Raw genomic sequence first — 288,358 nt, 5'->3', positions numbered from 1 at the left:
CATTCATACACCATTGCACTCTGATTATGATGAGATGCTTAAGTTTCAGGCTACCTGGGCCTCATCCTGGGAAGCAATGGCAGCTGAACTTTGGCAGGAAGGGTGTGTAAACCCAGGTGAGGTCGTTCTGAGTTTTTGACCAATTTGGTAGATGCAGAAGCTCTGGAAAGATCTGGTGAAATTTTTATCCACCACTCGTGTGCTACAGCAAACATGGAGTCAGCTTCCAAAGCTCCTGAGTTTGTCCTTCACTACTTCTTATGGATCATTTCACAAAAGCTTGAGAGATAATTAATTTTGTAATATCAACTTGGACCAAAGTGGCATTAATATCACACTTCAACAGCTTACATTGGTCATTTCACATTTCCCTTTAATAATATTTTTTGTAATTTCAGATTACAAGTTGGTAACCAAAAATAGATTGCTCTCAGACAAGCTAATCTATTTGCAACATGTATTGCAATCAATCTACCAGAGAAAGACAAGATGAATTGTAGCAGATGGCTTTGAGTGTGGTCCTCATTTCACCCTGTTTCTGGCTCAGTGCGATTGTGAAACAAGGTTGTGTAACTGCTTCAAGGTCACCAAATGAGTTATTCATAAAAGGTAATGAAGGATTTGCTCCCTCCATCCTACAACATTTATTTACAGAAACTGATGCTGAACCAGTCCTCAGTGATTTGAGGTTGGAGGGGGAAGCATAGGGGGATTTAAGCTTCAGGAAGGCAAACGTCCAGAGGGATTATTCCTTCATAACCATCATTTCTGTTATCCCTAATCTCTCAGGGCAAGGCCTACTGCAGATCTTTGGGGATTTAAGGTAATGCACTGGCTTGTCCTTTTTCCAAAGACCTTGACATCTTCAGTTTCTGCTCTTGGGGCTAATGGGACTTCTGAGAGAAAGTGTTTACTGGCTCACTTTGAAAATACACAGGGGCAAAACTGCTACATAGCTATAGTTGTATCAGACATGTAGTGGAAGAAGGACTCAACTGGGAAAAAGAACAGTTATTTTACTTAAATTTGGAGCAGAAGTAGCCTGACTGATTTCCATCTTACTGGGGGAAGAAAGAATAGCCACACAATTCTTTTTAAATAGATGTCAATGTTCTACCTTGAAATATGCCGATTTTGGTTGAAAACAAGAACTACTCTCTTCCTATTCCAGTTATTCCCAATTTTGTGAACTCTGAGATATCCATTCTTAATTTCATAAAAATACAATAAACCACAATACAGTTATGTTTTCATTCACAGTGTCTTGTTTCTGACCTTTTCAGGTGCCAATACACCTTTTACAGGAGTGTCTTGACCACAGCACAGTCCTTCAATATATTAAATCTTTGCAATAGACAGGTATTATCTTTAGCTTGCAGATAGGCATCTGTATTTTCATGGACCTAAGAGATAAACTTTAAAAATAGTCATACATAGCCATACTGCTAAAGATCTGTCAAATTGAAGTTTCAAAGGAGCTTAGGTGCATAACACCTGTCTAAAGTGCTGTTATAGCATGTTTATTTGCATATGTGGTTGCCTGTGGATCTTTAAGTATTTAGGTTTTATTACCAAATAAAAGCACTGGTGCTAAAGTGAGTTAATTAGGGAGCTGCTTTTGAAAGTAACGTTCTGCATTTTTAGTGCCACGATATCTTGGGAGATTAGGCCCTAGATGATTTCTTGCTTTGAATAAAGGTGACAGAATTAAACTTGTTGTAGTACGTGGAAGAAATTTGACTTCAGCTTACATATGCATCAGAATACTTGATGTGCTTTATGTTAAAATTACAATTCAGATTTTTTTATTCCAGAGTTCTAAATGGTTTCAGATTAAAAGAATAGCTATGCTGAATGGTAAATGGAAAGGTGTATTACTGTGAAAAGATTAAGGGGTTATTTATTGTTTATCTCGTACAAACATGATTGCTTTAGAAGCACATTCATTGATAAAACACATTCCAAAGATATTTTCTTAAATTCCAGTTAAATTCATAGTTGTTAAATTTTATGCTTCTGCAAAAAAATACTTTCCATTATTTCTCATAAGATTTACCATTGATTTCATGAAAAAAAAAAACAAAAACAAACAGCTCAAAACCCCAAACACAAACTATCTTCTGCTCTTAATAAGCTCCAATACATTCTTTGAAATGATATCAAGATGAAATGTACTTAATTTCTTCAAAGTGAATTATAATTCTTTCCATAAGGAATTATAAATCCTTCAAGCATATTACTGATTTCCAGAACAGCTGTATTGAGTCCAAGACAACATGTTAAATCTTTAATCACTGTTTTATATTACTAATAGCTACCTCATTTTATTGCGACTGCTTTGTGAGACTGTTGTTTTGAAGTGTCATAATGTGCTTCATCCTTATCTTGCTTAATAAATTCTGGGAGTTCCGTTCTACATAGATATTTATTACAATGCAACCTGAACTGAGACTCAGAACAGCACCAAACTTTAGCTTATTTCTCTTTGAAGCACATGCACAAGCTTTATTATCATAATATTATTTCTGAAGTAAAAGGCACGCATCTTATGCGTAACTTACAAGTTTTTAGCCAATGTTAAACTGAGTGGCCTGAACAGTAGGAACCGATATCTTGTTTGTTGATGCTTTTTGACGAAGATAAACTTAGCTGTAAATGTGTCTTTATTTTTATACATCACGATGGAAATGGAGATGGGCCATAACGCTGTGCCCCAGGCTTTCCTAACAAAGATTGCCTGTAGCTTCTACCATCTGTTTGGGTTGCTTCCCCTGCCTATTTGATGAATGTTACCCTTTCCACTGCGGTTTGCTATAGGAGTGTAAGTTAGTGGGTCCTGTGTGACAGGGAGCAGCTGGGACTAGGCAGGCAGTGCTGGGCACTGAGTGGGGTGAATTGTTCCTGCCTTTGCATGTCTTGGAATTCTCTGCTCAGGTGCATGAAGTGCATGCTTTTGTTGTAGTGTTGGTGAGATGGATGTAGATAAAGCATTTGTTGGTCCTAGGGTATCATTTTGAGGACAGAGACTTAAGGGTAATGGTTGTATGATCAGAAATGGAAACTATATTTGGCCTTACAAATTCAATTAAAGACTGAGGGGGAAGCTTGTGGACGATTTGTACGTATGTTTGAGTAGCCAGATAAAACCTGTAATCATTTCAAAGGGTGTTTTCACTTGCAAAAGTAAAAGCTGTAAATGTAGCGTGTGACAAGAATTGTGATTTGTCTGCTAAAGTCACAATGATATTTTGCTTGTGTGCTGAGATGGACTTACTTCATTAACCTCCCATAATCCCTTTGTGTCATTAACCATATTGTCCATCATTTTGTCAGGCACCAGATTTTTCCAAGGAGATAACTGTCCATCATCTTCATGATCTATCAGACAGCTTACTCTTTTGAATGACAAAAATTGCTTTACACCTGTTTTTTTTCTGTTTTTATAAAACTCCAATTCCATAAAGAGACTTGAGGCAAAATCCATGCCCAGTCTAGACCTCAGATCAACTCTTTCATATTTTGCCATCTCTCAATTGCCTCCTGGTGCTGATATAAAAGTATGTTCTTACTATGTCCTTCCTACACACCATGCCTAGGGCTAGGAAGGATATACAGCTCATCGTAGCAGCCATCAATGCAGTGATCTACCCCTTCAGCTACCCCTTGGCCCAGTTGCAACATCACTGGCTGCACTCATGCACCTTGTTTGCTGGTAGAGAGGGCTCTTACTGGAAAGAATCAGTACAAAAGCAAATGCATTGTTATAAATATGCATGGACAGCAACAAGGAGTTTGGTGTTGCTCTCCAGTGTAGACCAATCGGCCAAAGCTCCAGGTAGCAAAAATTAATACAGTTCTGCTTGCAAAATCAGAGCTATTCCAGTTTATGCAAGCTGAGGATGTGGCACATAAAGAATGAAAATTGGTGGATTAAAGTAAATTCTAAAATATCTTTCCACCTTCAATCCTCCAAGAAAAAGTCCTCTGGAAAATTACATGAAAATGCACTAGGCCATTATGTGTTAAAGATTCCCCACCTTCATTTGGAAGGCCTGCAACATTTATATGTAAAACCTGTAATAGCCACTATATTCCCAGTTAATTTATAAAGAACTGCAAGACTGAACACACCTTCTAACATATAAGCCATTTATTTTATTTTATTTTTTTTTTATGAATTAGGCCGTTGATCTAAAAACCAAACCCTGTTGAAACCACATTTTATGTGACTGAAACAAAGAATAGTCATCGCTGTTTGCAACATGTAAATAAAGAACAGAATTGATGACAATGCCTCATGTTGCTGTGGTAGTAAGCAGCAAAAATACATACAGTTTTATTACCAATCAGTTGGGTAAATAAAGGCATGAATTCTTCTGACATTTTGCTTTTTAATGTGCATTCAGTTAGGCAGAAAGCAACATGTAAACCCACAGTTAAACATGAAAGGTGGTAAGTTATCTTTCCATTTCTACTCTGTCATGTACCTGCAGAATGTGTAAGAGTTCGGGATCTTGCCTTGATAACTGTAATCAGAAGCAGATCTGAGGGGAGCTTTAGTAAACAAGTTTTTTTTTCTTTCTTCTGTAGATATTAATTCCTAAGAAGCCATGACTTTCTGCACTTGTTTGTTCCAGGTTTACCCAAATCATTCTGAAAGTCATTGTAATGTTGAAGCAATGCATAGCTGCTGAAAGTCCATTTTCTCTGAATTAATAAAATTGATAGCAAATGCCATCAGGGCATGCAGGGTACCCATCCATATTCAGTTGCTGTATGTGGGCCCTCTTTGTACCCAGGGACACCCCCACCTCCCCATTCGGAATGCTGAAACCAGACAAAATCAGCTGCACTTGGAAGGGAGCAACTGAAGGCAATAGCAAAAAGTACATGGCAGATCAGTTGTGTCATCCCAACAGCAGCTGCTTGTTGTCATCTTTGCTGCAAGACTTCAGTATGATACATCCTTGGAAATAGCTTCTACTATCCTCTCTGATATGCAGGAGTAGTTACCAGGTCATGGGTCTCATTCCGACTCAAAGAAGGATTTAGTCCGATTTTCTCCCTGATTAGACCCATCTTCTAAATATAGAAATCAGTACTTTAAATTTGGTGGAAACCTTATCTCTTACCCCAACATTTCAACCAAAACAGCTTAGCAAATGGCATAGCAGCAACATGAATTTACCTTTTTCACCACAGTTTTTATATCTGACTTCTAAAGCCCACAGAATCACAGGGATTCATGGCAGAGTTCCTAGCCAATTGTTACTTCCATTTATTTATTCACCAAAACTCAAACCCCACACTTTTGGTTTTTTTTCCTAGCTAAGCCAGAAGGAGTTTAACAAGTAAAATTAAAACTCATGTGTGGCTTGAGTATAGGTAGCTGAATCTCTCCTTGCTGAACAGAACTAATTTAATTTATCTTTTATGTGGTTAAAAAAGTACTCTAGTTCTTTAGGCTGAAATACTTCTTTAGGAAGTGAGTCCCTTTCTACGAACACAAGGATAACAGATCAGTAATCTGCAAAATGCGTATGCTGTGGTTCTTATCTCTGCTGTGGGGAATTGGCCAAATAATCACGTGGAAAAAATAATTTCCTCAAATATATCTGGGGAAGTGGGAGCAGCTCTCTCTGAGTATCCATAAAGAAAGGAGACAAGCATTGCTCCTGGAGTGGGTCCAAAGTTCTTCAATTGTTTTATTTAAACCCGATATTAAGGTACTTTCCAGTGAAGAGCTCTCAGCTCCACTGAAAACTCTCTAATTAATTGCATGCACCTTAGCATGTGAGTGTGAAGTTGAGGCACTGGCAAGAAAAGACATTTAGTGGTGTCCTGATTTTGTGGAAAAGGCATATTTCTCAAACAGGCTGCTGCGAACTCCATGTGTTCCTATTTGTGGGACAGAGGGTAGTCAAAGACTCGGATTATCCACTTATCAAATGACAGGACATAACAGCACATGACTGAACTGGAAGCTCCTTCTGTTAAGGCAGCTAAACTCCCTGTCCAGTGAAACTTCCCAAATTTCAAAACACCCTGGTTTCAGGCTTTTATTCTGTTACAACACGTTATTAAATATTATGTTTTTCTCTCCATATTATTATAGCTCTGGAAATTTTATCTCAATATAATAGATCTAAATATACTCTGCATTTCATAAGCCTCATATTTAAATGCACTTAAACATCTGTGGGATTTGTCTTTGTCCCCACTGCTAAACAGTCAAAAAGTTAAGTAACAGACAATGTGTTTACTGGAACAGGAGCTCAAACTGAGATTCTAGTAGGAGATGTAGGTACGTAAGAACCTGTCTGTGATGGCAGGGGAGGGTTCTGTAAAGACACTGAGTTGTTTCAGGCAGAGGTTGCTTGGCCACCAAAATGAGCACAGTGTACACAGTTCTCTGTCCACTCTTTTCTGCTGGGGAATTGTAATCCAATATTAAATATTAATAACAACAATATTTCTGACATGGAACTCAAGCATTCACACAAAAGCATAATTCTGTGCTACATCCACTCCATTTAACGAAGTTACTCAATGTGTGTGTTAGGAGCTTTATACTCCCTGAGAACTTGGAAAAGGAGTCTCCCGAGACAGTGATGCTGGTGTTCTTTGGGTGGCGGTGACCCACACAGTTGCATCCCTGTGAACTGTGGCAGCTGTTTGTGACTTTCTTGATTTCCATTTACTCTGCTGGTAAGCTGGAAATCTGTGGTATGTTCCTCATTGGCTGTGAGTCACCACATATCCAGTATGGCAGTAGGTCCCATTGGGAAGTCTCTGTATTTAGATATTCATGGTGTCTTGTCAGTGAAAAAAAAACAAACAAAGAAGCTGAGTAAGGTTAACCCTGATCTTTCTTTTGGGCCTAGGCCACAATAACTAGTAGTTGCTATGTTAAAATAATGCTTTCGGGCTCAGAAATATAGTTTGTAAAACCTTTTGTGAAGCTTACAAACTGCTGTATGGTAACTACATGATCAGCATTGTATAAGTGTTAGTCATTAAGAAAAATAATCATGTTTGTCAGTATAACAACAATTAGCCTGTTTTCTGGCTTTCTGAATACTATGCTACCTACAGACAACTCATCTTCAGTAAGCTAGAGATGGTACAATGACTGAAGCTTTGTATAAGCACAGAACTGATCGATAATGTGAGCAGAAGCAGTCACTTTCATTGACTTGAGCAGGTAATTTGTGTTCATCTTGCAGTGCAGCTGCATATGAACATGGCAAGCACTGAGCAGATAAAAGTGGCAGCGCATCAATTGTTGATGGTGTTTGGGGGCAATTACGGGAATTAAAATAACCTTTCTCAGACTGCAGCAAGATAAGCTGTTGACCCTGTTGGCTTAGTACAGTTACTATTACACTTAATATCATCAGTCCCTTTTCATACCTTCACTGGTTATTCCCTGTAATTGAAGACACACACTCTTGTGCATACTTTTTCTGCTGCAGCCAGATTCTGTGGATATGAATTATGCCAAGAGCTTTCTGTTAACAGAGATGGAGGATGCTGGTGCACAAAGCAAAGGGGATTCAGCTCAAGATTTAAAGGATAAGGGAGGAAGGCCCCCATAAGACCACACTCATTGGATAGCTACAGTGAATCTAGGAAGTATAAAAACTTGAATAATCTATCATATGAGTCCTGATGCATCTCTCTTATTGTATATTATTTTTCTCTGCTAGATATACTTTTTTTTCTCATAGAACCAGTCATTCCATGTTCCATCTGAAGATTCTGTAAGGGGAAAATTGATGCTAATAAGATCACTCTACGACTTCCTGGGGAAGCAGGGTTTCGTTAGCCTGTGTTCAGAATTCTGCTTTGCACCTATTAACTTAAACTGATGTTCTAGAATGAATTAAGCCTCCTAATGACGCCTATATGTTGGAAGTTTTTCCTATATTATCCATTCATTGTTATTCTTAATTTGCAGGAATCTATATATAGTCTAATTGTAGGAAGTATATAGGGCATAGAGTATATATGACTGTATACACAGGGCATATATAACTAATATAGGGCATAGGGTACTATGACCCTGGCATAGGGTCATGGTATGATTGTCATCAGAGTCACAGGCATAGCCAGAACAATGCTAATCCTTACAAATATCTGAATTGCCATAGTTGACTGACTCAGTGTTATGTTAGTCCATCCTCAATGAAACTGTATGACAATCTCAAATGCCTTTACGTGGAAAACGCATATGTATTTTTATGCCTGACCAGAAAAACTTTATAGTTGAACTAGAGGTGACTAACTTTCCAAATCAGATTTCTGTAACTATTACACAGGAATTATAGGACTATTTGCCTTGTAGATCTTGTTGCATGGAAACTGGGTTAATCCCAAGAGACTGCACTTTAAAGAGTAAAGAGCAGATGTGACCGCTATGAGCATTCTGAAATCCTCTGTGCGCCTTTCTTCACTGAAGTGCAGGTTGCCTTATTTAAATGGCTTTGCATAGTCTGTAACTAGAAGGCAATTTTCAGGCCTCAGGTAGATTTCATAATAATTTATTCTCCTCTGTACAAAGATGTGGGTAAAAAGCCCCATGGAGCAAACAAGATCAAAGGGGTGCTCAGCTTTTCTAGCAATATTTTTCATAAGTTCATCTCACAACATTTCAGAAAGGAGGTTTTGCTTTTATATAGGTGGAAGATACCAACTGGCTCTATAAATATGTCTTTCCTTAAAAGAAGCTATCTGATATACAAGGCATTGAAATTATTGTTGGGGGGGACACAGTCATAGTTAGACCAAACATCATCTGGATGATCAGTTTCCCCTCAAGAGGGAATGATGCCAAATGGGAGTAGAGCATATGTAGTGGAAATAAGAAACCATGAGCCATGCCTTTGCAGTGACTGTGAAATGACCCACCACTGGGAAATCTGTGACAAGCACCAAATATGCTGGGAGCATGAGCGGGGGCTGAAAACACTTCCCCAAAGGGAGATCCTGTTGAAACAGCATGACATAATATTGCAAGGGGAATGAATTCACTATGCAAACCACCCAGCTTTAGGGAACAACCAGCTACTGTGTCATTAGGTTTGAATGAAATGTCTGGCTTGCTCTTGGGGAATTGGAAGTGGAATGTCACTGACAGGAAATATGAAACGTGGTATTTTTTTTCCCTGCAAGAATACATTTCAGCAAAGAGATATTTTCACAGCAGGAGTGTAAAAGCCTTTTAGGAAAAAAACCAACATTGTTGCAATCGATAACTATTGTTTTTTTTCTAACCTGCATAGAACTCTCACTGTTTCCTACCTGTTTAAAAAAAATAGTATCTAGTTGAAAATGGAAGTTGTAATTACTTTTAACACAGAGTTGCCATTGTAATCTTTGCAAGAGGGTCATGCACTTGTGAAAATTTATCCTAGAGTATTATTTCATTAGTTGATTTCTCTGAGAAGAAGAAATTGAGCTGTTGGGGCTATATTAATGTATATCCACTCTCTGAGTCAGGGGCTGCCATTGCGGACCAAGATGTTATGCTATTGTGGACTGTTTGACAGAACAGTTATGAAGGAAAATAAAGAAGATGGACTATTCAGACCAAGTAGATGAGATTAAGAATACAAGGTCAAATTTAATGAAATAAGTCGGGCATAATAAAAATAAAAGGGAAGACACAGAGCATAAAATGATTTGAAGGGGCAGGATGTTTGAGAGGACTGGATGTGTTCTAAGCAGAAGCCAAATAAACCCAATTACTCTGGTTATTGCTTCCTTCCCTACCGCTACAAAGGTAGTTCAGTTATTCATTAGTCATTCCTTGTGGAATTATAATCTATCATAGCCTCATTTTCTCCTTACTCCCTTGGGAATATAGAAAGGAAAACAAATCTATAAGCTATCCCCTCCCCATGTCCCCCACAGACCATTAGAAAAGCATCTTCATCCTTCAGAAGAACAATCAATATTAAACATCTTTTACTTTGCCAGTGATTGATTCTTCTTCATTTCTCATTACTCATAGAAAAAAAAAAGGGGACTTTTGGGCTTGATGATTTTTTTTATTTTTTATTTTTTATTTGTAAAAGCTGATGGAGGTATGGCTACCTGAAAAATTTATGAAAATGTCGCAGTTGTTCTTTATACAGCTTTGACAGTAACCTTGAGGAACAGGAATGAAAGCTTTTCTTTTAGCTCATCCTCTAAAGGCATGAACACCCAGTGGTAGATAAAGATGTCAGGACCTTAAACCTTTTGAGTAAATGCTTCATTTCTCATATATTGCATAATTTTGAGGTTATTTTACTTGTAGAATTTGGAAATTGGAATCTTAGTTTTAAAGCTCTTGGTAAAAAAAAAAAAAAACCAAACCTTTCACTTAAAAATGATTAAAGAAACTGGTCTTTTTAATCAGAACTTTTTTTAACTCATACTGAAGTATCACTTGATGTAGATTTAAACTGGCAGTCTGGCTGCTGAAATTAGTGGGATTTTCAGATGTTTATGTTGTGAATACCAGTTGCACAAACATACACAATAAGTCCCTCAATTTTGTTAATCTGCTTTTGAAATTCCTATCTACAGGATGGGAGAGGAACATAGACCTGAAAAGACCACCTGTGTTACTGAATGCAGCGCCTGTGTAATTTTAGGAGTTTTGCAACAGCTGTTTATTTCTGAATAAATTCAGAGTCAGCAGAAGACTCCTCAACATTATAGAGCCATTTCAAAACCTTTAGTAAATGCTAAAAAATGCAACCTTAATGTGTCACAGGAAGGGATGATCACTGTAATATCAAAATTTCCTGTACTGGCAAGAGTACAAGTCCTATGGAATTCTGAGAAGCAAACTATACCTTGCTGTTTAAAGGAAAACAAAGATTTTTGAAATAAAATCCACTTTTCTGTGGAAATTCTCTTTCCAGTTTAGAATAACAATGCTAAAGGCAATGAAATAGGATAAGCAGTCTTAGCAACACATTTTCTTCTATACTGTTATTTTTTTCTGACTAAAATAAAGTTAAATCACAAAGCCTAGAGTATTGTGCTAAGGATGTTCAATTAGTTCCACACAGAGTCCATGTGGGTTAATACAATTTAAGGAAAGCAGTACTTGAGTGCTCGTGTAAGATTTGTGTTCAGTTTTGTTAATTCAGATAGATCCTAGCAGATGTCTGATAAGTCTGATTTAAAATGAAATGACAAGGAAAAAAGTTTGCATTCATTAAAAATGATTGAAGGAAAAATGAAAACTCCGTATCTCTTTGTTTGCTCAGTGTAAAATGTTTCTGTAATAGCCTAGCTTGGCTTCCATGTGTCCCCTCTTCTTGATTCACAATAAAATGTGCAGACACCAAGAAGTACATTGCCATTGCAAAGACTGCTTTTAAATAAGCAACCATTCAAAGTTAAACAAACATTTGGTGAGCACTGTGCTATTAAATAACCAGAGGAACTGGAAATAAGAAGTCAAAAGTTATTGTGCTTGTTCTCTACAGGCTTGAATTTTAGCTGCCATCCTGGGCTCTGGTTATTCAGCAAAATCAGAAATCCTAGTCCAAAATTCCTTTCGTGTGCATTGAAGGAAATAAAGAACGGTGTTTCCTGTGCTGGATCAAATGATTCTTTCATCTAATTATTTTCTGGAAGACACTTTTATGAATGTGGATTGTTTGTGTGTTATCTGCAGTTTGATTCAGCTGTAGTGTTGATCAAGCGTGGGTTTACACAAGTTACAGAGGGTATCAAAGTGGGATGTGAAATATGCTTTGGGTGCATCTTCCTGGATTTGCCTGCTTAAACAAGAGAGAAAAGCATAGACAGTAATATTCAAATCAGGGTAGAAATTCTATGTAATTTAAAAAATAACCGAGAGTCAGGGCTTTTTGTTGTTGTTTTAATAGGAATTCACATCAGAAGAAAAATGGTAGGATCCATTTGGTATTTGCAAAAGTTCCTAAGCAATTTATAAAATTAATTGTCTAATTAAGTGCTAATTTCAGAAAACTGGGTTGTCGGAGGCTAAGTATCACAGAAAGTCAAATATTCCTGGTACTGGCTAATGTGGTGAGATTGGAAAGGTAAAGTCATTTGTGGCAAGGTGTGGATCACTCGTGTGGTACTTCAGCAGCAATTGGCATGAGAAACATTTGGGCTGGAGAAATGTCACCAACCTCCCTACGTGCAGAAATCCTGTGTGTGTGTTAGTGGGAGGGTGAAGTGGTTTAGGTCTCCTAACAGTGTTCTGGACCGTTCACCTTTAGCATTTCAACTTTCTGACCTGTTTTGTCTCCTGTGAGCAGTATTAGGTGGTGTACAAAGGTGACCACCTGCTTGAGTGAGACCTCAGCCTACTGGCCTTAAAAAAGGCATTTACAAAGGAGTCCCAAGAGCACTGCAGTCCCCAAATTAGAACTCAGAAACATGCCATGATTTCTGAATCATGGGAAAGATAATTCTGTCTTTACACAGCCCCTTAGACACTAGTGAATGTAGGTATCTTGAACCTGTTTAACTTTGGGTACTTTGTAGAATGGCAGGCACCAAGGAAACAAAGGGGAATTATTACACCCCCCCCTCCCCCCTTCCCCCACCAGATTTCCAATTTTTCTGAGAAGGGACTGGAAATCTGTGGAAATTCCTAGCCTGTGCTAGGACCCTTTTGACTTTGCAGATCCTCTTAACTTTGGCTGCTTAACATACCAAAGGGCAGAGGTTCTCTACAGCTGCAACTCATACTACAGACCTCCTCCACCATATGAGGTAAAGGGGAGGTGCTGCCTCATTTAAATGTTTAGGTCCATTGTATATTTTACACCTTTCAAGGAAAATATCTGATATTGTTCTAAACACCCATATTGCAGCTTGGAAGGACTTCTATTTTTAATGTGGTATTTGACTGTCAAGTTTGGACTCAATAAAGCATTAATGACAGCCCATATGTTTTCAGTGTACTACAACTAAAACTTTGAAAGTTCCCTGTAAATGGGCCCAAATCCATTACTGTTAGAGGAAAGGTTGTGAGGGTTTTGCATAACCTGAATTGTGCTTTGTTAAAATAGCGTGTGTACATCTTTCACTCAACAGTCAAAACTTCTGAACTTTCTACATTTCTTTCTCATAGTTATCTCTGGAACATTCTTTGAGCAGAAGTAAATGATTGCACCATGATCTCAATATATTGCAGGAAATATTAAAGGACTACCTGCAATACCTAAGGCTACAACCATAATGTATGCAATTAAACCTTAGATGATAAGTTTTTAAACTTGCCTTTAATATCAGATGAGTTTAAAATTAAAATGACATTTTATCCAATACAGCGTCATTTAATATATAAAAAAAGTTCTGCATTATTTCTTTACTGTAACAGATGCACATCTCTGCTCTTATTCTATACCAAATGTGCCAGCATGCAATTCTGTGAGAAAGTGGGGAAAAAGTAGGAAAAGTAGACATTTTCTGTGGTTGCTTCCTGCGATGCTGAAGGGATTAGGGATGAACCAGACTCAGTTTGCCATGTTAGTGGCTTCCTGTGCTCCTGTGGAGAAGGGATAATCACATGAAGTGCTGACTCCTTTGAAATGTTATTTGCATTGTCTCTGGTTTGCTACTTGTCTTATCCAGAAAAGGGGAAATAACTGATTACAGTGTCCTAATTCTCCAGCTGTGAAGCTCTGATGGTGACCAGGGTCATTCTTCACAAAGGATCTGAAGAAAATTACCAATGCTGTAGGAAGCACAAATCAATACGGAAGTTGTACTATTCGATATCCATGGCTACCTCTAAGTCTTAAGAGAAATGAAGCTCTATTTGCAAATAACTTCCAAAGGATGTGAAAGGTCAGAATTTGTATTTTAAATAAGTTTGTTTCCTTTTGGTTAATTCTGAGCCATGATTCTTCGGGCTGGCCTTGGTAACCTGATTCAGCATGTAAAAGCAAGCTCCCCGTTTCCCATTGTGCAGTCAACAGTGCAGCTCTAATGCCATGGGTTTAATAGGGCGAGCATACTTTCTGTAAAATAGAATAATGGAACACTTTAAATCTACTAATACATTTGTTACATTATCAAGCAGAGCATATCATCCTCTGTATGTGGCAACCCATTAGCCTTGGTTAATTTTAGCATGTAATACAGATGGCATTTTCTTGGAAAGATAGAGTTTGCGTATCAACTCTGCAAACTTCTCACGTTGTCCATCAGGTTTATGGAGCCTGGAGGAAAGGAGCTCATGGACAAGGAACAGCTGGCACAGGCTGAATTCAGGAATGATAAACAGAATGTCGTTCAGAAAGGCAAAGTATTTTAAATAATCAGGCAAAACACTAGTGCCCAATCTCTATTCCTCAAGGGCTGTGGAGGCTTCTGATTGCATCAGGTTAGCTAAATGCACTTCTCATCTGCTGCTCTGGGATGAGCTTTACCTCTTCTTTCAGGTGGGGTCTTTTCCACAACAATCCACATATTTGTCATGTTCAGCCTGCATCATTGGCACTTGTGGATTACCAATTTTAATTGTTCTTGTTTTACTGCAGTACCTGACTCTGTACACAGGGCACAGGCACATGTCTGAGGAGAAATTTAGCTATTCAATCAGCCTTTTCATAATGCTTTGAAGTAATTCTGTATCGCTAGTGTTGAGGGATGTAACACTGATTGGAAATCCCTCCTTGAGCACGTTGTATGTGAAACAGAATAATAAAACTGATAGGGGAACATAAACAGTGAAATACAGTTGGTTGCATGGTGTTTTAGAAGGAAACAAGAACACTGCTATGCTCAGTCCTGGGAGACTCTGCAGCTACCTGGTTTAGGGCTCCATGAGCAGACTCCTGCAAGGCCAGCAGTAGGATTTTAAGCTTGAATAGCTAAATGGAAATAGGGGGTAAATATTTCTCTATCCTGCTTTCCCCCTTCTCCCTTCTCTGAAGCAATAAGACATAGAAGCTGAAATGATCCCTCAGATCCCCAGTAGATATCAGTTGTTAAGCTGTAGGACAAGTCATGCCTATAGAATATAGATATATGACAGCAATAGTAATTATTTTAATTTGAATTTCCGTACTCAAGTTATTACATATATAAAACTTCAATTAAAATTTAAAAAAGCTATTTGGATGTGTTCCTGTGTGCATTGTGAGAGATGAAATATCCATTGCCCAAAACCTGTTACTGGTGCGGAGTGGCTGGTTCTTGCAGCACTGTTTTCTCTCAAGAACGGGCCGTTGACAGGTTTTGGCAACATTAATATTGTGGTGTCAGCTGTTGGTATCATGTATGTTTACAGAAGAATGAAATGTCACTACCAAAAGGAGGAGGAGGAGGAAGAGATTTCTCTGAAGCAGAGTGTTTACTAGCAAGTTCAGTGTAGGAGATGAATTTGTGATGTGGCTTCAGGAGTGATAAAGTAGTTTCTCTTTTATTTATTCACCAATGTCAATTGTAACCATGTGGACTATTTTTGATATTATAAATACCTTTATCTACTCTTTACCTTAGCTGGGATTGGATTGTAATTTGAGATAAGTGGATAACAGTAAGACCGTCTTAAGGCTTAGTGAATCTATACGCAGGTATCACAGCTTTCCAGCACATCCTCCAATATATCTGATGGATATTTGCCAAGACAGGCAGAAAGAAATAGGGTGCATGGAGGTAAGAATGTGTTCCAGTGATTGTTGTGGCATTAAAGACTGATATTCAATAAAATAATGGGGTTTGTAATTGAAATGTGTCTGTTACAGGGGGTAATGTCATAAAATCGGAAAACAGTTAGGGTTGGAAAGGACCTTAAGATCATCCAGTTCCAACCCCCCCTGCCATGGGCAGGGACACCTCACACTAAACCGTGTCACCCAAGGCTCTGTCCAACCTGGCCTTGAACACTGCCAGGGATGAGGAATTCAGCTTCCTTGGGCAACCCATTCCAGTGCCTCACCACCCTTACAGGAAAGAATTTCCTCCTTATATCCAATCTAAACTTCCCCTGCTGAAGTTTTAACCCATTACCCCTTGTCCTATCACTACAGTCCCTAATGAAGAGTCCTTCTCCAGCATCCTTGTAGGCCCCCTTCAGATACCGGAAGGCTGCTATGAGGTCTCCATGCAGCCTTCTCTTCTCCAGGCTGAACAGCCCCAACTTTCTCAGCCTGTCTTCCTACAGGAGGTGCTCCAGTCCCCTGATTCATCCTTGTGGCCTCCTCTGGACTTGTCAGAAGGTTTATATCTGTTTATACCCTAAAATCTGAAACAGTTTTTTTTTTTTGTTCTTGTTCTGTATATTCTGCAGTACCTCAGTATACGTAGTGCCATGTGTCATTGATTTCATAAAATTCATGCGGCAGTTTAATCAAAAGAAAACTACCTTGTGAGTGTTTTGATGTTGGTGCAAACTCAACCCAGAATAAGTATCTCATGGAATAAACATTAGGTAATTTAATACAATTAAGATTTTATTAATCATAATTACGATTTTTTTCATGAGATTTTTTTTGTGTAAAGCAAGAATTGAGCTTGATGTTAAAGAAGGTCAAGATATTTCAGATGAGATTGTGAGGAAAAATAACTGAATTTGTAACATTTTGCCTTAAACCAAAGACTGGGGAAAAGCCATGAGCAATAGACTGCCAATTTTTCACCTCCAGCATAAAGATGTACAAATCTTGTGCATGAAGTATCAAAAGGAGGAGATGGAAAATAGACTGTCAAAACTGTTGTTCTGTTTTGATTTTAATAAGGTGCATAGAAATTGTTGTAGACAAAGGGCATAATATACTGGAATCTGCACTGTCGTATGCTCAGTGAACCCAGTTCTCCACATTACCAGTTTGGTGGCCTTCTATGATGGGGCTACAGAACTGATGGACAGGGGTAGAGCAGTTGATGTCATCTACCTGAGCTTGTGTAAAGCGTTCGACACTGTCCCACACAACATCCTTGTCTCTAAATTGGAGTGACATCAATTTGATGGATGGACCACTCGGTGGATAAAGAACTGGCTGGATGGCCGCACACAAAGAGTTGTGGTCAGTGGCTCAATGTCCGGCTGGAGACCAGTAACGAGTGGTGTCCCTCAGGGATCGGTGTTGGGACCGGTCTTGTTTAACATCTTTGTCGCTGACATGGACAGTGGGATTGAGTGCACCCTCAGCAAGTTTGCCGATGACACCAAGCTGTGTGGTTCGGTTGATACCCTGGAGGGAAGGAATGCCATCCAGAGGGACCTTGACACGCTTGTGAGGTGGGCTGATGCCAACCTCATGATGTTTAACCATGCCAAGTGCAAGGTCCTACACCTGGGTTGGAGCAATCCCAGGCACAGCTACAGGTTGGGCAGAGAAGAGATTCAGAGCAGCCCTGAGGAGAAGGACTTGGGGGTGTTGGTTGATGAGAAAATGAACATGAGCCGGCTTCAGTGTGAACTTGATGATCTTAAGGTCCTTTCCAACCGTAACTCTTCTATGATTCTGTGATTCTATTAGCAATACAAGAGCACAATTTTGTCCTTTAAAGCCATCACTGCATCAGGATCAGTGTCTCTCATCTCTGACTCCAGCCTGACTACATTGCTGTGGGAGAATGGAGTTCAGCTCACTGACTGCGGTGCAAGCCTGTTCATACTGTCAGTCTTTCAGTAGTTTTTTGCAAAGGAAAACTCCAATGATATCATTCTTTAATAATTTCTTTGTTGTCTTGAAGCACACATTCCTTTCACTTGCCTCCCATCTCTGCTTTGCAATTAGCATCTTTGCAGGGGAAATGCTGCTAGCAGGTATATGTTCACCTTCCATCTCTGACAGCTTTTGCCATAGCATCCTTTTGGCCACAGAAGCTCCTCAGAGGACTGCGTCTCCCTTCCCGCCTTAATTCTGATGATTTTGGAGCTTCAAGAGCTGTTTCAGCTCTTCAGAAGCATGAAGGGAAGAAACAAAATGTGTTTCTGTAACCTTCCCCACACTTGGTTTCCATTCCAGTAACTTGCAGTCTGGGTAGAAACAGAAAATCTAGTTTGTGTAGATTTTTCTTTGGTCTTGTGCTATATGGCATGGAATATCCAACTGCTTTTCATAATATGTAATAACATTTCTGAATTAGTTTTATATGAAATAGAACTGAAGAACTGTCAAACTACCAAAGCTTAAAAAAAGAAACATAAAATTTAAGAATATTGAAAAGAAGAAATATCGAAATGCATTTTTATCTTTGTGTTTAATTACAGTGAAGTTGCAAAAAGATTATACCTCTGGCATGAAACTCATTTTGTTAGTTGACCATTAGAAGTTCCTTTAGTTGTTTAGGTCCTTATCATCACTGAACTATGGCTGTTCATAACTTAAGCCAGGATTATTATGATTTTTGAGCTGGCCAAGTGATAATGTTCATCTGCAAAAACACAAGCTAACTTAACCAGACACGCAATTGCAAGTTTTCCATTTAAAAGCATAAATCCCTATTAGTACTAGCAGTGCAAGTTTTTAAATGAGTACCCACCTTGTAGGTTCAGTTTCTAGGCACAAACATTGCTCAGTGTTCAAATAGTACAGGTTTAGGAGATTCTCTTAGCATACATGATGCCTTCTGAGGATATGACTTGCCCTCCACTGACAGTGGAAATGTAAATTAGCTTATCTTTTTGTTGAAAGTAATTATTGGCAGAATTATGAGATAATTATGCTCTATGCAGGTCGTATTGTGCTGTTTGCACTACAAAGCTGGGTGAAGATGGGATCAGTAAGGATAAGCTTAAACTACTGTGTATCTGTCAATGAGATGACCAGCTAACTATTCCAGAGTTTTCCATTTCATAAGTGGAAGCAAAAGAGAGCATATTTCTTAAAGATTTTTTTCAGTTTTATACTAAGCTAGTTCTTGGAGAAGTATATTAATTTAAAATCACTATGAAGACAGGGATAGGCTGAAAAATAAAAGTGCTTTATACCAGTGAGATACATAGTAGCTATTCTTATAATGTTATTTTATGAAATTACTTTCTGTTTAATAATGGCATTTCCCTATCAGAAAATGTTTGTATACTTGGAAGTCTGTGACACATAAGTCTGTGACATAATGAAAACTAACTTGTCTGTGTGTACAAATTTAGGCTTTCTCAGGCATCTGTAAACAATCCCCATATGCCTGGATGGATGTAAACTGTAAATGTGAACAGAACTGCTTAAACCTTTAGCACCCAAATCACAAGCTTGAAAACTGCTTTTTAGTATTTATTGGAATTGTAGCAGATGGAAAACTTTTTCTGGTTGTACTGTTCAAGACATCCCTCTGAAATGTACTTGTTCTTCTGTATCGTGGTGTTTTTTTCCCTACAAATAAACAGCAAAATTGGCTTCTGAGAAACCCAAATCACCAACAGTTTTGTTTATAAATATAAAAGCAAGCCTTAGAGTGAACACAATCAGGGCTTTCACAGATGTTTTTTCCTGAAGGGCAATAATAATAGTAGACTTTGAGCAACTTTCATATCTGAGAGCTTAAAATATCCTTGCAGAAAATCTCAGCTGTGCCACGTATTCTGTAGCACCTCTGCCTAAAGATAAGCATAAAAAGAAAAGATATGAGCACAAAGAAGAAAGAGTCTTTCTCAATGCATGGTGAAATGCGGAATAATATTCCATGTTCTTTCAGGGCCAGATTCAATCCTTGCAGTTTATTCCATCCACCACCAAACTGCTGTGTGGGCTGCACTGATGCAAAGCACAGGGATGGATCCCCTGTTGTACCTTTTCCACAAAATCTTCTTCTCCAGTACTCTAAAAGTTATCCAGATCACCCCCCTCTGCTTAGTTTAATTAAAACCAGTTGAGATTTTTTTAAGGCAAGTGAGATAAGAAGGACTTATTTTATATCTCCTCTGCAGACTTTCTCTCTAAAGGATGCTCCTTCTTCAAATGACCGCAAGGAAAAATAAATGACATAGAGTGCTTTGAATATGCAAGTTAGGGCTGATGCATTTGGCATGTATAATAATCACCTCCTTTCCATTTGCTATAAAAGAGCAAGCCAATAATATCCAGGTTTTTTTCTGGGGGGTAGATTATCCACTGTTGTAGTAATTTCAGAGGCAATCCAATTACTTATAAATATCCCCAACACAAAGCATAGCAATTTTGTGCTGGAGTGACTGCTCTCACCTACCCCCAGGCTGAGCCATGGTGCTCTTCGCTCTTCCAAAAGTCAGGTCACTGGCAAGAAAGTTGTTTTTGCTGGAATTAGACAAATGCAGGTGCTAATGGGAGTTAATTATATAGCAGTGTGAATTCTAGATATCCTGAAGGATGTCAAGCATTTTCCACTGATCCTAATCTGTTTGGGAGCAAGTAACACCTCTGAAGAAATATTTCACATGAAAATGGAAGTTTGGAGGAGCTCAGCACATGGTCTCCTCCCAGGATTCCTTTTATGCTGAGTTCGAGCATAAAACGGGGGAGATAACAGCTGGACAAGGACTACAAAAAATGATACTATAGAGAAAAACAAGCCTATATGTCTGCAGGAAAATAATCTAAAGCCCATGAGATCTTGCTTATGGAGAAGACTGCTGTAAATTTCTGCCCATAGGTGAATCTTGCTGTAAAGGGAAACTAAACCCTCCCTGTATGCATGAGGTCCCACTGGAACCATGCGTGCAGTTCTGGGCACTGTATGGTCATATTGGGGAAGTGATCACACCCTAATAATAAAAGCCACTGGGGGATTAATGACTTCTAGTCATCATTAAAATTGAAATAATTCAATAAAATTTAATTAATTAAACTGGAGGATTTCCCTCATCACCCCCTTTCCCCCTCCCTGTTTGTATTCATCTTCTGCCTTTTGTTTTCTGCTTAGCTTTCTGTGTTTCTTGTAGCTGGTAAGGTGTAAACCCTGAACACTATCAGTGCTCCAAGGTAAGGATGTACTTGTAAATGTGTAACTTTGGTAGGCAAGAGCTAAGGTGAACAGAAACCAGGAGTTGGTTTTGGTGCAGATGACTGAAGAGTGTGTGTACCTCTGAAAAATGGAAAGCACTCTGAAGTTTCTAACACTTTGTTAGGAAAATAAAATATTTTCCCAGTCTTGACTATAAAATCCTGTGGTGCTCCTTCCTAAAAGTCAAGTTTACAGTTCTCACCTTTGGCATTCACCTCCTCTGTTTTCTGTTGCACAGCACCTAGTGTTTTATGTTTACCAGGTCTGCCTTGGAAATGACTGTATTTTAAGTATATATAGTGTTCTGGAAAGTCTATTTATTTTAGCAACTGAATCTGCTTGGGTGTCAGCAGGACCCTTTGTAGGCTTGGGTAACACTGGCTGGAGATAGTAGCTGAATCAACCTCCATGTCAACAGCTTTGGGACATTTTGTTTCAGTCCTAGTTCTTCCATCTGCTTACAGGTTTCAAAACTTGCTGCTTATGACAAAAATGCTTGGAGCTCAGTGAGAATTTAAAAATCAAGTGAAAGGAATGCAGTGGGATGCTGGATGCTCGGTTAATGCGTAGGACAGAAAGAGCCCGTAGTTTATTGGCTGTAGTGAACGCTGAGTACAGTTGGTAGCTCGTTTCTGTCACCTGGCAACGTAAGGCTGCCTTGTTTCGTGGGGAGGGTTCTGATGTATCTTTCACCAGATAATTGGCTGGTGTCTGCCCTGCCAATACTTAATAATGAGGGAAAAGTTAAATTTGGTTGTTTTTTTTTTTTTTCTCCATGTAAAGTATTGCTTTAATTTCATCGGTCTGCAAGCAAGCAGTCAGGCATATAAATTAGCTTTTGATTTTAAGAAAAGCAACATTGTGAGGTGCAGACATGAAAATTCACGAGACCTTTTTAACCCTTTTATTATAGAAATGTGGTTTTTATTTTAATGCACCATTATGCTTAATGACAGTGCAATTAGAGGCTGAAATAATAGCACTGACATCTGGTTTATGGTTCGCATAGTCACAAACAGTAAGATCGGTACTATTATAACAACTACTGCCCTAAGCTTTGCTATGCCAACAGCACAATAGTTTATACCTGTTGGTTAAATTGGGATTCATCCTATCATTTAAATTTCAAAGGGTGGGTGCTAATACAACCAAAAGATGAAAGTCAGTGTCATGCAAGAGATCTGAGAAAGGTGGTCATCTTTTCCTGGTTTAGAGCTCATGATTTTGGAAGATGCCCAAGTTCAGGGGGCTGTTCAGAGGGTGCCTCCATGCCGGCACTAGGCCAGTACAGAGCAGTTCTTCAGGTGAATTCAAGGGCTAAACGGCATAAATCTTCACCCTGCAGTGAGTAAAGTGCGCATGTGTCAGTGAAAGTGTAGTATATGTTTCTGCCCAGTGTCAGAAGGAATTAGGAGGTGAAGGTGCTTTATAGTACTGGCTGTCACCTAGAATCTTATTGTAATTGTCAGTGCATTTTGTTTAGTTTTATAAATAGGAAGGCATGCAAAGAGGCTATTGAACCACAAACCAAAGTGGTTATTGAACCACAGGTCTTTGCTAGAGACACAGTCAAGCTTGGGGGTGACTGCTTTTTAAAACATATCCTCGTATTAGCACCTGTTTCTCATGCTGGAAGGAAGATGGGTTACCACCTGAAGGGGAATGAGAAGGTATTTGAGACAATTCTGTCTCCTGTTGGAGACAGATCCTGCTGGATCTGAAGTGTTCAGTGCACAAAAGCTCCCATTGTTTTCTAAAACATTCTTTTGAATAGCTGTTGAAATCAACTGCTTTTTTTCCTTTTGACATGCTTGGGGTTTGTGTCATCCATCCAGGAGATGGAGCAGGTCCTTAATGCTGTTAAGTTTATTACCATAACTCTGACTGCATTAGAGATTCAGAGCACACAGTAACTCCAGCATGACTACTGCCAGCAAATTAGCTTTTACCTCTTCTACAGTGTCATTTTTTTTTTGAAGGGTAGGAAGTAAGGAAAGAGGTGACTGGCACTTAAAAATCACTACCTATTATCAGTCTTATCATACAGGTACATTGCACTGTATTAAGTTACGTTAATGTGAAATGACTCATATATGTATGTGTGTATTTATACAGATACACACAGCAGACTGAACTCATTAAGCCAGGACAAGTAAAACATTCATGAAGAATACAGGACATCACCACCTACTCAAATCACTCAGCATGCAGAAGAGCCACAGAAAATGTCAGTACTTATCAAGAATGAGCACATTTACATTTTCCTGAAAAGTAGAGTTTACTTTTTTATCACAATATGAAATTTGCTTTCTCCTGGAAGCTACTGGAATACTCTTCGTAGCCTGATTAATGCAGTCCCCTGGGAAGCAAACCACTGTGCAGCTTGTTGCAGAGCTCATTTCAGCATGACTCTGGCCTTGCAGGATCATGGCATTTCTCCCAAGTTGATAAGACTTCCATTTCCACCATCAAAGAAATTCCCTAAACTGGTTTTCCCAAAGCTGTTTTATTATATTACAATGAGGAAAGCTTAATTATGTGCTGGTGCTTCTAAAAGCCTGAGACTGGGAAACATCCGAATGTATGAATTTAAAATTAGTTTTGCTTCCTAGGGTAAAATAAGTATTGCTCCCCCACTATTTGGGGGTGGTACATTCTGACCCTAAAAGATCACAGATCAAGAAGCGGGGGGATACCCTCCTTATATCTGCACAGCTGAATGGAGTAATAAATATTAAATGATGTTTTTAGCTAGAAGATGATCTGTATTCCACAACTGTATTTCATGTGTTAAAGAAAGAGAAGTGAATTAGCATCCCATGGAGATGTTTTATTTATGCTTTTTTGTTTCCAAACTTGAAAAACACAGAAATAAAACTCAGACAGCAAGAAGTCCTCTTAGTTAATACAGCTTTTTAATCTAATTTTGCTAGAATTTAATAATTTAAAATGAAAATAGAAAAAAAAAAACCCTCTCCTTGAAATTATCATAATTTGGGGCTGAAAATATATTTGGGTTGGTTTTCTCTTTTTTTTTTAGCATCCACTAAATACCAGAAAAAAAAACACGCCAGTAGAATTTTTAAAATTTCATATTGTAGAGAAATAAAGAAAACCTCCATTAGATGTGTATCTTCTCATGTACCTTGGTTTCACTGCAGCCCATCTAATGACCTCAGTGGGCTCAACCCTGCTTTACAGTGTTGCAACTGAGAACAAAATAAAACCCTTTGTGTGTTGTACAGTTGCATATATGAAGATAACTGGTTTTAGCATTCATTGCTGTATATGGTCATATTTTAAAGGACACCTGTGTACATTATGTTCACATGGATATTACAGTATACCTCCCTAGATTTCAGGGAAATCCTGGGGAATGTTGTTCACAATACAGCTGAATCGCAACATCTGGCCTGATCTTCATAGTGATTCGGTGCTTGTGTTCCTGCAAGTAGTTTTAGAATTTTGCTCACCTCTGTGTTGTGGGAGGTGATTTTAGTTTGCTTGTTAGTGATTTGTGAGATGTGGGTGTTGAAGACATCTGTGAGCAAAGGACCACAACAGGACAGAGCTATCACTGGCAGTGGCCGCAGTTTAACCTATTCCACTAATTCTGTACATTGAGAGATATGAGGAGCACGTAAGGGATTTTTTTTGCTGTCACTGAAAACTATTCCTTATGTCTAGGAGTGGATTATATCACATGGAAGTTGCTGGAAGAAGGACTAGGAACCCATGAGAGGAATGTTAACATGCGCTGGAGCAGGAAAGGATGGAAAAATAAAACCCTTGAATGGCAGCAGGTACGAGGAAAGGAGTTTCCTGGAGGAATGAAAAGAGCTTTATGCTTTAACATCTTTTCCTCACCAGTTGTGTGCAGATGCTTTTCCTACTTCTTAGGATGCCTGATTCAGAGGTCTGGTACCATCACCTGCAGGGAATTCACAGAACTGTGCAATTCTCTTGCAGCAGCAGATGCCCTCTGCACCTTTATGTTGCATGGGGTAGTTTGGAGGATTTCTTTGGCTTCAGAGCAAAGTCCTGCCTGTAGCTCAGCTGGCCTCTTAGTATTTGCAGGTTTTCCAGTATATCATATGAATTGGAGACTACACACATCTGCCTGCCTTTTCAGGATAGTGATGTCCTTTAGATTTGTAGCCCAAGGTGAGGATGTGTGCAAGTTGCTGGGAGACCGGCCCAGGACTGATGGCATTGAATTGAGAGTACTTGGAAAATGCTGAACCACTCATCATCTGGAATCCATTTCATTCCTGCCAAGGAAAGGCAGAACAGAGTGCTCCAATTAGCTTGTTCTTGTTTTCAACCATGTCAGTTAATTAGCTGAAGATGGGGAAGGATTTATGACACTTCTTCAGAGGTCCAGGCACTGCGTGTTGCCCAGTTTCAGGCGCTTGGTAATAGGAATTTTTTCCCCCCTTTTTTCAGGACACTGATTAAAGGGGAGGAAGGTGGACCCCCAGTTCTTTGTTCCTTTTTGAGAAGGGTTAGGTGCTTATTAGGCTTCAGTTTGCAGCATGTTGGTTGTAACCCCAGTGACTTTGTCTCCTAAGGCTGTCTCTCATAAAAGATCCAGCTATGCTTTGTATCATAAAGTATGTGAACTAGGAATGAATTCAGTCCTTCAGGTATCAAGGCATATTTGCTAGAGAATTTGTCTTCCAGGCAGGCATCTGCCCACTACCTTCTAGATCTCAGAGCCAGAAGGGTAGAAGACGGGACCCAACCCCTGACTTGCTGGCTTGCAACCACGAACAGCAGGGCACTGGCGACTGATATGTGTATTGCAGATTGAGACTTGGGTAAGGAGCTGGAATTCTAAGTCTCACATTTCCTATTCTAACACAGTTCCAACCATCTTGGGGAAGAAGTTATCTTGGATTGTGGATACACACAGGTGAGTTCATGTCCTGGACAATGCGTTCATCTCTAGAGCCCCCACCATAAGAAGGACATGACTATTGGAGCAAGTCCAGAGGAGGCCATGAAGATGCTCAGAGGGCTGCCGAGTAGAGAGGTCAGCTATGGAGACAGGCTGAGAGAGCTGGGGTTGGTCAGCCTGGAGAAGAAAAGGCTCCACGGAGACCTTGGAGCAGCTTTCAGTGACTAAAGGGGGCAACAAGAAAGCTGAAGGGAGGTGTTTTAGGCATGCAGGTATAAGACAAGGGGGAATGGCTTTAGGCGGAAAGAGGGGAGATTTAGATTAGGAAAAAAATCCTCACTATGAGGGTGCTGCGGTGCTGGCGCAGCTTGCCCAGAGAAGCTGTGGCTGCCCCATCCCTGGCAGTGTTCAAGGCCAGGTTGGATGGAGCTTGGAGCAACCTCGCCTAGTGGAAGCTGTCCCTGCCCATGGCAGGGGATTGGAACTGGATAGTCTTTAAGGTCCCTTCCAGCCCAAACCATTTTATGGTCTTGCCTTCTCTCCATAGCAGAGAAACTCATCTGCACATTCTTTCTGCCACCTTTTAAGTTTTTAGCGATCTCTATTTGCTATAAACGGAACTTCTGCCCTGCTTCCCAGATGCTTGTCTTTGCATCCCTTAGCTCAGGCAGTTCCACAGATGCTCACTTCCTTTGACATTTCTCTTATTGCTCTCTTGTGCACTAGCTCATCCTAACACATGTTAGAACAGCGATGTCTTTTTGTAGCACTAGTTTTAATTAGTCTTCGCCTTCCCCTGGGATGGCTGTTTGCTCTAAAGCTTTCTGCAGGTACATATTTTGCACTCTGTAACTCATCGCACTACCTGTACGGTAACGCAATTGTCTTTCTTGCCAGGAGCTTGTGGTGGTTGTTTGTTGTTTAGGTGACTGACTGTGTTTCCTCCCCAGTGTGCAGAATTCTCTGATCTTGGCTGATGAAAATTACTGGTGGTGTGGAAAGAATATTTTTAATGACAGGAGAAGGGAAAGATGAAGGCGGACACTTTCAAAGCTACTTCTGTTATTTTGCTATTCAGAGCCCACTTTTTTGAAGGGAAATCAGCATCTGATTGCTGATGGCTTTCAAGAAGTCTTTCAAAATGTGTTAAGAGCAGAAATGAAGAATGTAGTTTATAAGACAAATAAGCAAGAAAGTTATTTTATCCATGTTTTCGTGTATTTACAATCACAAGGCTAACTAGCAATGAGGTTACATTAGTTGTGCTGTGAAGGCCTGCGGATCTGCTCTCTGAATCTGCCATATTATTATAGTCCTGTGCAGTGTCTTTGATAATTTCACAGTTCCCTGTGTTTAGCTGGTAGGCTCCATAAACCTTGACTAATTATTTTTATATTCTACATCTTCTCATTACAGCATGTTTGCTTGAGCCTCTGTGCCATGCTGTTCACAGCAAGTTTTGTGAAACATATCAGATCATCAGCAGTTTTGCTTCTTGAAGCTGAGGAAAATATAAACCCTGGCAATTCTTTCTTAGTTTGCTTTCTAACACCTGGGATCTTGACTTTACTTATGTGAGCTGCATCTTGGCCCATTTAATTAGTCTTCTGTCTGTATGCTGTATCTGACGAATTAGCTGTAATCAAAATGTTTATTATAACTGGCCATTTGCGTTAGTTGTGCATGTGCCCTGCCACAGGGTTTCTGTGTACACAGAAGCTCCCAGTAACCCCTGATTAATGAAGCAGGTTTTGTTCCAGTGGGGAAAAAAAAACCAACAAGGCAGTTTTTCAGAGAGACTTCTGCCTGGAACAGAGAGAAAGAAGACACCATCGTTTTTCCTGGTCTTGACAAATCCCATCATGTTCCACACTAATACATACTGAATATTTCAGTAATTAATATTTGGTTCTCTCATCTAAGTACTTCATCCCCATTAGCTCCTCTTTGTGTTGGAGCAAACAGAAGCTCCTTGTTCTCATTTTCATGACCTCTTCTTACCCAGATATCTCCCTTTCATTACTAGGATGTTGGCTTCATGACTCAGTACCACCAATAGGCATTGCTTATTTCTGAGGCTTCTAGTAAAGCTGCTGGGTGCAGGATTCAGCCCTCACCTCCACTGTGGGAAAAGCTCCCCTCTCTGTGCAGCCCTTCATTGCTCCCCTTCAAACACAAGCTTTTCCTCTGCCTGGCAGTGGGTGAGCAGCATGGACTCCTCTGCTCACCTGGGTATTAGTCTCACTGTCCTTCATCTGAATTAAGGCATAAAGCATCAGCTCTATGAAGACCTAATGCCTGAAAGGGTGAGACACATACAGTGCTGGGGACAAGTACTGGAAAAAAAATATCTGTTCTTCTGTTCATGTACATGTCTTATATACCACATGCAAAAAAAAAGCCTCAGTTTTGACCTCCCATTGTCTGGGCTTTGGCTGTCCCCTTATACTGTCAGGGAAATCCCTACCTCTGCTGCACAGGTCTTTCTTTACTAACTGCCTTCTGTCACATGTGGCTTGATTACTTTTATTCTTTCATTTGCTAACTCAACGAGCTGGGAAATCGTTCCTGTGCTCTTCATGCAACTCGATAAGAAACTGATTCTTTTGTAATCAGTTAATGCATCTATTCATGTGTTAACATGTTACCGTTAATCAATTATCACTGTAGGTATATATTGATATAGTTTAAATTGCTGTTTCTTTCCACTCGGCCATTTATTGTCATGTTAGTCTGACATGATATACCATGATGATTATGATGTGATAAATTGCAATACTTTCTTATGCCAAATTCACATTATTTCTGCAGGAAATTAGGTGAGGCTATAACTTCTGTTTAAGAATGTCAGCACTGGACCAGTGGGCCGGTAAGTATATGGGGAGATTATAGCTTGAATTGTTCCTAACTGAGCTTGAGTTGTTCCTAAAAAAGAGCAACAATGGGCAATATTGTATGCTCCACTGAATTATTTTCTTCATGAAGATCAATAGTGGTTTAAGGATCTAGGCAATAGTGCAGTTTTGGTTTATTTTAGTTTTAACCCATATTTTACTATTCTATTCTTTCCTAGTGGTGTTGAACATTCTGCTCTGTTCTCTTGTTATTTCCATGAAGAGCAGATGTGAAACCAAAAACCTGAGATTGTAATTTGACAGTCGTCACTGCTATTTCTCTCAGCATTATTCATCACTTATTTTCCTTTCAAGAATGAAGCCTGAAAAGGCACAGCAGCAGTGGTAACAACAGCCAAAAGGCAAAAACACTTGCCTCTAATGCCGGGCAAGGAACGGTGTACAAGATCCTCCCTGCAGGAGGAGAAAACTCAACCACTCACCCAAATGCACAATAAACATATGATGGTCCCACATGGAGCAAACCAGAAAAGCGCTTTGGTTTTGCATGCCTTCTTATTTCCTTAGTATTTGTTCTCCTGCATTGCTGTTTATGCCATACATGACCTGTGAACGTGGCTTGAGCTGCTGCCTATGCAAGAGCTGCTTTTCTCTGAGAGACTCAGAGTCAGGAAAATCTGTGCACATACACTTGCTTTTTAAGACACTGTGATTCTTGAACTTCTATTTTTCTGTCAGATTAATAGCTTTGAATATATTAATTACCTTTTCAACTATTGATAAGTTATCAGAAGAAAGAAAATTATTTGAGCTATATTGGGGTCCAGGGACGTCATAAAATCTGCTATAAAATGAAAGATACAATTTTTACATCCTAATGTCTGAAACTACATTATGCCAGAAATCCTCTCACTGACTTCAGTGGTTGACTTGCCTGGCTTGCATGAGGGTGGCTTTATTTTAAGCTGCATTGTTTGTGCATTTCAGAAGAGTTTAAAAGAGAAAAGTCTTAGAGAAGACAGACTTAAATGGTTCTGTCATTAAGCCTTCAGCATTTGCAAGTAGGGTTTTGGCACAGCTTGACTTCTCAGTGGTAAGTACGTTGTTTGGTTTTGGTCATTTAGTTGCTTATTAAACCTCTCATAAATCTTTTTCAATATTCTTCCTTTTGTTAACTGCTGTCACAGAAACTGTATTTAATGTTTTCTTTCTTTTCCCATACTACAGCCCTGCAACATTCAAATTAAGTAAGTGAAAATTGCAGTGATTTAATTACGAATACAGAAAAAAAGTTTGCAGAACTACCTAACATGCACACAGTAATTTTCATGGTGCAAGATGAGCATGTACTGAATCTGCCATTATATTTAGAGGTAACTGAATCTTTTTGTCTTGGGGAACCTTTTCAGTTTAGATCTACAGCCATTTTCTTTAGAGATACTCTATCATTTGAAAACCTTACAAGTGGAAATTAGTACACAATAACCCGCCCACAGTCCAAAACAGCTCTGTGGCTTTTTTAAATATACCGAAGAGGCTCCTGTGTGGAAATAAGCAGGGGTTTTAACTGTTTCTGTGATGAGAATTGATGGGATTATCTTTGTTACAGTGTCCACCCACCTTTCTTTTCATTCAAACAATTAAATACCAATTTGCTGGCAAAAAAAGTGTAGCTAAAAGAATTAGCTTATTCTTCACTTTTTCTTCATTAATAAATGCAGCCCAAATTGGTCTGCAACAAGACCTGACAGGCACTTCATATAGCAGTAACTATTGCTTTTGCCTTTCCAAGTTAGTTTGAACCGTCATAGGGGGTCTCCAGTTGATGGTGTAACTCTTAGAGTGAGATTTCCAACAAAAAAGCATTTCTACATCAGCTTTGCTGTACTGAAGGCCTACAGGTAAGGCAAGATGATCCAGTGGCCATGTTGTGCCACTGGACTTGTGTCCAGCTGGTGTGTTCCTGCTCAGGACTTGGTACTGCACTCAGTCCAGCAGCTTTTGCCTGGCCTGTGGCCCACAGGAGCAGACACGTGTGGGCCATCCATGCCGCAGGCTCAAGCCTTAACACGATGGACTTCACTGGACTCTTGGGTAGGTTTCCCAGACAGTCTCTCCAGGGACATGGGCATGGGGAGGTCATAAGGTGCAGCCATATAGTGAAGTCAGGTACACAGAGCAAAACAAGTTGGCACGTTTTTGTCATTGCTGTACTTTGGCCCTCCTTCACAGCAGGCAATCTGCTTTGAAGCATCCAGTGCTAATGTTGTACCCCTTATGCATTGCTTCCAGGTACCCTCATTCACACACTGCACAGTAAATCAGCTGCAGCAGAGCTTTCAGAACGGTATCAGCTGATGCCCATTAGAAGCCAGCCAGCCACTCAGGTACCATAATGCCCCAGCAGGAGCTACAGGAGCATTATCTCTGGATGTACAACTGACATGATAGCTGCTTTGAAAAAGTCATGACCTAACTGTCTGTGTTAGATCTGAAAGTAATAAGCCCAAAAAATGCTATTGCCTGGTGTTTCTTTTCATAAATGAGATGTGCCTCTAACACGGTCATTAAATCAGCTGTGTGTGAGACAAGCTAATTTTATTTAGGGATGACATATAATTTTATAGTGAGTTTTACTTTGCTGTGTTGCTGCAGCCTATGTCTGTGTTACCTACTTCCAGAGAAGGGATCATGCCCATCAGCAGTGGTACCTTCTGAAGCTCACAGCAGCTGAGCTGATGAACTTCCCTTCCTACAGGAGAGGCAAGGTAATAGCTTTGGAGCATAAGGGAACTAGCTAGTTTAACAAAGACATTTTACAGTTTTTATTCTATGATCTGCAGCAAATAGAAAAAACCCATGCACCTAATAAGTATAGAAATATTATATACTAGCTATTTTAATTAAAAGTTTTATTTATGATATTTTAGTCCATTTGAAATGTTGAGAATAGCTCCAGGTTTAATGCAAGAAGGATTTTTTTTATCTACATATTAAAAGGAAAAGGAATATGGCTGTTTTAACATTTTAACTGCCTTTATGTCAAGTATAAACTGGAATCCTAGTTTTACTTTTTAATGAAACTTAATTCAACCTAGTTAGGAAACCAATAACCATATTTCATAATTCAGTTTATTAAAGTAATAAACACAGCTATTCCAGGAAATGAAAACATTTCTGGATATGAAATACACAGTTCTCTGAAGAAGATACTCAAGTATGGGTACCTGACGTTTAGCAAGTAAGCCTGTATATTTTTGTATACATCAGGGTTCTTTATTTCTAAAGATGCTCAGTATCATCTGGTTTCCTGATGTCTGTGAACATTGCAGATTCTTAGCAACATTCTTCTGGATTTTTTGTTATGTTTAAGGGATATTTAGATGCCTAATTTTAAGCAATGAGATATTTGAGTGGTTGTCTTAGGACCCGATTTTCAAATATGAAGAGAGCATTACCAACTGCATTAAGCCTGAAATGGCAGAACTGGAACTGATGCTTCATAATGCACTAAACTCTTCAGAGGCTACAGTGCCCGAATACTGTAGTACAACATGGTTATTAAGAACAGTCATTAGTCAATGCAGCAGAGTGTTTGTTATTCATTATGATCACTGAATTCCTAGAGTTTTAAAAATGAATGAATTAGAAAATACAAAAATTGGTCTACTGCCATCAAACTGGAGTGGGAATGTTCTTTCTTGGCAGGTGAGGGCTCATGCAGTTTGTGTTGAAGGTTTTGCTTCTTTTTTCTCTTGAGTGACAATCATGTTTTACCCATGCTGGGATTCTGGGACTTCAAAGGAAAGGGTTAAGAAGTCTGGGGCTGGGCCAGGGGAGCTTTGCAGTCCCAGTTGCTGCAGGCTTGCGGAAAAACCTGAAGAAAGTGACCTTTCCCAAATCTCAGGAGTGGTGTCTGAAGGGAGATTCACCTTGTATTGGTTTCTGAAACAGATTCACTCTACAATTCTTTTGTTAAACTAAATAGTATTTAAAGAGGATGTTTGGCTGGAGGTTATCCCAGAGGAAAGAGAAGTACAGCCCTAGACTGTTGGCTTCAGGTAGCACAGCAGGGACTAAAAGGAAGGATGGTCTCAGAGTCACTGCAGACACCTTGCACTAAGTAAGCACTCGAGACCTGAGCCCAGGAGACAGATATGCTCCCTGACACAAATTGAAATTCTCCGTTTTCTCTAAAAACTTAGATCCTTAAATTGTAAGAGGGAAGGTTATAACCTTCAACCAGCAAGGTGTTTTCCAGCTATCAAAATGTTTGTTTAGAAACATAAGTAGCTTTAACAACCTTTCTTATAAATCAACACACTGATAACAGAGATACGTCATACAGCTATAGAGATACAAAGACAGCATTTATGGGTAAGTATAGATTTTTGAGCATTGATCCCAAATTAGGCAATTCTTGATATCTCCACCTTTCTTTAGCCTTTCTGTCTTTCCAGTAATTCAGTCATCCTAGCCAATGAAGTTGCTCTTTCTTCTCTTCATATTGTTTTAAAAACGTTAAATTGCAATTAGAAGTGAGCTATATAGAAGTGGATTCCTTCGTTACTGAAAAAGTTTGCATAAGTCTGGGCATTCAGCGGGGGTCACTTTCATTTACTATTTAATATTTTGAGAGAATTACAAATGAGAGAGACATGGCTTTTGCGGGAAACTTCACATCTGCTGCTCTGGAGCCTTCCCTGGTGGATCCGTTCCAGGCCGCTGATCTTTCACTTCTTGTCTCAAGAGCTGGACTGGACTTGACAACCTCCCATTCCCCAGGACCGGAGGAGCTGCAGCTAATTAATCTTTTCTTTTTTTCCAAGGTAATTCCTCTGATTTGCAATTAAGGGGTTTTCAATTTATATTTTTTCCAAAAAGGGGACATTTCACCCCATGGCTGTGTCACCCATGATTTCACACTAGTGCTTGGCAGAGTCCTGGAGTGTTCACTCACCTCTTGTGATGGAGGTCAGAACTCCCAGGTCCTGGGCATCCTCAGGGCCCATCACACCCTTCAGTTACTAAGGAAGTTCTGAGCTCCCTGTTTCTTGTCTCAGATAGTCCTATCGCTTTCTCTTATGACTAAGAACATTGGTTGGTTTCCCTTAAAAAAGAGAAGAGGAAAAGGGAGTGAACAGCTCTTGGCAGCCAAATGCGCTCTGCCACTCTGGGTAGCATAAGAAGCCTTTTCCATTTGCACCGAGTAAAAGGTATTCAGCAAAGCTATGGAGAATATGATAAAAGGAGACTATCAGTTACTTCCAGAGTCCTGTTACAAACCAGTATGTCTTCAGTGGCAGTATTTAGAAAATCAGCAACTTTGTCGCCCTCCAGGCAGAGCAGATCAGTTGAGCGTGCTTCAGAGGAGCACTCAGAGTGGAATGAGAGCAGAGGCGCTCACTAGAACCAGGCTCTCGGAGAAATGCTTCTGAGATAGCGCCTGTGAAAAATTATCACTGATCAGCAGCTGCTGAATGGCACAGCGCTGTTGCCAAAGCACCAGCCTGCAGCACCTGCTCTCTGCATATTGCTTTTTTTGGCAGTGGGTTGGGAAGCATTGCACCAGTCCCTGCAGCTCCTCAAAGCAGCGACTCCCTGTATGGAGTCCTTGACACAGGGCAGGGATACGCTGCTCACAGGAGCGGCGTTTTCTCTTTGATTGCATTAGCCACAGAATATCACCTGGATCCATTTTTACGTTGTGTGTGCCAAACTTTGGCTTTTAACCCAGAAACTTTTCAAAACCATGCAGTAAGGTCACCTGTTGTTTGTATTCCAGCACAGTGCTTACTGCAGTTTATGTTCTAAGAAGCGGCATTAACATGCTGTAATACATTTGAATAAAAGTGTTTTATTTCCTGCTGGAATCTCATGCTGTTTGTGAATTTATGAATTGGATTTCTAAGGAGTAGTACTAAGCTCAAAGCAATTTTCAAAGGGGCAGGCAGAAAGTCATTAGCAACACTTTGAAAATAAATTCTTCCTGTTCTGCGTCAGTGAGATTTGTGATCCCCTTTACATATATTTTATTATGGTCATTCATTGGTTATCTTTTTGGCACTATTAAAGTAATCTGGAAAAATATATTGCATATTATAAGAACCACTTTGATTATACCAGCCTCCTAAGTAGGAACACAGGAACACTGAAAGAGAAATAGAAGTGGGAAAAGATCTCCTGGGTTGGCATATCCTGTATCCCACTGGCACATCACATCATATAATTCCTTTCATAACTATAACTAATATAAAACTCTATGTTCTCTTGAATTTGAAAGGAAAATATCATTCTTGTGTGTCTAATGATGATTAAAATAAGCCAATAATAAATGTAATTACTTTGAATTGGTACCAATGAAGATTTTTATCCCTAGAGTTGCCTTATTTTGAGATTTTAGGAAGAAGAGTTGGTTTTGTACTCTGTAGCTAACATTTGTTTCTCTGAGTAGGTGTTGTTGAAGAAACTGAAATGACTTGGATGTTTTTCTCTTCCACAGCCTTACACAAAAGCAAGGCTGTAACAACAGGGTGTTGGGTGTCATGCATATACGGAGGAGCAGTTAGATGCTCAAATGCTACTGTAAGTCATCCGATGTTATTCTGCACCTCTTAATCAGAACGAGTGCATCTGCACTTGAGGTTTCGTTCAGCACAAGCAGGAGTGTGCTTGTAAAGCACACTTTCTGGGGTTGCCCCCCCCCCCCCGCACTTTGGTTGCCATCTCAGAGTACCTGCAATGGGTCAATTCTGGAAGATGTGCTTCAGGACAAGCCTATATGGTCCAGCAGTAGGGTTGAAGCATTCAGTGCATGGCCATGGAACGTGTCTACTGTGATCAGCAGGGACAGGACCAGTTTTCCCTGACATTCCCTCTTCCTTAGCATGCTTGCCAGCACAGACACCAGTGTGTCAGACAGTAAGAAGTCACCCTTGCTCCAGTAACATCATCTTCAGTTCACAACTTGCCTTACAAATGGAATCCCATTTTCTCATGGTGCTTGAGAAATAGACTTCTTGCTACTGCACAGAGTAAATGCGATTTACTGTTATGTATCTCAAGTATGAGGTATTTTTTAGGCTACAACAAGGATTTAATCTAAAAATATTTTCCAGAAAGGAGAGAGGTGCAGCTGAAAAAAACCCCAAGTTAATTCCTCAATGCCTCGCCTGCAGCGCTCTCTTTCTTCCAGCAGAACCCAGTGGAATTTAACAGCACAGTGGCTGAAGAGCTCTTTCACATTATGGAGAGAGCAAAATAGCTCCTGTAGTGTTTTTCCTAGCTTGTTTTAGCTGTTTCTCTCTTTCCAGTTGAAACTGCCTGAAGTGAGACTAATCAGCTATTCCTCCAGAGGAGAAAAATAGGCAACAGGAAATAAGAATAATAAATCATGGTATTTTACTATACAGAAACAATATACATCAAAGGAGTGACTTTTACAACCTTATATTGCTATCTTTAGCAATTGCAAGCTAATAGAATAGGCTAATTTGAGTAGGTTGTTTCTAGCAAATTATCACACAAATACTGCATGTCTACATACACATTATGTACTTCAAATTGAAGTTAGAAGTTAGGTTTTGAGCAATGAGCTTTATCTTTACTATTTCTTTCCCATTTTCTGAGCCTTCCTGAAATGGGGTTATTTTTCTTATTCAGAAGCACACTACAAGCGATGCAATTTATTAACAAATGGTCTTTTTTTGCTATTGCACTTTAAAGATAGTGATTACATTAACTGCAATTTTATTTTGGTGTATACCAAAACCTAGCTTTCTTTCAAGGACATAATTTTCTTTCCTCTCTAAACACAACTCAAGTGATATGATACACAGTTCTTGGAATAATTTTCCTTTTTGTTCAGCTACACATGATTTAACTAAGTGGTTTTCATATGATTTACTCCCATGACCTGAATGAGAAGGCCACTGTCTCAAACACCCTTGTTTTTCTGGTCACTTGTCTGGAGGTCCTCTCATTTCTTACATGTTCATGGATTTTTGTATCACAGGATGTCATACTGATGTCTAAGAGCAACACGGAGCTAACTAAAGGTTTGAGAAATTTGCAGTGCAAAACAGTGATGTTTGGTACAGAGCACCCACTCATAAAACTGAAAGACTGCTGTGGTGCACAAGTCTGAAAGGCAACAGGAAGGCTAAATTCATTGTATCATCATGCAATGTACAACACTATCTTTTAGCTTTTCACAAAGCAGAGAAGTCCTTCACAAACTGTTCTGAAATAGAAACAGCAATTGAATTCAGTGAAGTTTGAATGTCAGCAAGATTTCTTGAATGAATTTCAACATGTTTCTCCTCCAGGAAAATGTTTCTGTAGAAAATGTTTCTACAGCAAATTTTAACTTTCTGCTGCCTATTAAAAATAACTTGCAAACATACATATATATTTATTTACATACAGGTGTAGAAGAATCAATGGGATTTTGTCACATTTTCCCAGAAGAGCTTGCACTTAGAGAAGCCATGTCTGGATGATTCAGATCCAACTGCAGAAATTCAGAAGGTTAAGAGTTACTGAAAATGTGAGTTAGATTAAATTTTTTGGTATATCATTAACTCCAGCTGTTGCTTACCTTTTTTAAAATAGGTTTCTAAACAGGAAAATGCTCAAACATATATAGAAATACATGAATAATAAATCTGTTTCAATAAGGAAACTAATGAATCCAGAATTCAACAAAATGAAACAGTAATGATCATTACTGAATCACCTGAGTGAGTTATGAGTATCTGACCAGCCACCCTCCACAAAACATGGAGAGAGACAGGTGTCTTGCCAGGTGGAGATTAGCCCAAAATGAGAGATCCTTTCCTAGACTGCCTCCAGAAACAAGATTTGGTAAGTCATAGTTCTTAGGTGCACTTGAGGCCATGAGTGCCTGAAAAAAACAAACCCAAAGCCTGAAGTTGCAGCTCTGCAGAAGTCAATGGGAAGTCAAATTTCTCTCTTCTCACTTTCCCATGATGTTGGGGTACTCCATCCTGGCACATGAAACAGCCCCCCGCACAGAGGATTTCATGGTGGCTCCAATGCAGGAGTTAACATTGCCTCAAAGCAGTCCTTCACAAGGGTTATTCTGCTAGCACTCTTCCTGCATGCTGGCAAGCTTGTAAGTAAAAAATTAATCCTGTGTACTGTATGATTTGTTCAGAGACTTTGTACTACCTGGCTTCAGAATTTGTCAGCACAAAAGCAGCTGTTAATCTTGCAGTGCAAATGCATCATTGTTCTTGATTGGGCATTTCTGCTGTTAGAAGCACATTCAGACTCCTAATCTAAAGAAACTCAGGTAAATCAAAGTGGTGGAAGATTGTTAATATATTTAAATAAAATGCAAGATAAATCTCCTTGCTGGAAAAAAAAGAATCAAAAACCTGCCTTTTGATAGCAGTATGAACAATATTTTTCGTTCATTTTCCAGTAGCTACCTTTTAATTGAACACAATTCAACAGGTTTTACACATCAAAACCCTCCTAGAATCTTTGTATGAGATTCTTGAATCGCATACAGTGAGTAAGTGTTGCATTTTTTAATGCTGCAGTTCTAACTTTAACTGTTTTAATCATTTGATTAATAACCTTAACATGAAAAGTGACAGAGGCCTTGAATGGTTTAATAACTCAGAGATGTCCTGGCTTTTGAATGAAGTTCATAAATGTGGCTTAGAATTGATGTATGTTATCTTCAGGTGAATATGTGCCATATCCTTGAAGGATAAGTAAAAGCAGCTTAAACAGAAAGATTCCCTGCAGAAGTAAGATTTTTCTTAGGATTGTTTATGTTATCATATCCCCAGATGTGTTGCTTATTCCAGTGTGATACTGATTTATTTTGGCATTCCACACTATCAGAGGACACAGGACAAACTTCTGCCATTAGAAAAAAAAATGCTTATATTTATGTGTGTGCCTGTGTGTGCACTCAAAACTAAGTAAGGATGAAAGGGCATTTTTCTGTGTATGCATTTATACGGAGCTAAATTATGCAGATTCTGTATTTCTTTGTTGAGGATGTTACTACAGTTGTTCCGATGGTGCAGGGAGCATGTTCATCATAGAGTCACTTCATTTTATGTGTCTCTCCCTGCTTTTATGGCACAACTGATTTTGTGCTGCTAACCAAATGCACATACTCTATGCATCTTCTTCTCTTTGTTGTTTTCTCAGTACAATGCTGCTGTTGCATGCCTTTCATTCCAGCTGGTGCCTACACTAAAGTCATGACATTTAGCCCAGTTTGTTTCTTCTCTATAGACCACATAAGTTTTTCAGGGTATAGCTTTATGGGTTGTGTTGTACTGCCATTACACTGATCACATTGTTCTCTCCAGCCTTGTGTTTAAGTTCTTTTTATATCCCATCTTTCAAGGCTCCTGGTGTTAAGCCAGTTGACAGTTGCAGTGTTTGAATAATAAATGGAATTTGTCAGTTCAAATAAAAACCTCCATCTCTATTTTTTCACATTACTGTTCCTTTTCTTGTAAATCTTGACCACTTACTCGGTCTAATGATCTTGATCTCTATAACTTTGTCAACAAATGGAATGGTCAAACAGCCTCTCACCGTGCTGCATTTCTGCTCTGAAGAGAGCTGTGCTTTGTGCATATTTGCTTCCCCTTGGTTCAATTTGCTGCAGTGCACTCTGTCTTTTAGAGTTTCAGTGTGATCTCCAGCACCACAAGAAGTTGTCCTGCTTCCTTCCCTCTTTTTTAACACATGATGTATCAGAAAACAAATGGTAATGTACATACTGATGTTTCATTTGCTTTTTAACATACTAGAAGGGACCTATTTGTTTTTTCACTCACAACCTAATGTCTTTATCCTTCATTTGCTAAAAGCTTCTGTTCCTTTTTAAAATGTACTGTGTTTGATTCAATCATATTTTCAGTCTTAACCTGTATATATATATATATACACACACACACACTTACATATACATGTGTTCATATATAAATATATGTTTATGCACAGGGAATTTCACAGCATTATGTTGGTGAGGTCGAAGAACAGAGCAGCAAAGCTGAATAAGGTCAAAGAAGCGAATCCTTCAAGCTGACTCTGCAAAGATACAGATGAAATTGGACCAATGGACAAAGGAGTTGGTTTGCAGGCTGTCTTTTCAGAAGACCCAGGAAGAGGTAAGCTGCTGCAGTGCTGACTAGCTGGGGCTCACTCTCTGACTTCATGGCTTCCTCTCCTGACTTGAAACTTAGTTCCTCCCCAGATCCCAAACTGTTCTGTTTTCAGCTCTGTGTCTTATACATATCCTCTCTTGCATTGTACACATTTTACACATCCTATTCCTTAGGGGGTTTACTGCCGTAGTCAGCATCAGCAGTCCACACACAATTTTCCGTCCCTTCAGGCAGGACCGTGCAAGGCTTTGCGGCCTGACATGTACACAGACTGGGACACCATAATGTCTCACCTCATGATTGGCTATGTTGCTTTGTTTATATATTTGCATCAGGTTAGTAAAAAAGAATAAGTTGGTAGTTAAATTATTCTGTTTTGCTGTCATTTCACTCTGTTTTATCCCAGCTAAGGGAGCAAAATTGTTATCTCTGATGCTGCTTAATAGAGTGTCGACAGAAAAAGCTGAGGTAGCCAATAGGGGTTTTAGAAAAATGGGAACCTGAGGACAGTAGTGTTTAGTTTCCAGCCCTAAGAAAAGACAAATATATTAATGTATGGGTTGTAAAGGTTGATTAATGCTGGTACTTCACTTTTCCTCTCTGAAGCGTGCAGAAAAAGAGCCTGTGGAAGTCAATGGATGTTTTGCCACTGCCTTCCATGATTGGGCTCTAGATAAAAGGTGATTCATGGAACTACTTACATGGTAAATGTGAAAAACGAAAATGACCTATCCATTAACTTAATCATCATTCCATCCCTTCTCTAAGGCAAATAAAGTGCTAGATGGAGGCAGATGTTGTTGTAATTGAGGTCTTTTTTATTATTTGAAGGGACCAGTTTCTAAAGGTCATTGATGGAACTTGATGGAAATAAGCCTTTAAAAGTGTGAATATTGATGGCTGAGTAAAATGAGTCTTCAGAAGGAAAACTGTGCAAAAAACCACAGCTATTTAAAAAAAAAATATGGGTCAAATTCTTCTCTCACTCAGGGCACTATAAATCTGAAGTCATATGAAGAAATCATTGACTTCAGTGTAAATGAGGGCACAGCCTTCCCTCAACTGGAGCGAGCTTAAGTATTTTATCCTCCTAGAGGAGAACAGAACAAATGAAAATTTACTGTGATTTTTGCCTCAGCCCTGATAGAAGCAGGCATCATAACTGTCAGACATCCATAGGAAAGTTCCCTTATTTTCTCCTCTTGGGACCTGCCTTGCTCTCACAACACACCTGTGCTGTACCAGGCAAGATCTTGCTCCCCAGTGTGCCAGCATGGCAGAGCCACCCCTGACTCCTAGCAATTCGCCCTGTGCTCAGGTAAACAGAGGCTGCTGTCCTGCAGTGCCTCCTATAAACAGCCTTACTACATGGAGAGAAAAGGGAGCTCTACAACTCTTCATTCCATTGTATATTAGAAATACCCATACGTAGCCCTTATACTCCTAGAAAATAAGGTAAACAAAGGTGCGAAGCCTTTCTATTCTCACAAATGTACTGACTGGAAGGGAGAAACAGGATCTATCACTTTGTTTCAATCACTTTCTAATTCCTGTATCATTCTCTGACTGGGTTTGCTTTAATTCTTCTATTCTCAATCTTATGATATGGTATCAGCAATCTTGCATTTGTTTTCAGGAATGCCTGTAGAGGCGTTCTCTGTGCTTAGTACTTCCTAGAAAGTAGGTAGTGCTGTATGGATTGTTTTAAGGTGTTTTAGAAGTTCAGAAACATACACAGACACAATGCAGAGGTGAGGTTTTGTTTAGTTTTGAGGATCAATTATATCTACATGTCATTTTTATGCTTTATTAAAAAATGTATGTCCCAAAATAGGCACGCTGTTTGTTATTCAAATAATGTTTTTATATTAGAGTAATCCCCCCATCAAAATAGTAGTAATCTGTAGTTTTAGACATACTGATGATGTGCTTCTATTCTTTCTATTGGGCAGTTAGAATACATCAATGTATTTTCTTTGCACATTATTCATAATTATTTGTATAAATCACATCTACATTTGTAAACTTAAAAAGAATATCCTTAGCAAGAAACTACACAGATTTTTAGAGCAAATGTGTGTGGCTACTAGAAACTTTTGAAGGATGTCCTTTGTACTACTTGTCTGACACAACCTTAGCTGTCATAGCACAAACAGCTCTACTAAAATTCATCTCTCCTTTGGACAGCTGTTAGGGTGTGATACATAGCAGATAAAATAAATCATGGACAAGAACCAGGATAGCCTAGAATACAGGAGTAAGATAAAAAAAAACATCACAAGTAACAGTCTCTCTCTTAGCCAATAAAAAAAAGAAAGAAAAAAGAGGAGGTCAAATAAGTTCATCCTCCTGAGAATAACATAGAGCTCAAATACGCAGCTCCTCTCCAAGCAGAAGGAAGATAAATTTACCAACATCCTAAGAAAAAGTATGGATCAATGATGAGAATTATGCTGCCTTATAACAAAGTGCAGAATCATCAGAGTAGAGAGAAGAGCCATAGAGCTGTTTTGAGTAGGAAAATCAAGGAGAGGCTGGCGGGAGAAGGGATTGTCACCCTAACAACACGTAGTCACCGTAGTGACAGCTGGGAGGATGCTAGCTGCTGTTTGGCATGCCTGAGAAATGCAGAAACAAAATTAACTAGGCAGGGTGACATATTTAAAAGAACAACATTGCTGAGGAAAAGAAGTTTCACAGGGATTGAAGAGATTATCCAGCAGGCAAGATAAATGCAGATGAAATTAAAAATAGGTAAAAACTAAAAGGTACCTCTACCCCACAGACTGATGGCTCCGCAGATCAGAACTGGAATAGCTCCTGCGGCTTTGTAAGGCAGAAAAGCTAGAATTAGCTTTAGCCAGTTTATGGGGAACTCCTCAAAGACAAGCATAGGTAGTTGCTGTTTTCAGTAATATTTACTACAGGACTCTGGTTTGTTTCTTGGAGAAACTGCATTCTGCTAGCTTTTAAAACAGTTGTTATAAACAATTCCAAGCCTTTATATAATGCAGCAGTAGCTAGTAAAGATGAGTTTTTATTAGCATTCCACTGTTCCCCCCACCACCATAGCATCTACACTACCCACAGCTACTAATTCTATTTATATTTCTATTACACAAGAAGCTGCTCAATGCAAAATTATTAATACATAATTGGGGTTTTTTGCAAGGCAAAATTTGCAAAGTAAACTTTAGTAAACCTAGGAGAAGGTTCCCATGTAACAACTGCTTTGCAGAAATTCACTTTTCATAAACATAAATGCCATTTTGATGTAAATAGCCTTGTGTTGTAATAGGAAAGAGTAAATATTGATTATATAGTTTGCAAAACTAAGTTGTTTTGTGAGACTTTTACATCTTTGTATGTACCTGCAGAAGGGTGGTGGCATTTTAGCGGTCTGTACTGAATAGACTTTTATCTTTTTCCTCTCAGCCCTGGAAAAGAAAGATTTTGAAAAAACATGTAGTGCCTTGCAGTAGGTTTAATCACTTCTGAATACTTGGCCATCAGTAAATATCAAGGCACATCAACACAATCTGCTAGGCTGAATTGCCATGCTGATTATTTTCAATTCAGGTGAGGTGGGCAGTGCACAGCTTCCACAGGGATTTGAGATCTCTATCTTGCATTTACTTTTTTCTCTGGAGTAATCCCTGAAATCTTTCCCCATAGCTTTGAAAAATCTGTTCAGTCAAGTTTTCCCAAAGCTACATAAGGATCATTCTGTGATGCCCATAAGTTTATATTTTCTCAGTTGGACACTAACCATTTCTATAAAATGGGGACGTTTATTTAGCTATGTCTAAGGTTTTCTTGGTTTCAGTTACCATTTTCAGAATGAATACCTGCTGACAAAACTAACTGGCTTCTGCAAAAAGGTTCATAAAAATCTCCTTTTACTACACTGATCAAATTTTCACACAGAATCTGATCAAAGAGCACTCTTAAAATCCCTGCACTTTCCCAGATTTTAGGAAATTTTTGATTGCTAAAAGAGTGGTTTTTTTGCCCATTTGTGTGCAGAAATTATTCTATTTTGTAGTTGGTGATGTGTTTATCAAGCTTATATGGCAAATGAGAGAGTCAAAACGTAACAGAAAATTAGACTCACAGATAGATTTAGTGGCATCATAATTTTAATCTGGTCATTAAGACTTGCCATTGCTTAGGGGGAGGCAAAAAAAGTAATATTTGAAATACTCTCCCAAATGAGACTCTTTCTTTGGTCATGAATTTGGTATAAAATCACCTAAATTTGTACTGAGTTCACTTAGCATACTGCTAACTCAACAACAAGGAGCAACAGCTGGTAAACACTAGTTCATTTAGTACATTACTAAAACTATTTTCCAGGCACCTGCAAATATTTGCAATATGGTTTTGCTACATTTCTGAATATTTCTGTTTAAATTAAGACAACTCATCCCACACACATGGCTTGGGATAAAAGCGCCTGTGCTCCCACTCAAGTGATATCTGCAGTTTGAACAGACTTTTTATCCCTGAAGCCTGTGTAACATGACTTGTCTTGATTGTTATTATCAAGCTTTATTGCCGGACATTTTCCACTGACACATTTATATAAATGCAAATAGAAAAATGCAAAATGTTTAACCTTCTATTCAAGCCTCGTGGTACAACACTTGGTGTGTGCAAAAATCCAGAGAGCTGTCCATTACATCCTCAACTCTTCCAAATTTCCCTGCCTGTCCTTCACACCTAAACCATCTGTTTGTCATTTCTTGGCACTCCCCATACCTCTTTCACAAACGAACCATCTGCTCAGAGCCTTTAAACTTCTATTTACAATACATACTCTTTTATCTATTTTACAACTCTTTCCATATGTCAAAATTTTAATTACATAGTCACATATTAGGATGTCATCAGCTCAGGGGGCTTTTTCTAACAGTGTCTGCGATGGGCTAGAAGGCTTTTAAAATGTGTTTTATGGCTTGGTGATATATGGTATTTATGAAGAGCGCAACAAATTTTGCAGGGAAGAAGCAGATGATGCATGAAGTCAATAATTGTTCCAAGGCACCTCCAAGTAATTGATGTCTACATAATTCCATAAATGCTACTGCTTTATTAAATATTTATTGAAATACAATAACAATATTAATTTATATGAAAATTCACTTTGGCTAACAGATACTGCATTTAAATGTCATATATTCTAATGCAGTCTTATCTCCTGTTAGGCTGGGGGGGGGGGGGGGAAGGTTTCTTTCCAGAAATTTACTAGATACCTCAGATCTCATAAAATATAAGAAGGTATGAATGATTTTGTAGATGCTATAAACATGATTAAGATATCCACCTCGCAAAGAAGGAGGGCAAAACTGAACTTGCTAAACAAAACACAGCTAAGACAATGAAAAAGTATCAGTTATATTACAAGTACTGTACTGCACTGCATGTATAATGCACACATATAAACCAAGCATTTCTTCACTCCCTTCAGAGGGAGTTTCATCCACACAGGTGAGACACTTTTCATACAAATTGCGAACAAATGTTCTCTGTTCTTTCAGGATGTGTTTGCTTAGTTGATACTATTTTAGTACACCACCTATTTTGCATGGTAGTCAAGAGTGGAGGGGAGTTTTAATAAGACAAAGTGTTAAAGAAGGAAGAAATAGCAGGGCTTTCACCACACAGCTCACTGAGCACTAGCACAGTGAGATTTCCTTTTGCTGGAGTTCATGGGCTTTGCCTGAATCTTTCAGCTGTGAGAGTTGTTCATCTTGTCTGTTAAAGGGAGAATATACCAGCAATGAAATCTCACACTATATAGAAAGCACATCAGAAGGGAAGTGTTTGTATCTTTAGCTCTGAGAAAAAAAAAACCACAACGGTCTTGAGAAAGATGCAAACAAGTTCAGTGCTATCAGAGGGAGGACTCCCACTGAAGCACAGAGGAAATGAGTTTGGTTACATCAGAGCTGATCCTGAACTGAAGACATGACTTGAAAATCACCCTGACTCGGATGCCCTGCCTGCAGTTAGCTTTCTACTGAAGTAGGACATGTTATATAGAAACCTCTGCTTCCCATCTGCTTACAGGGAGGACTAAGTGCTACACAGAAGTCCTATAGAGTAGATCCCAATCAAAACAACATTAAATACAGAAACACTTGCCAGTGTTTAAATGAGAAACCTTTGAAATGGCTTAATTTACTGTAAGTAGAATTCTAGGAAACAATCACTGAAATTCAGCTGCTTAAGGCAACTCCGTCTCAAACTGAGCATAGCATGACTCCAAACCACTTGACAGTAAATTCATCTGTGAATGTATTGCAGGTGGCTGCTCCATGGAAGACATACAGACAGTAATGTCTGAAGACCAACAGAAGACCAGCTGGTGGGAGGCAGGATTGGAAAAATTATTTTTCCACAGATTCCACAGCCACAATGCCAGAAGTAAGCCATTTCCCAAATAAAACCTGATTCAGAGCTTGAATAACCCCATCCCTAGGACTCCATGGCTGATGGCTAGACTGGCACGTATAGCTGAAGTGTAGCACCATAGACCGTTTTGTATGTTATTTGCTTCAGGACTGCTAGGAGATGGGGTCCTGGAGAGGGTCAACAGCGCAATTAAATCCCATCAGGGACAGTGCATTTCTTCTCTTTCATTTCCATTTTTTCCCTTGGCACTTTGTTATACTCAAAGACTTTTCATGGTACCATACACTCCAGTATTTCTGAGAGCAGGGGTAGCATTGCTGCAAGGGAGTGAGATAAACCAAGCATTTTGGTACTTCTTCATCTAGTTCTGCTCACAGAGTGATGTGTGTTTTGTGAAATTTTGTTAGCCTGACTAGAGTGAGCAGCTGTCCTAAATGTAAAATTACACAGAGTGTTGGAGCAATTACAAAAGAGTTATTGTAGGCATGAAAATGGATGCGATGATCCCACCTTTTTTTGTAAGTGATTAAGGTAAATAGCTAAAGTCTAGAACAACTTGAAAGGAGCTTCTTCCCTTTTAATTGCACCTCTTTTATTAATAATGTAGCTTTTGAAATCGCTGTTAAAACACTGATGGAAATTTTAATATCAATCAATTTTAATATCAGCTATTGTGTAGATACCTGCAATGACAGCTTCTTTACTGAAATTAAGGAATCCAAGTTCCTCATAATAGTTAAAAGATTGACTAGCATGATCCCTCAGTTTACCAACTGATCTTGTTACCTAACTAGGGCTGCACAAATTAATAACAGATTTTAAGTAATCTCCAGGCATTGTGATTTCCTCTTCTCCACCTGTTCAAACGGGGGATTATACTCATAATGCAGATCAATACTAGCTGATTTAATACCTTATTGTCAGTCACTTTCGAATCCTCAGATTTAATCATGCAGCCTGTATGAGCAGCTACATTGTTATGCTAAAGATTAATTTTTGTAAAAAGGCATACATTTTGGAAACGGGTTTAAGAAACAAGGCATCACATTCTTTACATAAAAGCTCTTGTGAATTTTCAGCTGAAATGCTTTAATGTCTCTATAGTTTAAATGATTGACTTGGAACACCTTTTCTGTTCTTCATAAGTTAATAAAGAATAGTACACAGCAGAATGAATTTCTTTCAATATGGAATTGTGCAAGATACAGATCCAAAGAGAGGAAAGTCATTAGACGATAACTCTTCCTGTGGTGTCAGCATCACTTACCTCAGTGCTTTTTGTACTGTTTCTGTACTGGCAAAACAATAGTTTAGAATCGATTGATCTATATTTTCTCACCAAAGATGACACAAAAATATGATCTTCTGTGATATATCTGTTCTTTTTTTACTGTGTATATACAATGAATTCATACATATTTTATGAAAACCTTTCACCAAAAGCTCTTGCAATCCTATAAAAACACCTGCTTGTTGTGTTTTTTGAGACACAGGAAGATTGATATTTGGAAGAATGATGGACTTCAAAAATTACTTTGGATTCTCTGGACTGCTTCACTAATGCATGCTGCTTTAAAATCAGAGTGGATGGAAAGTGCAATTCACAGAGGACAGAACTTGGGGGCATATCCTGAAGCTTCATTGCACTGATCATGACCTCATAGCCAGACACTCCTGTTGCTAGAGCTGTCTCCTCCTCTACGAACCTGCTAAGCCTGGTAAGGGAATTTATTAGCCCTGTCTGCCTAAGAACAAAGAATAACTCTGTACTTTAAAAGCGTCTGTCTCTTGCTTTCTGACTATTTCTATCATAATTTAATCATTTTCCCACTTTCCAGCACTCTGTAATCAGAGGGAGGCATTTGCACCTTTTGTTATTAATGTTCTTTCTATCCATGCTGGTTGCCACAATAACTTCATCATCAACAGGCTTGAAGTATGAACAATTAGATCATGATTTTCTTTAAACATGTACCAGACATCACAAAAATCCAGCTGTGTGAACAAAGTAGAATCATCTTTGAGAGCAAATGCTGTTTGCAATCTTACAATTTGCAGACTAAAAATTAAATGACTATTTTTATCCTCCCTTTTCTGCCAGACACTAACTGAATTTGTCAAAGTAAGCATGCTTAGGATTAAAGTTTTATTGATTTGTTTTTTTTTAAGGCAAACTTAAAATATGGCACTAGAATGCAGAAGACTTTCTGGCCCAGATTCCAACTCCTGCCACCTCCAGTTTGCCTGCTAAGAGCTCCTGAAGCCAGTCACAGTGACAATACTCACTCTATTGTGGCTACCTGGCTCACAGCTTGGTCATGGCAACCAAACATAGGTGCAGAGGTGTTCTTAAGGAAAGGAAAAGTGCACTAGATGGAACCTAACAGAAACATCTGTGGGAAAGAATACCACCCAGTAATGGGCATCACCTACAGGTTAATAGGAATCACCGTCAGCGCAGGAGGTCGCAGTCATGAATGAAAGTTGGTTTATTCAGTGTTCACTGTAAGAGGCTTCTGTTGATTCATTCTCTGCTGCAGTATCGTTTGTATACCAGGTTTGAGAGGCAACTGAAGGCCTTTTTCAGTCTTGAATTTCCATTAGCTTTGTCTTTCATTTCCGTAAGCTGTCTTCCCACCCCTTCTCTAGCTTTTACCACGTGCAAATCCACGGTTTTGAGATGAGAGGAAAAGCAGAAATAGAATCATAGAATATTTTGTTAATATTTTAGGAACTGTTGGTTTCAGTATTTCCCTTGACAAGCTGCTTTCCAAGGTCATTATCCCCCAGCTTTCCATGACCTTCTAATCCCCTTCTCTTGAATTCAGTAGAGTCCCATGGTCTTCAATTAACTAAACTGAATCTGGCACAAATTTTTATCTGTTTTTTCAAATAGCTCATTGGTGTTCACTACCTGAAATATTTGTTGAGTTACCAGTAGAGACTAAGATACGTAGGTTTTTAGTGTAAAATTCAAATTTAATGTAAAATTCAATATTGCTTTGTAATATTTTCATTTGCTTATATTTACATAGTGAAGGAATAGAATATAAATGGGAACTTTTTACTTGTGTTGCAGGAGAGGTCCTGGAGTCTTGTATTACGTACTTCATTGAGCACAGCTAAGTTCTTGAAAACTTCTCTAAGGTCAGTGAAACTAATTGTGTGAGATCTGTGGCCATAACTGCTGAGAGGTCCAAGAGCAGTTACAGTGAAGGGAAAAATAATCAGTTTATGATGTTATTTGATAAAGGCAATTTATTTGATTTTAATGCAATCCTGAGAAATTCACCAATTTGCAACGTCTGCTGAGACATCAGCTCCACCTACAGAAAAGGCTGTTGTATAGCTCCTACGTAAGCATATTGAGCAGACATCCAAAACATCAGCACTTGCAGTAGTTGCTCTAGTTCAGAAAGATTACATACCTATAAAGAGGTACAAACAAGCAGATTAAAGAGGACTGGAGGGGATTACTGAGTCCTAGACAACTTCCTGTGGATGGATTTTTGACAACAGGAGAAAATAACTACTAGAAGTTACATTATTATGTAAAGTATAATTTACATAAAACAGAATTTACATGTCTTTTTCCTGAAGCAATCAGGATTTTTCATATTTCCATTGCTAATTGAAAACAGGATAAAACAATACGCATAGCCTGCCCAGCAACATTTCAAGCCTCAAGTAACTTAGTCTCACAAGTGCTGAGTATAATCTGTGGTGCTAGCTGTTCTGGGCAGGGTAAGGGGTTTCCCATAAAACGATCCCATATCTCAATTAAAAATTCAGCATTTACCCCTTAGTTTATCTAAAACGGAAGAAGGCTGCTCTCTCTTGCAGTCAAAACATGTCATATGCATATTCTCACACAGATAGCAGTAGAGGTTCTATAGCCTATCTGAGAGGGTGTTTGATTTCCTGGCTGCCCTATTTGTTTACAACAATGCTCTTAAAATTGTCTCTACCATCTGTGTGGTTTCAAGTTGTTTGAATGAGAATGAGATATTAAAATGCCATCCAGATGTCTAGATGCATATCAGCATTAACATATTATGCAAATTGTCACAAGGATAGGGGTTTTTTCTTCTTAAACAAAACAATATTTTTAAATGGAATGGAAAGAAGTAAATTTGTGGCGATGACAAGCAAAAAGAAATGCTCTGAGCATATTCAGCTGAACTTTTCAATCACTTTTTATGACAGGGTTAGGTACAAAGTGTCCTTAGTTGTTTTTACTGTAAATCTATAGAAGGACAATTGGATGAAAACATAATCTTAAAACAAAAATATCCACAAAAAGTAACAAAGCACCACTAAGCCTGGAGATCTCCTAAAAGGAATTCAGCAAAGTGAAATATAAAAGTTGTCTCTGTGTATCTATCTCATGAGAACAGGACTTCATGGACAATAATAACAAATATCTACTGGCTACTGAGCATCTAATTTAAAGAAACTTTTGGCTCTGACTCTATAGATGTTTATACTTGAAGATAAGTATACTTGGAATCAACAATGTAAGGTCATACTTGAGCCTTCCTTGCTCTCAAAAAAATATGAACTGAGATCAGAAAATTAAGATAAATGTTTTTAACTGAGGTTGATTTTTTTTCTGGGACCTTGATTCTTACAAATATAAACAAACATGGTGTCTCTTGAACATCTCCCTAGTTTGGTGTATTTAAAAAAATCATTAATAATGGAACATTGCACCAAAACCTCTGAAAATTATTTCTGCATCACTTGGTATCAAGAACTAAGGGTAGAAGATAGCCCCAGCTGGTAGGTTCCGCAGGGAAGCTGGGCAGCAATGAAGGGAATGAGCTACAAATTAGAAGAGATTCCTATTCCCTCTCTGATGTCAAGGAGTGCACTTTACAGCCTTCCTCCCACAAAGGACAGAACTAGAGCTTATGCCATGTAGGTTAGAACCACATTTCACTTATGTGAAGGCATTTCACCTCCCGTACCACCTTTCTCCAGACTACCCAATATCATTTATGTCAGGCTTTTCTCATGCTTCATGTTTTCTATAGTTCTATTTGGCATGCTCTCCTCAGAATTTCCTTTAGTTAATCCATATCTTTTCAGAAATATTGGGACCAAGACAGGTCAGAGTACTCCAGTTGTAGTCTTACTGATGAGTAGCCTTGAATAAGTACTTCACATTTAAAACAAGCTATTCCTGTTCATTTATCCTTATTTGCTGTCTGTTTTTCTTTATTAATGACACTCCTAATGTTTCCCGCCACCACAGCTCCTCTCCTGCAGACATCTTTTCTATCCTTCCCTGTCGACCTTATCACCAAAAGGCATTAGGTTGGCTTGATATGATTTTTTCTCAAAACATCAGTGTTGGCTGTTTTCTTGCCATCTTTTATCTTCTGAGTGCTTAAATAGATTGCCCGAGTATTTGGTATCTTTCTGGGCACAGAACAGAATGATTGGTCTGTAATTCTTCAGCATTTTTAACTGTATTACCTTATTATTGTTCTTTTTTTCTGCCTGACACCAGTGGCATATAGTCTTCACAAAGAGAGTGTTTATTATGTGTATGCCAAGGGCTTAATCCACAGAAAAACGCGGAAGAAAGGGTTGTATTTCAGCTGCTACTGCAGCTACTGCTGAGTGAGGATGACAGTTCCAGTGTTCTGTGGATCAATGAAATCACAAAAATTGATCTGTAATAAATAGGTGGAGAGTTTGAGTAACCTTTAGGAGACATTAAAAGCATATGCACTATGTTATATACATTATAGCAGAATATATGCAAAATCCCATCCTGAGGAGAGGCGAATATATATTTCATAGCTTTCAGTTGGTTGCATTTTCTGTTTTTCTGCTGTAAAAACACCAGACACTTCTAATGATAATTCTCAATGACAGTCTAGTCACAAGAGAGAAAGAAGAAGGAAATCTAATTCTATAATTTAGTTCCTTCAGTCATTAAAATGGGAAATTCTAGTCTGGTTGAAAAAAATTTTGCTGTTTTGAGGTTTGCTAACTATTAGAGGATAAATCTGTTTGTGGATTATTAATTGCAAAGTAAAAGTTTATTTGCAATGAATGAGCAATAGCTGCGTTTTGTATTGATGCATTTAGAGTGTTCTGCAGCCAGAGATGTAAACATTTGTAAACAGACCACCCATAGGGCTTCATTTAGAGTTCTTGAGAGTTATAAACTTAACACCAAGAAGATAATAAATGGACTTGACAAAGTTTTTTTAGATCTGATTTTTGCTTGGCATGAGGGAAGTTTTATTAACACTTCTTAAAGCAACAGGGTTTTGTTTTCAGGTCATTAACTACAAAATTGAGAATTCCTATTGGTGAGACCCTCCAGATGCTAAAAGCAGAACCTCATTTACAATGTACAGATGCAGGGGTCCAGACTTGCTATGTCCCAGACTTCTGCACCCCAAAGAATTCAGAAGAAAAAGCTCTTGTGTTGTTGGTTTAGAAAGGAAACCATAGCAAAAACGTGTTTGGCTTGAACTCTTACAGACTGTGCAATCCTCCTTGGTGGCAGCTAATATTTACAGTGCAATTTTAGCCATTTTTACAGTGAAATATTATCCTAAAACAAAAAATTAAAAGTAAGATAGTTCAGGTTCTGTTGCTCAGATGCTATAGAGGATTAATGTGCATTTCGTATGCATGGTTAGAAGCAGAACGAATCTCTCCTGCTGCTGCTCACCCTGAAAAACATTCGTGATCCCAAAGGCCTGACCAACTGGTTTTCAATCGTTTGCAAGAATGTTTTAGTTTATGCTCTCACAAGTCTAAAGCATGAATAACTGATAGAATATATTATAGATTTTAGTTGTTGTCATTCTTCTGGCTTTTATACTTGCTCTCACACGTGGTGGTCAGCCTGGATTTCATGTGAGTGTAAGCAGTGGCTGTATTCTTACAAGTTTTCACAAGAGTGTTTTACTGTGAACTATTTTGACATATTACAGGAATGGCTAATTATGCACATTCAAAAGTCTCTTTCAAGGCCTTATCCAAAACATATTGATCCTCCATTGACTCTCGTTGCCTTTAATAGACTGGTGGGCAGTCAGGCTTGCTCTGACTTATGTGATCTCTGCTACTTACCAGAAAAGCAATTTCTTTTCCAGCAGAGATCTGGACACACTTTTCATTTTGTATCTTCCTGCATTACCTCAGTACGTGTTTTTCCTGCTGTTTAAACCTTCTGCACAGAGACCTTCAAAAGAAATAACAGAATAGCATCAAGGGAAATAAAAGATTTGATGTAATCCTGAGACATATTTTAGTTAAACATAGGCAATTTATCTTAGAGCAGTTCAATATCTGGATATAAGTATATGGCCTTTATGTACCTGAGATGATATTGTCGATCCCAGAAAGCTATGACTCTGTTAATTTAAACAGATCAGATGATAGCAAACATTTTACTGGCATATTAAGAAATAATTATTTCTTATTTGAGACTGAGTCCTTCACAATGTCTTTTGTCAAGCACTTGATCAGTGATCTTCAGCTGCACAAAGCATTTCTAACACATTAATTCTAGCTATAAATATTTTCTTTGAAGTTATTCCTTAAATGCTTCTCAAACAGTATATGGAGAGGCAATATTAGACTTTCTCAATTTACAGTATTACCCGTTTGTATGTAACTGTCATGTGCAGAGAATATATCTGGTAATTTCCTTTCAAGCACCAATACTTTTTCAGGAGATATACTTCTAAACCTACTCAGGAACATTTCACAGAGTAAAAGTGATGAAATTAGGTTAATACATTATTTATGATGAGTGATTTGCTCAGTCCCATGCAAAACAGAGGAAGATTTTTAACCAGTTAAATCAAAGCTCTGTGAAAAGAGGTGAAAGCATATTATGTTCCTCATTTTTCTCAGTTTTGTGGCAGACTGCCTTAATTACTTATTAGGCCTTAGCTTTGCAAATTGTCATGTGGCAGCTGACAGTTAGGAGCTGTGCCTGAAAATATGAGAAACATCTGGGCAGGACAACTGGGAATAGTGGTAGTGCTGTCTGATGATCTTGACTCCTTTTTTAGCCATAAAGTCTGTGTCCTTCGCTTGAGGTTTTATACAGAAATGTCTTCTTCCTCCTTTAGTTCCATTTATACATAGTTCTAACAAAGATATTGCAACTAGAGAAGCAATAGAGTGCAGAATGCAAAATGAATTCATATTAATCATGCATGTACACCTCACTGGAAAGTTAACAGCACACTTCCCTGCTTGCATGTAGGACTTCAGAACTGATTAAGTGGCAGCTTTCACTGCTGTCCCACCATGTAAGAAAGGATGGCAATAAAAGAGGATTCATCTTCACAGCATCATGTAAGCTTAAATTTCATTGATAGTAACAATGTGAACAAGAAAATGTTCATGTTGGGGAAAATATCTCAAGGAAAAAAAGGATAAGAAAGCAATTCTTCAAACATAAAAATAAAAAAAGGAGAGGAAAAGTGTACCAACAAATGTAACAAATTTCTAAACCTAGGTTGCACTTCAGTCCCACAAGAAGCAATTAGAAGATCCTGTGGAAGTAGTGCATGAAAAGGATGAGTCTCCAAAGGAATGAACTGCTTTTTCCTCATATCTTTTTTTTATTATTGTTCACATGGAATTCATCTAACTGCATATTCTCTCCACAGTGTTTGAATGTTGCCTTTCCCTTTCAGACTGATTATCTGTCCTCTATTGTAAGGAGGTATGAATAAGCAGAAGCTTTCAAGGCTGCTGCAGAGGATGAAGTACTTTTTTATTTCTCTTTGTAGAACAGAAAGCCTGTAGGAGGGAAATTGCAAAATATTGTTCTTCCCTAACATGCATTAGAGAAGTACTTGTTTTATTTACTCATATCCCACCTGAAACAGCCCACAGATTCATTTAAATAAATAAGCTTGCACTACATGGTAGGTTTTTATGTGTGGAGTGGGAGGTAAGGCAAAGAGAGTAAGGGAAATTCTCTCTTGTGTGGAGTGGATTAGTCCATGCTTAGGTTTTTGATTTTTGTTTTTTTTTCTTTTAAGTTTCACTGCTTCCTTTTTAAAGAAGTTTGAGCTGAATTTGGGAATCTCATACTCTAGGGCACTTATTTGTTAGCTTTAGGCATTAATCACTTTCTAGATCAGCTCACATGTGGTTTAAAATAAATCTTTCATTGTAATTCTTCAGTCACAGGCACCTGGAATCTGAAAAGACTTTTATACCACTGAATATGTTACCCGACACTGTGCCCATAGTGATTCCTGCTCTTCCTTGGAGGTAACTAGATACCTATTAGAGATCTAAGTTAATAGGTTTTATGATCAAGTAACTCAAAGGCACATACCTGTCCTATTAATAATGCAAATGTGATAGGATTATTGAGTTATGAGTAGCTTGTTGTCGTGGTTTAAACCCAGTCAGGTAACTCGTTCACTCACTCCTCCCCACTTCTTTCTCCCCCCCTACTCCCGGAGGGAGGAAGAGGAGAATCAAAAAAATGCAACTCCCCCGGGTTGAGATAAGAACAGTTTAGTAACTCAGGTATAACACAAATCACTGCTGCTACCACCAATGATAATAATGATAAAGGAAATAACAAGGGAAGAGAATACAACATTTCACCACCAGCAAACTGATAACTCGCCCCCCCCTCAGCCCGGCCAAGCACTGACCCATACCTCCTCCAACCCCGCAGTCTCCCAGCCCTCCCAGTTACATCCTGGGCATGCCATGCTGTGGTATGGAATACCACTTTGGCTAGTTTGGGTCAGGTGTCCTGTCTCTGCTTCCTCCCAGCTTCCCCTCCTCCCTAGCAGAGCATGAGGCTCACAAAGTCCTTGGCCAAACCAAAACATCCTTGTTATCAGCTCTGTTCCCAAGCTGAAAGTCAAAACATTGCACTGCACCAGCTACCAAGGGGAAAAATGACTGCTACTGCTGAACCCAGGACACTTATACACAAATATTAACTACTAATACATTCATTGAAGCTGAGTAAAGTATTAATTAGCTTTGATCCTGCTGGATTGCAGAGTAACAGTTAGTTTTACCAAGGCCTGCTCGAATTGATTAGTATGATCCCATGCTGTGCACTGTTTCCACAACAGAATTGATCTTTTTCCTAGATGGAGACATTCTAATCCACATTTGGAGATGTTTCTAACTAAGCTCTGTTAGGTAAGTAATAGAAATATCCTGTTGGAAGTTTTATCCTATATGGGATCTTATTCTGAAAGTAACCACTTTAAATTGGGTGTGACTATTTTTGGATCCAAAAGCAAAGTAGAGTAAAAGATTCTCCACTTCCGTTGTGCACTATAAGGCTATAGGCAGTCTATAGTGGGATTTTTCTCCAGTATTCCTGAAATGCTAATGTGATAATCCTGTTCTGTCAATCTCATTTATCAAGAAACTGTCAGGTTTGACTTTCCTGAACTACAGGTAAAAAAAAAAAAAGTAACATAATAATATCTACATAGGCAAATACCTGTAGCTCATGCTTATTACTGAGCTTTAAAAATGCGGCCCTCAGCCTCTATCATCATCCAACTTAACACTGGCAAAAAATGCTTCTCCATAATCAGAAGAAAGACCCAAAGTGCTGAACAGTGCAGTTTGAACACAAATTAAATATAAGTAAATTCAGAAAGCAAAAAGATCACAGCTGGCATGCATATTAGTCAGGCAACCATGCGCTCCTCAAATATGCTCGGATATGAATCATGTATTTTAAAGCCAGTTAAATTAATGTTGCTGAAATAAGGTCATAAAATATTACTGCCAATCACTTGAAAGAGATAGATGTTCATTAATTATGCAACAATTGAAAAATTTTTTTATTACATTGACTTTTTTTGCTCATTTCATCTTGGTGGAACAAAGGCAACAATCATCCATGGAAAATCATTGTTAGACACTGGATTTCTGTGCTGGTGAAAGTAAAAATTAACTGGCCTTCTCAGCATGCTGACCACAACATCAATGAAGACACTCATTAATGAGGGTGTAAATATTTCTACTTTAATATTACACAGATATAATAACAGAGCCTTTTTTTTATGTATCTTTTAAAGAGTCTGAGACAAGCCTATGGAAGACCATGAGATGACTTCTAACAATATCATTGTCCTAAATTGACATGGGGTCATTCCACTGCATTTACTGAGGGACTGAAAATTTCTTCAAGGTTTGATCTGAGTGAGCCTTGCACAGTGAAGACTGTTCTAAAGGTTTTGAAAGGGTCTTTCTCAAGAAAAAATTCAGTTTCTTCCCAGTTTTTTCCCTAACTCTAGATGGCTCATTGTCCCTTTAATATTATCTCATTTCTCTGACTTCTGAAAGTGCCTTTTCATTTGTAGCACTTCACTGACAGTGAGTGGCAGTTGTTCATTAGGCATTATCTCTTCTGATTTTCTGTGAACTAATTGTAAGAAGCATAAGAAAAGCTGTTAGAATAGTAGAGCACTGAGGGGTAAGAGGAAAAAAAAAGAGCAGGTCAAGATTACATTGGGTCATCACAATTTACAACAATATTTCTTTCAAGAAATGTGGAGGTCTAAAAGCCAATTGTTAAAAAGAAGGCAGAAACAGGCCCGCTAATATAAATTCAAAAATCAATAGAAATGTCCAGTTCGATATGAATTTCTACAGCAATTTCTAGGGAAAATACTTACCTTATGACATGACAATCATCTTTATTGCATACGTTAAATGAGCCAGCAAAAGGAAAAATATTGGAACATAATAATGGAACTGAAGAACAGACATAGCCTGGGAAAAAGCTAAGAGACCCAAGAACAAAAACAAGCACCATAAAAACCCCTTACTTGAGCTGCTGCTTACAGTCCAATGCTGATATTTGATGAAGGTAACATGCTCACTAATCAAAAGGCGTTGTTTATCTGGCTAATGTTTCCAAGAATTTTGAAAGATATAGAAATATCAATATTAAAACTATTGCAAGTTATAAGTAAGGTAAATTTGCTCATGTCCGCATTACCTTGACTAACCAGAGCAAGCAATTTCTTATAACTTTAGCTGATTAAGTATACAAATCATCAAGTTTGTATACCTATCACTCATGGTTAAAATTCATTTTTGATAGCAGCAAGTGAAGGCAATGAAAAATTGTAAATTAAAACATATACTTGAACAATGTCCTGTTGTGTCAATGTGATTTCAATAACTCACAGTAAAAAGGTAGAAAAATGTGAATGACAGTTGTGGGAATAAGATTTTTCATATTTTCCTGTCTTTCAGACTAATAGGTGGCTGTAGCATGAAAAGACAAACAATGATGGAAAAAATAGCTACATTGGTCACATATAACAATCAAGTAAGATATAGGCATCTTTATAAATCAAATCTACAGCTAGAGCACAGACTGGTGAAACAACAGATGACATATACAACACTGATGGTGAAGAAATATGGCCAGGTTGAATAGTTTGGACAAGATTTAATTCAACACAGCACACTTTTGAAAATTGATGGCTTTTAAAATAACTTAGGAGGGTTTTTGCCCTGCTCACAATGCCTGCTGGCCCCTGGGACTAGGAACTAATCCAGCACCATTGTGACGATAGCAAACAGTAATGCTAAGCAGTTGCTGCTGATCACTTGCACCAATTGGAAATGATTCTTGTGACCAATTACTCAGACTGTGGCTGGCGCCATTTAGAGTTGTTTTCACGACACCATGCAGTATTTCCACAGCTCTTGGTACACCATCAAACCAGATCCGAAAATGCTGGACTAACGTAAGACAAAGGATTCATTGTCCCCCTGTACCTGGGTGGGGACAGGAAGGGTATTTTATGAATTCCTTATGGATAAGGCCAAAAATAAATGTTAGCCTTGGAGCAGATTAAAGACAAGTAAACAGAGCAGCAGATACATCAATCATAATAACGAAGGTGGAAGTAGATGGCTTTTCCAGATTGGTAACCTTCATCAAACAAATGCAGAATGAGATCATCTGAACACAGACTGGAAGAGTTATGGAATGAAAAGTAAGTTGAGTAAATCAACAATCATGTCAGGTGATACTCTGCAGCAAAGATGGATGTCTCTTTTCTAATTTACTGAAGGAGCACATTCTGTTTGGTCGTACTGGAAGATCTTAAAGGTCTTTTCTAACCTAAACAATCCTATGATTCTGTGATTCTCACAGGGATGAAGCTATAAGGACTCATTGCCAAGAAATGCTACTGGATACACACCTCCACCCTCTCAACCAGAAGACTGTTGCTGTGTTTGCAGGACCAAGATTTCTGAAACAAATTCCTGTGCAAGATACGCAGTGTATGTGTATGTGCACAGTTCAATTACGGGCATAAAAAAGGTACCTTATAAGCAGCATCGATAAAATCAGAAATGCAAGCAATGGAGTAAATGAGACCGAGTGTTCAATCTGTATCCTTTTTATCTTTTAGCTGGTCAGAGTTTTCCTCTGCAACTTTCTTTAGGAAGCTGCTTGCCTGCTCTCTAGGCTGTTAAAAGGAAGGATTGATTCTAGGCTTTAACATGTGCGGTTTCAGCTGGGACATTCTCGCCAGGCAGGCAGTACATGAATGTTTTTTGAAGATAATAATATTCCATCACTGACAATACCAAGTAATAGTAAGAAAAAGAAAGGTTGTGAATTATATCATATGATGATACCATTGGAAAAGGGGGACATCCAATCAAGCTTTTTCATGTTTCTCCTGGGAACAACACTGTGTTCCACTCACCTCAAGATTGTGCCCCAAGGTATATTTTGACCAAGAGAAAATAAAACAGTCATGCAGACAGGTGGGTACCTATAATCCTAGTAATGACAGTAGCATGGGCATGCCAGACATGCTTTCAGTCTTTCTAGACTTGTGTATCTATATCTATCTGTCTACCTCACATGCCCCAATTTTGCACCTTGGGCAAGTTTTGGAGCCCATTCTGACTTCCACGCAATTTAAATATTCTATTTAGATATTACTAATGTATTTAAAATTATTGTTTACCTGCTGCCTAAACTCTTAGAGATCTCAGTAAGTCTTCCAAAATACATGTATTGTCTGTCACAATGTAAGAATTCTCATTCTAGTTATCACCCATAAAGGGATGGAGTCACTCACTTGATACGAAATTTGTGCATAACACCAGTCACTTTTTCACCCAGGATACCACTGAATTTGCCACTGGGGAATGTTGTATAACTAGTGAGTTAAAGGCTGGGTTATACACATAGAGGGCTAAGAAGGGTATAATGGAATCATGTGGCTAGTTTGAAAGGGTGGGTATGAATGAGCTTATGTGAGATAGAGCAAGTATGGGCTTTTAATTGCTGATGGTAAAATGAGGTTGTTTTGGAGCAGAGTGTGGCCATGAGGGAGATGAACATTTATTCCAAAGGATGGATTATACTAAAACTAGATTTACTTGGTCTTTCCTTTTGTGCATAAGCTGAGGCACAAAGCAAGATTTAGTGCTCTGTGGTGAGTGTCCCCCTGGTGCCTGTTTTGAGGACATTCATTTAAATGTTTGCATCAAAAAATCACAGTTACAGAGATTGAAATACCCTATTGGGTCTAGCCCATGGCATTTCAATAATGTAAAAAGTTACCTTTTTGGTGATGCAAGTAATATATGATAAGAAACAATCCAACAGAAAACGCTGGTAGGGAAATCTGGATAGGTTAATACAGTTATTATCTAAGTCATGCCGCAAGCTATAAACAAATATTTTCCACAATCCATTCATTGTTAATGAACATCCAAGCTAACAAATTAAAATAAACCCATTTTATCACTCAGAATTAATGATTTCCTGCTGGGCCTTTTTAATGTTCAGAATTTGCCTTTGAAATACTTAGCTCCTCAGAAAATTTGCTGTCAGTCTTTCATTTCTTCCTCACTGAAGGTTATTCTGAAATCTTCATCTTTTCCTTTCAGATCTTTATATTTAAAGAAAGAAAGATGACCACTGCTAGCATGAACAACTTCTACCTCCCCTTGAGCTTGGAGTTCATAATGCTGTTTGAATAGGGTAAACCCTTAAGTATTGAAACAAGGTGAACATTCAGCTCAACTAATTTCAAATCCAGGTGATGTGAACTCGCTGATTAACTGAATGAAATGGGTATTTTAGTAGAGTGCTAGGATGACAGCAAATGTAAATCTGTCCTAAAATATAGTAAAACCTCAGGAAATACAAGATACCTGCTGACAAACCAGCTTTCTTTTTAGCAATAATGTTTAATCTTTTTGACTCTTGCCTAGTTCTTCTGGGTAGAGGGAACACGGGTACAGATTTCACAGTGCTGTCATCACTGTGCTCATATTAATCTAGATTTGCATGGTATGTGACTGTTGGCAGTAAGGACAGTTAACATTCCAATATCACTTTCCCTTCAAGGATAGTGAAGAGCATTGGAAACATTAAGGTTTGAAGTTGGTAATTTACTAATGAGAAAACTGACTCAAAAAGAAATTAGGACGTTAATCTCTCATCCATTGAAGCCAACAGAAATAATTTTGTGGTTTCCTTGGGCAGACTGCACATGGCTTGTAAAAGGTCGCACGAGAAATCACAGCAAAATTAGACCTGAAGTCCAGTAACTTTTTGCTTGTTCAGTACAAGAATAACTGTCCCTTATTCTATGCCTGAATCCTCTGCATCTGAATCCCTTTTCCTTAATCACTGAATAAGTTAGTTAATCTTAGAATCAATCATAGAATAGTTTGGGTTGGAAAGGACCTTAAGATCATCTAGTTCCAACCCCCCTGCCATGGGCAGGGACACCTCACACTAAACCATGTCACCCAAAGCTCTGTCCAACCTGGCCTTGAACAATGAATGAAATTTAGACATATTCCAGTAAATTTATATTCGCTAGGATTACATTTTCTTATCACAGCTTTGTGCTGCAGCAGAGGAGACTTGTAACAACTAATGGCTTTGAAGCATTACTATTTTTTTTATTCAGGCCCAACATCACGGGAGTCCTATGTGGAACCTGAGGTGGAGCCTTTGCTGGCAGTGGAAGCTGAAGCTCCAAGGAGATTCTGGAAGCAAAGTTCTCTTGGGTGAGTTTCCCTCAGAAGAAACAAAAGCCAGTCCCCATGAGCTAAGAACTAAAGCCTTTGTATCCTATTTGCATGCTCAAAATTGTTTTAAGCCCTATAATACGACTGAAAGCCATACCTTATGTTATAGAAATGAAATTTTCGAATTCTCTGAAGTGGCTAAATTTTAACAAAAAGCTGCTCTGTGTTGCTGAAACTTTTCATTGAACTAAAGCATCCAGTTTTCAGAGTGACGTGATGACACTGAAGAAATCACAATTAAATTCTTCAAACTTGTTATTTTAGAGGTGTTATTCTCCAAGGACCTGATCCAAACCACTCTGTACTCAGAAGGAACCTTTCCACCTCGGGGCTCCCTTTATGTTTTACAAGATCCTCTATCTCTGCTAATATTTCAAGTAGTTTATTACAAAATTCCGTAATGTAGTATGCATTGCTTGTGTGGCTAGGAACCTTTATATCAACAGTCTAGATAAATGCTGGTGCTGCTATCATAATACACTTCAACAGAGGCAAGAAATATAGTGCTGTATTTACAAATTTGATCCATTCAGGGCCTAGGGCTGTAGTAACTTAGATATAGGAGTGTTTACGTACAAAATCACTGGAGCATACATGCAGTTATTTATCAAGATGGTCTGTGTATAGTGTTTGTATTATGCATTAGCACCTACTTGATATAACAGGAATAAACATTTCATGAAAGAACATGAAGGACACTGGAAAAGTATATTATAAGCACAGTATTATAACGAACCCATGGAATATTTATGTCGTACATTCCACATAACATATGTGAGAGCTGGCCAAGTAAAGCCCTCCCAAAACTAGGTGAGCAGGACACTTTTATAACAGTGGTATAACCGAAAGAGCATTCCTAGACTTCAATGAACCTTATGTGTCACTTAAAAGTCATTCCACAGTACAACTGGCTGAATAGATGTATTTTCACAATATACAGAACAGACAAGTTTTTGCATTAGTCTCGTCTTAGTAAAGCCTAGTGTGCAGTGAGTAGGCAAATGTATTATTCTACTGTGTCATATAAAGGATTATTTCAGATGGTTGAAATAATGCATATAGTTAAAGGTTATGGTAGAATAATGTTAAAGAAATTCATTGTTTCTGGGCCTGATGGTAATATGAATGATAAAAAGGTGATGACGATTATAGCCTTGAAGCATTACAGTCATTTTGCTATGATAATAGTCCTCAGATTTGGTATAGCCTTAATATGTTACGTGAAAGTTAAAATCAGATTCTCAGAGCTGTTGGCACATAATGATTACTTTTTTGTGTAGAATGTAAATTCTTAAAGAAAATGAGAGTTAATAGGAGAAATCCTGGTTTCTGTTATCTTTTCCTTCTTTTTTCGCAAAAAAAAAAAAGAAAAAGAAAGCTAAATGTGGAGTTTGTATTTCAAAGAGGGAATCAATTTAGAATCATCATTATTAGCTTAAAGTACACAAAGATAAATATTTGTCCTGCTCTATGCTTTCATCACTCTTTGTACCAAACTATTATGAACCATAGGTGGACAATGTTTCTGGTGTTAGAAACAATATACCGAAGCTGTCAAGTGACTGAGAGCTTCAAATCGGACTGAACAGATTGCTGTGGTTTTACTTTTGAGGCACTTTAAACAGGCACATGCAAAGGAACAGTTTGCAGAAAGCTGTCCTGGCTGTTGGGCTTGGCTGGGAGTTACAGAATCTGAAGGACACAAGCTCCAAGATGACTTTTATCAAACCGAGTCCCAGCCTTCCCCACAGATGTATATGGCAAGAGAAAGGAGTCAGGTCATGGCTTTTACTTCTTCCCCAGTGCTCCAGGCAGTCATGGCAGCTCTGTTACAAACGGTGCCTGTTATCATCATATTAGCTCTTCACAATCCGTGATGCTTGTTTAATCCATCATCTTTAGGACTCTCAAATGAAGGACTCACTGTCCATGATCACTGCCATTCCAAAGTGTAAGATTGTAATCTTAGCTATAACAAGGTCACATAGTAAAGCGCATATCAGAAGAAAGATTAATAACAATTTTCATTGTTTAATAAATATATAATAAAGTTTAGTAGTAGACATTAGAAGAGTTGTGAAAGTCAAAACATTTCTATTTCTCATTCTTCCTATGCATAGAAACAGACACACAAAGACAAGGAAGATGATGGAAAAGGAAGAGAATAATATTCCAGCTAAAGCTGAACTGGTTCCAGACAAGCTGAAAAAGAAATGAAATGGTGTCACAGTTATGACAACACAGAACAGAAATTCAATATTTGTTCTGTAGTTTGTGCTCCATTTTACTTTAGAAAACTAAGAAATGCTTGATTAAAAAGGCTGCATTTTTCATTCTTCATTCCAGATTTCATTTCTGTTACTTAGGTTAGTCACATATATTTCTTACTCAAGAAGCTGTCTGATGTCTCTGTATTGCTGGAGCTTCACACAGGTGACTGGAAATCAAACATTCAGGGGAGATACTGCAGTTAAGTATTAAACCTGTCTGCTTTTATACATCTAGTACAATAATTGATTTAATGTTACGGTAACCTTCTCTGCAGGTTAAAGCAGCAAGGATAGTTCCATTTCATAAAGTAGTCACCAGATTATTATTTTTAAGGTTTTAAAAGCATTGAGGCAATTTGCGTTTCTGTTTTTCCCTTTTAAACATACATATAGATGAAGAAGACAGCGAACACTTGCACAGGCAAGAGGACAACTTCAACCCTGACATTTCGTCCAAGAAAAAGAAAAAAAACACAAGTAAGATAAAAAGTAAAAAGAAGTTAAATTCTTGAAGGGAGTAGTTTTATGTTTATTTTCTTTCTCTTTGTTCTTGTACATTTTATTACCTGTTTGTGGCTTCTTTGTTGGAGTAGAGAGCTGGGGAGTGCTCAATAGTGGCAACAGTCTGAGCAGTTTTTGGCATTTCAGAGTTCAAAGGCAAACGAGCTAACACTCTTTTAAACAATATGGTGCCAAAAGTACATTGCCATAATGTCTCTGGTGACAAATTCTGGATTCACCAGAAACCTCTCTCTTGATGAGAGGTTTCTCTCTTGATGAGAGAGGTTTCAGAGGAGAACCGTTACTTCTCCAGTGTCCTTGGTAGAAGAGGTTTTTCCTAGGTAATCCTGACTGGAGTAAACAACTTGCTATAATGATCCAAAATGCAAACTAATCCGTTTTCCAAAACACTGCTCTTTTTTTAAGCACATAAGGAGATAAAGGGGGAATTCACAGATTATTGGTGGACATAGGGAAAGTTGCCCAACTTTCCCTTCCAGGTTACATAGCTCTTGCCCTCTGCTTCAGTTTCATCTCAACAAGTCAACTAAGCAATTTAAATGTGAGTTCCTTACTTTGCAGGAAACTCCCTAAACTGAAAATAAGGTGGTCTGTGTTGAACTGCATGCAATCTTCCCAGATATTACTGTTTTGTTTAAATACCTATTACACCTGGAAAAAGGGTGCTGCTTCTGAGGGCAGCTGCTCCAGGCACTTGGTTCACATCCCAATCTCACTCAACAGTCATCTATGTTATGCCAAGTGGCAAACCACTAACTTTAGGATTAATTCACAAGATGATAATGTCTTTTTACCTACTGCTACAAGAAATTGCCGTGACCCAGTGTCTGTGGAAGTAACAGAATTTCTGCTGTGGTAAGGACCAAATCAAGCTGTATATAGTCAGAGACCAGCTCTTCTTCCAAGTAGCTTTCACTGTGTATTTATGGTGAGAAATGAATGTTGCTTTCTCTTTGCACATTAGGACTGCTGAGCTGAAGAAAATGGGTATAACTTTTCTTTTAATTCTATAATCTTATTATCCTAGCTCCAGTAAAAACTGATAATGAAATCTGAGGATATTGAGAAGTTGGATTTTTTCCATTAAGTTTAACTTGATATTTTTTTCAAGCAGTGTGGTACTTACTATAGTCCAACTCTTTTTAAGACTACCCAGGGAAACATAAACCCTTGCAGCGAGCCATTTTCTGTCAAAATTACATCTGACCTGCATATTTTTGCAATTCTCCAATGCATTATACAGTCAGATCAGGTTGTTCCTTGACCAGTTGCTCACCCCCATCAATTGCATTAGCATTTAACCTGTCAGTTTAAATTACAAAGGTAACAAAGGTTTAGGAAGGTTACAATAGATCCAATCTCACATAGAAGTGTGGAAGAATAATCTTAAATCATCCTTCAATATGAGTGTTATTTTTTCTCCTGACATACATATACTCACTTCTAGAAGCATCACAGTTACTGTGGGAGAACTTTTATGGTGAAGACAACATGAGATCAGCAAAGCATGTGACATGAGAGAAGTACTAGCACTAAGATAAGCATGTATATTTTATTTGAACTTGGATTGCATCTCCTGTATTTTCATTTTCTCTTCTATTCTCTATCTGTTTTCAGGTCTAAATTTCTTCTTTTTCTTTCTCTAGAGATTCAATTCTTCACTATGTCTGAATCATAAATTAGGCCCCATTCTATAGTCATATTAGCACATCGTCGGGGTTGAAGTTGTTTAAATCTTCAATCCTTCAGACTGAAAGATACTGTGTCTGCAAGATGGGCAGCTCAGCTTCTCCTCAAACCATCCGTCATCCTGTGCTGTACACTTACAACCGTACTACAACATGTTTGGGGTTTTGGGTGATATATGGATAAAATACTAACCTATGATACCAGCATGCTAACAGAAAAATCTATTCCCTTTTAAACAAATGCATATGCTGGGAAAAATCTAGAAATCCAGTGCATCAGGAAAGCACCCAGGAAACCACATTTCAGCTGATGTGTCATGATGGTTTCATCATGGTGTGTCTCTGAACAATCTTAGAATCATAGAATGGTTTGGGTCTGAAGGAACCTTAAAGACTGAGTACCACCCCCCTTGCCATAAGCAGGGACACCTTTCACTAGATCATGTTGCTCCATTCAGCCTGGCCTTGGACACTGCCAGGGATGGGGCACCTTCTTTGGGCAACCTGTTCCAATGTCTCACCACCACTATAGTAAAGAGTTTCTTCCTTATGTCTAATCAAAATCTGCCCCCTTTCAGTTTAAAGCCATTTTCTCCCTTGTCCTTTCACTACATGCCCTTGTAAAAAGCCCCTCTCCAGATTTCCTGTCAGCCCCTTTAGGGACTAAGCTGCTCTAAGTTGTCCCTGGAGCCTTTTCCAGGCTGAACAACCCCAGCTCTCTCAGCCTGTCTTCATAGGAGAGATGAATAATGGTGAGAGAACATACAAGAGATTGAACAATGCCAGAATTCCAGCTACTCACACCAACCTCTCTGTGCCCCACCCACCACCGGCACAGGCTGCTGAGTAACATGAAAATGCTCCATAGCTTTTTGCCAAGCTAAATCAGCACATGAGGAGCCAAAATTGCCACTGACCAAATGATCAGGAAGAAAAAGGTAATTAAACAAAAACACACACAAAAACAAAACCCTGATTCTATTAACCTGTAAATCCCAATGTATTTCCTATATATTTTCCTCCCTTTCTACTGAAGGCTAAACAAAGGGCTTCTGCCAATAATATTTATAGGCACAAAGCTCACATCAAGATTTGCCTGCATGGAAACTGCATCATTAAGAGAGTAAAGAAGTAATATTAAAGGTAAAGCCAGATTGTGGCTCTGAGTTCAGGAAGCACAGTTGCATATGTCTTTTAATATATGTAGATATATTTTAAATAGTGTTTTCAATGTGTCCAGAATGCATGTTAAAAAGGCTCTAAAAATAACAATGCCTGCTTGTATATTAAGTTTGAGCAATGGATAAATGCTAAAAATAATAATATTGGAAAAATAGTTTAGGCATATATCTTTGCATGCTTACACAAATGCCAACTTTACCACATGCAGCTGTGCCACATTAACTGTGCTGTGATGAATGTTGTTTAATAAGCAGAAGAGTGGAGGCTGGCCTACATTTGGCTCAAGCACTTGCGCTGCTGAAATTAGGATGTGCTGGATTCATCTCCCCAGATGTGGAGCAGCTGCTCCACCCTTATGCAGAAGAGGGCTGCGACAGGGTTTGCTTCCTAGAGTCTGGGCAGGACACTTGATTGCTATAATTATCTAGATACGTGGAGATATTTAAATGCACAACCAATAGAAGATTGTCATGAGAATCTATTATCCAAATAGGAAATATAAGTCCATACAAATAAGTCAATATGAATTTCCAATGAGTCTTTGGCGCCATACAGATGTCAAAAAAAGAGTCTTTACAGTGACAAGACTAAGTCAGACCTTATTGATGTAACCTACAATGTTACTGCTCTTGAGCAAAGACAGGTAGATTACTACAGTTGCATGCCAGGTTTTATTAAAGAGTGCATTGGGAATTGTCAAACTTGTGAGACTGCTATACCAGCTGTACACTCAGAAGGCTCTTATGGCCTTTCCCCAGCAACCCATCTTCTGTTTTCAGTACATATAGAATAATGTTAAGGAAAGAAACAAAAGGTGAAGTAATTTTCAGCTTCACTGCAGCATTCAGTATTCTACTCCACCGCTGTGGATTTTGTTATTCTGTACACAGAGACAGAGCTTGGATTCAGATTTTTGGCCCAGTTTGTAATAAGACCTATCATAAACCTATCATCGTAACTGCCCAGCTGAAGCTATTTCTCCAGAAGAGATTCCTCCACCAGACTTACCTGTCACTGATGGGGCAGGGGAGGGAAGTCCTACAGCTGAGGTGGAACAAGGTGATAGAACTGGTGAGCTGGTTCCCTCAAGGAGCATGGGGCTATTGGGACAGATTTTCCAGTGAAAAATGCTCCAAGAAAAAAGCAGGTTTCGTTTGAGGATTCTGCTTTATGATTCTACCTCCCTTGCAATGATACTGCGGATATATCCACAGTTCAGTGGATACATTTGAGAAGTATCCTAAGTTTTATGGCTCTCTTTTTTTTAACTGAAGAGTAAAACATTAAAACCATATGAAGTAAACTGGCTGCAGACTTATTTAACTTTAGTCCTAAACTTTATATTCCAGAAAAAAAAAACAAACAAACAAATAAATAACTGGTGAAAAAACAAATACAAAAGTATTTCAAAGCTGTATAATCGTATTTTGACTGTGCAGATATTACTTCTTTGAACCAACAGGACCTGCTGTCCTCTGATCAGGGAACTCTTAAAGGACAAAGTACTTCTCTTATCTCAGATAATATCCTGGGTTATTCCAAAGGAAAATAAGCATTTAAATATAGCATAGGTCCTAAAAAAGCATCCCATCAAAACCTGCTTAGTGATGCTACTGGTGCACTGTAATATACTTCAGAACTCCTTGAGTGAGCCAAGCACTAGTGAACAGCAGTCCCTTTCCAGCCTCTGTAAATATCTCCAGCACACACATGTAGAAACACTGTCATAGCTACATTTGTAACTCCAATTTAAACTTCTGTTTGTAATATTATATCTTCTTAAATAAAATCCTAAGTTGTTTAGTTTCTTGTGGCATACACCCAAATGCAGCCCCCAGTCCTACAAAAAAATAAACCTAAACACCATTTGGTATGTTTTTCCCAATGAATATTTATAGCAGTGCAGATGTCAGAGACACTTTTCAGTGAAAAAAAACCTTATTCAGGTTTTGTTGATGTAACTCATGATATTACTGCTCTTGTACAATATAAGGTCATGCCAAAGTTATATGTCAGGCTTCATTAAAGTGTGTGTTGAGAATCATCAACTCGTGATGCTTGCTGACCTGAGCACCTTGCGGTTCTTGAACAATAGCAAGGCATTCCCATGCCACACATTTGCAATATGTTTGCACAGTCAGCTAATCAATATTGGTAAGAATCTGAAATTTGAAAACAGATCTTTCTTGACTTATCCAGGAAAATAATCCCATTTGGAGGATGCTAACTGTTAAGCAGAAACCATCCTGGATCAGAGAGCTGGTCTTTAAAACTTCCAGCAAAACTGAGAAATTTCACAGAAAGTTTCTCTTTCAACTCTATCCCCTCCCTTCCATAGAAAGCTTCAGAAAGAAACAAAAGAAAAAAACAGAAAGAAATGCTCAGTTTCCTCTATTTCCTGTTCTAGAACAATTCTCGATATAAGTGAAATTAGGTCTGTATTCAATATGGCACACATTCGCTATTTTTGGCCCGTAATCAAACTGCAACCTGTGAAGTTCAGTACCACTGTTTATCGTGAAGTCAAACTCTGAGGCTAAATAACTTAATATCCTTAAATTTTGTATCCACCATACATTCATGCTTTGGAGAGCTGAAGGCTCCAGTGTAATTTCTTTGGAGTGCTGACCTTCCTTTGAAGTAGTACTAGTATTTGTCACTGTTATAGTCATGATAGTAGATGAGATTTACCAGTCCTTGTTGCCTGCGTTATCAAATTGGTTAAGTTAAATGTTTAAATGGAAAATGGCTTTTGCATTTTACTGACATACAGAATAATTCAGAGACAGGGACTTTGCAGTACAACAGAGGGAAATACTTATGAAGCTGATGACTCACCGAGATCTCTTGTACAGTCTTGGTGTGTTAGTGTACACCAGGAGAATTGAACCCAGATAGGTACTGCACTGAATCTCTGATTAACAACAAGGAGAGAAGGAGATCATTTTCACTTGCCACCTGCAGAGCTATAGGGTTGAGGAGCTCCACAGGCCCAAAAGTCCATCTTGCTTTTCTCTATGTATTTCACATCACATTTTGTTACACACAGGGCATTAACATTTTGCTGTTGTGTTCGATTTGCCTTTTTTTTTCCTGAGGTGTACATTCTGCCAGAACTGTAAAGATAAGGAATATAATGAAAATTACATTTAATCACAGTAAGTCTATCAGAAACCAGTAAATAAATGTCCCCCATACTTGCTGCTTAATCCTAAAATTAATGTAATCTGACAATTTTCCTAGTACTACTGGAAATCTGACGTTCCTGTAGTCTTTCGAAAGCCTCCTCACTCTGAAGTCCAGTGGGAGCTAGTAAGCTGATTTCTGTAGATGCCTCTGAAAAGTCCAACTATAAATTAGACAAAAAATATTAGATATTTTAAAAGTGATTTGGGATGTCTCCTTTGACAGGTCACCCAAAAGCTGTTCTTCCCCCCAAAACCTGTGTGCAAAGATTTTGTGTAAAAACGTGGACACAATCAAATGTGCTCACTATTAAAAAAATAATCATGTTTCACAGCATTCAGAAAACCACAATTCACATAAGAGATACATTGCTTGTGTATACATAACGATTTTCAAACTGACATACATTTGTATAGCATTAACTAAGTAGGTGAATTTTATACTTATTAAATTAACCAATAAAAAACACCCTTTAATTCAATTCCAAACTGTTTTTATTTGCTATGGGAAATGTACAAGTGGAAACTCAATCAAATAAAAAGTACCCCTGCTACTCCAATATATGTCTCCAGCTGATAGCTTTTTACAAACATAAGTAATTGGGGAGGAGGATTCAAATAAATAAAACAAAGGCACTGTCTTTTATATTAACATCTGCCAGAGAAATAAGTATAACACTGGGGACAGAGATCTGATCAATATCCCCCTCAAAGTAAACTAGTTACATACACTAATTAAACTTAGAAGTCTGAAGAACAGAGTCTCAATAGTAAAGCAGATGATTGGTACTCACCAGCCTGCTAAGGTGGGATATTTCCATGCACTCTACTGGGCCTCCATTACAGACTGAAATCTTGAGGTCATGACCAGCACAAATTAGAGGGCTCATCAACTTATCTGTCCAGGTATTTGCAAAGCACGAAATTCAGGTTCAAGCATCCTTTCCCTTCACCCTCAGGAGCTGTAGCTACAATTGACAGCCTCTGGCATGTGTTCCTAATGGTCAAGGACAGGGTAATCCTTATTTCAGTAATGATCGTGCAGTCCTGAAGATCTGCTCTGCTTTGTGTTAAATATAAGGAAGATATAAGCAGCGATCACAGAAATTTATGTGTGTGTGTGCAAGTTTCTGCTTTCCCTCCTTGTTTATCGTTCAGCAGATTCCTATTCATTGCAAGCAATTGCCTGAAGTAACAACAGCTGCATTCATGTTTATTAGAGGTAACCACAACACTGGCTTGTCACATTCGGTCAACTATTTCTTTTCTCATGTCAAGTTCTGTTTGTGTATTGCCAGTCGAAGAACTGCTCCAGAAATATGGAGACTGGCCTTTGCAGAAACCTCCCTCCAAGAATGGCATTTGGATGAGGGTGCAAGATGTGCTTGGCATGAAGCCTGCTAGCTGGATTTTGGAAACGAATGAGGCAGCTAAGCAGCTACCACACTGAATTCAACTAAATACCAGGCAGCACAGCTTCCAGGTATGAGGCAGGGTTTTAAAATGGGCTGTGGCCACAACACAGAGAATCTCTGTGGGCTGCAGAAGCATGGACATCCCAGAAAGCATCGTGTGTCCAGTCCCAGAAAGCCAAGAGGACATGATGCTGAATAAGACCTGGTGAGTCCCAAAAGCCTGCTGACAGTATATTTTCTTTTTCAGAAAATGTATTTACAATTATTTAAGCATCAGAAATACCATGCCTCATGATCTGCACTAAAAATACCCCTGTTATTTGCATCAGAAGAAAGATGCTTACATTACCAACGACAAAGGTTACAGGAAACCCTTGGATTTCTTGTCAGTGTACAAAGCTTAGAAATACTATTTTGCTGAGCTAAATGTCTTTTATATTTGCTTTTTAAAATAGTAGCTATTTTTTATCTTAACTATGACCTTTCCATCTGTTGGGTCAAGGGTATTGGCTGACCATGGAGTTCAAAGTAAAATAATTCCAAACAGATCCTGCATCTTATTTTTTCTAAAAGACAGCTTTATCTTTTTGCTCCTAGTCAATATTTTGAAGAATTATTATGTTTTATTTTTTGCTAAAGAAAAATTAATAATCATATCTTTTCCCTAAACTGTAAGTCTCTATCCATCCCTTTCTTACAGCAAATACTCAGTCTCACTTATACAAGTGTTCCACACAGTCTAACCTAAATGCAATCACTGTGTTAACACACTTTAGAATAATTATAGTCACAAAGTCTTAAGATGACTTTCCTGTGGAGTATAACACTAATGTAAAAGGGAAACACAGTACCTTAGATTACTCAGTCTGTTATTAACACTACTGAGAAATTTAATAGCACTATCAAAATGAGATGCTGATATTTATGTCACAATAATACTGTCATACCTAATGCATGTACCAAATGCAGCTTCTGGAAATGTTTGAGTTAACCTCTACCCCACGAAGTGAGAAAAATCCTGTTGCAACAACTTCAGTGTTTCCTAAATTTTGATGTGCATCTCATTTGTCAGACAGAGCAGACATGATAACAGGTGTCAAGTACTTGGACACTGAGAATTAGGCAACAAAAACTGCCAGGGCAGTTTAAGCTATCCTAACTACAAGGCCTGTTTAGACCATGGCATCTTCACTATCATCACTGGCATTACACGAAAGGTGGACAAAAAGCCATCAAAAACGTTCCAGGGCTGATCCTACCCTGGGGCAGAGCACAGCTGAGGTGTCTGAAGTTTCTAGGAACAGCTAGAAAAATGTCTTACACTTCTGAACCACATTTTTGTCCCCAGGTGCATCTGTCCAACAGCCCCTGGCAGACAAGTGAGAGCGAGTATGGCCAGGACCTGGTGTCAACCCCAGCTCAACCGTGCAGAAGCAGAGGAGGATACAGAATCCCTGGGTCAAAACCCTCTATGACAAGACCTATTCATGTCATTTACCAATAAGCATATGCAGACTTTTAAAAGGTGTTTGAAGACCTCTAGGCTCTATATGGGTTTTAGAAGTACATGAACACCCGATTGCGTTTACAGAATATTACCCTTAAAACTATTCCCCTTAGTCTGGCAGATTTATGGTTCTTCAGTACTTTATGTTTTGTATAACCTTGAGTGCAGATGCTTTGCTCTCTTCCGAAAGATAATACAAAGAAATTAAGGAAACAATAGGTAAGCTTGTGAGAAGAGGCATAGAAGGTATGGCAGTAACTTCTGTGAAGGCAAAACTGTTCTGCTGAATATAGTTCTCTCAGGCAGAACTGAAACAGATGAAATGCATGTTTGCATCTTGATGCTTAGTTTTTCTTTTCTCCCCTTTTCTTTATCACAAAATGAAGTATTTCCTCTCCCATCTTCAATCTATGCACCAGACCACAGATCAGTAAAGCTGTGTCAAAAAAAGAATAATGTTTCCGAAGCAACAGAAATTCTTGAAGTATCTATGTTAGGTTGATAAATTCTTTCTTCATTTCTATATTCATACAAAGCACATGTATTTTCATGCACCATTGAACAGAGAGATACTCTGCATTTCCATAGAAAGCTGCTATTAGGTTATTTTTCTTTTACTGAAAAAGTTATTTGCTATGGCTTTTCAAACCATAGTATAAAGCCTTGCTACTTTTCTTGCACCCTATTGAGTGTAAGTGCAAATTAATTTTTTTAAAATGTTATTAATGGAAGATAGTTTCAGATTCTACTTAATATTCATTTTCTCCAAACCAGACTCTTTTCAAACTAACTTGACAGGATCCCGATGTTACAATAATGCATATCTTGAGCAAAATCATTACTGAATATGGATCAGTATCAGTTTATCACAAAAATGTGAGGTTCAGTAGGATTGAGCTAAAAAGGAGATGCTCAGGAAGACCCCAGCAAAGCTAAGCAGAACCAGGGATAGGCTGGCACATGCTAAGGAGGAGCTGAAAGACAATCAGGACTCCGAGCTTGACTCTGGCACAGGGTGATGGATGGAAACCAGCTGCTCTCAAGACAGCAGAAGGCACAAAGCAGAAGACACCTAGAAGGAAGAAAACAGACTGTTTATGCTTCAGTCACCAGCATGCTGATTTTTCAATCCCATTTTCCCAAGTTTCCTGTAAGTAGGGTTTAGAGGGTATCAGCACTGCAGCAGCATGGCAAGGAAGTTCCCTCCGAGTGTGGATTGTTTCATTGTCCCACAAGTGTTCAACAGTTTGCAGAGAAATTGTGTATGAGACGGGGTGTAAATCTGTGATCTCACATTTCCACACACCAACACCTCCCCTTCTTTTTTTGTCAGGTCAATCAAATTAATTGGTTTCAACTTTTTTAAAGTAGAAGTTCATTAAAATTTTGAAGAATTGCCATCACGAGAAAAAGCACAATCTTCTGTTAACAGTGTCAACCCGCTACTGCACTGGCTTCTTTTTCTTCTTAATTGGGTATGTCGAATCAAATTCTGCTTAGCAAACAGTTTTGATTTTGGTAAATCAGCATTTTTTCCAGTGGGAAAAAAATTGTTAAGGAATTCCCAACCATCTCAAGTAATTTCTCAAATGTGGTGGGAGTTTAATAAAGTCGTTGCCTACTTAAAACTGCATTCTTGAATCTTTTAGGTCTTCCTGAAGTATCAAGGGACAATCAGTCACCAGTTGTATTCAATAAACTAGGAGATGATACTACAGGAATTGATGCAGCTCTGCAGAGGTTTGAAAGATGTGCATATATTGGAGAAAGCAGTAAATAAAAATAAAGTCTCACTGGAATTTAGATATCCAATGGGTGAGTTTATACTTGTGTGTGTCTATAAATAACTCAGCCAAAGGGAAGAGAAAATTGTAAACTTAGCAAGTATTGACTAATATACAAAAATAAGGCCAATGTCATCAAGTTAGACTCTTCTATTTTAATTCTGCATTAATTTACCTAAAGGTCCTTGCTTATTGATGCAGATAATTTCTGATTCTTCAGTCCATGAAGAAAAATCAATTTGGTGATATTATAGACTAAACCAATGTTTTCCCACTATATTAACAGTATTTGTTGCACCTGGCTGCTGCCATTGCTCAAAGAGGTGATTTTGCATTTCCAAAGGTAACAGGAACTGGCAGTATGAAGCTGCAGAAAGCATAAGGAATAATACTGTCACAATTTTGAGTTAATGCTGTTAATGGTAACAACTTTAAAGACTTCTTGGACAACTCACAAGACAATTTAGTCTTCTTGAACAATCAAGCATTCTGAAAATAAACAAGATTATTGTTTTAGCAGCAATAAAGTCAAAGGAATTGCTGGATACAGCAAGATTATTCCACATATAGTTAACACCATGGCTGTTTATTCAGTAAAGCTCTCATTTAACTACAGGAACTATTACACTAAGTGATGTGTTAAGTGTGATTTGTGTATCAGCTGTAAATATTCAGAAAGAGGCCTCCATAGTGAAAGCAGGTCTCCTCCAGTCCCCACCGCAGGTCCCTTCAGTATGCCAGTACAAGAGGAGGGCACATTGACAGGACACACAACATTCAGACAGACTGAGTGTGCCTGATGAGTTATAGGCAGAAAAGAAGGTGGCATAAGCATTGTGGTCTGACACAGCTCAGCACCTGCCCTGAGTAGCCCCAGGGCTCACAAGTGGGAGCAGTATTTCATATCAGCACCTTACAAGCCAGCAGTTGTCACTGAAGAGACACTCAGTGTTACCTATCAATCAGAAGGATGACTGATGTACAAACTGGAACACAAGAGGTTCCACTTAAACTTGAGAAGAAACTTCTTCTCAGTGAGGGTGACGGAACACTGGAACAGGCTGCCCAGGGAGGTTGTGGAGTCTCCTTCCCTGGAGACATTCAAAACCCGCCTGGACACATTCCTGTGTAACATTATCTAGGTGTTCCTGCTCCGGCAGGGGGATTGGACTAGATGATCTTTCGAGGTCCCTTCCAATCTCTAGCATACTGTGATACTGTGATACTGTGATGCTTCCATGCTCTTCAGGAGCGTGGCCCTCAGCCACTGGTTGCAGACACAAGCCAAGTGTGTGCCGTGACATGACCTAGGTTAAGTCATCTCACCAAAAAACACTGAGAAATTTGAAATGGTAGAAATCTGTCAGTAAGCCAGCCCTCTTTCTGCATCCAGCAAGACCGCATCCTAAATGATTAATTATGAATCTGTACTGATTTGCACAAGGTTAGGAAAATAAAGATTCCCCCCCCAGTCTGAAAAAAAAATAAATACTCCTCAGACTTGCAAATAAGTTGTTTTTTACTGGCACAATATTATACACTTGCACATGCAGTGTGTCACAGATGCCTGCCTGAACTCATTGCACTTGGTCCTCCTCCCTTGGGTTGTCCAAAGGCTGATGGAGACTCCGCACCCCAGAGCTTTTAAAGGGAGAAATATTTAGAGCTGTAATAAGTCATTGCCTCTGTATGAACTGTACCTGTGCTGCTTTAATACCAAAAGAATAGAAAATCACTCTGATTACTTAAATCTTTTCCTCCACGGATCTCAGAGCTTTCAGAAAAAACAGCAGAATGAAGCAGTTTATATTTGAACATCACATATTTTTCAACATCCATTTCTCAGAAAATACTTTATCACAAATTTAAAAAACAACAAAAACCTCAAACACAGTCAAATGCAAACGTGTCAAGCCTGACAGCAGTTGATGACACTCATAAAAGGCACAGCTTTCTAAAGAGACATCTTTCTTGTGGAACGCGTTAGCCAATTGATAGTACAGGTGATATTCAGCACTCTACATCTAGGCTGAGATATAAAACTGCTGTCAAAGCCGCTGTCTTTATTGACATCACCATGAATACTTTGCTCCTGAGGTAAAGACATTATTGTCAGAAGTAGCTGAAAACATTATAGAAGATATTTCTCAGTTTAACTAGGTAAAAGTCTGTTGTTAGAAACATTTCCAGATTCCTTAACATCAGAAAAAGACTGAAAGAACACCATTCACACTATCACTTCTCACTTAAAGTCTTCAAAGGGCATTTTAACTGGAAAAAAACACTGGTTTGGTGTGGGTGGTCAGTCCAACCATGGGCAAGCCAGCTATGACGGCCCACATCCTGGCACAGAGGTAAGCATGTCCCTGGCATAAGGACATAGAGCCTTGGAGAAATCCAACTGATAAGGAAGCTGCTCAGCAACTGATGTTTGAAAGGCTGAAATAAGAAAGAATTCAGCTACATACGGTCCCTTGCAAAGCTCTAGTTGCAGCACACCCAGTTTCTGTGACAATGCTAAGGAGAGACAGACATCCATGAAGGAACAAAGCATAAATCCCACCATGCCCATTGATGCATTCTTCACCACACACTGAAAATAGTATTGTAAATAAAGGAATAAACCATTGCCTCCCTCAGTGCTGGCCTTATTTAAACTTGCTATAATTTGTCAGACAAAACAAGTCACTGAAGACCAAATCTGCAAAAAGATTTCAACAATTTGCTACATGCTGGAATTAAAACCCAGAGACACTTGCTCATGGGCAAGCTCATGCCTTGGTCCTGCTGCAGTCTCAGCCCTTACTAACAACCTCCCTGCCCTATTCAGAGAATCAGAGGTGAGCACATGCCTGCACCGTTTCACCCCATTGCCATCTCCGTGACATTTTATCCCACTCAGCTCTTGCCTCTAATCTAATTTGACTGAGATGGAGAAACCTTGCACTCTCCAGAGATCGATTCCCCTCAAGTGCAGCACATAAATGAATATTTTACTAGTCGTATAAATGCAGCCCTTTCCATTTTTCTTTCCCAGTTCTGCTGTACGAAGGCAGGCACTGGTACCAATTTACAGCATTAAACTCACATCTCAGGAGCGGGCAGAGATTCCTGGCCTTCCATCCAAGCCCCTCACCAGCCTCCTCCTTTGGAGGGCTCCAGATATAACACAGCTTTTTAGCATGTAACTTTAACACTCTTAACTCCTGCTCGGTTGTAACAATTGATAATTAAAATGTGTGATTGCTCATTTGTGTGAAACCTTCAATAAGAAAACCCGTTCTGCAGAGGGTTACATGCTTCAGCACCTAACAGTCAACAGCTAATGTACCTTGAACGTGGCTATAGGGCATTAACACTTGACATTTTAGGGTCCCACTGGAATAGCCTTATGCTTTGGATTTAAAAGGCAGCAAAAGTGTAATGTTGAGATCAAAGACTTACAGCACAATTACAGTTTCTGAAGTTTTCAAGCCATAGAAATTGGAGGCATTTTAGTTCATTTGCTTTTGTACTTTTATGAACTCCTTAATACTTTGAGTCACTCTTCAGACTTTGGATGCAAACTAGTGTTTTGATGCACAAGGATCTGAAGGTGCAAGGGAATTCCAGATTAATCCATGCTGACAGCAAGGGCTTTCTTTAGCTTTCCATTGATTGTGCATCCAGCACAATCAACAATCAGCAAATTTGGGGTTTTATTTTTGGTTTGGGGTTTTTTGTTTTTGTTTTTGTTTTTTTTTTAAAGAGAAGCTCTGCTACATGGTGCAGACACTGTCTTTTCAAATACGTATATGCAGCAGTCCCTATTTTTTGGATGAGGCATTAAGCATGTAGAAATTTGTTTCTACATTTCACTGCCAGCAGAATACTTTACCTTTTCCTGCTCCTTCCTTCTACACCCTCCAACAGACCAATTAAAATTCTGGGCTCTTTGCACACTGCTGCTCTCATATTTAAGGTCTCTTTTCTTGCACTTTCATTGTGTAACTGAGTTATGATTGTATGTAACCATCCCCTTTATTGCTGTCATTGGCTGAGCAACACCTTTCGTTCCACAGTTGCACAGGATACAGGCATAGGTCTAATCTCACTCTTAAAATATTAACCACTGAATACTTCCAGTCCAACTTTCTTTTATAATCAATAGCACAGACACAAAACACTAAGTCAGACACTCGGAAACAATTTCCTCATGCACTGTGACAGATGTACAGTTGCCCATTTCCTGGTATGTACATTTCTTAAACTTCCTTGTCCTTTTCTATATTTAAACAATCTTTCCTTCTTGCTCATCTGTTTCCTTTTATCAATATGGGTTATCTTGCTTCCTCTCATGAAAGTTATCCAGATTGCTACCTAACAGATTATTTCACGCAGACAAATTGTGCTTATGAAATTCAGTATTTTTGTGGAAAAGTATTTTTAACTTCTTGCTGGACAGTCATTCGTAACCAAAGTCTCCAAAGCACAATGAATGCTCTTTCACTTTCCCCAGTTCTTGAATAGAACAACAGACTGCTTTAAAGCTTACAAGCACAGGCTAGATTTTACGTCCAATATTTGCATGATTACCATGACAACATATCTGTGCTTAATATTCCAAACTAACTATAAAACTTCAGTACTAAACATTTTAATCAGGCCTTGCAATCCACACTATTCAGTGACCCAAAGTCACATCTGACAGTGCTTTGAGTAAAACTTGGCGAAGTCAAATTGCACTTGAAAAGCAAAACATGGGCAACCGCCACAGGTAGCCAGAGAGCCAGCCCCTCAGAGCCAGTGCACAGGGTAGAGACTCAGTTGGTTTGGAGTTTCTGGAGACTGTGAAACGGAGAAACTGTCAGCGTTCTTTGTGCATGGGTATTCCCAAAAGTTGCATTGCATTACATGCTTAAGCGTTCAGCTTGGAAGCTAAATTGTTTATCCTTTATGAGAGATAATCTTTGAATGCAGCAGTGCACTGTGTTAACCCCATTTATCCACAATACTGTCCTGGGCAGGTAAAGTGATTATAAATCTTGGCAATACTCCATACCTGGGGGGCTAAAGTAGTATCCTTTTTCTGCACTACAGAGTCCTTGTAAAACAGACTATATACAGCAATAAATCTGTTTATTTTTGTTATATGGTTCTTCCGTCACTCTCTGACTGCTTCTGTTTTCTCTTTGAAAGCACTTGATTGTGCCATTCTCTTGTCTGTTTTCAGCATCGTAAAATGAAATTCACTTCATTGATCAGAAGATGACCTCTATCCAGTGCCTCTTAGATTAGAGATAACAGCAGGCTGCTGTCTCAGTGAGAAACAATTTCTTAAGCTGCTTCAGCTCCCTCTTTATTATGATTGCTTCCTAACGTATCGCTTAAAATCTGGAGCAGAAAACAAATGAGAATATCTTATCCCAGTGTTTGTATTTTGACTTACCAACAGGCGAGAGCACATACACACACTCTGCAGCACTCATTGCTTTAGAATAAATCATTTTTCTGTGAAAGAAGAAGAAAATATTTAGCTGTAGATAGATGAGCTGAAGAAAGGGGTAAAAATGGATTGACATAAAGCCTACATTTTGCCTAAAAGACTATACACTTTCAAACAAGAGAAATGGTAGATGTACATTCATATGAAATTTAGACGGTGCATATTCAGAAATGGGTTTTTAAATATCAGCATTAAAGATCACATTAGAATATATTATCACATTCTACACTGTAGCATGTGTTACATATTTATAACAAGGAAAGCATGAAAGACTAATCACATACTATGAATAATGCCATGTTTTTACAGTGAGGGTTGCAAAACGTTATCCCAGACATTCACTTCTATTGGGGGCAGCAGGAGGCAGTCTTCACCACTTACTACTCAGCTTCTCAGCATCTGCTGCAGAAAGTTCCCACTTCAAAGGTATATGCACAAAGTAGCATTTGTCTGAAAATAAACATAAATACATGTATTATATCAGATATTTCAGGCTTGATTGATTTTGCACATATAATCCTTTAGACATAAACTGTTGACCCAGTCTGGAATGAAGTCTGGATCCAGCCACACCTATCTCCCCTCTGAGAAGGGGGAATGATCTGCAAGAGGATCATTTCTGAGCTTCATGATTCAATGGGAGAATCTCCCTGACAGCTATGTCTAACCCTGTCATCTATGCAATAAATAATCAAGTGCACCTAGTAATTGAATCTTGTTAAACAACTGTCACATTTACTATAAAACTTTGTTAAATCATTATTTTATATCAATAAACATTCTATTACTTCTCTCTTTATGAATGAAGTGCATCGCTTCATCCACGACAGACTGTATTTTGTTCCCAGGGCCCTGGGTCCTACCACCTTTGGCTAAGCAATGGAGGGCTTGTCAGCCCCTATAAAGCCTCTCAGCTTCAGTCTTATCATCCTTCACTATATTGAAGAATGCACTCTTTAGGAATAAAATGAACTTTCCCCAAACAAAACTTTGAGTGCCTCAGATTGGGGTTTTGACAGCTGACCTTCTATTACCAAGTCATATCTCATCAAAGCAACACAAATCCGATAGTGTATTATACTAGTAAAGATGAAATACTGCAGGGATATGTCATCCAATTAATGCCAGGTTTATGATCTGTTTGCAACACATTGCAGTGCAGAGCCCGCCACTGTTTCAGACAATTCTGTCTTTCCCATGATTTTCAAATCTACTGAAAGCACACAGATAGGTTGACAGATACATTCATATGTAATATTGGCTCTGCAATGCTAATATTGGCTGTTGCCTGACATTTCATATAACAGCATTTATATGGTCAAATTTTACGAAATTTCTAAGTTACCTGGTGCACCACAAAATTCAAACCCAGCAATTCCATTTTCTTATCAATTTAAAGCTCATGATGAATCAAGTAATATCAGAGAAGATAAATTATGTCACTGTTTATTTACAGTTTACATCCCTGCAGTCGATGTACTTCATGTGGGAATTGACCTGTGGAAGAACTATAGCAGCACATTATTCTTGCAGCAGTAAAATTGATGGAAATTGATGGTGCCTGAAAAACACACAATTACAGTGTCTTGATTAAAAATGGAGCACATTTCAATGAACTTTTTCCCTTCTTCGCATGATTATGATACACAAGTACTAACATTAATGGTATTTTTTTATATAATGAACCATAAAATTACAGTTGGCAGTCAAGAGCACTCTAGCAGATAAGTAAGGCAATTTTCCTCATCATTTTTCCCTTTGTTGTCAATCTTGTTGCATAGCCCATTGCCTTTTCAATGAGCTGTAATGTGAATATTCAAGGTCTTGCTTTTCCCTGGTGTATATATTCCAGTTGAAATAATTCAGTTTCACACCACCCATTTTAATAAGTTTTATTTATTAAAAAAAACCTTAATATTTTTAGGTTTTTCACTAGTACTAGAATTTGCCTGCACATTGACAAAAATAATAATGACATTTAAATTGCACAAGTTTCATGCAGATCAGGAAAAGTGCTTATTGAGTTTGCTGTGCAAACATGCTTGAAAGTTTGGTTTTGATTTTGCTCTAATACTGTCTTTCTCTGTACAGGAGGTTTTATGAAGTTTAGACATGTTTGAATACTTACCCGTGTAAGTATGACAATCCAATTAACTATCAGTTTAGACTGAACTGAGTTACAAGGAACACACTAGAGCTATTAGCTCTCCTATTAAAGTATTTTAGGAAGAATTTACTTTGTGCTATTTCTAATTGTCTGGTAATTTACAACTCCTGATGTTAATTACAGTTACTGTAGTATGAGAGATAAGTAAAATGTCACATGGCTTCATCTGTATCTTACATGGAATACAACTGCAATAAGTATTAAAACATTATGCGGTTTGGAGTTTGAAAAAAAGATGTGAAATGCTCTTGAGGGGAATTATCATTCTCACTTCCCACTACATGTAAACAAACGTCTATCAAATAATCACAGCTTTCTCCTGCTCTAGCAGTAGGGTGAGGTCTGGGCTGCACTGAAGACAAAAAGCTGGTGAGTGTGACTTCCTCCATGACTTGCCCTGTTGGGTGAGAAGGATTCTTCTCAAGTTTGAAAACACTACTTTTCTGTCCCCTTAGCTGTGGGATTTGTTCAGAGAGCATAGCAGTCAGGGAAGGAGATTATGGAGATAGCTCAGACTTGCTAAAGATCAACACTTTATCATTACTGTAAGCGCAGAGGCATGAGAAACTCCTCTTCTGGACATGCCCAAACCTCATGCTACCTGAAAGTCAGTCTGATTTTATACTGTTGTAAACTGCCAATTATTTCCCGATTCTCACTTAAATCTCATTTATCATCTTATCTTCTTGTATTATTTGAGATTTGCCAAGGACAGATGTTCTTTCTTCTTTATTTGAACAAGATGTCAAGAAGTTGGTGAGTTTCTACATAGCATCTAGCAGTCCCTGAGAATAGCAACAGCACAGAAAAAAGCATGTTAACTGTCTTCATAAATAAGAACCACAATTACAAAAGGCTACTCTAAAAGTAGCAAGCAGCAACTCCTTTTGTTACAGTTCATTGCTCAACCCCTCTGACAAGCACAAAATTCTGGCTGTGAAAGCTATTCCGGGCTTCAAAATTGTTCACACTAATCCCAACAAAATTTTATGATCTTATAATTTTACTTTTTTTCCCCACAGACTATGAAGAAATAATACTAGTCACTGCCACTCAAGAAAAGCAAAATCAGCGACTGTAACTTGGGTATTGGGTAATGCTACTGAAATCCCCACATTTGTGGAGTAGTTGTAGCTCGTTTCATGGCATTTGCTTGCAGAAACCTAGGAATTTGCAAGACTTTGCAGGCAGGAGTGTTGTTAAAAGAATTAAATTGATTTCAAGTGTTTCATCAAAGGCAGCTTGGTTTATTTTTGTAACTTTTAATCAGCAAAAATAATCATTTAAGTCTTGCTACATTTTGTCAGATCAGCATACGCTAAGAGATGAACTCGAAATAATTTACGAAACAGTAATGCAAGTTAAAGGAGGTGACCCTTGTTTTCATTTTGGATGTCTGCCACGGTATGAAACACAATGCTTACTCCAGGTGAGGGAAAGGCCTCCTACGTGGCTGATTTAAATTTCTCGCAATACTCGATTTTAGGGCTGCATTCTGTGGGTATTTAAACGTATTAAATTCTCATTGACTTCAATGGGATTATTATTCTGTTAAAGACTGCATTACTTCAAATACTGTATTGATCTTTACTTAAACAACCATGCATAAGCCCACTAGGTCACAAAGATCTCTACAAACAAAGGACAAAAATAAAGCAAGCACTAACTAAGCCAAAAAATTCTATAGAACTGAAAAATAATCTGTAAACTGAAAAATAATCTGTAAACTGAAAATGAGACATCAGGATTTAACAGCATAGATTTATGTCTTATGTACTATGTTTTCAGTGGCACAGCTGTGATTTACCCATTAAAACTAGAGCACCTGGCAGCTGAGCAGCTGCATGTGGGTTCAGTGAAAGTAAAGGGTGACAGAACTCCCTTTCCTCCAAGAGCTCCTCTTCATCCAGGAGCTGAGCCGACAGCACTAACAAACCTCCCTGATGGGATGAGGTTTGCCTCATTTCTCCCACCACTTACAATCAGCACTTTTGTTTTCATGTTCCCTCGTCATCTGATTCCCAAATGCTTTGGGTTTGCATAATCTACCCTCAAAACTCTTTCAAGCAGTAGCATTTTTAAATATTTGTTTCTGCAATAATGCTTTTTTCCCCATGGGCTTCCCACCCGTAATGAAACTGAAAAGGCAACTTTCAGTGGGTCACTCCTTTAAAAGGGACAAGTGCTGTGAGAATTTCCCAGTGGTATTAATTCCCATTAGGGCCAAAGATGAGGCCCAAGAATTGAATGTGCTAAATTTGTTAGAAATTGCTATGAAGAACCAAGGCCAGCTTCCTGGTGACAAGAAGCTGATGAGACCATGCTGGCTACCTCCCTAGGTGGCTTTGAAACAGTGGTTAGTTTTATCCAATTTAAAGTGAACATGGGATCAACTTCCAGCACTCATGGAAGTACTTATACACTTGTATTAGCTGTAAACTTGTAAGACTGGCTCCTCAGATTTCAGCTCCAACAACTACAATTCTTTCCTAAAATGAAGCTTAAATACAGAGTTGACAAAAGCCAGTTTTTAGAAGAAACCACCAGTATACCCAGCACAGACTATTTCTGATCACTAAAGAAGAACTCACTGCTAATTTCAATGGCCTATATTTTAAGCATAGGCCTGTCTGTTGTGTAAAAGCTGCTACTAAGACAGACCAAGTCTATAAAATAAGAGTTAAGATGAATAACAAATTTTGTCATGAGCTGTGAATGATGAGATGTGTGTTTCTGATATGGAATACAAGTTGGTGAATAGGGATCCAATGTGAAAAAAAAATTCGCTCTATGATGGCTTTTGATACACATCTATGTAGCTTTCACATAAACAGTGGTAGCTAATCTTAGCTCAGAGGGCTCAGAAAAAAATCTATGGCTGAGAAATGAAGAATGTCAGGTTTGCAATGAGCTAATGTGGCAGAAGGTCAAGGTTGACAAATCAGTGCCAGCCTAATGTCTTGGATATGTCCACTGCAGCCTTAGTCTACAAAAGATAAATGAAGAAACTGTCAGCCAGATCTAAACAATGGAACAATTTAAAGTGGAGGGACTCATAATCTGAAGCAATTTGTCTAAGACTGTGCAATCATGATAAGGAAAATCTCAATTTCTCTCTATCAAATTGGGGTGTAAATAGAAGTTTCAACCAAAACTCTTTTCATCAGAATAAAAGTCACATTTCAAGGCATCCTTAAGGATAAGAGCCAAGTTTTAACCTCAATGGTACAGCACATAGATAAGTAAAAACAATTTTGGCTTGGTTGCGTAGCAGTAAATAAAATGCTGCCAGTTGTGCTGTCCATTTGGATGTAGACAAAAACAGATAGTTGAAATATGCATTTGTGAGACATGCTTAGCAGCAAGTCAGAAAAGCATTCTGAAAAACAAACTAATGTGTATCTCCTGACAAGGTAAAGTGCATTTGTAATTTATTTCTAGAAGGATGAGATGGCCATTTAATTCATAAGGGATTTCTCCAAAGCAGAGTACTCTTCTCATTTGCCCTCCAAGTAACATATCAAAAGGAGTACATAAGAACTACTATTTCTCAAAGATTTACCAATGTTGGATCTTCTATCAAAGACATCATAGGGGTATTCGTCGTGAGTTATGCTAATAGGATGGCAGAGGGAAGATCATGCAAAAAGAAACCTGAATAAATAGGTTGTAATGTGTATGTTCACTACATAAAAATGGTGAACAGTATGTGATAAACCCACAAAATGAAAGAAATTGGAACTTAAAATTCTCACTGATCCACTCTGTAACTTCAGTTATAGATTTTTATTTCTACTCTTTCATGAGTCTCTGATCTTATGATTTTCTCTCCCATTTTCCATATTTTAATGAGCCTATCAAGACATTTGTACAGCACTGAAAAGAAGGTTATGCAAAGTCTGAAGTAAATTCAAATTGATTTTGAGTACAAGGCACTTGAGCTTAATATGCATCTCCCTCTACTCAAAATGGCTTGTTACTACCGCCTCATAATTCCAACCTCACACTGGTTGTATTTAAATAAAACAGGTTCTTATTATCCTGTGTGGTTGATAACTCAAGGTCCAATCCTGCCAATGCCAATGGGAGCTATTTGCTATTGACTCCAAAGGGAAGGGGTGTGAATGTGGTATGGGTATCATGTAATTCCAATGCCTGTAAGTTTCTGAAAAACCAAATATTTCAGAGAGCTGCTAATTTGCAAAGAACTTGCTATTTGGAGAGTCCAAGAATACACTATACAATTATAATTTGTGTATATAGTTTTCTGAAACAGAATTATTCCTTGTATGATACTGGTGATACTGCAAATACAATCTGTTGGATACATTGGAGACATGAATAGCTCATCTGTGGTGATGCTCACATTCAGTGTTCCTGTTGCTTCTTTTGGACATCCATTTTGGGTCTTTTCCTTCTGCTACTCTAATACTGGTCTGGAATTTACTGTTTACTTTTGAATGGATTCCCTAGTATAGCAGCTAAGCCCCTACAAGTACAGATGGTACAGCTGGTACAGCTGTGGAAGTCATCCCAGTCTTTCATGTCCAGCATAGTTTCACCAGAATGGCTTTCCTTGGAGAAAGGGTTGTTCTGGAGTTCTCTCTGCTGAGTCCTTCCCATCACTGTTCTGGCCAAAATAGCAAACTCAAATGGCAACAGAGGCAGAGACTGAAGCACCTTCATTCTCCACTGATTTTTCATACTTCCATAAGCTATTACAACCCATTGTCTTAACAGGCACCTTGCAGCTAGATTTTAATCCCTCAGCTCACACTGAGTAGCTCTGTTGACTCTTTACATACAGCAGTCTTAGCTGAAAAAGTTTACTACTTATATTTAAAAATAATAATCCAAACTTTACATAATGGCCTCCTAGGTGCTATTATTTAAAATATAGTTCAAATCTAGTATTTAAAATAGAGCTCAAATACTTTAAATAACAGTCTTCATTAAACATATTTTAATACATGATGGGTTTTTTTACTTTTTGGGTACTCAAAAGTTCTGGAGAGTATCAACAATGTTAGCAAGAGCATAAGATTTGTACAACAACAAAATCTGAAGCAATAAATTTACTATTTTTTAGTATTAATTTTGTTTCAACTTCAACTGCAGGTTGCAGAGTGGCAAAAAATAGACCCTGAACAACCTGTAGGTGATAATCAATGTCTATGGTAAAGTAATATTTGGTAGTACTAATGAAATCTAAGAGATTGCTTGCATGTTTAATGAGACGCATATAATTATACACTTTCTTGGATCAGTGGAGCTCAGTGTGAGGGAGAGAAGCACCACAGGCAATTTTAAAACACTTGTGATCCTAAGACTAAAGGAACTTCCTATCCCCAGCTCGCCCATCGTTAGGATCTGACCCTCATAGCCTGACATGATTTCAGGTGCAAAGTCATGCAAATTTTATAATTAATTATGTTTTCCTATAATTCTTCAAGGAAGTTACATAAAGGGAGAAAAACCTCTAACAAAACCACATGAGCTGAAGCAACAGAAAAAAAGAAAGTAAGATAAAAAGAGGAAGCCAAAGGAGACTGCTCTAAAATTAGTCTGTGTTTTTAAGATGTGTCTCACAAATGATTTTCAGCCTGTAGTGGTGTAAACCAACCAACGCTATTGACAGAATGATGACAGACATTTGACTCAGGTGGGGAAGGATACAGCCCACGTACATCACATCTCTCTTGCTGGAATTTGAGCCCTCTAAGGTTAGCGAGAATGGATTCTATAAAGCAAAACCTAAAAACTGTATTATTTCTCAGAGGACACAATTGTAACAAGCTTTTCCTGATGGCAAAAATCCAATTATTGTAGTAAAGGTTGTGCTCAGTTATTTCTCACTTCATGTCAAAGCAAATTGTAAAACAAGGTGCATGGGAACTCTGCTACTCTACTTTTACTGATACAAAAGTCTTGTTGTTAGTAAGACAACAGAGGGAGAAACTGAAGGCTAATATCATCAAGTACTGGGCAGGAGTGTGATATATAGATTTGCTTGTATTTCTCAAGAACTGCAAAGAAAAGTTTAGCACAGATTGGATCAAATATATATTTTTCTTTGGTGACAAAGATAAAGTTATCTTATCTCTATTGAATTTTCTTCTTCTCAGTAGTGTATGTTAAACTAGTACAAGTGCTTTTCCTATTTGCTTGGCAGATGAAAAGAAAAACTCCTCTCAAAACTGAAAGCTAAAAAAAATTATTCCCAGCTGTATCTTTGTTTTCTGTGAAATGGCAGTACAGCCATGAGGAAAGCTTACTTGCTTTTTTAAGGAAACCAAGCGCAGTGAGAAAGAAGACCTTGGTGAATTTTGTGCATTGGCCACTGCAGGTGATTGATGCTGTACTCCTCCTTTTCAGCTCACAACAGTGTAACATCAGAGCGCACCTCTTTGAACATCTCCTCCATACTTCATCATTAGTATAATACCTATAAAATGCCTTTTGTAATTATTTTTTATTATTTTCTTTTTAGCTTTCTTTTCAGATGTTATGGGTGTATGGAAGAAAGGCACTTCAAACAATGCTCACTTTTTTGAAGGGGGGGGCTTGCGCTCCCGCCAGTCTGGTCCTTCCACTGGGATGACCTCCCACACCTGAAACACCCAGTTCTTCTCTCCTCTTTGAATCATGGGCTCATGGCACACGCTTCATTTGCTGCGGCTATTGGACTGAGACATACAGAGCTGGTTCTCTTTCCATAGTAGCTGATTTATCTGTTAAATATCTGCCACACATCTGCAGGATAATACATGCAGCTGTAGCTACATTCGTTTTTCTGCTCAAGTGTTAAAAAGGTGGACTTATGGCTTCTCTCACATTAATATAATAGGCAAATACAAGTTAAGAAATTATTTGCATACCACTTTGGGAAGCTTTGCACAGATTAGGTCCTGAAGTAGGACCTAAATAGGGAACAGAAGAAAATCTGGGCTGCATCCTTTTGCCATGAATAAGCTAAAACACATCTTAAAATCAGGGATTTTCCCAGGCAGCCCACTTTGACTGACATCACTTGAGGTGACTTAATTCAGTTTATGAAATTCTTTTTAGGCATTTGCTAAACAAGACTAAATCAAGCAAACAAACGAAAGCAGCTACAGATTAAATCTGACCTGGTGAATCCCAGATTCTGCTTAACATTCACAGTTATGAGTAAGCTTTCTCTGTCGAATGGGCACTGCCAAGCCACATGCAAAATATAATTAAGCACAAAAGACAGCCTTCTTCATGTTGATGGGATAAAGCAACACCCAGTGAGGAAAAGGACAGGAGAATTAGGCCCAATTCAGTTGAAAACAGTTTACATTAAAAAGATGTTTGGAAGACTGACCGTGCAATATGAATGCTGTATTTGAAAAAGGGGTTAGATCTCACAGAGACATACTACCCATCAGCTGGGGAAGTGTTATACCCATATTTGAAAATAATATCTATTGGACTGAGCAGTTTGAACATATTAACTGGGCATCTGTCTTCAGCTGAGATAGCACTAATTTAGTATTGTTTTGATGAAGATGGCTGCTGACTACGAAGTTAGATAGACGAGTCTTTGATTGCTTATTATTTGCAGACTCCTAACTGTACAGCCTGTATTTAGACAGGAGTTTCTCCAAACAAATACTAGCATGTTGCTTTTAGTGGGGGGTAGGAGAGGGGCAATCTCTTTCCAGCCATACAAGAGATGATTTGACTATTTTAATATTTATGTGGCAGTGACTAAAACCAGTGAGAAGCGCTGTCTTTAGTTGTCCCACTCACCTGTCAGAATTGGTGTTCCGTTTGGGGTTTTCATCTCAAATGGCAAAGACTGAGGTCCCTTTTCTGTTTTGAGCCATGATGTTCAGTAAACATCTACATTGCACCTTCAGTAGTAGGGCTTTTTTCATTCAAAACTCTTCCAAATGCAATGAACGAGCCAAATCTCAAAATTCTGCTGGATATAGTTTGCTATAATGCAAACATTAGTAAACGTCCTGGGTTCAGTCTTACTGTCATGGCTTGAGACTAACACATAAAAGGCAACTGAAATGTGATTTGTAGGAGACCAACACTTCTAAGGGTAACTTTACAAAACTGCCCTTTGCTCAACCTGAAAAGCTTTTAATAATGCTGTGACACTCACGACACATTTCCAACAAACTGATATTTATTTATTGACCCCAACTTTGTGATACAGGTCAGGGCTACAAAGGGTTATTTGCCAGACACAAGACAGGGGCTTGCCCACTGGCTACTGTCAGAGTCCTTAAGTCTAGTTCCATTTATCTTGGCAAAAATCTTGCCCAAGTAAAAGCTGCAGGGCCTGGCTCTCAAAGTTTAGAACAGGTTCATTTCTCAAATTAAAATTTTATAGGGCCCTGGCTGTCAGAGCAATTTCCAGGCACACCAGCCATCATCACTTCTGCTGACACCAGACTGCCTACAACCAACCCTATGATCCCTTGCCAGCGCTTAAAGGGTTTGTTCTGCCCTTGGATCTGGGGAAACACCACCAGTAGCTTACACCCCTGTTTGCTTTCTCCTTCACCCCAATGCAACCGTGCTGGCCTTTAATTTTCTATTTCACTCAGTTTACAGGGGTATTTTATGTGGCCAGGTTTATGATTGCCATTCTGCCAAGCCTCAGTCATGATTGTATTTACCAGCCCAGCTGACAACAGGTATAAACCATTTTTTAAACACAGTTGTGAATGCATACTTTAAAAAATAATCCTGAGAAGAGTGCATTTTTTGGAGGAAAAGAAAGCCAAAAGGAAATGGACAAGTTTATTTGAACGTAAACTATGATAAATAAAATTATTCATGTGGAATACTCCAATAATCTGGTTTTAATATTTAGACTGCTTTAAATATCATGCAGATTAAGTTTGATATAGATGAAATTGCAGCCTCTATTTATCTGTATCCATACATACAGCAACAACATAAAACCCTTCAGTTTGTGGAGGATTCTGTAGCAAATTTGCAAATAACCATATCTACAGCAGTAGTGTATAATGTACCAGAATAATATACTGGAGAAAGTTGTCACTTGTTTGGCAATTAACACTGATATAGGAGGGGAAAGGAATGAGAGGATATTAACAGATTAATCTTGGGTCCTTTAAGACTGCACTGAGTATAATGACAATTCCGTTTCCTCAACTCCTGTTAGATCAGTGCCCTCTGCTGATCACTGCTTGGATTAAACCACCCCACTCCTGCAGCAAACCAGATCACAACCGCCTGAAATACACCCAAAGTACACGGCTGTATGTTTGCAGGACAAGACCATGCTTGGATCTAACCCTCAACACCAGCTTTTAAGCGAAACTACAGACAACAGGGAAATTTAGCAACAACCACCTACACTAACAATATTGCCTAGAAACAAAAGCATCTTCATATCTCTTAAATCCTGTAATTTAGCCTCAAAACAAAAACTCCACTGCTTGTTGCATTGCTGCTAAATTTTGTCTTTTTCTCCTTTCTCATCAAGCAAAACGTTTTTAATATGTTCTGAAAGAAAAAAAAATGTGATTGACAGTTTCTTATTGCAGCTGTATATTGAGATAATCTGTCTTACTTTGCAACCAGCCCATGCCATGACACTTGGCTACTCAAAGAGTAAAGAAACTCTTAATGTGATTAAAACTGGCACAGCCAAACCCATGGATGCATAAATAAATGATCACTAACTTGCTTGCAGCCTTTCTTATGCTGAATGAAGTAAAATAAAAAATGTCAAGCATCATCTTTCATATCTGTAACTTGTTACACACATATCAGCTTGATATCCTTGTTTAGCTAATAAAGAAAGTGCTAACGTGGGGCAAAACCAGCGATTTTTCCATTCAGCTGGTACAGGTGGAAGGGAAATTTCTTCTCATCAACAAATAGTATTAAGTAAGTATGTATTAAGTAAGGGTCTTACTTGCAATTAAGCGAGTGTCACAAATGAATAAAGCCACAAAAAAAGTATAAAACCTCTATTTTTTAAAAATCTAAAAGCTAGCTACAAGAAAGCAGAACAGTTATGAAAAGAGAAAAAAAATATAAAAATCAGATAGTGGGCTGGGAAATTTGACAGCAGCCTAAGTTTAAGGCTGCCTGGAGGAAGGAACACATTGCTCCATGAAGAATAGACAGAAAGGTGCATAGCAATTTTTGCAGTCTGTTGATACTCTACATTAATTCCTCTTCCTTTTTACATTGAGCTTTCCACTTATGGGCAACAATAAGATTCAGCCAAACTTGAAAAAAGGATCAATAAGATTTTGTTCTGGGAGCCCATCACTCAGCAAAGTGTTGCAAGCTGCTTTACTGATGTACAACCTCACTTCTAGTGTTTGCTATTGATACTTTTCACAGAAATTAGAATAGAAAAATATTTCTGTAATGGCTCTGCAACCACACATTCCCTGCATGAGTACATGCCTCTGTATTATTTCAAGGAGTGGGTGAATCCGGGTGCTGATTTTGTTTCAGATGAGCATATCTTCCCCTGCAATACCTCACTTCATTCAGCAGTTTCAAAAATCATGAAGCTACGCAGCACCTTGCTCCTCAGCATCAGTAATATATTACAATGGCCAAAGCAAAGTTCATTACATATTGGCTGCTGAATGTCCCTAGCTATCCCTCCAATCTCAAATGAAGATGGGGAGGGTCAGTGTTCACATTATTCATTAGCATTGCCACTCCCCAGTTCAGCACTTCCACACAGTGGTTTTAGCAGTTTGCCACTGTCCTTTCTGTGCCATGAAAGTGCTTCACATACCACAGTGGTGCTTTTATATTGCTCAGGAAGCAATCAGGAAAAAAAATAAATCACTACCCATTAGAGTGAGGAGTGGAAATAAATAGACAACTTCTTTATCTATTTAATCATTTTAAATAGAGTGAAAACACATGGAAAGTATGCTGCAGACAAGGACCTTGTCTCAGTGTGATTGTACACCACTCAGCACAGCCCCCAACCCTCCTGAAGCATCTCAGCACAACATCAGCACTATAATGGTAGCTGGCAAAAACACTGCTGACTGGACAAAGGGAACAGTAGGAGATTTTGTACTTCTAGTAGTAACTGGGACACCCATGCTGGGGCTCTGCATGCCCCGGTTTGTTACCGGCAGGTAGGGACCTTGGTGCAGGACCACAGCCTGGAACCAAGCCACTGGTTCCCAAAAAATATATCCAGAACAGATGCTGGGCAATCTCAGGAAAACACGGGAAATAACCTCTTACTGTGCTCTTTTGTAGGGCACACTTTTTTCTGCACTTCTATGCTAATTAAGCTCCTGGAGGTACCACTTCCTCACAAATCCTTCCCTAAATGAAATGTCGGTATTAGTGCTGATTCAGTGGCACTGAAGTCTACAAACACTGCTTTTGAGAGCTAACATTTAAGCACAACGGTAATGCTGGCAAGGTACTACTTGGCAGAAAGAGAGAGAAAAGTTTGGCAACTCTGGGCCAACATGGGTAGCAGATGTTTTTAATGCCAGCTTCTCTCTAATTGTAAAACAGCAGCAACAGCACAGCATGAAAGGAAAATACCATAAATCTCCAACGTGGGGACTAGTCCACAAGAACATAAATTCTGCCACTTGTTAACAGAATTTGCTGACAATCTTCTTGCTCTATTTAAAATTACGTGGCATGCAATCCCATTTGGCTTCCTAATAATAGTCACAGAGAACTCAGGCTGGGCTTTCAGACACAGGTTGCTGTGATACAGTTCTCTGTGCCATAAAATCACAGGGGCCAATTTGGAGTACATAGATGAATCTTGCATAGAGCAAAGCCTTGGTGCCAGTCATCTTTGCTCAACAGGAGAGGATTAGCACATGTAGTCAAAGCTCCTCTGATTCTGAGGATACAGCAGCAGTAACAGGATTTTCCCCTCACCTGTAGAGAAGCACCCATTGCTTCAACAAGCTGTGAGGGTCAAGTGGATGAAAAGTGTTCACCCTACAAATGTAATTTTGGCTTTGCGCCCTCACTTCAACAGTTACCTGTCTCTTTCCTCTATTGCACTGCAAAACCATGAGTTTTCCTCATGGAGGTGGGCTGGACCAGCTCCCAGAGGAACAGCGACTTCTGAGTCAGCAGTTACTACTGGCTGCTAAAACTTCTATGATGTACTCTCATGGGGTTTGGAGATGATTTCCTCAGATTTTTCCACAAAAAAAAAATCCCATGTGATCTTATTCCTCATCCTCAAGAATGAGGTATCAGCCATGCACATTTTTTTCCTGGCTGGAGGCATCAGTGATGTGACTTGGGTGGGATCCCAAGAACAGGGATGTCTAGGAACACATTCATGCTCCTCACCCTATCTCACTGCGCTGCTTTCACTAAATGGTAAGGGTTAAAGCACAAACACAAAATTGCTGTTGGGAACTGACCTGGAAAGCAAAGTTTATAAAACATTTATTCACTGTTCTGACATCTGGAGGGAGATATTTCATTTAGGTCATGATTTTTTTCTGTTTGGATCCAAGCTGATTGCTCATGCTGCCATACTCCACCACTCTCTGTTTCCCTGAACCCTGTAGCCCGCAACTAATTTTCCAAACAGGGGAAGTTGACCCTTAAGAAGGCTTGGAAAACAGACTCTTTCTTTATTTAAGCAGCAAGAAACAAGAACAATCACAAGAGAAAATGCAAGAAATAAATGTTTGAAGAGGAGCTAATATGAAGGCAAGAAAATATTGTACATTTATGAGTAAAATGAGAATGTGTCCTCTTGAACCTTGCAGTCTGAAGAATCTGAACTGAATTAGTCAATTGCCAGACTATTGATAGAGGAAAAAAAATGACTTGTCAGCAAGCAGCTTGCAAAGGATGTAGATAGAGAGCTAGACATAACAATCAACTATTCTCTAAACAATTAAGGATGGACTCAGCTAATTTAAATCTACATACCAACATCCTAATCAATACAGCTGAGTTTCTCAGGCTAAATATATTGTTTGCTCAACTTTTATTAGCCTTACTTACAAAACTGGAGACTATGGACTCAACATTCAGTGTTCAATGTCATTCCAAGAAGTTTACTCTACTTTCTTTGGTAAGCAACGCACTTCTCACCCTCCATAAATGTTATCATAAAACTGGAAGTGTATTTGCAAAGAAAAGGGTGAAAGAAGTCAAAACCTATATATTTCTCCCTATTATAATACTTCCCAAGGCAGAATCCCCTGAAGGAAGAAACTGTGTGAAAGTGGGAGCCGTTTCCCTCACTGACAGGGAATGGATTGACAGATTCTGTATTTGTTTAAAAAAATAAATTTGCCTAACTAAGCATCATTAGTCACCCATCATCCATATTTCTGTCCATAAATGAGAGTGCATGAAGCTATAGAGTCTCCGGAGAAAGCAGTTGCAGTATTAATTACAACTAAATGACAACTAGTGGGAGGGGGAGGAAAATTCAGCTAGTTTAAGGAGTTAAGTTCACTTAGATCCTGAAAAAGATAACTACTTCACAAACACAGAAAAACACCAATTACCAATACAATCTTTAAATGAGTTCCCTGGAAGGCACTACAAAGAGAAACATCCACGCAGGAATGCATTTCAGCAACGAGTGCCAGTCTTCAAGTCTGTCAAGCCTCAAGTTTGAGCATAAAATAGGCCAGACGTTTGATCTGGGGGAATCCAGGCACACGTGTGCACACAGATCCAGGTAGCTTTACTGGCATCTTTGCACTGAAATTTAAGGAGCTATTCAAGGGCTCCCACCCTACTGTCAGCCATGATATGTCTGATGCAGCTAGGCGCTGTCTAAAGCCTCGCTGAAGCCGTAAGTGACTCTTGCCTTTAAGAATTCATGGACTTGGAAATCTTGCTTGGAGGTGACCACAAGAGATCATAATTTACCCACTCAAAGTGGAACTTTTCATGCTAGATCAAGACAACTGTGGCTTTTTTCTAGCTAAATTTTTAATATCTTCCAGGATGGAGATTGTGCAGCCTCTTGATCAGCCAGTTCTGGTGGTAGTGGAGGAAAATTTGGAGAAAAGGCTTCCCATCCTTAAACTGGAGAGCTGAAAGAAATCTTATAACTCACTCCAGCTTTGAAACAGCATAGAAGGCAAAGTCACAGTATGAAAGTCAGTATGCCCCAAAGTGCTCTGGCTGTCTCCTCATCTTTACTCACTGCTGACAAGGTCAGACCCATAACCCTCAACGCCCAGCTCAAGCATGTCATGTCACCACTTTAACATCAATGGGACCCTTTGCCCTAATTTAGAGCCAAGGCAAAATTCTTCTGATGAAATGGCTTGAAATGACAACAATATAATGATTGTCTAATTAAGTCACTTAATAATGAAAACCAATCATATACCATGAACATTCCATTTGTAAGTTACTTTCCTTCTTAACAGTCCTATTGGAAACATATCCTCAGCAATACAAAGTATTTTAACCCAATTGTATAGCTGCCAAATACACACTGAAATGTGTTCCTGCCAACACCAATGAGATTGGTGTGCTCTTGTATTCTAACTACACTGGCTAGTTCTTGACTTGGGCTTTGCTTTTATTTTCTTTCTGGCAAAACACTGCCCATTAAAAACTGTAATAATGCTAAAATAGCTTAAAAAAAAAAAAACAACAAAAAGTGGAAAGGGTTCTTTTGAAAGATTTCAAGGGATTTCCCATTTCAAACTAGCCTCTTAGATCACCAGAAGCCAAGGAAAACACAGTAAAAATACTTCTATTTTAATAAGCTTAGTTAACTTCTAAATATCCACAATTTGTCACAGAACTCATTCTTTCTTCAGAGGACTGCAAACACCTGTGTGCCTTTATCTGACGGGCTAAACAACATCTTGTTGAACAAAATGTGGGACACTGTAGCTGATAGTCTTCCAGAGAGACATTATTTTGCGGGAGCTGTGTGATATTTTCTGTTGGCTTGGAAAATAAGTGGAAGTGCTGCTTCGTTCTCTTTGTCATATAATATCACCCCAATAAAGATAAATATAAGGAGCCAAATAGGAGCTGCATCCTATTTCTTGAACTTCTGCTTATGCCTTCAGATCTGACAGATTCGAGTTTCTGACCCCAATTAAGCAGCTTCATCACCATACTTCAACCTAGGAAACAAATAGGTAGAAGGGACTACCATATGTTTTGGTTTTCAGTTCATTAAATCCTTGATTATGCAAAACTTTTTAAGAGATACTACTCCATAAAATTCATAGAAAGCTATATTTTGTGTTTTTTGGAAGACTCTTATTAAACACTTTCTCCAAAGAAATATTCCAACCTTTTGAGAATCAGCATGACACTTAAATGAATTATTCATGCAAGGCTCTGCAAGATGGGCAAGTTTTCTGCCAAGACTTGCACAGTGAGGGGTGTTATAAAACTGAAATTGGAATGTGGAGAGAACTGATGGAAAAGATTTCAAAGACCATCTTTATTGAAAAAAACCCACAACTTCAGACCTTTAAACTTGCTTCTTCACAGTAAAGAACCTTCTAAATGTCCCAGTTTCACATACACTCCCAAATTCTTCAGTTTTCAAACGTGCTTGCAGATACATGCTTTTAAATGAAGCCACTGAATGATGTAGGTGCAATTTGTGACAATCACTTGACACATAATTAATTTCAGTGATCCTTAAATGATGTTTCCTCACTGGAAACTCTGGTATGATTTTCCCTGTCACCTTCACAGGGTGCTACCCACTGATACCATAGAGCTCTTCTTAAATTACCCAGTGCAGGACAAACCAAGAGTTGCCCCATGCATACAGAAGAAGATACTGAAAACCAGTCCAGAGCCTAAGAACAAAATTTGTGAAGCCTAACTCAAAAGTTGACATCTGGCAACAACCAAATAAAAATTAGAGTCCAAAAATTAAAGTCTTAATTTTTACCTATATTTGAAGGTTTACATGCTGATGAAAATGAATAAGGCTTACTTCATCCAGCACAAATATGTCACACTGAATAACTAATGAAAGCCACATCTTCTGTAATACAACAGACAAGAAGAGACTGCCATCATTAATGCAAAGCAAATCAGTACCACCTAACATTGTTTTAGTGGTACTTGCAGGAGGGGAAAAAAGCCCTGTAAGCATAGAGGGTTGACATGAGTGATTGCTGAGCACATTTTAATAATTAATTCCACAAATAAGTGAAGTCCATTTTAATTTCACCTTAGACAGTATTGCTATCCCAGTGAAGTAAATTGCAAGCACTCTTCTGTTACTATACCCAACACTGACACTTTGGAAACATTGCAAAAGCAGTGGGAATGCAATGAAAAATGTATATAGTGCTGAGACTTCTGAGCTATCCAAAGTGCTCTTTAAGATCCTGCAGATAACCTTTGGGGAATAATACAAACAGCTCTGTTGTATACAGTTACATTAAATGACTGCACATCATGATGTGATTGAAAAGTCATGCCCAAAAATGCTGATCAGTTTGGTTGGACATGGATTCAGTTCCAGCTCCTTAAAAGGCCAGTAAAGAACAGCTTAGTAAAGAAAAATGAAATAACTAAAACCAAAGAGGTCACATTTGTGTGTTTTAAATGGAAACATAATAGAATTATTTATCTGTGAAGGAACTGCTAAAAGGACTGGGGGACAAGCGTCTTTGGAAGCCTCTCTTTTCTTTACCCAAGATAAAAAGTTTTGTCCTGTATTTTGGTTTCTCAAAAGTTTCTATAAAGCCTTTTTATATCAGTATCACCATAAATAACACCACAACACTGCTTTGCAAAGCCCTAACACACGTACGTATTTTGGCCAAGAAAAACTTCATGCACACAGAGCAGATAAAGTGGATACTTTTTCTGACAAGTGAATGTTTCTATGCTTCCCCAGCTGCCTCCCCCCAAAAATAAGGGTTTGAAATTCACTCACAATTTCAAAGGACAGGCCCTCTTGTTATTTGTAGGTGGTACAATTTTTTTTTAGACTCCTTTTTTCCCAAAAGGAGTAGATTTTGTCTTGGGAAGCTGCATACATCTGGGAGAGCAGCTTCTTCACCTTAATACTTTACCAGAGGAACTCCTGCTTCCAGAGTAGAGGAAATGCAGTTTGGGAAGAAAGTTAAGACTTCTCATCAGTATCAGGTTTCTAATGTATTTCTCTGGTACCTGAAAATTCGTGAGCCTATTCCAGGTTCAAAAGAAAAATCTCTGTGGACACAGCACCAGCGATGTATGTTTTCCTGTACAAGAGAAGCTACATTTCCTTATAACTTCATTGCAAATGAAATTGAGCAAAAAGGACTTGGAAACAATATAGCCTTAGCATCAGGTACATATTTTATTCCTGCTGCTCTGGAATGTTGCAATTTAAAATTATACTCAGATTGTACTGTGGACACACACTTTTTCTGAGATAAGACCTCTGGGATTTTTTCAAGATCAAGTCATGTAAGAGGTTATAAACACATGTTACAGAGTTTTCCCAGACTAAAATATATCCTGCAAATACATCTTAAGGTTCTGTAAATAAGGTTACTACACAGAATCCCACAGGTGCCAGTATTATATGTACATAATATAGCTTAAGATCTTATTCAATTTTCAGTTATTTTATGAGGAAAGATACTGCCACATTCTCAAGGGCCAAACATTTCATTCAATGGCAAGGAGATATTATCATATTTTGAATAGATATAGTAGTTAGTTTGTACAGCATCTCATAAAAGTGTAATTTGCAGACTTGAGGAGAAAAGGAAATGCTTTAAGGAACACAGGGAATATTTATGTAGCTACACAAATTACTTGGTTGAGTGGGGTTGCTTTTTCAGAATTATTCTTGAAACTGAAATTACTCCTTACAATATAACTTTTGCCATTATTATCTCTTGCACTTAAAGATATTAAATCCTTGCTTTGAAATTTGGCTCATGAACAAGCAATTATGATTAAAGCACTTCATCTTCTTGGCCTGTTAACTCATCACAGTAACTAGCCAAATTCCACTGCACATGAAGTCTAGAATAAATGAAGCTGGTCCAGGCAAACCCAGCGACAGCATCACCTCTGCTTAAATACACATTTTTGGATCTCAAGTAATACCTAGGAGATGAGTTGGGTTTTTTGCTATCTGGAAAATGAAGTCATTTCCACATTTTCATATTATTGTCAAAATATAAACTTAAGAGATTACTAATGTGAAAAAAAAGATGTTTTCTCATGCTCAGCCAAAAATGCTCAGGCAATTAGTATCATTCTTTCTTTGCTCTGTGTTTCCCTGAATGAGCCGTCAGAAGAGCATGAAACTTATTATACTGAAGATCATATTGTTGGAAAACTTAAATTATATATCATTAAACTAGAAGATTCAAATGCTGAGCACGCAGATATGCAGAAGGGCTCTAGGACTTCAGTGTTAATATGCTTCCATTAAAAATACAGTTAATGAAAACCATTGCTTCAGACAAGAAGATATGCCTATCACAGTTTATCTTATCTATCTTTAATACATTTAGTCAATATACAATGATGCTGAACATATCTGCGCAAACATACCTAATTTTTTACCCTGAAAGTTAATCAATAACATTTCTGTTAGCATACTTCAGCTTAACTATTGGAAACAAGTGGCTAGAAACAAGGAACTGGTATTTTCTTCTTGTTTATATTTGTGGGCACTAAATCCATATTAGGATGACTGCTGAGCCTTGTAGTGACACCTCTCTGTAATGCAAAAAATCCCCAAGAGTTAGTCTGCACTAGATATTTTATAAGACTGAGGATAACTCAAAAGGATTTTGATCAGCTTCAAGCATTTCATGACCCAGAAGACGAGACTGAAGGATCAGCCCAACCACATTCATGCACAAGCAGCAAAAAGAACCCCTCCACACCTCAGCCTGACTGGTCAGACAAGAGCAAGGTCTCCAAAAAATGCCCTTCCTTTTCATGGAAGCAAGGAGTGAGAGTCTGCCCCTGTGTCCTGGGTTGTAAAGTCTCTCTAACATGAAGGTGTAGCAAATCTAGGCACAACAAAATACCAGGATGTATTGTTATTTTATCTGTACAACTGTAGTCATGAAATGCTTAAGAGCACACTACAGATAAGTCATGGTGCAATAGACAAAACCTAAACACATGCCTACATACAATACCTCTCATTGCAGTTACGTTGGCCATAAATATGTATTGCACAACAGACACATCCCAACTGGATAAGCAAGAAATGGTCACATCAACTAATAATTACCAAAGCACAAATATAAAATAGTTACCACCTTCAAGGGAAATTGAGAATAATAATAAAAAAAAACCAAAACAACAAACAACTAGTAAAGATATAAGGAATACATTAATGCATAAACGGGGGACATGGCTAGACCCATTGTCTGGGTCAGAATCCAGGGCTAGGACTCTTTTCTCTCTCTACTAATGCCAGGTTTCTTTCTTAGCTTGAAGAACACCACAAGTTTCATCACTTTAGCACAACAAATGAGGCCCCTAGATAATCCTAGCAAGCACCAGAGATTTTAAGTTCCAAATGAAATTACAGCTCCATAAAATTCATAGTCATTTGACAATTAATGTATTTTAGCACTAACACCAATGAAGGACAGCCTGACAACACTTAAAATATGTACATATTACAATAATGAAGACTTCATTAAAAACCCTATAAAAAGTGACTTCCATGTTTCACAAAAATTGGATGTTAGCTGCTCATTGATTACGTTTTTGCTCAATTAAGGAAATTACATTTGCAACAATAATAGTTAAAGATTATATTTTATCTTTTCTAGGACTAAGAAACAGTGGAAAATATATCAGCTGATCAGAGAACCAACTTTTGCTCACCATCTTGGATCAACTAATATTTGACAAAATTCTGTCAATCAATAATAGTTTGAACACTGCAGGTCTCACTGGACAATACTGCAGTTGCAAAGACACTCTCTTGTCAGTAGTTTCTTGAGTGGTAAAAACAAAGAAGCACTCTATGAAAAAACAAACCAACAAACCAACATTGCTGGAGATTTAATACTTATTTTCTTATTTTTAAACACCAGATATATAGAGAACATTAAGAAATCTAAGATCTGTAGAACATTGAGTACTCAGAGAAAAAAAGGTATATGTTAATAGGTTTGGATTGAAAGTGATGTTATCCTACTAGTTATATTCCATTGAGTTGGATTCTGTTGATTGAGGTTAACTTATGAACTGACATGGTTCCACCCAAATCGATACAATTTCATTTACTTGCTGGAGGAACATTGATCATCAGGCTCATCAAGTTCAAAAGGAGCAGAAATTGATTTAGCAGTCACAAGGAAGAGCCAATTCAGACTCCCAAATCCATCCTAACTCTGCTAGCCCTCATAGACTTTTTGCACATGAAGTTATCCAGTAAATATTTTAATAATTTCACAAATATTATAAATAAAGAGAGAAATCCTCAAAGGCTTACCTCCCCAAAGAAAGAGGAGATAAATTCGAATTGTGAGGAAAAGGAAAGAGAAAGCCAAAGGAGAGTCTGCGCAAGTGAATTTCTGGAAACAAATATATTCTAGAGGCTGCAGAAAAATGTAACTTCAGCACAGCAGGTGTGAGACAAATGGGTTGTCAAAGCTGTTATGAGCCATTCATACTTTCAGAACAGTCATGTACCAATATGATTGTCTGTTGCATCAAGGGACTTCAACCTCCTGAAGTGTTTTTACTAGTAGCTAGGTCTAGGAAACAAATATTGCTCTGTTTTGTGAGAAATATCAATATGAAATTTTACCAGACTAGGAATTAAATGAAAGGTAAAAAACTTAACCTGGGGAAGAATGGTAAAATGGAGAGGGGAAGTGTATTGCAAAAATAGAAACTGGGAATTTTCCCCTAGTGAGTGATTTGATGGACTTCACTTAGGTTTAATCTTCCAAAATATAGGATGTTGTCACAACATCATTTAAACCCTGAAAAGCAATTTTTCACTTAAAGCCAAAACCAAACAATATTTATTTTATTTTTTTTTTTTACTGGGGAAATTTGTCAAAAGCATCTTTATTCTCAAACCACCATTTTTATTTCCATGTCTCCTTTACACCTTTCCTCTGTGTCTTAGACTGGATTGCAAAATCTTTAATCATTCTGGTGAATTTTCCCTTAGCTCCTTCTGAATTTCCAAGCAGCTTTATGAATTGTGGACACCAAAACAGGATAGCAGCGTGGAGCTACCCCATGACAGAGAGAAAGATTCTCCCCAGACCTGAATCATGTTCAGCTATCGTACACCACTTCTCAGGATAAAATCTCCTATCTGGAAAGTATCAGCTACATTCATTATTCTTAGAGAGATGACCTTACATTTGGTGGTATGAAACATGTATTGATTGAACGCTCATCTGACAGGCTTGTAATTACTAAGGTCATCCCATTTACCCTTTTAAAATAATGGCAGAACATGAGCTTTCTTCCAGCCTATTGAAACTTCCCTAGTGATCCAGGACTTATTAAAAATAAACATTAATGATCCAAAGAGTAGCTCAGCTGGCTCTTAAAAATTTTAGGTGCCAGTTACCCAGACTTACTGATTTAACAGAGCCAGATGATAGTAGCTGCCATTTAACTGCCTCTTAATCGCTGCTGGGATATAAATTCCCTCTGTGAGGGAGCAGCAGCATCACCCCTCTCCCTGCCGGGGAGAAGACATATGCACTGACAGCACTGCTTCCATCTGCAAACTGACTGGTGCAACTGCTAAACTTCTTTTCACTCCTGTCATATTTAAAGGACATTATGAAATAGGCTTAAACTTGCTGGCCATACATTTTCTCATGCTCTTTTACTTGTCAATCTTACCATGCTCAACTCATTTATATTCTCTGCTATGTGCTCCTAATCGCTCACCATTTGTTACAGAGTATTTTGCCAGGTGTAGGGATGAGGAGGGAGGAACAATTAGTGGACTTCTATTGTTTTAGTCTTTGTGAAATTGGATCTTTCAAAGAACAGTAAATAAATTAAGATTTTTTTCTTCCCAATTAGCACATACTAAACACAATCAAACCATGCTTCCCTGAACCAAGCAACCACTAACTTTTTATTTGGTGATCTTGCCATGGAGATAGGATCTAATATAAAGCTCCCTTCTGTTGGATGCAACACATCCTGAATTAGGGAAATAACAACAGTTTATAAGAAACACCAAGGACAATCTCATACTGACCACTTGAGACCTTCTGCATCCATTTCTCAGATGAAAAGATGCAACAATGCTGAAGTTCACCTCCTGCTTCTCCCATGAGCCCACCACCTCTCTACCCTGCAAACACACATTGCAAAACAGAGTGAAACACATCCTGTTTGATTTGTTTTCCTAGCAGACATGACCAAGTGCCCCATCTTGTATTTTAGCTATTAGAAAACTGAACTCAAACACTGATGGCTCATTTGTATTAATTGCCTGTGACCGACAGGGGTAATGCACTCTGGTCTAAGTGCCATTTCCCTATACATTCTGCCTACTTGCTTCTTCCAAAAGAGCAGAAAGAGCCACTAATTGTTGCATTCAATACTCTCTATTTCCTGCAAGCGATATCAATTGAATTAAATTTACATGGTTATAAGTGACCAGCTACAACTCCTCTCATCTATTTATACAGCAACTAGAATTGATAAATCTCCATTTCATTGCTGACATTTTCATTTGAAGTGCTCCCTCGGTCCCCTACTGACTTTTGTTTTTTTAAAGCTGTTTTCTACCCTTCCTGTTCAGCTATTCACAGGATCATAGCTGAGGCTGGTTGAAATAGAGATCTTTTTCCAGAGGACGCAGGAGAGCAATCCATAAACTGCAAAACCCACATGAGATATCACCACCAAGGTATTTCCCTTCATGCCTAGAGCATGAAGGTTCTTTAAGAAGAAGATCTGAATATTTTTCTTTCATCCATTTAAATCCCCTAGAGCCATTCACAGGTGAAACCAGAGGCTGCAATGCCATGAGCTTTAAGAGATCCTCATCACCCACCACTGTGGTGGGTATCTGAGGACTCCTGAGACAGGCATTACAAGTGATGCTACATCACAGCAAAGGCACTGCAGTGTTCTCTAAAGTGCAAGCCATCCTGCTACTTTAAACCCAAAACCAAATTGACCTATGGACACCTTCTCCTCTCCATTTCACTGAGAGTCCTCCGGCTCTGCTCCTCCAGCACCTGTATGCCATCACCTAGATTAAAGCTCACCCCATTCCCACGTACTTTTCCCAGGCAACCAGGGCCAATCTTCCATTGCAATTCAGAAACCTGAAAATCTGAATAAAGCAGCTTAAGAACCACTCCTGTTCTTTGGCTTCTCAGTAGCTCTCTCTTAAGTTAACTCAGCTCTATGACCAAGCCCAGAGGAAATGCTCAAATGCTTTGCCCTTGTCCCAATCTCCAATTCCCTTCTGAACCTGTCTTTTCTGTGGGTCAGGCAGGAAAGCTCCTACAGCCCCCACATCCTCCACTCAGTGCTCAAAGTGGGGTTAATCTAATGCAGGTGAGGTTACTGCTTCCAGTTGAAATCACTTCAAAGCAGTAGAGGTTGCCTTTGAAGGTCTGGAAGGAATAAAAATGAAACACAGTTTTCAACTGCATGAGAATGAAGGAGGGAGGAAGGAACAAGCTGCTGGGGCTGAGCATCACAGGTTCATCCTCAGGGCCTGTGCTCAGAAATCAGTCAGTGTTCACTATGTTGCCAGACAGTCCCAGTGCAGACACCAGGCAGTAAGAGAGCAGCTTGGCCACTCTGAAAAAGTGGAGAACTGCCTTGAAGTTCACACAAACTAAGGAGGCTCATCACACTGTTCCTTCCCATTACACTGTGCACTGCCTTTGCTGTACAACACTCCCTGGGAAGAAAAGCAGCCACCAATGGGGACCTCAGCAACTGGTTCTCTTGCAGTTAATGGGGAAAAAAAAAGTCAGGTTGTTTTAATGTATTTTTCATAAGATTGTGTTTTAATTTTTTTTTCTGGAATGATGGAGAAAAATAATAGCAGCAGCAGTTCTTATAAATCACTTACCTGTGTGTTTCAAAGCAATTTGCAAAGCTTACAAAAAAAAAGAAGGTTTATGTACAAGTGAAGTAGGCAGTAACTGCAAAACACCAACAGCTTTGGGTCTCAACTCCAGTGACCCTATCAACACCAGCTCTATCTGCAGATAGCAGAGTGGCATGTTGGGGACAAGAAGCCATGTAGAAACAAAACCATCTTTCTTATCTCATCTGACAATCTCCTCTAGTAAGAGCTCATACCAAAAAATTCACTTGGTCATGGAAACGCATGCAACATCATCCATACAAAAATTCTGCTAGATGCATCGTGCCACATTTCAGAGTATGGTGGTTAAGGAAACAAAATGGAAACTTCAGAATGTGGAAATTTATTGACTATGAATGCAGTCTGACTGGACTTCTATCTTTGCGGGGGAGAGGTGTAAAGAGAGGAGAAAAATCTTTTCACAAGGAACAATAGTAAACTTACTGAAAAAAACCACAACAAATCCATGAGCTGAGATATAGACAGGCTGACAATGAAAGTGCAGCTCAAATTAAGTGTATTGTATGCATCCCTTTACAGTTTGTGCCACGTCTAATTCACCTTGGATTTGAAGTCATCATATTTCATGAGAAACGTAAGAAAAATAAAGGAAGCTTGGCTCCTCATGAAAATAAAGCAAATCTTTAACACAATGGTGAATCATTTCTGAGTCATTGCAAGAGACTCAAAATATAAATGACATGGAGCTGTCAAGTAAAATTCATCTAAACAGCTCTAAAAATCTCACAGGGAAACTTCCTTCTTCTGCAAAATATTGTTACAATGAAGTGGGTCAGTTGTATAAATATAAAAGTAAATTCCTCAGTATACCATGACTAAATGAAACCACAACAAGATCTCCGTTTAAAAACTTGATTTGTCTTTAACACAGACAGTATAATTGGAAGATTTGCACTAGAAGCAAATAGCTTCAGTATATGAACTTCTTAACAAGCGAGGGCCTGATTTCAGACTCCACGACAAGAATCTGACATCCTTATATCTACATTGACCGTAACTTTAGACCAGTGGAAGACTGAGGCTCTTTGACTAAATGCGATTTAAATCCTCAGTGCTCAGTCCTCCTGCATCCTTAAATGGGGGTGAGGGCCCGAAGTATGGCTGCAACTCAAATCCCAGCTGAAGGAAGCTATGTATTTTATCTCCTCCTTTTAATTGCCTTTGTCTTGTGGCAGCTCTGTGCATGCCTGACCCCTGCTAAAGCAGCCCTCAGGCTATCCTGACTGCTACCTGCTATGCCTGCCGCAGGAGAAATGCAAAGGTAAACCACTGAAGGGTCTCCGGCCACTTTCTTCTCATCAGACAGTACCTGTAGCAGAGAGATTGTCTTCAGAGTCCTCCATTAACTGGGAAGATGCATTTGATATGGAGTTGAAGCTGAGCAGACTGATTATACCACTGTTGCCATGTGTGTTAAGGCAGACTGAGCTCAAAGCAGCCAAAAGGCAAATCTGGCCCAGTTTCTCCTCTTTCCCTCTGGGGAGAATTCAATCAAGAATTGATTAATGCTTGAATTCTCATCAAGAATTAATAAGTTCCTCATGTGGTGAAAATGAATAGTCTCAGAGAAGCAGCTAAGCTTGTTGTTTTGTACAGGGCAAAAGAAGAAAATTACATATTTGGCAACTCTGATTGTGATGGCTAAGTTACAGAGAAGGGGAATTCTGTATTCCCTGACTGTTCATGCTTTTTTAATAGCCTAATGAATGAATTGACAGAAGGCCAGTTCTCAGAGATGACTTGAGTTGCTTCCACCACTGTTTCCTCAAGCTTTGGTATGATGCTTAGATTCCTTATAAGCAATTGTGAGATCCAGGCACATCCCTTCCCAGCCTTGGTAGGAGCCAGGTTCCAGTAAACAGGGAACAGAGAAGCTCAAGATGCCTTTCAAATGTCTTAACTATTGTGTCCTTCTGAAGCTTTTGCATTTTGCCACTAGTAACAGCAGCAACTATTTCTGAAATAAGACTAAGTGATGTTTTTCTGCTGTGGGATCAATGTATTAGTTTAAAGCACCCCACTTTTACAGCACACCTTCCCTGGTTGGAGCATGCCTTTGGAAAGGGATCCTCCAGCCCATGTTGGTCTATGTCACACCTCACAGGGTCCTCACTAACAGGGTGCCCCACCAGAGGCCCAGTCCCACCAGTGCAGGTGTGCTGAAGGAGAATACATACCAACATCCATCTGTCTAAGTATCCAGTTAGGTCTCCCCTGGTCACAGCAGCAGAAATGAAAGCATTTTCCACTGGAAATCCTTCCCCCAGCTCATACACTAGGTGCTTTGTATCATTACAAACAACTTCGGGGTATGCAAACCCAGGAAAGGAGCTACAAGCAGGTGGTAAAATTTAGTACTAAAATACAGCTGTACCTACATACACCATCTTATGGTCAAGCACTTGCAGGTTAGACAACTAAACGCTGGACTCAGGTGTGTTTGCTGTTCTGAAGTTCTCGAATTTTCCAGCAGCAAAAGTTCCAAGAATAAAAAAATAGATGCTGAAATACAGCTAAAGCTCAAGAACTGGAGGCAAGAGAGTTTGAGCACATGTTATGGAGGTGCAAGGAAGGCTGTCATTCAGTCCAGGAGGGAGAAGACACAGGAAAATAACAATCTCAGGTGATTTGTTACAATCACTATGTCCTCAAATCCTTCCAGAGGATGCAGCCAAGGAGGTTATAAAAGTCATTATCTGAAGAGACGCAGGAACAAGCAATATCCCTGGCACAATCACTACTTGTAATTATCTTGAAGCATTTCCTGGAAGAGTCATCATGCATGTTGCAGCATCTGCCTATTTCCCCAGTGTAATCACAGCAACACTTGCTTCTCTGCTCGGCGTGGCAAAGAGCAGAGATTTGGATTTGGGATAATAGGAGGGAGCTGAAACACCAGGTGAATACTGCAGAAGATGAAATTCCAGACTGCTTTTGTTTATATTTAGCTCTTATGAAAAGAGTTATCAAGTAGTGATCATCTGGATTTAAAAAGCCAAGTGTGACTTTCATTTGCATCCCCAGCAGAGGTTTTGGTCTACAGAAGGCAGCAGCATTGAAGAAAGCTGTGCTGCACCGCTATCATTACCAGCCAGGAGGGATGTGGATTGTAAAATGTAATTTAGTGATGCCCTACAACCATGATTAAAATTAAGGTGGAGCTGAATAAAATATCATTGTAAAGAAAATGTAAAAGAGAATTTAAGAATCTAGATCATGTATCTCTTACACACAGGGGAAGGGTTTTTTAATTTTATTTTACTGCTCATCCTGGAGTGGAAAGAAGAAAACAGGTTTCTCTTGTTTCATTAAATTTCTTCCATTGCTGCATGAACATTTACGTACAAAAACTTATGGGACATGCTGAATTTCCATGGAGAAAATGTGTAAGGGTGGGAAAAAAAACAAAACATGCACATGTGGGGAAAAGGATCTTGGGGGAGGAAGAAAAGAACGAATTTAAGACCAGTGGAGTATTTTTTTTCTCCTCCTCGCTTTGTGACAAGACCATGTCCAAAACTGATTTAATTCCACCTCAAATCTCATTGCCCTTTCAGCTACTTAGCAGGCATGGCTTTGTCCAAAATGCACCTTTACATGCACAACTTAAAGTCAGTAATTAATTCAGCTGGAAAGTCTCAGCTGGACTTGCATGGTGTTTGCATAGACACTTGGATAGAAGTTTTATTCTCCTTATTCTTCTCCCAGCTCAAACTAAGCATTATCACAGAAAACAGCATGCTCCCTGGTCAGGGATTCAATAAAGGATTTTAATTCATTTTTATAAAGGAAAAAAAAAAAGGCACCTAAAAATTACAAGAGAGTAAAAATGCACTTATTTTTTATCCCTTGTTGACTTGCAGTCTTTGATTTACATGAGTAAAATCAGGCCAGAAACTATTGTTTAAATGCATGGTACTACTCTTGTTTTATACAAAACAAGGAACAAAAAGCTGCATACATTTCCCCATCTCCACATGGCTATGGATGTCAGGAAAACAATATTTCTTTTCTCCCATTCTCCTCAACCAAGCCCATTTTGTGTGGAAAGCCTCACTTATAAAAACAATCTTGGAAAACACATATTCTTTTCTCTGCCTTCCTCATATTTGAAAGTGTGGGTACAACAGAGTCTGTGGGACCTATACCCGATTCCTTTGTTTTCTTTTCCTTGGAAGGAAATCAAAGACTGCCCAGAGCAATGCCCCAGCTCCAACTGAAACAGCTCAGCTGGGGAGTGCTGAGGCTGTAACAGCCCAACCACACTACTCAGAAATAGCCAATGTGACCTCTTCTGTCAGAGAATAGCTATGGGCTACACCACAGCAGTAAAGCCCATTCCCTTGTCCAAGAAAAGTGTCACTAAAGGTTGAAACTCAGAAAAAGCACAATGCCAGTCAATACTTTCTTATAAAAAACCTCACCGATATATCCATACATACCAGTTAAAATGAGACACAGCAAGTACTGATAGAAAGCGATAAAGCTAAAGAAAGTATCAAAAGTGTCGCTAAATACTTCTTGAGTGGCTGGACAACTAAAATAACTTAAAAAAATACCTTTAAAGAAAAGAAAGAGACATGATGCTTTAAGACTAATTGTACCAATAATCAAAGGCTGTCTCCAATTCCTGGACTAGGAGGTCAATTACTGAAATAAATTTGACAGCAGATAGATGGTAACAGTATGCAATTACCATTTAAAGACTGTATAATTATGGCAAGAATTAGTCTGCATTTTCAACTGCAGCAAAATCCATCACTTTTTAGTAGTTATTATCTTGATTATAAGGAGAAACTGATTCAGCTACATCTTGTCAAACTGACAGAAACCTGAAAATACAATGGGTGCTGATAACAGGCTCATGAAATAGCCCAGTTGAGTTTGAAGCGTCCTTTCCTTAATTGGAAACTTAAATTGCAGATGTGAGAAAAAGTTAATGTTCAGAGTATTCATCAAGGGGAGATGTAGGCAAGTTTAAACTCGCAGATAATAGGACTTAGAAATGCATATTTTTATGAGGTTTGCCAAAATCAGTCAAAATATGGGCTTCTCTCAGAGACATTTAAACTCGCAATTTAGAGTCAGCTACAGAGTCACAATCCTGCTTATTTAAAAAATTAGTGTGCTCTTCTTCCATCAGTCACTATGGCTTCATGAACATTTCGGTTAATGGGTTCACATTTTCAAGGTTCCACAAGGTTGGTGAGTAGAGGGGGTTTGGTAACCATTTCTTCAAAAATTCTCTGAAAAGTAAAATTCCCAATAAATCACAGACTGAGCTTGATGAGCGTTCTTTCTTGAAGCAGACTGTTTCAATGAGGAAAAATATATAAACGTAATCTGAAAACAAAACAATTCTCCTACAGTTACTAGTAGTAATTACAATTACTAGTAATTCTGCAGTCCTGAAAGGCCAGGAGTCAAGAGATTCAGAAAAGTCATACCTGGGTGAAAGCAGAGACCCTGCTGCCCTGGGAGGAAGAAGACCTGCACAGGAGAGCAGCAGCACTGCTGAGCCTAACCACACACACCACTAACTACATGAAGAGCCAGAAAAATGCATAAAACATGGCAGTTAAAAGGCATTGTGAAAGCAACCAGGACACCACTAAGAATTAGATAACCTGCACACTGGGAGTTGCTAAAAAAAAATGCAGTCATAGAAAAAGTAAACAGATGTTGGTTATGGGTGGTTTGGGGGTTTATTTTTTTTTTTTCCTAAGTAAAAGTTTTTCAAGAAACACATCAAGAAAACTTAAAGTCCTCAACAACCGATTGATTCTAGGAAACAAAACAAAGCAAACATTTTTCAGCCTATGATTTCCTCCCAAAAAATCACTTATGACAAAAAACAGTTGAGTTACTCCCGATGAAGAAACAATGAAAACAAGCAGCTTCAATAGCTACCGTGATGCTCCCCCCCTCGACGAGCTCGCAACGCCATTCAAAACCTGTGTTTCAGAGCTATTCCCCCTCCACTTGTCATTGCTGCTTTCAGATGTCTTTGCTGACACCACTCTTTGCAACAAAGATTTTTCCTACAGAACTTTTTAGTAAGTTTTTTTACATTAGGGGAATTAGTGTGACAAATGATCTGATTTTGCTGCACTTTACACAAATTTATTTACTTAGTGGCCTCTCAGTTCCATGCTGAGTTTGGAAAAAATATATGCTTCTTTTAATTATAAATAATTGACCAGACCTCCTGTTCTACTGGAAGTTGCTATTCCACTGTCAATCTAAATAACCCAGTAATTTTTTTTTGTATACATGTTTTGCATAAATTGCCACTTGCAGGACAAGAAATGCTCAGAAAAGTGACTGCCTGAAGTCATAAAGGACAACATCTCTCTTACATGGTAGGCTTATTTTCATTAGAAACTGCGTTATGCATTGAATTATTAATTATTAAATAATTATTAAAGAACTCCCTTAAAAATATAAACCATCTCCATTACCATGAGCCCAGGCACCTGCAGACATGCAGCATGACAGAAGGGCAAAGGAAAGAGCAATGCAAGTCATTCCCAGGTTGAATCCTGCACCTGCTCAGGAAGGTGTCCACACCAGCAACACAGTGGTGAGGACCTCGGTACCCGCAGAGTCTTCACATCACCCAGCAGAGCACATAGCAGCCGTGTGGGGCAAACCTGTGTCTTCAGCTGAATACTCAGCACCACCCCCCTGCCCACTGCTTTCCAGTAAGAAAACAGGGCATCCTCCGTTTTCACTCTCCAGAAATGAATGTTTATTACAGAGAGTCTTAAAACCTGCAGATTAATCTCACACTTTTATTCCTTTATTCTTTTAATAGAATAAAAAAAAGTTTTCAAGATTATTTTTAAACTTAAAAAAAAAAAGGGGGGGAAGAAAACAACAAAAGCCGCCATGAACAGTTCAGATACCTTGACCCACAGCAATCTCAAAATCTCATGTGAATCTGAGGTGGGGAACACATCTTCCACCCTGAATGGATCAGGGAGATTACAGGCAATAAAAAGAAAAACATGATAAGGAAGAAGCACAAATAAAGACAGCATTGATGCAAAGAGGCTGGAAATTTTCCAAGCCCAGGGATGGGGGAAGTCAAGAGATCAATATAGACAAATCTTGAGAGTCATGAGGAAAACAAAGTCAAAGTTTTTACAGAGAGGCAACCCTGCTGCCTCAAAGACAACAAACTTGTTCCATCAGAAACACAGAGGACCAAACACATCATCTATCCAGGAGAAAGGGAAGAAACTCAGAGCACACACTGTAAATCAGCCATGGTGGGGCCCTCTGGTAGCTATCACAGCTCTGTAAATCTCCCCAGCAAGGCCTCCTGACCATCACAAGTTGCTCTTCCAGGTAAAGGCAATGACAAATCCATCTTCACATTACTGGTATGCTCTTACCTGAGTGTGTGGGTCATCTTCCCAAAGCCATTGGGCTTACTGCTGCTCCAGCCCAGCGAAATGCGATCTCACCTCCAAGTCCTGCTCTCATGTAACAAGCTAAAACATCCCTGCTATGCTCTCTTATTCATCAAGAGGAAAACACTTTGTAACTATAAAGATAACCGCATCCCAGATTGGAAGGAAAGGCTACTGATTTGTTACCATAACTAGTGAAGTACCACCCCGATGTCCTTTTCTTCAAGAGGAGCAACAGAAAATGAGCCACAGCTGTCCATTGCTTCACACCCTCCCTCTCCTCATCATACCCACTGCTTCTCCCCTCTGCCCCAGGTGAAAAGCAGCTGTCTAAGCTAACTGGTTTTAGAGGTTTCAGTCAATAGGAGCATTGAAAGCATGCTGAAAAAAATCACAGCAACACAAAGCCATGGAACTCCAAAACAAGACCAGGTTGTCAAAGCAAAAAAAAACCCCAAATAAAATGTACTGCTGCCTGTATTCTGTGTTGGAGAGGACCATGCTGCCACACTCAAGCTGGATTGCATTTGCAGCATATAAATAAGAACTCTACTCTCCCTTTTTACATTCAAAGGTTCCTGCAGCAGTCACGAATGTCTCCTGCACCTGCAGAGATGCTCTGCAAAAGGGGAAGCATAGCAGGCAGTGGCACAGGGTGCATTTTACAGAAATACCCATTTCTCCAGGCAGCAGCATGGTGGGACAGCTCTTGTGTGCAGGTTTAGCCACATCAGATGTAGGGATGTGACCTCAGTGAGGCCAGCAATGATGCAAGCATGGCAAAAACACCACACACATCTCGTTAAATAAGGCTTATAAACCTGCAGAACTTACACACATCCAACGACTGGGACTACTGGTATTTCCCACTGGGTGACTGACTGACTTCTCTGCATTTCAAGCTTATTAACAGATGGTGAAAGTCCAGAAGTGATGACATTTTATTGTAACACTGAAGAACAGAGTGAAATATCTGAAATTAAAAGTAACACTTTGCCCCCAAAATAGTGCCAATAATGCCAATGTGGTATTAAAAGCAAAATATGAAATAAAGGCATATTGCTTCCATGCTCCTTAAACTTCTTCTTGAGGGTTTGTCAGCTGGGTGTCAGCAGATGTTGTGGGATGTGGCAAACTGGGCTCTGCAGCCTGTGCACCTGACAGTGGCAGCAGCATCTTTATTCTCACTCCAGTGAAGCACATGATTGTTAGACCATTATGTTACTGAGAAAAGTGTAAATCTCATTATTCCACAATACAAGTAATAATAAAAAACTTGGCATGCCCTTGATGCCTTCCTGTAAGGTGAATGCTAGTTAGCACAGTCCTACTTGTTTCTGCGTTTGCAGTGAATGTATTTAAGGGTGTCTTTTCAGGTGAAGGATACATTAAAAAAGTCCTGCTGAAGCGAAGTAGCTAAAAACATGAGGGGAAAAAAAATGTACAAGAGCATTTCTTTCATTGAGTGAAATACCCACAGAAATGATGCCAGGGTTGGGAGCCAGGGATTATTTTCTCTGCGAGCACTGCCTAGATCTTCCAAATTTCTGTTAAATACCTGTTTTTAGACGACACCCCAAACAACTGATTTTGCAGTATCAGTTGCCATGGGTTTGTCTGTTGACTTTTAGTGAGTCCTCGGTAGTGGCAGTTTTGCTGTTTCAGGTATCAAATGTGTGTACCTGTGTTCACCGTATAGGTCCTGCCTGGCTAACCTTTCTCTACCCACAGGCAGAGTTATTTAATTAAAGAGATCAGGTAGCAGTGAATATTGGGGGGTGGGAGGGAGGATGACAGGATGACCATTTTAATAGTAATAAAAGAACTCAGGTATTTTGCTCTTTTCCTACCTGCATTGGCAAACAAAGAACACTTGTTATATTTCTATATAATGAGTGTATATAGATTTCAGACTTTTAGCATAACTTTTCCAAACTAAGGGATAAGAAAAAGATGATGAGTATTACTGGGTTTCTAGATGGCTGGATATTTATAAGATCACCATTATTCTGGTGGTCTTTAACGAAGAGGAGCAGAAATTCACCCTGCTGATCTTTATAGCTGTCTTCTGGATCAGCTTCTTTCACATCTGTTCATGCCTGGAATGTTGAGCTTTTGTCTTCCTTTCCATGGCTAAGTGTATTTTAATGCTGGATAATGTTATTTTTGCAGGAATTTCATGTGGCAATTTCAAGCTCTGTGTGCTTGGGAGGTTATGTGATGTTAACCGACACAGAGTATATAAAGCACGTTATAGATGTTAACATTACATAGTATAGCATCATCATTTGATCCAGGAGATGATCGTACCATGAAATAAATGATGCATTTGAATTCAAGGTGTTCACAGTTCAGGTTCATCCTTACTTTGGTGTAGATCATATCTAGATAGCTTGTGGTGGCCAACGGTCCCAGTGAAAGCCAAGGGCAGCTCAACCTTGGTGTGAGGGCAAGAAATCCCACTAGAGACCACAAGCTAGAGAGGACTATGAATAACAATCAAAACAGATTCCCAGCAAAGAAATGGTATTCAGGAGAAAAAACCCGCAACAAACAGAAACAAAAGAGAAACTTGCTGATTACAGCTAAGGCTTTTGAAGATTACATCAAGTCAAACTTTTATTAGCAAAGTTGTATTTCATGTAAAATGAAAATATCCTTTAAAACCATACGTGCACATATGCATGATACAAACAGCAACTACAGTACAACACTTTTCTCTAAACTTTAATAAATGCACACTAACATTTAGCTCAAAAAGTAACATTGTAACAGTGACACCACATTTGCTTTGATCTTTTCTCATGAAATTACAAAGTATCTTATTTAAAGTAGTAGTAATAATAACAACAAAAAAACGAAACAGACAGTGTGCTTTGGCTCAAACCCACCTACTGGCTCCTGCCTGAAAACAGAATAAATCAGTGCAGACCACTTGAGACTTTTACATGAAAGATACAGAGCTGCAATATACATGTGCTGGTATTGCAACACAGTTTATAGGCCTTATTTTTAAATATTAAACATTAACAGAGATGCAGCTGAGGGCTTGATCCATTGTTATATAAAGAAAATTCTCTTGCCACCAAGAGTTCCCTTTCATCGTATCTGTTCTTACGGTATGTAAAATAATCTAGATTTACCACTCGTCTGCAAAATGACAACTATAAAAAATTATGATAAGATTTCCTTTCAGAAGCACACAAGCATCAGTGAATTATTCTAACTTCAGTTTACAAACTGAAAGTGAAATTACTGCTAAAAAAACCCTATCTTTTTATATAGAAACATTGTGCTAGTATTTGTTTTTATCTCAAAAATTGTAACTTTCATTAAAGCCTCTCGTGCATTGGATCTGACTCATTCAGTCAATGGAAGTAGTTACCAGAAAAAGAGCTACTCATTCAAATTTGTGTAATAAGAACGCAACAGAACAAATACCATAGAATCACCATAAAACAATAAATGATATGCTAATTAGATACAATTAAAACTTGAGTTACAAAGTTTTTTTATTTAGAATGCATACACACATTTGATCCAGAGGGGAAAGTCATTTTCTGATTTGGTTCCTCATTTTGCTCTTCCTAAACATCCAGCCCCAGAAGGGCTTCGATACCCAGTCTGTACCATTATCCTTGCTGCAGAGCAGAGTCAAGCAGAAGTGAGGATTTCTTGAGTCCCCAAATTTTGGTCCCCAAATTTTGCCAGAAACTGAAGCTGGGGCCATTCCTACAAGTTCTTGGTTGTGGTATTTAACTATATGTATATATTTTATAAGAAAATGTTGTCTGAGATTACAATCCACACCAAACCAATGGTACTCTGCTCTGTGATTGCAAATGGCTCACTGGCATAGGAGCTAGCACACTGGGTTTTTTTTTTTTTCCCATTAGTGGGGAAGACCTGATTTTCTTTGCTTAATCTTATGCACACTGAAAACTACACAACTTTTTGAGAAACATCCAGCCCTCTCTTGTTCCAGGGAAGGCAGCTGAAATCCACAAGCCAGGATTCCTGGGGCCAGGGAAATGCCTCCCCCTTGCTGGGTGAAATTGCATCCTGGGTGGACTAAGATATCAAATCTGAAAGTGGCATTTCCCCTCTCACAGTGTACTGCCAGCAAAATGTAATGGCACTTTGTAACCAAACATAACCAAACTAATAGCCATGGCACTGTGTAATTAATAGTTCCCTATCCAGCACTGTCTGCATGCTCACACACTGGCCGTTTCTGACTCCCTCCTCTCAGCAGGCAGTCTGAAATCCCCTGCTAAGCAGTAATCAATGAAATCACCACATATTTCCATCAACTAATTTTAATAAACACTCATGGCCAGAGTAAATAAAAATAAAACACATCAATGGATTTAATGTACTACTTTAGAACCACAGCACAGTTGGTGATACTTTTTGTTCAGCCTGCATGGCCACACTTCCTCTCACCTGTAACAGACCGTCCTAGAAAAAAATGAAGCCCATCTCCTGGCAAGGACAAAAGACTGCTCAGGAAAATTTAAGCTTGCTCTGTTAGTTTAATTTTAAAAGAAAATTGCTGATAAAACTATGAGTGTCCTGCACTGTCCGGGGTACACTGCATGAGTGGCACCCTTACAATAGAAAATAAAACCCCATTGAGGAAAAAGTGAAGGCAAAGAAATGATTTAGAAAGAGGAAGAAGCTCAGGTGAGTGAGATTCCCCAGGAGGTTTAGCCATTTGTTTAATATTCATTGGGCATATTCCTCAAAAGTCAGTGCACACTATACAAATTCCGTTGAACATTTTTTTGTCACTGTATCATTTTTTAGGCCCTGAGGCGTCACAAAACACCAACATTGAGATTTAAGGATCTGAATTAAAATTTTAATAGAAAAGCACTCATACTGGCACAGATGAGTAGCACATCCCAGGAATGTCATAAACATCTCTTAGCAGCAACAGATCAAGTGATAGCACAGGGGATTTATATTCATTATTTGATAATTTGACACTTACTAATAAGATCTGAAGTTTGTGTCTGTTTAATGTAGGCATTTTCTGGGACAAGGAGTTTAGTGGATCTGCAGCAACACAAGAAATAGATGACTGGAGCTGTGGGTGGGTGGCATCCAGCCTCACCATAGACATCTGCCCTGGTTAGTGACCCTGTGGCTGGGAGAGCTCTGCCCTTCCCTCTGAACAGGTTAGCGAGGCTTCACGGGAGATAATCCCAATTTTGTTCCCTCATTTTTTGTTCCTATTTCAAAGACCCTTGGTCATGCATTAGTGCATATGATTCCTAAAGGAAATCATGAAAACAGCCTGAAGCTTGCAATAAAGGCTGTCACAAGCCTAATCAGCTCTTAGACTTTATCTGGTTTGGGCTGCAGCCCACAAGAGTCAGCAGATAAAGATCATGGTGGGAAATGTCTCTGTTGATGAGATCCCAATTTTCACATTTCTCCAATTACCCAATCATTCTCTTTTAAAATAAGCATTTTTTATTTTGTTTTGGTTTGCTTTTTTTTTGTAAATAAATATTACTTTGGACATTTTCAGCATTTGGATTGAGTGAAATACAGATTCACTCAATACAGATTGCAGTGATTTTTGAATGAGGGCAGATTTCTACTCCTCCTTTTATACTCGTACACATGGCATCACTGGTGGTTTCAAGCTGTCTGTTTGGGGTTTGCTTTTTCCAAACAGAGGCTATATAAAAGGCCCTTACAAGCTAAATTAAAAAAAAAAAAAAATTGACAATTAAAATAAAGAGGAACAGATATGCAGAAGCATCAAGGACCAGAGGCCACTTACTGCTTTCAGAAATGGATGAATACTGGGGAGGAACCCCTGCTAAGGTGATCTGTGTATGCACACCATGGCCTTTCTGATGGTAACAACCTGCATTACTGCGGGCAACTAACATGCCTTAATTGTAGCCTTTACTGGAACTCATAACCATGCAAGTAATTCTTGCTTCCTTTCTTCCTTCCATTGAAGTAATGGAGACCGTGAAGGAGCCATTGGGGATATTTGCCTAATTAGTATCATGATGCAAAATGGCTTTTAGGATCTATTCCTCCTGTAGTAACTATTTAAAAAATATCGTAATTGAAGTGGCAGTCATTTGTAAGTGCAAGAAGAAATGAAGCCATATTGATAGTCTATTCAAATAAACATATTAAAAATACATACTTTTAAAGAAATTCAAGAGATTCCAATACAAAAAGACCAAAAAAATGTGCTGTACAGCTTGCTGAGTTAGTGTTGGAGAGGCAAAGAAAAGAGCCAGGTTTAAACCAGCATCCAATAAACAAAATATAAAAGAAATTATACCATAATATTTTCTCTTTGCATTTGCTTTTGCTTATTTAACAATGAATATCTTGAAAACAAATTATAAGAGTCAGGTAGGTCTATTTTATGTGATACTAGAAAGATGTGAGATTTATATGACTGGTATACACACAACTCCTTCTGAAAACTATTTTGCTGGTCCAAACTCATATTGAGAAGCAATTCTATTTATTCCTACACAGACTCATGCTAGCAACATATCTCATTTCAAAATAAAACAAGGCTGATTTTTACTTGTGTCAATATTAATATCGTATGTACAACATCTCTATGAAATGTATGCTAGTGCACAAATATACAGATATGAGACAGACAACAAGCATTTTGCTTAGAAATGCAGCTCGCAGAGACTTGGGAAAAGAAACTAAAATACTTTCTAATGATGGTGGATGGGAACCCTGTTTTACCTTGCCACAGGAAAGATACTGCAGCTTAACTTACTTAAGGAAATAGTGCCAGCTACTGGGCAGAAGATTCATCTACAAGGCCAGAGCTTTGTCTTTTAAGAGCAATTTTTCTGTGGATAGTTGCATGTCTAAGAATTGGATATTGCAGTCAGCTGTAGCCACTAAAATAATTTTAGAATATCACAAGCAAAGGAGTTTATTTCTTTTATGAAAAATTACACAATATATAGAATATATTTCTCCAGTATTTTAAATCATCATTTTTCTCAGTAGGATGCATGGTGTCACTTTGCAGAGCAACCCGTTGTTTTTGTTCAATTTTCTTGGTGTGTTATAACCTCTACAACGCTGAGGCCGTGGTATTTGAGGAAATACTATGTATACACGTATGTACAAAGTGACAGCAGCCATACAGGAAAAAAAATTACTATACAGAGAAAGATATTCCAAACCTAAGACACACATGGAGTAGCAGTTAAGTATACAGACGTAACACTGAGAAATTCTGTTTTGGTAAGACTAAGACATTTTCTATAGTAAAGAATGATTTATTTTGTTTTAATTAGAAGAAAACACCTAGAAATTAGAATGGAAAATCATTTTTTAGTGGCAGTGACTTATTTTTGTATTACCTGCATGTCAGGTTCCTGACTGGCTCAATTGGCAATCTGCTTCCAATCACATGTGATAACTGTGGAGTACTAATCGAGATAAATATCACAATTAAACATAAATCATTCTTGCTATTATTTTAGGCGTGGAGAGGAAAAGTTGCTGTAGAACTCCCAGTGCTTTCCACTGACCCTTTTTCCTTAGATCCAGAATAAGCTCCAATAAATGAACCATCTTCATTGAACATCCCATGCTCCCCTTCTCCATAATCTACCAGACTATCAGCACTTTCAGTGGCTTTAATGTCCCCGTTAATTGACTGGAGGCTGCCTTTCAGCGGCTTTTCATCGCTGTCACTACAAAACAAAGAAATGCCTTTCCAAAAATCTGGCCTTTAATTGCAAGCATGGAAACTACTCTTTTATTGTGAAAGACAGCAGCAGAAGGGAAGAGCAAGGGACACATTTCTTTGTGGGTAGTACATTGGGAATGATCAGATCCTGTGAGTCCTACTTGGTCTGGTGCACCTCACACAAGGTCACGCACACCGACCTGAATTCCCCACATACATGATTTTGTGATTATTTTAACAATGGAATTGGTCAAAAAGGAAAACATCAATGAAAAGTACATATGTGCTTTTATTTTTTTTCCTTTTTTGCCTTGGACAGACAGAAGAATGGACAGAAAGCGAAAGGGGAAAGGAAAGGGAATGCTGGAAAGGATCTGAAGGATCCATTGCAGCAATCACTGCTGTTTAAGTTTTCAACATCTTACAGAAAGAGACGATTTCAATTTACAAAACAGTGGGCAATATTCAGGGCCTGTTTATTTCATTTTTCAAGCCGGGTGTGGGGACTGATGTATATGTGTGGGGTGAGGCATCAGCTGTAGGTTATAACTCTACTTTGTGAGCCTTTGCTTGATATGAGTAACAAAGGGGCTTTTTCCCCTTTTTTCATTTATTATGCTGTTATCTTACTATAACTGAAGAGTTTCTCTCTGCTAAAGGGGAGGAATAGGGAAAAACAAAAGCAGAATCAAGTGTCTGTATCTCCTCATATGTGGTCCATGTTCAATAGCAATTTTGTAAAAAAGAACAGACCCTCCACAAAAAATTCACGAAAAAAGGTAAAAAGTCCATTCTCCCTATGGCACTGGAGAAGAGCCAAAGCAGCCTTTGGGGGGGATTTGAACATAGATTAAAAGATTATTAAAAAAACCCCAAACAAACTATGCCTCTGAACTAGGCACATAATTACTCAATTACGGTCCTTGCTGATGCCAACTCAGTGTCAAAGCTTTGGTAACGTTACCTAAGGAAGGACAGAAAAACACACCTGAAATTTACCTCTTCAGCATATAATCAACAATGTGTATAATCAATATAGGAAAAAAATTTGCTGCTTTTCTGCATGTGGCATTTCTACTTATAAAAAAAGATAAGTTTGGAGTTTGGGGGGGAAAAGAGGGGGTTCAAGGTTATTAACCTCAGGACTTTCTTACCTTTCTAAATATTTGTCCCATTAGAAAGCATTAAAAATTAAATAAAGATGAAATTATGCAGAAATAAAACCCTATTCCAGTACAAATAATGTAGTATATATAAGAAGGATTTAATCAGAAATTTTACGCCTTTAAGGCCAGCGACATCAGTTTTCCAGCATGGTTCTTATAATGATGCATTTTCCTTCGTACCATGGTTATGCAATATTATAAGCTTTAGTTATTTTAAAGCAGCCAAAGTGAGTGTTTCAGTTCTCCTACAGAAACTTCTGTAGTGAGGTTTTTTTGGGTTTTTGCCATCTATTACTGTATTTCAAGCTTTTGCTTTCTTCCACAAAATGAACATTCCCCATATTGCACGATTTGGGCCTGACCAGGTTTCAGAAACCCGTTGAAGACATAAAAGTCTTTCTCTTGGCTTCAATGGACATTACAGCAGAAACCCAAATTATCATATATATTTACATTATTCATACAATGATAATTAAAAGAAAAAAAAGAGAGAACCAAACCAAGTGAAAAATAAACACTGGCACATCAACATTTACTTATATCCATCTCAGATGGATTTAAGTGTACTGGATATACCTTTATATTCCTACTTTTATCCACTCCTATGAGGTTTGCTTTGAAAATGAAAAACAGCGTTAACTGCATGCTATAAAAATGTCCTAAATAACGATGACATCTGAAAACAAACAAAACCCCAAGAAACACAAACGCTTTTTAAAGCAGGTCCTATTTACCTATATTCCCCAAAGATTTCATCTTTTATTGATTGAGCTTCGGGATCTGGATGCAAATCTTCTTTTTCTTTCACTGTACAAATAAAATAAAGTACAGATCTGTATGCCATGTTCTGCTGTGTTTGTTTCTTTTAGCTGGTGCAATGGGAAAAGCACCTGTCATCACATACAGCTTAACCTGGAGGGCAGCAGCTCTAACTGTGTGTGGACACAACTGGCAGTCTTCTGCAAAGAGTATGGAGACATCCCCTAATTTTTTAAGAAATCTATAAAGTGTTTATAGAGTTGTAGAATGGTTTGGGTTGGAAGGGACCTTAAAGCTCATCCACTTCCAACCCCCTGCCACGGGCAGGGACACATTCCACTAGACCAGGTTGCCCCAAGCCCCATCCAACCTGGCCTTGAACACTGACAGGGATGAGGCAGCTTCTCTGGGCAACCAGATTTATACTTAAATATTTATACCGAAAACCTTACTCATTGTTTTGAAAATTACAGATTTACTTTTAGCAAATCATTCTATTGTTAGGCAGTTTGGCTACCTATGGAAGTTAGGCCAGTATGTCAAGGAATTGTTACTAGTTGGAAAGTGAGCAGGTAGCCCTACCAGCAGGGGCTCAGAGGTGCAACCAATGAAGAACCTTGACTTTACAGCTGGTTTAAATGTTGAAGGATTCAGCAAGCACTATCAAGGGCCTTAGCAAAATCTCTGACCAGCACATAGCACTATTCCACCCAGACAGCACAGCTTCGCTTATATTCATTAGAATCCATTCTGCGGATATGTATCAAAAGCTACAAATCCTAATTGGATGTTTCTGCTTGCGGCTTTGCAGCCTCCAGAGAAAAAAGTCTGAAAGATGCTTGTTATTATGTGTGAACACAGTGAAAGGACAATAAATCCATTTACCTGAATATTTTCCTCCTTTATTTCTTCTGACAAAGCAAATAGTTAGCAGCAGTAGGGTGAGCAAAGCAATGGCACACATCAGTCCAATAAACCACCCCTGGGTGGAAATTCCATCGTAAATACCAGCATAGGCTTTGTGGAATAGAAAAGGAGTAAAAAAAAAAAAAAAAAAGAAGAAAATTAATCAGAGGAAAAGGGCATCACCCTATTATAACATGAACACATAACATGTTCTTCACTGGATCCTAATTATGTCAGTCTATCACTATTATTTTGTTCAACTTAAAGAAATGCAAGACAGAAATATATCCAGAGCATGACATTTTTAGATTTAACAGGAATGTGCAGTCTAGAAGGCACAACACAGGCATTTTGTAAAGGTAATTCTGAGAGAGTAGTTGACTCAAAGAATTAATGCCAAATAGGAAAGCTGAACAGAGAATTGTTAAGCCTCTCATGCAAAAGCAGTTTGTGCAAAAGAAATAGATTTAAAAGTGCACCTGATACATGCAAACCACTGGACTTAAAATGGGTTATATCACAGCACTACCCTTTCAAAATCGCATAGGAGAGAAAACTGTTTTGTAAAGGTTTGTAATTGTTCCAGGCTATTGTGCATCAAGTAAAGCACAGGACTCACTCGTCCAAGAACCACAGATGCTTTTATACTCCCATGGGATTCAACTGCAAGGGTCAAAAACCACAGAACAAAATGATGATTTTGGTACACTTTCACTGCACAATGCAAGATGTAACCTCAACATTTATTTACATTCAAAATAAATCTTTATCACCTTGAAAGGTTGCATGTCTCACCTCTCCCCCTTGTCTCAATTACATCTTCAAAAATGCTATTGTTATCAACCCAATTCTTAGTCACTAGACGAACTGTATATTCAGTTCCAGGCTCAAGTGCCTCAATGGGGTGAAACTTTTGTGTGGGCTTTATTGCTTCTGAAATCTTGCCGATCCCTTTACCTATGGAATGTACATATTCAAGTCATATTGATTTAATGGTATTCATTGAACAAAAGGCCTGCAAAATGCACAATCACAGATAAGGTAAATAACAGACATATGACACACAAGGATTTTTAACATTTCTCATCAGATACTCTGATTTTCAAAAGCAGGCAGTGAAGTAAAATTTGTAAAAATTCCCCAATTTGATTTTTAATATGCAATCACAAAAAACAAGCAGCAGACTGAAGTAATCCTGATGTTTATGAAGGGGTTTGTACATTTCCCAGGAGGAAAGTTAATATTGATAGGGGATTATGGATCTGCTTTAACTAATGCTTGCTTAAAAATTTACAGCTTGAAAATGGGCTTGCTTTGTATAGATAATCTTGGGTTTGATGTTTCTCCTATTGAACTGAACTCAGCAGGGAAGCACAGACAGCTTGTTATCTAGAAATGGATTCTTATATGTCTCATGGAAAAAAAAATAACATTGGGATTTGTACTCATTTCTCTCCTGACAGCGATTTTCCATGTCCTTTTGAATTCCACAATGCCTGCACAAAGCACGGTTTTAGATGTAACTGAAGTTTGCTTTTAAACTGATGTTTAGGCATTTAGGTATTCCTGATGAGTTTAATATTTGTTTAAGAGGTAGAAAGGATATTCCAGTACCCCTAGTTTCAGAGCCTTCTTACTTGCAAAACACCTACTGTGATTTCTGTCTGCATTAAGACTGCAGGGAATTGAATAAGCTTTTTTAAAATATCATTTGTGCTTAACAGAAAAAAGGACATGTACAGAGGTTAGCAATCACTGCCTGAACGTGAACAGCCTGCTCATACAAGAAGATTCAGAACTCTCTGTGGACCTCTGGAGGATCTCTTTAGTCAACCAACAGGTACAACACAGGAGGGTGCCTGCCCTTGGTGGCAGCAAAGAGATTTGTCGGGTTTGTACTTAGTAATATAACATTTTAATTGTGTTCAGTTGCCTAATTTGCCTGCTTTATTCAAAGTCTTCTAAATGAAGGACTGAGCACAAAGTATAATTTGAAAACTACTTGACCAATTAGCACTGACAGTAAAACGATGCTCATTAATATTTCAACTAGTAAACAAGCAAAGCAAGAAATTTTCAGAGATTAAGGCTTAGCTGACAGCTGAAGGAAAAAAAAAGATTAAAATGAATCCAAGCACAATCAAAGCAACAGTTGAAGATAAGTTTTCCAAGGCAACTATCCATGTATTATCATAAGCAGTTAAATTAGTAGACCACTGGGACAGAGAGAGCACACATACAGCTGAAATACTGCTGATACTGAAGCACAGATTATTACCATAAATTAATCCATCTATCGGTAATTTTTGCTAAATGAAGTACATGAAACTGAGCTATAATTTTTAATCAAACTGCAAATTAAGCAACAGGATACCACAAGTATATTTTAATTACATGTCCTAAAATCAAGACATCAGAAAAACATAGCAAAGGAAACACTATCCATAAAGTAACAAGAATGAATATGAACCTTCAACCTATTTTGTATTAAATACCGTATAACACTTATGCGCGACAGGATAACTACATGGTCCAATTTATACACAACACAACTCCCTTAGGAAGGATTTCTCCTAGTAAGCATATTGCTCAAACCCTGAGCTCAGTGGTGGCCAGCAGCTGTGGTTTTGTTCTGCATTTTCTTAAACCAATTTAACCAATCCCCATCTATCACACATTTATTTCCAGCTAGTGCCAGCCTCTTCTTTTTGAATGGTCAGCTCTTTACAGAAGCAGAAAGGGGTAACTGATATGGCTGAAGAAAGAACCATTTGAGCCAGGTTACTGCTCAGCTGTACCAGCGCCTCCAGCTGTGCCGCAGCCCTGGCACACCAAGTAGGGCTAGGATGTATGTGCTGGAATGAAGGTTTGAGCACAACCTGACCTGTGACTGGGGATCTACCATTGGCTCTCCAGGCTGTTTAACATCATCTATCCCAAATTACTAAACACATTTTTTTCTTTAAAACTCAGTACAGGTATTCAGTGATGGGTGATTATAAGGTTTCTATCCATGTGATTTCTTTCTGGTCTGTGTTACACACTCAATATAGTATCTACAGAGGAGAAAGCATTGTTAATTGGGGCAGGTTTGGTGGTTGGAATAGAAAAAGCAGTGTAGAATCCTGAAAAATAAAAGCAAAGACAGACAGATAAGGAAAATCTCAACATACTGAAAGGTCAGTGAGCTACAGAAATTAGCTTCAGAAAATTGAAAGCAGTTGGGCTAGGTTTTTAATCTACAGTAAGGGAGAAGAAGCATTAGTAATAAAGGCATATCACCAGCACTTCTCACCTTCCCCTACTGTTTATCAGCCATACCATGGGAATCACATGAACATTAAACACTGAACAGCAATTTTACAATATTCCTACTGGGCTTCAAGATTTATGAGAACAACAGACCACACATTTTTTATGGAAGCTTATGGTATAAAGCAAAAACAAAGAAACTGCCCCCAAAGACTTACCAAAGTGCTAGCTCTCCAAAAGTTAGAACATCTGTTATAAAACATACTTGTATAAAAAAGCTGGCATTCTAATAGTGAAATACTAATTGTGGGCAACATCTTAATTTATAACCATACCTGTCTAAAAACATCTGCTGTGATAAATGGAAAGATGAACTGTTATTATCCCCTACTGACTGGCTATTGAAAGTGTATAAATGCACATCACAAGTATCCTTCCTCTTTTTTAGTGCAGGAGGGTATTCATGGTAAATTTGGAATATTTTAAGATATAAAGATTAGTAAACCTGTTGCATGTAAAGACTATTGTGAAGAATTTATAGGTGAGTTAGTGACCATCTATTTGTACTGATTGTATTTGTAGAAGAAACCTGAGCTCACACAAGACAACAGGTTATAGATTGTTCATCTCTTGCTGCTTCTCTTTAGCTCTCAGTGTTGGCTACACTGGGGCAGGCTGATAGAAGAATAAAAAGGAAAAAAGAAATACACCAAAGACAAATAATCACAGATTTGCTTCAATTTTGTGAATAACAACATGAAGTACTCCAAGACAGATATATGTAATATATTATGCTTAACATGCCTATTTGTCTTGCTCAGGATGATAGGGGTGTGAAACAGTGATATACCAGATGTTCTTTTTCCTGGTACAGCCTGCATGCAGCATCTGGGCAGGTGGGACAGTTTGTTGCTGCGATGAGCAACAGGGTTTGATGGGCTGCAGGTCCCCCGGCCAAAGAAGAGGCAGTAGAGTGGAATGACATAAATGATAGAAAAAAGAAACTTCTCATCAAGATTTCATCAGGTTCTCTTGACTGTGAGCAAGTAGAGTATATTTTGGGGGTTTGCTGGTAACAATATCAGTGGTTACATATGGCTAAGGCAGTTGTATTTTTCCTTTCTCGCTGTGCCTGTGGCAAAAGAGAACTAAAACCATATGTTTTTTTACAAATGGTTACTGTCCTCATCTTATGGTGTGTAATGAAGATTAGTACCCTCTGGGTAAGATTTTCAAAAAGCCTTAGGAGTTACATGCCAAGTGCCACTGAAATATAATGAAACTGGTGAGCTTCTATTTTCTGGCTTCTCTGAAAAATAAAACTACAATGGTATGGCTTCCTCTGGATGAATTTTTCATTAAGGCTTGAATTTCTAGACACACAGTAATAATTCTCAACACGTAATACATGTTTGATAATCCTCAAGAAACAGTGGTAACTAGATGAGAAGAAGCTTTGTGTTCATAAGGACTGTTAAATTAAATTAATTTTTTTCACTTATATAAGAACATTATTTTGTGCTGTTTCTCAGGGCTAATGATCATTAGGAAATCGACATTTTCAAGGGGAAAACTAATTAGGTTGTAGGTCATTTAAGAAATACTGCCTGAAAATTAAAAGTTCGAGATAAAACTAATTTTCTAAAGACTGCATACCCTCTTCTGTGGGATGAAACTGAGATGTAGTAAAAAAATTGAACTATTATGTATTTTGTGGTACAACACGAGTATCCTTTTGCCCAGGTACTTCATGTCCACAGTATTTTATCAACAAATGATAAAAATCTGTGGTTGTCTATCAGCATTTTGTATCTGAGATTTTTTGGGTATGTTTAACATCTTTCATAAGAAAAAGGCCTTTTATTTCATTGGCAGTATAAGCTGTCAATGTCAGCAGTCTTGGGTCCCTCCTGATGGAGGCAACTGCAGAGCAGAGGGTTTGATCACGACTGCCAGAGAAGCACAGACCGCAGCACTGCTCCACCGAAGAGTGAAGAAATAGAGATGTGAGCATAAGACAGTATTTACTCATTGACCTTTTGCTAAAGTGTTGCTAACTGGAAGCAATGTGTTACTCCTGACAAAAATCTGAATGGTTCATTCACAGAGGAAGGTACTGCAGTTGTAGATAAAAACGATGATCCACCCATTTATCTATACAGGGAGTTATATTTATTTAATTGAGAAAAACCTTTTTTTACTATATACAGTCATTCACGCCACTGCAATCTCATCATCAGGAAATGGGTTGCACATAAATTACAGGCTGGGAAAATTATCATTTAGAGCACAACAATTTTCCCTACACAGACTCGGTTTTAGTGCTGATACATGCATACTTGCATATGTACATATTAAGAAAAAAGATTGGCTTTTCTTTCTGATTCCAGACTATAGTAGCAGGGATAACTGCAAATAAATGGAAAGCAATAGCAGTGATGCAGATCAAGTATCAGTGATAAAATTTGAATGAATCCATAGTTTCCACCTCAACATCTCCACTTTCCTGGCAGAATGCTTTGTAAAATTCTGAAATACCCATGGCACAGCCTGCAAAGGCTTTATTACAGCAGTGGAAGCTATTCAAAGTCTTAAAATGAACAATGAGAGCTTTATGTTTTTATTACTAAAACCAGAATAGAGTGGATATAGAATCACTGAATCAAAACCCAAAGAAACTTGGAGCGCTCTATCACGGAGTTTCATTTCAGAGGGCACCACATTTTACATCTGTCATTTATGTGGGTCATTTTAAATTATAAACTTCAACTTTTGCAGTCACTCCCTTTCTTCAGAAAGAGTGATTGTTTTAATTCTGAGCAATCGCCTTGCTCCCCATACCACAATTTAAAACCCCAAGAAGGTCACTGAATAGAGTGATTATTTTTTTTCAGCTTACCATGTTTAGTTGAAACATATCTGAACAATTTAGCCAGCAAATAATGTCGCAAAACTAATGGCGTCTCAGTGACAGATGCAGTGCCCTAATTTAAGGTGGCTTGAGAACTGGCAAGGGGCACATATTAATCACAGAACTGGACCCTTGCAGCATATATCAATTATACTACTCTATTCTACAAGCATTTCACAAGAATCAGCTGCTGCCGCTGCTGAAAGAGTCTTAGGAAAGACGAGAATGAGAACAAAATGAATGGCAACATTATCATCCTTTTAAGCATATCAGGCAGGGGTGCATTTCATAAAACCTGACAAGGTTATTCAGAGGAGCTATAGATATTACAGTGGCTAAACCACATTATTCTGGCTGACCAGTGAAGGCCAGAAAAGGCAACTAATAAGGTGAAATTTTGTACTTTTAGCTTGGAAAACAAATAAGATTTTTTACTTTCCTTAATGAAAAAGACATTTTAAATTATACTGATAGATTAATAGTTACAACTGTGTGAGTATCTGTATTCTACAGTGAGACTGAAGGCTACAAGACAGTTGAGAAGTTTCACTACTTGAGAAAATGGGTGACAGTTCATGACTGGATCCTGAACTGGGACATGATGAGTTTAAAGTACATTTTATATATTTTACCAGTAGCTGAAGAGATTCTGTAACTTAGAAGTCCAATAAGATGTGGTGCAACAATGACCATTTTTCTGTTTTATATCAATATTGTTCCAGACTATTGTCATTGCTTAAAGATGATGAGGCCAGGACTCTTGCTTATCACAATCTCTTTCTCCTTCCCTGCATTAAGTGCAGAGCAATGGTTTCTGATTAACAGCAAGGGCTTGTCCTCGGTACTGTAGACTTTTCAGACTTCCTGAGCACAGTACATTTTATTTCATTTCAGCTGAATGTGAAAGATGAGCTATCATATAGTGCTTGAGATTTTCCTTTAAATCACTGATCACTGGTGTTTTAGGACAGGGTATAAGTGGCACACAAATGCTCACTTACAGTGTCAGACAAAATAATATTAAAATAATATATCAAATGCACTGCAGTCAACTTTATGTTCATCTGGATTTCCCACATCAAACGCCTGGCCCTAATGCTGCTGCTGGCAGTACCCCATCTTCACAAAAGGGCAGAATTTGTTTTCATAATATAACTGAGAACAGATTATCTAGATCTTCAATTTGCCGTTTGTGACTAAACGCAATTCACTTATTCTAGTACGGCTTAAAGAGTTGATCGGTGAGAATAGAGACAGCATTTTACAGCAAAATGAAACAGATAAGCTCTACTTTCCTGAAGAACTGCACTGCTACATTTAAAAGTTCATTGACTGCTCTCATAGAAAGAGAAACAAATTTATTTCCTCTAATTACCAAGGAAATGTCAAGCCTGGAATATTCTCAATAGATTTTTCCATTATTGTTAGAGCTTCTCCACATAAAAACATATTGCCTATTAACTTACTCCCTTGAGCCATCGTTAGTCCTTCTTCTGTGACCGGCTTCCCACAGCCTTTGACTGTACAAGCCTTTACATAGAATTTGTACTTGGTACTGGAGCTGAGACCTGAAAGCTTCCAGCTGAGTGTGGAGCGGTTTGTTACGCTGACGTCGCTCAGGGGTCCGATTTCGTGTGTTTCGTTTACTGAAAGGGAAAAGGCAGTTGAGTCACATCCAGCAGCTAAAGGCTATGAACATGAAACGTGTCCTGGAAGGGAGGCACTCTGCAGTAAGTAGGAAGGATGCAGCCTGAATAAGCCTGAATAAGCATATCTCACCTTCCTGCCAAGTACTTAAATGGGATTTATCTCATCCATGTCAATCTCCCGACTACTCAGTGAGCTATTGCTGTTCTTAAAAAGCTCTCTGATTCTAGATACGCACATACTGAGTGGGAGGAAAAAAATTACTGTCTACTAGATCATTAAATATATATAAACTGCTTCTTGCTTTGCTTCCAAACATCTGCAAACTTTTGCAAGCAAGTTAATGGCTGTTCTGCTTTGCTCCACTCTGCCTTGGCACAGTTGGCAATTGAAGGAGGGGTTTTCCCTCCCAAACTGCCTAAATAGACAGATCCACTCTCAGCCCATAGTCGTCAAAAACAAAGGGAAGATCCAGCCTCCAGTCCCTGCTTGCAAAGGCAACTGGGCAGTTCTGTTATCAGCAGAGGTAAGTGCTGATGTTTGGTTACATGTTTGGGGTTTTTAAAACGAGGGCACAGTCTAATCCTCTTCAATCCTAAAACCCCACGCAAAATACCCTGAATTGTCACCACACCTCACAGCTGTGGCAGTCTGTCTCTCCCCAGCCACTCAGTTCTTTCTTCAGGAAAGAAAGAAATACCCTTGGTATTTAGTTGTTTCTCAGTGTGATTGCTCGATAACATAGCTCAGATAGTAGTGATCTGCATTTCTGCTGAGGCATTCTACAGGGAGGAGTTACTCACTGACACAAGGTTAAGATCTGATGTGGCTAAAGCGCTCTCATTATTTTGCACTGAATGAGTTTCACTTCATAACTTCTATGTTAGGCATAACTTGCAAATGTGAAATAATTAAATTTGTCTATAAGTGCAGAATAGGGCATGGTAGCAATGTGAGCTAACACCAGAGAAGTGCATAGAAAACTCTTTGCTCTGGAAGATGACTTTAGCTTGCCCTCTAGCAGGCTGTGTGTGCATCGCAGTTCAAAACCCTGCTCGGATGCTCCGGCTGTGGTAGTGATTCAGCCCTTCACACCAGCCTGGTTTATGTAACTGTGCACATACAATGCGCAACCACCGTCCCTCCTCCACCCTTTTTTTTTTTTTGTCTTGTTTTTCTTTAACTAATAACGTGTAATCTCTAAAATCAAAGTAAAACAAGCACATACTCATCTGGTATTGCAAAATGTAGCCAGTAAGGTGGCCGTTGGCTTTCTTGGGAAGTCCCCATAACAGAGTGACAGAGTCCTTGTCAAAGTTCAGGATCCTGAGAAAACGTGGTTGTTCTGGGACTGGAAGATACAGGGATTAGCTTTCAGAGAAGCCTGAACTGGTCTGTTTCTCCACCTACTTATTAAATGAGGATACACTTTAGCTGAACATCTACAATTCCCATTTCTTGGGAAGGGTTTTATGAATATTAGAGATTTTACAATCCTTAAATAAGGAAATCAACTTGCCTTGTTGCATGGACAATTTCTATTTATGTCCCTCTGCCTCATACTCTCATTTTGTCTTACCTCCTTCTGGAGTTTCAAACACAACAGGGGAGCTTTCTGGGCCATCTCCTTTGGAGTTGTAAGCCAAAACAGTTAAGCGGAATTCACTGAAGGGCTCTAGACCAGGAATCATCCCATAGTTTCTGTCTCCTACAAATGTTAGGAAGTGTTTCTCTGGGTGATGCCTTCTTCCATCCAGCATGCTCTTTGTTTTCCACCAACTGACCTGCATTGAGATTGGCATATCTATAACAATTTATGTTGCATGGGGTTGAAAAATATATTGATTTATCTTGTCTTCCCAGAAATGAAAAATTGCAATCTATCTTTGAGCTGAGATTCATTTAGTAGTTTTCAACTATATACAAACATTTAAAGAGAAATTTGTAACCTTATAGCCTCTTAAATGTCCACGAACTCTGTCCCTTGGTATCCCAAACCAGAAGACTTTGACCAGTGTGCTGTTCACAATATCCACCGACACGCCGGAAGGAGCAGCATCTGGAACTGTAAAACCAAAAGTGCTACATATTAAAGACACATGCAAGAGTTCAGTTTCACACTGATCACAGCTACAGGGCTTCGCTTTCCAGCTCATGTAGTCCTACTGCAGGCAAGAAAAAAGCATCCAGTGGATGAAAGGGGCTAGGAAACATTATTTTGCATTATCAGGGCTTTCTGCTGAAGGCTGGAATATGGATGCACTGGGACATATGAATTTCTAAACCAGTATTTATGATTTCCTGTTTCAAGTAATGCTTACAGCAGTGAGAATAAAAAAAATGATTAACATAGCACTCAAGAAGGCAATCATGAAGTTTTTTATAATCAATTTCATTTTACAACTAAGCTCATTAAACAGTAGGATTTTAATCACTACGCAACACAGAGAGCTATTACAATGCCTGAAAAAAAGAGGCCTTGATCCATGGATGACTGAATTGCAAGAAAGATTTTCCATTGATAGATACAAAAATTAAATGTATCACACAAAGGAAATAAACACGCTTTGTGTTTTCCTCCTCTCAGTTCTCACTATTCACCCACCTCTTCATCCATACACCATACAGGGGAGAGAAGAGACACCACCAAACCTTCCTGCTGCAGGAGTAGATCCAAGGCTAAGTCTTATTACAGTGGGGAAGAATTCTCCAGAGACACAGGAAGGCCTGAGAGGGGGCTGTGCCACCCAGGAGCCATGGAAAGCCACTGGACAGAAACCCAGGCTGAAGAGAACCTGTCCTTCAAGGAATCAATGGACAAGGTAACACCCAGTGTATATGGGGATGTGGCATCATCAATAAATTCACTTACAGTGTGCACTGCCTGAGTGTTTGCACTTAATTGCCAGCGTATACAACTTCTGACAGCGTTAAACTATTGAATCAGGCCCCAGACAAACTAAAGGCTCTTTTTTCCCACCACAACACAATGACTGCTACACTTCATAGGCTTCTTATGGACCGTGGCTTTCAAACAAGTATCTGGATTAAGCCAGAAACAGAGATTAATGAAAGTACAAGTGACCTTTCCAAAAAAAAACCCTCAAATTCCAGCATCAGCTGTGGCTGTGTCTCATCTAGCCCATCACCCTGAGCACTGGCATTTAAGCAGTTTTTGCCATGGGCTGCCTAATCCATCACTCCATGTCTGGTCATCTTGCACTGCAAGAATCCCCAACGCAGCATGTTTTCACATGAGCGTTTCTGCTACTTACCATCCTCTCCTGAATATCCGATGGTAATGTTTGGTTCAGGACCAGATCCTAAATTATTTACTGCTTGGACTTTGATCTCATAAGGCACAAAGGTGGGAGTGTTTCGCAGGGTCAGGGAATGCTTCTTCACCATCTCCTCATTCCAATCCGCCTCGACTCCCTGCTGTCGCCAGCTGACTTTGTACTCCAACCCCGGCCCATTTCTCTCCATGGGTTTCAATGGCTGCAGAAGAAGTTAAAAGAGATCTTGTCTGCCTTTGTTGTAGCAATCATGAAACAGTAGCTGAGGGGAGGGGGGGAATAATTTTGGAGACCATGTTACAACGTTGGCAGAGAAAAAGGAAAACAGAAAGCTTTAACTTTTCACTGTCGTGTTAATTTTAGGATGACTGGAAGAAAAATTTCATGACTTCAAGGGAAAGGTGGGTGAAAGAGAAACAGTTGAATTAAAAACAGATTAATTCCTGGTAGACGTATTTCTGCATACTACATACATCAGTTTTTGTTTTGCCACAGGTTTTCTTTGTTTTCTTATGCAATATAACTGCATGCCTTTCAGCACATCTAAAATGCAGATTTTGGCATAAGGCTGTGTGTGCCTTTTAGTACAGCTAAAATCTGCAATTTATCTGAGAATTTTATGTAGCGCAGCAAGCTGGGTCATTAAAATTTAGATTTGTTCTAAATATGCACCAAATCCTTGAAACTACGCTTGGACATTTAATGTGCAACTGCTGTGCTACTCTTTTTTACCAGACAGCTGAAGAATTCATCACAGCACAGTTCCCATCTATTTAAGATTAACTTATAAAATATTAGAAGACACATAGCAATGGCTTGTCATGAGACATTCTCCAGTTAATTTATTTATTTGAATACGTACTTCTTTAATTAATAAAGTTAACTGGTCAGCTGCACTACCAAAAAAAGATGAGGGTTATTTCAGTCCACTGAACCAGCTGTGGGTGTTTCCCACCACTTGGCTTACTTTTAATAATATTTGAATTACATATTGTACATATTAAATATATGAGAACTGATATGTATCCAAGTTGCACACACAGGTCTGGAATGAAACGGCATTGACCTGCAAGTACCAGCAGAAAGCAGTGCTCCATTAATGCTCCTTATGTGTATGGGGACTTAGGTCTGAAATTCCCCCTTCTTGGCTCTGAGAGTATGAGGACCTTTGGGATGACTGTGATGAAGGAGCTGGTAGACTGGGCAGCTTTCCAACAGGCACTGCTGGGAGAATCACCTCCATGGCAAGATCCCAGGGGATGAAATTTGCAATAGAAGCTGAAGAAGTAAAAAATTGCTACCAAAAAATAACTTCTCTTTTAGAGTTATTTTGCAGCACTGCTTGACTCTTATTTTGATCTTCCTTAGTGCTGCAAATCTTTGGCTGAAAAGCTACTCTCTAATACTCATCTGGTCTCTTAATCCAAAGTAGGCAGATTAGCATCATTTGCAGCTTTTGTCTGCCAGAAATAGCATGTTCAGTGCCTATCATTTCCTCTGAAAAGCATTCAGAAAACACCATAAATAAATGAATATCCTGTTTACCACAGTTAGATGATTCAACAAGATTTAACAAAGCCTGACCATCTCATTCTCTCCCTTCAATCTCAATTTTCACTTCTGCTTTTACCTAGTCTGAGTAGTGGATTACAGGCTTCCCGGCGAGCAACATTTTTTCTCTTTTCAATGAAACACTGGTAATAGCAGCATTTCCCAGCCATGCTGGTTACTACAACTCTGCATTTCTTCTGGGAGGCAGAATTTTCTTCCCTGACCCTGGGCTATGTTGTACAGCAAAAATCCCCATTTGAATCCCAGTCAATATGTCTGGAGGGCCATCTCCTTTTGTAATTATAGTCTAAGCCATGAGTTCATACTGGGGGAATATTTATTGTTCTTTGCTGTGAACAGCAGATTGAGAAGTAAAATTCATGTAAATTGTGTTGAATTCCAGCCACAAAAAATATGCTTCCTTCCACAGTTGTGGATATTTGTGCTAAATGAAGGAATATATATCTCTTAAAACTGTTGGCACAGACAGCTTAAAAGCTAGGGAATTTGAAGACCGGAAACCATTCTCAAGAGTTTTACACAATTCTTTTGACACACATGTGTAAAAGAGTTTTATCTACACTACTTCTTGATGTAAAAATTCAAGCTCACGTTCTCTTGGCCAAGTGATCTGTGTCATTTTCAAACCTCAAGGCTGGAAGGGCAGAAACTATGTGCAAATCATACCCTCCATGGGCCTGGCTGCTTCATCTGCAGAGCAGGGGAAGACCACAATTATTTTAAGCACTTTCTTGTATGCAAGATCCACAGAAGAAGAACATACTCTGGGGAATTCTCACTTTGCTTTGTAAGATTTTCATACTTCTTAATAACCTACAAAGTTAGATGTAAGAAATTGTCTTTTGAAACAAAAATGAAACCAGGGGAGGAAATCCAGAACACATTCAAGTCAATAAGAACTTTACCTTTGACTTCAGGAGCATGAAGGATGCTACCTATGGAATTTGCTAGTATTACCTAAAAAACAGGGATAGGGGAAGGGAGATAAAGCCAAGCAACCCATTATTTCTTTTATTTCTTTTTTAATGTAATCATATTAAGGCAACTTCCTGATAAGTTTAGAATCTTTAGAAACTGCTGCTTGAAGGGAGAACCTGTTTCCAGTATTGTAGCACTGACAGATGCATTTCCTTACCTCCCATTTCATCACCATCTCATTTGGCTCTGAAGCTTCAACTCGGATGTTTTCTGGGTTCTTGTCTGGAGCTGGAACCACACAGATGATAAGGTTAGTTTGCATATCCTGGGTCTTAATAGCATTTATAATTTAAATGCAAAAAAAAAAAAGAGATGGGAAAAACTTTTCTTATTTCCACATTACTGACAGTGAAAGACACCTTAACAAAAAATGTTCAGGAGACTAATTACTTGGATCAGCAAAGCTGCTATGACCAAAACACATTGTTTATGCAGTCTTGATTCCTAAGTGCCCTTGTTGGTTGGAGCCACCAGCTAACATGAAAATGTGACTTTTGGATTTCAAAGCACCAGATGTAAGGGGATTATGAGGAAAAGATTTTTCTCCCTCTGGGAATAGGAAACAGAAGGTGTATCATTAGTGGGACACACACAGCTGAGGAAGGACCTGAAATTGAAGTAAACAGGAAAAAAAAAAGCCAAGAGAAAAATGACAAGGAATACAAATGCTGTTCCGAACAGTTGGCCTCCAAATGACTTTCAGGGACACAACATTTCACTGTGATTTTCTGTCACGGTAAGAAACGCACTGTGAATGGAGATTTTTGACAAGCTTAGCACGGCTGAAGGCTTCCATAAACCCTCACCTATGACAACTTCTTGTCCATAAAGGGCTGCAATGGCCTTTAAAGGTGCAAAATCAGGAAAGCAAGATGCTAGGGGTGCCCTGGCAGGAAACACCCTGCTAACCACAGCAGTGCAGAGTCCTCCTTTGGCATCCCTGGACTGCTATTAAGCAGGGAAAGCAGCATGAGTGGCTCTGACTCCTGCCCCTCTCTGAAGCACAGGAGGGCACTGTTACTCCCGGCAAAACACTAAAACCAATAACATTCTGAAAACTAGATGGCAGTGTTTACCAGCCGGAGGTGTTGCATAGCGCAGGGACGGTTTACTGGGCTGGCTCCTTCCCACAGCATTCACAGATAGGACACGAAACTGGTAATTCATATACGGGGCCAGTGACAAAAGGGCTGTAGTATCATTCCCCAGGACTCGGGTTAGCTCCTGCCACCTCCCTGGCTCCCACCGGTTCTCTTCAAACTCTATAATTGACTCTGGGAAGGAAAAGAAACAAAACAAAAGGAAAAAGACAAAGCTTGTATAAGCAGCTTATAAACAGCAAGGTTGGAATTGAACTTACAGCAAATTAACTGTCATAGTAAAACAAAGTGTGACTGTGAGCACAGTTTGCCACTAAAATCCTTCATACCATTAACAGGGCTGTTATGGCTGGCCCCAGCTTTCCAGGATAGTCGAACGCTTCGGTTTTGATTTTCTGAGAGCTGAAGATCTTCAGGTGGATCAGGAACATCTGAAAAATAATGAAGTGTCAGGAGCGTGGCAAGCTACTTCTGTCTGGATTGGTATTTTCCAAAGGACAGGAACAGCAAGGTCAGGGAGGATGGTGGTAAAATACCTTTTGGTTGCAAAATGGATAAAATTAGGAAAGTGAGAATTGCTTTTAAAGATCCTTTTTATTACAGAAAATCAGGCTGAATTTTCTGGTCCTGCTTTCTCTCTTATAAAGGCAATATCGCTTCTTGAGTTCATTTCCATCTGCTCTCATTACTGTGCTTGCAGAAACAGACTTTTCTTTTCAAATCAACATTAAGATCTATTTAATTGTTAATAGATATTGACACTGCTCTTAGCAGAAAGTTATATTAGCATCACTTGGATTTACTCTGGTGCAAACCAGAGTGGTAGAAGGTGACTCAACTCTAACAGTTATTGAACTTAGCCTTTTAGAGAACGAGTGAAAGGATAACATTCATTATCCCAGCTATGGGGATCTATATTAAAAGCAAGCAAGAAAATTCATTACCTGCCACTTCAACGAATGCTGTCCAGAGAATATGTCAAGAGTTGGTGGTGGTTGTTATAATTGCACTGCACTATACAAGACCAAGTACAGGACTATCCTGTTGCTGTCAGAGCTCACTTTTCAGGGATGTGGTACTAATCAGGGTTGAGGTCAGCAGCATCACTGAAACAGGCTGCTCCCCCTCACCGTCCTGGGAGATTGCATGGGGGGGACATGACCTGGCTTCTCAACAGCATCAGATGCAGAAGAGGTGATCTGAAATGAGGTGATCATTTGCCCAGTTGTCTGCAACTGAGTGAATACTGTTAAATGTAGTGTTTTCACACTCAAAGATCTTCCTTATGGCTTGCTTTGACAGTTTGCAGTCTGACTGTATTAGATTAGTTTGGTAACTGCAATGTAAAAAGCCTGATATAAGAGTAATTTCTCACTGCAGGGGAGCAATCGCTTGTCCTGATTTCATCCTTCCAAAGTCACGCAGACACACTCCCCCTCCTCAAACATAAAGCTGGTGTTTCAAAATCTAGACAAATTACAGACCGATGAAATGAGATTGCACAACTTTCAGGCCTTTGACCTCCTCCTGCCCCAACATTCCATGCTTTGGCTGACAATGCATTTCTTACAGGAAACCCAGCTACCTCAGCCACCAAGACTGCCTCTGTCATTGTGAAACAAATTAATTGTGCTTGTACTGAGATTTTAAAATAACAATATTGAGTCTTCTTTTTTATCTCAGGGTACATCTAAAGGTTGGGTTTTTTGTTTTAGATTTCTTTGCATTTCTTTTCCCTATTTCTGTACTACTTGGTAAAATCACAAAAAATCGGTTTAATCGATAGGTATTTTGATGCTCCGTTCTTGGACCATACCTAGTGTTAAAATTCATTATATTGATATACTTTAATTTAAAGGCAGTGATGGCACATCCTAAAGATACTCACCACTCTATCCGTTCATTAATCATAGAACAGACACTTAGAAGTATTCTAAATGAACATTTCTTTTGTTTTTAGCTGCCCATATTCTGATATCTCCATCTGTGCCATATTTAGTTCTTTAGCTATTTCACAGGTCTTCCATTGCAAAAGCAGACTGAAGTTTTAATTCAGAAAATAACAGATATTGTTAATCCACCAAGACCTTTCTTATATACAAGAAACAAAGGGAAAAAAGCAGAAGACTGTGTCGCCTCTTCTGCAAATCACCTTTTTAAAATGGAATAAAGTGCTTCATGAAATTTTCAAAAGTAATGTACAAATAGTCTACAAACATTTGGAATTATACAGCACTAAAGAGCTCAATACCATAAATAATGTGCACAGCATCATCTTCATTTCCTGTGTACTGAAAAAAAGCCATTAATTCAAAGTGAGAAAACATTGAAGTTCAGATTATCTTAGTTCTTGTTTCAGTCACTGCCAGAAATATATAAGAATGTAAAATGAAGAAAACTTAATGAAATCAAATGATGCAAAACTATCCATGTAATTCCAAAAATATCCACAGAATTTTAGCTATTGGCTAATGCCCTTACATACATGTACAAAGGACTGCACATCACTCCAAAAATTCACTCCCTTAATTTCAAGTGGCCCTTCAGGAAAGGAGGCAAGTTGTATGGATGATCACAAAAAGTCGAGCATCAGACTCTTTGGGTCAAGGCTTATCTCAGCTGTGTACTTGTTCTTTGCCACTGGACAATAATTTCTCAGATTCTCAGAGATAATTAATCCTTTTAGGTGCTCAACTTCCACTGATCTTCAGAGGAGCTGGAGGTCTAAATACTGGCCTTATGTCCTTCTTCTTCAAAAAATAGTCCAAGTGGTAATTTCTGTGCAATTCTTTAGTAAAGTAAGGTGAAGGACTGATCAAAGGCTTCAAAGCAGAAGCAGAGACATTCTTAATATGCTGTTACACCTTCCAGCTTGGGCAACCTCCTACAACCACTGTGGATGACTCCTGAACTGAGAAAAAAGGCTGCCTCATATTAGGTATAACAAAGATTAAATATAAATGAAAAGCTTGCATCAGCATCCTCATTCCAGGAGATACAAGGATAACATAACTGAGGTTAATAAGGGAGAGGTACATTGCACCTCTGTAAAACTGGGTTATCAAGGCTCTGTAACTGAACTGGATAAAAAAGCAAATAAGCAAAACTGCTGCAATGGCATTATGTGCTGCATGGAGCTCTTGGCACACTGGGAAATATCATCTTACCAAGAACAATTAACCATGATTCAGCTGTAACACTGTCCAGAGAAGTCCTGGCCACACACATGTAAACTCCTTGATCCTCCTGTGTCACGCTTGATATGAATAGTGTATCTCTGTCCAGAATTATCCTACGGGGCAAAGGAAAAAAGGAACATACAAATAAGGAAGAGAATAATCTGCAAGATAAGCATATGACAGACAGACACCACTGATCTCCAAGAGACTGTTCATAAAAAACTTTGTAACATGACATTTTGAATAACAGAATTGCACATTGGGCCAACTACTATAAAACATAGAATAGAATCATAGAATAATTAAGGTTGGAAAGGACCTGAAGATCATCTAGTTCCAACTCCCCTGCCGTGGCCAGGGACACCTTACACTAAACCATATCACCCAAGGCCTCGTCCAACCTGGTCTTGAACACTGCCAGGGATGGAGCATTCACAACCTCCCTGGGCAACCTATTCCAGTGCCTCACCATCCTAACAGGAAAGAATTTCCTCCTTATATCCAATCTAAACTTTCCCTGTTTAAGTTTGAACCCGTTACCCCTTGTCCTATCACTACAGTCTCTAATGAAGAGTCCCTCCCCAGCATCCCTATAGGCCCCCTTCAGATACTGGAAGGCTGCCATGAGGTCTCCACGCAGCCTTCTCTTCTCCAGGCTGAACAGCCCCAACTTCCTCAGCCTGTGTACATACAGGAGGTGCTCCAGTCCCCTGATCATCCTCGTGGCCCTTCTCTGGACTTGTTCCAACAGTTCCATGTCCTTTTTATGTTGAGGACACCAGAACCGCACACAATACTCCAGGTGAGGTCTCACAAGAGCAGAGTAGAGGGGCAGGATCACCTCCTTGGACCTGCTGGTCACGCTCCTTTTGATGTAGCCCAGGATATGGTTGGCTTTCTAGGCTGCAAGCACACACTGAAGCCGGCTCATGTCCATTTTGTCATCAACCAACACCCCCAAGTCTTTCTCCTCAGGGCTGCTCTGAATCTCTTCTCTGCCCAACCTGTAGCTGTGCCTGGGATTGCTCCGACCCAGGTGTAGGACCTTGCACTTGGCATGGTTAAACTTCATGAGGTTGGCATCAGCCCACCTCACAAGCATGTCAAGGTCCCTCTGGATGGCATTCCTTCCCTCCAGCATATCAACCAAACCACACAGCTTGGTGTCATCGGCAAACTTGCTGAGGGCGCACTCAATCCCACTGTCCATGTCAGCGATAAAGATGTTGAACAAGACCGGTCCCAGCACCGATCCCTGAGGGACACCACTCGTTACTGGTCTCCAGCCGGACATTGAGCCATTGACCACAACAGTTTGTGTGCGGCCATCCAGCCAGTTCTTTATCCACTGAGTGGTCCATCCATCAAATGGATGCCTCTCCAATTTAGAGACAAGGATGTCGTGTGGGACAGTGTCGAACGCTTTACACAAGCCCAGGTAGATGACATCAACTGCTCTACCCCTGTCCATCAGTTCCATGTCCCCATCATAGAAGGCCACCAAATTGGTCAGGCAGGATTTCCTCTTAGTGAAGCCATGCTGGCTGTCCCCAAGCACCTTGTTGATTTTCAGGTGCTTTAGCATGCCTTCCAGGAGAATCTGCTCCAAGATTTTGCCAGGCACAGAGGTGAGACTGACTGGTCTGTAATTCCCCGGGTCATCCATTTTCCCCTTCTTGAAAATGGGGGTTATATTTCCCTTTTTCCAGTCATCGGGAACTTCACCTGACTGCTGTGATTTCTCAAATGTGATGGCCAGCGGCTTAGCAACTTCATTTGCCAGCTCCTTCAGGACCCGCGGATGGATCTCATCAGGACCCATGGACTTGTGCACGTTCAGGTTCTTAAGATGGTCTCGAACCAGTTCCTCTCCTACAGTGGGCGCAAGGTCTTCATTCTCACAGTCCCTGCATCTGCCTTCCAGGACTTGGGTGGTGCAGTCAGAGCCTTTGGCAGTGAAGACCGAGGCAAAGAAGTCATTCAGAACCTCAGCCTTCTCCAAATCCTGTGTAGCCAGTTCTCCCAAGAGCTTCCTGAGGGGTCCTATATTCTTCCTAGTCTGTTTTTTATTTGCTATGTACCTGTAGAATCCCTTCCTGTTGTCTTTAATACCTCTAGGCAAGTTTAATTCTAACTGGGCCTTAGCTTTCCTAACTTGGTCCCTAGCTTCCCGGACAACATCCCTGTACTCTTCCCATGCCGCCTGTCCTTGCTTCCACTTATTATAAGCCTCTTTTTTTCATCTGAATTTTCCTCAGCAGCTCCTTATCCATCCAAGGAGGTCTCCTGGCCCTCCTGCTGCACTTCCTTCTGGTTGGGATGCAACACTCCTGAGCTTGCAGCAGGTGATCCTTGAATATCAACCAACAGTCTTGGGCCCCTCTGCCCTCTAGGGCTGTATCCCATGGAACCTTCTGAAGCAGGTTCCTGAAAAGTCTGCTCTTTTGAAGTCCAGGGCAGTGAGCTTGCTGCACACTCTTCTCACTGGCCTGAGGATCTCATCAACATAATTGTAGTTGTATTATGCACTGTGCTGTAGACTATTATTTGTATTTTGTAGCGATTTAGCCTCCATGGCTGGAAGCTGGCATGTCTCCCTTGGTCTGAAAAGAGCCACATTGACATGCATCAGCTGAGTGTCTGGAACATAGAATTTTGGCACATCATTAATGAGGCAAATTCATGGGCTTTATATTGAATTTTTGAAAGGGTTCAGTAAAACTAAGCATTCTCAACCCACTTGTGCAATGTCCAACGCACCAGGGGAAGTTGGCATTAAAATAGGCACATGGGCTCTCTTACAGACATTGCATTTGCTTGGCGCTATCTCCCCATGCTATGTGGTCTCAGCAGGATCTTCAGTCTCTCTAGTACTGAAGTATTTAGGAAAACATCTCTCTTCTGGGGTAATTAATAAAGACATCTGATTACCCACTGTGGGACTCTTCATATGAAATAAAGGCTTAGCTCCATCCCCTTGGGGTCAGTGGAAACACAAAAGTAGGCAAAATATGGCCTGGACTTGCAAATATGCATGTATATGCAAGAAAAACTCATTGCTTTTAATGTGTACAATTTCAGGCAGAATCCCAGATAGCTATTAACAGTCCACTTCAACATTACAAGGCCTCTGCCTTGGCCAAACAGGTGCAAACCAAAGGAAAAGACTAGTTCCTCTGCAGAGGAGAAAAAAAACCACCCAGATGACTGCAGTAGAGCTAGGGTTGTATTTTTGGGCTGAACCAACATATATGCAACATTCTGCTGGGATAGCGAGAGAGTTAATAAAACACAAAATCATTTGCCTGCCACAGCTCAAAACTCATATATATACATTTATATTTATATGTATATGTATATAAAAAATGCAGACCTATTCACATTTTGCATGAAGAATTCTTGCAGACATAAATTTGCATTTCAAGCTATTAAATCTCATGTTTATTGAAACTCCTGCTCCAGCACCATCCAGCTTTATTCAGCTGAGATCAAGAAAACTCTTGTTTCTTCCCTGCTTACCTGCCACCTTCTGTGCTGTTGACTGGCAGCTCATCTCCGTCTTTCCTCCAGGATAATTTAAAACTGTGTTTCAAGTGTGAATCATATTCAGCCTGACATTTCAATAAAATTGAATGTGATTTCAACACTCGGGGGTTCTTCGGAGTAACAACAAGTTTTGTAGCATCTGATTGATCACAGAAAAACACTTTGATTAGAAGAGAGAGACTATTACATCAAATTTCACCACACAATTCATATACCAAAATCAACCTTAGGAAAAAGGATCAGGTCTTTTCTGTTATATGTACAAACATTTCAAGAGAAGGATGGTTGGTTTCAAAATAGGTATTTGCAGGATTTAATTTTTTATCTTGAAAAATATCTTTTTAGTTCATGCCAAAACAACGAGTTCCACGAAAAGAAACAAACAACAAAACCACCAAAAAAAGTAACAGGTGAAAATCCTTGTTAGCAGACTCATGAAATGGATGAGTTAAAAAAAATGGCTTGAATATGACTTTTATGTCCAATTGCCATTTGAAATAAGCTTTGGCAATGCTCCAAGAAAAATTCCAAGCTTATTAAAGTCAAGTGAGAAAAAAATATTGCAATCAAGTTTGTTCTTTTAATTGACTCTAATCTGAATACAGAAATAGATGAATAAGTGAGAAGAAAACACTTGGCTGAATTTGTTTCTACAGTGAAATGTGGCTCTGTGAGAATTTCATCATACATTTCATGTTTATTATCACTGTAAATTTACAAAGCAAAGGGAGTGGGTATAAGCAGAACACAGAAAGAGTCGGGTTTTTTCCTCAAGTTTGTCACAGCCAACCTGTAACTGAGAGTCCTTTTGAGGACTTTGCTAATTGAGCATTTAAGGTTTGTTTTTGTTGGCAAGCCCTAAATCCTAAGTAAATTTGTAAGCAATGCACTAAATTTAATCTGTGTGCTCAACAGAAGCTTTGCTCTGCCATCACTCTCTCCAGGGGAAAACCCCTCCTGCCCAGCCAACCACATAAATCCCTTTAAAACAGAATTGAAGCACAAGGTAAGTATCTGATATTTATAAGTAAACACACTTCTGTAATTATTTCCCCCTATTTACAAATATTTGCCAAGTTAATAATCAGGCAAAAGCCCAACACAGAGCCCTTAAGCCAGCAGCATCCCCTAACTCATCCTGCTGCAATGTGCTTGGTATTTGTTGTAGAGGTTAATTCAGTTTGGGATGTACCTTCTGATCAACAGATGGGATGTAACTTTAGGAAGAAAGAAGCCCACATCTGTGAGACCCTGTCTGGCTCAGCAAGGACCCCATCAAGCCCACGAGCACAGGGAGGCTTCTAGGTTCTCCAGGGTCAGCCAAGAACCTACTCCAAGTGTAACAGGGCTGATAGCAAGAGGGAAGGAAAATCCTTTCATGGAAATAAAGTTAATGGATCTGGAAAGTAAACTAAAAGTTTTTGGTGGCTTATGTAGTTTTTGCAAATGTTCAGGAGAAAGTAAACATCCTGTATGAGCATGGAGAAATCACACACAATGAAAAATGGAGACAGTACTGACTGTTACATATATATGAGATCTGTGGCAATTTCAGGTCTTAGTATGCAGAGAATTTATAGCCTCACAGAATGAATCTGTATCTTGGTGTGAATGTTTACTGATTACTTATTTACTGGAATCTTTTAAATAATGAAACTTGGCAGATGTGAAAGGTCTTTCTATTGATAAGGGGACATTACCTCTTATATCCAGATTGGCAGTGATTGCTCTTTTTCCAACAGAGTTTGCAGCCCAGCAAGCATACGATCCTGAGTCTTCTTTCTTTGTTTCTTTGATCTCTAGTGTGCCATTCTTATTTAACTCATAGCGTAATGTTGAAAGTGGCTCTATGCTGTCATCCTTAGTCCTAAAGGTGATAACAACAGTTATGGTTTATTTCTAAGGCTGCAGAAACTGTTATTTCATGGTTAGCAGATATTGCGGGGGGGGGGGGGGCAGGGTCTGGGAGCTGGTCTCAGCTCTGCCACTGAGGAATCAATTCAAGATTAGCAGGTCCCTTTACCTACATGCAGCAAATCATAAAGGGGCATAAGTTCCTGCAAGCCAAAAATGCCCTGACAGCCTCTAGCTAAGTCTTTAAACTAGTCTAGCTGAGTTCTTAATCTATAGCTGTCATCTGCAACTTTATTGCACCTGTCAAGGGTTATGACAATCCTGTGATTTCCAACTGTGTGGAACCATTTCCAGGTAAATATGCTTTGTAAGCCATTGCGTTTCCACCTCAGTAATGTGTCCAAACTTAGAAAGTAGCCAATATCAAACTAAGACCAATGAAGCTGTAGCAGGATTTGGCTATATACAGCATGGCTTGGTTTAATGAATATCACAGCACTTGTCTCACACAGGTATTGACTTTAATTAACATATAATAAGGTAAGTATTCTTAACACAGAATACTTACATATAGTTTTGTTATGAAGTTTTAATTTTAACTCCATAGAAATAGTGACTAGCTTTTGTGTGTGTGTGTGTTTAAGTAGGATATATGAACTTGTTTCACATTAAAACATCAGTTCTCAGTGACTTACCATCTAATACCTGCTGCAGGCGAGGCAAAAATTTCACAGTGCAGGAAAGCACTGTAACCCACGACTGCAGCATAGTTTTCACCATCTGATGTCAGTATTAAGGGAGCAATATCTGCAGAAGAGAATGCAAAATGAGCAGCACTTCATTTCAGAACTGGCACTATAAATACCGTCCCTGCATCATCTCCTTTTCCAGCAAAGGTCAAAGACTTAGCCACTTAATGGGCATTTCACCGCCTTTTGGAACCAGTTGCACAGAGCAATTGAGCTCTTATAAGCTCCACTGATAAAGACAGCAGTGGTTGACTGCTGGACATGTCAGAACATGAAGCATCAACATGATCCAGGAGAGAAAACAGACCTGGTTCTGCTTCCTCTAGAGACTTCCTTTATTAAATAAATGCCCATCATTCTCTTTCTTCACAGCTGAGCATTGCAGCTGAAATTCAAGATTAACAATACACTTAACAATACACTTCAAAACCAGAGTTGTGGTCACAATTCACCCCCCAGTGGTTTCAGTATATTTGAATTCAAAAGGTTTTGAATCCAATCACAACCATATTTAAAAAAAAAAAAGTATATATCAAAGCTCATAAGCAGTTATATCAAGCATATAGCATTGTCCACGATAAGGCTTGTTGCATTAGTTTGGACAACATGGCGGCAATGCAAAGGAGCAATGGTTACAAACCCCAAGCTGTTCTGAAGATTCAGTCAGCAGAATGGGACACTTCAGTTAGATCTTTTCTCATGCACATGAAAGGCTGGGAGGGTACTCACTGAGGACATTCACATTGGCGCTGGCAAGTATGGTGCCATGCTTGTTGCTGGCCTCACATTGGTACACAGCACTGTCCTGAAGCTGAAGGTTGGTAAGGCTGATCTCTCTGGCAGAGATTCTCCCTCTGAATGTCCTACCTGGAAAGACCCAGACTGTGTCAGGAGCTGGAGAAAACATCGTGGCTGTGGAGTTCACTGTATCTCCTCATTACTTGAAGGTCAAAGGCAAGGCACATCTTCAGAAGCAAACCTGAACCTTGCTCAACAGCCAAAGGGCAAGTTGCAGAGCACTACCTTTGCCAGCAGCTGCATGGCCTAAAGGAAGTGCTCTAGCACACCAATTTTCGGTAATATCCCCACACAGACTTTTTAAAAAGTAGCAATAATACAGCTATATCAGGGAGCAGGCCCATGCTCTGCTCCATGAAGTCACTCGTGCTTATTCAAAAGCACAAACAAAGATCAGGAGCCCTCAGTGAACACGAGCTATCTGTGGTCCCCAAAAGATGAGAGCGTTACAGGGTGAAGCAGTAATTTATAGGTACCACTCCACACCCTTCAGCTCTCATCCTTACTCTCTTCAAGATCATATTTAAATATAAGCTTTATTAAGTAAGTGGTAATTCACATCTAAATAGATGCCAAACTAGACATCATTTAGTGTTAGCATTTGGGTGTTCCCTCTAACTGGGTACAACCCAAGCACATCCCACCCAGCCACCACCTAAAGAAAAACATTGGACCTTGCACTTACCATCAATGGGCATCCCGTTAAGTTTCCACTGAATGGTTGGCTCTGGGTTACCAATAGCTTCACACAGCAGCACAAGATTTCTTCCCACGCTGTAAACACCACCTTCGGGTTTCTTTATCCACTGAGGAGGCTCTGTAAAGAGGGGACATAGCAGGTCTCAGGTGCCACAGAAATGTCTAACCCTGCTATTCCCCTGGTCCTCCAGGAGATGGCAAACGCTGCCAACAGTTCCCAGCCAGCTTCTAGCAGCCTACCGTGCTGCTGCATAGTATTTTTTGCAAACTGATGTTACAAAAGGTAAAATTATCATCAGCATGCATCAGTTTCTGTCCTTTGTGAAATGTGAGTGTCAGGGAGAGAGTACTGGAAATGGGCAGTGTTTATCCAGGTGGAAAACATATGCAAATGGAGGTGAGATGCTGGGGAAGGAGGTAAATGTGAATGGGTCGGTGTTTTCACAAGGACCCTCAGTCGCGAGATTGTGGTCTGTGAAATGAGGTGAGACTATTTCAGCAACTCGAACAAGATGCAAATATCTATCCAGCTCAGCTCAAAACCATCTCACTAGCTACTAACAAGGGCCCAGGATCAGATAGACTACAGCAATACCGCAGAGCTCCACAAAGGACGTAGCAGCTCTATCTGCTCCTCTAGATGTGCTGAGGAAATGCACTGTGATTTTTGATATTCTGTTTTTCCATGGGGTTTTCAGATGAGAGGCTGACCCTTAACCTATTTAGGAATGATGGAACATTTTCTCACCACTGAGGAGGGAGGAGAGAACCACCATCCTGAGCAGCAGCCCAGAAAGTTTGCCCACAGGGTGGTGGTAGAGGAGCAGCAGCGTGCTGCTGCATTCCCTGCGCTTTCCTCTTTCCCAGCACTGCCAGCTCTGGGGAAACCTCCTCTCTAGAGTGGCCCCAGAGCAGCAGGTACCCAAATCTCGTTGGAAAAAAAACAACCATAAGGGAGGGAAAGGAACTGAGGGTAGAAAAAAACTCCAACCAACAACAAAACCAAAACCAAAACATTAATTTGTTCTTTACAGACTGAATGCAGGTCCCTGAGCCTTCCTACACTTCATTGGGCAGCCTCAATTCAAAACACAGCCTTAAATTCATCATTATCTCTCCCTGAGAAGCAACAAACTTCCAAATTTTAATTCCAGACCTGATATTACCTCTTCTGTACGTGCTGGGCAGATCCCTGAGCCTCTTTCCCCATTTGAAAAAGATGAGCTCATGTATGGGAAACATGAGGATTCATTAGTTAATGCTCATAAAACGCTTTGAAGATTAACAGAGATGTTGCCTGGTAATACATCTCCAGATGTTATCAACGTGATATGATAAAACAAATCAACGTTGTTCGCCCTAACAGGAAAGAATTTCCTCATTATATCCAATCTAAACTTCCCCTGTTTAAGTTTGAACCCGTTACCCCTTGTCCTATCACTACAGTCCCTAATGAAGAGTCCCTCCCCAGCATCCCTATAGGCCCCCTCCAGGCTGAACAGCCCCAACTTCCTCAGCCTGTCTTCATACAGGAGGTGCTCCAGTCCCCTGATCATCCTTGTAGCCCTCCTCTGGACTTGTTCCAACAGTTCCACATCCTTTTTATGTTGAGGACACCAGAACTGCACACAATACTCCAGGTGAGGTCTCAAGAGAGCAGAGTAGAGGGGCAGGATCACCTCCTTGGACCTGCTGGTCACGCTCCTTTTGATGCAGCCCAGGATACGGTTGGCTTTCTGGGCTGCAAGAGCACACTGCCAGCTCATGTTCATTTTCTCATCAACCGACACCAAGCATGAAACATTATGGTTTTGCATACCTTTTTCTTTCTCGCTCTCTCTCATATACATTATGCTTTCATTAGGAAAAGACAGGTCAAAGGCATGGTGGTGAGAAGGTTTGTAACAGTCCTGATTACTTTGCTTTGTTTTTCCTTTCCTTTGCTACAAACACAGCACTTGAGACAGGATATTTCCTTGTTTTGGAAGAGGTGAGACACCAAGCACAGCCTGAATACAAAACACTTGCTAAATCCCTTGTTATTTTCACCTGCATACACTCTGGAAGTGAGCTGCAGATATATTACGTCACAGCTTTCCCTTCTCAGCATGGAAATTGCTGTGGTTTTCCCAGGAAAGTGATGTAGATGCAAAGCCATAGGCAATGAGATTTTGCCAAGTATGAAACATAATTTCACAGAAAGGCTGAAGAACCTGTTTTCTGTGTGGCAGATATGCTATACTACTTATAAGTATATAAAATATAAGAATAATAAAATAGACATGTATTTCCTAATACATGTCTACAAAAAAAAAATAAAAAAATCCCAGTGGTTGGATAATTGATGAATTAATCTGTCTAAGCAATATGGTATAGCAAATATTTCACTGCATAGTATATTCTTCTTGGTGAGAATTATGAATGTGGGGGGTTTGATTAAGACATTTATGTCTTTATGGGAATATAATGACAGATCCAAGAGTTGAAGGGATCTAAAATGGGCATCTAGTCCATCCTTCTGCAACAGAGCAGGACCATCTACACCTAAAACACACCCAAAGGGTCCAAACCTTCACCACAGCCTCCCCCATGGTGTCTATGGCAGCACTATGCTTTTCCCCACAACTAGAACAAATTTTTAATGTCTAACCAATTTTTGCTTAGCTGCAATTGAAGTCTCCTGTATCTTATATTATCCCTGGGAGCTTTGTAAAGACACTTCAGTTCATCTGCAGGCTGTTATGCATTCCCCAGATCCATTCTTTCCTAAATTAAATATATCTAATTTTTTTTTCTCAAATGGCACATTTCTGAGCTCTGACTCTCATTGATGCTTTCTCGTGACTTGTCTGAGTTAACCCCATCTTTGATGAAGTCCACGATGTACAGCTGTTTATGGTACATGAGGCCTTATCAGTACTCAGTAGTCTTACAACAACATTTTTCTTTATACTTTCCAGGATGATTTTTGGTTTTTCTGCAAGACTTATATTTCTAAGTGATGTTCAGCTTGTGATCCAGTATATCTTCCAGACCAGTCTAACCAGACACTTTCCATCCTGTGCTTATGAAGCCAACTAGTGGTACCTGATGAGAAAGGCTTTGCACTTGTGCTTACTGAAGCCCATCCTTTTTATTCCGGATCATTTTCCTAATTTGTCAAGATAATTTCTAATTCTCTGACATCTTCCCAAAGGCTGGCAACCCACCCCACTTCAGAGGCATCATTGCTAGCTTCAGCTGCGGTTACCATCTTGGGGTCTGCATCCCTATTGAACAGTTTTCCACTGAAATACAGAACTACAATTTGAGCTACCACCAGCCATGGTTCTGCCTCATGTTAGTTTTATCTATTTTATTTTTCTCTAGCTGAGTAATGAAAGTATTATGAGGCATAACTTCAAAGGTCCTTAGCTATATATCATCACTTTAATTAATCATTATATTGTAATAATTATTTCTATTAAACAGAGTCTAGGAGCCTCAATCAAGATCAAGCTACCATTAGATCAGATGCTGTGATTGTGACAAGATCTTGAGGCTATATGTACATTTTGTATTGGACTTGGAGGATTATATGCAATAACCAAATAAATAAACGTTTAAAGTCAAGACTTGTGGACTTGCTCTGCTTTTTATTTATTAATTTATTTATTTTCTTAGTAGTTCTCTCTCATTCTAATAACAATGGGGATTTTGTGCCTGCTCCAATGTTCCAGGCTACATCTTTCCTTGCAAAGAGAGATTAAAATGTTCAAACAGCCAAGCAATTTCCTAGCTGAATACTTTCATATGCTTGGTAATAATTGCCTGAATCTTTGCCCTCAGACTCCTGTAGGATTAGTAAGTGCAAAATGCAAATATCATTAAGACTGTTATTTAGAAGGCTGGGGTATCAGTCTGAGATTCTCAAATACCAGAAAGAAAAACAGAAAATGTGACACAGTGCAGAAATGAAATCAGAATCCTGATTTGCACACCAGCACTCAATTGGGAATGGTTGGCAGTTATTAACTGAGATGTTTTTTCTTCCCTGTTTAATTTTCTCCTCCCTGCATGCATCCTTTGAGAAGAGGCTGTCAGGTGCGAGGAAGCCCTATGTCAGCATAACCTCCCTGAAGCTACTGAAATTAATGCTCGCTTCCTCCAACTCAAGATCTGCCCTTGAGTGCGCACACAGGAGCTGCTGCAAGAATGATGAACGTTTCCATCTCTGATTAATGATAGCGACATTTTCTGGTTAGAAATTCTAGAAAGAGACTGCTTGGGCTCAATTTTACCTTGGTAGCCTGCATGTGAGGTGACTCTGAATAGAAGGAATTCCTGCTACTGACAGTAGGCATCATTATTTATACACATGGAAAATGAATTTAATAGCAAGAGCATTTTTTTAGGCTATACTGGCATTATCTTCCTTTTTTTTTTTTTTAAGTACTTGTTTGTTGATGAGCAAGAACAATTTGCCAGGAAGTTTTTCTCCCTCTAGAGACTGGGGGAAGAAGGGAGTCAATATCCTCAACTGCTTAATTAATGTTATTTCTCTGGTATTTTAGGTTTTGCAGCTCCTGCAATTTCTTTGAAGAATTCAATTTTTACAGCCGAGAAAATGATAGCCAGATTGTTAAAATATTCAGCTACAGCGGAGATGCTCCAAACCATCTGGAATGATTTTTAGGAGTCAGCACTTCCCCTCCGTTATAGCTGAAAACTTGCCATGCCCTGGTATCCCCCTCTGCCAAACTTCCAGGAAGGGAAAGAAGACTTTAAGACACAAGGTTGTGGCAAGTGAATGGGGATGATTCATTACATACTGGGAGAAAAGGCTTTTCCTGAGCTGAGGAGTAAATACAGAGCAGGTATTTGGAAGTCCCTTTCCTCCTGTCAAGACTCCTTGTGCCCATAGAGTGAGAAGCAGTACAAATTAAAATGAAGCAGTTGGCAGACTCTGGCAGTTTAATACTGCCTGTGATTCTGTTTTTTTTTTCACTCTGCAGAGCAGAGTCTGGAGCATTTTTCATTGGTAAAGAGAAAATGTTTTCAGCAGTGCTTCAGGATTCTCATTTTGCAGCTATTTATGGGCAACATTGCTGAAAGAGTTGCAGTGGGAATGATGCTTCCACAAGCCTAGCTTGTCTCTGCTAAGTCTCACTGGAGCTCTGCTTTGCTCCTGGAAAAGAGCATCTGCACCCACCTGGTGTGAAGGGCTCGCACCTTCAGGGTTTGGGGAGTAGGAAAAGGAAGACAAGAGAACGAAGGCAGAGCAGGCACCGCACGCCTCTGTCTGCACTCTGCAAGATGCCCTTTATGAAGGTATCTGGGTTGGCTTAATCTGCCTTCTAGCAGTAACATAAATAGATAACAACCAAATGGATGCACAACCATACCAGGTTCTCTGTTTTGCTAGTCCAGCACACGCACAGCCCACTCAGCCACCAGACGTGTGTGCATCCTCACACACAAGGATGCACCACCCTACACACATGTATGATACACACAAGTGTAAACATAAGATTGTTTATGAATGCTGTTAATATAGCATTGGTCGTCCTACCAAGCATGCAGGCTAGTGTGAGGTGAGAATGGAACGGGCCTTGGATACTCGGTGGGGTGACAAAAGGAACATATTTATTTTTTTTAAAAAACAACTTCTTTAAAATTACTAGAAAGTAATTTTTTTTTTTTTAGCTTTGTTTCACAAGTTTTCATGATATTTCTCAGGAGCTACAGAAACTACTCTTAGGTCAGGTTGTCCCTATACAAAATTAGGGGTCAAAATAGGAGAGAGGTGGCACCATGTTTGCTCACTGCATTTTTGCAATCCTCTCTATGCGTTCACTTCTGGTGGGAAACAAAGAAAGGAAACTGAGCTAAATGTACCTCTGTTCTGGCCCAAAGTAGCTATTTATACATTCTTGAAGATCAAGATCTTTTTATCTGACATTCAGATTAATGCAAGATGTTTTATCAATATCTCTGCTTTTCTAACATCTTTAGAGTATTGGACGTGCTCATATATTTGTACTCCTGTCCACCACTTTGTAGAGCCCCCATGGTTCAAAAAATAAATGCATTATTTCCTTTCACTTTTTTTAAAGGTGCTACTTTCTGCAAGCTTCTGAAAACCATAAGCTGGGTCCTTGGCTAATATAAATAGATAAGTGTAGGTTGAATTTATGCATGATACCGAGTGATATTAGGAAAGGCTCTTATTCATTTCCCTTTGACTACCTCTTTGTTCAAAATCAATAAGCTTAGTAAAGTGTACTCAGCACCTTCCACATGAACGTGGAACTCATGCTTTGCTCTCCCCATGGGGTTGCTTGCTGTGCACTGGTATGTTCCTTCATCAGCTGTAGTCACTTGCTCTATCTTCAGTATCTTCCCAAAATTCTCTGTTTCTGGTTCATCCTTGGGCAAGTTGCCAGTGATCTTGACCCAGCTTAGATGAGGAGTTGGGCTAATAGCAAAGAAATAAAAGAAAAATATATATATTGAGTTGAACAGTAGGCCGCTGCAATGCTTCATATTGGCAAAGCTGCTGGACTTCATGCATATATGGTCTGCAGGGCGAAGTTTTCAGAGATTTTTGAGCCTTTTTAAAACACTGGGGCTATCCTAAGTATTATACTATAGACTACAACTAGTCTATACTGCTTCTTGAGTTGAAGGTCCTCTATAAGTAGGTTCTGCACAGCCAACACCAGGCCATGGTGTGAGGCTGCATTCCTTATATGCATATTGACATGGGCTGCAGGAGAGGGAACGGAGCTCATTTCATCCTGCTCCAGAAGGGCACTTGAGGACAGAGAAAGAGGTAAAGACTTCATTACAGTGACTTCACTCGGTGCCCTGCCTGGTTAGAAAGGTGGCCAACCATCGGAGATGGCTGAAAACTCTTTTTATGTTTTTAGAAAGCAAATGGCAGTGACACAGAAATTTGGGACAGACTGCTGTCTGCACATTCCCAGCTGGACTTCACGACCCCGACACCATACACAACGCACATACACAGTGTCATATCTGCTTACTCTTGTGTCCATCTGTTATTGTGGCAAAATGCCCAGGCACAAGCTACTCAAAGCCCCAGGTACCAAGAAATTATGGGTTTCCACGAGCAGTGAGCACAACTGTGCAAATACCCAATTACTTCCTGCAAGAGTCCTTGCCCTGCTCTTGTACTTGAAGTCAGGCACTGTGTTGCCTTGGTGTTGTAGTGAGGCAATGCCCCCCGACACTATCATTGCTCAGAATATAAGTCTTCAAAAATGACAGATTGGAAATGTACTTAATTCCTTATTTTGCAGTTGGCTGCCCCTGATCTTAGTTACTTGAAATCTGGCTCAGTCTATCCGCTTCCGTGGTTTGTGGACATTTGGTGGGATGGATTGGCAGAGATATAGGCAAAGCTGATCATTTTTCTGCTGAAAATGGAAATTTTAGCAAATAAAAATATCATTTTATTTTGGTCTAAATGCATTTTAAAGGGTTTCAATGAAAAAATGCTCGGTGAACAAAGTAATTTGTCTTCTTTCAAAAGTGAGTACTTTAAAATGCACCTTTTTGATTGAAAAATAATTTATAAAAATATTTCCTGGAAAATTTTGAGTGAAACAAAAACATGTATTTGCTTCCTTTTTTTTTTATTTGTGGTTTTATTTTTATCTTTTTTCCCAAAGAAACAGAAAGCTCTTTCTCTTCTTGTACATGACATTAATTCTCATGAAAAGTCACATTTGCATATTTCAAAGGGGATTTACCTATAAAGGTCTTTGAAAACACTATAAACTTATAGCTGTGGACTTGTGGAGGTTTGTGGGCCTCCAAATTAGCTTGACGGGTAGTGAATTAGACAAGGAAGTGTTGCAATAGGGAACTAGAAATCACTGCAGATACCTGGAGTGAATCCAATAGAGACAAGCAATTCACCTTATCTCAGAAATGGCAACCAACTGCAGAGGCATAATCTTGCCAGCTTGAATGAGCAATACCCTTTCATGCCCACATAGAAAAACAAAATACCCTAAACATGTTTGTTCAGGCAGACAAATACCCTGATTTTGGAATTTTATAGAGAGGATAAAATTTCTAACCACTGTCTGCACTCACAGACCTGCAGCTTCACCATACAGCATGACAAGATGATGATTTAAGCCTCTATTCAACAACAAGCCCTATCACAAACCAGAAGCAACTGTGCTTTCATTGCGGGTTTAGCGGTTGGAGAGATTTTCGCTTTACCTCTTTCTCTGGTGGCAGCTCTTCCGGGGTTGATTATTACATCTACAAGCACACAGTAAAAATTGGAAAGCTGGATTGAGGGCAAAGTGGAGCTTTTGTCTGCCTGAGTTATAGCAGCAAGAGCAAGGGCTCAGAGGGGTGTTCACAGCTTCATTGTGAAGCCTGCACTTAACATCTGTTTAGCCATTCCCTTTCCCTATTTGCCCTTATTTTGTTGTATGTTATTACAATTAGGAGCAAAATTGTCCTGATTTCTATCACATACCATCTACTTTAACCCTTTCCTATATTTTTACACCAAACACTGAGATATTCTGCCATACTTAGTGCAGCCAGATCCACAATTAGAGCTTAATAGTGCCCTAATATAAATACTGATCACAATAATAAGCTTGACATATCCCTGCAGCACAAAGTACAAGAGGCATTCATAGGCATGGGCCCACGCAGAAAACACAGGAGTGGAACTATATTTGGAGGTAGCTTGTTACTGTTAGTTCTAGCAGGATCAAATCAGTATGGCTAACTCCAGTTCACTATATTTTTACATAGCTGTGGACTTTGTTCTTCAACATGCTGCTGTCTGTGAGAACATCATGGAAAGAATATCCTTTTCATGGATATTCTGGATGCTGGTGAACAGCCCACAGAAAGTGTCCATGTTCAGAGCCACTCCTAAGCCAACAACTTCCACTGCAATTGGGGAACTCAAAGAACTCAAGAAGTTTTCTTTTAAAATCCTGAGTCTGACACCTGGAAAAATGGTGAATAATTTTTCAACCAAAACAGAATTGGCAAACCTAGACAAGAAACAGGTTGTGAACCAAAGCACAGAAGCTGAATTCTGATATTTATTTTCTCAACATATCAAATGTTGCACTACTCAAAAAAGTTCAATAATAGTGTTTTTTTTAAAATAAAATACCCCCCCCCCCCCCCCCCCCCAAAAGATACTACTTACCAGGGTATTATTTTAATTACTTATTTGTAAGCTATGTCACTAAAAAATACACAAATGTTGCATGCTAGCTCTCTGCTCTTTTACAAGGAGGATGCATACTTCAGGAAAACTCTGCATAGAGGCCCAATTTAAAACTGTACAGGCAGGCAGGTATATTCATTTGTAGTTGTATAATTCTTAATATAGCTTTTCCTTTGCTTAATACTGTTTCAAAAGGTTTGTGCAGTATTGCACATTACTCACAGCCCTTCAGCAATACATTCCAGTAGCAGGACACCTCCCTTGATGACAGTGACTGATGAGCTACTGCCAGCAGATTCAGGAGGGATCAGCAGTCTGGGTTTTCTTTCCTTGATAAAATTTGCTAAAAAATGAAATAAAATAAAAGTTAGGTATGAAATCTTGGAGCCTTTGTTTATCCTTCAATATGCCACAAGCGGTACTTCTGTCAAGAGGTTTTGGACATCGATTTGTCAATTTTCTGGCTTTACTTATACGTTTTGAGAATAATCCAAGATTTGCCTGTTTCTCCTGTTAACAGTCAGTAGATAGCTACTATAACAATAACAGGCAGCAGTACTGGTGAAGCCCCTTTTCCTAGAGTTTCATGTCCTGCTTCCCAAGCACTGGCCCTTCCTATCCTACGCCTCAAGCCAGACTTGGTAAACTGGTCTTCTTAATTGCTGATCTTCTAGTGCACACCATCTTTCCTAGCAGCTTTCTTCTGCATTGACTCTATCACATTATTATATAAGATGAAACCCCATCTTTTCTGACTTGAATATCCCATAGAATTGTCCCTCTTGCTATGATTATTAAATTTACAGTAATGGAAATACAATTTGTAAAGAAGACTGTTAGAATAATAAAACAAGATTGACCTGCATTTGATTTCAATGCACCATTTGTTCCAGCCTGCCAAACAATGGTTTCATGATGAAATATGCAGAGAGTTAAATGGCTATCTAGTTATCACTATAATAACAATTAGCACAGTAATGAATAAGTCCCCAAATGGTACTACTTCTTCAAAAAATAGTCAGTTACGGATGGATTGGTAAAAGATCACATGTATCTCTCTGAACCATTTTCTAATGTGGTTTTTTTTTCCTTCCCTTGCTTTGTATCTCTACAAATCTGTGTCACAAGTGCTCCGAGCTGCAGGAAAACACTTTGGTGCCTCTGGATACGCTCACACGTTTTCCATCTGCCCTCCACCTTTCACTGCCAAAGGCAGGCAGTGCCCCTTCCCCACCAGCAACAGAAGTTCAGATATCTCTCCAAGGGAAAAAAAAAAGGATTTTTGAGTATCTGTCACTCTGCACCAGCCCTGCTTGTTCTGCTCACAAGGCTTAGCCTCCATTGGTCTGTTCTGTGCTTTGTTACCCATCAAGAAACACAGGAGGAGAGCCCCTTTCAAAAACTTCAGTGCTTGTCCAGCAAAATGAGGTCTTTCAGGAGTTTCAAATTGGGAAATTCAAAACACAGAGATGCTCAAAAGCAATGTAACCAAATAAATCAGAGGCCATAGCTACATACAAAAGCCAGAACTAACTCTCATTTTTACCTACCTGAAACAAAATTAGCTCAGTGGAGAACTGCAGGAAGAGCTGATAGCTGCCTACTGACTTGTCCACATTGCCTGTATGAGCAGGCAGAATACATTCAGGATATTGTTCCACAAAGAGGGGAACACAAAGCAAGGGAAGATGTGACTCCCCAGGCTAAGAAGTGCTGTGGTGAGTACCAGACAGGGCAATGCATGGCCAAGCGAACCACCTCTCACATAACACCAGGTAGAGCTATAGATGGGGACGATTAACACAGAGCACCTAAAGCTCTGTAAATCCACACCTTAAGCTCACCCTGAAGTAATGCAGACCCAGAGTGACCTTTTAGACATGAATTCATGGTTTCAAACTGTGGGTACCCAACACCAGAGTCTTCTTAACTGCTCCTGCTCTGAACTGATAGCACGAGAAACGCAGGATATCAGCCTCCTTACTTACAGCACATTATGAAATGTGAATGTTCTTTTCTCAAGTAAGAAAGGTACCTCTTTGTTAAAAGCTCTTCAGATTTCTGTCACAAAATACAAGATGAGCAAATTGTACTCCATGGACCATTTAAATCCATCCCCATCACAATAAAGAGGCTTTTGTGATTTTCTTTTTCCCTTTTCCTGAACAGCAGCTCACATTTAATCTCAGATGGTAGATTCTCTGTTTAAAGGCTAAATAACAGATGTATTTAACTCACCCTTAGTAACTGCAGCGTTAGGTGAGCCTGAGTCATTAGCATGCTTAACTGAAATAAATAAAAGTGACAACCAAACACAAACATGCATAGTTGATATAGAAATAAAAGAAACAATAAATCAACCAAAACAAAACAATGCCCCCCTATTTCTGCCATAAAAGAAAGAAACAAAGGAAAACATAAAGTAAAGCAACAGATGAACAACAATTTATGAAAATACAAAGAAAATTCTTCAAATATATGTATTATTCTGCAAAATACTTCATGGATGATATAATTATCATTTCATTCTAGCTACCTATTATGATAATAAATAAAAGCACTAATCCCTAAGTAACCACTATTAAGAAATTTTAGATCTTTATATATCTCTTTATTCTTACTGCTCAGCTTTTTTCTATGTATTTTCTTAAATCCAGTCCCTCGCCTGGGATTTGTCACAGAGTGGCGTGGGCAGTCTCAAGCTGAATTTAAAAACCATTTAGGTGTGTGGATGTGTGTGGGACTGGACCCATTAGAAAATCCACAGAGAGCAACATTTCATTCTGATATTTTTGTCACAATTACTACCCCAAGATATAGCTTAAGCAAGTATTAAGAGATACAAAGCCGCATTAATTCTTTATCTTTTTATCCCAACAAGAAAACTCTCAAAATCATATATTAAATATTAGGCTTTCATTCATGAAGAAAAATCTCCTTGGCTTTCTGGGCTGCATAAGCCCAAAAGGTCAGAAGTATTAGTGAAACTGAAGACTGATATTAAGGGCACAGGCAGACTCAGCAAGTAGTAGAAGTGATACCAGAAACTATTACAGCCAGAAGAGATTCGAGCAAAGGAGGATGGACCTCCAGCTGGTATAAGCTGCCTTAGTTCCACCAGCTTCTGTTGGGCTTTGCTGATTTTGCAGCTGGGAGTTTGCCCTAAAAGGCTGCTTTTGTTGTTTTTTTTTTTTTCCCTTGGATATTTTCATTCTTTTCCTCTGTTTCCAACACTGATGGCTGTACAGCTTATACATTCAGTGGCTTTAAGCAGCTTGAATTAGCAGTTTGATGCCACAGCCGGTGGGTATACACCGAATAAATGCATGCGTATGACAGTGAAACAGAAAACCCCATATGCCCCAGTAAGACTCAGGGGCACCACCTGAAACCATCTTTTGTACAAGACCCTTGGAGACTGCAGGAATAAAAAGATGCTAAGATAAATAAACAAATACAATTAGAATCATAGAATAGTTAGGGTTGGAAAGGACCTTAAGATCATCTAGTTCCAACCCCCTTGCCATGGGCAGGGACACCTCACACTAAGCCATGTCACTCAGATACAATTCAAATACAAATACAATTCAGTGTACCCTACACTACATTTCATTAAGGAAATGGAAAACTCCTTGTGTGTCACTACTGATGCTCAAGGAAGCTTGCAAACACCTGGCAAGCACTGTCCCTCCCAATCACATTATTGCACCCAGACCGACCCAGGCTGACACACAAGGAGGATATGGCCACAGAAAGTCCTCAAGACTCAGTGAAGCCCATCCACTGGTGACTGCAAGAGAAGCAGTTTTCCCTAGTGCATCACCAGCTTTCATTGGAGGGAGAATAGGAATAAAAATGTGGCCCTTTGGGCCCAAACAGCTTGCAAACAGCATTTATTGGTTGAATTTAGCCCTTAGAGTAAGGTTTATAACGCAAGAATAAGCACAGTAACACATGCATTTTCTTCAGGGAATCGCATCATAGACACAGGGCACACATCTGCATTTGCTGATGCCTGGGGAGTTAGAAAAAAACAACAGAAAAGAAGAAACTACTCATCCACAGACTTACAACGGGAAACCTTCAGCGTCATTGGCATTTTCTGTACAATCGTCCTCAGTCTTGGAAATGCTGCAAAGCAACAATAATCACTCCGACTGTCATTTTCTTCCACATTTGCAAAGTAGAGATCTCCCTTAAGGCTCATGGAGACCCTTTCATCTTGTGGAATGTGCTGCAAATCTAGCAAGAAAAAATAATTGTGATATGGTAATGGTGCTGCTATGTTTCACCAATATGACTACTAATGCTCCCGTCTTATGCTTGCTTCCACGTACAGAATGTAACTGATGCAAAAGAGGCAGAAGACCCAGCATAACAAACAGGTTATTTACCAAGATTCAGCATACAACTGATAATAGACTACAAATATTTTATATAAAATATGTATTTTATATAATATATGAAAAAAAATTTATAATGAAATTTGGTGATTGAAAAATACTCAGTACAAAATTCCTGCTTAGGTGAAGGGAAATATCCTGTACCTTTCCCCAGTATAAATGCCTATAATAATTATATGGACACCACCATTTACAGATGTCCCCCATGGTCAGTCTCCCAAACACTTTGCCCTTCTGTAACTACAGATTACAGCAGGGAAGTAAGTGTTAGTGTGAGCTAAGGTTGTTGCATTGTCTCATTGTCGGTCCAGCCAAATACAGGTCTGTGCTAAATATGCATGTCAGGAGTAGAGAGGCTGCCTTATAAGATCAGAGGTTTAATCTGGCACCCTGTCTCTGCAAATACTTGGTCAGCATCAGAAACAAATTCTTCATGTCACGGTGGCAATCCGAGTTACTTTGCTTCCCAAGAGCCAGAATTTGCCACAGAACACAAATGCCGAAAAATAATGGGATAGAAACCCACAAGGAACTAATTATACATACCTGGGAGTTGTTTTTTTTTTCTTAGAATCATAAATCAAGCATTAGTTTATGAAAAGAATAAAATAGTAACAATAGAAATAATAAATTGACACATTTTATAATCTCTACTGTAAATTCAGCAGTCCTCATTACTGGTAAACTCATTTATCGATGTGTAAGATTTCTGATGCCTCATATTTAATAATATGTTGTGTCAATGTACCCTACAATTTAGCTTCGTGTTATGTAAAAACATATCCCCATTCTCCATTTTTCAATTTTGTTTTTCAGTATCCAGATCTTTTCCCTAAGCACTTGCACAATTACCATTCCCATAAATTATGAATCTGTAATGAAACTGCTCTGGAAGACAAATGTTTTAAACCTCCTCATATGAATCATGTTAAAATTGTTTACTTACCAATATTCATCCAATAGATATGCAAAGGTGGGATGCCTTTTGGGGGGTTACAGTGCAAAATCACAGAATCACCATGCTCCACATCAAGAGGTTCAATTTTTTCTTTTGGGAATTTTGGTACACCTGCACAGAAACAAAGTTCCTCTTTATTGTTACCTTTTGAAATTTTGCCCTTTGCTTCCCCCTTAATATAGTTCTTAATAATATATTTACCTTAGCATCACCCTTTGTCTTTAGTTACTACTATTGTTTACAAGGTGATACAGAGTAACAATGCATTTACTAAAAGTAAGAAATATCTGCTGCATCTCCATTCAGAAAGTGCAGAGATTGCAGTGTTGAAAGCCAGGCAACTGAACTGTGAGGCTGTTAACACTTGTCTATGATCCCCATGGGTTTTGCTTAAGCTTTATTTTAATTAATTTACTTTCAAATGCTTTCTATAGCTCCTTTTTGTGCACTGTCTGGAAGGGACAACTAAAAGCAAACAGAATTGCAGCCTGAGGTTAAAACTGGCATAGAGAACTATGCACTGATAGGTCCTGGGCTGCTCCCAGGGGATCAGAAATCAGTCTGAGAGTGCTGTATGCTCTGGGGAGTCTTGGTTAAAAAGTGGTTCCAAAGAAACAACCACAAGTCAATGCAGATGAGGACAGACATTAGGCAGCTATTCAGCCTTGTGCCTGGAGTGGTCCCAGTTATCCACCTCTAGTATCAGATGAAGCAGAAGACTGGTCTAAAGACTGTATGGCCTCATCCTCTCAGGTGTAAAACCTGTGCTGTGCAGAGGCAGACTTTCTCAGCAAGCTTGTCCTTTGGGATGCGGAGACAGGCTTTGCATGAAAGAACACACAGGGTGCACAAGGGCTCCGCTATTTGGGCTCAACTATATGTCGAGTAATCATTCAAGGAATTGTTCAAACACCCAGAACATCAGCACTGATGCCAGCAGGCTGTCCAAAGCCTGAACCATGCTTGGCAAACCAGGGCAACCTGGCCACTCTTGCCAGCCCAAAATGCGACCGGAGCGCATCAAAGAAGAGGGGAAACAGAGCTGAGCTGGAGCCCACACCAAGCCAAGGGCTGGTAAGCTGCAGCTCAGAGATTATTGCAACAAAATCAGTTTGTGAAAAGTAACCACTCCTTAAACAAATTCAGCTAAGACAGTTTCAGGGCAGACATCTTCTGCTTTCATTTTAGGCAAGTTGAAACCAGCAAAAGTTTCAGTTCAGGCAACCCCATTAAACAGCAAAATTAACAGCGATTAAACAGCAAAGGAATGAAAGCATCCCAGCTGTGAGGAGTCAATCTGGCACAGAAAATATTGCCATCCTGGTGTTCAAGTCATGACAGGGAACTCTGATAGCGAATAAACAATTTGAAACATCAGTGGTCCAGCAGCTCTGCAGGATATCTGCAGTGTCACATTGCAGGAGTCACACTGAAGGAGGAAGGTGAGAAATGCAGGGCCAGGAGTCTCTCTGAGGAGACTATACATTGTAGGATTAGTAAACATAAAAGAAGCAGTCACTCTAATACTGACTGCCTGAATGCACATTGTGCATAGATTTTATCTCAAGGAGGATTATTAATGTGTTATGAATTCTTAGGAGAGGCAAAATGAAGCTAATGAGCATTACTCACTCCGTAGGTGAAGTTTCAGATAACAAAGAGATTGTATGTTCAAATCCCAAATGTCCTCCACCTCGAAAAGTACTCAAACCACGGGTGCTCAGGCCTTCTGGGTTATTCCATGCTGTTTTGCTTCATTTAGTTCATTGTGAAAAACATTGAAAAACTTTGATTTTTCCTCTCAATGCATAACTTTGACTGGTTTGAACCCTTTAAGTTTTGCAAGAGAGGAAAACTCAACTTTCATGATAAGTTGCTGGGACAGACCTTCTGCAAAGCATGTTTTCATCCTGGGGTGCAACAGTGTCAAAGACTAAGAAAATAACTGCTTCTGAGTTCGTCATGAGGAGATTTATTAAAATGAAGAAGCTACTCTCACATTAGACTTTGGCTCTTGCACATTAGTCTTCAGCGTGTATATGTATTTTTTTTCAGTGTTCCTCTGTTTTAATTAGTGGACATTCCAGAATCAATCAGTACTGATTTGTAGCTGATTGCAGAAAGTATCACATCTGAAATAAGCTCGAAAGTATCATACAAGATTAATTGTGTCATGAAAGTGTTTAATACTGTATGGAGTTATCAATGCAGCACATGGACACTGTAACATTTACAGCTAATTGATCTCTTTGAAGCGATACCATTAAAACTGTCATGTCAATCTTTTATGCAATTCCCCACACACAGATACAATGAGAAGGGACAGAGAATCCAGGATAGCTCCAAGTGTTACCACTCAAATATCCATAACACAGGGGAGAGCAACACTATTTAATGACTCTGAGAAAGGCTTGCTGAAGTGCCAGCAGGACACTTGTCTCACGACACAAGCAATCAAGTGGCATGTATGAAACAGCCTTAGGGAAGATAAGAAACTGCACACTTGGCTTCTGTTATGGAAACATCTTCTAAAGGCCCACCGTGACATATAAAGCTCTCAAAACAGTCTTGGGAAAGGCTTTGATGCCCAAGTGTCATTTCTTGACAAGGCTGTACAGCGCTCAAAAAACACAATTACAGTGTTTTGAAAGTGTGTAAACCATGGAAATGGAAGATTATCAGTGTCCAGAGCCATTTGTGCAAGGAACCAGGCTCTGTTTAATCCCTGGGGTGACTCAAAGTTTAATGACTGAACTGTACTTGAGATTAGGCTGAAATACCACTGGCAAATTAGGTTGGCTAAGAGAAATATCAGAAAGGAGGCTGGGTCACTCTCTCCTACTTCTGATCTGTTTGGAATATGCAGTATCTCAACAAAAAGCAAACAGGAGGGAGACCAATACAATGTAAAAATCTAAACTGAAATTAGCAGTATGAATTCAGAGATGTGGCAACCACAGTTGCAGTACTCCAGTCCCCAGCAGGACGGCTTCAGGTTTACTCAGGTACCTATTAGCACACTTTTGTTCTACGGCTTAGCTTTTGTCTTGCTGCTGACTACAATGACTTCACACAACTTATAACAGTCTTGATTATGGCAAAAATAGAGCTCATTCAATCTGGTATTTTATGTGTTTCTGTGCGAAATGTTAAGAAACTGAACTGAAGGAAAAGGGTTTCTCCATGTAACTGCAGAAGTTCTTGAGGCCCCGATGTCTGTTTTCTACCAGTACCTAATGTAAAATGGGAGTTAAGCCATTGTGGCAAATCAGCAATTAGCAAATTAGCTAATGTATACTGGGTCTTTTTTTTATACCCTTGTCTGGGGGGGCTGCTGGAGAAGTGTCCTGAGCTAGATGGAGGTTTAGCTTCTCCCATCATGGATGTTCTTAAATTATTCCATACAGATAAATACTTAAAGGAGGTAAGAATGAGGGAAAAAGGAAACAGTCAACATATTTCGATATCCTGGAAATTCCCAGCTCCTCAGACACTTTAATTAGTAGCTGACGGTTTGCTGTACAGATCTATATCTTGTCCAGTGAATAGCCCACCGCCTCAAAGAATCTTAAACATGATTTACAGTCACTGATTGCATATGTTTTACTGAATACAACTTCGGCAGCTTCCAGTACTCATCTCAATGTATCAATTGGTATTCTGATGCATGCAGTATAAGCAGTAGTTAAAACTGTAATTTTCATTGCAGCCTTTGAACTGTTTATGAGATATGATCCTGCTTATTTATGGACTTTTTAATTGCTGCATTAAATTGAAAAAGTTAGGAAAATCTGACTGTCAGGAAGACCAAATGGCCATCAGTCCATTTGCTCTCAAAGAAGCTTTTGTGATAGCCTTTTTTCTGTGTAAATCTCTAGCACTCTTTTCAAAGTTATGGTCACTGGCAAAAATCAGAGTGATAGCAATGATTTAGATGGCCAAAAAGTTGTCAAAAGCATACGACACTGATTTAGGAGGCAAAAGGTTTCAATTTTATTTCCATCATCTCCATATTCTCAGAGAGTTACTCTCTTTTGTTTTGTTTTCCATATATGCTATACTTGAAAACCTTCACAAAGCTTCCTATTTTAGAATCAGCTCAATATCTTTTAATGATTTCACAATATTCACATCTGGTTTTTTTTGTTGGTTTGTTTTGGTTTTTTTATATTAACACAGGTTTTGCTTTCTCTGGGAATTCTAGAACTAGCAACATTGGCATACTACGGCCTGTCGCTGCACAATTTTATGTTTAGGCTATGTTTCCATTCTCAGATCTTTGGTCTTTTGCAGCAGTAGCTTTAGAAATACTGAGCATAAATCTTGATGAAGTCTACCATGAAAAGTCTTTTACACTGCAGTTAATTAAAGAAGTTTAAACTGTACTTCTCCTTCCTCTGGCATTGAGCCTACTCAGTAATTCAAGCAACAGATTCCCTAAATACAGAAGGAGGGTAGCTGAAGTCTGTTTTCTCACCATTTAAATTCATTTTCGTGCTGCATGTATCTTGTAACAATCTGGACTTTTTAAATGATACAAACGTACAGAGATCCTCAGACCCCATTCTTCCCCACTCTCCTTAATGTCAACATATATAGGGGAGGTGTGGTGTTTTCATTATGTAGGTAAGATTTAATGATCATTTCTACTGACATTTCTATTGCTTTCCTGGAATGACTACTGTGAGTAAACAGTCTTTTGTTCTCCTTTCCAGCAGCAACCTTACAGACCCAGTATTCTACTTCTCCAGTGTAAATGTAATTTATGAGAAAAACCTGGCCTAATCTGACTTGCTGTTTTCTTCACTTCATTGGCATAGTGACTTGCCAAGTAGCTTACATTTTACTTGAATACAGCTGGCAAAGCACAGCCACCTTTGCATCATTACCATGAATGCACGTAGTGATCTCACATGTACCAGTCTGTGCTTCAAAACTTGTGGGTGAATAGAGGTAATTTATCTCAAACCCTTCTGTGTCAGTGATTGCCTAATTTACAGTAGATCTATGCATCAGCAGCTCTCTTTCACTTGAGCACAGTTATAGACTATCCAGCACTTTAAAAAATCAAAGGTGTCTTCTATTACCCTGTGAATTCTGATTTAATTTGCAGCATCTACATTGCACCATTAAATGAAAGATTTCATGGCAGGAGAGTATGAATAAAAGTAAATGTGTCTTAAAAGCTGTGGAAGTTGGGTAAATGCCTCTAATATTTTATCTGTACCATGTATGTACTTTCTGGATTTAGGACTTTGCATGCACTGGCACTAAAATTCCTCTCTCATTTGATAACAACCATGCTTATACTTTCTCAGTTAATTTGTTACTAACTACCCCCAGTATATTTAATATCTACTCAAGCTAGTATAGACATTATTTCATCAAAAGCAAAAATTATCTGCTCTGAGTATAGACACAGTAGTCTCAGATACAGACATCAACTTGTTCTTGTTTTCCAATTTTAAGGATCTTTTGCAGTTCAGTAGCAAAGAGGTCCACATCATTCTGCTGCTGGAAGTGACATACCTTCACTGAAACATTACACTGATGTCTTGAACTGCTCTGAATATTAATGAGTCTGAGAACCTTGTTTAAAAGAAGTTTCATTAACTCCATTGCCCTGGTCAGAATACAAAGGGAATAATTCTGTCCTGTCTAAAGCCCTGAGTAAGTGCATCACTCTCCTGTTCCTGCACAAAACTCCAGCTGACATCAGCTGTACTGTCCTACCTTTGCAGCCAACTTCTAGCATTAGTTCAATAAACTTCATCTTACTGTCTTAAAACTTTATGCAATCCCCTACTCCAGAATGCTATTCCCTTAAAGCAACCGCAAGTTGGTAGAGACTATATAGCAAGACATGTAATCTTGTTAATTCCTCACCAAACACCAAGCTATTGCATTAGGGAATACTATGCAATGCAGTGCAATATGAAATAAATTTCCCAGAGAAAAAAAAAATCCATAAAATCATCTGGAAGGAAAATAAATTATGTCTTTCAAGAGGAGCACTCATAAAGATACATTTACATGGCATCCTTAGCAGGGCCCCTCTCTCAGGAGCTCTCCCAGCCCCTGAGATGTGCCTTATTTTCAAAATGACCACAGTGCCATGACTCTCCCACCCCCAGCTACCATGCCTACAATGCTTCTTAGGGATATTTTCTATAAAAAATACATGACAAAAATGTTTATGCATGTTTCTCATAGCCCATTTCATCTGCACTGACATGCTAGAAGCATTTTTTGTAGCTAGGTAGACCTTTCCTGTCACTTCAACGGCTGAGAAGGCTGTAGAGACATCCCCTGCCATGTGAACACAGCAATTCCATGTGTGCGCAGTGCTTTCAGGTGACTTGGTGACAAAACACTGCAGGAACCTGGAAATGCAGGATCTAATCTGAAAACCCCACTGCACTGCTGATTCTCTTCTTTCTCCATGCCACCCAGCTCCATCATAAAGTCTGATCCACGTTCCACCCTACTCCATTGTGGAGCCAGGGAAGTTTCTTGTCCTTTCTACTTCTATTAGGAAGGTTCTGCTTCAAATTTTCCTCTTTTTATTCATGTATTTCAAACCTGAATGTAAGAGCAATTTTGTGTTTATCTTCCTATTTCATTTCCAGACCTCAAGTGCTTAAACATATTGGTACAAACCTAGTTGCATCAATGTCGTCCTTATCAGAACCTTGAGCTGCATATCAGTAAATTTCATGCTACTTCTATAAACCTGGTCGTTAAAATCACCCATTCCCTCCACTGCCCTCCTTCTGTGCTAAGGATGGAAGGACAAGTTTCCAGGATTGGTAATTTTCCCTACTATATTTTTGAGCTCATTTTCCCTGCAGTTTAGGTCTTTAATATTCTTCCCATAAGTATTTATATCAAACTCTGAGTGGTACTGACATCAGACTCATGAACTCACAGTTGATTGGATGACATCCCTTTGAGCTTTCAAACATTTGTATCAGTTGCTATTTTTCAGGAACAAACTGCTATTTCTCCCACCCTTTCCCCCAGCTTCTGTTTCCATGTTCCTTGCTCTGAGGTAGAGACCATATGGTCCTCCCAGCTTCTGGGCACTCCGTCATGGTTGCCAAGCTGAAATACTCCAGTCTTATGACTCTTCACGGCATTTGCTTCCCAATAAATGTTTGAAAAGTGAAAGCATCACATAATTCCTAACTCTTTATCAAATACATTCCTCCAGTATTAGTGAGAACAAATTTAACTCAGGAGTTTCCCCAAACTTACAGTGCCTTTTACAAAATTTCCCCAAAGTGATCTGAATGAAAGCAATTTTCTTTTCCATGACAATGACTTCCTATTCCTTTATTGCCCACTACATTTTTAGTCTTTAATATATTTCTATTTCATGATGTTTGTCATTATCCCTATCTTTCATGAACAGCTAATATCTTTCAATAGCTGTACTGCAGTTAAGAGAGCTACTCTGATGGGTTTTCCTGCTATTTATCTCTCAAAATATTTTAATTACTTTATTTTCATGATGGGCTGGCATCAGCTCACAAATTATCTCTGCCTAAATTAGATTCAGAATTTACCAGGCTATGACTCTTGTCAATATTTATGCTTTCTTCTTTGCAGAAAGAGAAAAGTATTAGAGGAGGAAACATCACAAGAGCAAATAGTGGCTTTTAAGCAAATACAAATCAGAAAACAATTCTAATGGAGGTTAAGGCAAAGGCAAACCAAGTACTTTATAAAAGCATTTGAATACTCAAGTCAAAGTCATTTCCTGTCATTGAACGTTCACCTCTCCTGAGATGGTTATTAAAAAGTTTATACCAATTTATCTATCAACCCATTCTCTACAGGCAAAGTGGGACAGACAGGACTCCGAAAGTAAATAATAAATGTTTTCCAAATTAATATATCAGGGAAAATATATACATAACCTACCCAATGCATTTGAATTCATAAAAGTTGGTAAGGAGCATCAGCATCAGCATGTAGAAACCTGTAAGGAGTTGATAGTCCAGAGGTATTCTCTGAAATCCTGCATTCAGGTTTGGGTTCTGTCCTCAAAACCAGGAATGAAATTAAATCATTCCAGGGGGCACACAGAGCTTTTTCTTTCAATGTTCACTGAGTAACAAGCAGTGCATGTTTCACCATATACTACCTTAACAATTCGTGCTTTCCTCATTAATTTGAGGAAACACAGTTTTAATCTTCAAAATCCCCAGACCAAAAGCCAAGTAAAAGCCCTTACTTGGAACAATTAGCTCAATTTCTTCTGACATGGCAGTTCCCAGCACATTGGATGCAAAGCAACGATATTTCCCTTGAAAATTGGTGATGATTCCACGATTTTGAATCACAAATGTTCCAGAGTTGTTAGTTGCAACTATCCTTGGGTCAGATAACAAATCAAACGGTTTTCCATCCTTAGTCCAGTTAAAGCTGAAAAACAAGACCAGTGTTACACGAGACAGGCCACAGAACAGGGAGCACTATGGTACAAAACCAGTGGTAAATAGGGGTCCAAAAGTGTACTATTAAAATAAAAGAAAAAACTTGATGTAGGAGAGAGTTAAATGGCAAAATAACCACTGTGCTGCCATAAGCTGCGGTAGCTATTGGGCATATTTCTCCTATCAGACCCTTTACTTTTGGATAACTGACTGTGACATGAAATAAACACAAAGCTTAAGGCAAAGACAATAAATGAGAGAGGCCATCTGTGAAAGCAAGAGCACAGAGTGAAAAGAACTATATGTCTACAAAAAAAGGCTGTGTCTGTGTCTGTAGAAGAGGTGGTACTTTTGACTGGCAAAGATTGACAGGAGCTTTTCTCACTATCTACAGGAGATACCATGGTCGAAACAAGGAGAAACTGAGATGACTCAACTGAGTTTCTCCTGGTCTTGACACAGAATCAGTTGTAGTTTTGATGATACTAACATGTGACTTTGATTAGTGCTGAAGGCTTGGTCATAGTTTATGCATCGGAAAGTCTTAGATGGATTGAAATAAGGCTGCAGTGATTAAAATCAGAGACAGTTGGAAATTAGACTATTACATGCATCTATGGAAGATGTACATTTTTCAATATTTTGTCATGTTTTAAGAGAAAACAGAAATGTATGTTTTGGTACTTCATTAATACTGGTAAAACTGCCTTGCTACAGTATGGAAGGGAATATGGGTTCCTATTGCCTAACCAGCACTAACACATACATTTAAATATACTGGAAAACCTTCATTAATCCACCGATAAACAGTGAAGCGAAGGAAATTTGTTATCATGCTACAAATCTCCATTCAGAGTTCAAGTAAGCATGATCAAATCAACTTGATATAAAATAACAATTGTCTTTCTAAAGCAAGTTTAAATTGTGTTGCAGGTAAAGAAGGGAAAGATCAGAGTAAAACTGACATGCAAACCAGCTATTAATTTAGCCCATGCACCATCCAATTGTGAAAGCCTCAGGAGAAGATTCTACTGTATTATTACATTTTTGCTAATCACATTTTCATTAAAAATTTTTCCTTTTCACACTGGCATAAAATACATAAAGCTTATCTTTGGATATTTATTTGAATAACTCCTTATGTGTATATTTGTAACATCACTATGGCCGCAATGATGCTAGGTGCAGACAAGGTATCAGATAAAATGCAAATGTGATCTTTGAATACACAATTTAATGTGCTTGGTATTTTTAGGGTTGCTGTGGAAAAGCCAGAACAGCTGGGACCCTTTGATTACCATTACACATCTCCTATCTTTTGCAGCACAGCCCAGACAAGCTTTTTTAAATCAGACGGTGAACTCAGCACATGCACAGAACATCTCCCAACAAGAAAAAGACATGTTGATATCTATTCAACATGAGTGAAGTGATGGAGCAATAAAAGCTGAATGGCCTAAATGGAAACCCAAACCTTAACCTTGTCTTACAGTGATGAGCAGGTTACTGTACATCAGCTATTCCTCCCCTCCTCAAAACCATAGTGATGTTTGGCAAAGGCTACAAGCAAATTCAATTTCTGCTTGCTTCTCTGGGTGAAAGCAATACTCACATGGGCTGTGGGTTTCCTCTAGCTTCACATTTAATTGTAAAGTCCTCATCAAAGGGGTAAGCAACCTGGGTGTGGGATTGCTCCGTGATTGTTGGAAGCTGCGCAACTGAACACAAAGAAGTAGCAGGTTAAAACACCATCCAAGCAAAGCTATGCTCCGCTCAGGTCATTTCTTAGAAAGATTCAACATCAGGATTGCCTTACACCTGCAAAGAGTGAGGAATTGCCAACACTCTCTGCTCCCCAAACTGAACACTGTTAATGCCCCAATAGCCAGAGGAAAGCTTGATGGCACTGACTACACCCAGCCAGCCATTCACAGGCATCACCTGCACACACTTCCATGTAGCACCAACCCATCCAGTGCAGAGGAGAGCTATGGCCACGCTAAGCTAAAGTCAAAGCATGGGTGTGCGGAATGGTAAATTTATTCAGTGGTGAAGTCAGTAACTGGCTTTTTAATCCAGACAGATACACACACATGAAGTAGCAAATTGCTACGTCCATCCTGGATAAAATTGCCAGGAAATCTATGGACTGAAAAGACGACTTAATGCCCCCTCTAGGGTACAGCAGTTATCAGTGACACGGTAACACAATGATGTTTCACTAACTTCTTTTTTTTTTTTCTAGAGGAAGAAGTGTTGTGAATGTCTGTGTAACAGAGCCATAAGAGGGAGGATGCTCCCTACAGCGGAGCTGGGGATAATAGGATCATCACATTGCTATAAACAGCCAGGAAGAAAATTAACACGCTCTTTGTTTTCTCTTTTAAGTCCAGGAAGCTCAAAGCTGGAGCAAAACGTGGTGCCTTGCCATGCCATGTGGTCTCAAAGCTGAACAATTCCAAGCCCACCAGCTTCACGGATCAGACATAAATCCTTTTTATTAAAATATAAAACGCTTCATTAAAGCAAATTAAGGGCTAGGTGGTTCCCCTGTGTAGGTACATAAAAGCAGTGGATGCCCAGACAGTTTGTCCTGCACTTTACAGTCACAGCTCCACTTTTACTTTATTTAAACGCAAAGAGCCACTGCTGTACTTTCCTCCAAAAACACCTTCTACTTCCAAGTGCTGATAACCAAATTTGGATAGCTTTAAAAAATATCCTATAACCCTACTTGATTGATTCCCCTTTGCAGCCAGGGCCATTGGCAGACTCCGGAGTGCTAACAGCTCACAGGAGGTTCACATGATGCCCTGCAACTGGCCTGTGTCCTATTCTGAGGCTACAGTGCCCAAAACACTGCAAAGAGCCTACATGTCATTTTCCTTAGGTTTATTTATTTATTTCCCCCCACTGTAATTCATAAAATCAATAGAGTTTTACTTTGTTGGGTTTCTCCCCCATCCCCTAAAAAAATCAGACTGTAGCTTGCAATCCTCCTGGTCCACTTATGTTTGAAAAATGCAAAGCTTGGGAGGTCTGGGCTGTACTCCAGGCGGTGGGGACCACTGGTGTTCATTGTATTGCCCCTTATGAGCCTCATCCCATATTTTACATGTGTGCTAAAACCACACCAACCATGTAAAACAGGCAGTTTGAATGCATTCACAGCCAGAGAGGGATAAAGGAGGTGCTCCCCAGGGTGGTATGTAGGCGTAGGAAATACTCGTCTAGGGACTAACATACGCCTTCAGACGTACACCTGCTCCTTTTTCAGACTTAAACAGCAGGTTGGTATAGGTACCTCACAGAAGCTTCAGGGAGATTCAGAGCCAAAATGAGGAATTTATGTGAAGGATAAAACCAAACCCTCAGAGCTAAGGGCTGCATTGGACCACAAACACCAAATATATGATAGTAGGCAAGATTACTGCTACATTTACAGAACCATAGAATCATGGAATTTATGATTTTATGATTTTTATTCATTCATAGAATCATGTTCGGATTGGAAGGAACCTTAAAGCTCATCCACTTCCAACCCCCTGTCATGGGCAGGGACACATTCCACTAGACCAGGTTGCCCCAAGCCCCATCCAACCTGGCCTTGAACACTGCCAGGGATGGGGCAGCCACAGATTTTCTGGGCACCCTGTGCCAGTGCCTCAGCACCCTCACAGGAAAGAATTTCTTCCTAATGTCCAATCCAAATCTACCCTCTGTCAGCTTGAAGCCAATCCCCCTTGTGGGTAGACACCTTAGACCTAGGTCATCACTTCTCATGCAGGCTTGTAGGCATAACCTAATCTAATCTATTTCTATTCTATTCTAGTCTAATGTAGTCCATTCAGTTCCATTCCTTTCTGTTACACTCCTTTCTGTTCCGTTTTATTCCACTGCATTCCATTCCATTGCATTCTATTCCATTCCACTCCATTCCATTCCCCTCCATTCCATTCCCTATGCTCACCCTAAGTTGAATAAAAATGAGACTGTTCTTTCCCTGTCCAAAAACACTTTCAAGGACACAAATCACAAACCATACAATCTGAAACAGGATTTTATTTTATGATTCCATTTTATTTTGGTTGTTACTTTTCTTTTATGTTATTTTATGGGTTTTTTTTGTTTGCTTTGGGCTGCGTTTTTTACTCTGTTTCAAAGCTGATGCTCATGAGCACATGTGCAACCAGGGGAAGACTAATGCATTCTTCATCTTAGCTTGAAGAAACAACCCTTCCAGTCTGTGAAAGGAAAGCCAAGCACCGTGGAAAGCAGCAGCAGGAAGACAGGCCAAGTGGTCCCTGTCTCCTGAAGAATGAGAACGGGAAGCATGAGCATCAAGATCAAGCACACACAAATGTTCAAGAATACCATGAGGTATTTCCCAAAGCATGACACCTACTGATGACAAGCACAAGACTTCCAACACTTGTTCAGGGGCTGCACTTCCTAGCCAGGAGTAAATGAAAATTGCTCTCATGCCTGCCCGGTGGTGGTGTTGCACGCAGGGAGAGCTGGAAAGTGGCAGCTGCTGATGGGGCAGCAAGTCTGAAGCCCTTCCAAGCACAGGCTGCTTTGTGCAAGCAAGAACGCTGAGGGAAATGGAGCCAAGGGAAGAGCAGATCTTGCTTTCACTCTGAGCTTGCACTGAGCTATGGAGCCAGAGGGCACCAGTGACTGCTGTATTGCTGGGTGGTGACATGGAACGGAGAAGCATAGAACAGAATGGAAAGAGAATGGAATGCAATGCAATACAATGAAATACGAATCATTGGGTATGCCGGGCTCTTATTGAACAGGATATTTAAACAAAGAGTATGTCCACGTAAACAGGTCCAAAAAAAGTAGCTTACATTTTTATCAGATCTGAATTTCCCAAAGGCCATCTTCTGGCAGAATTAAATTAAAAATGGAACAACTGAAAAGCAGGATTTAATATTTTTTTCTTCAGGAAAAGGTTAAAAAAAAAAAAAGGATACCAAAACAAACATCAGAGTGTTCAGTAAAATAGCTACAACTCACCTGATAATGGTATTTCAATAGCTGCTGCCAAACTCAATAGAAAGAAAAACAGGCATATGGTGATCCCTTTTGTGCCTAATAGCATCTTCATCACTCTTCTGTAAACAAGGAGTCCAAACAGAATGAGAGATAACTTATGCTTCCTCTCACCGTCACTTCAAATCAGATGTAAGGATGTGAAATAGAAAGTCTAGTGAGGGGAAGAAAGAACCACATTAGCTTGCAATATTAACTTGGTTCTAACAGGGTTACCAACTTAAATCAATGCTTCAGGATTTGCAGCTAAATTGCAAAACTGCACTGAGTGGTACAATTTCCTCTTCTCTCTCTCCACCCCACAAAAGTAAAATTCACTATACCACCGAAGTATAATTATTTTGTGTTTTGCAATTAGAAGTAGAGATGGTTTAAAAGATGGCCTATTTGTAATCATTCCACTTCATAAATTTTTCTAATGACAGCTGTGTAAGTTGGAAAGTAATGTAACACATCTAATGAGAGAAATTTGGTATACTAACGACCTTGTTCATAAATTTCATCTGTCTTTCATCTTTCATTTATGTTTAAAAAAGGACACAATTTAGTTCATTAGTAAGGACCAGAACATGAAACCTTTGCTTTTCCTTATAATCTCAGAACTGCTATACATAGATTTTACACAATCCATTATACATCCTTAGATTCTACATTGCCAGGAAAAATGTCAGGTGCCTGCCAAAACCAGACATATTCAGCTCTAATGAGCATTTCAGTGTAATTCACAGAGGAGAAAAGGAGAGAGAACTTTACAGATGTGGGTGTATGGAGGATTTCAGTCATCAGCATCATTCACAGTATCTCAGCAAAATATTAACCAGTATAAGATATGCTTCGTACCTGTGCGTCTTCTAACAAATAATGCTTAAGGGACATCAGTCTCAAGAGAATTCAGACCTCAGTTGTCAAGCTTATTTTGCAAGAAAAAATTTCAGGGCATAGCTACTCTGCTGGAGATAAAGACCAACCCACATGGCACAGCAAACTTTGATCCAAGCCACCAAGCAAAGCTGAATGACCACGGCAATGTATTTCCAGACTAAGCCTGGCTCGCACACAGTGCTTGTATCTTTCACATACCACTCGGTTAATCCCTGGATCAGAAAAGCAATCCCCAGATCACTGAGAGCAGTTGGCATGCAGGAACAGGCAGGAGGTGTGACCTGGGCAGCGCACTGGGGACACCCGCCCTTGCCCTGCACAGCTGGCTGCAGCTGGAGCAGAGACAGCACCGAGCCATGAAGCCCACACACTCTGGTCTGTGATGTTTTGCTCCTGATGGCTGGTTTGCTGGACCTCTACAAAACACAGGCACAAAGCAGAGATTTCCCTTTTGCCTTTCATGCTCCCTCTTGCATCGGCTCTCAGAGAAGTGCAACAGGTTGTGCTGTGGCCCTCTCTGCAGAGGATTAGCAGGATAATTTCTGTTCACATGGTCACCGGTTCATGAAAGCTTCCTGGAAGTTAACGTAAACCAAAATCCTTGGGTGAAGATTGAAATTGGCCAACGAGGGGACAAGAGACAGACACCATAATCACATAAGCCTCATTTGTTTAGAAATGAGGCTAAAAAACAGATGTCTTATAAGTATCTCAGGCAGCGAGTATTCGCTGATGGAAGAAGCTGACTAATCTGCTTAGTGCCTCACTCTGCAGAGGGGGGTGGCACAGAGGGGCACTGGAGGGGACACGGACCCACTGGCTGAGCTGCCAGCTCAGGCATCTGGGGGGTCTGGGTGCAAATCAGGCAACATCATTAAGTTGTTTTGTGGTAGAGGAGATTTCCCTCAGTTTGATTTCCCCTAGCTCTAACTTGCAAGCAATAGAGGTTTCCAAACCTCAGTCCAATAAAATCCAGGCTGTGTCACAGCATGGGGAGTAAACACAACCCACAGCAGCCCCAGGCAGCAGCTACCTGGTGGCTGCACAACTTCTGTCACTGCACACTAGGCTCTCCTCCCCTGCCTTACCTGGTGCTGGCAGACGCTTAGCTCCAAATCTGTCTGTGCCACCGATGGTAAAACAGATGCTCCGACAGCAACACCTCCGGCCACACAACTGCAATTTAGGCTCATAAAAATCTGACCAGTGTTGCTGCTTGCAGACAGTGCACTAGTGGCAGTGAAGCCCTCTTCTCCCCTGTCTGCTGACCGCTCAGGATTCCAACCAGAGGAAGGGGAGGTAAGATTACAGGTGTGCAGCTAAGGCTGCAGACTGACTAGTGGGAAGCTTCTTTATGTATGAATGTTACAAAGCACTGTATAGATTCAGATTAAATTCAAGGAAGAAACAGGACAACAGCTTGATTCCTTAACCAAACCCATTAGCTCACACTTTTTTTCTTTTTTTTTTTTTAATAAAGCGGCAGGGAGCAAAGAAATGTACCAAATAAAAGGATATCTTTTATCATGTTGTACGGCACGACTTGCCTTTGCAGGCTGCTGTAATTAGTTGGTCTGTCTAGCGCCTTGCTCTTTTTCCCTGTGTTGAATACTAATGCAGGGGGCCGACAGTACCAGCATTTGGAAGCAGCGAGCACTTGGGGCCCAGTGGTGCTAGACTTGTGCACAGCAATCAGGTACTTCCATAGGCCACTTGGAAATCTCCCTGCAGCTGCATTTAACCTCTGCTGTTTTATTCTGTGGCAGTTTCCACAAGGTACAGTCTCAGGGTGACCTGAATTGAGCAACGGTATCTTTGCAGAGGTGTTTACCTAGTGATAACTACCCAGCAAGATAAGCCTCCTGTTCATATGTTATATATATCACTCCTAAGGGAGTAGCAGAGGTGTTATCCTGCTGTGCTGGTTGCAACAGCAGTTATTATGGAAGTCTAACACCTAACACACATCACCCTGTACGTGCCCAACTCAGCCAGCTGCTCTTCTATGCCCTGTTCTGGACAGTGATGGTCCTCACCAGACAGACAGGTAAGACATACCATCCCCACATGGAGACCTGTGTCAACGATTAACCTTATTTAAGGTGATGTATAGACAGGTTTGCCATGCGTTAGCGTTTAGTATGGCTGTCATGTGTTTGGGTGTCCTACCAAGCCTCAGGCCCACGGCTCAGCTGAAACTGCAGAGTCCCTGATTAAATCACCAGCCTTCCCTCTCATCAACCCTGAATCCCTTCCTAAATGAGTAATATCAGACATCCTCCAGACACCCCATCCATCCCAGCCTTAAACGCAGCCGTGTACCCAGACTTCAGGCAACATGATCTTTCTCTCCTAAGATGCTTAAACTCCAAACCAAAAGTTCTCATCTTGTGCCAGTTCCTAGCAAATGAACAATTCAGCTGCTTAATTTGGAGAAGTGAATGAGGTAGCTGTGCAAGCACTTGGCAGCTACAGGCAGGTTTCGGTCTCGCTGGTGCCAAAATAAAATGCTCTCCTAGTGTCTAGTAAGTGCCAGTAAGCAACATGCAAAATCTTGACCTTGGTAAGAACATCAGCCCTGCCCTCTGAGCCAGTGTGCTGGATGAGGCCCAGAGCTTGCTGTGGACCCCCACTTTTTCCCAGGAATTCTATATCTTCCTTTGTTCTCACAAGGCATTGGCTGCAGCATCCCTTGCACCAGGGAGGGGGGGGCAAAAGATTACCAAAGAAAACCTTTCCTCAGCACAATGAACGAACATGTATTGCTAAAGCACATTACATTTGCAATCCCTCCTCTTCCTTTTTCTTTTCCCCCTCCTTCCTCTATTTCTATCTTTATGTTCCCTTTTCTCCGCCTCAGGCTTAAGCCAAGTAATTTGAATTCACTGCAAATACTTATCTGTACTTCCTTACCTGCAATTCATTATTTACTGTGCTGTTCACTTAATAGTAAATACTGATTGCTCTAAAGGACAGCTCATTTGTTTGTTTAATGAGCTGCCTTTAACTTACAGTGAACAAATCTTTCAAAATATCACTATTTTTAAGAAGCAATGCAGTTCCAGATTCTTTTATCGTATACCCTTGCTTCCAGAAGTATGTAATAAAAATATTGGACAACTAAACAAGAAAAAAACATTAGATTTCCATTTATCTCATCAACCTAGAGAACAATTTTCCCTACATGTAATTACTACATTAAAATTGCTCATAAATAGTAGCAGGATGACAGCCAAAATTCCCAGATTACTGGTCTACTGCTTCCAAGAGAAATTATGTTGCACTACTAAACATGGCATCAACCACGTCTATTTGTTTCCCTTGTAAAATATGTAAGATTTGGTCCTTGTATAAGTCCTGTACAGCACAAATGTTCATGAAAATACTGGATTCCCACTGTTTAATACTGATACATTGCTGGGCTGACCTTTTCATTAGCTAGAATCAGATTTAATTTTTCAGTGACACATATGTGACAGGATTGTTAAATAAAAGCCATTGGTAATTAGAAATCACAGCCTTCGGTGTAGCCCCAGTTAGAGTATAACAGAACAAAACTCTCGAAAAAAATTACTCCCTGGCATGAGAAATAAAAATTGGGATATTTAATTACACCTTACATTGCAAGCTAAGTAACTATATGGGACAGGTGCTTAATTAAGTACTCTCACTTTTTCTGTATTACAATCACAGAAGAAAAAAAATCCTAAACACAGTCAAAACCACCATCCCTACGCTGTTTGTAACTGAAGGTCAGCCTGGACCCAGCTGAGGAGGTGCCTCTTACCCACATATTCTTCCAAAGATGAGCTTCTTGAAGCTCCATCACCTTTGAAGGCCTCTTTGGTGAGGCTGTTGAGAAGATGAGACTCAATCAAAGATCATAGTGAGCAAACCTGGCTGATGAGGAATTTGAGTGTGAAAAGCACCAGGGATGCTCCACCTGCCTCTTCCTGCCCTTGCTACTCCCTGGTTCAGGGCACATTGCAGATGACACCTATGATGACATGAACTTTACTCAGAAAGTGTTAATCTCCACCCCAATGAGCCTCTATGCCCATTTCTCTCTTCCCCTCCAGAGCCTTTCACAAAATGGGTGACAAAAAGCTCCTGAGGCAAGGAAATGTGTTCAGTGTCGGGCAAATTGGCCCCACAGCAGCTCCCAGCAGAGGTGCCATGGTGCCTAGGGGTAAAGGCAGAGCACCAGGGAGCACATGGAATCAGTCACCTCTGTGCTTTTCCATGCCATAGGCAGGAGCACCTCCCTAATTTGCTAATTAGCTAAGAAAGGTTAAAATTTATGCTAGTGAAACCTTAAATATAATGATACAGCAATAGTATTTATGCAGTTATAGTTCTTTTATTTTAACCTGAACCGTCCCCTCCCTCTCCCCACATGCAGAGTCACTCATGTGTTTGGAAAAGATCAGAAGGAACATTTATAAGGACCATCATTTTACTTCAGGTGTCAAAGTTATACATAGCTTTTCCCTAAAAGCTTTTTGACATCTCAGTTTTAGTACCAGGGAGAAGATAACCTTCACTTGACTCTATCCCTATCACCTATTTTTGGATGTTGTCAGTTCCCAGAAAAGCAGCCCAGATGCATATGCTGGAGGTGATTAAAATAATCATCCAAATTAGAAAGATGTTCTTCCTTCCATGGTAAAGTATTTCCAAATAGACTGTAGCACATCAGCATGAAGATTTTATTTTTAGATGCAATTCCACTCTCAGGAGATTTAGTTAGAGGAGTCTATGCATTAAGTATCTTGCCAAGGACTTTAGAAATGTTATTGGACAACACATGTAAAGTAAATTTTTCAGTGCAGTAAAACAACTTCAACATTATTTCACAAAATTTGTGTTTCAAACCTGATTGCAACTATTATGCCTTCCCAATTCTGTAATCCATCAGTCTTTTAGTTCCTCAAACCACAAAAAAACCCTCTAAAAATGTGATAGAATGAATATAAATAATAAAGAAATATATACACACGGCTGTGGAATGTTCTACTGTAGCACAAGCAGTAGTAAAACATTCAATTCAATGAACAGTGCCAGTATTAGAATTAATTTCCCTGGGAGAAGACTTTAAGAAGTAAGTAGAGATTTTGGGAGCCCAGCTTGTCAGGTCCTGGGTTTCTGGAAGAAAAGTCAGCTTTTGAATGGTCAGGGCACCTTCCCTGCCGGGCAGACACAGCAGAGTGATGGCTGTTGCCTGCCCCTGAGCCAGTGGTCTGCTCTCCCCCAGCTGTCACTGACGTCTCAGTTTCATGTTTGCATGGAAGCTCATCCGATGCTGTTTCTGCCTAAGATCTACTCTGAGCTGAAGCTGAAAAGGTGTACAAGCATCTTCCGTTCCGTGTGCCCGGCCATGGAAGAATGCATCTGGCATCAGCTGTCTGTTTTTTGTAAATGCTCCCTATCTACTCCCAGTTGTTCCTAACAAAATCCTAAAATGAAATCCCCCTTAAACCTCAGCAGATCACATCCTGTGCTCTCAAGCCATTCAAAACCTGACTATAAATGGTTAATGATTTCTCTTGGCCATCCCTCTGGCCATATAATGGCAGAGCACCTAACAGATTTGATTTGTTTCATACATCTAGCAGCTGAAGCACTTGACTATTACATCACAAACCAATTTCTTAAGGCCTTGCATGTCTTTTGCACACACACAATGACTGAAAACTAAAGAAATGTGGTTTCTAATCAATGCAAATTATCTGCTTGCTGACAACTGTCTGTTGACGTTTGCCAATGTGAATGTTCTCCCTAGGATCTAGAGGTGCTGCTGCCAAAGAATGTGAGGTCTTCAGGTTTTCCTGAGAAAATAAGTAAAATAGATTCCCTATTGTCATTTCACCAATACAAGTCATACAAACTAGATTATCTCAATACTCTTTCGCCTTGTTTTCCTTATATCTTCTAACATGCGCCATTGGGTGGCTCCTTTCAAGACAGCAAGAGCTTGGTTTTTTAAATACAGTGTGGAACAGAGCAGTGTTTCTGGCAACACATGACATTTGAACTTAATAATTTGTCAGTATCCATTTTGGCCTAATGTCAACTAGACTTGACTTAGAGCAAAGGATCGTTTGTAAACTTTGAGTCAAGCAAACTTAAATGAAACTTCCCACTTTTTTATTTGCTTCCTGAGAAAACCTGTGCGAGCAAGAATATTTGACAAAGCCACCAACTTAATACAAATTACACTACTGCTGAAAACAAAGTTCACTTTTGCAGCTGTGGGTATTCATAATGGAAACCTACTCAAATATCAGCACTGCAAAGTCATCCAGGAGACCAGGTTTGCCAGCTCTGTCAGATCAGCTCTGCTGTGAGCAAAAAATGCCTCTGAGCAGTTCTAATAAAGACTCAAAAGAAAATCCAGTGTAGAAATCAATACCTGGTTTAGGTTTTTCATAACCAAAAAAAAATGTTAAGTGTGAACGGTACATTGTTTATGATGAATATGTCATTGAACTTTAGTTATAACATTATTGACATGGCACTTAAAAGTAAATTGAGATAACCATTGATGTGGTTACTCCTACTATTAGGAGCACATAAACCTGGATGCCCAGCAGCCAAATTCCACCTTAATGGGTGCTCTTAAACATGTGAAGAAATACAAACAACTGTATTGATTTAAAGAGAACAACAGCACTCAACAACAGCAGGACACCCAGTCACCCCAAAGTCACTCTGGCTCAGCCCTCCTGACTGGGCAAGCACAGGTAAGCAGCAGGAGTGCAGGAGAATCCTCTCCTGGTACATATATCCTCCCCACTTCCTATAACTGCTTGGGGGCTTTCTGAGCCACATGCTGCATTTAACCTTTGGTCTGTAGCAGCTGCCAATGGGCCTTTATTCCACAAATCTAAGTACCTTTTCCTTTTTTCTTAATCGATTATATACTTTGACCTCCACCACCAGAGATAACAAGTGCTTAAATACATACAGTGTTAAACTTGCTGATTAATAATCTCACTGGTTCTCCCTAGCTCTCTACAGGCACTCTTTGCATCAGTTGTGATTGTGCAATTCCTTGCATCCCCTCTTTGGAATCCTGTTGCCAAACTGACCTCCCAGACCACCAGGGCATGTGCATGTGGTGGCGTAACTTAGCTGCCCAGGTTGGTCTCAGGTCCTTCTTCTCTGGTTACCCTCACTGTATGTAAAATTATTCTTTCCCCAGTTCATTTTTGGACTGGGTTAACTGGGCAGAACTTTGAGCAGTAGGAACACTGGGCAGCAACTCCTTTAACAGATGAGTTTAGATCTACAGAAACAAAATTAGTCTTTCCTTGAGTGGGAACCAATATGTATCTTTACATTCACCTTCTAGCCTTCTTCCAGTTCTACCGTGGGAGTAACCCCTCTTTCAGGGAAAAAGCTGAATTTAAGGTAGTGTATTTGAGATGTATATACCACCCCTGCAGTATAAATTGTTTGTGTAAATGTTTTGCAGACTTCTGAAAAACCTAAATTATTTAGTTTCTAAGGTATTTAAAGTAAAAGATGAATTAGAAAAAGAAACATCATGAATTTTCAGATCATATGTCTTCATTACACTATAAAGTGTACTTTGCATAACACTTGTACAAGTCACCATAAAATAAGGTTCCTGGTTTATATATACTCACATCTACAGATGTAAGAGCAGTCTAATCCCCACATGTGTATCTGTTTTATCTCCCTTACCTCAAGGTATGGCCATACATTCATTTTTTTTTTTTTTTTTGTTAACCAGTGAAATCAGAGAAATTATTCCAGCACAAAGACATAACACTCTAGTAGAGGAACGTTGTGAGCATGGCTTTTTCACAGACCTGCAAATATGCAGTGACTGTTACTCCCCATTGCTGGTAACAAAACAGCACAGATTTGATCTTTGCAGACGCATCTGAAATCAGACGAGCTGGTTAAAAATTAACTATTGTCTGAGGCTCTTGCCATTATGCATCTCCTTGAGATCCTGCATCTCTAAATGAGCTTACCACATTTCTGGCTGAAACTAGTTTTATTTTAATTGAAATTTTCATCGGCGATTAGCATTTCAGCTCATAGGTCAAGCATGAAGCATAAAACCAAGTACAGTAGCAACGGGGCGGGATGACTGGGAATGACGGCGTGTCAGCCATGCACAAAGGAAATAAAAACAGGTTGCAGTTTGTTTTCAGATGAGACTGCTAATGTCAGCCTCCTCCAATGGAGGCAATGAAAATTATTCTGCATTTCAAAATAAATTTGAGGCAAAGGTACTTTCTTCTTTTGTATGTTCATTCTCTCTCAGAGCACAAAATAATAGCAAAATCATGAGCTTTCTTGTGCTAAGAAAAACAAACGTGAACTATAGTAAAGCAACACTTCTGAGGAGAAATCCTGCCTCACCCTGAAAGCCTCTCCTGAAACCCAGCTCATGCCACAGTTAGTTTTAGCCATTCTCGCTCCTGCTCACAGCACATCCTTCAAAAGACACAAAGCCAGGCAGAGCCCTATTGAATTGGAAATGTGGGCAGGGGATCTGCCAGGCAGAGCTCCTTGCAAGCCTGGAACCTAATGAGATTGTTCATTCAGCATAAAGCTCAGTGAAAACAGCATATCACCCTCCCAAACACACACACACACACACGGACTTATCTAAAGTATGCCACCGGAGAAATTCTGCGCTCTATCAGGCAGTAAAGGAGGGGGAAGAATTTACAGCACCCAGCACCCATTGGGCTCCATTCAAGTGCACGGTGTGCTCGTGGTACGGGAGCAATCCCTATGCCACAAAAATCATCCAACAACAACAGAATCCACTGCAGAGTAATGAAGGTTCGACTTGGCACTAGTGATTTTCACTAACTCACAGCAAGGGTTGTGTTTACTTCAGAGCTGCCTGTGCTAGTAACAAGGTGACAACATGAACAGAGAGAAAAGAAAAAAGGTATTTAATTGCAAATGCATTACCTCTATAAACAGCAGAAAACAGCTATTATTCCCACTTGGCCCATTAGAGACCATTTTTTCCTGATGCATCCCAGGTACACGAACTCATTCACAAGGTAGGACACTGTGAATACTGTCAAATATCAAAAATCCTAAATCTGAACCCACTGCTTCACATACATCATGTGAGAGCATGCTTACAGCACTCACAGACTTGGGGAGTCTCAGTGTGTTCCCAAGATCCCAAGAGAAAATCCTGGCAAGCTTCACACAAGAAATCTTAAAACCAAAGGAAAACTAACATCAAAACTGAAGCAAATCTCCTTCTATATCAATGTTATTCTTGTATCTCAGTATAATAGCACTACATGACAGTGAAAGTCATTGGGACATTGTTTGTTTCTAATTTAAATTGCAGTCAGTGCTTCATGACAATGGAGAGTTTCATGGCAAGTGATCTTATGTACTTCCTGCCTTCCTCTGATTTTTCCTTCTGTGCAATAAGAGAGATTAGCTCATCCAGCTTTGTGGAGGATCTCACAATACTTGCTTTTCATGCTAAGTCAAATCCATTAAGCCTCCATGTTACTAAAGATATAAGGAATTACTTAAAAACTCAAGTGAAATGTATTGATTTAACCACAGACACAGCATGAAAGCATTTAAGGATACAAGTTAAACACCATCCACATCACTGCAGGTCAGACTCTGAAATCCCAGCATGTCCTCCCTGGACAGGGAGCACCTCCTCCAGCTTTGGGTGTCTTGGTCTGCTTCTACCGGACAATCCACACCTCTCAGTTGGATTTGCAGTTTACCAAGGAAGAAGTACCAGAGGAATTTACTTAGGACACTAAGTGCAGGATTTGGCCCAGTTTATGCATTAGGAAGTCTAAGCACTACAGCAAACATGACAGCGTAAAAGAGAAATCAATATTATATCCTGATTCTGCATTTCCTGCTTCACTTGTGTTTACCTTAGATGCTGGTGTCTGCATTTTCCTACACGATCCCCTTTTCCTAGGACCAACTTTACAGCTCAAACCCCCAGTCAGATTAAAGAAAAATACACACGCAAAAGCCTAGTCCATATATGCGAGGTGTTCTTATTTCACTGCTCCATCCCTGACAGTGTTCAAGACCAGGTTGGACGAGGCCTTGGGTGACATGGTTTAGTGTGAGGTGTCCCTGCCCATGGCAGGGGGGTTGGAACTTGATCTTAAGGTCCTTTCCAACCCTAACTATTCTATGATTATATGATATTCTTTAGGAACTGATATGACTCCAGCAGAGGCATATGAGGAATTGTTAGGACAAGTTTTTTGCTAGGATCTCTAGGGAGTTTATAATCTTAATGGAAGTGGCTGAGGATATTCTTTTAAGTAGCATAATGCTACAATTTCTCTGGTCATCGTTTTGTTTCAATAGCTTCTGTTAATGGAAATATTTTGTACCGAGGCTTTCCAGGGAATGGAGTTGTTGATAAGGTGAAGATTATTTCTGAGCATGGGCAGCAGTTTTCTCACTTGCCTATGTAGTTTTACCATTGTAAGAGAAAAGTGTTCAAAACACTCCTGATCCCAGTGATTTTCTAGCTTAACAGTTGTTTCTCTCCATTAACACCCTTTTTCAGGGCACTGAGTCAGAACATCCGTCAACTGCACTGAAGACAGCTGACAACATACTGAATGTATCTCATGTACCCGTGAAAGAAGGAAGAGACTTCACAATCATGTTTCTCTCTCCTGGATCCATGTTCATCACCCCTTTCACTACTGGCAAGACGCAGAAAAGCAGTTGTCAGTGACTGAATTATTTTCTGGTGATCACATGGAAGATATTTCATTAGGCAGATCACATGCAGATGGTATGTTTTAAGGCACAGTTGATCTCTAGAGACACAATTTGACTCCAACTAAGTAACTGAGCAGGGAACAACGAGGAAGCAACACGTGCAGAAAAACACACTATCAAAACAGTCTAGAAGTCTTGTGAAACATAAGATTACTCACCTACTTACTAAACACCTGGTGAAAAATATACTGGGTAAAACTAAGTCTGTTCCCCCAGATAGCTGATAGGAGCTGGGTAAAGTATCTTCCAAGACCAGACAGATAGGTTTAGAACACTTAGAAACAATCTGGAGGTAGTACCCACTAATTACATAAGTGTAATTTCATCATTACTTTTCCTTTCTCTTCACTTTTGGCATTTTGCTTTCCATGGCAACCATAAAACACCTGCGCCTAAAATGTACTGCCAAATATTAAGTCCTTATTCCAAAAGCTGGAGCATCATGATGGTTCATCACTATAACATGAACTATGAACACTGAGCACAAACATACCATCTTTTCCCTTATCCCAGGTTTGGAAAAAAATTAACTCTACCTTGCTGGAAATCAAAGTAAAAAAAATTAAACTAGAAGTACAACAAATATTCATCAGGAGGGGAACATTCCGCTTGAATGATTAAATCTGTTCAAGTTACATAAAACTGTAAGGAGAATCTTAATGTTGAATGTCACACCTGCAGAACCATAGTCGTCATTACCCATTCTGTCCATAACATGATGCTCTTCAGAACAAGTGTGACTTTTGCTCGCCAGCCTGTCTGCAGATGTATTGTACTAATCAATTTACATGCACATTGGGGAAAAGCACTCTCCATGTCACACACGTGCAAACTGTATTATATACTTTGTGTGGAGCTTCTATAGCATTACACATGTTGTTTTACCTTTTTCTTAAAAAGAAGAAAAAAAAAGAGAAATCATAAATACTGTCAGTCATATTGTTTATCTCCTTTGTATTGCATCATGCCCATAGGTCCACTTCATTGCCCTCTATAATTGATTATGCACCTTAGAAAGACTAACCAGAAAATGACACAGAACACCACAGAGAGGAATCAGTTATAAAAAAGACAAAACCTGCACAAAAGCTTTCATATACTTGAGTTTCAAATATTTTTGACTTAATTTCTGCCTCTTCACGCTTCCCTGTAGCCAGCTGTGAGCCTACAAAGGTCCCTAAAGCACAGGGAAAACTAGCTGCATGGCCTCACTCCTTACAGATCTTAAGCATTTCACATAGCTCTCCCCAACACATACAAATGCATGGACACCCCATATTCTTCTTGCTTCTCCAGCCCAATTGGTGTGTACATTCAATTCATCCTCCTTGGGATAAACAGCATCATTTAATATAGAGCTGAACTGCATCTGAAAGCCTAATGGACACTCTTAGGTGCCACCTGAAAAATGCGACTATGTTATTGTAAATAATATTTCATGTTAAATAAGTAGCATAAATATTTTAGAGGTCCAGGTCACACCATGACAGGTAAAGAAAGCACAAAGAGAACTCACCAAGAGCCTGATATTAAATTCGGAAAACTGCCCAAAGGCAGGGCAGCTTCCTGACACAAAAGCACAAAGCTAAACCTGATGCAGTGGGATATGCTTATCTATAATTTAGCCAATGAATACTTGAAAAGAACTAATCTTGTACTATACTACCAAATTCTGTTTTACTCTAAATGGCAGAAAAGCCAATGGGAACCTTCCTCATTCCTTGTACATCTAAACTACAGGTAACCGGAGCTGGCAGGTGATGTATTTATTGACTTTCTTGACACTCCTCTCTCTACTTCTTGCAACTCTAGAGCCTGAATTATTGTGGTTTCCCAAACAGACAGCGAAAGAGCTAATGGCTGCTAAAGACATTGCATTGTAAAAATGAAAAACTCTCCTGCAATTACAGCACAGTGAAGCCCTTTGAGCTTTTCCCTTCACTCTCCTTTTTCTCCTTTTATTTATCTGAAGTTATTTAAAGGACAGATCTGTTTAAGCAGCTGCTGCCACAACTAGTTGGCCCAAACAGCTCTTTTAATTAAATATTTGCTGCTGTGTGAGTTTTGTCTCCCCTCCCTGCTACCCTTGTGGACAACATTTGTTCTTGCAAAGATAACAGGTCTGCTGAGCAGCCTCTGCCTTTGCCTGCAAGGCCTCCTGCACTCCAAGCCCCTATAATGATGTGAAGTCTCCACAAAAATTAATCTTATGATAGGCACCATGATATCTGCTATCAAGGAGAACCATCAACAATAAGGAAAAGAAACATAACTTGCCGGGGTTTAATAATCATTATTAAATTTTCATTTATATAATTAGACTTTAGTAATAACTACAGCATATCTCTTATGGCATGGTAAATTCACAGAGCACGTCACAAAATGATTTTCTTTTCCCTTCTCTCCCACCAATAATTGAAAAGTAGATTGGGTAACTGATATCAAAACACATACTATGCAGATTTACATAGGGGATGGAAATGGAGATAAGTATCACAATGCAAATAAGAGAACTCTTGAGAAACATGGATTTTAAGCAGGTTTATTAGAAATTTCTTTCTCTTAGATTTTCTTCCTAGTCAGTGGCCAGGTACAGCAATGCCTCTGTGAACTTTATGGTATTTTCCACCCATGATCAGCAAGGCTTTGGGTTTACTCTACTATTTGTATTAACTGAATTGTCCACTGTGCTCCTCCCAGCAGGTAACCCAGGGAATAGCATTAAAGGCAACCGGGTTGACCAAATACCAGTAACAGCTTGCCTTCCTCAGGGAAAAGCCGCTGTCCTACTGACATCTCACAAAGCAGGTATGTGAATTGACTGATCTTTACCTGGTCTAACCATGACTCCAAGATTCTCACCTGTTTCTATACTGGAAAAAACAAAGCCAACTTAGTGTGAAAAAAAGCCCTTATCTGTTAGACCAGTTTGACATTGGAGGTAGAAAAGGTAAAGGAAAAAAAAGAAATTAAATGTTTTGCAAGCCAAGGTGTTTCAGTAGCGGACATGGACACTACTGGTACCCCTCCATGAGAAAACAACAAGGGATGAGGCTGAGCAAGCAAAGTGCTGCGAAGCTGCACAGAGGAACACAGGACCCCGAGTGTGAAACTAAGATGGAGAGATAAATGCATCAGGAAAAAAGAGGCGGCAAGAGGAGTACATGACGAAATTAGATCAGACACCAACAAGCCTGGTACAGCTATGCAGGGCCTCAAAGCAGCTGCCGTTAGATGTAGATGAGTGAGTGAAGAGATCCAAGGAGAGGGCTGATACTGTCAAAATAGTGGGGAATGCAGATGAGTGAGGGATCAGTGCTGTGTAGAGACAGGCAGAGGAGGGGCTCAGGAGAACTGCTGGGGCTAGAGCAATAACACTGTGGAGGGAATGAAAGAGAGTCTGGGTCTCAAAGCACCGAGCAGGGAACTGGAGATCCCACAATGGCAACAGCAGTTTACGAGGATCTTAAGGAAAAGCAGCTCACCAGGGCATCGAGAGCATAGCAGCAAATTTTTCATTCCACAAAGTATTCCAAACCTGTCTGACCTCACACGGCTGAGAGACACAGTGGGAATTTGTTTCGAAAAGAAAGAGTAATAACATCAAGCAAATTTTATTTTATTTTTATCTATAAATGACCTATATCAAGACAGACAAACTAGTACAAGCCATTCAGCTACATCTGCACAAGAGAACCCAGTTCCCACTTACTCTGATCCACACCAGAGATCAGACAAAAAGGGCGGATAGAGGCGGACCTCCTTTGAGGTCCGGATAGATGCTCCTGACTGACATCACCTTCACTGTCAAAAAACAGTTCTGATCTTCTGTTCCTATGGGAAACCTATCAAATTCCAGTCACGCACCAGATCTCTTCCATGCCTTTCTAGCCAAAAGAAAAAACTAATAAAGCAAAGCAAGGCTGGGGTTAGGGCCACTCTCTGTTACCTACCTCAGGAAAACCCTTCTTGGGTGGATTTATTGATATGATTTATATGGTTTATAAACATAATCAAATAACTGAAATTCAGTATGTTTTCTGAGAGAAACACAAAAGGGCAGTATGTCAAGTCACTCTGCTTTCCTCAGATTCACCAGTAAACCCCAAGCTCATTAGCCCTCTCCCAGGCACCAGTCAGGTCAATGGAGACTGGCAACATACATAGGTCCTTCAAATCAGTGGAGAAATTGGGGTGAGTCTGTGAGCTATTATAAACTGCCTGTCACATTTAGGAGTAGCCAGAAAATGAAAAACATAAAGAACAAAATCTCCAGGTAGACTCCCACCTCTAACAGACTTGACCAAAATCTGAGCACTATCAGACTGGAAGCACTGACGTAAAGCCAAATAAGTATCTTTGTTCAGAGGTAACGCCTTTGGCAGCTGCTAATCCATCTGAACATTAAGTTTCTGTTTCCTAATTTTGTCTGCTTTGCTTTTGTAACAGCGTTTCTCATTTTGCAACTTTTGCTTTATTAGAGTGAAATTTGGTTTCATTCTCAACTTGTCTAATGTTTAAATGGGCTTATGTGAACTTGCTGGGCATGAGGAGCACCGCTTTCACGCTCAAAGGAATCAGTGTTTTCAACTTTATAATCCAGGACAAGTTCAGGCATCTCAAGCGTTTGGGAGTGGCTCTCGCTAGCTACAGAATCATCTCTAGGGCTGCTAACATCAAGCTGCAGGCCAGGAGGAATCATCCCAGGAACTGGTTGTTACCTCTAGCACAGCTTCTCCCTCTTGAGAGGAAAATCCAGGACTCCTGAAAACATCCAGACTGGCACACAGACTGTGGCTCATCTGTTTCTGAGACCTAACGGGCTGCTGTATAGACAGACCCAGGGTTGCAGAACACGTTCCAGTGTTAAGCAGGCTGAGTCTAACCCATTGTCTGCTTAACATGACAGGTATACAGTCTGTAAAACAGCTGAAGGTGAAGCATACACCCTGAAATATTCAGCTTAAACACATGCCTTTACCCTGCCAGCATAACTAAAAAGCCTCTCAGCAGCAATTTAGCAATGAATAATCAGGAGGTGGCTTTAAGTTTCATCAGAAAGCTGGCACTACCTTTGCTCTAAGCTTCATAGAGATCAAGGGCTGAAATGTAACCTGCAGGGAGCGATGACACCAACCTCGTCCCAAAGTCATCTCCATTCCCCTACAGGTAACGAAGCCTCCCGCGGGTGCCAGGATCCCCGTGTGGCTGCCAGCCCACATATTACCCACTCAAACAGGTTTGCCTGTAAATGTTTCACTAATCCTGAACCACAAAAAGGCTTAAAATATCTGTCAATCACACTGCCTCCCCGCTGTCCTCTCCACAGCCCTCACAGCCTTGCTGGGAGGATTGTTACTGAGATCGGCCAGTGCTGCCACTGTACTGCGGAAAATTAAACCCCAGCCATAGAAACAATAGCTATTACAAAGCATGTAACCAGCAGGAGATGGGATAAATGTTTGTAATTTCAAGCTGTATAAAAGGTTTTTTAAATGCCTTTAGTCTCATTCATACAACTTTAATATTTTGCTGCCTAATAGTTGCATTTTATAGCTAGGCCATAATCATATTGAGGTACAAACTTTTACAGTATAATGTCAAGCTATGTGTTAGAGTCAAGCAAACATTTGTAGCAATTATATGCCCAGGAGATTTCATAACATCATAGAATTAACAAGCAGCTCAGTAAATCATATATCACTTGATCTGCATTGGTTCCGTCTCCAGCAAAGAACTCTGCTTCTTCTACAGGAACTCTGACACGACATGTCAGTGCATGGTGCAAACCTGTCAGGCAGTTATTGTGCACTAATGTTAGTTACCACCTTATCTCGTAATGTTTTTTTCCAAAGAATTAGAGTACAGTTTTCTCACACTTTCTTTTAAAGAGAAAACCCAATCCCAACTAGCAAGAGAGAGTTTTCTCCCACCTTATGACTGGCGCTAGAAACCATTTCCACTTTTCCTTCACTACAGAGCAACCATCTAAAGAGATGAACTCAATATAAAGGTGATGGTAAGCCTAATTAAAAATGGGTGTCTTGAAACATTTAAATACTACATGGATAAGCTAAGCAGGGAGATGCAGCCTGCCTGCTGAGGAGCATCATGCCCAGTCACTGGGAGCAAGGTTCTTGCTGGAGACATATGTTACTAAAGTGGTCTGATCTGGCACAAAGCTCATTAAATGCACTGACAATCATTCTGATAAAGCCTAAACCAAAAGCTACTGCCTCTCCTGCTGAAAACTTTAGGAACAAGAATGGTTCAAAAGATTTCCAATAAAGAAAAAGCAGATTTTTTTTATATCTATCTCTTTACAGACTACTCCAGCAATGCCAAGGTTACCAGTCAAAGCAATTACAATCGACCTGATTAGGTATGTGAGCACAACAATGAATTGCCAAAGCAGCTGCTTCATTTCAGCTCAGAGACGAGTGCCCTTTAGTGTTTGCTAAAGTGATTTCCTACAAAACCTGTATCACTTGTCAGGCCACTACCTGAGAAGTGTACCACCCTTAAAGAACTCACAGATTCATCACCAGCTAATTCTGTTTTCTGAACAGCACAGAAAAAGGAGACAATGCTCAGGCATCAACTCCTGTCCTATTTTACATCAGTTTTAAGGCAGACATTTACTGTCTTACATATGTCCGAGTGAGGCAGCCTGAGCTGCCTGGACCATGGGGCTCCATTCAGGAGATGTTTCTCCACTCCAATCCTTCCAGGGGTGAGCGGGGCCACAGCCTTGGCTTTGCACCATCCAACTTCTAACAAGACAAGAGCAAAAAGATGGGACACAGCTGGGGACATGGATGACCTGTAACAATAGGGAGCTAATTTCTGACATGGGAATTTATCTATTCATTTACTTAATTTTGCTGGCAAATTTGATCCTGCTTCTAATCCTTTTGGTTGCAGGAGCAAAGCACTGGAATTGCATCTCAAAACAGGACTGACCTCACCCCTTGTGTATTGTTTCTTTTACTAAATGACTAATTTATACTGTGCAGACTCTAATACCACAGCCATCTGCCAAAAAGTGTACAAGCCATCTATATTGCAACAGTCTATTAATATGTATTAAAAGTCACTTTACAGTTGACATGAGCTATTTCTGAACATGAATATGAAAAAATATGATTATTATACCTAAAACTTTCAACTAATCATGCATCACTGATTTTCTCACTCAGTTTATAATTTAAACCTTTAAATATTTCAGAGCAGCCTCATCAAACCAAGATTTCTGGTGGCTGGAGAGCTGAGACAGCCATTACAGTAACAAGAAAAAGAAAAAAGAAAGTAAATAGGAACTTGTTTTTGGGGGAGCAGGAAAGGAAAACACGAAAGAGTAAAAAAGAAATTATTTTTACATAAAAATGAGATAAAACCAAAAATTTAAGAAATAATGTACACCGTTTTCCTTCATTATTTCCTATTATATTGGTTATAGTGCAAGTATAATGTATAACATAAATCTGTCCAAAAGGACATCAATGCCCAGCAGACAGAGCAGCTTAGACAGACAATATACACAGAACAGACAGATCAGAGGTGACTGAGAGCCTGTGTCCATAACAGGATCAGTGCTGGCAAAAGCTGTCTAGACATCAGATCCAATCCAGTTCACTGGTACATCTTTGCCTTCTGCAGAGTGAGGGAAACATTCCCTAATTTGTATTTCACTCACAGTTTCAGGGCTTTTACTCAGCACAGTTCATTTAAAACCTTGGGACTCAACAGCCTGAAACCTCTGAGACGTGGAAGCCTAGAGCAGGAGTACAAACTCCCAGCTCTCTGCAGAAACCATTCCCTCCAGGACATCAAGTCCTCCAGGCATGTGACATGATTGAGACCAACATTTCAAGGGACTTGGATACTCTGCTCACATTAACACCATAAGCAATCTGGTGCCCGATCTCCAAGGGCAATTTGAAAATCCCAGAGTGGGTTTTTGGTTTCTTTTTGGTTTCTGCATCCTCCTCAAGCACTGAGGAAGCAAATCCGCTTATGAAAGAATTTATTAGACTTGCTGAGCTGTCTTTTTCCCATCCCTGAGTTACTTTGTGTGAATGTTAATCACAGTCATTATACATTTTATCTTCTGTTAAATGCTTACCTTCATTCCCACACACACCCCCACCAAAAAATAAAACAGGTCAGGATTGAAAACGAAGAACAAAAACCCAAAACTGGAAGCCATTTAATAAAGACTTATTTCCAGAGATTCAGATCCCTTCCCCACTGGCCACACTCCTCATTTCCACACTATTCCAACCACCTCTTCATATAATTGTCTTCAAAAGCAATGCTGAGAGAGCAGGGCTCTCCCCCGTTAGGAAGATGGAAAGCTGAGAGACAGAGCAGATACTTTTGCAAGCAAACACGCAGCTCAATAAGGTTATAAGGGTTTCAGGTAGGTGCAATATTTCAAGTCATTCAGTATTCTTCTCAGCGTGTGTGCAGGGTCTTGGAGCTCTTCACTGCATCAAATATGAATACACATAAGTATATATGCATGAATGTATCTAGGTATGTATATATGCATGAACATGGAAAAAGAGACTGAGGTGGTCAGCAACAAACTCCTTTGCTTTCACTTATTCTCATCAGAAAGATTTGTTTTCAGATGTAAAGCTCAGTGAGGCAAGAGCACTGCTGTTCATTGCTGCCTGGCCTCCATCCGCTCACTACCAGCAGCTCTGCTAAGGTAAGGTAACAACACCTAAACCAAGGATCAGTGTACTTTAAGCTAGAAGAGCTGCCGTAAGCACCTCTCGATTCATAGCGTGCTCCAACAGGAACACAACTCTCACACAAATTACACCTTTTCTTTCATCATCCCTCTCTAAAGGCAGATTTCCTAGAAAAGTGGTGTGTTGGTGAGTTTCCACTGTCTGTCTTCTTGCCTCTTCCAGGCCTTTCTGTGATTAACAATGGCCTTTGCAGCACAAGCACAGACATTTTAAACTGCTTGTCCTGCTAAGAGAATATTCCACTGATCTCAGCATATCTGTGGAATGTCAGGGATTTTGGTAAGCTAGAAAGAATCAAACACGTTCCTGTGAAGATCATAATATATTAAAAAAGAGAGAGAAAAAAAGGCATACACACAAATGAACAGGGAATGTTTCTTAAAGTAATTCTGTATTGATCTGACACACAGAAACCCTCTGTATGTAATAGTGAGCTCTGAAGAAGGAAAATCATTCAAGTGCTTTTCCACCTGGTGTGTGCTGGCAGAGACACGGGCTGACTGTGTCTCCCCTCATCCCTCCCCAGCCAGATCCAGTGAGGGCTGGAATACAAATCTAAGTGACCCCTGTTCAAAATACACTGTTAAAAAGACTTCCACATTTGAATTTTGAAGCATGCACAAAAACAGCCTGTGGAGCCTGAAACTGCTCTCCATCCAAGCATCTTATATGTAGGAGAGTGAAACACCTCAACCTCAAAGGAAACATCCTTTGTTTCTCTCTTTTTTTGTAATGTTGGCTGTGATAAATATGTCTCCTATTTTAATTATCTCAACAAGATCTTCTAGGAGGACCTGCTTGCTGGTTTAGAGATGCTTCAAAATTTAATGTAGATAATTAAGTAAATGGTACAAGTAATTTAAAGATTCTATTAATCTAACTTCCATTTAAGTCTTATTTTTCAGATGACATCTCCAAATCTTGGTATCTTATTCTATTCAACAAGTATTTCTAGCATGTAAACCCATAACAAATTAAAGATATAAAAAAACATTTGCCTTTGTCTGATGTACGCACGTGTGTAAGTCTGTCATTTTGGAATAAATCAACTTGAATGACAGTCACACTACTGCATCATGAGCAATCTTCTGCTCACAGGGTTTACTCCTCCCTGGACTTGAACTTTCTCCTAATGCTACCCTGATGTGAAGATAACCTTACCTCCAGATGATGGAGGTTTAGAGGTCAGAACACTTAAAGATATAGTGACCCTGCATTTTGGAAACAACACACAGTCCTGACATCAGTTGTAGCAAACAATGTACCTGTTACAGGACCAAACTATAGCAAAACTCCATGACATGAAACACAAGAAGTCTGGTGCCTCGAAGCAGAAGAATTTTAATGAAAGCAAAAACCTGTCAGGAAGCTCTAGATGCTCTCACGAGTCCAAATTTTGATCCTGGCCTTTCTTTCAGAGTCACTGAATTAAAAAAAACAGCTATTGGCATCTAAAATGCTTCCAATAAATTACTGCATTTATTGATGAAAGATGAACTGAGAAAGGGGATGAGGACAACACAAATGAGGACCCAGAGAACTGCCATGTTTCAAGACTGATATATACTAATTGTTATGAATCTCTGAGGTTAAAATTACCTGGAAAAATAATGCATGCATAGAAGTCCAGACTATGAAATAAAGAAGCTTCCTTCTTTATTCTTTATTCCAAAATAATCTTGTGTAATTTGTGCCCTGCCTCCTTTGTTGGCCTAGTACCTACTAAATTTTCCAAAGTGGTTCACAGCCCTTAACAAAAAATACAGTCAAGTAAGAAATCCCAACATTCTATTAGCGCAACCAGGATTTACAAACAAAATACATGACAAAATTGCAATCATCCATCTTAGTTGAAGCAATTTATAGGACTGAAATACTGCAAGGAACTCATTTAAAATGGATATGCGCTGAAGAACCTTTGGAGAAATAGCTGGAGTAATCAAGAGACGTCACATTATAAATTCAGCATAAGCACTCTCCCTTTAAAGTATTCAGTTCATACACCTGAAGGAGCTCTTTTATGTAGACTTGCTTTTCTTTCATTTAAGACTTCAGATGTCACAGCCAGTCTTGGTAACCATGACACTAATGACATATCAGCTGCAAAAATCACCCACCTGCTGCCATGGACCAGAATTTGACATTCTACTTGACACTGGGGCACAAGTCACACACCTCAACATCACCCGTGCTCACCACCGTGGCCAGGTTATGCTGTTGCTTTGTCACATGAAGCAACAGTAGCAAAGCAACACCCTCTGAATTCTCAAAAAAACCCAAACAAAACCCAATTCCTTTTGAATGTATTTCATGGCAGACATTGATGTTCTTTTCTCTGAATGCTTGTAAAAATATAGATGATGTATGGGAAATATGTTCCTTTTTTCAATCACAAAACATAAGCTAATGTTGAAGTGGGTTACAAAAGTATGTTATATCAAGAGGTAGAATTTATCCCCAGAATGCTTCCAGATAGACAGGTGTCCTGGGCTCAGCAGTAGCAGCCATTTTTCTCCTTCTTAGTAGCTGGTGCAGTGCTGTGTTTTTGACTTTCAGCCTGGGAATAGTGCTGACAGCACCGATGATTTTAGTTGTTGTTAAGTAATGTTTAGTCTGACCAAGGACTTTCTGAGTCTCATGCTCTGCCAGGGAGGAGGGGAAGCCGGACCAAACCAGAGACAGGACACCTGACCCAAACTAGCCAAAGAGGTATTCCATACCACAGCAAGGCATGCCCAGGATGTAGAACTGGGTGCAGTTACCTGGAAGGGCTAGATCACTGCCAGGGTCAGGCTGGGTATCAGTTGGCGGGTGGTGAGCAGTTGTACTCTCTTCCCTTGTTATTTCTCTTATCATTATTATTATTGGTGGTAGCAGCAGTGATTTGTGTTATACCTTAGTTACTGGACTGTTCCTATCTCAACCCACAGGAGTTACATTCTTAAACCATGCTTAAACTGTGACAACAGGTTATGTTGTGATTAATTTTAATCTATCAGAATAATGCTTAAATATTAACAGCATTCATCCCCTGATTCATTTAAATTATTAACACTTAATTAGCTGTTAATTGATTGTATTATTTTTTCATCAAGTGCTGGAGTTCCTTTCTAGGAATATTGCTATTCCAGCTCCTTCCTACAATGCTGAAATCAGCCATGGCCCTGCTCTTGGTAGTATACGCAACACCCAGTAGTGAGAAATCAGCATTTGTATCTTATATGTGTCAGAAATTCAGACTTCTGAAGAAGTTTGTTTCTACGAAAAGAAAATATCTTTTATTCTAAGGTTGCATCACCAGTGACAACTTAATTTTACTGCTCAGCGTACTATTGCATACAGACAAAAAGCTGTCCATCAGAGAAGATCAATCACCTGACCTGTTAAGCGTCTGCTCTACTGCTGATCTGTCGTTGTACAAACTTAACAGTTAGTTTGCTTTTCTTTGTAGCAAAATATTTAATCATAGAAAATGTGCATCTTTCGGGGGAAATCCTGTATTCGGTAGAGAATTCTCTTTAACCTGGATGTGAGGAATTTATTACTTGAAAATGCCCAGATGCAATAAGCATAAAACCATAACATCACACTGTATGTGCCATTATAGTTGCAGTGCAATGAACTGCATTTAGATTATTCTAATGAAACAGTTATTTTCCCAGGATCTTGTGATGATTGCATTCAGCAATCCAAGAGATGAAGTAAAAAGGGCAATAGGGAATTTCATGATGCTAAGGATAGTGATGGCTGGGGAGCATCCTGCTCACTCAGCATCAAGGACTGTGCTGATCCAAGCAGAGGCCAGCACCCCTAAGCAGGACCTAATTTTAGGACAGCAAAGGTGCCACTGTGCTCCAGCAATTGCATGTTAAGTCCCCAGATCCACAGGATGTATGATAAGAGGCTTGAATTACAGACCTACTTAAACCATTATTCATAATTACTGGTTATTCACAATAAATAAAATCAACTTTTTTCCCTTTTGCCCCATTTTAAAACACCCTGTTTTCAACACTGATTTTCATATTGCTGCTTATCTTCATCAACAGAACTAAAACCAGGGACATAGAATGACTTACACAACTAATGATTATGGTATTTTGGTGTTGACTAACAGGGTTTGGTTATGACTGGGTTCTGGGTAAGACTAGGATACAAAGAAGACTTCTTATGTGTGTTTGCAGATTATGCACTTATTCTCTGGAAATACGCCACAAAAATGCATACGGCATTCAAATGCATTTTTAATGTAAAATACTTGGTATTAAAGGACAATGGATAGTCAATGTTTTCAACACACTCACTTAGAAACAAATATGAACCCATGGTATCAGAACAAAAGCTAATCTGATGGGGAGAATTTAGGATAGAATGTTGCTGTAAAGCTGGCTTGGAAGGATAAAGGAATAAGATAACTATCCAGAGAAGGAGAGAGGCTGTGAAGGTGAAAGAGAGGACACATACAGCTTTAAGAAAGAAATTTCTAAGGCAGTCTCTCTCACTTCAGCTACTGTTGTTATATTATGAACATGGCATCCCCCTTGCAGCTCCCTGGCCACCACAATACCATACAGCGTATCCCTCTGGCACGCTATGTGCATATGGATAGCCCAATGCATCCTCATCTAACATGGCCATTCTTTTACACATTGCATGTTTGAAACATACTGAAAAAGCAGGTTTTGGGGACTGGTCCAGCTTTAGGAAGAGCTTAGCCCAAAGCCAAAGTGCATAGCAAAAGTCAGATAACGTTCACAATGCATATGAGCAGCCATCCATCAGGACACATGGTGACATGTCATACAGCCGGGAGCTGCTGAGGAATGAAATGGGCCAGAAGCAACACCCATATGACCTTTACACTCATAAATTAAAACAGCACAAGTAGAGAGTGACAAGAAGACTTCTTGAGTTACAGCATATTAAAGGCTTACTGACACTGAAGTAATAAGAAATAATGAATATTTAACTTCCAGTTCATATTAAAAAAATTGCTAATGTTTTATTTTGTCATCCATAATGAAACAAGAAATTAGGCTAGTGATTCCTAATGATGTGTATGGCGCTCTTGCAATATTGCTGGACCCAAACAAAGGCTCTCCTCAAGTGAGGGCAGGCAGGAGCAGGAGCTGAGGTCCACATCAGTCTCTGTTTTGACTCTGCCCAGCTTAATTCACAAACCAGCGCTTCTCTTTGCACTTGAAATGTTTGTAAGGGCAGAATGTGAGTTCAGAAAAGGCTGATGTGGATTACAGATCTCAAATCTGACTTTGTCACTGCAGTCCTTTGCTTTCCCAAATAAGTGGTGGATGGGCTTGGACTGGAGACAGAAATTCAGATCCTGGCTCTGGTGGACTTTACGTGTACTCTTACTGAACCTTTTCGTGTCTAGCCATGATGTACCTCCTTCTTCCATCTTTCGGACACCTCCTCTGTTCATACCGTGAATTTCTCAGGAATGGGAGCTGTGTGAAGCAAGTAGGCTCCCTGGATTTCCCATGCTATACACAGTTCTATTTTAATAACAATATCATGGCCTGAAAGCACTATTTAAGACTTACTTCTAAAGGAAATTCAGGCTTTTAATTACAAACAAGAACGCTTAAGTCAGCCCTGTACCAGCTTGTAAATGTTACACAGCAGTTTAATAGAAGAATTGACAATGCCTGTGATCCTATAAAAATGATGAATTAAAGATCACAAAATCCAAGTATTATGAGTAAGTAACCAGGAGACTCAGTAAGGGGAAATTATTGGAATTCAACATTCTGTAAGAGCAGAGTGGGGAACACTGCCTGCTCCTGTATATCACTGTGGGCATGCAGCTTCCATGCTCAATGTGCTGTCCATTGCAGGTGATATGACTCCAGGAAATCAGGATATAAGTGGAAGTGACGCCACTGGGTTTCCTGACACTGCTGCTATATAAAACAGGGAACTGGAGGAGCTTGAGACATACAGGGAAGCTCTAGTCATGGCCCTGGTCTGGAGGTGACTGGCATGTGCCGTAAAACACAGGAATCAGTGGCAATGTCAAAAGAAACACAAGTTCTCCAGTAATTCCTTTCTCCTACTTCCCCACACAGTCTGACAGACATGGTAAGGTCACACTGACAGCACCGACACCTGACCCAGTGCACACTTCCACCTTCATGGCATATCTCTTTACCTCCTCACAGGTTTCATTGAGTTCACCCTGCCAAAGGGAGCAAAAATGCTCACTATTTCTTAACTCCTTTGGTGCTTTTCCCTTTTCTCCTTCCACCAGGACCCAGCCAATAAAACTGACACTTCACTGGAGAATGATCCTAACTTGCTGCAAATCCAGGTCAATCCTGGGGAGCATGCTCACATTTCAGATTTTAACAATTTTACTAATTTGGGTTCAGCCAATAGATGTTTTTAGTGCAGCACACTTCCCTGTTATACTTCAATCATTTATTACATGACAGGACCTAAAAGTGCAGATCTACTTTGCATATATTATTACTTATCAAGAGCATTTAGTAATAAACCCCTCTGGAGAGCACATTATGGACTAATATGACCAAAGATGTCCCTGGAGAATACTGGTGCTTCAGTGCAGAAGACATACATGACTGCTGCTATAGCCAAAGATAAGAGTCAAGGAAGTCCAGTGAAAAGGTTGAAGCTTTCTGCTTTGCATTCTATATGGACTAAACTGGTCACTAATAATTTAATTTACCTGCATCAACATACTAGTGAGTCAATATTTGCTTTAGCCTATTGCACAAATAGTTTGAAATGTTTCTTCTAAACCTGGTTCAATTTCATTTCTTAATGCTAAACCACCTTTATTTCATAATAGACCAGTAGCCTAATTAATGTTTCATGCTTATTACTTAGGCTCAGTCTCACAGTAATAAAATCCCAAAACCAACTTCCACAGGACTCCAGTTAGAGTGCTTATGTTTTCTTTTGATACATACAGTGCATCTCTGGTTTGCAATGCATTTACATCAAACTGATTTGTTTCTATTATCATGGACCTTTATTGTAAACTAAAAAAGAAAAATAAGTGTATCATTGTCTCTACAAATAGGGTGTTTATTTCCTCTCCATCTTCTCAAGTTTTTCCTCTGTGCTTTTTGCCTATAAAGCATAATGTACAGAGCAATTTTCAAACACAAAGTTTCTGATTTCATCCTAAATGAAACCCTATGTCCAATTTGAGAACAAATCACTGGAATGTAAGTATCCACGCTCAGTAAATACTGCACGATTGTAATTACATACCTAAAAATCATAACGTGATATCGTTAACGGATGCTTCCTAACAGATTTTTCTACCATTCTATACATAGAATACATCTGATCACATCTATATGTGATTGCTCTGTTCAGCCTTAGGCTAGAAATTAAAGGCCAATCTTTCAAACTATTACTTCCCATTATGAATGTTTCTACTGGGAAAATTGAACACTTCCTTTCTCATTTGAAGATCTTTGTATTTGAGCCATAGAGCTAATAAACATGTCTCAAATTCACTTATTTTCTGGAAATACTAACTCAGATTGCACTGCAACAGACATCACCCTGAATGGCTGGTGACTTCAAGACATTTAGTTGCTAAACTTCAAAGGACTCTTCTACAGCAAGAATCCTCAAACAGGCAGATTTTTACTAGTCCTTTTCCATAGCCTTTCCAACTGCAACTGAGGAAGAAAACTACGGTTGGAAATGTGCCATTCATATTTCCAGCACTCTTATATCACTGGATAAAATTAAAATGTTTTGATTTGTTTCCAAGTCTAAGATCAAATAAAATCACCTTTCTGGAGTGCAGGAACAACCTTCAAACCTCCCTTTTTGGGAAAGAGTTGCCATCAGCACATCCTCATTTTACAGTAATCAACTCTGAATATTACATTAAGCTTTCCATGTTGCCAGAACAAAGCTGGGACATCTTTTCCACTAGGATAAACTCACAGAGCCTGAGAAAGCCAACGAGGCCTATGCACACCCATGGGGAGCCCAAAACCCTCTGAGAGCATGTGGCGAGGAGCAGCAGCACAGCGAGTGGGCCAGCCTCCCAGGCTGCTTCAAAGGCAGAACTGCAGTGAGGGGCTTGGGAACCCTGTACCACTGATGATTAGCATCCAGTTCTTCTCTAAAGCAGGAGGATCCCTCCTGACGTTACTACCAAAAGATACAGTATTTTTAATATTAAATGGACACAAGGGGAAAAAAGAGGAAGAGGGAGGAAAAAAATTCCAAACTGATAAATTCCTAAGTTTCTGTGCCTAAAGAGGATCAATTTCAGTCTAAAATTACCCCAGTTTGGACATGTTATGAACAGAGCTTGGGTGTCTGCTCGGAGACAGCCAAGCTGAATATACACAGATTCCTCACCTAACACATCATTGCCTTTTCTTTAGCAAGGCAGCCAGCATCACTGCTGGCATACTGAGGAAAAAATTGAGAAGATCTCACCTAACCATAGCTTTATCTGCATAACTACATATTTAATTGACTCTGTGCACAGTTTACAGTGAGGGGGTGAGAAGCCTGTGGTTTCAGTCACTGCTTTCATCAAATATGATTTCTTTGCAAATGCAAAAGCCTGCAGAAGAAAGCTTAAAGCTTGCTTTCTGGAAGCAGTAATGCAAAAAAATCTTCATCACGCCAATGCTCTTGGAAAATAAGGCGAATTCTTTTAGAAAAATTAAATTCTTAGTCACTAAAATTCTTCCTCCCCCATCTTTGATGTTATTTGCTTAGCAATAGGCCAGACCTGGCCTGCCACAGATAAATAGGAAAAAAAAAACAAACATTGATTTAAAGGCACAAATATGTCAGTGTGCAACATTCTGAAGATAGTTTTATCCTACTGAATCTTGTTCTCAGAATGGAGAAATGTCAGCAGTATATTAAGCAGGCAGGAAAGCTGGAAGACTCATTAAGCACATTTAAACTATGACAACATGCAAAATCGAATATTTTCCAGGATCATTAAAATAAAACTTAATTACAGAATTCAGGTTTATCTGTGTCATCCAATGTCACAATACTTCAAGGCAGATGAAGAGGGGAAAAGGCAAAAAATTCCCTACAACTGCATTCGGCATCACAGCAGCATCTGCATTATTCATCACTAGTTGTGCAATGACAGATCCAAAATAATTAGTATTACTCATGTTAAGTTATGCAATTCCCCCACCTAAAGAAGAGCCATAAAGAAATACAAACTAATTATAAGCTGGTCACATGCTCTGCTGCTGATGCACAGCCACCTCAGACCGATGCTGCCATGGTGCCATCCTGGTGCCTGTGCTGGCTGGAAAGCCACAGTAGACCAAACCTCCAGCTTTGAGTAAGGAGGAAGACCAAACTTTCTCAATACCATATAGTGGCACAAAATGCAGTATCAAAACAGAAAAGTAAATGAATTAAAGGTTCAGGTGTGTCCCTTACAGCTTAGTCAAACCTCTGACTAAGAAATCAAATCTCAATATCACACCATCTACCTTAGAATAAGGCAAGTCACCACCATAAATGTCTCTTTTCCTTCTGAAGACAACCAATGCATATCCATTCCCACGAGCTAATGTATACATCCAGCACAGCAGAACGAGCAGCACTGTACATGTGGGAGTCCTGCATGGCTGCAGGGAAATCCCAGGACAGGCAAAAGCTCTCACTAAGCACCTAGATCATCCAGTGTCGTTCCACACTGCCGTGTTCCAACCCCCGAGGAAGAAGGACAACCTTTGCTATAACCCTATCTGTTCATCAAGGCTGAAAGGAGATAGAGAAAGAAATCCAATACAGGTATGGGAGGTTTATCCAGCAGGCAAATAGAAAAAGGCTCAAGATGGGTCTGCGAGAGCTGCAGTTTACAAGAGACAGAAATTCATGCTAAGAGCTAAGAAAAAGTACATTTATTCTGGGGATTTGATTGCTTTCCCTCCACCTTAGAGAGTACAATTCTTTTTCCTGCTAAATTTCCTTCAACTGCCATAAACATGAAAATTTACTCATATCTTATCAGCAAGATAGGTATCTGTTTCTTCTTGAGATACAAGCCCTGAAGCATTATTGAATATATTTTCCTCAAGAAGGAATTTACCTGAGGCAAAATTGCTGTGCTTAGACTTCGTAAAGAAACATACTGGTTTACCACTGCAAAACACACACCTGTAGAACATACACAGACATACTCCACATAAAGTCCTGCATTTCAAGGTGGAGAGAGACTAGAATACAAAACACACAAGCAAAGACAACATAATCAATGCCTAAAATTAAAATTGAATCTGTGATTGGTGAACAGAATATTCCCCTTCTTTCCCAAACTCAGGGCAAACAAGACCATTATACAACCTTTGTAAAGTAAACCACAACTTTCATTCTACTCAATCACACCTAACAGCAGATAGGATGAAAAGTTACACTATTTTCCACAGTGAAGTGAGAACTTTATTTGCACTTGGTACCACAGAACATGCTAGAGAAGAACAGAGTTGACCCAGATTTATTGTGATTTAGATAATGATATGTCAACCTGACATCCTGTTTAGACATTTATGAGAAAACAACTCCTTTTTTCTTTTCAGGGTCATTTCTCTGCCCCCACCTCCCCAAACACACACACACACACACACATCCCAGTTTCAACCACTGTTAAGAAATACATTAGTTTCCTTCCTCATCCTTCCTTCCTTCTCCTCTCAACCTGTCCTACATAAACTTAACATGAGATTTTTCCGGTAATAGGAATAAAACATACATTTTATTTAAGTTCCCTTATTTTGACCTTTCATGACAACAACCGAGGACAGAGTCCCCTTATCTCTACAAGCTCCTCTGTCTGAAAAGTTAATTGAAATTTTTCTTACTGTCTATATAAAGCCAAAGGTATAATAACCACTAAGGTAACATGAAAGTTAGCAAGAGATTCCCATTGACTTCAGCAGAGTTTGGATCCTTCCTCCATAAGGAATTACAAGAGACAACAGCACAGTTTTGTTGAATCCTCAAAATCTAGACGCACATGTAAGTAGATTCTGGCTGTCTTATTTTTCTCTCAAGGTTCAAATAAGAAAAATAATTAATTGAGCACAGGAAACAAAAATGTACCTGTGCACCCAGAGAAATCTGGTAAAGGTTCCTCAAATACAGATCAGACACCATGAGAAATAACCACAGAAGACACTGCCTTGATGCACAGCTCTATTTATTGCAAAGACAGAAAAAAGCTGCTTCCACTCAAATGGAAGCAAAAAGAAGCTGTCAGTTAAAACCTGGCACACACAGGAGCAGCTAAACATGGAGCTCATTAAGCATGAGCACCTGCACATTGCTGGTGGCTTTACCTACTCGTGCCAGCTGAGACTATTCAAGGTTGAAAATGGCTGTGGCAGAATACTCTAAAAATCTGATCAATACTTAAGAGCATTCATCTGCTTTTCAGGAGATGAAGTTAGTTGAAAGACACATTTCTACAGAGAACTGGGATTTAGGTTCTTCAAAACCCTGTATCAGTAGTATATTTTGTAAAGAAAATCTGGAGTATTTGGTAAGCAAACAACTGGCAAAAATCAAAACCCTCTATGACCAAGAAGAAAGAAATTGTTCATGGAATTGTTCAAGTAAAGGTTGTTTTGTGCATGTTTTAACAAGCAAAAAAAGTTGCTAAACACAGAGGTCTCAGCTTTGCATTAGCTCAACATTTGTCATTACAACTCTGCCCCATCAACATGTTGAACTATGAAGGGATGTCAGGCATAGCTGCACCTTAGGAGTTCACTGATTGCAGTGAGAGATGGAGAAAGCAGGTTTTATTGAGAGAAAGAAAAAAAAAACAACCCCCAAACAAACAAACAAAAACCTAAACCAAACTGAAACCAACACAAAACATCTGGGCTTCAGAATTCTGGAAATCAGAAATACTGACATAGTAGAAAAAAGTCCTGATCTTGCACCAACATGTGCAGTAAACAAGGCTCTATGATACAAAACAGTGAAGAGACGAAAGGAACATGGGGAGACAGACATGGATATGAAATACTGCCTACAGTCCATATATAAACAGGTTGCAAACATTTCACCAAAATGGTCTGATCTATCACTGCGAAGCCCAAGCCCTGCTCACACCCCATAAACAGGACACTGGGACAAGAAAATAATACTTCACATATGCTCTTTTCTGGTGTCTCCAATCATTAACCACCAATTTGACACCCAAACGCTGCCTCAGATCAGCTTTCAATCAGCTCGGGAATTTCAAACCTTGTTAGGGGCAGCTTCGGTGCTCCTCTTCTTCTCCTCACTGCTCAGGATGGCTGTAGGTGCCTTTCTTAGACCCCTGTCCTTCTTCCAGCTCGATGCCACCTCCCTTTCTCCCACCTCACTAGGACCTCGGCAATGGGCTGCAGCACTGACTCTGCAGCACAGAGGAGCTCCTAGAAGAAACCATACCTATTTCAGAGAATTTCACCTGAAATGCTCTGCAGAAGAAATGAATGGCCATTTAAGAGATGAGTCATCTTTTCTCAGATCCTTTTAAGGAACGTAGCTGGCACATCTTCAAGGCATATTTCTTAATACTTGGTTTTGCAATTTGCAGGGTGATACATCCCAGAGTTGGAAATAGGGATCATATGGCAGCAGATCTGCATTTTTCAAGGGCAAAGCATTTTGCACTATATTTTTCTCTATGGGGAACATGCAGAGCCTGATCTTAAAATATCTGTGTTGGTCCTTCTGCCCTTTATTCAATGAACATTTCTTTTAAAAAAAGTCAGCTGAACTTGACCAAGAAAGATTTAAAATTTTATCTTCCCTTACAGCTGAGCAAATTATATTTTATATATTTTTAAAATGCATTCCCAAACTCAGCTCATTTCTGTCTTTGACCATCAGAGCAATCTCAAGCTTTTCTGATGATTTTATTTTTCACAGTTAGCAGCATCCTATCACCTACATCTGCACTCACTTTCCGGAGGCTTTCTGCTAAGATCAGCTTCAAACTGTGACAGATTGAACCTACCCATAAATTTTATACAGCCGAACTACTGAATGTACCATGAGGCCCCAAGTAGTCTGTAGATAGCTAAAACTACTCAACTGTGATCGCTTCCAACAGGTATGTACTAGGCTATTAGGTCCTCTAACAGAATTTCTCTTAAATCAATATGAAAGCTCCTTTTACATGGGCATTCTTCTACACTGAACGTATCCAGGCTGCAAATCCATATTACAGAGGCAACTAGGTTTCTTTCAGGATTTACCAGAAGACCCTCTACCAATTCGTGTATCTAGATTTTCAATCAGGAAATTATTTCTGATTATTCCAAATTCTCTAGCGGATGTCAGCATGCACCTGCCTTTGATACGTCAACAAACTGCAGTGTCTCTGCCACTGACTGCTGAGATAATGCCTGGTAGTATTTTTAGCCCTCTTTTCAAATAGGCAATGGGCTGCAGATGTGTGAAAGTGGCAGACAAAGACAGACACTGAGTCAGAAAAGTCCAATAATTCATCTAAACCCAAGGATTTTATTACTGGAAATGGAAAGAAAAGATATTTGGTCTCATGTCTTGCTCTAAAACAAGTAAACTACGCTATTCAGTGCATCCAGATCATTCATTTGGACAACTCAGAAGGGAACTGAACAACCACCTAACACAGAAACAGTCAAAAAATAACAATCCATAATCACATGTTGAACTATATACTTACAGAAGTAACAACTTCTGTTGTAACTTACAGTAGTTACAACTACTTCTTAATGAAATGTAACTTACAGTAGTTACAACTACTTCTTAATGAAATGAGGCATGATAATTAGTCCTGGAAGTCTGAAGAGATAAATACCAAAATAATATTCCAATATACACACACAGTAATGATGCAGGGATTAACACCTCGTTAGTCCATAAGGAGCAGGATGCTGTCCTGTGCTTTGGATGTTAAACCTCCCTTTCTGGTAGTACAGAATTCAAAAGTTATTCTTTCTGTATACAAATATACATAGATGATCTTTCAAGGATACTTAACACACGTCAAGAAGATGAATCAATGACATTAGGTATTTTATGACTGAAAAGCTCTATTCTTTGCAGGTCTACCAGTCGACAGCAAAACCCTCCCTTACCCTTTCACACATACACAGCAAAAAAACTCAAATAGATCCAATTCCTTTAACATTTTATTGAAAATATTAATCTCTGCTTCTTAATATTTTCATGGAAACATGTTCCCTTTTTTGATATATTTCTCACTAAGTGATGGCACAACGTTCATTTGCTGCCTTGTGGCACAATCATCATCTAACCACCAGTATCTGGACCACGGGTGTTAACTCCTGTGGGAGCCAGTGGAGCACTCTTCCGTCAGACACAACATGAAATGACAGATCACTTGTTTTGCCAGTGTGAGGATGACTTTGAACAGCAAATAGAGTGAAGAGAAACTGAAGCTTAAGTTAATCCTAATACCAAGCAACCTTTTCTCACTGATTTTTTATACTTACAACAAGAAGGAAAAGTAAAGTTTCAGGTCTGGGCATTGCCAGGAAACCACAGGGAGTCCAAAGGCTACAGCTCACGATGGGAACTTCAAAAAATACGTCAAAAGCATTAGCAGTTCAGAACAAGACAAATGACTGTGTTTGTATTCAAGCCCATTTGCTAAAGAAAGCATTTAATAATGAGTGGCATCAAGAGCTGGCCCCGTTTTTTTCTCAGTTGCAAACAGACCACAATCAAGAAGTTTTGCAAGTGCTTTGTTAATATCACTGTTTCAGTGCTTCCACTGTCAGTGCCTTGACAACACTAAAAACTTGAAATGTTTGATAAAGCCACTGCTTCCCAAAATGCTGTTTAAAAACAAAAAATGCCTCAGTTATCACCTTGAGAACATCAGAGTGAATTTATCATTTATTCAATGGACACCAGGCTGGGCTTTCAGAGTTTTACTGAAAAATGCTCAACTCTCCAAACTGCCCCCAACAGCCCCCAGCTCCTCCCAACGAAGGGGCATTGCCCCCCATCAGTAGGGGCTACCAGCCCTGAGGACAGGACAGGAGCATTCTAGGGACATAGTGGGGACCCTGGGTACATTCCCCTACCCCCTTGCTGGGTATTCATCATCACACTTGCATATAAAACTCAAACATAAGCCCTTGGGAAAGAAATCAAGATCCTGTGTAATCAGCACATCTTTGGCAAAAACTGTGCATCTTTATTTGGGGATAAAGGTTATAATCTTGAAATAAATTAGTTTGATGAGAACATTTTCTTGGCAAAGGAAAAACAAAATGCTATTTTCTAGGACAGCTGGTTGAGGAAATGAGGCTTTTTACACTGTGTAGCCTCTCCCATCTATCCAAACCCCTCAATTGCTGGTGAACAGGGAAGGTTCAAAGGAGAGAAACTCAAACTAGTGCCTCTACTGAGAAAAAGGACATTGTAAATTCTGTTTGAAAGCAGCTAACTGGCAACTCTTGATATATTTACTCGCAAGCCAGTCAGCCTGTACATAACACAGGCTATGAGCAACCCAGTGTTATCTCCTGCCTGCTGGGGAAGACAGAAAATGCACGAGCACTGCCCCGTGCTGGGCAATTGCGAATGCAAGTCAGTAGGAAACCTAGTCAGGCTTTTAGGTTCACAGGTTACAAAATATCTTGTTTTGTAAGAAAGTCTCAATTTTTAATTACCTGGAGAGAATTACTTTCCCTATTATTTTGTGCTGTATGGGTATTATTAACTTTCTACATAAATCTGAATTGCAGTAATGGAGACCAAAGTTGGTTAATGAAAACAACCACCCTGTAGAGACACAGCAGTTCAAAAAGAACTTTTGCATCATTAATCTGTATGATTTCATGATACTGCCTTTGAAAGAATTAAGAAAAATAAGTATTTCTCTAATGTTGGCATGAAGCAGCCTTCAAAATGTCTATCCCTTCCCCAAAACTACTTTGCCCAGAACCATTGCACAGCAACAAAGACTTACTCAAATTTGAAGCTAAGTCATTAACCAGAAGGCACTTGCCCAGTAGAAGAGGTTTCATAGCCATCACGTCTGTAGCCTGCTATTTGTTCATTAGTTTTCAAATGAGGGATTATGAGCATAGACAGTGTCCCTTTGTCTTCTAGCGTGGATATAATGCTGAGTCCCTTATTAGTGGGTGTCCTGCTCACCCCTTGCTCAGAGACAGAACTTCTCATATGATGACAGAAACCACGCGGTGACCTCCAGCCAACGCAAGCTGACGGGTAAACAGCTAACAAAAAACGTGTATTTCACAGCAGCCTCTTCCAAGTTCTCAGTATGTGCAAATCTGCTGTGTAGCATCCCTGCACCCTCACACCTCGGGCCTTTCCAACAGCCCTACTTCTACATTTATCAAAGCTCCAGCCCTCCTCAGATGCAGAAATCTACTGAGCATCTGTCAGGTGTCAGCATGCTATGCAGCAGATTACAGAAAAGCAACCCTTTGGAAAAAGCATGCCTATTAAATCTGGAAGAATGATAACAGTATCCAAGTTCTTGAATTTAATGAGGCAACATCACTTAGGGCTGACTAGTACTAAAGGTATATAGGGAAATAATTCCCTTGTAATGAACTCATGCAGCAACTGGCATTGCCCTTTCTGCATACTAATGATAATAAATTCCATCCAAATTATTTCAGTCACTGAATAGCTGGTATACTGTACTTACCCTTAGCCCTGTATGCAAGGACAAAACAGCAACTATGCTAAAGGGGAGAAGGTGCATTAGGCCACTTAGTAATGTTTTTTTTTCCTCTTTTGCCATATTCAGCATCAGCGATTTCTTTTTGGCAGGATATAAAATGCAAAGCTTGGCAGGGAAGTGTTTAAACACAAATGACTTTTTTCAAAGGTAGTAGTGAGGAAATATGCAAAGCAAGATATCTCCAAGAGATATCTGCCTGCTTGGTAATCCTACTTCTACACAGCCAAATAAACAGATTACTAAGCGTGGGCTGTCAGTACAATTGAACGACAATCTATCATCAGAATAGAGAATAGAAGGAATAACTTCTACTGCAATAATTTTTAACCTAGCTTGACTGGATGGGTTTTGAGGAAATATGTCAATAACATACCAGCATTTCAAGAAAATCCTCAAATAATTTGTCACATCTCTGTCAAGCCAGATTCAGCCATGCAAGTCATTCTGTAACGACACATCAGCTTTCAGAAACTGGAGCTGCCATGACTTTCAAGGCCTAAGTTTTTAGCACATGGTTGATTTGGTTTGCCAGGGTATAATTTTTAAGTCTCCTCAGTGTACATGGGTAGTATGGAAAACAAGAATCCATATGGGCACATACCATGCATCCATAATGCGTGATAAAGTGACTGAGAAGAAAGCAGCAGTCCTTTCAGGCAAACATCAACTTCTGCAAACATTTCCCTGTTACTACCCCAAGCACTTGTCATACATGGGAGACGCAAGCACTTTGCAAAGCATATGTGGCTTGGGAAGAGAAATGGAGGGCTGATATTAATGAGAGCTGGCACGTTGCCATAGCTCGGAATGACAGAGAGGGAATATGCGAACACTGCCTCTGTCGATGCATCGCTGGATGGATGCCGTGTGTTTTGTTTGTTCTTTTCTGGAAAAATGTCATTTCAGTTAATCCAATCAAGGATGGATCGCGGCGTCAGAATCAGTTTTCAGACTGTCAGAAAATAAAGCAATTCCTCAGCACTTAAAGGCTCAGTTACTGTTGCCTCAAGATAAAGTATTGGTAATATTCATAACTTGGATCACAAATCATATCTCTTTATGCAATCACTTTGTTTTTCAAAATCTTCCTAGTTACCACAAACTACATTCAGAAGAAAATTGCCAATTTTTAGTCTGATCGCCTTCATAATTTTTATTAATTTTTTATTTTGCCTCATAAGAAAAAAATCAGCATAGTTTCTTTGCAGTTTTTTTTCCCCTTTTCTTCTTCAGCTGATTCTTTTGTTTTTTTTTCCCATTGACTTTGTTAGAGTCCTTGCACATTAGGAGTGAGATTTCTGTGAACTGGCCTCAAGACTTTTCCAAAATAAATGCCAGTGGGAAATTAATTCTTTAATCCTCTTTATGCCACAGGATGAAAAACTGTACACATTACTCTTGTTTATCTACTTTTTGCTATTAATTCTCACATTTTTAATCACTTTCCATTCTCTATCATTTACTTGCACTATTCTGTCAAAGAATGAATTTAGAAAAAGAATTCATTAGCTCAGTCACCTTCACAAAATTAATTTATCTTAATTTCATGCAGGGTATGGTGTTGTTTTTTGTTTTATAATTTCCTTTATTCAAAAGTACAGAAATGCAGGAACCCTGTTACCAAATCACCCTCAGAAATACCTAACTGGAAAGTGGCATTGCAGAAAAAGGGGAGTATTCTTCATAGCAGAATGAAATACATCAATGTTGCAGTGTATGGGAGCAGGACTTGGAAAGAGAATGAACTACTAAAACATTTAAAAAAATAGTCTGTACTTTTTCACGATAATCTTATATATCTTATAATGCACACTTTATCACACCTTTTAATAGATATTTACCATATATTTATTATTCCAATGCTTTCTATTATTCTGTGTTACAGTGGACATCAAAGGACAACACTATAGAATCATAGAATAATTACATCCTAATCCATAACTAATATGCCACTAATGCATTAATGTATTGCACCCATATTTATAGACACTGTTGTGATAAAGCCTCAAGATTGGAAATGTTTTTTCCTACCTGTAAAAAAAAACCCAAACCTCACAAAACAAGCCATGTATTTTAAGAACTCATTTTGGTAACACTTTTTGTTAACCTGTCAAAGGCTGGCCCAAACCTAGTTTTCAATATCTCGTCAAACCAGAGTGTTGGAAAGGATTTCAAGAAGTCATCTAGTCTGTTGGCAGGCTCAACCATAGCTCTGGCATTCCTGGATGTATCTACCAAGGGACTGCTCCTTCCCAGCAGCTGGAGCCTCAGCAGCAGCTTCAGGCAGGGCTTGCTGGCTCAGTCACTGCCTACTGCCTCTCCAATGCTCATCCTCATTCATTCATGCCACAGTTTTGGCCTTACTCCCTGTTCATAATGGGAATTGCCCTTTACATTTGTCTTTTCTACATCTGAGGACTTGCTCCTCCACACACACACTTCTCTTTTTTTTTATTTTCTTTTTAAACAGTGAACTGTCTCTCAAAGGTTTGTTTCTGAACGCGTATTCTTCTCATTCATATAATCTAAAATGCTTCTGCGTTTTCCCAAGGTGAAGACTAGCAGAAATATACTGGTTTCTTGTACACATATTACAAATCCTTAAACTTTTTTCCTGGAAGCACTTTGCCTTCTGTCCCCTCCAAATTCAGCACTGGATGCCATCTGCTTTGAGGACATGCCCTTTGAAGAACCATCACAGTGTTATTGAGCTAAAATCTAGTGCACACCAATTTAACAGATACTTCATAGTTTAACACTCCCCACCCCTCAAGCCTCCATGTTTGCTCAGCCTGCCAAAAGAGCAACTTCTCATCCATTTCAGTCCTACCACTGTTAGACCAGAGATGCTTCACCTCTAAGAGTGACTAACCATGACCTAACTCAGGCTGCGGGAGTGGGACATTGCTGCAGTGCTCTTGCCAGAGCAAGGATCAGACACCAGTACTGCAAAAGCTGCTGAAAATACAGCCAGGAAGGAAATGCAATGGGAGAACTTAACCACAACCGTGATGCACTTACAGAAGCAATATTAATACTGTACACTTTACATAGTTTTGGTGAGTAGTGCAAAAATACATATCTGCAAGTATACCAGTTCAACTAATGAAGACTAATTGAGCAATAAGAAATACTTCATATAAATCTTAATGAGTTTTTCTAACCCTTCAGTAGTTAAATTAACTATAATTAATAAAAAAAAATAAAGATAGTCAATTACTAAAGAATCTTTTACTTTTGATGATAAGATCCACTCTTCCTGCCTCGCCTGCAAAATGAGATTTAAAAGATGAAGGGAAGCATTAGCCCATTACCTAATAGGGAAAGGATAGAAAAATCACACTCCACATATAAAAGGCTGGCATATTCAATGCCTTTTTTTTTTCCCTTATGTCTTCACAAAAAGATGTTTCACAGTGACCAGACTCTTAATATAACTCATTTCAAATAGAAGCTTGGAACACATGCTAAACAGCGAGCTGAATACTGTGTGGGTAAGATAGAGCAAAGTAAGTCATTAAGGATTAAATTTCTGTTTAAATACTTCAGGAATCAACTGAAGTTCTCTTTAAACTATTAGTAATTCCTTTTTAATACTCTCGGGAAACAGCTGAGGTCTCAGAGGGTAAGAGGTGGTCAAACAGAGCAGCTATTTTTAGAAATGGGAAAAAGACTACACAGTCTAGACTGAGTACACTGAAAGACCCAGGAACCACTGATTAACAATGAAATTTTAAGCACCCAGAGGAATAAAGTAAGAAGAAACTGCAAAATGCATTTGTGAAGAGCTAATCATGTCAACTCAGTCTTTTTCAACCCAGTCTTTGTTTTTTCCCCTAATCAGGATAATTACCCTATCATAAGAAGGAATTAGATGTGATACATTTTGAATAGACAAACATATTTCTCTATCAGCGTCAGGTAGATCCACCAACTTATTTCAGACCAACAATAAACATACTCAAAGACAGTTTTCAACTATCCACTTTCAACCTGAGGGAACCCACCAGTGTATCTCCACAGGTGTTTGGACTTGATCCCATATTTTCAGGAGTGACCTATGTTGCACAAGGTGTGAAAGACCTGCAAGCACTCTGGAAGACAGCACTAGCATACCAAATTATCCTCACATTTGGGGAAAAAAAAACACTGAAATAATGAAGATAATTTAATAAAAGGATATGCAAAGTCCTACCTATCTTGGAAATGATCAAGTACAAACTTTAAAATGTGTTTTATCAGGCAGGCAGCAATACAGACAGAAGAGAGAGGTTAGAAAGGATAAAACCTAAACATAAGTCAGCAATGTGAGTCTGCTGCTACAGACAAGTGGTGTTTGGGGAAATATTAACAGATGTTAACCACAGGACACAGGAGGTAACTATTCATATGAGATTTAGAAAACATGACCTAGAAAGAAGGATATTTGTCACTCTATTAAGAGAGAGGGCCAAAAAGTAGACAGCAGCAATACTTCAATACAGAACTGGCTTTAAGTAAGAAAATTGCGATCAGTTGTACTTTGTGAGCATGAGTAGTGACTGCCTTAATTCACAGAAAGGAAAACTAAGTACAGATATCATGAAAAATTTTCTAAGCTATATAGATAATTCATCTCGACCTTTCACTGGAAGCTTCTCAAAATCTCTTGACACAAACATCTCTCCTGGAGGCTGTGCAGTGTGGTCCAGCAGGCTGAAATGGATGACCCCTTAAGATCCTGTCCTACATTTGCATTCTAACACTTCTAGTGTCAAAAACCAATTAACAACACCTTACAGAATGACTACCTCTTCTGGAAGAAAATAAGGGTAAAAGAATTATATAGTTTGGCACTACTGTGCCCAGTACAGCACAAGCTTCATATTATCTTTCTTCTAAAATTCATATTTTGTATTTGCAAGTCAGATTAAATATGTACAATTAGCTATCCATACTTGAGGGTTTGCAAAGAATCTGTCCACAAAAGGAGCCTCAGTTTTCTGAGTTTTCTGCTGCCAGTTTTTGATTTTACTGAGAAACAACATCAAATAAAACCAAGATAGAAAAAGCTACCTCATTATGCTTCTGTTTAACACTCCTGTATGCATTGTTTTCTTAACATGGTATACTCTATATTATCTTTGAGGAAAAGGGTGGTATATAATATACTTCCTTCATTGTGATGGTTTGCATTATACGTTCTTACTCATTTTTCCTAATTTATTATGCATTTGGTAGTTCCATATGGTATTTTGCAGGAAAGCTTATTTGAGCATCAAAGCAGAATTTTATATTTCAATTTACTGAAGTAATACACAAGGTTTGCTGATGCTGAATTTATTTTTACATTGTATTCTTATGTGACTTTATTAAGTCATTTGTATAAACCTGTGTTATAGTCTACTTCCAATCTATTTTCTCTGTGTCTACAAGTATATAGTAATATAGCAGATATATTTGAAATAATAGGAATAACAAAAGTAGTATTATGTACAATTATAGCTAGTAGCACTCAAAATCAGACACTGTTAATAATAAATGACAATATTATATAAAAGAAATACCATCTGAAAACTGATTTTACACGGCATATTAAAGACTTGATGGCTCAGGAGATGGGTAATAGAATAAAAAGCCTTTCATCTCAAGGTCATCAATTCAAATACAAGTCAGACTGATAGCAACTGAAAGCCATTGAAGAGAGCTCTAATGAACCTAGACTCATTACCAAAGATTTAAGAACAGCCTTAGCATTTTGCCCTTTCTCCTGCCTTCGACAACAGTCAATACAGAAATCTTACAGAGTATGGAGGAGCAGATCCAGTTTGGCAGGTAGAGTTGTACTTCCCTTGTTGTACACTACCAGCCCCAGGCTATTGTTATTTCAGCGGCTTCCTAGCAGGTACCTGTTTGTTCTGTTCCAAAGTTCAACATCCTCAGTGCTGCTGTGTCTTTTTATTGCTTGGAGGGTTGAAAAACAGAATTGAGCTTTCAGCTTCCTGAGTGACCGCTTCAGGTGATGCACAAGCAATACTCTGGCTATTTGAACCATAACAATTCAGTATATTAATGTGTTACCTTTATCTGATATCTTACCATTTTTCTAGTATATACCAAATAATGTACCAACCTAAACCAGTGAATGCACTGGGAAAGAGAAGAATCCTCATGCAAACGAGAGCAACTGTTCAGCCAGCCTCACATTAGCCAGCAAAGAAAGTAAACGACATATTGCATGACTTGATAAGCAAACTCAAAATCTTCTCAAATAAAATCTTTGGTATAATTTCCTTTGTTCCAGCACAATGCCTTCATAATTTACTGTATGCATGTACTGTTAATCCTACAGTAATAATGTGATGCAAAGCGCTGATAAGAAATCCCTTGATGTTGTCTTTTTGCTTGTTTTTTCATGCCAAATAAGATTATTTAAAGAAAACAGATGAATTTTCAGTGATTCTCCAAAAAAAAATCCCAGAAGCAATTTTGCTTTCATATCTTTCACAGGCAAAGCTTAGCTATTTGCACATGCAAACTAACTCCTACAAATATCTGTTTGCAGATATAAATGGGGACACACAGAAGAATCAGTGTGACATACAGCAAAAGGACAAGTGTCCCCCATAGCCTCTGTTTGGGGCCCATAGATTCTTTTTTGAACTGAGGCATGCAGACAACCTCCCCAGGCCCCTTCCAGCCTCAATTATTTTAAGATTCTAAAAATTAACGACCTCACAACTCATGTAAACTTCACCTCGGTTAGGGGAGCCATTTCGGTTTTCCAAAGTGACTAATAGATTCATTGTAAAGGTACCAAGACCCCTAGAGGTGCAGTTTACAACCACCATGGGTTTATCATGTCTGATAATCAATTCCCTTCATGCAATTTTTCCCAGCATAGCGCAAGTGCCTAACAACCGTTATAAAACCAACCCTTACCTAGAGGAGACAGCAGAAATCCCCAAACTCTCACTTTTCTGCTTCATCTAAAGATATGCCTCAGCACCTACACTTTCATTTCTAAAACCCTACGATGCCTGTATTGCAGATCTGAACTTCATAATTTATCCCTAAATCCTGGTAATCTCCTTATATTCATATACCACATCTCAGTGGGATTTTCAGGTACAATGCTATTTCAAGTTATGTCACATTTAGTACCCAAGTAGGCACTTTCAGAACATTCCCCATTCTCCCAGCTCAGCCCTTTCAGAAGCAGATGGGAAGATGCCCAAACAAGCTGTGTTTGGACCATGTAACCTCCCCACAGAGCACGGGAATGGCCCTGTCACACCACTTAGCAGCAGTTTGATGAGAGTTCATCTGTTTTTTTCAGAGAGAATTTGCTGGGGATATATACAAATGTGAGTTTCACCCAAAGGTTTTGGCATTATGAGAGCTTTTCATGTGAAGAAGACTCAATACATGTTTGAACCCCATCAACCCAAGAGGTGCATGCCAGTTTTGTCCCTGTACAGCCTGCAGCCTCGGAGTGCTAACCTGCCTTTCCCTTGCAAGGGGTCAGGATTTAAACAACTCTGATTATCTGAGGTTAAAACTAAAGATCGTTTTGTTTCAGCAAAAAGCAATCCTCTGGCTTGCAACCCCAAATGGTTGTACTTCTTGTCTGTCCAGAAGACTAACTGTCAAAAGTACAGAAATATGGATTTAAGTGGATTTTAGAGTGTGGAAAAACCCCAAATCCATCAGTTAAGGTCATTAGTTCATGTGACACACCTCACTGAAGTCAATTTTCAAGGATAAGCGTGTGACAATCTGACTGGAGGAATTCTCCTTTAATGCATTATTAATTCATTTATTATTACAGTTATTATAATCTTTATGCAGGGCACTGAAGCTCAATTTGTTCTATATCAGCTAATGTTTTTAATGAGCCCTTTCTTCTCCTCAGGATGGAAGCTTTCTTAACCAGTTATCTGGCTTTTAAGCAAGTAGAAAATGACATGATGGTGTACCCTTTTCATAAATGCAGCTTCACATATCATGGCCTGAATTTTAAATGAAAACTAATGAGTACTAACTTTCACATTGCCAAATATCTTTTAAAAGGCAATAGACTAACAAACTCTAAATACAGGAACTTTATCACACAGTTAAATGCAATGAAATCTTAATTACAATTTCTCTCTCTGACAAAGAAGATAAATACATTTAAATAAAAAAGATCCTGGGTAAATGCAGTTATTTGTAGGAGAGCCACTGGAGCACATATTAAATCTGTAGCCCCATCTGTATGGCTTTGGGTTCATTCTCTGGTCATGCAGGGCGAAGGGGTCACAAGGCTGATCCCTGCTCTGAGAAACTGGTTCAGTTGGAGAGGAAACAGCATATTAACTAGAAAAGTGGGTGTACTTGAAGTTGTGAACCAAAGGGAAGAAAATAGCACATTTCCAAACACACATTGCTGACGCACCAAGAGCCAAGCATCCAGCTGGTTATAAAGGCTGAATCACTTTGCAACCTTTCTTGCTAAGGGAGAAGGTCAGGGTATTTAAAAGACATGTAGACATGGAACTTAGGGACATGGTTTAGTGATCAGTTTGTCAGTGTTAGGTTTATGGTTGGGCTTAATGGTCTTAAGGGTCTTTTCCAATCTAAATGATTCTATGATCTACATAGAAATTTGCTCAAGCCTACACTCAGAATGCCATGCCTACATTCCCTGTATTTCTCTTGAAAAGGAATAGTTCAGCCCATAGGATGCTCTTACAGAGAATATAGAATAAGTTTTTTTGGTGAAAAAAAATCCCCACAAACAACAACAAAACAATAAATAAACAAAAAAGGAGAAGAAAGTTTATGCATTTTTTAGTAAGAAGAAACAAGATAGATTGTCCCACAAGAAAAACACATTAAATTTTTATTCCCTTTGCTCATGCATACCTGAAAAACAGGCAGCCTTCACATGGCGACCTTTCCAACAGCTGGTCTTGAAAGAGGGAAAGTTTATAAGCCAACTTGCAAACTGACAAGGGAATTTTTCAGTTCAAAGCTGCTCCCACAAAGAGGTAAATCAAAATATAACCAGATTTTATGGAGATCTACATTCACACAGCATCTGAATCCCACTGCCTGATTAGTCAGGGTTTATCAGAAATCAGTAAATTATTTTCTGCTTGAAACATCACTGGTTGTAAAGAAAAAAAATCAGTTGGTATAAAAAAAGAACAAAAAAAATATTGAAAAAGTTAAAGCAATATTCAGACATTTTATTAATAACTTTGTCATTGTGACTTCTACAGGCTAGAAAAGTACCCAAAATTAAACTCAACAGCAGATACATGAGTGGTATACTCAGCCCTGCTCTGTGCTGTAGTCAAGGGCTGTGAGCAGAATGCAGAAAATCCTAATAAACGGTATTGTAAAACAAAGCTGTGGTATAAATAATTCTCATTATTCACAAAGCTTTAGCCTTAAAGCTCTGATTAATAAAAGTTAATGGGAAATGCATATTTAAGTTCCACATACTGGTAGCACAGACTCCCTTTTCACCAGGCACAGACGAGAAACAGAACGCAAAATTATAGAGTTCTTTCATTATAGGATTAACAAAAAAAAAGGGGATAGAAGTCCCTTGCCAGTGTGATTATTTCTTCTAAGCACATCTCGCTACAGGAAGGGTCCACAGACACTAGAATTCCCTGGATTCCCTGGTAACAAGCTACACTAGAGAAGCCCAAGACATAAATAACTCCATGGCTCAAAGACCTTTTTTTCACTGATGAACAGTTGTTGGCCATGCCATCACTGAGGCCCTGCTCTTCCGCTATTCCTTTTTAACAGTGTTGTGGGGTACTTTAAGGAAACACAAGGTCCATCCACCACTTGGACCTCAAGTGTTTGGGGTAACTCACTGACCCATGATCACTGTTACCAGCTGCTGGGAAGCAAAGTGGAAGACTTGCTTTGAAACAATAAGAACAGACCAAAAACGACACCTTTTTCCTACAGGTTGAAGGACTGAACAGATCTGAGTTGTTTTTTGGGTTTGTTTGTTTGTTTGTGTTTTTCCTAATGTAAAATCACAAGCTCCTCACCAATCAGATGCTACAATAGGATAAAGCCTAGCTTAGGGCTCAGCTACACATATAATAATGAATGACTGTTTCTATGACTTGCAAAAAAGGAAGACAAAAAAGGGAAGACAAACAAGTTCCATCTGACATTAGAGAGCTTTCAGACTTTGAAAGCATGTCCACATACTTCAATTAATTAATATTGCATGAAATTATTCCAGAACACACATACATGCACATATAAATATACACACACATTTATGCTTTAACAGAAAGCATATTAAAGACAGGAATGGTATCAAATGGGTCTAAAATGTTTCTGATTACTTTAACTGCTATGATTCAGAAATAAAGGCAAATAAGATTTGCATCCAAATCACAAATACTTAAAGAGAAAAAAAATCCAAAAAGGCATTTCTTACCTGTAGTTCTTTCTTCATCAACACATGGTTAATTTGCAGTTTAACATCTGAATCATTCTCCTCACTTTATTGCATCTAGAGAGAAAGACAAACGTGTGATTTGAGTAATAGTATGTCATAAATTGAATTTATCTAAACATATTATCATTATATGTACAATTCCTTTGTTTTCTTTCTTTTTTTTTTTTCTGTATCACTGAATTTATGTCAGATCTCATTCTTTTTGCCCTCCATTTAGCTGGAAAAGGACAGGTTTTTCCATACTTGAATAACAGCAGCAACATACCCCATGGAATAGAAAAAAAATGGGCTGAGGTGAGATCTGATTCTTATTCTAAATCTGGCTTGCGACCTTGGAATGAGTGATTTCTCTGCACCTCTATTTCCTCTCTCTTTCTTTGACTTTCTTGTCTACTTGAATTACAAGCTTTCTAAAGCCTGTAAAGTGTTTATATAGTACCAAACAGATAAGATGCAGATTTCATTGCAATCACTAGATAACACAAAATGAGAAACAATAAATCTTATCAATCACCACTTACATTACTGCTCTTATAGTCCATTAATATGAAACATGATTTCAAAATTTTCAACAGATATTTTTGTTTAAAATTAAAAAAAAAATTAAAATTGTACCATGAAGGAAAAATGTATCCAAGAGGAAACAGATCCCTAACTGCTTCTTTCCAGTAACATTCTCCCACTTTAAACACATTGTCCAAGAGTTTCATTTCCATATTGATCTCTTATATACACAGACATGACACACCTCTGCCATTGAACTAATACCTCTTTATTCCCCCTTGCTTGAGCCACGTCACACCACCAGCTCCAGCCTCTGTTCAGCATCCTCTGCTATGTGCTGAGAGCAGCCGAGGCAACAGCCAAGGAAGACTTTGGAGCATTAAGACCACTTTTCTTGCTGTCCCAAGACAGAGTGTACATACACAGTGTAAACGTCAGGCCATATCCCTGCACCACCAGGGAGCAAAAGAGCTACACAAGCAAAAATTTTTCTTTTTTTTCCTTTGTGGGTCACTTTTAAAAGTGATTTTCTTTCCAGACTCTCTGTATGAATGACAAGATATTCAGTGAGACGTCTTCAGGGAAAAGAAATGATAAAGAGAAATTCAGCTAACCTATTTTCTTTCTTGTCACTACTTGATAATCTCTTTATCTGGTCTCATTCCACCAGTTGCAGACAGACTTAGTTCCCAACAGACAGACCAAATCCTTCTTCCAAAGTGCACACGTGCACATGCACCTCCTTTCCCACAGTATTTCGAATTAATATGATAATGTCTCTGCTATTTTGGTCTATACTTAGCCAAATTCAGCATACATAGATGCACCCATACTAGACGCACATGCTTATGGCCACACACATCTCTAGTCTTTAACAGTGCTGCTATGGATATCGGCACATGCACAATGTTTATACAAACCTTCCCATCAAAAGAAGTATGCAATTTCACTGAAACACAATTCACTAGCACATATATTCTAAAGTTCAGCCCCTTTGTCAATAAATTATGGGTTCTGATGTGAAGAGAAAACACATTTTCTAAAGCTCTACAGTGATTTAGGAACCTCAATTCTACTTTCAGCTGCACCTTAATCCTTCTTGACTTCTACTGAGGCTTTAGCTTAGAAATGTTTGCTCTCCTGCTGGCAAGACTCTTAGCCTTTTATGGTGTCTTTACCTTCAGAAATGTAGCTTCAATTTGTAATGCCAAATGCAAATTGCCTGATCTACAGCTTGTGCCAGCTGGGTATAACCCAACAAAGCTGTGGCAGCCTGGTCTAAGGATTGCAAGACATGCCTCAGCTAACTCAGTCCCAGTCCCACACACAGTCACCAGGGCTTGCAAAGAGAAGTAGAAAATATCTATGCCCTGAATCAGTGTAAAACAGAGGCTATTTTTAGGATTCCAGTTTATCACAGGACTGGATTTAGACAGTTCAAGACCAGAGACGCTGCTATTACATCAGGTCCAGACTTCCTGCTATTACATTTCCCCCAGTTATCTCTAAGCCAATTCACTTGTAATTGATTAAAACATCTACTCCAAGTAAAATAAAAAAAATCTACTTTTTATTTAGAGTCATGAAAAAAAAGAGAAATTCAACATTATTTTAATCAGAGATTCTGAGGGAGAGAATTATGATTTGTATGTCTCCCTCCCTTATTTCTAATCTAACTCAGAAATCACAGCAGAGAACAGTAACACAAATGCTTTATAGCTGAATTCTTTTTAATCAGCTGTCTCCTATCTTTACCAGCTCCTTGTCTGCTTCTCCCATTTATGCTGTGCATCTTGGACTTATCGATCAAGTAAGCTTTAAATTACAGCTATCCATAAAAATAAAAGAAAAAGCAGAGGCAAGGCATAGCAGGGAAGTACAGACCTGATAAAGGATTTCTGAAGGGCTACTCACTTTTGCTAGAAGAAAATCTTAATAGGATTTCCTGGAGAGAAGGTCTGTAGGTCTGAAGTTATCAGTGTACTGTGCAGACAGAGGAAGAGTAAATAAAGCTCAGGGACTGAAGAAGAGGATTTATGTCAAAAATAGTTCTAGTGAAAAGGATGGGAAAACTTGGGGGGGACGGGGAACGGGGGGGGACGGGACCAAACAAAACCCAAAAAACACAAGATATGGTATGAGTAACCTAGTCTGTATCACTGGGTGTTTTTATTGGATTACTTATAGCCAGCCAATTTATAGCAGTTCTAGTTGTTTCAGGTGTAATAGAGACAGTAGAACTCACCACTCCCCAATAGCATTAAATTCTTTAACATTAAAAAGACAGAATAGAAGAGCTGATTTCAGTGCTCAAGTGAGCCTACTGCAGCTTCAGCTCAAAGACTGCTAAGGGGTATCACTTAGGCTTTCACCACTGAGCTATCAGGACTGTCTAACAGAAAGAACTAAGCTGACCATAAATCTCCACAATCCTCCTCCACCTCAAATCCAATATTCCATTCAATGATACTGCAATTCCTCAGGTGACCTAAGGGAAGGCGATCTAAGCTCCTGGCAACATGCATCACCTAGTGAAGGTTATCCATCATTTTACCCAAGTCTTTTCTGTAACTTGTGGAAAGAATTACAACTCATTGGTCTATGTCCCAGGTGTTCCCATCCCGGGTGATGCTGTCAGTAGGAAACTGTCAATACTCCCACGTAACAGTTACCCAATAGGCAAAGATGGCTCTTGCTTCCCTGACTCCAAAGTAGTCCAAAACAAGCTACTTAAATTTAAAAATCGACCACAAGGCTCATTTCACAGAGAGGTAAGATGATGACCTGTGGCACTCTGGGCTATATGTTGTTATCCCCACTGTGCACAGAAGTACCCACATGGCCATTTCTAGGCTGCAGAAAATATGCACCTGTAAAAAAGGTTTAAAAGACTGCACCTAACATGACACTGGAAAAGAAAGAATTACCGAAACAACATAAGTCTTAATGAGAAAACCTGTCTCCCAATTTACACTGAAAACTTAACCTGCTGTTTGTTTTTTCATGCCCTGCATACTAGAAAGAAACAATCTGCAACCTTACAAACTCGATTTATGATGACTGACCTAAAGACCTTGTGGCCAGAATCCAAGTCATTATGTGCCCTGGCCTTGTAAATCTGTTGGGATTTTTAAAGATGAGAAATAAAAGTGTAATCTTTTCCCTCTGTGGGTATAGACAAAGTGTCTGCATGTCTGGATTCCCAGTGCTGCTTCCTGTTTCACAGTGGCATTTTATTGCTATGACGTTCTACAAGTACAGTCACTTTAGTCTTTCAATCTTCCAAAAGGTTACAGGGACCTGACAGATTTCTGAGTAAGGGAATGCAGTTCACACTTTTATTTACCCAGCTGGTCACTCAGTGAATTTGACACTATATTTCAGCTAAGTTACACATGGTGTGAAGGGGAGAAACAGCAGGGCACAAAGATGGCTTTAAGACATCTCTGATCCCTGTGTCAAGCTACCCGGGGGTTGCTTGGTCTCTGAGCAGAACTGTGAGCAAGTGCTGCAGCCAGGATAAGGGCTGCCTCTGGCCATGCCACAGATGGCACGGGTGGCTTCCCGGGCTGCTCCATCTACTGACAGCAGAGGAAGAACAGACGGGAGCAGGGACAATTGGTCCCTGCTGCAATGTGACCTTCATGTTTCTCTGTAAAAGATGCATGAATCAATCAAGTACAAGCCTCAGAGTCAGGCTCAGATAATGTTCTGAAAACGAGAAACTAAATATTTAAACATTACTTGAATGGTGCTGGTGCAGATCCCCACAACACTGAGGAAAATAATTAACAGGTTTGGCCCAAAGGACTTGACAAAGCAGAACGGTGTCAGAAAACGGGAGTGCTGGCCAGGATGAAGCTCTGATGCTGCTCTGGCCACTCTCTGCAGCAAAGCCCTTCTGAAGAGCTGTGCTCTGCACAGCAAATCTGCTGAGACCCCGTTCTGCCTTGCGGTGCAGACCATGAAGGCTTATACCATTGCAGAGTGCACTGTATTACATGTGGATGGCAAAGGAATGAATGGTCCAAAAATCCCAGCAGCCAGGCCTGGGCAGCATTCTTATCAGCTCCAGCACCAGTGTGAATGAGGAATAAACTTCACTCATGCATATTAATAGCAGAAGGTTTTTAAAGGAGAAAGTTTTGTCAAACAATAAAAAAGATGCATTAACAAGCTTGGAAAATAGCAAAGGGTGAAATGGATAAACTGTAGTTACAGCAAAAGGTTGCTGTCCTTACAGATCCCATATAAGTACAAATGTTCTAAAGGGAGTACTTGCAATGACATCTTCAGACTAATACCAAGTATGTTGAGAAAAAAAGATCTTTTAATTATTAAAGAAAAAAACCCAACAACAACATTTTTACACATAATTTTACCCTTGTGCATTATGAATACAACCTAACAAAGATGCTGGGTGGCTGAGAGAAGTCAGTACAACAGTTTTTCTACTGCTTAAATATGATTATTTTCTTTTTAGCAACAGTAGGAAAGCATGAATTTTACAGGAATACAATTCAATTGTCCAGTTTAGTAAAAATGAATAAAAAATGTGGTTTGGTCAGTCTCACATATAGAATAAAATAATTCATATTTACTGAAAGTACAATGTTGCAAGTTGCTCAAATATCTGTTTATCTATTACTGAAAGGACTATCAGAATATGAAAAGAGCCTTGAAATACTAATCATAGCTGTCGAAGAGCATCCCATTATGTCAGCCAACAATTTCTGTGATTTACTGTACCAATAAAAGAAGGTAACCGTGAACATGTTTTTTGTAAATCAAGTACATTGGGCCAGAGTCTAGTCCACAATTAATCAGACATAAGAAAACTTATGGTGCTTTGCTGGTGCGTAATTCAAGCCTGTAGCGAACTTGGCAGTATGGATGTATAGCATTTAAAGCTGTTATCACTGCTACCAGAGGAAAATCACCTTGTCTTGTCTGTAAGAAACATACAAAGGCTAATGCATACACATGCACACACATACTCACTCACTCAGGGTTGTCACTAGCCAGGCACAGCACAGGTATTTTTTGTCTAAAGAAAATGTCGCAGTCTGTGGCAAAAGCACTGCCACAAGATCACAATAGGTTAATGCTCAGCAGCTAAACTCCATGCCATGACACACATGCATGCATTGAGTTCAAATTTACAGTGAACACCAGGTGTTACTGGCCCTTAAGGGGAATCGTGACTGGTAGAGGATCACCTCTGTCAGTATTTCCCTCCTGGGTCAATAAATCCTGATAGTCAATAAAAGTCAGCGAGCAAAACTAACACCACCACAGGAGCCTATGAGTACCTTGGGGTAAAATTTGGCACACTTAGTATCTACTTATTAGTTAGAATGATTTTGCGTTTAATGTCCCTAAGGTATAGAGCGCACTTTCAACCTGATTTCAGTAACCTTCTAACACACAACACGACTGCATTACAACCTCTCCCTGAGCTCTTCAACACAGAGCACGTGTAAACTGAATGGCACATAGGCTGAGAAAAGGATGTTTCATATACTTGTAAGGTAGCATCCTGAGTATCTACATACCAAATAAAATATATCCACAATTTTTCACAAGAGCCATGCATTCTTATTGCAATACTGAGGTTTCAGGAAGGAATCCAGCCAGAAAACTTAGTAACTTTTTTCTTACTTCTGTTTTGCAAACACAAATTAGATTTCAACTGCTCACACCCATGTGCCAACACACACAAGTCATTCTCAGATACCCTGGAGCAAATCTTCAACCATCTAAATCAGCACAATTTTTTTAAAGCTATTTTTATTTACACCACCTGACAAACTATTTCCCTAATGTTTCCTTGCTAAAAATTTATGCATGGAGTATGCAAATTTAACTGAAGAAGCTTTTTTCATTCTACAACATAAAAGTCAATCATATGCCATATGCCATGATACATGAATTCAGAAAGATCAGAAGGAGCTAACCCATGACACCAAGTGCAAGTAATGGAGAAAGGTTTTTGAAACATTTTTTTAAATAATCAATTTTGCTGCTGCCCTGTTCACAAGAGATTTAGAGTACAGTTTTAATGAAGGAATATATTTTTCCTGTTGTAAAGGTTGCTCACTCTTAATCTGTCATTTTCAGGGACTCTTTTTCCTGGAAATGCCTTTTAAATGTACTTGTAAAATGTCCAACACGGAAATAGAAAACTTAACCTCATAATATGCAATTCCATGTTCAGATTGCTAATGATCATACAAACTAATAAGTAACTTATTTGGCATCTAAAATGATAAACAAAACCACGAAACAAGCAAACTTAGAAGATTTCTAAACCCAACTGGCAAATTATTTAGAGATTTAAAATTTCTCTAGAGATTGACTTGCAAAACTTAATGACTTTCAAATAGAAAGAAAACATGAAGTCAACAGACTGAAGTTGTTCATTATAATTCATTTGTTCAATTCTAATCTTGATTTGGTCATCAGCCCTCCACTTGCTCATTAAGATGGTTAAGCCAAGCAAACAAAGTGATACTTGTGCACATAACAATACTGAACCCTTATATAGCACTTTTCATCATCAAATCTCAAAGCATTTGCTTCTCAAAGCAAAGAAGGAGATCTTTGTTATGCACAATTCAGATAGGAAAATTGCAGTACTAGGATAATTGCAGAGCCAGAAATAACACTTCCTAGTCCCTGGCTAATGGCTGAAGTAACAGCACAGGGCATTTTATTAACACAGAAGATGACTGAGGTCAAGATGGGTGATTTCAGTATTGCAACTTTTGAACTGCTGAAAGCCCAAAGAGAAAAGTGCAACTGAAAAAAATACATCAATTCAGTGAGTGCTTTACACTGGCCCTTAAAAGTTGAAGCATGATATTAACTCCTTCTTGCATTAAATATGCAAAAAGACTTTATACGAACAATCCCCCGTAAAGAAAGGGTATTAAGCATATGCTTATACGGTACCCCAAATGTTTAGAGTCCAATAGGGTTTCAAAATACTTTTTTGTCTATCAGAAAAAATCTGTTTCTGCTGGAAAAGGCACTGTATAGGATTAAAAACTTAAAATATATGCTCAGAAACCACGAGAGACTAATCAACCAGAATTATTTCTCAAGACTTTCATGTGTGGAGCCGTGAAACAGGTGATCAGTCTGTTGCAAGCTGATGTTCATGGGTTAGAAGCAGGGAGGCCAACAAGGAGGACACTGCTGTGGGTGTTTAATACCCATCACCTGACCAGGAACTGCTGTGGATGTTTGCTGCCCACCACCCAGTCAAGAACTGGAAGTGGATAAAGCTTTATTCAGCCTTCACAATCAAAGGCCCTGGTCGTCCTGGAGGACTTTAAGCACCTTGATTATCTGCTAAGCTGGCAACTGGTGGTGCACAAGCAACTGAGATGTCATGAGCACATCAAAGATGATATTGACACTAAACTTTGGGGTAGCAGTTTGGCTTGCTCAGAGAACTAGCGGGTGTAATGCCATGGATGACTGCCCTTGGGTGCAGAAGGATATGGAGGAGCTACTTGTTCTTCAAGGAAAACCTTCTCAAAGCACGAGAACAATCCACCCTGATGAGTGGAAAGTGGAGCAGACATGGCAGAAAGCCAACTTGGCTGTATGCAGAATCCCTGACTGAGCTCCAACACAAAAAGCAGTTGAACAGAAGGTGGAACTGGGGATGGGCTACCCAGGAGGACTGCAGAAACCTTGCCCAAACTGTAGCAACAAAATAAGGAAAGCCAAAGCCCAGGTGCAGTTGAAATAGTCAAGGGATGGTGCAGCCAATAAGGTTCCTCCATAGGCACACCTGCAACAGAAGGCCAAGATAAAATGCTGGTCACTCCTGAGCTTGTCAATAAAAGTATTGACAAAGGATTAAGAGGAAGGATGAGGCATTCAATTACTTTTTTTGCCTCAGTCTTTACTGTAAAGGCCTATTCTCAGGTTCCCCAAGTCCATGTTGCTAACGTCTTTGTCTGGAGCAGGGAAGTCCTATCTAAAGTAGAGGATGATTTTGTTAGAGACTACTTAATCAAACTGGACCTACACAGGTCTATGAATGGCAGGCTGACATCATTCTGAGGCTGCTCTTTGCATCTTCGAAATATTGTGGCAATTGGGAGATCCTTTTGGTGGCTGCAAAAGGCTATCATCACAACCACCTTCAAGAAGAGGAAGAAGGAACAAAAAACACCCATATGCAACTTCCTGGTGGCCCTCACCTCAGTCCTAGAGAAGATTACAGAACAAATCTTCCTGAAGGCAATGTTTAACCATGTAATCTCTTCGTTAACAACTTAGATAATGAGAGGGAATGCAGCAAGTTTCCAAATGACACCAGACCTGGGGAGCAGCTGACATGCTAGAGAGTGGGACTGCTGTTCACTGTCATCTCAACGGGGTGGAGAAGTGAGCTAACAGACAGCTTACAACATCAGCCAAAGCAGGCACAAAGCTCTGCAAATGGAAACCCACATTGCAGAAAGCAGCTCCATAGAAGACAGCCTGGGGTTGAACAGGAGTCATCAGCGACAGTGATGAGCACCAACCACAGCGCTGGGTTGCATTTGCAGGACCACAGCCAGCAGATCAAGAAAAGCAATTATTCCTCTCTATTCAGCACTTGTGACACTGCATCTGGAACAGAGTGTCCAGTTTGGGTTTTCCTGTTACAAAACAGACACTGACAAACTGGCAAAAAATCAGCAGAGAGGACTAAGATGATGAGGGGACTGCAACACATCATTTACTAGAAAAGGCTGGGAGAACTGTGTTTGTCTAGCCTGAATGGCTAATTACCATTTCCAACTGGACAAGGCTCTGAGCAACCTGATCTAACTTCAAAGTCATGCCTATATTCAGCAGGAGGTTAGACTCAATGACCTGCAAAGGTCCCTTCCAACTTCAATTATGCTACAATTGTAATAGTTTCTCCTTCAGTTGATTTATCATAGGGCATTCATTTGTATACTATCATTTGGAAATAATTATTCTTTGTGCAACATTCTCAAATGCAAGAAAAAATTCCATACGTATCTGAGAAGCATCCAACTGTAGGTAAAGAATATCATGGCCTAAAAGCCAGTCAGCCAGAGCCAATTAAACCACAATCAACCTCCCATGACAGCAAAACGCCTAATTGAACTTCTATCCTCTGCAATATGAGGATTTTTGCCTTCTCCACAGAAGCCCAAACTGAGGGGTTCACTGCTCTGTCTCTGTAAATCAAGATCATTATGAAAACATAACAATCAAAACAGGGGATGCCTGAATTGATTAAAATAATGGTATTCCATCCACTAAGAAGAACGAATACTTCCCTTGCAAAGAGATGACCTCAGATGTTTAGTCACAGACACCCATTTTTACCCTTCTGGCAGAATTAAACTTCAAAAGCAAGCGGATCATTACTGTAATGTGAGAAAAAATAAGACATGTTCACATGGACAGCTATGATCCAATAAAACCTGAGCTTGGTTTTAAAAAAACAAAGAGAAAAACTAAAGTGTATATTGACTAAAATATATAAACTTACAATGAAAATCATTTGGTATTTATAAATACTGAATAATTCACTTTTTACTATTCATTCTCATTACTGTTCATTTTGCAACCATCACAAAAAGTATGGTGAGTGACTGACAGCTTTTAAAATATTTTTAGATCTAAAGAACCAAAATAGCTGAATGAGATCTGCAATTCTGAATTTAAAAACTGCCAATAGTAATCCAATCTTCTCTCAATTCCTTTTTTCAAGTTCAAATCCCACCAGTCTTTCAGTTAATTTGAATAACAGTTTTGCTTTTCTTTTTGGTTTTGGTTCATTTTCTTTAATTTTTTGGTGGGGGAGGGGGAAATCATGTTTCATTCCTATTTGGCTTTACTAAGCCATGAGAATCTCTGTATCTCAGAAAGAGTACAAGCAACATTTTCCCCTAATTAGTCCATAAAAATGCTAATTTTTCTAATGAATCAGATTGAAATATCACAGGAGTAGGTAATAGCACAAATTCAGAGTTTGCTTGTGGGTTAGGCTTTCAGATTCATTTTGCTAATCACTACCACAGTACTGGGCAACTTAAAAAGCCAATATTATAATGAGGATGCATGGTAAAAACATGCTTATCTTAATTTTTGTGCAAAATAAAGACAGTTACATGCATAAGCATTCATTTATATATGTGAAGAAAACCAGACCCACAGCTCCTCAGCTGCAGCAAGCCCTTCTATTCCCATTACAAGCAGAGATCCTTTGCCTGTTTACTCAAGCTGTGGATGTGACCATAAATCTTTATTCTGTCCAATTTCACTGTTACTATAATCCATTTCTGAAACCAATAAAATAATACTTTCTTTTTTTCATGGCCCAGTAGCTAATAATGTCACCAGTTGGAACTGTACAAGAGAGAGACTGAAATCATTGTCTGTCTGCCCCACAGCATCTTTCTCTATTTTTTTTTTTATCCTGCACTTACACTTTTGCCTTCTGTGCTGGCACATACTAAGGCAGTTGTATCCAAGCTGCAGATCTAGGAAGGAGTGGTCTTTTTTCAAGTCAAAACTCTAGCAGAATCAATGAGCTCTTAGAGAAAATCTCTTAGGGCTTGACCTTCAGGGTGGCCTTTTACTCTTTAAACCACATGTAAAACAGTGATTCTGCCAGTCAATCCTTAGTAAAAGATTTAAAGAAAGGGACTGTTGCCTATTGGTAGCACCAGAAATCTAAGCAGGAATTAAGCAGCTTGAAAAAGCCTTTAAATTCAACTTATCATTCTCTCAGAGATCTCCATATATTCTTTATGGCCCTGTGTTCCCTTACCCCTTTGATCATTTTATATTGAAGTAGTCTCTTGTTTAATACGTAGCTAAGATGATGGAGCGATAACATCAAAACAGAATGGAACATAAAGAACATGAAAGAATATGAAGTCAATAGCTTCGCCAACCACAATACATAAACAGCCCTAGTTAAAAACCACAGCATTACAGCACCGCCTTTATGCTCTCACAAAGCTGCATGCAGCGTTAAGACCAACTACAAACTGAAACTAATGATTAAAACTACATTGGGCTTGCTTTCTTCTGCTTTAACTGTTGTTCACTTTGCTAAAAGGGTATAGCTCTGCAAAGCCAGCACCTAATCTTTGTGCTTCGCCCCAGAAGGCCACCGCACCAGCTGGTCTATCCATCTTTCTGTTAGAATCAGGGTTTCCAAACCAGGGTTTCCTTGACACATGGAAGCTGCATCCATAAAACATGGACATGTGCAGCTTGTACCATCATCCTTTCACCAGAGCTCCAAACATGCTCTAACTGGTTCCAGAGGTATTTGTGATGAGAAGAAAAAGCGAGCAGAGGTTTCATTGAAATCTCCCTCATGCTCTTTTAAGAGCATTAACCCAATTCAACAAAGAAAGAAGCCAAGTTTAGTTACATGACTTCGTCTTCTTGATCCCCAACATCTTCCTCTTTTACTGTTTACGTAAAACCACATGGTATGTTTCAACGGCCAGACAGATGGAAAAGTGGATGTCTACTGTCTAGAGCTCATCTCACACTCAGTTTTCATACCATATTTCTTGGCTGCCTACACTCATGCTAATCTGCTAAAATCACTTTACCTACTTGGAAGGCAACATATCACTTGTACTCAGTTCTATTATTCATCAGACAACCATGATGGCAGCTCCATGAGTGACTGCTAATTAGCCTTTCCCACTGGATGTCAGAGACAGTTGGATTTTCAGCAGCAATTTATTCTTCCTCCCATGGAGTCATGAGGTGGAAGCTGAGGCATACTGAAGTCAGTGACAAAAGCCCCATTGACTTCAATTGTGTTGGGAATTCATCTTTTAATGGAAAGAAATCTGCTTAAGCGTTATTTAGTATATTATGTCAACGCCTTAAGATAACAACTGACACAAGAATAACATGCACATTCCCAGCGGTGCCAGGATAGGGCACAGCACTCAAAGGTTCCGCATGCTGTCAAACCCCTGTCACAGGACCAGACAGGAGGGTGACACATTCACACTTCAGGTTCCTACTGAACAGCCTCATGTCTCATCAAGCCCAATACACATGGTCTTGTAATACCTGGGAACAACAGTACTTTGCCAGTGTGATGGAGACATCTCATTTTCTTGGTGGGCTGGGTGCATACCACAGCCTATAGGCTTGCATTTTCATATCTAGTATCTAACAGGGACAATCCCTGTCTACAAAAGCAGTCTGGAATAGCTACAGCATTATAAATTCAGCGTACACTGCACCTTAACTTCAACAGAAGCAAGGGCAAAAAAGACAATGAATGAGAAGGCAAAGGAATGCCACACTTCACTGGCTTCCTTCCTATTTCCCCCTCCTAGACATGTTGTCAGGAAGGATGGAAGCACTGTCCAAAATGCTCACTATTTGCAGGAAAAGTCATTGTTTCCACCTGGAAAATGCTTCACGTATTTAAGTGAGAAATGAAAGACAAAATACAAACATTGACAAACACACACTTTCTGAGTTACAAGAGGCTGTGATGATAGTTTTGCTGGTTCATTTCACTCCCTTCTCCCCTCCCAGATAAGCTACCCTGACTTCTCCTCTCTCTCAGCTACTGCCTTATTCTTCTCCATTACTTAAATTAATCAAAGTGTTCCACATTTGTGTCCTTTCACTCCTAGCTGGAGGACTCCCTTTGCCTGAACTTCCAAATGGGATGATGGGGATCTGCTCCTCTTCCTACATTGCTTGCAGACTGTGCAGAAAGCTCTTTCAGCTACTCATTTTACAGTAGCTGAGAACATAATCACCAATTTCTTCAGCCACTGTGCTGATCACAATTGAATAGCCACAGTTTCAGCAGAGATGCTCATATTTTACAATGGCCTTTGCTGAACAAAGCCATTCCCATTCCTCAGGGTAAAAATACCAGCAAGCTGACAGAACACAACCATGTCCAAAGGTGAAGAACCAGCAGAATCCCATCATCTTTTCCCCTCCCGCAGAAGCCTGAGCAGGTAAGGGAAGGAGAGTCATCTCCTGAGGGCAGCAGCAATGACAAGTCAAGCTGAAAGGTAGTTTTTAGCAGTTGGTGGAGACCAGCAGATGCTTTAGCATCCATCTTGCCCAAAATAAGCTGAAGAATATTCTGCATATCTCCACCTTTCTCATGCAGCTAAGCAATACAGATAGTAACAGAAGTCCTCTGTTAGTGTGCAAATTATATTTAAAGAACTCCACTTTGAAAAAGAAACCTCCAAATGCATTTAAAATCCTGTTCAAACCAAATTCCCAGCACGGCCTGTAAGATTTTCTTCAACTACATTCTTCTATGCTCCTCTATCAACTGACTGCAACTTGCTGGTCCTTTGTTCTGTGTGAGGCTCATCTTCTCTTTGCTATTCCTGTATCACACAAACCAGCAAGCTCACCTCTGACGACAGGGGAAATCCATTCTCCTCAGTCAGGATTGGTCTCTGGAGCACCTAAACCACAGAAGTCTTATACAACCTAAATACATTTTTCTGATGCATGCTTTTACTCCTGTTGTTTAAAAACACTTTATGCAAAAGCATATTGCTTAAATTAACAGCAATTGTTACGCATGGAAGAACAAAGCAGAATGATAAAAATAAGACATAATTCCTATGCAATATGTGCTATGACAAAGCACAAGTAAAGATGGATTGTAAAGCTAGAAGGATCTTAAAATATGAAGCCAAACCCACAAGAGCAACACATCAGACTGAAAATAAATAAACACATTAAAAAGAAGCGAAAATAAAAACCTCAATGTGCACAGGTCTGGTTGCTTGCAAAATTAGACAATTAATTCTGTGTAAACTAACCTATCAGGAAACCACACTGTGGGGATTCTGATAGCTGTTATTGCAGTACACTATATTAAGAAAAGAATGCTTTAATGAGATCCCCAGAGAGTCTCCATAGACTTGGATCTTCCTCTTGAAAAGACCATTTTTACCCCATTTAACTGCCAGTATGTTGCATCTCTGCTATATGCATAAATTTAATAAAATATATAAAAATAATATAAAAAAAGCACTATTAACACAATTATCAGTCTCAATAAGCATTGTGTTTTTCAGGATCAAAAAAAAAAAAAAAAGACATTATGCCACTTTCAGTATATAAGAACCATCAGAAATAACATCTATATATTAAACCCCACTGAACTTAAAACCACTTACAACCAGAATAGCAGCAGCACAGAGAAAGCTTTTACAAAGAGCAGCATAAAACCCCACAATAATAATAAAAATATTTTTTAAAAAACCATGTATTGCTTACCAGAACAATCTGTAATCTGGCTTTCCTTAATATTTTTCTAAAAGTGAAGACCTTGTGTAGAGCTTGTCAAATTCAATAAATGCCCCAGTTTAACATTTGACTTCTCAAGTAATTATTAGGGAAAACCACCTTCAGTACCAAGTTCAAAATGGCTGTATTTCAAACTGATTGCTTGCTGTAAAGTAACAGCTGTAAAACGGCACAGCAGAATATTTTGATCAGAAGCTTAGTAACAAAGTTAGAAGACATTCTTCTATTTGCAGGTTCTCTGTAAAAACATGTGTGACCACATTTATGTTTTAAATCTGAGGAATCAATATCCTCAGGTTTCAAAATGCTTTTCCATTGAAGCCTGTGGATTTTTCTTGTCTCAGCTGTTTAACAGAAATGGCTCTGATAAAGTGATGCCTTAAAGGGGAAATTTTATTAATTGCACTCAACATGAAGTGCAACTAAATAAACATGTCAACAAAGAAACCCTTAAACACATTGAAACCACCCTGCAAATTTAGATGAATTAATGCATTTCTAATTCAACTGTGCTATTATACCGTACGTAAGTACAAACTCTGTATGTCACTAGTGTAACAGAGTGGGCATTACTAATATAATGGACCAGGCTGTGACACCACTGTTGATCTGCAATATTTTCACACTTCAGCAAGTTAGTAGGTTAAAGAGTTAATGGGTTAAGGAGTTCGGAGGAATACTCAGAGCTTAAGCAGCTGATGAATGCAAAATAACACACTAGTATATGATGAACTGTTATTGTGCCACTGCCATTTTGCCTGGGCCAACTTATGTGACGCCCTTTGCCGTCATGGAAATAGGCTTCTACCTGGACCATTCAAGACACACCAAAAGCAAAGCTGGATGAAGCCAACCTGCAGGAGATCACCTATGGACAGCCACAGCTGAAGTCAGCTCTCCAGAGGGAAGCATATTCCACCACGTCTTAAGCACCCCTAATTGATTTTATAATGCTAGAAAACTGAAAAAAAGAGTTCCAATCCAATCTTTGAGTCCTAATATTTACACAGGCAAACATTTGTTTATCTGCCAGCAGTGTAATCTCATGGCCTCTGTAGAGCTTGGGACAGCTTCTTAAGTAGCTTTCTCCAGTTTTGATTAGCTGACTCCATAGCCAACCTTATAAATATTCTTAACATTTGGACCCAATGGACCAAGTATTTTGTTGAGCAGACTAATTGGTTCACAACCCCTGCTAAGTATCAGCCATATCATCCCTGACTGCCATAGGCTACTATCATCATTAGCCAAGTGACAATCTCCTAGAGAATTTTGGCTCTTTAATCTCCATTTTCCCTGAGGACATCAGAATTATTATGGGTTAAAGCTATTAGAGTTTGCTCTCATTCCTTCCCTATGCTGTATTCTCAGCACAGAAGGGAAAACCTTGTGGACATGGTGATACAAAAGAAGCTCATGTCCACATCTCCCTAAAAGGATCATAAGATGTTATGGACCTTGGGGCTAGCACAGCCAAAGCAGAGGAACAGATCCTACCTGTATAAGAATTTCCTCTATTACACTGATTTCCAAGAGAAGTGTAAATTAACAGATCCCAGTTGAAGTCACACTTTGATGAAAGCAGTTCTTGATCAGCATAATTCCTTTCACTGACACTGTGCTAACACCGGAACGCCATGGTTGGGATTGTGCCAGAGGCTGCAGAAACATCCCAAGTGACAAGTATGCCTGCCCTGAGACCCAGCAATGGTGAGATGAGGAGAACTAGAGGAAGAAGCAGAGAAAGAGATGAAACACAGGTCAAAAGATGGAACAAAAGGTGAAAAAGAGAATAAAGGTGGGAAGAATGAAAGACAAACTGTAAAGACGTAATATCCTTGGAAACCAAGAACCCACGCAAAGAGTACCAGCTTGAAACAGTGCAAATCTGACCTTCATTATGAGTGTGCCATAAATCTGGAGATTTAGGCAAAAAAGGGGGTGTTTCTCTTTGCTCTGTTTCATTATGAAGAAAAAGTTCCGCTCTTAAACTCAGGAAAAACTTTCATATATTGGAGATTCGGAGTATTAAGGTCTCTTACTTCAAAGACACACAGATACCAATAGCTCAAGGGATGATATTTAGAACTCTAGATGTTCCCTCCATTAATTTTCCTGAAATAGTTTTAAAAACAAAACCAAAAAAAAAATCACCAGAATAAACAAAACACCACAATTATGAAGGGATTCCTTTCCTCATCACACCTCTCGCCATTCACAAGGAGAAAAGCAATCATCTTAGTACAGACAAAAAGCCCTTTTCAGCCCTCTGGCAGACTTTGGCAGGAAGTATCCTCTGGATTGACTGCTTTCAGACCAAATTGTTTGCCCTTTTAAATATCTTCTGCTCACTGATGCTGGAGATTCACATGGCCATTTAAAACAAGTAGGGGAAATGAGACTTTAAACCACCAGTCACCATCCCAGTCTACCTGGAAGCAGCAGGGAAAAAAACAGCTCTGTGGTGTTGGCCTTTATGTAGTTTATAGAGCAAAATGGTTATTAAAGGAACAGCGTCAAAGCAGCTCACTCATGGGCACTGCCTCTCCTGTGTCCAAATTTGTAACAAAGCAATAAGCTATGGATTTCAGCACCAGAGCTACACCAAGCATCCTCCCACCACAGCAAGCGATCAGCATGCACAACACTTTATTTCTTTGAGTCACGCTGAGAAATCTCTGCAATTTGTAGCTTTGGAAAGCCTCCACATTCACATTTAATTTGAAATGATATCCTCCCTGTCAAAACATGCCTGGGGGCAAGTCACTTATGAAAAAACAAAAATCTGAATCTTCCTGTCTGCTCTGAGTCATAACATCTGCCACAGCTAGTGTCTGCAGCCAAACACAAGAAGATGTTCTACAGAGAAGAGCACCCAAATAAAAGCAATACCCCAAAATAGAAGGAATCTGAATCACTTCTCCATAGCTGAGGTAAGACCTAACTGTTAAATATTAGGAACCAAGAACATTTATTAGCATACAAGCCTTCCAGCACTTCTCATGGTCTGCACAAGTCAAGGATCTGAATGAAATACACATATGCTTATAAATAGAAGGTATATATGCACTTGTATGTGCATATGCAAACACATACGTTGTAGGTGTGTAATTTCAAGTGTCAAAATTCATGTCTGTGGAATAAACCTAAAATTTTTATATGCTCCATATTGAGCTGCTTCACTTCTGCTTGTTTCCCTTTCAGTCGCATCAGATGTTGCTGGTTTTCTGGCTACTTTCAGGGATGATAAAGTAATATCAGGTTCAAAAGCCCAAGGCAAAACCTATTGCCCATTGCACAAAATGGTTTAAGGAAAAAAAGAAAAAAATGCAACGTTTATTTCCCAAGTGATATTTTTCCATGAACTGCCATGATGGTTAAACAATTCTGCGCAAAAACATACCTCTATAACAAGCATTTTAACTAATTGTGTATATATATATATATATACACATTTTATACGTATTATATATTGTATATATTATAGTGTATATTCTTAACACTTTATCCACTCAAACTATGATCTCTTAAGAAATGCCCAGGAAACTCAGTTCCAAGGAAACAGTGAAAAACCCTGCAGGAGACAGTTACAGAATAATCTACCCAGGGAGACATTAATTTCCGATCCCTATATTTAGAAATGGCCTATGATCTAAAACATGAGACTTTCTCAAAGGGTCATAATAGATTTGTTTCATTTTATTTAACTGAAGTTAAATTCACCAAATAGCCCCTGGCCTTCAGGAGGCTGAAAGAGAATAGTGTTTCTATTGGATTGGTTGCTTTCTACAAAAAAGAAAAATCACTCCAATAGAAAGTATCTGCTCGGCAGGCCAAGGTGGTCAAGATGCAGCTGAGATAGGAGGCTCTGTACAGAATGCATTAGAATGGACTAAAAATAATTATGGTGCAAGATTAGCAATTTAGATGTGTTGTTAATATATTCTTACCTTTGACACTAAGTATAGCTGCATTCAAAGGGCATTCAGAAATTACAGACATTGGACTAAATGGGCCAAAAATACAGAAAATATTAAAGGTCCCTTTAAGAAAGGAATGAAAAGAATTATTGCTATTTCATGTACAGATGAAGAGTTTCAAGGAATGAGCATGACAGACATGAGTATTTATGAAAACAGGTGAAACAAGGTCAAATAGTCATTTTAATGATCACACTGGAGTTAAGAGACAGCAAATTCAAAACAGGAAAGAAAATCACAATAATTAAGTTCGTGAACTCTCTGACACAAAAATGTTATTGATAAAAGGGCATGATGATTAGGAGAATGATTAGATGTTTAAAGTCCTAATAATAATACTTTCCACGTCAGGGTAAGAATTTATAAGGGCTATTGATCTCATGTTTCAGGATGAAAGCCAAGCAGCAAGCGCCTAGTAAGGAGAGGAAAAAAAAATAAAAGGAAATCTTTCAGGGATACTTTGTTCCTTAATTGTGATAATGAGAGAACAAGGGAGGAGGGAGGAAGGTTTGGGGCTGGTTTTTGTGGTGGTTTGGTTTTTTTCCCAGGGTGTTAAGTCATCTAGTATTAGTTACTAACAGAGGCAGGATTGTAAGTTAATTGGATCTTTAATCGGATTGAATAGGATAATTCCTACCTCTCTGCGTTCCTAATGGATGCCACAATGTCATGAGTTAAATGCTGAAGTGCTGCTCTGATTTGAGAACAGCTTCTAGGGAATCCTTAGGCAAAGACAATTATTCAGATGTCCATTGAGAGAGAAAATTATCATCAAGGTCTATGTACTTCCAACAGTATTTTGGAATAATTACTGCCCAGTTAGTCAATTATTACAGGTAATGTGGACATTCTTGAATTCCCCCTTTCTCCTCCCAACCAAGAAAACAGTTTACTACAATTCATCAGTCTTCCTAGTTCCAAGGGGGATATTACCTTGGAATAAGGAGTAATAAGGTAATACCTGTAAGCCCTGAAAATATCCACACTCTGGCCCAGAAGTCTGAAAACTGCTATTTGGTGTTGCTGGAATTTTCAATGTCTATGGCCGTATGAGACAGAAATAGCTGGCCCATGTTGACATGCAGGTAATTGGGTGCTTTAATTGATCACAGAGTTTATGTTTCTGTTAAACAGTCCAAATGAAACATGCTGCAAATTTCCATTGTAAAGATCCTGAAATAAATTCTCACTTCAAATCCAAAAAAAGCAATACAGGAAATGTTGCTAAACAACAATTGCTTTGTGATGGAGCTGTAAAAAATAACATGTGAATTATTTCTGTCCACATAACAATTACCGCAGGATTCTCTACTGTGGACATAAGACAGCACTTTCAACATTTTTTCTGGAAAAGAGATTTCCAGTCCTGGCTAAAGAGCTTCCACAATATCAAAGTGACCTGCAGTCCTTAGGGCATTTGTTTCACTTTCATTATAACCGGAGATCACAAAACAAAAAACAAACCCAGCAGCAAATTCACCTGCCCCATGATCTTGACTGAACCATTGCTCTTCCTCACAGAAGAAAAACAATTTCATTTAAATTAACGATTAGGTGGTTATTATGCACTGTGAGCATTTGAAATACAGAATGTTTCTTCTTTTATCAAAGATGACATTCACTGATCTGGTGAAACTATTTCAACAAGACAAAAATATACACAGACAATGCTCATCAAAAACAGACAAGACCACATAGGTTTCCCTGCTGAATTTCCCAAAAGCTGGTTTTTAATGATATAAACGTTCATCATTTCTTTTAAAACTTGTATGTGTAACACTGATGTTAATAAAGTGAAGGGCACACAAGGGATGACAGTGACAGCTCATTGCTGAAAAGGTATATCATGCCATTGCCCAGACAACATGTGATTTGCCCCTTGCTCTGGGGAACAGGGCATGGCTCTCCTGGTAGGATACAGCCCTCAGTTCCATCATGTCCAAGCAAAGTTGATTGCACAGTCTTCTCTCACAGCAGGGAGCCAATGGTGCCAAAAGCCCAAACCACAAATAGGAGGTTTCTTCATCATCATTAACAAAACATTGAATCCAAAATTGCTGTTTTGACTACAGAACAGATGACTTCAGCACTGCCAGCACTCAAGGTGTTTCTAATGCCAAAACTCACTTTGCTGAGACATATGCTCCTACACTTGGAAACAGAAGCTCCTTCTCCAGATTAAATTCCTTTCTTTGCCCTTTTGGTGCTTCTATTTCTCCTTTTTGTGCTTCCAATGTACATTCCTGCTTTTTCTTATCTTCTTCCTTTGTTTGTCCTTTCAATGCTCACAGATTCCAAGCCTGTGCACTCTTCTGTACGTCACCAGCTGCTGTACTTTTCCCTACTGCCTGCAACTCATATCCAGTATCTTGTGTTTAACTGATCCTATCCACAAGGTATCCAATCTCGATTTGAACACATCATTGTTCATTCCAGTGGTTAATCACAGACAGAAAAATTGTGTTTAATGTCTAATTTAACTTGTCTGGCTCAAGCTTCTAGCTATTGGTCTTATTTTTCTTTTCTCCTTTTGATTAAAAAGCTGGATATGCTTTCCCCATGAAAATACTTGTCCCTGTAATCAAGTCCCCTCTCAATCCTCTTTTTGATGAGCTAAGCAGATTGAGCTCTCTAAATCTCTCACTGCAGGGAATTTTCCTACACTCTTCAAATCAATATTGTGGTTATTTTCTTGACTTTTCAATTTTGTAAACTCTTTTTTTCCCAGCTGTTGACACCAGAACTGACCATAACGTTCCAGTGTTCTCATGCATTCAGATGAAAACCCTGTGTCAAAGGATTCCACTATTCACTAAACCATAGCATCCTACTGTGGAGTCATCTTCCTTTCTTTGTTGCTGGGAAGTCCTTTATCAGCTGTGACCCTGCCATATCCTTTCACCCTCTTCTTAAGGCTGCCCTCTTCCAGTGCATTGATTAAGTCATGGATTGTTGGGAGGACAGAAGAGGCAATACCTTGCAGACACAGTCAGTCGACTCCATATAACATTATTTCCACACTACAGATATTGTCTCGTCCACAGCTTTGGCAGTAGTCATTTAATTTCTGTGTCCAGATTATTAATGGAGATGTTAAGCAGTTTCAGGACTAGTTCTCACTCTTGTGAAACCGTGCTAAACCTCCACATCTTTCAATGAATAATCCCCATGGACAAGCACCTTTCCAGCTCTATTAGCTAATTCTTAATCCATTAAACAGCACTGCTACTAGTTCTACATGCTAACTTTGTTGGATTGGTTTGTTTCGAATTGAGATGTCATGAAATAACAAATCTAACAGTCTGCCACAATTCATATCTATCAAACCCATAACCCTACCAGGAATGGGCTCTCTTTTCAGAAAGCCATGGTGACTGGCCTTAATTATCTTTCTATTTGTTAACTCTATATGAAGTCACTTCTCTATCAATTTATCCATTATTTTTCTGGATTGGTGGCAAGCTCTCCAGACAACCAAACAATCATCCCCTACCTCCTTCTGCTTTCCCCCTGTGCACATGGGCTCCTCCAGTATTTCCGCAGGACACCAAGATACATAGATATCAAAAATACTGTTTCATCCTTGTATGATACATCACCCTATCTTTTCCAAAGACAATAAATAAGACCTTTTCCAACAGACATTTTATCCCTTTGACCAGTCTTGCCTCTCCCTCCCACCACCATTTCTGTCCACACATCCCAGCTTACCTGTCGCTCAGGTACAGAGAAGCCAAATCCAGCTACTAAGAACAATACAGACCACAAAGGCTATCACCACAGTCTGCTCATGAATGCTGTTTCAGAGACTTCATTGTTAGGTTTCAGCTGTAAAATTTGATTTTTAGGAGAATTCAGCTTTGGCTTATCTATATGATATTACCTCTGTAAGAAGGGGTTTTTTTATCAGGGATACCTGCTTCATCACCTCTCAGCATCCTTTGGAGTCCCTGTCTGAGAAGCCCATTTAGCACCATACATTAATTGAACTTTCAAATGCCAGCCCAGCACTCAGTGATCCTAAGTGGACTGGACACCATCTCCTCTCAAAGGTGCACTGCAAATTGCCGGATTAGCACCACACAACCCTAACGCAGTCAAGCATTTGGAATATAAAATGTCTTACATTATTTACCTGTAGCAAAGTTACAGTTCAATTACTGAAGTAATCTCTCATTCAGGCAGAACAAAGGAAGAAAGTATGCAAATGAGTGAATTTAAATTCACTTAATTTGAAGGCCTAAAATTTTTTAAGGGCACATTCCCTCTCTGGGGACATTAAGGTTTGGGAATTATAAAATACAAAAAGCTATAAATGGTTAAATGGATTGCCATTGCCCAAGCTTCAGAAGTTTGCATACGTTATTCTTTTCAGTGAATACATTATATAATCAACACTGCAAACATATAGTTCTCTTGCCTATATCCTATCCTATATAAGGATAAAAAATCTGGTATAACCACCACCCACTACAAGGAGTTTTGTGCACAGGCAAGCTTAGCATTCATTTTGGAGGATGACAGTGGAAAAGGTTTGCATGAAGAATGCTTCTTGTCTGCTGAATACAAAGATGATTTTTTGGTGATACACACGATAAGGTCTGTGAATAGCCCTTCATGTTTGTTGCCTGTTGGGCTCTTTTGTGGGATTCTGGGTTTTTTAATGCACACTCAGGCATGTTTCTTATACACCAAAGATGAAATTTTCACCTTGCTATGCAGCTGGAATTATGTGAGCTTTCACTGCACAGTGATGTCTGACAGGGGGAATGGCTGACAGTGAAAATTTGCTGCGCTGGCAGGATAATTAGGTACAATGCTCTGAAAGGTAGGATCCTGCACATGTGTAAGTAAATGGGAAAAACTTCCTTTTCTTTAGAGGCTGCATAACCAGACCGGCTGTATTACTTTCTAGTGCCACCACACTTAACCTTTAATAAAGCTTTGTGTTATTATACAACTCAAACAGATCTCAATTTTCAGCAGTTTCTCGGGAAATGTGAAGGTAAAGAGAGTGCAAGCGGTTCCCAGCAGGTAGGCACTGTCTGGGCAGGTATAAGCTGAAAAGAGGGGTGGGCAAAATCACCAGTTGAGTGCTGCACAGACACAGACAGCAGGGATGCTGCAATTCAACACAATAAGCAGAGATAATAAAAATCCCAGATTTAGATGAAAGCCTAAGTCAAACCTCATAGAATCAATAATAGAAAGGTGTATTTGTCATGCAGGTAGTAAACCCTGAGCAATTACTGTGGATTTCAGTAAATTTAATAAAGTAGGTATGCCTTTGCTTTGTACAGCTGGCAAAGTCCTTTAATCACTGTTACTCCACAGCTTACAGTATGACATTTGTAATTTGTATGACTCAGAAAACAGGAATATTCATTACTGTTTCCTGGTTCTTTGTTTCCAATCAGAATACGAGACAAGAATATGCCACTCGATAGGAAACACCACTATAAAGCTCATAACACGCCTGTTTCCAGCGAGCCTGTGCACACAGCCTGTTACAGCGTGCTTGGCAATGGACAGGGTGAGCCCGTGTGGAGGTTGGACACAATCCTCCAGAAGCCCAGATGGTGTAAGTCAGTGCAACTCAATCATCCTCAGCTGAACCACAGTAATTTGTTTCAGTCAAGGACCTGAGCCATTATGCCTATTTCTCAAACTGGTTAGGTTGTAAATTAGATTTTCATCACTCTTGGGACAAAAACCTGACTCTGAGGAGGTCGGTGGGAGTTTGACCATCTATTTCAGTGGTGCCATGACTTCACCAGTGGTTTTCATGTGCAATATTAATCCTGAGAGTCACCACAGTGTACCTGGTTTATTACTTACAAAAATATATTAAATAAAATCTTCCATTAGGAAGCGCAAACACCAACAGTTCAGTTCTGTGTTATTTTCTTCTGTTCAAAGGTAACAAAAGGAATATTTATCCCAAAAGATTTGGGATTTTAATTACCAAAATAGCTACAGTTTTAATTGGTGCTTCAGCAGAAATTATACAAAGTACTGAATACAGTTTATTCAGCTGTCTCATGACCAAGAAGATCAGATAGGACCTTCTCTGAACTAATAACAGATTAGAATAAAAATCTTCTAAAATTTATTCCCTACAATGAAATTTAACTAGAACAAAGTCATTGGAGGAGTAGTATGAAAGGATAACCTGTGAAAAATAAACCACAGGACCCTTATCCAGTTAAATACTCAAGAAGTAACCCCAGTTTTAGTTAATAAGTTTACTGAAATCTGCAGACATACTGTGGCTTGGAGTATTTTGCCTATGAATAAGTAATATTGGGCAACAGGCATGTGTAGAAGCATGCACAAAGACCTGTATCAACTAACACAAAAAACCCCAGTACCACAGAGGGAAATATTCTAGTGATATGACAGGCAGACCACGTTGGGCTGAGATCACTCTTGGGGAAAAAGATGTGGATGCTTTAAAGCCTACAGACAATCTTTTATTATTTACAATTCTCTGGTTTCAGTATACTGCAAAAAAATGGTGTAATCTGTATGTCCAAAAAAACAAACCAAGACATTGGGTTAATGACTACTGTTAGCTGAAAGCATTGTTGTGGTATTTTCTAACACAAAAAAAACCCTATCCTTGGAATAATAATTTTACTTTTGCTATAAACAGAACAATCTTTCAGCAAGACTAATTCTATTTCAAGCACTGGGGATTCAACAATGGCACCAGCCATTTTTTACTGAAACATTGTTCCAAGTTCCCATCGGTTTTAATACTGTAATATACATGACATAACTGAAGGGTGCATTTTTCAAATATACTTTAAAGCTGTGGGAATACACCCCTTAAAGGCAGTCCTCACTTCCCTTCAAGTGCCATACAAGCACAGCAGGCAGCATTCAAAGCCACCTCTTCTGTGTCAGCCAGCAGGAAAGGCTGACAGAGAATTAGCTGTGTCACACTTGAAAAGTCACCAAAGGAGACACAGACTGAAAGGTGGATGGGCCCAATTCTGCAGTTATTTTTCCCTGCTCCTCTTAGGGGATTACTGCCTATCCAATTAATTTCAGCCAGGAGGCTGTCCTGAATAACGACCGCCAACCCTTCAGAGTTGTCTCCAGGGTCTCCCAAAAAATGGATACACTTGAAATGAGATTTTTTTCAAAGCACTAAAGTGATCTGATTAAACTATATTGAAAGGTAGGAGGACTTTGGCTTACTGAAATGTTCAGATACGCTTCCTTGGAACTGGAATCCTGCACTTTCACTGCTTGGCTTGATTATAGTTAAACATTCTATGCATGAGGGCACTAACACTTCCCAGCAATCACAGATCCCTTCATGCAGGTCCATCCCACCTTTGAAGTTATAGCCCTGAACATCTCTAAAAAAATCCAGCAGCCACAAGCAGTTATGTACTCACAACCCACATGCTGCCTTCCACACTCCCATGAACGGGAGGAGAAGGAGGAGGCAGCAGCAAGTGCAGCAGGAGCACCACTGGGCAGGTGGGACCAGCAGTGGCAGGGTCCAGGTTGCAGTCCAAGAGCGTTCACAATGAAGGTCACTGGTGAACTTTTTGCTGCTGCACTGGGGCAGCCCAGGGAGAAAAGATCCATAGCAGGTACATAAGATTCATTTTTCCACATTCCTTGAGTACAAAGGTGGGGAGGATGAAACAGGGACTTTAGGATAATCACCAGTTTTGCCACAGAGAAAGCAGTTGTTTGGAGGTTACCTGTTGGGAGCTTGGCATGAGCTGTCCCCGAGGCAGCACAGCCTGGCTGACAGACCAGCTATTACAGACAGACAAGGAACCATCTGTTAAAACTGTCCTCGAAAGCTGCACTCTCACAGAACAACCCTTCCCAGGCTCCACTATTGGCTCCTTCTCCCCCAGCTGCTCAGGCCTGGATCCAGACAACTCTGTTTCTTCTGTGCAGCCTTATTCCTGCTCTCCCAATCTCCCCTTCACCTTCTCTGAGTCTTGTCCCTATCACACCTCTACTTTAACTTCATCCTGTTGCTGACTCAGCAAAAGGAGAAAACTACCTGAAAAGACAAATTGGCCATTTTTTTGCTTAATGGAGAAAAGAGAGGGCTAGTGAGGGTGAAAATAAATTATAAAAAAAGATTTAAAATCTCTAATGAAGAAAGCAACATAAATCTTGTCCATTTTACATGAAGCAGGATCTGCATGTGGAGGTCACAATCAAAACAACAAACACTAGTTCGGCTGTAACAATAAACACTAATTTTAATGATAAACTGTTTTCCCTCTGCATTGTTTTGAGTTTTATACATTCAGGTGTAATGAAGGAAGAAGGAAACATCTGGAAGGGAGTGCTGCAACTTCAGAAAACAACGCATCTTAACAGCCGTCATAGCTTCACATATAGCCTTTATGTGGGTGCCTGGATGCTTGGAGGAAAAACCCAAAACACCAAATATTACCATGTACCTTCATCTATTTATAATGCAGGGGCAATCACTACAATGGCCAGCACTAATCAGCATTTTGGTATGCAAATGCATTTACAGAAATCAATGCATAGAATAGATACAAGGAGAATAGCTGGGGATAAGAAAAAAAAAAAACACATAAAAACCCTACAGACAACAATATTGAGATCTGGGCATTGTCTTTATTACCTAGAAAGAAGAGGAAAAAAAACCCACAACAAAAATCAAACGTGCTCACCTGCACCTAAATCTTTACCTGAATCTATCTAAGCCTAGAAAGGCAATTACAAGTACACATCCAGTGAACTATAATCTTAGCCTAGGAATACTGACAATGATTGAGATTTGGTTCACTGTGGTCCAACTATATTAGCAGTTATTATGGGCGCTGCTACAACATCCCCTTCCAGTCCAACAGACCAGTAAAGTATGCAATACCCAAGCTTTTTTGTCTAGAAAACAGGGAAATACCTGGATTCCTTCTTCTCACTAAAGGGGAGGAAGAAATCTTGCAGAATACCAACACCTGTCTAAGCAAAATAATGCCATGATAACCTGCAGTTCTCCTAGCCCTGGTATGCTTTCTCTTAGTTACAGTTTTAGAAGGAAAAGAATATGTCTATATTAGCAAGTAGAAGGGCTCAAAAGGATGTAGATAAGCAGAGCAAAACAGTGCTGGGAATCCCAAATCCACCTACACACATTGCAAAGGCTTCACTTCAGCTCTAGGCAGGAGGCCACAGATGAAAAGCCTATTAGCAGCGGAAGCACACAAAGTAAATGCCTGAAACAGATATTCTGGCTTAGATTCACCCAAAATTAATCCAGTTTGTGGGGTGTCCCCATAACACAAACCAAAGCACAGTAAGTGGGGATGGGACAACTGCAAGATTCCCTTCCAAGGTGCACTCCAGAACTAATATTCCAGCATATGTGGACCCAAGAGTAACAATAAAGTCTTTACTGACATAAAAAAATAATTCAGCATGTAGCACTGTGCACAAGATGCCACAACCTGGTTAAAGCCACTATTGGTACTTTGGGTATGTATAACTACAGTATCATTTATTTTCCTTCTGCCTTGTGAGTTCTAAATCTGTTATTTCTTTACACAAAATAGATCCATTAGAAACCAGTGTCTTCTCCGAGGACAGCCTAGAAGAAGTCTCCAGCCCTATGGGTGACAGAATGGGATATACTGCCCTGACATAATTCATAATATGCAGTTTGATGTCCGTGTTGTATTTCATTTACTCCTAATGAAGCATGGGGCAACAACACAAGACCTTGCAGGATCTCACAGCTCGAGAGAGCATGAGGGAAACTGTTACCAGTTTGCATTTGGTAGATGACTGTGTTTGTTAAGATTTACTTGTCTCACTAATGGTTTTGGGTTTTGAACAGAAGTCTAACTGAGAAAAGACAAATGAAACTTGTTACAAAACACTGAGCACATCACCACCAGAATACGGCTTACAAGTAAGATTCCTGCTCTTATTTTTATACCCATGCTGCTCCCCAGGTTCCGCACTGAAGCATCAATTGTAATTGTACATAATGAAATGCTGTTATAAGGTGGGCTTTGTGCTAGAAGAAAAAGATATTTAACAAAACAGAATTGCGACTTTACTGGACAAATACACCAAAAGAAATTGTGGCATCTTGGGAGGTTGCTAAGCAACAGAGAGCTCCAGTGTCACTTGTTTGTGATCAATTCAAGTCATTCATCAGGCTCTGAAGCACCAGCTCAGGAATTCCAACAAATCTGCGCCTTGGGAAAGCCACGGGGACTTCCTGCCACACAGCAATACTTTCTTTCCTCCAAGATAAACTTTGTAGATCACACTTTGATCTGTGTGATATGTTAATTCATTACTCTTAACATACGGCTAATAGGAAAAGCTATAATTAACTGAGTACAGCATTGTAACACATGCAAGATAAACTGAACTAATTAGTAGTGTTTAAAGTAGACCCTGTCCCCTCCACTGGGGAAAGGAACACATTCTTCATATCACAGAAGCAACTGTCCACAACATCGTTGTATGTAATGCATAGATACCTTTTTTCTTCATTTTTCATGCCAAACGTAAGTGATAAAGAATATCTTTATTGGCAAACAAGATGGCTACAATCCAAGCGGCTCAACATACATGTTGTGAATAATGTAATCTTTCATTCAAAAGAGGGGTTATCTGCCAGGTGTCTTGGAATAAAGAAGTGGACTGTTATATTTTCATTCATTGGGTTCAGTTACTTAACACATACTAAATATATATGACACATATACATAATAACTACATTCACTCACACTGAGAGTTAGATGTAATCAAAATGTTAGCTAAAGTACAGTCTCTTTATGTCACCACAACAGCCTCACTTTCAGAATTCACTCTATTCCTACTTTCTTAAATATTAACAAGAGCTTAGAGAATGAGCTGGTTTGAAAGCTGCATGTTGCATGCAGCAAAACTTCAACTCTTGGACCACTGACAGGTTGGTGTTTTCACTAGATATTTAATGATAGTTATGTATACTGTGCAATACTCCTGAAGAAACTCTGTTGCCTCCTGCAAACCTTGGTTCTTATCTTTTTCATCTTACTTTAGTAAAATATAGTCCTGTTTTGTAGTTCTTCTGTAAGCCATACTCCACTGACACAGGTGAGTGGCCTAAGTTAGGACCACAGAAACTGGCTAACGAGAATTTTCCAGGTTTTTAATGAGCCAGTGGGAGAGGTGGGGGTTGGTTTTGTCTTATTTTTTAGAAAGACAAAGAAAACTCATTACTTTTAAGCAACAGAAAAGTGTTCATACCTCGGTAATCATGCTCTCTGATACTTCACATCAGTAAGAGCCAAGCGGAGGATCATGGGAACCAGTGGGCAAAGGATCACATGCACACATCCAGCAAGGCTACATTGCACCTGTGCTCACAAATGGGCAGACTGCATATTCATTTTAAGGGTCAGGGTTTCCTCCATCTCCTTTCCTCAGACCTGCAACTAACCTCATAATATTTATTATTTATTCCTAATGGAATGGTATTTGTGAGAGCTACATAACAGGTATTTAACTCAGCCATATCAAATAAACCCTTGACAATCAAACAAAAATACCACCTGTTAAGTCTCTGGTGAAATTTTCCAAAACGTATTTCAAGAATAAACTACTCCTATGTAACACTGAGAATGAATTGACTTGCTTTCCATCTGCTGAGTTATGGCTGAATACCTGTATGTTAGCCAACATACCACAGCTTATCTCCCTTCTACCCCAGAATATGAAGCAGGTTAACATTAATCATAGAAGTGATAGATGAAAAGTCTATTTCCTGTGTCCGACTACCAGAAAACAGAATTTACTTGCATTATGAAAACCTAACCTGAGACTGCCGACGCTCTGACCGTGCCACACGCGTTAACAGCACACAGCACAAGACACGAAGGTTTAAAGGTTCTTAACAGCTCTCCTGGAGCGCAACACATCACACATCGCACCCCCAGAAAATAACCGGGGAGTTTTGTCGTTATTTAGTTATTGCAGGGTAAAATGACACGCTCCAAAGCCGTTAGGAAGGAGAGAAGGAACAAGTGTTTGCCACAGATGCGCGGCACCCCTGCTTGCGAACTTGAGCCCACCTAAACCAGCGCGAGACTGAGTGCGCCGGGCCGCAGCCCAGCCCGCCGCCGCAGCGCTGCCTTTACCTCCGGACCCCCCCGAGCTCCGCACCCTCCTGAGAACTTTCTCCGGGCAGCGGCTGCTCCGCCCGCAGCGCCGGGACCCGCTCCCGACCCCGGGGTAGTCCCTAGGGCGCCGGGGACAGCGCCGGGGAGACGGGTGGGTACACAGGGACTGCGCCCCGGGGACCCCCCGGCGTTCTCCCGGCTCCTCGGGCATCTCCTCACCCCTCCGCTAGGCTGAGTTCAGCCCGGCTCCCTCACTGCTTCTCAGGGCGCAGCCCAGGGCTTGCGGTGCGGGACCAGGTGCGGCATGGGGAAAAGAGATTTGAAAAACAGTCATTGAGGAGGCTTTAGGTAGCGCGGCACAGCGAGCGGATGCAGCGGCTGGACACCCCCCGGCTGAACACACAGCGCCCCGCAACACCCGGCAGCCCCAGCGGGGACGGGACCGACCCCGGTCCCCAGCCCGGCACCCCCAGCGTTACCTTGAGCCCGGCGCGGACGGAGGCAGCCGGACCTGCCGGTCGCGGCGGCAGCAGCGCCGTGTCCGCAGCGCCGTCCCAGCTCACCAAATTAATCGCTCCACCCCGAAAAAAAAACAAAAACAAAAACCAAACAAGGAAAAAAACCTACTGAACCACCCAAACCCAGCCCCGCTGCACACCCACGAGGAGGAAGAGAGGTCCCTCCGTGACTGGCATCGCTATCTCCTCCGGCAGAGCTTGCAGGGAGCCATGGCAACGAGCCCCGCACCTCCCCAAACCGCTGCCCGCCTTCCCCCAGGGGCCGAACCCCCCCAGCCTCAGACATGCCCTGGTCCCGCTCGGCGGTTCTCACCTGCCCGGTCCGATAACACCTCGGAGAGAGCCGGGAGCCAGCGGCGCCTCCGCCCCGCCGCGCTCCTCCGGGCGGCACCTGGGGAGGGAGCGAGGGAGGGACCGAGGAAGGAGGGAGAAGAGCCCCGGTCCGGCTTGGCTTTGCCTGTCCCGCCTACCGCCCTGCCACGGGTACGACGGAGCCCGGTCACGGCTGGGCGGGGGACACGGGGAGCTCCGGCCAGCCCGGAGGGAGGCAGCGCAGGGGAGGCAGAAATGGCTGAACCCGGGGGGACGTCCCAGCTGCAAGAACCCCCGCAGCTATCACAGCCGCGGGACCGCCAAAAACAGGTCAGGGATGGGACCGCGCAGCATCCCCCGGCCCCATTTCACCCACCTCTCGGAGTACAGAACTGCTATTCCTTTTCAGAGAAGAAGTTGAAGAGTCAGAAAACCTGATGCAGACGGTCCTCCCCGCCCCGTTCACCTCTGCGCTCCCTGTGCTAAAACCCCCTCTCATTCGTCATCCCAACAGAGTGTTCATACATCCAAACCACTGAAAATCCCTTTTCCTTATTTTTGCAATTGGCCCTCTCCTGAATTTTCACTGCGTGTGCTGTGCAGTGCACACGACTACTAAAACAGGTCAGGTTTGTGTGTGTGCTTGAACACTTGGACTTTCTGCCTGGATGGTTCACTTCCATGATCCCTCTGTGGAATGGGCTGAATTTTTTAGGGATTGGTAAAGATGGTCGTCACAAATGTGCAAGTCATTTCCTCAAGCGCTCCATCCAGAGGTGCTGTGTGGAGGTGGTGAAGGTCAGACATAATCATTTTCATGAGGGCTCGGACTTTTCTGTCTCGTTGCTGACCTTTGAGTGTTTCTCTTTTCTCTGAGCCTTGTGTAATGCAATGAACAATAATCATAAAGTAACATTCACGGACATTAAACCATAAAACCACCCTACTGAATCACAGTTTGCACTCACGGGGATTATTATCATTTGGGTTAAAGATTTTTTCAGACAGTAGCAGAATTTGTTGATGTGCTGGCTAACTTGTGTTGTTCATCTCCAGTGATTTAGGCAGGTGAGCTTACTTTTTGGATGGGAAGTAAATAATTACATTTAAGGAAAGGTATTGTAAACGAAAGATGGTAGTAAAAGAAAAAGATCTGAAAACTAGTAGGGAAAGGGGTAGAACAATTTAATATACTTGTCCTGTGTTAAGAAAACAAATGCAAAACTCTGTTAAAGCGATGTTATGCTTGCTATTTTAGTTGTGCAAAGTCAGGCAATTCATAGATATAATTTTCATATTAGACTACATTTAAGTCAACTTGTGTGATATAAATGCCAGACTTCTCACCAAATGTGTGGAGAAAAGCTTCTATTATGAAAGGAAAGTGTGCTGTGGTTGCTTAAAAAGCTCCAACATTGGGTAGTCGAATCTCTGTGCAGTGGAGGCCCAGCCTAGAGCACACATAAGGAAATGGGAATTCTCCCTTTGAATCCCTCTCTTATAGCCAAATCCTGAATTGACTTACTGTTCCTACCAAAGACATTAAGATGCTATATTTACAGCACATTGCTTTCCAAAGCAACCAACAGCTAAGCAACAGGCCTGTGCCCCTGTGCAGCGGAAAACTCTGAAAATAAATGGAAAAGGAGACAGCTGTAGAGGAATGTCCCAAACATGTCAGGGCTGCCAATGCACTGAAAAGCCATTTGACCCAATATAAACATGGCCATAGGAGATCGAGTGAAAACCCAGAGATGACTGGAGATTTACTGAAGCATTGGCAAAAGCTGAAGACGCCAAGGGTGGGAAGCTGTGTCCTGTTTGTCTGGGAGCAGAGATAGAAGAGCTGGCTGGGGAGAGCTGGCATTGCCCCTCCTGCTATCGCCAAGAGGATGAAAAATGGGGGACAGTGGCTCTTACACATTTCTGGCCAATACTGCCCTCCTCCCGGAATGCCTCAGCAGTACCAGAAGTTTCCAGGTTGATTTCTGCAGGGCTTTGACATAAAGAAAAGAGACAGCAATTTAATTACCACCAGAGACTGCTCGAGGCAGGACTGCTGCCAAAGCCAGCTTCCTAGGCTGCCCATACCTGTGTTGTCACATCCACTACCCAGATATGCTGTGTGACAGAAGGAAGCTGAGCTTCCAAAATACAGCAACAACTTATGCTTTCATTCCCCTGGCTAGCTGTCCCAACTTTTAAATCCTCTGTGGCAATATGATTTCCGCAGGGTCTTCTCACATTTTCAGGTTTCAGTCCGTATTATGGTTATAATTTTTTGACACAGGATCATGCAGAAAGTTTTCCTTCCACTAGGAAGCCAGCTGATGGAAAAGCCAAAGTACATCAGGTTACTCCCCCACACTTCCAAAATAAAATGCATTCATGTTCATTACAAGACATGGCACTAATTACATCTATTTCAGAGGCTAGGGTTTGCCTTAAGTAAAGTGTAAACAGACATAATCCATTGTGCTTCAGATTACACTGGGTAATGAAACAGGGCAAATGTCATAGCACTTTAGTCTGCATAGAACAGAAATAAAGGCAGAGTAGCGCAGTTTGGTCCTTCCTGTGTCTCCACAGAACTGCCCTTTATTTCGGGATTTCCTGCTGAAAATCAAGGAGCCTTTTCATCAAACCCGCGACTTGCTGTGAGAATGAGGGAGCAACACAGCTAGAAACATTGGAAAAAGTCATTACATTAAAGGCTAGTACCTATCACATGCTTCAAATACAAGTTAAACACATCATATTGCCTCAAATCAAGTGTGAGAAAAAAATGTCAGAACATTTAAATCAGGAATTGTCTAAAATAAAAGAGTAGAGGGTGTGTTTGTGCCTATAGCAACTGTAATGTGTTACCTGATTCACTGAACGTACTCTCTCAAGAAACATAGACCATTTTAAAATCACTTCCAGATTCTGATGGGAGGTTTAAAAGATTTCCAATCTTACTCCAACTCCCACTTGAGATACATGAAATACTCAGGACAAAAGAACAGATTGGCCAGATTTTTTTTAGAGAAAATCCATTTTTCTTATAATTGCCAGCACACTGTATCCCACCACCACAGCTTGGTAATAAAGGTGATATAATTCTTTTTAATAGGTAGATATGCAAAAATTTGAATATTCTCGATTATCAAGACCTACAATTTTATATATAGATTTTGTATTTTTTTTTTAAATGATATGTTTCTGGGGATCTATTTTAGTCCTGGACAAATGAAATGGCTGAAATCATTGACATTATGCCAACCAGAATTTTTTTCCATGTCAAAATTTGTTTTGGAAATTCTGCCCTGCTTCAACATTTCACAATATTTCCATTAACTTTGGAAATTTTAGAATATTCAAATTATACCAGCTGAGATATATACTGATAAGCACAAAGCTGCATTAGAAATATGGAGCTCATAGGGAAAGATTTTAACTGAAAAGGGGAAAACAGAGATGAGAGAGAGTCACATCCCACTAATGGTTTATTAAACATGTATCTGAGTATACATCATCAATGCTTAGCATTGAAATGTTGAAAGTTAGATGAGTCTTGACCAGAGAAGAGATGGTACAAACATGCTAGAAATGCTCATCATAATGAAAATACAGGAAAAATCCAAGCAATGAAAGTCCAGCAAATCTAAAATTAATTAAAGAAACTACCACTTTTCACAGTTCAAATCAATCCCAGGAATTTAAATTTTGAAGAACCTGGAGTGAAATGTTTGATTTTTTCTCTTAATATAATTTTTTTAAGGCTGGATAATTTTATGACTACTAATAACATTTGTAACTATGCAGCTAGGATAATAACAATGGTAATCAAATCTCATGCTTCAGGGCATAAATTGATTGCTTGAAGGGGCTATAGTGGTTTTTCTTTTTTTTCCCACTACTGAGTACATGATTTCACAACTGACTAAGTGTATCACAAGGGGAACGCTGGCTACTGCAGCTAGACAATTGACCTAATATGTAATAACAAATGAGAACCCAAAATACAGTGAGCTGCCTATTTGCTTTAAAAGACTAATATACTTAGGATCAAATTCAGTTTAATATTTGGTCCTTATTTTCCAGTTAGTTTCCTACAGTTCTTCTGAGAAAAAGCAGTGAGGTTTAGATAAATTTACAAACAAGCAAACAAACACACAAGCACAAAACAAAATCCCAAACAGCCCCACAAAACTTAGGAGCAAGAATCTCACAATGCATCTTAAATGCCCAAGTTAGGCAAGTGCTCCATAGCTAGGTTCAGATCCAAAGATCAGGATGAAAACAATTCATGGAATATCAAGGCACCATGCAGGCTGACCCATGCATTTCCTATGGCCAGCTTGTAAAAAGCTTGCTTTTGAAGACAGCTGTATGTTTCCATCAAAAGCAAGGTTGTGGTCTTTCCTTTGGAAAACAGGCGCAGCAAGAGATGAGAGTTCAGCCTGGAGATGAGGATTTAGGTTTAATTTTGAGCTGTACAAGAAAGCTCCAGACAGGTTTGCACTCTGCTCCAGGACAGACAGATTGAGCTCTGTATAGCATGTTTCATGAAGCAGAAAATAATTGAAGATTCACTGGACCCAAGCTGGAGCAAAACTGAGCCTAACCTTTGTTATAGCATTTATGGAAAGAAGGCTTAAGCTCCAGTGGTGCCACAACAGCCTATTCATGCTTTTTCCTTCAAGTATTCACTAGAGATCCTAGAACCTGTGCAGAAAGCTTCTTTCTGAATGAATATATAATATAGTATATAAGAATGACTTTGTAATTTGTCATATTCATGTCATGACTTCTTAAGAAAGACCTTTAACATACCAGATTTTAGGTGTGGGTTGATTTGGTTTGGGTTTTGGTTTTTTCATTTGTTTGGGGCTTTTTTTGTGCCTGGGATAGTAGTGACAATCTCAGATACAACACTTCAAAGCAGAACTCCATAGCACAGTTTTCAAGTACATACTTGTATTAAAGTAGAGATCTGCCATATCAGTCTAATTGGCACTCCACCAAAGACACCTTCTCCTTTGGTCACATGCCCAGTTATCTAGTTGGCGTGTACCGGCTTCTGGGATGAAGCTACAAAACTGTAAGAAAAGCTGTGCCTGAGTGGCAGACCAACACATGCCCGGTTATCCACCACACAATGGAACAAGGTCATTTATAAAGAAAAGCAAGTCTCATACTCACAAAAAATACTATCTGAGAACGTATCTTTGGTCTCTGTGCAAAACTGGCATGTAGCCCAGAAAGAGCAAGCCACAATATATAGAGAAATGGAATCATGACTCACATCAGGACAATGGCATTGATCTCATTCAATTGTAGAAGCGATTAAAGAGGCCTAGGAATAAAGATTTTGTATTTCCTGAACAATAACTGTTAGTCACTGGACAAAACATCAGCAACAAAGTCCCCAGTATGAGTTTATTCTTGCCTAATGTGGAGGTGGAATATGTAGAAAAAAAAACATTTGCCTGGATAACCCATGAACACAGACATAACTTTTTCAGTGACGGAGATGAGACCTATCAGTCACCAACTACTGAATAAAATGCTTTCTTTTTGCTTTCTGTTAAGGTCAGCTGGCATAATTTGCACTAAATATCTACTGCCAAAACTCTATATTGGTATACCACAACCTGATTATCCATACTCCCCTATAAAAGAGAAAATCAAGTGTTTTAAAGAAATGTTTTGTACCCATTTTTCCATGAAGAGTCAAACCTGTTTGGATTATAGTAATGACTAATATGTACAGAATTACTGTAGCTACCTTTGAAAGCAAGCAGTCACGGTTATGAATATAAACAGCTAATTCAGAATTATAAGGCTCCTCACTCCCGAGTTCTGCAGACACATGAACAAGATGATTACTGGGGGGTTCATTTGGTTTTCATATGAAAAGAAGAAATGACAAAAGAAGGGACAAACAGTGGTCTAAGCTAATGCTATCATTTGCATTCTTTCATTTTTTTCAGGCATATAGTGAATTGATTTTATTAAAATAACCTACATTAAAGTCCAAATCAAAACCAAAACACTAGATGGGTTGTTGCTGAACCATTTGGTGCTCCCTGTGTTCCTTTACCAATTTAATCTGACTGGTGAGCTGCAGGGTGTTCAATAGGTCACCTGCATCAGCAATTTCAGTCCAAACAATTTGCTTCTAAACACTACACGGTATAATACATTTTCCAATTACATTTCATACTGCTTTTAAACCAGACAAAGTTATATGAAGAAGAGAAGGTTTAGGAAACAATAGCATACAAATAACTGTATATTAGATTTTTTTTTCCTTACATTCAAGCTACCAGCAGTTATACAAATTTATTGATACAAGCAGTGAAGTAATAGCTTGATCAACAACAGAAGACTTCTTTTAAAAATATTGGCAATTCTCATGTAACAGAGTACATCAATGATTTATCCCTCTTCATTGTTCTGCAGACAAGACATTCAAGCAGAAAAAAAAAAAGTAGTACTGGGAATATCGGATACAATAATTGGGAAAACACTCCATAAAAGCAAGCATACGTCTGTCTTACCCTTCAACCTTATATATATTAAAAGAATAAACACATCCAAAATTTCCAAATCAAAGCTAACAATAAATGGAGGTCCGTGGTACAGAGTGACCTTAACCATTCTGTAGCTGGCTGTAAGCAAGAAGTACTGTTTTCCAGAACAGCCAGTGGATGCAATGTGATGGAGCAAGGAACAAGGAATGCAAGTGATAGTGTTAGGACCCCTCTGGAGAACCTGCACTCTGAGTGAGACTTAAGTCTGAGGGGGATTTAAGAACCACAGGTTGAACCATATCTATTTGGAAGGCCACAAAATCCATAGCTGTATAAGCAGGGGACATTAAGTAAGTATAAAAAGTCTCTATTGCTTCTGTATTTTGTGCTGGTATGTATTTTGGAATTCAAGTGTCTAGTTCTGCCTTCTGTAGCTCAGGATGGATAGCAATCTACTTGTTAGAATTCAGAAAGGAGTCAGGCAAACAACTACAGCATTGGAAAGTGAATCTTACCATCAGCAAAGAGAATTCATCAAGTAGCATGTTAAGAGGTGATTAGATCCCAGTCTGTGGTGCCAGAAGGAATAGGCATTTCGTAATGGAGGGCTCCTCTATCCAGCAGACAGAGTGTAACAACATCTAATGACTGGCAGATGAGAAAATTGTTTATTAATATTTTTTTTTCTATACAGCAAGTTTCATTAACCTCTCAGCAAGATTTTTGTATTTGTGGCAAATTAGTCACGGTGGGCCATTATAACACCAAGACTACATATTTTCTAAAAAATACTTTTTGGCTCAAGAAAAAAGATTGAAACTGGAACATATAATATGAGAAATCCATGTTAGTTGATCACAAAGGGTGTACTGCAGCCCTTGCTGATGCCCAGCAATGAGAAAAACACAGCTAAGCACCAGGTCTAGACCTCAACAGAAGCCACTCAATCCAAGTCCTCCTGACAGCTAAAAGACACTGGTTTTGAGACCTAACTGTGAAGCGGCTGCAGCTGTAGCAGACTACACAGGCTTATTCTCCTCTGGCACCCTTCTTTTCCAATCTGCATAGTCCAGCTCTGGAGTGGAGCAGAAGAAATCCTCTGTTATTACATCTTGCTTGAGGCCTTGAAAAAGTTTTTCAGAGAGGTAATATGCTCCCTTAGAAATCAAGAGCAAAGCCAGGTGTATGGCATCTTAAGCATGCATGTTAGTTTGGCTAGATGTTAAATCCAGCATGGAGGGGAAACAATACCAGAGAAAAACTGCTGTCATATTTACCTGTATCTGTATCATGTGGGTGTGCTCTGTTACATACTGATTTAATGATACAGAATTATCATGAAGTTCAAGCTGAGCTGACTTCCAGCTCCTTGAATATTGTATAGCAGTGACACTTTCCAGCAGCTGAAAATTTATCCTATATAGTTTTCTAACTCTATCATCTTTTAACAGCTCCCAAATTTCAACTTTGTTGAAACTGCTTTCTCGGTCCTTTTGCCATCTGTTTTTTGCTGGGCTCACATGTGTTTCTCTGGCAGTGACTCCACAGAACATGCTAAAGCAGTGAAAAGCACAACGGAAAGGATATCTTAAAGTTTCTTGCCTTATTTAGGAGTTAAATGCGCTTATATCACAAGTGCATAATGATAAAATATTTATCAGAAACCAATACATCTACATGCGTGTATAAATTTCTCTGCAAAGCATTCACGGACTGCTGACAAAACCAAGCTCTTACAAGGTCTGTGAACACAGCCTAGCATATATTCCACACTTGAAGAGTCGCATGCATCTCTTATACAATCACTGAAGAAAGAAATCCCCATGCCAACATTGAAGCTCTGGACAGGAATGCAAGTCAGACATCATTTTGCCATGATGACAGTAATCACCAATGTACAAAAAGATCTTTTCTAAAAGGAATTGTTTCTAGAAAGCTATATTCAATCCTCTGTCCAAGTTGTGAATACCCAAACTGTTTATATTTCTCTTACCTTTGCTAGAATGAGTATCCTTCCATAGTGCCATCCATGATACACTGAAATATATTAAAAGAGGGAGCAGGAAGGGAGAAGAGGTTAACATTTTGTCTCAAATTATAAATAAATAAAAAAATCTTTCAAATTTTACTTCTTCCTACATGGCTACATCTCATTCCAATCCAGAAGATACAGTTATCTTCTGGATTCATTAGATAATTTATTCCTTCATTTGCAGAAGGGACTGTATTTTCGTTTTTTTGCAATAGTCAGTTGATATAATCTTACGTATTTGTTGAAAACTGATGATTTTGTGCACCACCCTTTCTGCCAAGAGATTGGATTAATTGAAAATAAAGGAAGGGATATTAAATAATGCAATCGTAGCAAACCATTAAAAAACTAACACAAACCATTAAAAAAGGAAATCCATATGAGATAACCTGTCTATCCAAAGTGGAAGTTAGCAGGGATGAAAAGACAAAAGAAGACTTCAAAATAAGCATGACTTCCTCTGATCTGAGTTTTTGCACTCATAGAAGTTTTAATTCCACATTAAGATGCATTTCTTCAGGCACAGCGGTCGAAACACAATGGGGCCCTTAGGTGGAAAATTAGAATATAAAGACTATCAACTGCCAATTAATCTTGTGAGGTCAATGGGAAACAGCCAGAATTGCCGTTTCCAGATGGGTGAAAAGAGGCTGTGGAATTTGATTTATCCTGTTGCCAATGCACTCTGGCAGATTTCCTAGCCCATGCCCTCAAAAAAGGAACTGAAAGACCAATGAGTCAGCAGGATTTGGAGTTTACCTGTCAGCTTCTTATAGTGCCTGGGCTGAAGATGTAAATTCACCTGCTAAGAGGATAGATGGGACACATTGCTGTGCCACCTTTATGTGGCAATAAAGAATGGCCTGCAGTGGGTATCATAATGTGTCCAAAGGTGATGTTTAAATTGCACATATCTCATACAGCCCAGGAGGTACATAGGAGAATGATTTGCTGTTTAATATTGACTGTTAATTTAAATATCAGTAGTGCTGGTTAAAAATCTCTAAACAGTTAAAAAGCTAGTCACACTTTACATCACATTGTATGTTCAAAGAGAAGACAGTATTGACTTACCAGAAACAGTTGAGTACTTTCAGTGTTAGACGTTGACATGTAAAATGGGCTAGCAAGTTGTGTTTGTCAAGAGCAGCTGAGAGATGTTAAAATAAATAAAGAAATAATCACATCTTCAAATAAAAAACTCTCTGAAATCTTCACAGCAATGGCTGAAGGTGTGAATGCTGTCACTGATTCGTACAGCTTTGTGCTTCACTAGGAAAAAAAAACAACAGTGAGAACTATTTGTATTACTGTGTGTTTTGACTCACATTTTCTCATCAAAAGGCGCTATTTGAACTTAAATTACTGAGCAAGCTGCAGCATATTTATGTCTGTGGATCTCCAGAGACAGTTCTGAATACTGCGAGGAGCCCTGTGCTGACAAAGCCTCTTTTAAACCGCAGCCAATCAGGCCACTCAAGCTGATTTTAAATACCTCTGTAATAAAATCAGGTATAACAGATAACCCCTGTGGGCACCTGTTATGGCCACTACCCTATTAATTCACTCACGTAGTAAAAAAAATGAATAGTCTTAAATATGAAACACTGTCTCTATAAAATGTGGTGCATATTAGCTCATTACAAATGATCTTAATAGAGTATGGGTAGCAGCCAATAGTATAGGTGAAATAACGTCTTCCTTACAGACTCGGTTTATGATGAGTATTTATACTTGGTGATATACAGGTAATGTTTATCCTAAGCATTAGTTACCATTTGTGACAAGGGAAACTTTGCTTTTGTGTTTTCCAGGAAATACCACCAAGTGTCCACCAAGGAAGACAAGGTTAATAAATGGACAAGTGAGAAGCCGCAGATTTCCACTAGCTCTGTAGGAAGACAAAAGTATTTCTTAGCTGGAAAGTCAATGCGATAAGAATGCAAACCACCAAAAGAGGAGAGAAAGCAAAATATGGCTTAAACTGTGATGAAGAGGATAAGGGAGGCTTATGGGTGTTAACGCTGATGAGGTTAGTAGGTTAGTGGCTTGGAGTGTGACCCAAAGAGTGGATAAGATGGATTGCTCTAATGGTGTTGTTTTTATCTGGTGTAGGAATGACAATGAATAATGGAGCTTTAATTGGCAGATGCCTTTTCACCTGTGCTGAGTAAGTGCTCTCATTTGTGCCTGCTGGAGTTACAGATCCTAAAAAGGGCAAAGACAAGCTGGAATAAATAAAAAAAGACAAGGTAAAAGACAAGCACATTTTGACTCAGTGTTATATTAGGCTGTGTGCACACTCCTGAGGTAACATTCATAAAGATAGAAATCAGGCAAAGAATGGCATAAACAATGACAATGTAATGGGGAATTTTGGCAATGGGGCTGTGTGCTTTATAGACTAATGCTGGTTTTGCAGGTTTTTTTTAATAACATGAAGTTGCTTTGTCCTTTCATAATGTAACATAATGGCTGTTTGGGGCTCTTTTCTCTGCTGGAGGGGAAGAGCTCCTTGGAAGTGAAAAAAATGAAGAGCTGAGTTTCTCATTTCAGTTCAGACAATGACAGAATTTAGGTTTCCTTCATGGAAGCTGGGGTGGGGGCTGGTTTTTCCCTTCAGAAGACATTTCAGTCTGGGGAAGACAGGAAGTCTGTGGGGTTGCACCCAAGCCTGGGGTAAGCTGAGGGGTTCAGGAGGTGTGATGGAAGTCCGGAGGCCACACCAACCAGCCTTGCATGCAGCTATGGACTGCTTCTCAGGCTTTTTTCTCTTCTGTTGTTATGGAAACAGCCTGCTGAAGGGCTGCTGAGGTTCTAATTCCTGGATGTGCAATGAGGGCAGGTAGGCAGGGGATCACTCTGCAGTTTTCAAGCTGAATAAAGATGCAGATATCATTTTACATATATATTAAATAAACACAGATAGTCAAAGCCCTAACATGGAGGCATTTCTAGGATGGTGATGTTCATAAGAAAGCCTGTTGGTATGAATTTCTTTAACCACCTGTAGGCATGTACAGCATCACCGTGCAGAATGCCAAAAGTTTTCTTATGAACACCATGTTATGCATCCTTGCCTAAGGAAACACCTGATTATACCCAGATACAATTGTATGTAGTGCAGATTTCATTAAGAGAGTGCCTATGTTTCTCCAGTTAATTTCAAAGTTGTATTTTCAAACCTGAAGTTCCAGGAGCAAAGACCTGAAGATAAAAACCTGCCAGGATAACAGTGATGATTTGGAGAAAGAAAGCGGTCTGACACCTGAGATAATTCAGCAACTCTCGATGCTTGAAGGCTGGAGATAATCATTCCAAGAGTGCTATTTCATACATGATAACATGCATCGTCCAAGCCGCTGCTTCTAATTCCTTCCTTGGCAAACCAGACTGTTTTTTTGGACCTTCAGTTCTTTGTATAGTCATTCTGATGCTCTCATCCTATAAGCCAAGACAGTTTTCTTTGAGAGACTCAATTACTTTCTCCAAGAATGAACTTGCAAGAGGCAGCTGCTAGATGTAGGCACTCATATGAACATGCCAGGGAAATGTGTCTGATAGCAAAAAGGTCAAAAGAGATGACTAGTCCCTCCGTGGGCTTTCTACCCCACCTTCTCTGCAGGCCATCAATGGAAGAACGCTCCTTTCTCTTTCTCCCCCAAGCAGGCTAGATTCACTCACTGCTCCCTCTCTATTTATTCAGCTGCGCAGTCTGCCTAAGACTATGCAAAGTCTGTAAATTAGGCAGCAATATTTAAGCATGGAACAAAACCATCACAAGCCAATTCACAGAGTCTCCACAGGAAGAAAGAGGAAAGAAAAATTCTCCAACACTGTTTCACTAATGAACCTCACACCTTTGTAGTAAAAGCGAGATTGTCTGCAGTTCTCTTTTTCTTCCAAGTATATTTTCAGCTCTTTGCTGAAGCTGCTAATCAATGCACCACATAATGCCAGCTCTGAATGTCATTCTGTATGCGAATATTTGCCCATTCAGTACTGCCAGTAGAAGAATTAAACTCACACGGGGTGCTGCAAGCTGTCATAGGTAAAACCTCAGTCTTTCCAAGTTAGACCATGAGGTATCTCTGAACCTGGGGACAAAGGAATATGTCCAGGAAAGAAACAGTTGCATTGTAGGAAACTTCTTCCCTTACACTTCCTATCCTGAGGTGCACTGGGATGGAGTCAGATCTTCTGGTGCCCTCTCCTGGTGCCATAGCACCACGATCTCCCCCACAGCAGTGGAACAACCAGAGCGGTCTACTAGTGGTAGACTGACCACAAACCGGTATTTATTTACTGTTGCCTGTGATAATCTCCGAATTCAAATCAGCAAGCTTCATGCCCTGGGAAAGAGGGGGCTTGACCAAACCTGGAAGATGTGTGACCATGCCAAGGCTGTCCAGTCAAATGAACGGTACTGCAGTGACACACAGGCGTATAAATTGCTTTTGGAAGTACCACAGCCATGTGTTCGGGTCCATGAAATGATCCCAGGATTGTATCGAACACTGCTCTTTCGATCTGAAGCTGGTTTCAAGGCTAGCTTTGTGCTGCAGTGAGCTGTCTTGTGTAGATAAAACCAAACCCCCTTCTTACTCTAGTGGAAGGGACTGCTTGTGTAAGGAGTCTTACAAACAGGAGACACAGGCTTGCAGTCTGGATTACTGTCATTTGAGGGGCTTCCTAAATAAACCAACCCACACGTGTTATACCTTTAGTGTAGATATCAGTGACAGAAAACTCTTGTGGGCACAAAACAAGACATAAAGATGTCCTTTCCTTCACAAAGATTAGATGCTGCCAGCTTCTTCTGTCCTTACCTACAAGATACACAAGCTCTTTCCCCCAGCAGTGATCTCATTCCTGAGAAGATACATTCCTGAGAAGATACAAAGATTTGGTGTAATGAGCAAAGATCATTACTATGACTACCAAATGCACAAGAAAAACATTATGGTACAAGCAACAGAAAAAACCCTGTGATGAATAGACTGTTTTTTATTGGCTAATAGCATATGAGATCTCAAATTTCAGTACAGAAAAGGTGAAATCTGGTATTCTACAGTCCGACCCTACCTTATTTCCTCTGTCTGAAAAGGAAATCATGTAGTATTTTTCCATCAGTATTTGCTCATGAAAGTTACATTGCCTTCAGTTAGCCTGAACTAAACTGAAGAACCAGTTCTCTTGAAAGTGCACTTCTCAGAGCAGGCAGCATCTTGGAGAAAAGACCATCATGCAGGATCAAGATTGCACTAATTGGAGAAATCGGTGTTTCAGCTGCTGCAGTTTTGGAGTAATGGAATGAATTAAAACAGATGAAGCTGACAAACAGGTATTGAGAAAAAGTGCCAAAGACTGGGAAAGCAAAGCTGTGCACAAGATGAGGCAGTATTTTATCAATGTGCGATGTTTCCTAATTCCATAGCTCTTCATTTCACTGATTATGCAAAGTGACCTGAGTCTTTCTGACAGCATGTCTAAGGACATAGAAGAAATATCTCACCACCAACCTGCAGCAGATGCCAGGGACACTCAACCACTCAGCAGGTCAGCAAGACACTTAGAAGAGACCAGTCTTATGTGCCTCCTGAAGTCTTCCTCACACAAACTCACCCCTCAGCTGCCATGAGGAAGTATCTTCAACTTGAACATGTACCATGTATTTACTATTTTTTTCTACTTCAGGGCAGTACATTGCTATCCAACACATAGAGCCTCATATGCATCGATCAATAGATGAAAAGGCAGTCTCGAGTTTACAGCTGCACCAACAAAAGCTATTTGAATGCAGAAAAGAAAGAAATTGGCAAAGGAGAAAGACAAGACAATGCAGGGCATTATTCCCTTCCACAGGGCTCTACGAGGCCATGAGTACTAGGTAGTGTCTTCTAACAAATATATACTTTTGCCTTGATTAATCAGACTTAAACTAAAATGGATACACAGACTAGTGTTGCATGTAAACCCCTTTTTCTATTGAGAGTAAATTCAGTGAGACCATTTTCCAGAAAATACTGATAAAATAAAATGTTCTCAGGGAACCATATACCATCCCTTCAGCTGCTCATTATATAACTTGCTCTAGCAGTTCATGATACTGAATTTTGTATCCCTGGTGCTGATGAACAAAACATTTTGTCAAAAAAAAAAAAAAGCAAAAAAAAGCCCTGTTTTAAAAAATGTCTTGACACTGATTTTATCACTGTGCAGCATTTGGGAGACTTAGTGAGGTAAAGGCGGAACTAGATCCAAGTAGGTCAAAAGGTGTTGCGTGAAAATAGAGGGTAAATCAGTAATTGGGTAGGGGAGAGGTGCTGTTCTTGGGCATTCTTGCTTATAATCTTTCATTTACATAGTGGAATAATCTTCAAAATAAGGATTATTATAATGTATGAATACCTAATTGAAAGAAGGTGCTGCAGTTAACTCAGGAACCGCTTAATTTCAATCCCTTTTGTCATCCCTAAATGTGAATCCAAATTTAAACATGGAAGACAAATACATGGTGTATTCAGAAACAAACAAAGGTATTGTCTGACATAAGGAGCTTATGTAAATGGGGGATGGCAGAGCTCCTTTCACAGGAAACCTGTCAAATACCTCAATAAATCGTGAAGAAGAAAAGATAAATCTTTCTTTTAAGGAGATTTGCAATGGGATTTTACCTGTCCAGGACTGAGGAGGGGCAGCACTGTTCAGGAAAAAGAAGGAGCTTTGCTAGCGTCTTCCTAAGCAGTAAATTGTAAACAAATATCAATTCTGTGTGTGCATGTGCTTGTGTGAGAAGGTTTCCATTATGTATCCATTGACAATTTGCTGGTTTTAAAACAGTGGTGATATCATGGAGGGATGGATGCGCCTGCAGCAGTGTTTTATATCCTTTCAGTCTCCCTTTACATACCAGAAGATTTATTTTTGCTTTTAAAGTCACAGAGCCTATTAAACAAATATAAAGGTGCCTGTACTACAGTAGCTTGAAAAGACACTGGATTTGATCCAGTGGATAAAATGCAGGATCAGAGACCCTGGACATTTCTATTCTACTGAGCATTGTCACTACCCTGCCACATAATCTCAAGCAAACTACTTCCTTCTTACGTTTTAATTTTCCATTTAGACTGGAAGTACATTGGAGATGGAAGTATCTCCTACTACATATCTATAGAGTTCTTTAGTTCACAGTGTTCTGCTCTCAGTTGTTCTTGGAAGACTAACAATTATAATTACACGGAGGCAGGATGCATGTGGATGCAACATTACTTTGTTCAGGCTAATCAGCTCAATTCTATCAGTGAAATCTCTCTCAATTATAGAAGAATCCATGTGTGCGACTGAGACAGCAGAAATCAATCCTAATTACTCCCCACTGACTGCATGATTCTCCTGTGCAAATCAAGGAGAAGGGACATGAAACTCCCAACACGGGTGGTGGTCGTTGCAAGTTCCTTTTTGTCAGTATCTGTTACTGCCCTGTTAGGAAATGCTTGTGCTATGCCATGCAAGAATACCAGCAGTATTTATGTCAGCAATGTTAACAAAATGGCCACTTCAAGCAGAAAAACAGTTATAAAACTCATCACACGCCCTTTCTAGACAGAACAGCTTCTGACCTGCCTCACTTCCAGCAGGATGTTCTGAGCAATGAATTCAATAGGTTGTCTAAGAAAAAATACAAGAGATCCTTATGTTCTATGCCATGTGAGAACCTCAAAAAATAATTTTCTCCTCTCAACAGAAAAAGCTACATTTAGCATTCTTAGGAAATCTCTCTTCTCGTATAGATTCAAGAATCTGTCTTAAACCCAAATTCACCTATAGGTGGACACTGACTTTAGGTACCACTGCTCCCCAGGCATGCAGCAGGAGAGAGGTGAGTAATCTCTGCTGTTGGAGAGGACAGGGACAGAAGCAGACACTAAAACTAAGCCACACCTGGCAGGACCTCCTGGCTCACTCTGCAGCCACCTTCAGGGTGCCTGGAGATGAAGCGGGAGCTGGTTTGGTCCCAGTAACATCAGTGGCATGCACAGATAATTTTACAGCTGCTCTAAGTACCTCTTGAACATCCCTGATAATCAAGCTTCATGTCTATGTGTACTATTACAACATGAAGGAGTGAATGGGTTGCAGTATTTCATTTAATCATCTTTATTGTTATATTAGACTCCTGAATAGGCTCTTTCATACACATAAGTCAATTTGAGTTACACAAGATATTGAGCACTGTCTACTCAAAACAGTTATAAAAAGGGAGTCAGTGCAGACAGCCTGTGTTCATGGCTGCGATGCCATTTCATTCTGGTTGCTCACCTCAGCATATAAACCTTTTATTTCTATCCACCACGATCTGAGTGCCTGTCTTTTGAAATGTCTGCTATAAAACCACACAGCAGCCACACAGGAATTAGAAAACTGCTGTGCCTCAGAAAATAATTTTTGTCCACAGTGTTTACACAAATCAGAATGAAATTATTCACCAGAGTTGAAAAGTCAGGACAAGACAGTGCAGTGAACAAAACAGAGCAATATCCCATACCTTTGTGAAGCACAACATCCTCTCTTTATTTGATGCAAAGACAGAACGCTTCTTCCTGGCATGAACTGCACCTCCAGAGGTTATATCCACACATCAGAGAACACAGAAAAGAATATAAAATAAAATTGGAGGAGACAATCAGTGGGATTTTATTTTAAACTTATAGCCTGAAGATCAAAAGGTCAACTTCAAGTTTCCAGCTTTTCTTATAGCAATGATTGGGTGAATTATGCAGCTCTTCTCCAGGGCTAGATCTGGAAGTTAGATACATTCTTTGTTATAATTTGACCTTGCAATAATCTGCCACAATAGGGATTATGGTGTTGTCAGAAGATTATTCTGCACCTGTTTCCATGACATTTGTCCCTCACAGAGGAAGTGTAAATACTGGTGACATCTACCCTCAGTGATGCCTTGTCACTCCTGTTGAGACATAGCTGGGAAGCAAAGAGAAATGAGAAGGAAAAAGATAATGAAGAAATAAAAATAGAAGCAGAAAGTGGAAAGCAGCCTAACTTCCCCCTGCCCTAGCACTCCTGCCAACAAAGGAAAACAGAAAAGGGACACAGGAAATATCAGTACTACTCAGTAAAGAGAAAAACATGTTGGAAACGTACACAGAGAGATGCAGGACTGCCCAGGCATTTATACTAAAGTCATATTAAAAACTATCTCTCTCTGAAATATTGGGAAACCCTGGATAAAACACTCCTGATATAAAGGACTGCTCAGGTTGAACTGGCAATATCAATGGGGAAAAAAGACAGATGAAAAGCAGGCTATTGCAGCTGGATGCTCTGACTGAAGTTAGACATTTCTTAGCGGGAGAGAAAAATAATAACTTTGGAAAAAAACCTGAATAAAGTTAGAAAGTGTTCTCTACAGAATGAGTGAAAGGCTGGTGTCACAAGCACTGAAAGCAGAGCTTGAAACAAGCTTGAAACCCCAGTTTTCAAGCAGTCCAAAGCTCTCCCTCTGGTCGCTGTTAACTTTCCAGTAATCACAAATGGGATGATGTCCTGGGTTCAGCAGTAGCAGTCATGTTTCTCCTCCTTGGTAGCTGGTGCAGTGCAGTGTTTTGACTTTCGGCTCGGGAACAGAGCTGATAGAGATGTTTTGGTTTGGCCAAGGACTTTGTGAGCCTCATGCTCTGCCAGGGAGGAGGGGAAGCCAGGAGGAAGCAGAGACAGGACACCTGACCCAAACTGACCAAAGAGGTATTCCATACCACAGCACGTCATGCCCAGGATGTAACTGGGAGTTAGCCGGAAGGGCTGGGAGACTGCAGGGTTGGAGGAGGTATCGGTCGGAGCTTGGTCGGGCTTGGGGGGCGAGTTATCGGTCAGCGGGTGGTGAGGTGTTGTATTCTCTTCCCTTGTTATTTCCTTTATCATTATTATCATTGGTGGTAGCAGCAGTGATTTGTGTTATACCTTAGTCACTAAACTGTTCTTATCTCAACCCATGGGAGTTGCATTCTTTTAATTCTCCTCTCCGTCCCTCCGAGAGCAGGGGGAGGGCAAGAAAGGGGGGGAAGTGAGCGAACGAATTACCTGACTGGGTTTAAACTAAGACAGATGAAAGGGCCTAAATTATTACCTTTTACTATTTTTATTACCTGTATCTTCATACAGACAAGCTACTCCAGGCTTACAATCCCCTGATATTAAGTTACCTCAGCCCTTAGCTGTTGATGGGAAATGGGAAAACTAACTTTTCAGGGCTGTTATAAAAATCTCGTTTGGTCTCAGCATCACTGATATATACTGCCTTTGGTATAGATCGCACCTGTTACTTTCAGAAAAGGAAATTTTCTATGGAAAAAAAGGTAGTTTTATTTACTGAACAACATAGTCTGCCACAAACAAATCTTTAGCTTAAAAATCTAAGATGGACACCTTTCTTATAACCTGCAGTGTTTTAATCCTGTCGTGGCTTAAGCACAGGCCAAATCCCATTTTACCGAACAGCAATATGAAAAGAAATAAATCTGAGTTTTGTAGCTATGTGACACCAAAATCTCACTGATTTCAGCTAAACACATCACTGTCCCAAATTCCCATTTTTATAAAGACAGGCTGAGATTTGATTTACACGAACATATGCCACTTTTAAAATATTCACCAGTTTTTTATCTTCATTCATTCTGATGCACATATTTAAACAGTTTCCAGTATTTCTGTTTTCTTGGCCAAGCAGAAATATTTATTATACTTGTTAAAGTTTATATTACCCTGTAGCAAAGCAATTTATCATTACTATACATGGGTGACTTTCCTGATTATTAAAATACTGTTAAAGTGAAAACTCTTCAGCTCACCACACTTCTTAATTTATTCTTGTTGTTTAACTTCAATCAGAATATAACTGCAAAATAATACATCTGGTCTAGAAATTGAGACATGGGGTAGATAATCAGAAAGGTAAGGGGGGGGGGGGGGGGGTCCTATTGACAAGGCTGAGTGTATTGCACAGATATGGTCTAGGTTCCCAGACTGTCATCAGGGCCATGAGACCATAAAATGTTGATTTTGCCTCTAGATAGTAGATCTGCTTCAGACTTGCATTAGTAGTGCCATACCCCCTTGGACTGTGGGTGGCACATGCTGAGAAATTCCCAGTGGGAAATACACCTTCAGTAAGTAGTCTTGATATGAACTTTTCCTTTGCTACTTGCCCTCTCAGCTATCTGCTGGAATGGCATTGCCTGGAAAGTTGGTTGCATCCTTGGGAAAATACACTGATCTGATAGAGAAAATATACATATAACTATGTAAGTGCTAAAATTACTTCAGGAAGCACCTCCTATGCTTTACAGAAGCCATCATTCTGTGAAACCTTCTGAAGAAGCATATATATTGCCATCTATATTGCTGTTGAATCTATTCCTGTTCATAGCAAATCATGGTGCGAAGAGGACTACCTTTATAAGCAGCAGCACCTGAAACACTCTGAAGCCTATCAGCAATGCAGAAACACAAGCTCAAAACAGCAATTTCAATAAAGTAAGACACATGATAGGAAGGCCAGCAAAAAAAAGCAAAGGGATGAGTCAGGAAGACTACACTGGAGTCACTGGATTTCAGCTGGTGTTGGACTACTTGAGATACCACCGTATCAGGCTGAAGTGACTGAAACTATATCCCAAAATTAGAGCTTAATTATCAGTTTGTATCATGTTCTCACAGGCATAACAGAGAAGGTGAACATCACCCCTTCTGAGCACAGCACAGGTAATAGGAAAGATAACAAACCATCTTTCTTAATTGTATTCACCTGGCTTAATCTTACAGGTATTCAAAGTCTGAAAATACTACTTCTGAATTAATTTCAGATCAGAATGGAATGAAGTTTGGGAACTGAATGAGCTTCTGCTTATGGCCCTCAGGACAACAATGGTGGACTTTGTCCCAGTTGAACCAGCTGGTATTTTATACTGTCCACTCCTGCACAATAGAAAACTTTCCTCACTGAATCAGGAAGTTAGAGTAGTCGTTTTTAACAATCAGTGAGAGGGACTTCAAGATCCAAGTGTATAAAGAGGAAAAGTATGTAAATGTTCTAGATCTTTTTTCAAATCCAATGAAAATGTTTTGATAGATTCAGATATTCCCATTGAATGTAATAGAAGTGGCAAATTTCCATTGTTGTTTAAAACACCTCCTTCACGTGACTTTTTATAGACTCTGTGACTGTAGAATTTTGCATAGCACATTTCCAACTAGCAGAGCTTACTTATGGCTGAATCATCAACTCCTGTATACAAGGAACTGTGATGGCAATGCTGACAGAGAGCAGCCCATAAAAGCTGCAATGGGTTCTGCTATAAGTTTTGTATAACAGCTCCTTCAGTCTTTGAGGGAATCTTGTAAAATTAAAACATAACAGAATTCAAATGTTTGTAAGCAGATAAGAGCACTGAGCTCATTATGCCTGTGCTTTTCATTCACCAGCAGTTACATTTTTCTCTATCATTTGTTGTCTTTGTAGTGATAACTCACATCAGTTTAGAGCCGTCATGAAATGAGATTTTCAACAAAACATACATTTTAATCTGAATTCACCATGTTTTAAGTAATATCGCTACATCCTTTTTTCTGAAACTGAAACTCAGGTCAAGTTGGCGACTGCTCTTTGCTGACAATAAAAGACTGCACCAATCAGAGTATATGCTTTACTTCTTAATGAGCTGGTTTTTTTTCTGTTTCTTCCTCTGTGTTATCTTAAAATGCAGAAGATGGTAATTTAGTTCAGTATACAGAAAACCCCCTCCAGTAAAAAACACATTCTTCTGAAGCCGTAGCGGCCAATAGCAACTAAAGATCAGTTCTTGGGTGATGTCAAAAACAATGCCTGATAGTAACAAAGCCAGCTGCTTTGATTTATATTGCCTTCCTCTAGCAATACAAGCCAGCATTCTGCTTGCCCTTTTCACTGCAGTTGCACATTAAGCTGAATGCTTTAGAGATTTTCTACAGCAACTCCCAGATCTCCTTCCTAATCAGTATTCGACACATCTTTCCTTTTAGCAGATGCGCTATTTTTTCCCTTTGTTCCAAGATTCATTGTTCTCCATTAACTGCAGTTGCCATTTATTAGTCCAGATGCAGAAATGATCCAGCGACCCCTCATAAGTTGATGTGTTTACACCCACCCACACGTCTGTGCACCAGCATGCAACAGACCTTTGCATCATCATATATTTAAATATATGCACTAAAACTATAGGTTGTTTACATGAGATTTATGATGTTTCTCAAACATACATATGATAATGAAATGAGATTTTGAACTGTTAAAAGTGAACCAGCTTTACAGATAGTTTCTGAAGATGTGCTCTTCTGGGCTTTGAGAATAACATAAAAATACATGGAAGCAGATCCTCAGCTGGTGAAAAATCTTGTTAGAATTAATGTTGTTGTGTTGATTTACACCAGGTAAGAGTGTGATCAATTAAATCTGTGCTGTGAACTATATAATTTTTTAATGAAAATTTAAATGTAATTATGCTAGGCCACAATAGTTATTTTGGAGAGAAAAAAGAGCAAAATTAAATATGGAAACACTAGGAGAAACCATTCTTGAAATACAGACAAATTGGAGTGAGAAATGGAGTGTCTAATATTTAAATATTCAAACTACTGATAATATAAACAGGTGGCAACCATATAATATAAAGTACATTAACTTGGAATTCTGTAGACACTTAGAAGATAGGAAAATAGGATTTCACATCGTATTAGTTCACTGGTCCATGAAATCCTATATCCTTCTTTCAACATTGGCTAGTAGATAATTCTTCAATGGAAGACAATCCTGCCCCTCATAATGGATCTCAGAAATACAAAAAACTGTAACACAGGAGAAGCAGGAAAATAAAACATAAGACAGTCACTGAAAAATTTTTTAAAAGCCAAAAGTAAGAGCTCATAGCTTAAATAACAATAAAATTTTCATTGTCTTAAAATCAAGTTCAGTTGGGTATTAGATAGCTAGAAGTGTGCTGTGCTTTCTACCCTCAGGTCACTAACTCAGCTCATCTACCCCATCAACGCTGCCTAAAATTTATGATCACAGTTCACTTTGTGAATAAAGATGTTTCCACTCCATAAAATCAATGGCATTACTAGCACTCACTCTTCCACTTCTCCTACTGGGGGCAGCAGGGATGACAACTCATTGAAACTCCCTTTGTGACAGTCCCCCCCAAAACAGCACTGAGAGTCAGTATTAGGGAAAAGTTAGGAAGCTAATGTCAAACTCAGCAAATACTGTCTTAGCTACTGCATAAATAAGTCTGGGTTTAAATTAAATTAAATATTGTGGCATATTCTGACAGTTAATATTTGCAGTTGCCAGTGGGTTATGAAAAGAAAATACCCAAACCAAAACAAACGATTCTGCTGTCTTGTTTTCTCACTAGAAACCTCTACTCTTTAAAACAGAATAGACATAACCATCTACTGTGGCACCATCTTTATGCTGGCGACAGCAATACCCTGCTCAGAAGCCCTGGCTTCGTGTATCAGTGACGTCCAAGTGCACATTAGTATCCACATGTCTCAGCTAAATATTACCAAAGGTGATTACGATGACAGGCAGGTGTTACTGCGACCTGGCCTTAAATCAGCCCATCAATTAAAACCGCACCCAGAATCAGGGACTCGCTACACAGAAAACTCTTGCAAAGTCAGATGGGATGAACAACCCAAACCAATGTTACCCATCAGAAAACTCTTTTTATCCTTAATTTCTAAAATCTACCTATCCTTTTTCTGTCCTGAGCAGGTTTCCCTTGTGCCGTCTCTCTCAGGGCACTGATAGCTCCTTTCCAAGCATCTTTCCAGAAAAAGACAAATTACAGCAAGAGCAGAAACTGCTGCTTCACCAACTTAATACCTTCCTAGGTGTCCACCTGCAGGGGGGATGTGCAAACCAAGAGAAGGCAAGAGCTGAGATCTGAACCCTTCAAGGAATTAACACAAGCCTTTACAAAACCCATCAATTTGTTTCTATATGAACCAGCAGAGAACAGAATGAGGAGAAAAGGAAGAAGGGGTTGATCTGGGACTATTACAGATACATTCTGCTTTCTAATGAACATTGACTCAGGCCCATAAAGACATTTCTATAACATATTTTTCCCTTACTATCTTCTTTGAAGTAATTATATTTCAACTCCCTTGCAATTGTTAAGATGGTAACAGACATAGCACTGACAATAGTGCTAAGCTTAAAATGTGCATAGGTGTGAGGTATACATGTCTGTAGAGACAAACAATAGTAAAAGGTAACCAAGAGCAAGGAAGTGAAGTAGTGGGAGAAGGCAGTGTATCGTATGTACAAAAGGAGTTACCATTACACCTGAATTCATGACTTCCAACATTTTGCTTAGTTCAGACTTTTCTGGAAAATTATTTTTTTTTCTTAGAATTTTAATAAAATTCTCAAACCTCCTACTTTTTATTTCTTCTCAGAAAAAAGCTCTTTATTTCTTTTCAATTCCCTGGACTGCAGCTGCCACAGAAAACACTCCCAAGCATTCAGCTTGCCTCCTCTTCCTCTCCTTTTGCCTTCTTCCCACCTGGCAAATGTGCGCAGTCATCACTCAGCCCAGTGAGAAGGGTCTGACTCATCTCCACACATATCAAAAGGTATAGGTCACAACTAGAATCACTGTCTCTCAGTGCGCACATGTGCTTGTCAGGAGGCATCATGGATTCACTGATTCAGCTGCAAGTGAGCAACAGTACTCACTGACCCAGCAAATCCTTTTCTGATCTCTCAGGGGCTCTGTCAGCATCCAGAAATCCCCCCAGGCAGTGCAGTAATATTCCCTCTTCAGTCAGGTCCTAGATTTTTCTCCACTTTTATAAAAACAAACAAAAAAAACAAGGTGTCCTTGAAGTTTAATATAACCACTTCATTGGCTCTGATCCTGGCTTGAGCTGTGCAGAGGAAGAAAATTAAGAACTCCATTTTGTGTGCTTTCTAAAGGTCTGGAGCAACCCACCTGATTTATTTCAGCCCAGGAAATTAAAAATATGGAGAAATACCTTCCTACGTTACAAAGACTTAAAGTTGTCTTTTACTGCCACGGGGCCATGTGCAAAGAGAACACATTGCAAGGCAGATCACATTAATCTCCAGGAAGCTGCTGTAGGCTGCATGATCAGAAACATACAAATAATACCATTTATTGTCATGAGCCTGGGACAGCTCACACCTACTATCCTGAGCAGCGAGGTTATGGATGGAGCTGTATTAGGCCATCCTAAGCTTCTTTGTGTAAGCAGAGCATTGCGCCCATGTCTTCATTGCTTTCTAAGGTGTATTTACATTGACAGATAAGTATGGAGCAAGATCAAAGGATGACAGAAGGGACTGCTCATCCTCCCACTGGGCAGAGACCCCACTGCAGTGCTGCTACCTCGTGCCACACTTGCCTCAGACACAAGTTTGGTTTTCTCCTCTTTCTGAAGAGTGACAGAAGGAAAACCCTCATAGTAGTCAGGGGAAGTGTCCTGATAACCAACACGAATTTTGTACATAAACTGAAAAGACACAGTTATCCTGCTTCCTATTAAAGAGCGTGGTCACTTCTTTCCTTTGTTCCCACATGATTATTTCACTAACAAACATCAGTAAAATTACAATTTACAGCTAAATGATTTCAGAACTGTAAAGTATTCTAAAAGCTGAATTCAGGCAGAAGTTAATGATGCAATAGATCTAAGCAACTAAGCCAGATCTATGCATACGAGGGTGATTGGAAAAAATATAGTCTGATACTTTTTTTAATATACTTTGGATAACAACAGTATGCAGAGCAGAATCATTTAATATATTCAATGATCCATCTTGTCATGTTATGGCTTCATCTGATATGATCTATCACTTAACAGCATGCTATTATGTATATAGAAAAAAACTCTAGCTTGTAATAAATTATCACAGCCTCTATTTATTTTGCAGTGTGTATTTACTGTCACATTTAACCCATGCCAATGTAAGTCCATTTACAAAAACTCAGGTCCATTTCCTAATCTTTGTGAGCTTTTCATAAGCATGACCCATGGGATCTTGTGATACCTTTCCTGGATGGCAAATGTTCAGTACATGACCACTAGACCTGAAGTCTTTATGATATACACTAGCACTAATAAGAACTTTAATCCATCTTCAAATATGATGAGCAAGTCAAATCCTATAGCTACCATGAAAGGAACATAATCTAAGCAGCCCTAATTCCCTCTTCTGTTTTGAAAAGTTTCTTCTATAATGCTTGTTCTACCCTTGAAATAACTACTTGATAAAAAGCTCAAACCTGGATCCTACTTGTAGTTTCCAGAATAAAAATTACTCTTTCACATGGCTTGAAGTTGCATAGTGAAGGGGTTGATCCTGGGAATCACAGATGGACAATCAGGCTGTGATTTTAAGTTCTGAAGATGATCTAAAAATGATAGATCCCACAAAAATGCAATAATAGGGCAGGCACCAAACACTTCCTAATTCATCTAGCAACAAGCTGTTTTCCAGTTCAGGTGCAGATCTAAGCAGAGCTCCATATCAAAACTAAAATCCCTTGCTCTGGTCAAACTGGAATTCCTAAAGAGCTTTTCCTCTCCCATTATAAAACACATATTTTGAGGTTGTTTTATCCCATTTTTCCATACAAATTACATTGGAACAGTAGGACATCATAAAAAAAAAAAAAAAACAAAGTATCCCTGCTAGATTCAGCAACTAAAGTTAAATAGGTTTTTTTTTCTACTTGATCGTAATTGTAATATTTCAGATTCTTTCTATAAAGAGCAGAATTTAATGGCTGTTTATGGATTTTTCACCCCCTTAGAGAATTTCTGCAAAATTCAATTATTTTTGGAGACTGCTTGAGTTTATGTCTCACAGTGATGATGAATTGCCTATTGTATGGCAGACTTAAAAACAATACACGAAAATCAATTCTTTGACAAAAGGAAATACACAGAGAATCCAGGATTGGCACAAACACTGCCTTTGCCCTGAGTAACGATGATCACAAGTATCAAAGACTTTTGTTTAAACATATATATTCAGTGCCAGATACACGCAATTTTCATGTTCAGATGTGACAGTAGTATTTAGGATTACTGACTGCCTAAAGTAAGAATAATATTATGCATCAAATAAGAGCATTAAAAAAAAAAATAAATAACACTGAGAATGGAATTTAAGCAATGCCTTTTATAACCAAGAGGTTTACACCTCAAATCTGTTAATAAAAGTAAAATATTGTACCAACCACAGCAAAAATCCTTCTGTGAAGCTCTGAGATACAGTTGAAGGGAACTTTTCGTTCTGCCCATGAATCTACAAGCAGGTTATATCCCATACTTCGGGTGGAGTAGTATATAAATTGTCAAGAAAAAATATGGTTAGCCTGAAGCTACCAATAAAAATTTTTTGTACTGCCAAATGCTTGGGCTTTGTGAACCAGCTGATCTTCCCCCTCTAAAAGTATTTTTATATTAATCTCATGCTAATCCAATCAAAAAGTATTGTGCTAGTAAAATCTGACTTTGTGTAGTGCTGTAGTTTTACACAGCAAACCTGTTTTACACTCAACTTGCTCTCAACCCTAGACAATCAGATGCTATGGTTTGGGTTTTTTTGCCATAAACTTCTTAGCAACCTTGAACAATCCCAGGATCTTTCATGGGGAGGGATACTGAGCAGCAGCCGTGGAAACACTGCCGTAAGAAAGACATGCAGCATGCTGTCCCTCTGAGAAAGGCTGATAATATTGTCCACAAGAGACCCAGATCTTTGTCTCTAAACTTCATTACGAGGAACACTGGCTCTGAACACAATTTCCTATACAATATCATCAGTGCAAAAGGAATGGCAGAAACATTTAACATTCATCTTGTTGAGAAAGTGGCCGTTGTACCTTTTCTCTGTTGTTGGGCAGATGCAAGCCTATTAGCTAGACGTGTAATTTATCCTGCTTCAGAAGAGCAGTGTGCAAGACAGTACCAGCAGCATAGCCTACATTATCTCCATGTTGCTGCGAGGCAGGTATGACCCTTATCGCCTGCTTGGGGCTGCCTTTTCACTGCTAAAAGTAAAAATACTGAGGAAGCAGGAATGATACATCTCTGTGAAGTAAGACATGCATGGCATACGTTGAAATTAAGGTGCCAGTTTGCCAATTTGAATGGGTGACCTCATGTCAGGCACTTCGAAAAGACTGTTTTCAAAAGGCAATCAACATTTCCTGAGAAAAATCAGTTTCCTGACAAGGGGCTCATGATGAGCACCTCTCAAGGAAGAGCTACCTTGCATGGCTTAGGTGAAGAGATTTGTCAAAAATACCTGGGATTTTTTATTTGAGGATGTCAGCATTTATTACTTTTCTGTTTTTTTCATTATTTCTTATCAGTATTGGCAAGATACTTTCAGTCTAGGAAAAATGTTCCTGTTTTGAATGTCACCCCATGGATCTCCTGCCAAAACACACATGCAATTGTCACTGAAAAGCAAGAAAGTTAAATCTTGAAGCTCTTACTCACTTGCATAGTCTCACTGAATCCAAGCAGTGGGATCAAGCTGCTAATTACATATCCTTGAAAGACATTTTGTTATAATGCTCCTGAATATCTCCACTGAGGAGCCTCCACGACTCTCTTGCATTATAAGAGCTTTGCAATAACTCATGAAAACACTGTAGCTCTGCAGACAATCTGTACAGAGCATGGGGATTTGGTTTTCTTCCTTCCTGCAGAGGTGAACTAAAAGCCACTGCTGAGAGTCTACTGTGCAGTGACCACATTGCTTTCCACCTATTTACAGATGAAACTTTCCCCAGTGGTTTTCACACTGGTGAGTTACAAAAGGGAGGCATTGAGCAAGTCCTACACTCGCCAAAGGTAGAAACAAAAGGTTTCTCACGCTCTGTAGCTGTGACAGAAGTGGGATCAGACCATAAATTGTAGATTAAATCATGTGCATGAATGCATAAAATTCTGGTGATTGTATTAACTCATCATGTCTATGTAAAAGCTGTCTAAACTGCAAAACCATCCTAAAACACCTTCCTAGCACAGACATAGCTCATCGCAGCAAAAAACTTCAGTTTAGGTAGCTTTAGCTGCCCAAATTAAGTTAGTTCTACTAAAGAATAACTTTGTCCATATGAAAACATTTGCCAGTAGAATATACAGGCTGACATGTGTCCACATGTATGTATGACATACCCAATCTCTGACTTCCTTGGGACTTTTAATTGTGTGGTACACAGAATTATAGTTCATGTAAACTCCTACAAGACAGAATGCTAAAATAAAAACACAAATTGCCCACACATAAAAGCATACAGCCTAATGGTGAGGGAAGTCTGCATCAATCCTTGTTTAATTAACAGTGTCAGCAAAGCCCACCTCCACAACACAACAGAAGCAAAGGCAAAGACACTACCTTGGGTAGGAAAGGCAAAAAAAACCCCAAAAACTAAAAAGAAGGGAAAGGAGGTAGAAACAGCAAATATTCTCAACAAGAAGCTGCCTGTGAATAAAAGCATCACCACGTGTGCACAAGTTTGTCTCAGTAGCAGAGTGAATAGCCACAGGATATCAAGAGATCACCTGGCATCAGCAGGCTCATTCAAACCTAAACTCGACTGCTGCATGGTCATAGCTCAACCTAAAGGACCTGATATCTAGAGGCTTGGTCTGGACATAGAAAACATCAATTTTGTTGCAATCTTCTTCCCCACAAAGCCAACAAACAAACACCACCACAAAGCAACAAACCAAACTACCATTTGTGAGACAAAATAGAATACTCTCTATCCTGTTTTAACACACACACACATGAGCCCCCCCGCCAGGCACATTATTTGGGGAAATGAAGACAAATCCTGTCATTGCAAAGTCCACCAGCTGACAATATTTTCTGACAAGCACCTTGAGGGCAGAAATCAGTTAGAGCAGCTAGGCAAGCCTCCTTTGCTATTACTCACCTATGCTGATAAACCATCCTGCCACTAACAATATATAGCTAGTCCTGGACATATTCATAACTATATATTTAAACTGCTTTCATTTATCTTAACTTCTAACTGCAAATGCCATGTC

The 288,358-nt window shown here is 39.4% G+C and overlaps 1 protein-coding gene and 1 long non-coding RNA gene across 8 annotated transcripts in view; both read right to left on the bottom strand.

The window, feature by feature from the left end:
• Positions 1–121,934: 121,934 nt before the first annotated feature.
• Positions 121,935–258,767, bottom strand: CHL1 (cell adhesion molecule L1 like). Of its 7 annotated transcripts, none has more exons than XM_057422872.1 (27): positions 258,639–258,767; positions 179,188–179,377; positions 175,775–175,880; positions 173,961–174,151; positions 165,710–165,832; positions 164,432–164,602; positions 162,599–162,646; positions 160,583–160,703; positions 157,413–157,597; positions 151,127–151,258; positions 150,373–150,510; positions 149,590–149,701; positions 148,741–148,907; positions 147,014–147,179; positions 143,483–143,607; positions 140,645–140,746; positions 140,292–140,489; positions 139,373–139,443; positions 136,645–136,867; positions 135,319–135,434; positions 134,949–135,153; positions 134,598–134,720; positions 133,189–133,368; positions 126,355–126,516; positions 125,539–125,670; positions 124,629–124,701; positions 121,935–122,732 (listed from the first exon to the last, which is right to left on the bottom strand). In XM_057422872.1, exons 2-27 carry the CDS (start codon positions 179,276–179,278, stop codon positions 122,516–122,518), a joined length of 3,678 nt encoding a protein of 1,225 aa, XP_057278855.1. In that variant the 5' UTR covers positions 179,279–179,377; positions 258,639–258,767; the 3' UTR covers positions 121,935–122,515. The 7 variants fall into 7 exon arrangements, with proteins under 7 accessions (XP_057278855.1, XP_057278854.1, XP_057278857.1 ...); XM_057422871.1 differs by lacking the exon at positions 258,639–258,767 and adding an exon at positions 258,287–258,404; XM_057422874.1 differs by lacking the exon at positions 258,639–258,767 and adding an exon at positions 183,777–183,904 and having other exon boundaries at positions 121,935–122,465.
• A 17,130-nt stretch (positions 258,768–275,897) lies between these two features.
• The window catches only part of LOC130606520 (uncharacterized), a 16,231-nt gene continuing 3,770 nt past the window's right edge, over positions 275,898–288,358 (bottom strand). Inside the window, exons 2-3 of the long non-coding RNA XR_008973993.1 lie at positions 276,084–276,175; positions 275,898–275,992 (exon numbers count right to left, since the gene is read on the bottom strand). This is a non-coding gene — a long non-coding RNA (uncharacterized LOC130606520). The remainder of the gene's footprint in view (positions 275,993–276,083; positions 276,176–288,358) is intronic.

Source organism: Pezoporus wallicus, unplaced genomic scaffold (genome assembly GCF_028554395.1).
Source record: "Pezoporus wallicus isolate ANWC-B61680 ecotype Strahan unplaced genomic scaffold, APGP_CSIRO_Pwel_v1 contig_7073, whole genome shotgun sequence".
NCBI classification, from domain to species: Eukaryota; Metazoa; Chordata; class Aves; order Psittaciformes; family Psittacidae; genus Pezoporus; species Pezoporus wallicus.
Note: the sequence above shows the minus strand (reverse complement) of the source record. Positions and strands in the feature narration are given on the sequence as shown.

Excerpts from the sequence above, each read along its gene's own strand:
- CHL1 (XM_057422872.1), bottom strand. The coding sequence starts at position 179,278 with ATGAAGATGCTATTAGGCACAAAAGGGATCACCATATGCCTGTTTTTC. Across the intron at positions 151,259-157,412 it reads GTTCCACGTTCATGTGGAAG|AGCCTCCTCAGTGGATAAAG; the intron begins GTGCTGAGTACA and ends CCCTCTTTACAG. Across the intron at positions 139,444-140,291 it reads CTATGCAACACCTCCGGCTG|CTCCAGACAAGAACCCAGAA; the intron begins GTAAACACTGCC and ends GTGTGGTTCCAG.